At 40.0% G+C, this 218357-nt stretch overlaps 1 protein-coding gene across 5 annotated transcripts; it reads right to left on the bottom strand.

Annotated features, from left to right (window-relative positions):
* Positions 1 to 22347: 22347 nt before the first annotated feature.
* Smarca2 (SWI/SNF related BAF chromatin remodeling complex subunit ATPase 2) lies at positions 22348 to 196096 on the bottom strand. 5 transcript variants are annotated; one of them, XM_090329694.1, is made up of 34 exons: positions 195938 to 196096; positions 180550 to 180823; positions 177847 to 177976; positions 170480 to 170917; positions 161221 to 161479; positions 152654 to 152780; positions 150167 to 150340; positions 148350 to 148523; positions 143852 to 144022; positions 135197 to 135250; positions 128896 to 129026; positions 128286 to 128343; positions 126041 to 126141; positions 124753 to 124900; positions 122798 to 122961; positions 121396 to 121462; positions 120639 to 120749; positions 117816 to 118058; positions 116208 to 116321; positions 107987 to 108094; positions 107003 to 107089; positions 104093 to 104139; positions 101890 to 102056; positions 96095 to 96258; positions 90164 to 90391; positions 86769 to 86846; positions 81991 to 82209; positions 52434 to 52651; positions 43984 to 44037; positions 33086 to 33191; positions 32502 to 32603; positions 29318 to 29450; positions 25093 to 25235; positions 22348 to 23303 (listed from the first exon to the last, which is right to left on the bottom strand). In XM_090329694.1, the coding sequence occupies exons 2-34, from the start codon at positions 180772 to 180774 to the stop codon at positions 23268 to 23270; spliced, it is 4779 nt and encodes a 1592-aa protein (XP_090185820.1). In that variant the 5' UTR covers positions 180775 to 180823; positions 195938 to 196096; the 3' UTR covers positions 22348 to 23267. The 5 variants fall into 5 exon arrangements, with proteins under 5 accessions (XP_090185820.1, XP_090185822.1, XP_090185821.1 ...); XM_090329696.1 differs by lacking the exon at positions 195938 to 196096 and adding an exon at positions 195606 to 195683; XM_090329695.1 differs by lacking the exon at positions 195938 to 196096 and adding an exon at positions 193129 to 193189.
* Positions 196097 to 218357: the final 22261 nt, after the last annotated feature.

The following is a 218357-nucleotide window of genomic DNA, read 5'->3' as shown; positions in this document are numbered from 1 at the left end:
TCTGGACTTTACCCATAAGAAGCTATCAGGGTTTGAGGAGGCACAGAAATGGAGGGTGAACTAATGCAGGAGTGGAATTCACCGGACACTACTATTTTTGAGGATGAATTTATGGGTGAGGATGGAAGGGAAAAATTGGAAGATTGTGAAGGAAGGGATAACAGTGTCCAAAAAGAAATATACACTTTATCTTATATAACTGTAACTCCTCTGTATATTACCTTTATAATAATAATGATTCAAAAAAGAAAGAATCTATCTGGGAAGAGGAGAAGGTGCAGTTCTTTCCCGAGTTCTCCATCATGTAGCTGACAATCTTAGTTTTAGAGTCCAGGTATAAATTGAAGCTTAATTCTGTTCTGCCTTGTTTCTGTGGTATTAGGTATTAATTGAAGCTTAATTCTGTTCTGCCTTGTTTCTGTGGTATTAGGTATTAATTGAAGCTTAATTCTGTTCTGCCTTGGTTCTGTGGTATTAGGTATAAATTGAAGCTTAATTCTGTTCTGCCTTGTTTCTGTGGTATTAGGTAAGTACCTGAAGTTTCTTCATCTATAAAATAGGATTCATCATATATCATACGAGTACTTCTGTTAATGAAACCAGACAATGATTTAGACATTAGCGTCAAAATGAACCAGAGAAGCTCAGATTGACTCTATTTTTCCATCTCCAGTCTGGGCTTGGGGGGTGAGAGCCTTAGCACTGGGAAAGTGGGGCGAGTGAAGATGAAGATATCTCCATTTCAGGAAAGTCACTCTTCACTCGGAGAAACTGAATGGTTCCCAAAGCACTGGAATGGCACTAAAATTCTGGAAGTCTTGGGGTGCCAAGTGGCCTGGTTATTCAGTGGGATCCCCTACAGTCTACTGCTTCTCAAAGGATGCTGATGGGTTGATAGGCAGCCAGTAGTTTAGGCATCCTGTAGATCATTTCCCATGGGTCTCACCTGGCACAATTCAGTCATAGAAAGTAATGAGGCTCTTGTTCTTTTCATTTCTCATTTGTAATGATCAAGCAGGAGTCAGCAATTCGTTGTCCTGGCAAGAAAGCACAGGCGTGATCACTGGTCTTATCCTAAAAATTTGATCACCATTTTCTAAAGAGGCTTTAAAAAGAAAATGCCCAAACTTGCTGGCATTTTCACAGAGATGTTATTTGATCATCCATGTCAACTCTCCCAAACAACTGTTTGCCTTTCACATTTGCTATTTGCAGTATGTCTTATTGAAGCACAAGGCTTCAGTAAGACTGACTTGTGTAATGAAGAAACCAAACAGAGCTTCAAAAGTGTTAAGCCTCCCCTTGGGAGAATTAAATCATCATTGGAATGTAGGACATGTGTGGAAAGATGAGCTGTCTGATCTTAAACCGTGCTACCTTCCATCACTTAAAAAAAATCAGAATGTTAAGAGGATAATGGAACTTAGAGCTTTGTCAATTCAGCTCCTTCATTGATAGACATGCAAACACAGACATATCTAGACAGGTGAGTAAGTTTCCCTAGTTCATGCAGAAAGTGAAAACATTGTGAATTAAACCCATGTCATTGATTTCAAAGGACAGAGTCTTTTGACCAAGTAGGTTGAGCTTGGTAGGATAAAGACATGCCTACCTGAAAGTATACATCTAGTAACATTCACAAAGAGGGACTGAGCCAGAGGAGGTGGCTGGAAGTAGAGAGCATTGATCATGGCCTATTTGACTAGTCTAAGATAGATATTTTAAACAACAGGGAAGAACTCTCTGAGGTCTGAGAGGAAGAAGAAAGTCAGTGGCTTTAGCATATCTCTTCTGATAAGCTTAAGACAGATTTCTAATCAATCACATTCAACAGGCCAAGAAAGCTCATGTGGAACAGATCTGTGTTGTGAGTCATTCATTCTTGTAGCCCCATGCCTGGCCTGCTGATTCAATTATTCATCCCATTAATGAAGTATTCACAGAGCACATGCCAGTCTTGGGTTAAATGCTAGGAGGCAAACGAGGAGCAGGTATTGGGATTGGCTTGGTCCTTATGGAGATGATACTTATGGCAGAGATAGACATTTAAAGCACACAATCATACAATCAAATGCAAAATTAAAATGATGAGGAAAACATATGCATTTCCACACAGACAATGCTTATATGAGTGTATATGTATTGAAAAACAGAAAATTTGTCTTAATCCTCCAACCAGGAACAAATTCACAGCCAGCCTGTGACGCTTGCTCAGTGTTCTGCATAGCTGAAGAACTAAGATTAGGTTGGTTGGCTTTGTGTATTTGTAATTTGCCTTTCCATGTGAATTTTAGAATCTGCTTATCAATTTCTAGAGGCAAGTAGCCTTCTAGGATTGCTGTTTGGATTTGTGGAAACTATACAACCATGTAGTGATTTATATCTTCATTTCTGTTTCAGTTTCCTAGGGTTTATTTGAGCAGAGAAAATAAATGTTCACAGATCAGTCAGCTCCTAGGATTAGAGCAGATCTTGATAACCCCAAGAACCGAAATCTTGACAATATTAAGGTTTGCGGTGCATAAACACAATGTATTACTCTTTTTATTTTGCTACGCTCTAGTCTTTCTCAGCTATATCAAGCATATAAGCTTTGCTTGTATTTTGTTAGATTTATCTTGAGTTCTTCACTTTGGTTTTATCATACTGATACTTTGATTTCCATTTCCAGTTAGTCATTAATAGGATATAAACATATAACTCATTTAAAAATGCTGAAAAAAGTGACTCCTTGCGATTCGTGGTGGTAATGACCTAGAGCTGACTTTCAGCTAGTGTTCCTTGGATTGTTGAAACTGGTAGACATTCCTGCTTGTGATGCTGCAGTCCCCAGAGGATACTTTGGGTCTGGGCCTGTAGCTCCTGGATGTGTATTTACTAGAAAATAACTTCATTCAAAATGCTTCTGCTGGGACTCTGCTTTCATTCTGGCCATTGGGCTTTGGTCAGAGAAGGAGCCCATCTTGTACTGGAATGCAAAGCTGCTCTATGAGATTACAGCTCTGAGTTTTATGTATTTTCAATAGGACACTCTTAGCTTTCATTTTCATATCAAAAGGAGCAAAAGCCTGAAGTGATAAAGGTCTTGGCCTAAGAAAAGGAAGCCAGTGAGGATCATGCTGAGACCCCTCTGGAGAAGCAGCATTCTAGAGAGCTGATCAGAAGGGAAGGAGCTGAGTAAGAATAGTCCACAGGAATGTGGGAGAGTACTGGGATAAGGGGAAAGGGACCAAGAGGATGGTTGGAGTGATCAAGGGTAATGTAGATATCCTCAAATTCTCTAGCATTTGGGGGTACTTCTGCCCTTTCAGTGCTCAGTGAGCCTATGTATATATTTCATCTCATTTGATTTCTGAAAGTTCAGGTTTTTCCCTTATTCCTTATCCAAAGCATTTCTGGAGCTCTCATCACGCATACCCATGCCACAATCCATGACTCTTGCCTCTGAGCCCAATGGTGCCTTTTAGAATTGATGCTGTGAGTTCACCATTGTATGTTCACTAGCTTGCCACACACATTTTAGAAGATGTGATTTGTACTCCCTGTCTGAACTTAAGCAAGGCTCAGTTCCTTGAACCTATGCAATGCCCGTTCCCAAGCCTTAGAACTGGGCCCTTCGTTAATTCCTCCAAGGCACAGAAAACAGTGAATTGTATTTAAGAATAGCCACCAAAGTCTCTGAAATAAATAGAGGAATCACAAGTGGAAAGGAAAACTTCTAATTAGGCACAGGATGTTATAGGTCCAGGGTTTTCACAATAGGATGTTATACTGAGCATCTTTCTGATGAGCCCCAAGCATAACACCATATTGCAGAGATGAGCTCCTATTACAACAAGCCTATCACTAGACTTCTTCCAACTAGAATAAAGGAAGTAGACTAAAGTGTGAAGGAAAGATACTTGGAGCTTGCAATCCAGCATGATAAGAACTGAAGTTACAACACCATGCCAAGTACAAGAAAAAAAAGCAGAACAGACCAAACTAATCAACCACTCTACTTGGATCTGCCATAGAACTAGATTTCAGATCTGGCAGAGATATCCAATTTAAAATTTGAAACAATTACAACTAATATGTGAAGTGGGGGGGGGCTCCTCAAGTATAAATAGCACACATAAAATGAATATGGCAAGCTGAGGTATAGAAACTCTAATCAGTCTATGGCCATACCACCCTGAATGCGCCTGATCTCGTCTGATCTCCGAAGCTAAGCAGGGTTGGGCCTGGTTAGTACTTGGATGGGAGAAACTCTAATCATTGGACTACAATATAAATACATTTCTATTCTTTATAAAGTTGCCTCCAGTATATCATTATACAAAACACGCTAAGACACCAATGAAATTACCCTTCCAAAATAATGCAGAAATACTTTTTCAAATGAACAAAAGTTGAGTTGTGTAGCCAGAAAGTCTGCTACACAGAAAAATAATGCTTTTAGAAGTTCTTCAGAGAAAAGGCAAATCACAGAGGCCAGAAATTCAAGTCTACATTTAAAAATAAAAAATATTGGAGATGGAATAACTGCGATTAAAATAAAAATGTTTATTTTTCTTATTAATCGATTTGACAAACAACACAGTTGAGAATTATAAGAGCAATGCATTCTATGTATGCTATATGGGATATATCCAGATGTCCATTTGTATGTTCATGTATGACTGAAAGTGGATGGCAAGCAGTGATATTGGGGACAAAGGTAAAAATTAGGATTATTTTATTATCATGAGACACACAATTATGACATGGCATAGTATTACTTCAATGTGACATTGATCTAGATGTAAAGGTATATTATAACCCTTAGGATGTCACTAAAAATATGTGGAAAGGAAATTATATGAAATATTCACTAAACAATTACAATATTTTCCAAGAAAATATGATAATGCTCAGAATGCATGCATCTAATATAAAAGTATCTTGTTTTTGAGACAAAAACATGACCTACCAGCAAGGAGACATAGACAAATCCACTATTATAATTGGTCAGTTCAACACCCTTCTGTCAGAAATGGACAGGCCTGGCAGGCAGAAAATCAGTAAGGACATAGTTGAATTCAACAGCATCATCAATCAATTGGATAAAATTGGCATGTATCGACCACTTCTTCTAACATGAAGAGAATACACAATCTGCTCAAACTAACAGGAAACAGTAACCAAGATAGACTATATTTAGGGTCATAAAATATGTGATCCCTGATTTAAAACAAAGGAAAAAGAAAAATAGCCTCTCAGATTACAGTGTAACCTCTCAAACTGCAATGTAATTCAACAAGAAATCAGTAGCATAAAGATAGCAAGAAACCCCATCATGTTTGAAGAGTAAATGACACATTTGTCCAAAAAATAAATCTCAAGGTAAATTTTAAATTATTTGTTGTAACTAAAGGCAAATGAAACCATAACTTAACAAATTAGTGTGATTCAAATAAAGGAAAGATTGTGAGAGGAAATTAATAACATGGAATAACTTTGCTAGGAAAGTACAGAGATATGAAATCAGTAACTCAAACTTACACCTTAGGCAAGGACAAAAAGAAAACCATATTAAATTTTTTTTAAAGTAGGAGAACCTGTGGAAATTCTTTTGGGAAAGAAGGGGAATAGAGACTGTAATAGAGGAATGAGACTGAAGTACAATGCCAACATAGCTAGAAATGTAGCGATGAAATTCCGCCCCATATAAATAATCTAAAAATATATTGGTACAAAAACTTAAAATTAGAGCAGGAATCAATGAAATTGAATACAGAAAGTTAAGAGAAAAAAAGTCAAAAAAACTGAAAGCGGATTGCTTAAAAAAATCAGTGCAATCAATAAGCCTCTAACTAATCTAAAAAGTCAATAAAAAAAGAAGCCTCGGGCCTGGAGTTTGGCCTAGTGGTTAAAGTGCTTGCCTAGCATGCACGAAGACCCGGGTTCGATTCCTCGGTGCCACATCCATACAAAAAAAAAAAAAAAAGCCGGAAGTGGTGCTGAGGCTCAAATGGTAGAGCTCTAACCTTGAGTAAGTCCAAGGACAGTGCTCAGGCCCTGAGCTCAAGCCCAGGACTGGCAAAAAAAAAAAAAAAAAAAAAAAAGAAGCCTCAATGTTAAAATCTGGTTCTCTAAAAAAGTTAATAAAATCAATAGGACTTATCTGAGATCTTACTAAAGCTATACATAAAGCTACACAACACTTCGAATTTAGCTCAAGCAAAAATCTACATGACCTTGAGGCATAAAATAACATCATTTAGGCACAACACCAAAGGTACAATTTAGAAAGAAATAATTGGTTAGGTGGACCTAGCTAAAATTTTAATTAAAAATTTCTGCTCTACAAAATATGCAGTCCACAGACATAAAAGAAGATATGTAGATGGCAAATCAAATGCCTTCTGTCCTATGGGAAAATGTAAATTGAAAACAGACAAACAAACAAACAAATAAGTCCACTCCACACACATTGAAAAAGGCTAGTGAGGACGTAAAGCAACAGAAAACCTCATTCATTGCTGTTGGCAGTGTAAAATGGTACAATTAGTTTGGAAGGCATTTCCTTTCAAAACTAAATACTTTTTTAGCATACAATCTAGCCAGCTTACTTTTTGGTATTTTCCCTGAGGAACTAGAAACATATACACATAAAGACTTGTACCTGGATATTTATGGCAGAAACACACACACACACACACACACACACACACACACACACACACACACACACACATATTTGCCAAAACTTGCAAGGAACTAAATAGCAGTTTCATAAGTCAATAGTTAAACAAGCTATGGTACAACAAGGCAGTGGAATATTTTTTAGGCAATAAAAAGAAATAAACTGTCCAACGAATATGCATTAGGTTTCTTCCAGTGCAAATGCATAGGAGAAATCTAATGCATGTTACTAAGTGAAAAAGCTCATCTAAAAAGGCAACATATGAAAGGGTATCAATGTAATGTATGTGAATTAATGCACCTTCTATCTGGCAAATATGTAACCCTTCTATTAATTACAATAAAATATATGAAAAAAATAAAAAATAAAAAGGCAACATACACATAACTTCAACTACATGATTTCTGGGAAATTCAAAAGTATAGAGAGAGTAGAAAGATTAATATTTGTCTGGTGTCAGAAGAGGGAAGGATAAACTATTGTTCTGTTTGTTACTACAATGGTACAATGATAGATACCTGGTAATATATATTATATGAATATATATATATATATATCAAAATTCCTAGAAGGTACAAGAACATGAATAAGCAAGTGTAAATTATGGATCTGAAGAGATAATTATCTGTTAATGTATGTTCATAATTTGCAACAAATGTACCTCTCTGGCGAGAGTGTTAATGATGGAGAAGGCTGTGCATGTGTAGACTTACCAGGCACATAAGAAATCTCTCAACCTTTCTCTCCATTTTCTAGCCAACCTAAAAGTTTCCTTTAAAAAGTGCCCATGACTTAAAAAGTGCTGGTGGCTCGTGTCTGTTATCCTTGCTACTCAAGGGGCTGAGATCTGAGGATCGAGGTTTAAAGCTAGCTCAGGAAAGAAAGTCTTTGAAACTTTTAACACCAATTAATCACCAAAAACCCACAAGTGGAGCTATTGCTCAAGTGGTAGAGCTGTAGATGTAAACAAAAAAGGTAAGAGACAGCATCAAGATCCTCAGTGCACACACACACACACACACACACACACACACACACACACATACGCATCACATAAACCAGTGTTAAGTAGCAACTTGCATTCTAGAAGCAAGAGTAATGCTGCTGAAAGTGTATAAATTATCCATGCTTGAGCTTTGGCCTTTTGAGTCAGTTCCATTTTTCAGTATAGGAAAATAACCCTTTTTCTTATTGACTTTGATCCCTCTTGCTATTTTTTATTGTAAACACTGAGAGACTGACTATCATGTGTCTAGCCATCTCTGACTGCTCTTGCTTTGTCATTAATTCTTCTCTGAGGAGATGGATAGCCTGTGTAGCTTTCCTAATTCATGATACACTACTGTCAGTAGCCTATAAATAATTAATGAAAAGGGATTTTTTAGTGAAGGAAACTGTCAAGCCCATTAGATTTAAGTCCTAGTTTCGTTCCCTTCCTGTAACTTTTTTATTGAGATTTTTACAGTGTAGAATCAACTTTTGGAAGGCAGTAAAATGGCACTAATTCAGACAGCAAGGGCTTGAGAGAGGGAAGAACAGTTAGAATGAACAGAAAATTATGTTTTTGAAATGTTACTTATTTTTAAAAAGTAAAATTAAATAAAACAACCATTATGCCAGGTGTGCCTGGAATCCTATAATACTCAGGAGGCTGAAATCTAAGGATTATGGTTCGAAGTCAGCCCAGGGTAGGAAAGTTCAGGCAACTCTTATCTCCAATTCAACATCACAAATAGCTGAAAGTAGAGCTAGGTGGTAGAGTGCTAAGCTTAAGCACAAAAGCTCAGGGACATGATATCATCCTGAGTTCAAGCCCCAGCACCCGCACACACAAAAAGCAAAACACTGTGATTTGAACTGTTTTACCAAGGGCTTTTTTCAGTAGAGGTATTCTAGTAAGACCCTGTCTGTTTACAAAGAGGGATTCACTGTAGCCTAAGTAAAAGGACATAGTAGGCCCAGCAGGTATTCTCAATGGTCTGCACCCAACGTTGCTCAGCATCCACCTGTCCTTCTATTAGTAGGGCTTTTGAATGAAATTCTACAAAGGCCTCTCCCTGAAATAGGATCAGAAGTGTTGTGGCTATAGATTCCTGCAGAGGAGCCTTAGACAATGGAAGACATGGTGCATTCATCAGTCACCTCACTTCTGTGTCACTACAGCAATGTGCTATTTTTTGTTTTTGTTTTTGCCAGTCCTGGGGCTTGAACTCAGGGCCTGAGCTCTGTCCTTGGGCTTTCTCAAAGCTAGAGCTCTACCACTTGAGCCATACCACCACTTTTGGATTTTCTGTGTATGTAGAACAGAGGAACCAACCCAGGTCTTTGTGCAAGTTAGGGCCAAACTCCTGGCCCTTCAGCCATGTTCTACACACACACACACACACACACACACACACACACATACATATATACACACACATGTGTGTGTGTGTGTGTGTGTGTATTGTGATGACTAGTAATCAGGTATATATACATGCAGATGTTAACCTATCCATAATAAAATGGCACTCTATTAGTTGTATAGAAAGTTTTAATGACAAGTATTCCAATCTTCTCTCAGCAACTTTTTAAAATGTGCTAGCATATGACTTTAAGGCTTCTCTTGCACCTCTGAGCAAATAACCTAAGTTCTTCTGTCTTCTACCTGAAAATTCCTAGAATCGCTGTCTCTAATACCTGGTGATATGAGAATAATTTCCTGTGTTCACGGGCAGGTCAAGTCATATACATGATGTGTTATTTGTAGATGGTGAGTCTAAGTTCTTTATTTTCTCAAACAAATCCCATAGGAAATTAAGCTATGGAGGCAGAAACTTCTGAATCTTTTTAGCGTCTGCATCATCTCTCTTGGCTTCAACAATCAGTGAAAACAGAACCAATCTACTTGTTACTCATAAGTCAGCTTTCTCTGCTTTCTTTGTGTTTACCATTGACCAATCCAATACCAGCTAAATGTGACTTTTTTGAATCTTCAAATCCCCAAGGAAAGGACAATTTTACTTTTTCAACGGAGTCTGTGTATTGGTCTAATTGGCTGTGGACAGAGATGGCGTCCAGTCTCACTCCTGTTGGAGGCTTAAGTGAAAGGGCTGGTCCAAGTTAAAAAGAAGAAATTTAAAAGAGGAAGACTTTTAATATTCTTTAACCAGAATGCCTGTCATTATAAGTAAATGATACTTCTAAAATGCTTGAGGTTATTTGAATATTGCTTCTTTAATAGAATAATCATTTCCCCTTCAATTTCTCTATTGGTAAATTTGTGTTGAACTGGAGCAGAAATAATGATGGTCATATCTAGTTTTATTTCCTTGATCACTGTGGTTATAGGTAATAATTTTCTAATGCTTCTGTTTCTATAAACCATATTTCCCATTTGTCTTTATACCCTATACATGGTGTTAAAAACTCTAAACCACACATTTAATGGAGTTGATATTAGCAAGGAATGATTCATAGGTCACAAGTCACAATGAGGCTAGTCTCATCATTTAATAAAAAGTAGATCAAAAGCTAGATACAGTAAGCTTAATGTCTGGCACCCTAGCTACCAGGAAATCTGAGATTGGGAAGAACATGGTTCAGGCCAGCCAGAGTAGAAAAGCTCAGAACAGTCCATATCAATGGAGAGATAATGAACACAATGGCTCACACTTCTCATTCCAGCAATGACAAGAAGTCTAACATAGATAGATTTTCATCCAAGCATGCACCAATCAGGACGCAAACCACTGTTTCAAAAATAACCACTTATATTCAGGCTGGAGGTGCGGCTCAGTAGTAGAATGCCTGTCTAACAAACCAAAAGTGCAAAATAAGTAAACAAGGACCACCTTTTTCATGTGTTTGCATGTTGTCAAGAAACACAACCACTAAGCTTTATAATAAAAACAGAAGCCAAGATCTTCAGAGAGTTCGATCCAGCAGTGTGAGCAGTGAGCTGTGAGAGGACACACATGAGATCACAGCAGAGATATCAGCTGGTTGGCTACTGCTGTTATATGTGTGTTGAGGCCTTGGCTTTATTTGGGCATGGTGTGATCCACTGGTTTCCCGTGACTGGTTGAAGCTCTTGCTTGTGATTAGCTGAAATCAGGCTATTCACTGTTGAGTTTTGATTTGTTTATTTAGTAAGTTAGGTTGCAGTTTGTTCCAGAGAAACTCAAAGTACAAAGACAGCCTCGGGCCAATAGCCTGCCTATTTAATAATGTGTTGGCATGCCTCATCCAATGCTCTGTTCTTACTAAAACTAAATAAACTATTGTGGGATAAAGTAATGACAATATGTAGAATAACATGGGTTTCATTAATCTGTAATGTCTCCTAAAGCTCAGTTGTAGAAATTAAAAATAAAAAACATGAGGTTAGAGCTCCTGGCAGCCACAAGCCAATTAATTTATCGTATCGTTAAGGATTTACAACTGCTCTAGAATCTGCTCTTTCCCAGAGATGTTTTGTCTTGAAGGTTGATAATAAATTGGCTTAGATGTTTTTTGTTTCTGTTGATGCCAGCCTGATGAATGTCTTGATGCAGAGCCTGTGCACTTAACAGGGAATACCATGTGCGTGTTAGGAAGCGACCTTTCTCAGGGAGAGGATACAAGGCCGAGCCCTGGCACCACACTGTCTGCTTGGATCCTGGCGAGCCACTTACTGACTGACCTTGACTGTGTTGCAAATGCTTTCCTGTCTAATATCCTCCTGTGTAAAGTAGGGACCGCAGTATTCTGCCTTGTAGATTTACTCTGAGGATTATTTCAGGAGCAGAGGTTAGCCTTGAGTTTAGTGTCACTCTAATAAAGTCACAACAAAGCTAGAAAGAATGATTGTTTTGAAAGTAAGCCAGGTGCTGGTGGCTCACACCTGTAATCCTAGCTACTGAAGAGGCTGAGATCTGAGGACTGTGATTTGAAGCCAGCTATAGCAGGAAGTCTGTGAGACTCATCACCAATTAACTACTCAGCAAAAGCTGGAAATGGTGCTGTGGCTCCAAGCTAGTAGAGCACTACTAGCTTTGAGCAAAAGAAGTTCATTGACAGCTCTCAGGCACCAGGGCAGGAGGGGAGGAAATGGATCCAATCTCACCGTGCCACTCACTCTGAATTGCTTCCAGTCATTGTAAAGCTGTGATCTCTCTTTCTCTGCCTCTCCATCTGTCCCGTTTCCTACTTCAGTCTTCATCCCAGATCAGTCTCAAACTACATTAAATGACTCTGTCCTTGTCTTGTTTCTTCCTACCACTGGCCTTGCTTGATGCCAGAGCTCTACTCTCTTAGGCAGCACTCTCTGAGACTACCAAACACATTGCTAAGCAGCACCTCTAGTGTCTGAGCTTTGTTGAGCAGAATCAGAGCCCTCCAGGTATTCTCTAAGCAGTATACTTCCTCTTGCCTAGGGCTTGTTTTCATTCCACAGATCAGAAAAACAGAGTGTGTTTGTTTGTTTGTTGTGGGGCTTGAACTCTGGGCCTGGATGTCATCTTTGAGCTCTTTTGCTCAAAGCTAACCCTCTACCACTTTGAGCCACAGCTCTATATAAGATATTTTATGATAGTGCATCTTCTATCTGGTGAATATAACTGTAACCCCTCTATACATTAACATAAAAATATTTTATGAAAGGAAACAAGAAAAAAGGAAGCAAGAAAAGGAAGCAAGAGACATTTTTAGTTGCCATTATTGCTGTTTTTGTTTTCTTTTCCTTTTGTCTTGTTTGTATTTAAGAGAGTAAGGGAACACAGAAAAGGTACAACAATGGTACACAAACACAACAGTGGCACTCACTAGACACTGTGGAAAATGAACTTACATCTTGTAAGTGGGGACTGGAGAGCAAAACTGGAAGAGAGGGAGGGAAGGGGAGACATGGCTCAAAAAGAATTGTACTCATTACCTGACTTATGCAACTGTAACCCCCCTGTATATCAGCTCTATAATGACAATAATTTTTTTTAAAAACACTGTGTTGGGGCCGGGAGTTTGGCCTAGTGGTTAAAGTGCTTGCCTAGCATGCACGAAGACCTGGGTTCGATTCCTTGGTACCACATACCTAGAAAAAAGCCAGAAGTGGTGCTGAGGCTCAAGTGGTAGAGCTCTAGCCTTGAGAAAGTCTAAGGACAGTGGTCAGGCCCTGAGCTCAAGCTTAGGACTGGCAAAAATAAATAAATAAATAAAAATAAAAAATAAAATAAAAAGACTGTGTTTACTGTAGCATCCTATTGTTTGAGAAGCTTTCTTCCAGTAAAATAATAACAACAGATTAATTTGGGGTTTCTCATGTCTGCTGGCTTGCAGAGACATGATTTGAGTCCAGAGAGTAATTCCATCTTAATCCATGAAAGCCACCAAATATTGCCCACTGTAATAGATGTGGGAAGCAAAATATCACAGATAGATGAATAGGAAGGGGGAGGGATTTTCAGGATGTTTTTAAAAACCATTTATTTGCCCCTCGTCTGTATGTTTCATTAATTTGCACATAGTTTACAAGCCAATACCATCTCTAGTGATGTGCAGATATCAAGTAAAGAAGGATGTATGCAAATTCTGCTTGTGTTTGATAGCAAAGGTTTTCCTTGAATTGAATTATTAGCATTTCTGAGGATCTAATCAATGGGATAAAATTGATCAAAATGTCCTTCTTTCCCTCCTTACCTTTTAAGGACTAATGAAATATCACTGACAAAGGGATATGAATATTGCCCATTTTTGATGCATCTGGGAACCTTATCATGAAATCTTCATTTTTGAGTTATCCAACTCTTTTCAAGAGTTATTATTTCTGAAGTTATTATTTCACTTTGGAAAAGATTTACTATTCTCCTCTAGACACATAATCTCTAATCCTTTCTCTCAGAATAAGCTGACAATTCATTTGTCTCCTAAGCAATAAGACATGACTACCTCTGCACATAATGAAGGATGCCAATGCCTAAATTTATTGGAAAGCACATAGCAAAACCAATTGTATTAGTCACAAAAGTCTAATCAGTGGAAAAAAATTAGGACATAGACATTCATTTGAATGATAATACTGGAAATGACTTTCCAGACCATTTATTATCTGCTCAGCTTACAGATAAGAAAGCTCCAAAGATGAATAGATGTTTGAAGGTCACAAACTAGCTCCTGGCAAAGCCGGTTCTAAAATCCTGTTTCCCAGAATCTTCAAACAATTTTCTTTAACTAGCTTACTTCCCTGTATAATTCATGGTTAAAAAAAATGAAAAGGTATTTTTAATGTGCTTTTAATTTCATGTCTTGAAGGGCACGTTTATTTTAAATTTTATTGCAAGCCCAAGTCAAATGCTATTTACAGTGTACATGACTTCTAAATCACTCTCCAACCTGGAAACACTTTTTTAATTCTTTCAATTTTCATATGATGTCTTTTCCTATTATCAAACACTGCTTCTTCCCACCTGATAGTATACTTACTGAGTCCATCTCTTATCTTCTTTCCCAGCCAATAATCTTCCAAGTATCCAATACACTGGCTATGTCAATGTCAGTCAATATGTAATCCTAATCTTCCCTTCTCTCCCACTATACACTTTTAAACTTTTAGAACCAAAATCCAACTATCTCTAAAACAGTATAGATTGTTATTCTGAGGGGAAAATAATTCTGTTTGGTTTAAACCAGCAAAAGGATAATGTAAGGCAAATAATATACAGGAGCCTGTAATGTGAAAACATAATAGCATGGTTTCTGGCTTTCAATAAATTCCAGCATGGTGGCTAACACCTGTAATTACTCAAGAGGCTGAGATCTGAGGATTGCAATTAGCCACCAGAAAACTGGCAGTGGTGCAGTGGCTCCAAGTGATAGAATGCTCTAGACTTGAGCAAAAGGCGCAGGGACCACCCAGGCCCTGAGTTCAAGCCCCACAATTGACAAAAAAAAATTAAATAAAATAATCTAGATTCAAGCATGGCACAATAAAGTGCAAGTGAACCCACAAGCTAGTGAGATATTTTAAATAATTCAGAATTAAGAATTTTAAAAATTATTTACAACTTGCTCTTTTATTTTTGCTGCTGCTTAGAGAAGCAGGAATAAAAGTAAGATTCCATAGGAAACACCTAGGAAAAAGTCAAAGAATGAGCAGTATTGTTTAAAGACCTCTTCTAGTTTTTCTGTCTTCATCAGGCCCACAAATATTTATTAACTAGCTGCCACGTTTCAGTTTGATATGAAGATAAATAAGGAGGAGGAATCTTGCTTTAGGAAACTCAGAATGAAGGGTTAAGAATGGCCTGGGAGGGTCACTGAACAGTCATAGTTTGATAAGGAAACCTGATTTCATTTCTGCTATGTATTGTCAGGCAGAAATTCACCCATATATTATTATAGAGGTTTCACCAGAAGTTTTGAATCTGGAATTTTATTGAGAAATATATACGTTTATTTATTTCTTAAATGCTGATTTTGGGGGCTTGAACTCATGGCCTGGGTGCTGTCCCTGAGCTTTTCTGCTCAAGATTAGTGCTCTACCCTTTAGACTACAGAACTATTTCTGGCATTTTTTTTTATGGTCAATCCTCATGAGTAGCTAGAATTACAGTTATGAGCCTTCAGTGTCCAGCTCGAGTATGCTTCTTTTTAAGCATTAATAACTACAACAATTTTTTAAAACTTTGTAATACCTCTAAGAATGGTTTGCCAGCTGGATCAAATCAAGGGCTACCAGTACCATGAGATATTACTTAACAGTAAAAAGCAAAAAAGTATGATATAAATGAATCTCAGAAACATCTTGCCAGTAGAAGACTACGTAATATGTGATTCTCTTCATATGAGGTTCTAGAAAAAAGGCAAAACTAGGCTGACAGAAAGCTGACCAATGATCACCAAAGTTGGGGTCCAGGGAAAGAGGCCGGTCATACAGGGCTGAGAGGAAAAAAGCTTATAGGAGGAAAAACATGATTGCTCTTAATTGTGGGAATGTTTGTGTTGAATGTGATAATACCAAACAGAATTCTACTTTTCAAGTGGACAAACTTTATTGTGTATAAACTATATTGTAACGAATCTTGGAAAAAGCCACATAAGCAAGAATAATGTAAAAGAAATAAGTGAGAACTTAAAGAATGATTTTTTGTCTAAAAAAACTTTTTCAGAAATTTTTTCATCTCCAGCACTTCTTTTTCTTCCCTGAAGTCTGTTTGTTAAATGATTATCTTTTAAATTTGAATCTGTGTCTTCATATTGAAAATGTGTTTCTCAAAGACAACTGAGTTGTGTCTTGTTTTGGATACTTTGGAAGTCATTTTAACTCAGTGTATTTATAACCTTGTCATTTAAAGCGATTATTGAAAAAGTTGAATCACTACATTTTCAGTTCATTGGCCCTGTTTCTTCTAATCTTTTTCTGTCTCCTTCAGTTTTAACTGAGTATATTTTTATGATTCTACATTTTTATACTTTTAGTACATCAGTTGGATTGCTTTACCTTCCTTTTTCTTTCTTTCTTTCTTTCTTTCTTTTTTTTGCTAGCACAGATCAAACCCCAGTAACTCATGTTGGCTAGTTACGCACTTTACCACTCAGCTGTTAATGAGTTGTTTGAATTCCTTACATACATAGTCTATAATCCTATTTTTTAGATGTAAAATTTGCAAACAGAATTGTCTTTTCAGTGTTGTTTTCCTGTTTTGCAAATGCTTTAAATTGGTAACATGGAATCACATCTATTTTTGCTCTGCTTTTGAAATCGGATCCATTTTTTGTTTTTGTTTTCTCGGTCCAAATCTAGATCATGAAGCTTTTTAACCTATGTTTTCTTCTGGAAGCTTCGGGTCTTATATCTAAAATATAATCCACATTGATGACTGTGTATTTGAGAGGTGAGGCAGTTTTGCCTGTGTGTTCATCAATTTTCCCAACATAATTTTTGGAAGAGGCCTCTATTTTGTCCTGATCTGTCTGTTAGTGTGCTCTTGGCTGGGATTTTATTAAGTGCATCTCAGTCTGTGTGTGTGTTCTTTTCTGCCACTCCAGAAAAGTCAAGAAGGCTAAGAAGATATGCATTTGGGCATTTTTCTTCCTCTAGGATGAAAAAAAAAAAGTTTCCTTTAGGGCAGACTTTGTCTGCCAATTCTCCCAAAACTCTTAAAATGGCAATACACAGGCATTAGAAAGATGACGATGCCATTTGCAGGGAAATGGATGAATCTACATCAAATCATGCTAAGTGAGGTAAGCCAAGCTCAGAGAGACCAAATGCATGTTTTTCTCTCATATGCAGAATTTAGACAAAAAATGCACTGGGACATGATAAATTATACAGGTCTCTAGGCTTTCACACCCAGTGAGACCAAAGGAAGATTCTTTTAGGAGAGGAACAAAGGCACAGTGCCCTAGTGCCTCTGATCATATAATATTTATCATAACCAACTCTGGGAAATGAAAACAAGAGGTCTTTTTCTTTGTTGCTGTTTTAGTTTTCTTTTCTCTTTATCTGTTTCTCTGTCTTTGGGAAAGGAAGGACACAGAAATGGAGGGACAGACAAGCGGTGAACAAATCCAGCAATAGTACTCAGGACCCTGATGAACAGTGTGTGGTTGGAGAAGGAGGGAAAAACCTGGAGGGGGGGGAGGGTGACACTGTTCAAAAAGAGAGGTACTCTTTCACTTATGTAACTGTAGCCCCTCTGTCTCTGTATATCACCTTTAAATAATAAGAAAAAAAAAAACCCTGAAAACAATGGTGACCTTTCTTCTTGCCCTTCTAGAAGCCCCAAGTGATGATTTGTTCCAGATGTTGGCTGTGAAAGGCAGATTGAGCTTCTGGAGGTAAAGCTCCTGAATGTGGCTCGTTTCTAAAACTGGGTCTTGCTGAGGTTTTCACAATTCCTAAAGTTCAGCTTAGATTAAACAAAAAAAAAATTCTGGGTTCTACTTACAGAGACCTTTTTGCTCCTGGGCTGCTACTGTGGCAACATTGTCCCCTCAGTTTGTCTAGACAGTTAGGCAGCGGCTTATCTCATGAACCAAGTTCTGTGATGAATCTAAGAAGACTTTTCATTTGCTCTGTCACTTGTTATTGTAATAATCTGGCAGGCTTAGCTGCCAAATTGTTTTGGTTTTTGTGAAAATGGTTAACCTGCTCGACCACCTGCAAGTGGTTTCATCTTTGTGGTTATGGACTGTGAACCTAAGATGATGTCATATGGTCACTAACTGAATACCACCTGCGTGTGGTGTTTACCTTTAAAAGCTCAGCCTCGTGGCATAGCGGAGCTGCTCTCTACCAGCCTGAAGGTGGAGAGTAACCACTGCATGACTATTAAACTGACTCCTAGCTCAGTTTGCTGAGTGCTGGGGACACTATTTGCTCAGGGGCAGGGCCTCCCAAAGTGGCTTGGATATGACAGTTGTATGAGTAGGAAAGGATTCTTCCACCTTCTTTCTGTGCACTGCAATCTGGAAGTTTCAGTGTGTCAATGATGATATGAATAATTTCTTTTTCCTTCTTATCTTCACTGTGTTAAGATGGCTTTGTATTGCTGCTACTGAAGGAGGAAAGGAAGGTTTATTTAACACATGGTCATAGAGGTTCAAAGTCTGAGGTCTGTGAGTCACATAGGTGTCCTCTCTGTGGCACAAATGGCAGGAGCTAATGTTTGTCTCTCCTTTCCCTCTCCTTTCTCCCCTACCCTCCTCTCATCTCCCTTCCCTTCCCTCTCTCATTTGAGACATGATCACTTGCTTCTAAGAGGCAAAGAAAGGAGTGAGAGGGAGAAGAGGGAAAGGAGAGAGAGAGAGAGAGGGAAAGAAAGGAAGAGGAGGAAAAGGGGAGAATGGGGGAATGAGCTGGATTCCCACAATCCTTTGAGGGCACAGCCCCAGTGATCTGAGTGTTTCTCACAAGACCCAAACTTACAGGTTTACCTCCTCCCAGTAGCACTAGCATGAGCCTATCTCCTGTACCAACAGACCCTTGGTGGGGACTGACATTCCACAAAGTCCACAGCACTTCCACTTCTTGCTATAATGTACATATTTTGTTTATATGGACAAGCAAATAGCACTCTTTACAACAGTGGAAAACAAGACCAAGTTCAGTCTATTAAAAATGTCTTATTACGTCAAAAAAAGGCAAGTTGCAGAACTAGCTGTAGTACTTAGGGACAAAAAAGACAACCTCCTTAAGGTAGAACTGAAAACTAAAATCTTGTATCACTCACAGCTAACAGTCTATATTAAAATAGTCTAAATTTCCATTGTCTTTGCAAGCACAAGTTTAATATTCCAGTAAACTCCTGCCCATGCAAATGAAAACTATTGTTTATTGTAAGGACTTTCTGAGCGAAATATCAGCTTTTCAGGAAAAAGCATCATCTGACCTATGAAACCTCCCTCTCAAATGTCACCTAGGAATTTCTGCTAGTCCTAAAGTGCATGATATAGAATGAATTCTAATCAAGTTCAAATATCAAATCATTAATATAGTTGTGTGTGTGTGTGTGTGTGTGTGTGTGTGTGTGTGTGCGCGCACTAGGGCTTGAACTCAGGGTTTAGCTTTCTCACTCAAGGCAGGTGCTCTAGGACTCACCACACTTGCATTTCTATCAGTTCTGTTAGCTGGAGATTTAAGAGTCTCTTGGATTTGTCTGCTTAAGCTATCTTTGAACTGAAGTCCTTTCAGTAGCTGGGATTAAAGGCGTGAGCAGCTGGCTCCAGGCAAAATAAGCATGTAGAACAAATTTTAATTTAAACTGTCAAAGTGGTCATATCCTTTAGCACAGAAAATAATTAATTCAGCTTTCTCTTAACATTTTTAAATTCTTAAACATTTACAAATTATGTTTCCCTAACATAATGGAACAACCTAAAATATCAACTCAAAGATGAGAATGATAAGACAACACTCTTCACATTTGTGGAGGAAATTTAAAACGCTAACAAAGTGCAGAATAATCCGCATATTTATTTGATTTTTAGGTCAGGGCCATGATGGGAGTTTCTCGTTGGAAAAAAAATTCCCTTAAAAGTTAAATAAGCAGCTTTAGAAAAGAAAGGAGGTCCTTAGAAACTTTTACATCCCTGCTACAATGTACCATTAAATGTTTTTGACTACATAGATAAAGTAGCCCCATAAGATTATATTGCCAAGTTGTAGCCATCTGTCTGTGTGAAGTGCCTGACTGTCTTAAGTTGCCTGACTTGATTCTCTGAGGGACACAGTACTACGTCTGCTTCCAGTACTGTTGGTTCTGCAATAACACCTTTAAAATTCAACAGTTTCATCTTTACAAGATCCCATTGTAAGGGGTTGGCCCTGTGCAAATCTCCCTACTTCAGACCACGAAGCTTTATGATTAGAGGATAAGCCTGAAGGCAGAACCAGTCATGTGTGCCAGGCCTGCATGGAGGAGACTGAAGTTGCCTGTGGAGCTGACGTAGCTAAAGTTAGGCTGGCAGAAGGGCCAGCCAAGAGGCCTACCTACTCTCATAAGAGTACATTTGCTGTTGGCTCCAGAATTTCCCCATGAAAAATACATAGGCATGCCATCTCACCTGAGTGTAGGACATGGTTTGAAGCTATATGGAAATTCCCTCTTCTCTGAAGAGGAAAATATTATCATTCTAAGACCCTCTAGATGCTATGGATAATACTGAATTCCATTAAATTATGCTTTCCCCCCCTACATGAATACCTATGACAATGAATAGGAACAGTCAGAAATTAACAGTAACGAGATGGAACAATTATAACCATATACTTGCTCTAATTTGGATGTTGAACTGGGTCTGGTGGAAAGTTCATAGAATCTCAGCTACTCAAATGGAGATAGAAGGGTTGAGGATTCGAGGATACATCCGGCAAAGTTATGAGATTAGGTAGGTAGGTAGGTAAGACAGACAGACGGAGCTGGGTGCCAGTGGAGGTGGTATGAGCCAACTAGAGTGTGCAACAAAATAGAAGAATTATGATCCCAGGTGACCCGGCAAAAAGTAAGACTCTAAGATCTCAAAAATAGCCAGAGCACAAATGCCTACAGTTTCGGTTCAAGCCGTAGAGCATCTGCCTAGCAAGAATGAAGACTCCAAACTGAGGACACAGCTCAAACTCTTGCTGGGCAACTAGGAGATCTGTGAATTAATCGATGAATCGATGAATCAATGAATCATGTCCACATAAACCTTTTCTCATGGCTACTCACTGTCTTACTTAAAGCTAAGTAAGCACTGTAAAGCTATGGAAGTTGATCTGATAATGAAGGCAGATTCCGAGTGGCTAATGTATGGGTCGCATATACCTCATGGAGACCTCAAACAGGTAATTCATGTGCTAGGCAGGAGAGTCTGGAATGACTCATTTCCAGTAGAGCCAGGGAGAATAACATAGCAAAGACAGCAAGCAGAAAGAGGAGTGCAGAAATCTTGACCCATGAAAGCAATAGTTTTGATGGCCTTAGTATAGCAATGCTCTGAAGCCAAAAGACTGCAAAGAGCACATAAACTATAGAAAATGTAGAAATGGAGACAGGAAACTACTTTCTTTGAAGTTAACAATAAAACATCTCAGATAACATGGCTAATTCCTTGATGAAAGTCTCCCCTCCTATTGCTGTTAGAAATACTAAATACAAACAGCATAGCAATATAAACAAAACCAGGGAGGGAAAGCCAACACCTAGAAACACTCAGATTAATCAGAAGTTCAGACATGAGAGTCTCAATGTTCAGGAAGACAAAGAAGCTGCTTAAGAGGATTGCGTGTGCTCTTTTTGAATCAGATTTCTTTAAGAAACAGAATACAGGATTGGCAATTCCACCCTTTATGGTCTCAAAGATTTCTGACCTCTCCTTAGACAATTGGAACAAGTTTTTACTTATCTATTATCCATAAATACTTCTATTTTGATTCTTCTATCATCATTTCCTTAGAAAAAGGTGGTCCAGTCTTTGAGCTGGGTGCCAGTAGCTCATGCCTATAAATCCTAGCTGCTCAATAGACTACGATTTGAGTATGTGGCTTGAAGCCATTCCAGGTAAGAAAGACTGAGGTTTTTGGGGTTTTTTGTTTTTGGTTTTTTTTTTTTTTTTTTTTTTTTTTTGCCAGTCTGGGCTTGAGCTCAGGGCCTGAGCACTGTTCTTGGGCTTTCTCAAGGCAAGAGCTCTACCACTTGAGCCTCAGCATCACTTCTGAATTTTTTTCTATGGAAGTAGTACCAAGGAATCAAACCCAGGTCTTTGTGAACACTAGGCAAGCACTCTACCACTAGGCTAAACTCCTGGCCTGTGAGATTCTTTCTCTAATTAACTAGCATACACACAGATGATATTAAGATAAACTCGAAAATCAAATGAGGAGTGTTCTCTAATAAGATCATATTTATGGAAAAATGATGGTGGTATAAATTGCAGGAAGCAATGGTTAATTCTGCTTTGGCATGATAATGTGACTGATGACTGAAACTTATTTGGTCCATAGAAGGATCGTTTCAACTATTTCAAAAGTAAGAGCCAGAGAAATAATGAATTCTCCTATTTCTCAAAAAAGTACCTACATCACTTCAGCAGATCCTCTCCCTCCCTTTCCCTCATCCCTCCTTTGCTCCTTTGATGTATATTCTATTGCTAGAACCTGCCCAGGCCTCTGCAAGCCATACCCACCTCAATCCCAAGCATTTCAGTCCTCTAAGACTCAAACACAAGAGGCAGCATTTGTTGAGCTAAATTATCTGTTTATTAGGAAAGCACCAACACCACATTTTTCAAAATTACTGGAATTTTATTTGCCTCAGGCTTATGACTTGCAACCAAAGACATTGTGCAAAGAAAGCAAAGATTAAGTACACTTTAGGGAGGAGACAATACACCTTGGGAACTCGAACTCGGGAGGTCAAGTGGACAAAGGAAGCCATTCAATACACTCTAAAGATTGCAATAGTCGATTGCGTTTTTAACAAAACTTTCAAAACCAAGAGCAAAAAGAAAAAAAAATTAAGCAATGTTTACAGTAGACATAAATCCTATACAATTCAAAAAGCATTTGTTTTTCAGATCATAGAGCATAAAATGCAAAAATGTATATATGCAGGTGAAATCTAACTACTGTACATTTATCACCTATTAAAGTTGCTTATATGTATCACAGTGTAAAAAAAAATACTGAACAAATAAAAATCTTGAAAAACCTTGCCTGATGAAAATTAAATAACCAGTGGCTTTTAATGGCTTCTCCTGGTTATCAGTACTACAAAAGACAAAAAAAAAAAATATCTTCTCATCAGAACAGGTGATAAAACCAGGCACAATCTAACAGTTACCAAATTAGACCCACCCATAGAAATATACTTTCCACCCACATATTTTTTTCCATCAAAAGCTTTCGTTGGTTTTAATCTTTGAATCTTTAAGTCCCATTTGGTCACGATATGTTACAAATATTTGCGTGTGTATTTTTTTTTACACCATGATATCATATGTTTGTCTGGCACTATCCTAAAGCTAATTTATAGATGAGAATGAGGATGTAGAAACAACCCAGTGCCCCAATGACAAGTGAACTCACTGGGAAGAAATGAGGGAAGAGGAAAGGGTTCAGTTTTAAGGTAGAAAAAAAAAAAAAAGGTCCAGGTGATCACTCGTCGTCAGTCCCACTTGCTTCTGACTGTTCCTAAAAGAAGAAGAGAAAAGATAAAAGGCAATGATATTTTATGAAGAGTTCATGGTCCAACTCGTTCTGTACAAAGACAGGAAGATACTTCAGAAGCCGGGATTTTGAAAATCCCAAAGCCACACCCAGCCCATCAGCTGCTCGCCTACTGTCTGATGCCTTTCACTTTGGCTTCTGGAATGCATGGCTACAAATGTCTATTTTTAGGTCATTTTTAGAAAATTCATGGGAATATGAGCATGCATTTGGTGTCTGGCTGATTAGTAAGAAATCTAAGAAAAAAAATACAGGAATTGAAGCTAATGTGAAATTAATACTAATTCTAGAAAGTCACCATCAAAGCATGGTAGCAGTGCATTGAAGAAAAATCCAAATACTTGCTTATGTACTAAAATGGAAAATTACCGTTCCACAAAGTAAAATGCATAGGGGGTAGGGATCCTGGTTTGCAAGCTTTTCTAGAAAATGAATGGAAAGGAAGAACTATAAGAGTGTTTGCTCCTGGGTCTTCTGAATAGGCAGAGGCAGCCACCTGGACTGGGATACAACAGGAGGGCCTGATTTTGGAACCCATTTTGTTTACCTGCTTCTAGACTTGGGAGTGAAGCACTCACAATCTAAGTACTGGTTTCTGTAATATCTTCAGTCTGTCCTTTTTCTTTTTTTATTTCTTTTTTGCCAGTCCTGGGCTTTGAACTCAGAGCCTGAGCTCTGTCCTTGGGCTTTCTCAAGCCCAGGGTTCTACTACTTGAGCCACAGCACCACTTCCATCTTTTTTTCTATGTATATGGTACTGAGGAATCGAACCCTGGTCTTTGTATGTGCTAGGCAAGCACTCTACCACTAGGCCAAACCCCTGACCCTACATTTGTCCTTCTTGATGCTTATTGTGCAGGAAGGTACCTATTTCACTGACCTTCACACATCATTAAAGTATTCCTGAATATTCCAACTATTAAAAAGAACACCTCTAGGTATTAAGTTGTATGGTACCTTAAGTAGCAACTCAATCCCCAAACTTGTACATCATGATTGTTTTTTCTCATTCATCTGCCTAATCTGTTATATAGTAAACACTGGGCTGGGTGAGATAGCTATAAAATATCTCCACAGGCCATGAAGGAAAATACATTCGCAGTTAAGTGAACAGAAAGAGATTTTTAAAGATTTTAAAAGGGAGTTGGAAGGTTAATTGATTTTGTGATTTTTCATTTTAAAATACTATTTTAAAAAAGTAATATGCAAGGCCAGGTATCAGGCTCAGGATCACACTTGTAATTCAAGACTTTCAGTAAGGTCAGATTAGAAGAGGACCAAGGTTTGAAGCTAACTTAGGCAGAAAAGTTTGCAGGACTCTATTTTCATGAGTGGGGTGGCATTGTACTCACAAACTGACGTTTTGAATTGACATTCCTTTGTACAATAATGATTTTTTTTAAAGAAAAGAAAAAAAGGCTACCTATGTTTCCAAAATAGCCAACAAAAAAATACTGGGTTAGAGGCATGACTCAAGAGGTAGAGCTTCAGCCATGGGAAAGAGTGGGAAGACCTTAATTCAGACCATAGGGCTGGCATAAAAGGCGGAGTGGGGGGGTGGGCGGAAGAGGAAGAGAGAAGGAAAAAAACCCAGATGCTTTGTTCTGAATCATGCGGCTCCATTTGTATTCATCAGTACTGATGTGTCCACAAACCTTGTTTGCAGTGCAGTGAGAAGGGGCATAGACGGGGAAGAGGGGAGCAGGGGTGCAGACACATGGGATTATGGGACTCCTCTGTACAATATACTCACGTTTTCATCCTGCTCTTCGTCACTGTCAAAGTCGCTCACCACAGGTTTGGCTTTCCCTCGATTTGGCCTTTTCTTGCCTTTTCCTTTGTCCCGGCCTTTCTCGTCTTTTTTATTAAGCTTAATTTTCACCTTAACAGATTTTGCTACAAAACAAGAAACAGACACAAGTGAAGATTCTCAGAGAAGTAACTTTTTTAGTGCCCAGAACACGCCAGCTTGCTCTTCACTCTGGTTCTGCGTCCTATGAAATACCACATGGGGAAAAAAGATGATCTTTTTTTCTGGCTCAATAATGACTATGAGGTATGTAGGCATTTATTCACGTGATTTTATATTACATATAAGTAAATGTGCAAGGTGAAAAAAGCAAATAATTTTACTAGCTTTTAATTCAGTAGCTGACTTAAAAAGAAAATTGAACTAGTAATTTTTCGAAAGTATGGCAAGACACACAGTTGAAAGGCATATCTGTTTTTTAACTTTCATTTTGTGCCTTTGAACACTTCTCTCTCATTTCTGTCCTTGGTTTTCTTTCTGGTGATTCTCTGCAGGAAATTAAAAAAAAAAAAGCAGCATAATCCATACATACAAATAATTCCATTTTTGTATAACTCCCGGCTCCTACACACACAGTTTACACTTCTCTTTTGTCTCTTTTATGTATCAGTTCACATCAGATTTGCCTATTTCTACTTCTTATCAACACTTGTAATTTCCATCTATGGTTATGTGCGGCTTATTTTGCCAGGCTCCCAGTGGGCAGGTGCTGAAATCTGTATGTGTGTGAGGGGGGAGGGGACAAGCAAAGTTACCATATGCCCTGTGCTAACCTATACTGGAAGCATTTGGGGTGGGGGAGGAACAGATAGAAGCAGGTAAGCTTCTGAGGTTCTTTGCCTAACTAGCCTTCGGGAGGACTATATTTCTTTGGACTCACATAGGGCAATCAAGAGAGAAATAAAGACACTTCAAGAGTTCAAAGGTCTATAGCACAAGCAGAGATGTGTATCACATGGAACAAAGATCTGTGGCCTTGCTCTGGGACAGGTGGTCTTAGTACTTTGTGGCTGAGGTCACCGAGAATGTGGGTCAGTCACTTACCTCAGTTTTCCTTAGAATATTATGTTCAGTGGGTCTCAAGGCATCTCCCTACATATAAATACTATAGTGGAGAGGCTTATAACTCTAGAAAATTATCTCTAAGGTTAATTTTCAGACTTCCCATGGGAAACATAAGCTAACAAAGGTGATGCCAGCCTGACTATCTTCATCTGAATGGAGTTATAGTATTTTCCCTTTTTCCATCCTAAATAGGGCAATGGTTGGCTGGTTCAAGCAGACAGAGCAGAATTTCTAGTCAAGGTTTCTGTCCATCCTACCAGATGTCTGTGACTTTATGTGCTCTCAGATGATGGAGCTTCACAGTTGAGAAACTCAACAAAAGATAACAACTGTAGACAAAAAAGAACTACCTATTAATAAATGCATAAATACTCTATAATAACTGATCCCATGAGCTTGTCCTATCAGCCAATTCTAGATAATTTCAATTGTGAAATCCATACAAGGTGAGAGTGTAGAAAATGCAGGAAAAGTCAGATAAAGAAATATATTCTCTGGACCATAATTTCAATTCAACTGGAGTGAGGGATGATCTAGATCTATCACACTTGTGTGCTAATAGATTTGTACCTCTAAGCATCTAAGCCAAACTGTCAGGTAAGGCCCAGGGACAGCTTCCTAAAGTGTTATGTATGATGCCATCACATGTAACCGTGAAAAGTTCAAATCACCAAGCCTGCTAGGCAGATTATCAGCCTCATCCTTCCTCAGTGTGCTCCAATCTGGAATCTGTCACCCATCTGACACAGGAAAAGTGATCAAGCGGTTAAAATCATCTGATCCTCAGGTGAGAAGTTACCCAGGTGAGTTTCTGTCATCAGCTGACACATGAAGTAGGAGGCAACTTGGGAATCCCACCAGTCACTGTTGGGTTTAAAGATATTGCTAAGGTCATTCGCCAAACTGTGCTGCGAAAACTCACTCTCCACTGATCATCAGTCTGCCAACAACCATGATGAAGAAGGAAAGGGGCTCTGTCAGGGGGCTCAGGCCTCAGTCACCTTGACTTTAGTCCTGAGAGACCCAAGCTGATCTTATGCCCTGTAGAACTATAAGGTCACAGATTTTTGTTGTATTAAGCTATTAAGTATGGGTCATTTATTGTAACTGCAAGAGAAAATCAACTCATTGACTCAAGAGAGACTGGGGAAAATTGTAACTTCATAGATGGGATACAAAGAAGACAGCTATTTAAAAATGGACTTAGGATGTGGCTCTGAAATATATTCTGAAACATATTCCTGGATAGATTGTATAAACTTATTTGTCAAATGCTAAGATATTAAACCTCATGAATAATCATACGAAATTGAGAGAGGTGAAATTGAAAACAAACAAAAGGCAGAGTCAGTAAAACTACTGAGAGTGGAAGGATGAGGAAAAAGACGTTTACTGTAACTTGCTTGTGAGCATGGAGCTCAGCTATATTCGACAACGTGTACACAATGGACATTTTGAATGTTTTAAATCATTTATGGCTTGGAAAGTCTAAGACAGGATTATTTTTTGGGGGTGGGGTTGAACTCAGGGCTTGGGCACAGCTATTTCTGTGTATGCGGTTCTACCACTTATTAGTACACACTAGTTGTTGTACAAGGGAAGTTTCATTGTGACACTTCCATACCTGTATATAGATTAATTTCACCCATTATTATCACTCCCCCACATTCCCTTCTTAAAATGATTTCACTAAGTTTCCTTATCCTACTTTCATATATGTGATAGCACTGTTTAGAATGGAAACAGAAATGGCCTGATTCAGAGGCCAATTAATGTATTTTTGTATATTTGTATATGTTAATATATCTGATGTAGAAAAGTTAAGCTATAACAATAAAGGCAACTTCTCAAAATGCTAAGGTATTGTATAATTCTATTACAACTTAGTATCTTCCTACTCATCAATGCTAAACAGGTGCCAGTCCTGGGGATTAAACTCAGAACCTGGGCCCTGTCCCTCAGTTTCTTTTTCTCAAAGCTACTGCTCTACTACTTGAGTCACAGCTCTACTTCTGGCTTTTGGGGGGTAGTTTATTGGACGTAAAAGTCTAACAGGTGTCTGGGCAACAGTGGCTCATGCCTGGAATCCTACCTACTCAAGAGGCTGAGATCTGAGTACATCATGGTTCAAAGCTAGCCTGAGCAGGAAAGTCCGTGAGACTCTTATCTCTAAGAAACTATTCAAAAAAGCTGGAAGCAGTGCTGTGGCTCAAGTGGTAGAGTGCTAGCCTTGAGTAAAAGAGCACCTAAACCCACAGTTTAAGCCCAAGGACTGGAAAAACAAAACAAAACAAAAACACAAAAAAACCCAAACCACCGCCCCCAGTGATTCTCAGATCTCAGCCTCCACAGCAGCTGAGATTATAGATATGTGCCACCAGTGCTAGGCATGTCTACATTGTTTTACACATAGATCATAACTAATGGCATGTATTAAGCAGAGATCTGGGGTGGTAAGAGAATTAGGCAATAAATTTCAAATTGCAGATTTTTAAAGGGAGTCTTTACCTTTGAAACATTACAGTTTTTTTCTTGGGTGTAAAATTCAAGAGGATACCAAATCTATTCTACTATTTCAAAACCTTACCTCATATAAAAAACAAATGATGAGGAAAGCATCAACATTTTAAACGGACAACTAATCGATAGCTCTGTCCTTCCAGACATACACCACCACACTGCGATGGTGAGTGGACTGCATGGTTGCAGCTCAGAATGACAATTATTTCCAAAAGCACTGGTTCTTAAGTTGTGGTGGCCTTATCTGCACTGAAATCCAGTAGGAAGCTGTTAGCAAATTAAGATGCACAGGCCTCAGCACAGGCTGCTGATTCAGAAACACTGGGTGGGGCCTGTGATTTACACTCTGCAGGCTTTCCATCCCTGGAAACCACTGTGCTAAGGAGTAGACAGGTGTATGCACAGCACTGTTGTACAAACACCCAAATGCAGCATGCTCAGAGCTCAGCCCACCAGTATGCACTTGTACATGCTATGAAGCCCACTCAAGTATGCCACTCTCAAGTCTTATCTATTGGAATGGGCAGAAATGAAACATCTGCAGGTGGGGACAGGTCAGGAAGTGGCCTGTTGCTGGACTCACCCTCTGACTCGGACTCCTCTTCTTCTTCTTCTTCCTCTTCCTCATTGCTTTCATCCTCACTCTCTTCCTCTTTGGCAATTTTCTGCCGGGCGCTCTTAAACACTGACTGTAAGACGATGGAATCTTCGTAGATCTAAATAATCAAAACAGCATGTATTAAAAACTGCAAGCTGAAGTCATTGCTGTCACCCCAACTTTCTTTTATAAGGCTGACAGCAGAAATGTCACTGTCAGCACTTAATGCCCTTAGAAAAATCAACAGCAAAGCACTGGATCTAAAGATATTCTCAAAAGAGGCACACATTCCAAAAAGAGCAGGTCTGAAAGCAGATATGAAAGAGGGTGTGATTGGGGGAAATGGGTGAATGAAAATATCCTCATTTTGAACAACAAACACAGCATTACGATATTTGTTGTTTGAATTATTCTATTACATATTCCAGTAATAATATGGCAAAAAATATAATGATATTTCCTATTATTATCAGTCTGGCACCACTGGCTCATGCCTGTAATTCTAGGTATTCAGGAGCTGAGATGGGAGGATTGCAGTTCAAAGCCAGCCTGGGCAGGAAAGTCTCTGTGAGACTCTTAGCTTCGACTAACTCCCAGAACACCAGAAGTAGCATGGCTAAAAGTGGCAGAACACTTGCCTTGAGTAAAAAGAGCTCAGAGACAGCCCTGAGCTCAAGGTCCATGACCACCGCCACCACCAAAAATGCTTATTAGGGCCAGTCAGTATTCACCTACTCAATGCCTGGTTTTTAATACATGTATGCACACAGGCTTGGCAGATATCGAGAGGGACATAAAGTTCAAAAATAATCTTTCCCTAAAAAAAAAAAAAATACCAGAATGGCTAGGCGATCCAGGAATCACAGTTAAAAGTTAAAATCTGGGTCCTGATGACATTTGTAAAATTCATGATAGGCAAGTGCTAGAAGTAACCTTTTAGACAGATAGGTGACTAAAAATAATAGTTTATTCATCTGATGAAGCATTAGTCAATCCTCAAAAGGAAGAATATCTTCTCATACGTGATGCTATGGGTGAACCTTGAAGACACTGTGCTCAGTGAAATAAACCAGTTATCAAAGACAAACACTGAATGATTCAATCGAAATGGAAAGAAGAGTGGTGGGCAGGGCTCAGATAAGAGGGAGAGTTGTTACAGACACCAAGTGTCAGTTCTGGGAGATGAGAAAGTACTACAGACTCGTGGAGCAACTATGCGAATAAAACCAATACTATTAAATGACAGTCTTAAAACTGGCTATGATGGTGAATTTTTTTGTTATCTTTTAACCACCATGTTAAAAAAAATTACGAAGGGACAATAAGTAGTCTTTATTCTCTAGGAAAAAACTTTTAATGTAAAGACTCTCATACTCAAAAGAATGGGGCAATCTCACAGTAAGTGCTGAGTGAAATGGGAAAGTGAATGACCAGGGAGAGAGAGCTATGGAATGAAGCCACTGGGACCTGCACACTGTCCCCAAGTTTTTGCAAGGCTAGTACTCCTCCACGTTAAGCCACAGCTCCACTTCTGGCTTTTTGGTGTTTAATTGGAGAAGAGTCTCACAGATTTTCCTGCCCTGGCTGGCTTTGAAGATGCATCTGGCAGGATGCAATTCACTGTCACATAAGCTGTTTTCATCTCCTGAAAGAATAAGAGTCTCATAGCTGTAAGGGAATCTGTGGTGGTCTCAAAAGAAGAAACTAAAAGCAGTGCATGTGGGGGGGGGGGGGTAGCTGAAAAGGCTGAGGATCGGCAGATAATTCTCTAGACTATAGCAACAAACCACACAGAGATGAATAGAACACATAGGGAGCCACAAAGCCTTAGAAGGTGACAAATGGCAAGACAGAAAAAGTAGTTGAGTTTGGCACCTTGTTTTGTGCCTATAATCCTAGCTACTCAGGAGGCTGAGATACAAGAATCAAGGTTCAAAGCCAGCCCAGTCAGGAGAGCCCATGACACTTGTCTCTCAAATAAAAATGGTTGAGTAGCATAACCATGGACCAACCAGAGAGTAAATCAATGAAGAATTATTTTCTCTGCATTTCATTTGAGAGACAGAAATGTGGAGTATAGAGGATGTGGATGCGTATCATAATTAATAAAGCTAGGGTGACATAAAGAATTGGAAAACTCTATCTAGAAACTACATGACACGATCAGTCACAACGGACTCCTCAAAGAGTTGACTTCCTTTTTTGTCTTGACTTTCATCCTACCTTTCTTTCTCCAATACATAAAACTTGCTTTTAAGGCCTCTTGTTTGGGCTTAAGATAAAACAAACATTAAGCATCATAAACCTGGGATGATTCTATTCAGGGTTTGTTTGGAAGATTCTCTTGGTCTTGAATTGGATGAATGCAATGCGGATAAAAGGGTTGGATTGACAGAAGCAATGGAATTTAATGGTGGCTTCATTTATGTTGACTGGCAGGCCCAGGTGCCTATCATCTCATTCTGATTTCTTTATTGGGTGTGAGAGAGCATTAGGCTAGAAATGCAAATAAGAAAAAAAAAAAAAAGAGTTCCTAGAAAAGGTGAGAGTAATTGAGCTGTAATTAAAGTGGAAGTGTCCTTTCCCTTGCGGTTTTAATCAATGCAGTGTTACTTGTATACACTTCTACTTGCTAGCTAACTATGGAGAAGAGAATGTACAGAGAATTACAATCGGCCTAATAAAAGGTTTGTATGTGTGTATGTGTGCGTGTTTAAAGCAATTAGAGGCAGTTTTTCCCCCTCTTATGTCATTGTACTTCCAATTTCTGATGGAAGGTTATAAACAGAGAAGTGAAAGTATAAATTAAATAAGTGTACAAAAGCAGAACCAGTGGGTGCAACAGTACCTGGAAGGGCCTGTTCCCACCTGCCTGGGGTTAGGAGACACACAGTGAAGGCAATGTAAGACTGCACATCTGCAGCCCAAATGCAATTTGAAAATGCCCAAGCCTCCATTTTCTCACACAGGTAGCTAGCCCTTTCATTCTCCTTTGGCTTGGGTAGGAGCAATGAGTCATAAAGTTAAGAAAAAGAGAGAGAGAGAGAGAGAGAGAGAGAGAGAGAGAGAGAGAGAGAGAGAGAGAGAGAGAGAGAGAGAGAGAGAGATATGTTTCACTTAAAAAGAACATGCAGAAGGGGAGAAACTTCTCTGACAACTTGACACCTACCTGGGATCCCTCTAAGTTGAATGTCTGTGCATTGTGACAGAGAAGCATAACATCTTTCTCCAGGTCACCCAGGCTCCGGTACTTATGGTTACGAATCCTTTCCTGATGGAAATTGAGGACAAAACAGAAGACGCAAGGGGAAGATGAAAATACAAGAATGGTTACTTCTTTAAGAAAGTCCAGTTTTCCCTTTGTTTTCCTATCATTGTCCCGCCCCTTCCCCCCTCCCCAGTGAGGGAGTGGCCTTACAGAACTCCAGGTATGCCCCAGGAGTGTGTGTATGGGGGCGGCGGGGGGGGGGGGGGGGGGGTGGAGCACAGAGTGGGAAAGAAGAACTGTAATGGAAAGGTTTTCAATAAAATGCAATGAAATACGTGCTCTTAGTGATTAAGTAACATTTGTGGAAACCTCCCCTCCACACCCCCTCCCCCCAACCCCTAACACATAAACTTTCCAAGTGGCATGTTCTGGCTAGGTCTGGTGGACAGGACATCGTTGCTGGTCAGCCCCAAATAAACATATTAATGGGTTCACACATCTTCTTTATTTACTTGAAGAAGGAAGCTCGTGAGCAAAATATCTACCTTGATTTTTTTGAAATCCACTGGCTTCCTAATGAGTTCATAGTATTCTGGTAACTCTTTTCTGGAAGGTAACTGAATGAAGACTTCACTGAGCTGTCGCCCTGAACTGCAGGATGGGTGAAACAAACAGAAACAAAACACATTTAGCACTCCTCTGGAAAGGTTTTATTGCAGAAAAAAACAACAACAACAACAAAAAAACTGTCAACAAAGCAAACTACCTGCCATGCATCTAAGTATGGGAGCGTAGGGTGCTTTTCAAATCCAGCATGATCCCCACCCCCCCACAACCATGTTGGAGATGAGAGCCCCTTTTGCTAACTTCAAATTTAGTGGCAACACAGTCAGGTCCCCATTTCTGTCACTCCTATGGGAAGGGAGATGTGGCTTTCTCTTTCTGAACCTGCCTCTTCCTTATGCTAGAAATACTGAAAGTAACTCAATCAACCAAATACTCCGATTTAAATAAATAATAGGATCAGTTGAATAAAGGTACATAGATATTACCGTGCTCCTTTTTCTTTAAATTCACTTTATATTTAGAAAGAAACTCAAAATAATGGTAGAATACACTCTGACAATCCAAGTGGAAAGGGTTTGCACATACCTACTGGGTGACCATCTTTTCAGCTTTATTCTTTTTAAAAGATTGCCCACACTCTGAGCCACATGTGCTTGCATTATCATGTGGCACAAACACCCCCCCTTAATCTCACCTAACCCCATAGATCTGTGTGTGGACCAGTTTGGGCAAAAAAGAATCACTGCCTTTGGAGACTGTGGGTGGCTCATGTTTCTAGGATTAGTGCGCGCCTCCTCTCATGCAACGATGGGTTTACTGAAAAGCAGGTTTTAACAGTTACAAATGCTTATCGTTTTGTAATGCAGAAAAAAAAGCTGCAAAAGCAATGCAAGCCTTTCACATCACTTAATATTAGAAACAAACATGGCTAAAGGAACAAAGATAGATAATTTCAGTCCCAGATCCTAATATCTGATTTGGCCCACCCAGCTCAGTAACAGCTTGTGATATACGGGCTAGTCATTTTTCACAAAGATCTCCTTCCCCTTATAATGCCATTGCTAGTTCCTTTGTGAAGCCAAACATCAAAAGATAACCATCAATCATGGGCATGTACATTTCAGAAGGTGACTGCAGGAGTGTGCCAGAATGTGCCAAGGCAGTGGCAGAGCACAAATGACAATATGCTGTTTTAATCCACAAGTCCCAGTTGTATAATTAAAAAATAATCATAATGACAGTTATCATAAAAAAGGCATGCGCAGTAACTCAAGTGGTTGCCTAGCAACCAGTGGGAGAAAAGCTGAAAGTGCAAAGGGACCTGAATAAATTAACCGAAAATCCTCTGTCAAAGGATGGGAGAGTTTTTCTGCTATACTGACTGGGTCACTGCTTTTTTTTTTTTAAATGCATATATGGGCTTCATGAATACTAAAATCAGGAATGAATACAAGAGGCTTAGGACTGCAGAATACCAAGAAATTGCATTTTTCCGTTACTGTGGCAAGAACCAAAGGTGTTCTCTTCCCCTCACCCTCCCTCCAGCCCCACCCCATGCAGTTTGGAAAATATGTTTATGCCACTTAGTATGTGGCAAAATTTCTTTTATTTATTAGCATCTTCAACACAAAGCCAGGATTACTAGTGCATTTTCCTACCACCTAACCTGAGATTTGTACCTTTGAACCTTTTACTTTTTAAAAAGGAGCATATGAAAGGGAATAAGAAGAATTTATAGACAGCAGTATTTCTATTTATATCAGAAATGTAGCTGTAATTAGCTCTGAAAAAAAAAAATAAAACCAAGCATCAGTGTCAATATCAGACCTCTTTGTAATGGTGGATTTTCATATGACCCTCAATACCTTCACAGTGTCGTTTTCTACATTGCCAACAGATGGTGTCATTTTTCTATTGACAGCTTAACAAGCCCATCTTTGCTTTGCACACCTGTCATGGACACACTTTCAACCGTGGTACTGGTGAAATAAATAAGCAGCATGGATCAAGTGTGTAATGAAATCCTGAAGGGCAAAGTTACAAAGGCAATCTGGTTTTGCCCTCTCTACCCTTATTTAGGCCCTAGAAATCCTAGACCCTATAAGGAAACACGTCTTAAGAGTTATCTGCTCATAAAGAGGAGAGCCGAATGTTCTCAGACTGTGAGCCAATACTGTAAAAAGAGAAATAAACACATTTATTCTGCTTCAAAAGTGAAGCATTCACTGGCCTTACTATTCCTATCCCATTTTCTATTCTCACTCTCCTAAGAACAGACGTGGGTTGAAAGGTTGACTTGGAAGCTCAGGAAGTTGTCTTCCGACACTGTTGCTTCCATTATGCTTCAAATATCTGTCTGGTTTTTTCTAAGGCCTCCAGAACATATGCTCCCTTCAGTTTCTCTTCTGTCCACTTTCTTTGTTGGACAGGCACGCATTACATTTGTGTACACCTATTCGCTTCAACCAACCTCCACCCCCCCCCCCACAAAAAAAACCCACACTTTGTCAGCCATCCTTTTTCCAGCTCCCATCAATTGCCTACTCACTCCATGGCTGTGAATTTCTTTGCCTTTTCCCTTTTCAAACACTTCATGACCCATCCACATATAAGGACTCATTCACCACAAAAATGGAAGAAAGTCTCCTAAATATTAATTGCACTGAACTTCATTCCTCCAGTGTATGTTATCCTTTTCTTCCTCACAGGGTCAGATATTTAATAGGTAGTCAAACCCTCCCCATCCTGTAAGGCAATGGCTGTTCTGAGGATAACACAGACCAGGAACATCTGGATTCTTTATAACCTGCACTCTCACCTGAACTGTGGAATGCACTGTGGTAGCTGGAACACTTACTAATGGATTATAGCCATAGCATTTTTTCCCCCTCTCTAAAAAAAATTACAGGTTAAAACCAAATAAGACAAAAGGGAGGCAGCTTGAGAGAGCTTTGAATTCTTGGAATTTTTCAAACTTGAGCTGAGCAAAGCCTTTTTTAATATACCATTTCAACCCTCCTTTTTCCCCCTTCCAATACCAGAAAAGATTTTTTTTTCTAGTATAGAACAATGGGCTAATTGTGCAATGGCTTGCAGAAGGTGATCTGATTTTGTTGAACTACTTAAACAACCCTAAGGTACTTTCCATTATGTTACTGTGTACAATTCAAGGCCAAAAGGTAAATTACTACCTGAAGTAGTGATTTTTTTTGTCCTGGGACAAAAATGAGACGCACCTTTCCCTTCTCCCGGGTTGAAAGATAGTTTGGATCCATTGGGCACAGTGATTATCTGAGACTAAGATGTGAGAAGGCTATTAACTTAGTGGGATGACTATATAACCTGAAACCCAAACGTAAAGGGTTGCACTGGACCTACAGTTTACCTGTGGCTAGTCAAGCACCTTTCCTGTCTACCAATATTAATGGTGCAGGGCAAAGCCGAAAGGTCACACATGTGAGAGATGGAAAAGCCCAACATTCCATTTGCAAATGGTGGTCTGGAAACCCTGCATGTGGAGCTACATACAGATGGATGTTCATTTTGTTATTCTTCATCTAGAAACCATTTTTTTCTCCATTATCTCTACAAACCGCAAGGCAGTGTTTTACACATCAGCCCTATTCTGACTTTAAAATGGGAGACCACACTTTTATGTAACAATTAGCTTTACCTCTGGTTACATTTTAGGTCTAATTGTAGGCATGAGAGAAGAAACTTCTCCTTTAAAATCCTGAAGTCCTGGTTGGAGTCTTTCCATGAATTTTTTTCAACCAGGACTAAGCAAGAAGATTGACATTGGCGGAGGCTCTTTTTTTCCTTTTTTAAAAAATGTGTGTGTGTGTGTGTGTGTGTGTGTGTGTGTGTGAGAGAGAGAGAGAGAGAGAGAGAGAGAGAGAGAGAGAGAGAGAGACAGAGACAGAGACAGAGACAGAGACAGAATGAGCGCGCTGGGACTTGAACTCTATCACTAAGCTGAAACTCCACTTCTGGATATTGGTGTTCAGAGATAAGAGTCTAGGAGTACAGGTGTGAGCCATCAGTATCTGTCTTTCCTTTCTGTTTTGTGTTTCTCATGTGCCCAAGCTGACTGACAATTTCAAATACTTCCGAGAAAGCGATCTTAAATGATGCTGAAAGAAGTTTTGTTTACAGTAACAAAAGTAACGTAAATTGCATTACATTAAATGAAGGCAAAAATGTGACCCGTTTAAGTCAATAAGCAAATGACATGGTTTAGAAAATGCACGTGGTTCTCAAGGTTTTACAGGAAAGTAACTGTAGTCCTAAAGGAATCACACACAGGAATTCATTTGGGAAGACAATTTTGAAAAATCAGTCAACACTGCAGGGCAGAAGGTGGAAACATTGCTTTTTAGGCTCAAGTTTCTACTAAGTCTTGTGTACATTATGGAGAAAATCCATCCATACTCTAAGTGCACCTTCATTATCCAGTCAGATCAGGTGTCATGAACTGGGTGCTTGCTGGTGGCTCGCTCACATCTATACTCTTAGCTACACAGATTCTAGGATTCTGGTTCGAAGAGGCAGGAAAGTCCATGAAGTTCTTATATCCAATTAACCATGAAAAAGCCAAAAATGAAGGAGCAGCTAAAGTGGTAGAGTGCCAGCCTTGAACAAAAACACCATGGACTATGGTCCTGAGTTCAAGCCACAGTATTGAGAGGGAGGGAAGAAGAGAGAGGAAAAAAGAAAGATAAGGGGGGCAGGGAGCGTGGCCTAGTATGCACAAAGCACTGGGTTCGATTCCTCAGTACCACATAAACAGAAACAGTTGGAAGTAGTGCTGTGGCTCAAGTGAAGTGCAAGAGCATTAGCCTTGAGAAAACCCAAGGATGGTGCCCAGGTCCTGAGTTCAAGCCCCAGGACTGGCAAAAAGAAGAAAGATAAAGGAAGGGAGGAAGGAAGGAAGGGAGGGAGGGAACAAGCAAGGGAAGAATCATGGGCTGCTGTATGTACTATTGACCTTTTTCATCTGAGTTTCCTTAAGTACTAATAATTCCTACCAAAGTCTGGCCTTCCAGGCCCTTGGATAAAATCATAGAAGAAGAAACAACAAGCCGGGGGCCGGTAGTTCACACCTGTAATCCTAGTGACTCAGGAGACTGAGATCTGAGGATTTTAACTAGAAGCCAGTCCAGGCAGAAAAGTCCATGAGATTCTCCTCTCCAATTAATCACCCCAGAAAAGTCAGAAATTGAGCTGTGGCTCAAGTGGTAGAGTGCTAGCCTTTAGCAAACAAAACAAAACAAAATAAAACCTCAGAGGCAATGCAAAGGTCCTCAGTTCAAGTCCCAAGACTGGCACTATAAATAAATTAAATAAATAAAATTGAAGAAGTAACAGCCAATCAGAGTGGGATGGGGTAGATTTTTTTTTTTTTTGGTGATAAAGTTAACAGCTGTTAAAAAGAAATCATCTTAAGGAGCAAGAAAGACTTAAGATACTCCATCACATTCTTCAGTTATCAATGCAAACAAGTTTGCACCAGAATAACAGAAGATAAAAGCAGCGCTTCAATGTTAGCGATATCAAGGATTTCTTGGATTCAGGGGTGGGGGAGGGGAAAGCACTAAGACCTTATAAACATCTTAAGTACAATCAGTCTTTGATGCCCAATTTTACTTTCCATAATCTATCTGGGCTAAAACCCAGAGAATTATGTATACATAAAGATGTTCATCATAGTTATTTAAGTAAATAAGTCAAAGCAGTCAAAATGTTTACTGATTAGGGAAAGGTCATGCAATAAAATCCTAGCATTGAGGGCTGTGTGCTTTAAAAGAATGGAAAAAATGCTTGTTATGACATTACAAAAACCAACAAAAATAACCACCCTCAGGATAAAAAACTGTTAGTGAAACTTCAAGGTTTTTAAACAGGCTTTAAAAAGGATCAGAGGAGATATGCCAAAACACATGCTGGAATAACAATGCACTCTTATTTAACAAAATGAAGATTTACAGTCAAACATAATTTAGAACTGCATATCCATAAAATCAGTCTCAACTGATTTTTATTAGGTTACCTTTCTTTGAAGAATATTGTAAGTAAAAAAAATTACCCTAAACAAATCTTGGGGTCATATGACTAACTTATTTATATCACCGTGAACAAAATGTTTCTCTAATTGGCACCTTTTACTGCTACTAATAAAGGCCAACAAACATACAGAAAAGGATAACTAAATAAAAAATTTTAGTTAAGAAATGAGAATCTTATCCTAAGAACTCATGGTACAAACTTGCTAATGGTTTGTTTAGAATGTCCTTTTTGCATCTACTGCTGTCAGCAGTGGCTGGCAAAAGGACATGAATCCAGAAAGTCATAGGCTTTCATTTTGGTAAGGATTTTGACAGGACATTTTTAAAAAGATTTACCACCTATCATTTGACTTTTAGAAAACACTGGCTTGGGGACATCTGCTTTCTTACCTTCCCCACCTGCCTCCCTTGACATTTCACAATAGCAGGTAGACTAAGGAATACTCACCATCCCTATCATACAGGATGGCTAAGCAGCAGGCTGCTTCCCTAGCCAGCCAATTGCTAGCTTTCTGAAAGATGCCCTCCTTCCAAATGAAACAACTGACCTTCCCTTCCACAGAATACTCTGATCTTTGATCTTGGGGCTCTGTTCTCTGCTTCTTAAAAATGCTTCTAGGCTTTTGGCTGAATTATGACTAAACTCAAGAGCACAGAGCTTTCACAGGCAAACAAAATCAAATGTCTCTCTACCTGCACCCAAGACCTAAACTCTTGGCTCACTCACTGGCTTGTGACAGGCACCAGAGTGGTGCTTTTCTTTTCCCTTGGCCATTTTACCAAAGTTCAATGAAGCATGAATCTAAAAGAACAAGACAGATTCTTTTTAGGGATATACACAGGGATATTTATTTATTATATATCCAATACTTGCTATTTCTAAATCAATCTGCTTTTGATGAAGATGTTGATGGATTGGTCTTGAAAACAATTTATCAGCCCTGTAAGAAGATCCATTCTGGGATTCCTACTTCTCCTGAACCAGTACTGCCTTACAGTTAGAGAAGCAGAAATCCCTTGGGAGAGAGGCTGCAGGGCCAGGCTAATGTGGGAAGTTAGGGGAGGCTTTCTGTGTCTCAGAAAACAGGCGGACTAAGTGTATTTGTGGGCTACCCACCTGCTATATGTGGATATAATTGGCTGAGCACCATAAGGAAGTGTCAAGTCTGCCAGGAGTCACAGCAGCCTGCTCCAGGAAACAGTTTAAGTACCAGTACTTGCAATGAGGGCAAAATAAAGCACCGGAACTCCCATTTCCAGGAGTGTATTCTCTCTCAACTGCATGCAGTTTCTGAGTTCCAATTCAGAATTTCTCAAAGTGTGTTCCACAGCCTACTAGCTTACTGGATCATTAACAGTGTCCTCTAAGAAGGGTCCTTACCAGTTAAATCATTTTGGGAAACATCTGACCTTCTTAGGCTGCTCTTCCATTAGACACTCAGCCTGGGCCCAGATATCTGCCACAGAAAATGGATGAAAAACGGCTCTTCACCTAGAGCCCAAATTTCCTTCAGGTGTGTCTCCCTCAAGGTCACACTCTTGATTCGTGGCAGTCTCTCTATGATCTAATTACAGCTACAAAATGCAGGGGCACTAGGGCCTGACAGCTATCAAAGCAGCTCCTTCCTCCACTTAAGGAAATATAGAGTTTCTGCTACCAAGGATACTAAAAATAAATTTTGTCTAAGACTTTGTTGGCTGATCCTGAAGGGGCAGTCAATAGTAACAGCATAATCACAGCATCAAGGGCTAGGAATCGCCATGTGGAGAACTTTGATGTCCTGTCACGGACTAGGTACAGTGGAGTTACACACACATGTGTGCACACAGGTACGTATATACCATGCCCTCCACACATGCTGCCTCTGCTTTCACCTACATTCCTGTACATGATACTACCATTCGATTGCCACTCGGCCTAGAAAGCCAGGAGCTAACTTCCTCACATCCAGTGTACCCCAAGTCTTGTCAACCATGTTTTGTCTTGCTACTGTCATCTCCTTATCTGAAGATGTGTCCTTCTCTACCAATCAGCATTGTCTAGCCATTGATTCCTTCGTGCCGTATCTCACGAACAAGGCTGCTTCTCAGCATGGATGCAACTCTGTCCCGACAACCCTCCTTTCAGTTTCTCCTTCCCACATAAGACCTACTCTTTGCTCCTTGACTGTCTCCCCTCAGCAAACACCACTCACTGGTCCTGCACGCCATTCCAAGAGTTCAGGAGTGCCTTCTTTTGACTTCTTAATATGACAGTCACTGTAAGTGACTGGAGACGTAATCCCTGAGGATGACACTGGAACTTCCCTGAAAGGCTCTGCTGCCCCCTGGACACTGCTCATACCAAGAAAGCCTGCTCTTTCCCACTTCTGTGGCTGCGCCAACCCATGGAACTGAGCTTCTTTGCCCCCTTCACTCACGGCCCATTTGGCAGGGTCTGTATTACTGGTGTGCAATCTCACTCTTTCCTGTCCCTCCCTGTTCGTTCTCTCCCTACCTGGTCACACATCGATTCACACCAGGTCTTTGGGTTCTTCACCTATATAGCTGCTTCCAAATGTACTTTAGGACACTCCATTTTATTCACAGATTGACAGAGAAAATGTTCTGGGCTTTTGAAACCATAAAGGAAATAATAATAATAATAATAAAAATGGTTCTGAAGGGTTAATTCATCACAACACTAACTCTCACCCCTATATGGTTAACTTTGGGCTTGTGGGAAAAGGAAATGTGTGTGACAATCAAGGACCAAACAGGTCCCCAAGAGTCCTAAGGAATTAAGCACTGAGCCCCTCGCTACGCCTCTGGAAATGATAGTTTAAAAGTATGTTTAGTGAAATTGGATATATGTAGGTCCTAACTGCCTTAAGTTATATCTTCTACCTTCAGAAAGCCCAGGCATGACATTGGGGGCCTGCAATTGCCTTTCAAGTTATTAATCCACTTTTCATGGTCACATGACTATTTGCTAGAAGAGAGGAAAGAGGAAAGGAGGTGGTAGGGAAGGGAGCTCAGATCTGTCCTTGCTTGTGGGATGGGATCAGCCTGCACTGTGCTGTTTAGACCATCAGGCCTCTTTCTAGTTAATGGAAGTAAAAGTGTCTTCCCAAGATGGCTCACTCTTTCAACTGGCCAGCCTTACAGAGTGCTTGTTGTCTGACTCCGCAAATCCAAAACCAGATGGAATTCTTTGCCATAATAGTAAAAACAGAACAGTTCAAGTCTCTCATGATTTATGTGGTTAGTTTGTAGGATAAATCATTGTTTACTGACAACAATAAGGAAGTGGTGCTTTGAGAGTTGAGAAGTATTATTGGTTGCATGGATAGACTTACCATCCTTGTTTATTACATCATCCTAACCTAAAAATGGAGTCCAGCTTATGAGCGTCTGATTTTACCTATTCAAGATGTACATGTTTATTAATAGGAGTCCAAAGACCCTGTACTTGTCATTCGCAAATTGATTTGACTGTGATAAAAAGGCAATTCCAAGATTCAAAGAAAAGAAAAGAAAACGGGAAGAGGGACTTGGCTCAAGGGTAGGGTGGTAGCCTTGAGCTGAAGAGCTCAGGGACAGTTCAAGCCCCACAAAAAAACAGAAAAAGAAAAAAAAGAAAGAAAACAACCACACACGTGTTTAACTCTATACATAAAGAAGAGTGCTACAACTAGGAATTGATATTCATTCTGAAATACAAGCCATAGTCTCTGTTTTCACTATATTAGTTGCCATCTTGATTAAAAAAAAAAGTGTAAAGGACATGATTGGCTCGGTTGACAAAACTGGAATGAGGACAATTAAACATTGTGTCAAGTCAGCTTGATCAAAAGCAGAAACAAAATATTATTTTTGATATAACAGCAATGCCTCACTCTGTTGTATCATGCCCATCCATCTCTCCCACTCACCAACATCTACGGTCACAAACAACCTCCGAGAGAAAAACAACTTCCCTTCCACCCAGCCCAAGCAATGGCACACGAAGGTTAGGCAGATTGGCCTACAATGCATAAGGCCCTACATGACAAGTAGACTCAGACATCACACCCTGCCACAAAGCCCAGCCCACACAGGAGTAGCCACAGCTCCTGCCCCTGCACACCAGCAGTGATTCAATTTCCCAGGTGCAGGGTAGTGTGAACACGCACACAGCTTCGTGTCACCCTTTATCAAAGTCTATCATATCCCAGCCCCCAACCCTGGGACTGTACATCAGGACAGTGGATAGTTAAGAGGCCCCAGGCAAGCACAACAGAAGCTGTGCTGAAAGAGAGGGGAGTGAGCACAAACTCATGTCTGAGATGCTGTAGGTCAGGTTCCTGCCTCCTTTGTCAGATGTGGATTTACCATATGGATCCCCCCTCTTCAGTTAAGACATACCTTCAAAAGCATGACAGGTGTTTATGAAGAAGAGTTCCTGTATCCCCCATACCCCAAGTAGAGGTGACTGGAGGAACAGGAGAAATGTACATTTGTTTATTGTCAGTTGTGGGGCTTATCAGGGCCTGGGCACTGTCCCTGAGACTTTTTGTTCAAGGCTAGAACTCTACCACAATGGGCCACAGTGCCACTTCTGGTTTTCTAATGGTTAATTGTGATAAGAGTTTCATGGGCTTTCTTGCCGGGGCTCGCTTCGAACCATGATCCTTAGATCTCAGCTTCCTGAGTAGCTAGGATTACAGGCATGAGCCACCCAAGTCCAGCTTTTCTTTTCTTCATTTGTTTGGGGGGGGGAGAAGGGGTGGGAGTGGGGTACCAAGGGATACCTGAATTTACAGTCACAGGAATACAAGACAGATCCTGACCTGTTTCCTTCTATTTCCAACTGAGAATTACTGGGCACCTTCTCCGCGTTACACCTGCGGTAGAGTAGAAAGAATACTAGAGTCAGAAGACCTGGGTCCTTCTCCCGGCCCAGCTCTTCCCCCCAGACTGGGTGACCTGGAGGAATTCTTTGCATTTCTCCAAACTTCCATCTCCTCACATACCTGCCTTGTGGGAAGATCTCTCGTATGAGAGAGCAGTGTTTGGTACCTTACTCTGACAAAAAACCCAAAAAACTAATCAAACAACAACAAAAAACCCTACACACTTTTCCAAAACTGGGAGAAACTAGATCCCCTGATGGCCCCAGAGCTTTTCCTTCTCCTTGTTCCCTATGCATGTCTCTTGCTTATGCTCCCAAAAGGAGTGGAGAACAGCCAGCACTGGCTGAGAGTAAACGTGATCTTCAGGAGCCTGAGTCTAGCCCCTCACTCTGCAATGAAGATACTTACCTCCCATGGTTCCTGGGACCATAAACTAGGATATAAAGTGGCTTTGTTACAAAACTGAGCACATGGAAGGATGTTCCATGCATCCATCAGTTTTGGTTTCTGAACAGCAACTAAGCAGTCTGTTCTGCTTTGTATAACTCTACTTGAAAAGAAAAAGAAAAAGAAAGGGGGTGGATCTATTCAAACTCAGAAAGAAGTTCATTTCCATCCACTGGGCATTAAAAAAATGATGTCAGGTGCTAGGTGGTTTATGTTATAACCCTGGCTATTTAGGAGTCAGAGATCTGAGGAGTGTAGTTCAAAGCCAGACTGGGCAGGAAAGTTTATAAGATTCTTATCTCCAATTAACCACCAAAAAAAAAAAAAAAAAAAGAGAGAAAGAAAAATAGTCAAAAACTCTACCCTTGAGCAAAAGTGCTCACGGACTGTGCCCAGGCCCCGAGTTCAAGCTCCAGGATCAGGACCAAAAATAAAGTACCACCAAATTTCCAGCCTCTAAGGAAGATTCCTTAGGTTAGCACACAAACTCTGTGACATGGGTATCCTTTTAGGGGATGGCAGGGCACAGCTGTTAGGTTAGACTCTTTACCCAGGCCTTACTGTAGACCAACATGGCAGCCCATGAGATACGTGGGCTCATCCTGGGGATCCACAGACGAGCCATGCTGGTCAGCCTCAGAGCTGAATGCACGTGGGGAGGGAGTGGCATAAACCAGGGAGAGGAGGGGTGAATGTTCATGTGATATGCCACACATACAGAAGGCGTTGGAATGTCCTGAAATAGGAGGAAGAACCACAGAAGGATGTGCAGGAAAATAAAGCTGGGAAGTCTGATGTGCAGTGGGCAGGCCCAGGAAGTGATCGAAAGTTCTTAACAAGATGGCATGATTGGAGGCACCTCAGAAAGAAGGCAGGATGGGGAACAGACTGGAATCAGAACACACAGATAGGCACAGTTGTCCTTGGCTAGGCCAGGGGTGGCAAGAACTTGCTGAGACAGAGCCTCAGGAGGAAGGAGGAGTGGGGCCTTGAAAGAAACCTGTATGCAGAGGGAACTTTGTATCCTATGCCTATCAGAAAGAAGGCAGAGGCTGGGAAGATGTGTACTGCTAAGATCTCAGCCTGGACGCAGCACTGAGCAGGAGGAAAGAAAAGCCAAAGGGGACCAGCTCATCTCACAATGTGTAACAGTGAAGGAAGACCCTAAGAAAGACAAATATTCTCCTGTAACGCTGAGAGTAATTCAGAGAAAGACAGGTCTGTTTCTAGGATCTGAGATCAATAAGCTAAAATTCAGTCACAGGTTTTGAACTAAAGGAGTGTCTAACACAGTAATTTCAAATCAATCATCTGGATAAAGAATACTCCTAAGTCAGGAATCTGGATGGCTTGGGGAAAAAATTAAAGTACAAACAACAACAACAAAAATGTTAACCAATGGATATATTGTTTTAACTAATGTATGTTCCTATAAATCTGCTTTAAAAAGACACTATAGTCATACAAATAATCCAGTGGGTTGCAACTTCAAGAAGATTATCAAGATGGAAAAGTCACACAACGGGATATACCTAAATGCATTTTTTTTTTGCCAGTCATGGGACTAAACTCAGGGCCTGAGCACTGTCCTTAGGTTTTCTCAAGGCTAGACCTCTACCATTTGGGCCACAGCACCACTTCTGGCCTTTTCCTATGTATGTGGTACTGAGGAATCGAACCTGGGTCTTCATGCATGCTAGGCAAGCACTCTATCACTAGGTCAAACTCCCAGCCCCTAACTGTATTTTAAGTAGAGTACTTTGGAGAGAAAAATATTGGAATAAGGCAATATTTTCTTAAAATCAGAATTTCCTTTGGAAGTTCACAAGTAATAGCCCAGACTTATTTAAAGAGAAATGCAGCCAGGTATGGAGGCTTATGCCTGTAATTCTAACTACTCTGGAGGTGGAGCTTAAGGAGGATTGTAGTCTAAGAACCTATCTAAAATCCAAACTAAACAGAAAAGGACTGGGGGCATGGCTTAAATGATAAAAGTATCCCTGCCCCAATGATGGGGAAGAATAAAAATAAGGAAAAAATGTTACAGCATTTATAGCAACAACACAAGTATAATTATAAAAATTAGGTTTATAGAATACAAACTTTAAAAAAAAAAAGTGCTATAATGAGACAGGCACCAGTGGCTCATGTTATTCAAGAGGCTGAGATTGGAGGATAAGAGCTTGAAGCCAGCTTAGGCAGGGAAGTCCACAAAACTCTTACGTCTGACTACCAAAATAAAAAGTGAAAAATAAAGCTATGGTTTATGTGGTAGAGTGACATTTTGCCTTGTGCAAAATATCTCAGGGATAGTGCACAAGCCCTGACCTTAAGCCCCAGGACTAGCAACAACAAAACGAAAGTGCTATAATGTAATGAAATGTTGGCTCTTTTTTCTTAGGAAAATGTCATGAGAACAATGTAAGGTTTTTTTTTCCCCCCTAAAAGAGATCATAAATACTGGATAATGCCACTGTATCTCCACAGTGGGAGCTCACAGAACCCGCTTTCCCAGAATTCTTGGTTTGGTAACCTCGGTAAGAGAGTTCTGTCCTCCCTCTGCTGGGTTGTGCATGCCAGGAGCTGACCTCAAAGTCAGATGCAATGGTACAGGACAACAGTCCTGGAACTAAAGAAACAAGGGCAGGAAACACTTCCAGGATGAATAAGCTGAGATCTACCCCAGTCCAATCGCTGCCGCCAGAGTCTACTAAAATTACAACAGGTGACAAGAGGTCAGGCTGCAAGAGGCTGCCATCTCTCCTGCCTCACTGTGTCCACCAATCAGATGTCTCCCTCACGACTTCCATCTCCGATACCAGACTCAACATCCGCATTCTGAGCAGGTTCTGGTTCTCCTGGATGCACCTTCAAGTCCTGTGTCTCTTACTAATCTACTGAGTGAGGAAGTGAGGACTTGACTGATACTCGGTTTGCTCCCAGATTCTTTAGGGGAAGATGCTTGGATTCACAAAAGCAAAGCCTAACAAAGATAGTTGATAAAAAGAGTGAATCAGGAGGATCCAAATAAGTTCAAGTGTCCAAAGGCAAACTCACTGTCTCCTCAAAGGGTGTGTAGATCACTGCATCTAATAATACATAGGAAATCACAGAGAACAGAACTAGAAACAGAAGAGTGGAGACAAACAAATGTCCCAATTTCAAAATGAGAAAGGAAACTTGAGATTGTTGTATTTGATGCTGACCACTGTAGAAACCTAGAAGGAATTATTTAGATGCCATGGGGCTCTTTAGCAAAGATAAATAACACCACTAAGCACCAGCAGGAGGTCTCTTAGAAAAAGCCATGGCAGTCTAACCTCACTTCACTTTTTTTTTGGCAGGTTTCTAGGTTGATAGATTGGAGAGGCTACAGACAAGGTGTATTTCAGTTATAGCCTTTCTTGGTAACCTTGAGAAAGGATGAATAGATGTGGGTGATGCCATTGCCTGGCCGTGGAGGCTCATAGTTTTGTGATCAACTTTCAGGAATACTGGTTAATACATTCATGTCAACCTGCAGTGACTTCTGGGCGCATGCTTAGAAGCCCTGTCTTTTATCCTCTAGAAGGTTCTCAGCAATAGCCTCTTTCAACTCATATCATGGCACAATGTTAGAATAACAAGTAAACATCATTTTTTTTCCCCAAAATCGAAAAGAAATTCAGTTACCACGATGGGGACAAGAATAAGGAGGATAAAAAGCAAAAGAAAGACACATCTTGTACAGGGATGAACTATAAAACCAGTATGTAAAGGGAAAACAAAATGTAGTATTAGTTCAATGCTAACCTTGGCAGCTTTCATTTGAGGAAAGACCTGAGAGGATGGTGAATTCAACATGTCACATCCCATGTAAGTTAGGTTTGTGTTAGGGGTGCTGGAAAAAGTGAACCCACTTGAATTCTGGTGTTCACAATAAGCGAGGTAAACATTCTCTTGTCATTAGAGTACCTCTGGAGTGCTGGAAGCCATGTTTCAAAGAGATGCTAAGAACACAGAGCATATCTAAACAGGTAGTCTAGTAGCCCCAATGTCTTACTTAAGTCTCACTCAGACAGTAAAGTAAAATGTTACAAATGGAAGATGAAGGATCTGATCTTGCTTAGAGTTCAAAAGATCTGCCATGTAATGAGACTGTATTCATTTTCTGCAAGTTCAAATGGAATAGATAAAAAAAAGGGCTAAGTCCAATTTCATGTGGGAAATACTTATTGCACTATCAAACACGTCCTTAAAAGGTACACTAAGGTTAGTGTTCACATGAGGTGGGGAGGCGTATTTGTGCTGTGGGAAACTGGAGCAGGAATAGTCAAAAGTCCTTTCCAACTATAAGAATACCTCTATCAGCCACTCCAGTGGGAGAGTGCCATTCGAGTCTACACGTTACCATCTTATTCTACATCTCCATTCAGGGGCCATTTTAAAGGGTGCAAATGCACATTAAAATGAATATTTTTTTTCAAACCAAAGAGAATCCTGTTACATGAACCGAGAATACAATTCCATAAAAGCCTCCTAAACAATTAGTAAGTCAGAACAAGGCCTTCCAAGACAACTTGATTGAAAGATTTAACCTGGAGAAATAAAGCCACAAATACCAGCAACAGACCAGTATTATATCTGAGTGCAATCCATTTATGACTGGCTCACTGGAGTCACATATTTTAAATTATCCTCCTTTAAAAACAACAACAAAAATCAAATCAAATGCCATGTGCATGCATGCATGCGCACGCGCATGCGCAGGTGCTAGTAGATCCCATCTATAATCCTAATAATTCTAGTTACTCAGAAGGCTAAAATCTGAAGGATATGGTTTGAGGCCATCCTAGGCAGAAAACTTTGCCAGATACCACATGCAAAATTAGTATCAAAAAGCAGGGCTGGAAGTGTGGCTCAAGTGGTAGAGTGTCAACCTAGTAAGTAAGCTCAGTAAACTCACAGTCATGAATTCAAACCCTGGTACCTCAAAATGGGGAGGGAGCCTGACGTAGAACATAAAGCAATAAGTAGGCGCTTAAATTAAGTCTTTATAAAAAATATCAGGATACATCTGACTCACAATCTCATAAGAATCTTTAATGAAACAACTGTCTCATGAGAGCTAATTAATTCTTCTTATATACCTGTTAAATATAGATGGCATTGCTTATTTAATACCCTGCTAATCTACAGGCTCAGAGCTCTATGACTGGACAGAAGTGATGGGAGAGGGAGGTTAATACATTTGGTATTTGTTTTCCAGGTGGAGTGACTTAGTTTATTAGTAACTACTTGACTAGTGGTACAACAATCTCAACACAGTGAGGATGTACATTTCCCAGGAACATTTTCTAAAATGAACCCAAAATATGACACTGTATCTAATTAAAGGCCTTCCTAATTTGAGTGCCTCCTACTTGAGAACCAAGTTTGGTAAGAGAAATACACAATATAAATAGAGTAAGTGCTTATTTTTTCTAGAGGAGTACTAACATGAAATATACATGAAACATGCAAAGCTGGGATGTGTAGCACATGCTATCTATCAAGTACCTGAGTGTGGAGATAACAGAATGAGTCTTAGGAGGGCACTTTTAAAGAAAAAGGTAAATAAACAAGGATGTAATAATGGCATGTTAGAATATTTGAACATTTTTTTACCTATGGTAAAACTAAAGACGTCCTCAATATACAGAGCCAAGGAAATAAAACCATGGAAACTGGTATGGGGGCAAGGGCACTGGCTCCACAGAGCTCAGCGGTCCCTTCCCCACCTGACAAAACTACAAGTAGTCGGAATGGCTGATTATTAATCATTCAAGAGCCTGGGTTACAAGAACTTGGCTGTGACTACAATTCTACAGGCAGGCACTGTAACTATTGGATTGGAGAAACTGAAGTGAAGTCAATTCCTTCACAGTCTCACAGCTAAGGAACTCCAGAGCTGGGTTTCTGATGCAGTCAGCTCAACAGAGACAAGAGTTTGTGCTATGGCTCACTGAGGCTAACCAGAAAGTTACAAACCAAAGGCGTTAGAGACCCCAGGTAATGAGTGAAGAGTGGGACGCATGATGATGAATGGCCACTCACACTGCATCCTAGAGGAATGATTTAGGAATGACACATCTGAAAGGGCTCCTTTTCAATCTCTGTGACCTTAAGAGAAGTCCAGCAAAGTAGTAGAAAAAGTGGTAGGGAGAGGCAGGAAATGAGGGGGGGGGGGATTTGCTTTTTAAAGTTTCTCACACAACCCTTCCCCCCACCCAAATAAATAAAATAAATCCATCTTTTGGCAAAGATGGATTTGTGCTCCACCAATTGGTGGCCTGGACTGTGTTCCTAGGAAAGCACAACCACTGTGGACTCAAAGGCCCCACTTTTAGGTCTCCACAGACTTTCTCCAAGTTACAACAGCCCCACGCATCCTCGGCAAACCAAAAACAAAAAGTCTGTCAATGATCAAGGCACTTGTCAGAAACACAGATGTTGCGCTCTCTTCAGACAGAGGCAATAAATAAATAAATAATCAAGAAGGATGTGCAGATGACACTGTCTTTCCACCAAAGGCTGATAAAACAAGGTCTCATAATCCAAGCCTCCTCTAGGAAATATACAAGTGGACTTAGTGATGAATACAGATGATCAAGGGAATTAGTGATTCTGGGGTTTACACAAGGATACCTCCCTCTTGATGGACTGACTTGTGGCTAAGTTTTCTTTCCTGGATTGCCATCTTTTCTTTTTTGTTACTCCACAGTTGATCCAGACTTGCAATAATGGGTTTTCCTTTGGTGACCTCTTCAGCATCCTTCAAAGGGATGCTTTTTTTTTTTTTAAGGAAACTATTAAAAATAGTGAACATGGAATCTATGACATCTGATGCATACAGGGACTAGAAATTCTGACTCTTCTACAAACATCTTCTGCCCTTTCCTCATTTCCTGAAGACTCCTTACAGAAAGGCTTAATGATAAGATTTTCTGTTTTGCCTTTGTTATCTTTCTATCAATTTCTTCATCCCTAGTATAAGACTTGTACCAATGACACAATGAAAAACTAAAACCACAATTCAGTTACTTGTCTTTAAACACATCCAGGTTCAGAAAGCAATACTTGTCAATGTCAAAAATTGCTGGATATTAAAAAACTAATAAGATACCACTACTGCAATTCACAGAATTGTAATACTGGTTTTCTATCTATTTCAGGAGAAACAGACCCAATCTTCATGTGAAAATGTGATTATATGATCATCAAGTAAGAAACCAAAATCAGTTAACTAAATTCCACTAACCAAAATGTACCCTAACTAGTTTATCTATTGGATGAGGCTGACACTCTTAAATATCTTTGCTTTAGTTTTCAACTAATTATACATTATTTTAAGTAGTTTGGACAATGCCTAACTGTCTTTGCACAGTCCATATCCAATGATTCCATAAAAAAGAGATACATTTGTTGAGATACCATGCTACTAGCTGTATTATGAGACAGCTTGAGGATGAGCTCAGAAGTCCAAGTATTAGAAAAAAGAAAAAGACATTATTTTCAAAGAAGCATCTGTTTGGTTTTAAAACAGAACCCTTAGTATGAAATATTTACTTTAAATATATTAGGATTTTTCTTTCTCTAACAATACAACCTCAAAATACAATTTCACTCTTCCAATCAAACCTCTTTCATATCAATGATGGTATTTCAAAGGTTCTTAAGAAATCTTTTTCAGATAGACAGATAGACAGATTCTAAACCCCACTTTCAACTATATTCATAAATGGTGAACCATCAGACAAAATAAGCGGTAGTCGCCAAACATGGTACAAGGCAACTCTTCTTGCTTTTGGAGGGAATGCAAATTAGGAAGAACTTTAGAACCCTAATGTACAATTTAGCAACTCTGGGTCTTCAGCTGGGCTTGGTGGAGAATGATAGAGGTGAAGGACTGAAACACTCACCTGTCTTTGTAGTTTATCACAGTATCGATGATAGCATTCATCTGTTTTGTCAGTTTGGGCGGATTTGGTGAGAGTTTCTCAGCTGGAGGGCGACCTCGTCTCTTCTTAGCTTTTTCCACATCTTCCTTCACAGGATCTTTATCCACATTTCTTCGCCTTTTTCTTTTCTTAAGCCGTACTTCCTCTTCCATTTCTTCCAAATTGCCGTCTTCAATGGCCTGTTAGTTGGAGACAAAGAAAAATTCAAGACAAGGGAAATAACCATGACAAAGAATATATATATAACAATAAGTAGAAAATGAGACTAACAGAAAAGTAAAAATAAAAGTCCACAATAATCAATGAAGAGGGAAGAAAAAACACAAAAGAAAACACCACCTTATCAGATAATACATCTTTAACCCAAGTCCAGTTTGTAAACAAAACATGTTGAAGGCCCTAAACACTCATGATAAAGAATGACAAATATTAAAACATCTGTATGTTCAAGTGCTTGAAGATAACTGACTCTATAGAAAATTTTAGCTTAACTAAAATAAAATCCCTTGATGTCTCATTATTATGAGAAAAAAAACAGGTAAACAAAAAACCTAAGGGGTAGGTAGAGGGAAAAAAAAAAACACCTAAAACATATTCATACAATCAGACAAGCTTTGACCTTTCCTTCTTTAAGGTTTTAAATCAATTTATCCATGATTCACAACATAAATCAAAATGCTCATCCAGATTCTTCTAACGTAGCAATTAGTAAACAACAGGAGAAGGAGCACAAAGCCACAGTCCTTGGTAAACACTTAAATCATCTGATAAAGAACACACACACTCACAAACAACAAATACTTTTTTTCCAATTACCTGCAAACGCTTGCTTTAAACCAGAGCCAGCAGCACTAATGCAGAGAGATAATAAAATAGCTATAAAAAACAACCAGGTATAAAAGAAACCTGTTCACAAAAGGCTAAAAGATCCATGTGACAGACCCAGAAGTTTAAACTTTTTTTTTTGGTAAGTCTCTAAAGTTATGAAGAAAAATTAAAGGGAAAAGAAGAATGCAAAAAAATTAATTAAAAAAGGATAAAAGAAATTTTGATCGTAGAAAAGAAATTTGCTGAAAAAAAAATCTTTAAATTACATTTTGAGATTTCATCCTCACACAAAATAACTGATGCTGCCATTTGTTCCCCTGCCTCTCAAGACTGCCTCCAGTATGCAAATGCTAATCAATCCTTTCTCCTAGCTGAAAGAACTCTAATCATAAGGCAATTACCTTCATTTCTCCACAGTACCAAACATGGCTAATATTTATGATCATGTGAGTATAACAATCAATATAAAGAGTGATTACAGCTCAGACATAATTTCTTTCACTTATATACAATGCCTCCTGTAAAAGAAAGGTTTTGTGAAGAAAACCTGCTCCAGCACACAAAAACAATCTGACATGATAAAATGCCAGTGGGATTAAAAAGATGTTTCCTATGCATCCTCCAATGTGTAAATTCAGAGAAGCAACATGCACACAGACAGAATCCTGAGGGACCGCCTGAGCCCAGGCCTTAATAATCAAAAGACAATTTCCATCACGATCCCAGTGTTTAGATAACCAATATGAAAGAGGAGAGATCTGATGAGTTATGAGGAAAAAAGGAAAGAAGGAGAAAAAAAAGCCCCGCATTATTTCATTAATATTCATTTGCCTAAAAGCAGGACACCCACTATACAGCTAAACACACTGCAGCTAAAAGCAAAGATTAAGAAAAGGAAAATGTCCCATATCTCTTGGAGACTGAACATGCTAATAATAAATACAGCATGCAAGGCTGTCAACAGTTAATAGTACTGCTCTCCTCCAGCACCCAGTTGCACACAGAAATACGGAGAACACCGGCTTTTGATGTGTTACACACCTACACATGCCTGGGATGTCGTTCTACGGAATCTTCAAGACGGCAACGAAAAAGGATATTTACCTTACCACTATCAGCAGGCCGGCTATCGGAAATCACAGTTAGTGGGGATAAAATTAACAAGCCAGCAAAGCAGCGAGCTGCTAGTCTCTTCATCAGCTGATCAGGAAAAAAAAGAGAGCTGGGAAAGGCTATGTTTTCATATACAAGTAATTTTATTTTACTGAAAATTTAATACTGAAAGGATTGTGGATACTCAAATCTGCTGTTTCATTCTACCTACTACAAGGCCTGAAGCCTTCCTCCTTCAGCCTGTTTTAATATTGACAACTACTTATCATATTTTCCCCCCTTATTATTCTAGGCAGCAGAATTAAGAGATTTTTTTTTTAAAAACTCAGGTAGTTACTGATTCTCCCTTGCATTTTTAACAATTAAGCCAATAAGAAAACAAATTAATATTCCATTTCATTTTCTTTAACTAAAACAAGGTATGTTTTTCTCTATTTTAATGCCTCATTTTAGTTTTTTTTTTTTTTAAGAAAATATGCTGTATGGTTTTGGAGCACTCTAAAACGATTTTTAACATAGAATATCATGTTTTTACATTAGAAGCATGAAATTAAAAGTAATATACATGTTACCAAGTTCAAATATTTTAATAAAATTACATTAATCATCTCTTTAAAGAAAATCTCGAACAACTGTGATACTCCACTTTCAGTTTCATGCTGTAAAATTTTTCATTGTTTTTCTTTTCAGTGGGGTACAGGAAGAGGGGCAAGTTGTGAAAGGAATTTCTACTATCATCCCCCCTCCTTTATTCTGAAAAAAAAAAAAAAAACGGGGGGGGAACAAAGCATAAGCTTGTAGTGTTTGGACTTTTTTAAGTCTCTCAATCTGTGAGTAGCTAAGAAGCAAAAGCAAATTAAATTGCAAACAGAACTAGGGAAACAATCTTTATTACAATTGCTCCTACGTGCAGTTTCTTATTAAATTCAGGTTCTGGAATTACAAGGAAACAAAGTACTGACCATTCTTTCCCCTAAGTTAAGGTTTTATGCAGGAATTCCGAGCTACAAAACCTCTCCCCCCTTCCATGGTCCCCCAATAACACACCCTTCTGTAGGGCTTTAGGAACTGAGATTTCTTAAGGGTCTTTTCTCTAGTTGAAATCAATTACATATTTCCCAATGTTTTTCGCCCCCCCACTTAAAGGGCACAGTATGATTTCTCCTCCATGTAAGGAAAATTATTCATGGAGATTTTTTTAAACTGGTCTTTGATTTTTTTTTTTTAAATTATTTCTTAAACTAGCTCAACTGACTCAACCTAGGGGTGGGGGTGGGGGGAATCCAAAACCAAACCAAACCAAAACAATAACCAAAAAAAAAAATAAACCCAACTTGCTACACAATGCTAAAAGTACTCCCCTCCCCCCAATTATTCCCCTCCCCAACCTTTTACCAACAACAATAATGAAATAAATCACAGAAGCAAACCCCCAGTTTCCGACTGGTGACGTGTTGCGAAAGAGTGCGAGCCCTAATTCAACATACAGACGGCTCCCATGCTGAACTGCCTCTAGATTTAATGAAGTGAATAGGAAGGAAGTCAGGGGAAAAAAAGTGTACAAATAAGAAATTAACACTTTCCTTCCCTACCTAGTGAGATACAACTCTACAGCGAAGTTTGGTGAGGCACCTCTTTCCTTAAAGGCACATAGCACCCATTTGCCTCCGGACGGCAGGAAAAAAGCCCCATATGGTGATAAATCTCCAGCCAAGTTAAAAGAGTTAAGCATATTTCCGCCTGTGGGGTTTTTTTTCTTTCTTTCTTTTTCTTTCTTTCTTTCTTTTTTTTTTTTCCTGAATGAAGCTGGAAATTACTCCTTTCTCCACTGGATGGCAACCTTTTCCCCTCCCTCTTTCTTTCTCTTTCTCTTTTCTTTCAATTTTGCTTAAAAGAAAGAAAAAAAAATGTTCTCATGACACTGTGTGTGCAAGAAGAAAGGAATTGGATTCTTCTTCATCTAGTTCTTAAGAGAGCAGTATGTAGCTTCTGACAAGTGCACACAGCCAGCCATACAGGACCCGGGGTTTGTCCAGCTGCTTTAGAGGAAAACACTTTGTAGCTTGCAAAAGCACATGGCAGACCCGGGAAGCAGCCACACGTGGCTCTGGTGGTGGCTCTCTGTCATCATGACACACGCCAACAACATCTTTCACCGAATGACAGCAGGTCCAGAAAGCAGGCATTATGCTTGTTCTCAGCCCAGAGGAGGTAATGAGGCGCTGCTACACACGTGACTTTGCCGTATCACAGCAGAACGGGATCCATGATTAGGAATAAACAGGGACAGGCAAACAAAAAGCCACACACCAACTCCCAGGCATTGTTTCCACCTCTGTATCTCTGCATCCACTAGGCAGAGTGGCACAGCCCTCTCAGTGGAACAAACCATCTTAAGGAAAAAGGAAAGCAGCAATTCTAAAGACATCTAGACAATGGCGATTTTCTTGCATGTGAAATAGGGAAAAAAATCAGTATTCTAGCTGATACTTAAATACCATGATGTTTGTCCTTACTGATGTGGCTTTGTTTCTCCCTCTCAGACGCAGGGCTGGGTTTTCCTTGTTTAAGAACTCTGTTTAGATTCCATAAGAGGCCCCCAGGATGCCTTTTATGGCAGGGTGAAAACCAGGTCACATAGCCAAAAGCTAGGCACTAAAGGCAGTTAAAACACATACATTATACTGGTGTTTTCTGGGGACAACTCACATATCACCAAACTAGACTGCAATATTCAGGAGAGGTTAATCTTTCCCCATGTACTGTGGGGATCCTCAAAACCAGCCACATGGGAAGAGATTCCCCCAAACTGGAATACCAAAACTAAAAGTCAGAAAGTAAAAATATAAAGAAAAGTCAAGGTGTTGAGCATAGGGGCACATTCCTGCCATGCCATCACTTGATAGGCTGAAGGCATGAGGCTCGAAAGTTCAAGTTCAAGGCCAACCTAAGCTACATTGCAAGGTCTACCCTGGGCCACACAGGGAGGGTCACCCTGACTCAGTAAATAAATATAGAAATAAATTGTCGTGCATGAGGAATATTCTTAGGGACACTATAAACAATAACAACAAGATTGATCATGGAGTTCTTTTTTACTCAACAATGGCACACCATTTTGGTTACTTAGGGCAAGAAGAACAAGATAGAACTCCTAGATGCAGAATTTCAGAGTTAAGGCTCGGAACCATAGTACGCTTTGGGTTATTACTGGTTCAGAAAGCAACTTGTTACAAAAGTGTTCATAAAGTTAAATTCCCTTAAGTAAAATAAACCAGACACAAAAGGTCAAACATCAAAAGATTCTGCTCACCGGAGAAAAGACGAAAAGACTGTGGTTACTGGATAAGGGGAGGGATGAGGTAGGGCTTAACTAATTTGAGGGGATGAAAAGGCCCTAGAGATGGATGGTGGCGATAAATGCAGAATAATCTGCATGTGTTTGTTATAGAAATGTATACTAAAAATGATTCAAATAGTATATTTTATGAAATTATTTTGCCACAAGAAAAGAACTTCATAAAAACAAATTCTACACGTCTTAAGGAGTAAATCTCAACACCCATACAGACCCCTACCACTCAATGCACAACACATAATACTGGGACATATCGGCAGCATTTAGCATTTCAACAGGTGGCACGCTCACTCAGAGAAACCCTGTAAGATCCCCTTTTTGTATACTTAGTGAAATAAGAGACCACTAATGCACAGGCTCAGGTACTCATGAATGTTTTGTTTGCTAAATGCCTCAAATGTTCAAGAAATGAGTTAAAGGCTCACCCTACACTGGAAGTCAAAACTCTAATGTCATATTCATTCACTTAGACAGTCATTTACTTCTAGGAGTTTAAGGGGTTTTTTTGAAAGTTTTTTTAAAATTAATTTTCTTTATCATTATTATAGACGTGATGTACAGAGGAATTATAGTTATGAGTATATTAATATCTACATTTCCTTTTGTACAGTGTCTTCTAGTCCATCACCCTCTCCAAGTTCCTTCTCTTTAAAAAAATTGTATATATGTATGTATGCATGCATTTATTTATATTTTTGTTTTAGAGGTGATATATGGCAGGTTACCTTCCCAGTCCCTTTTTCCTGTCTCCATCCACAAGTTGTATTCTCTTTCATCTATGTTCAGTAAGCTCCACTGCTGCACTTTTTCAACTTTTTCACCCTTTTTCTCAAGTCTCCAATTTCCTCTCAAAGTGAATACACCATACATAAGGTAAAGAAGGCAGAATCAACAACTAAAAACTAAAAAAAATGTGTCCTGTTTTCATACGTTGGGAGTTTGTTTCAGTATGTATATTATTTTATATAACTATAGAGAGGCACTTAGGCATTGCATACTTGTATTTCCCTCCTAAAGAGTATCCCTTTTTTGGTCTCATCGTGTGCAAGTATCTAGAATCCTGTATAATTTGTCATATCCCAGAGCATTTTAGATCTAGCTTCTGCATATGAGACAGAACATGCGCCTTGTGTCTTTATAAGCTTGGCGCACGTCACTTAACATGATTTGTTCTAGTTCCACCCATTTCCCAGTAAATGACATCATTTTCTTCTTTCTAATGGCTGTGTAAAATTCCATTGTATATAAGTGACCACTTTTTTGGATCTACCCATCGATTGTGGGGCTCTGGGCTGTTTCCACATCTTGGCTATTGTGAATAGTGAGGCATTGAACATGGATGTGCAGGTGTCCTTACCAAATCCTAACTCAAGATATTCTGGGTAGATGCCTAGGAGTATGGCTGGGCCCTAGGGAAGGTCTATGTTTAGTTTTCTGAGGAACCTCCAGACTGCTGTCCAGAGTGGCTGTAGGAGTTTATATTCCCACTAGCAGTGCACTAAGGTTCATTTTTGCTCACATCTCCACTAACATTTGCTGTTGCAGTCCAGACTGGCCACAGACTCAATATCCTCCTGCCTCAGCTTCCCGTGTGCTGGGATAATAGGTGTGTGCCCATTCACTTTTTATTCCCTGTACTCACAGGCAATATGGATGCCAATTACACCTCTAACTCTCCCTGAAATATATTATGCAAGCTATAGATGGAAAGTGAACTCAGTCTCATATTAATGAATTTCTATCACAGTAGGTTTCCAGGTCTTGGCCTCAATATTCTCAGATAACTTTTACAACAATAAGAAATTAAGGCTCTTTCTCTACACCCCTATGACATAAGAAAGTGACATAAAAGGCACTGGGAGGTGACTAAGAAGGGCAAGTTGAAGTACAGTTTCTCACTGTAATCATGACCCGATTGATGCTCTACTACTTTAAGTCAAAACAAGTTTTAAGTTAGGAAAAGAAAATGAGTGCAGGTAGTATCAGCATTACTTCAAGTCATGACATCAGCTAAGAATCTAGGTGTACCAGAGCAGTACTGAGCTAAATACTTTACTCATGGAATGACTTCTAGATTGCACAGAGAGTAGCTCCTGAAATAACTGACCTTGAAGACTCTACCAAATACATACATATATATACTGACATTTCTGTTCTTACAGTTAGGCCTATGCTATGTTTTAGCTCCCTTGAGTAGAACAAAAGAACCTGAGATGCTCAGATGTACAATGAATAATTGTATACAGTTTGGCTTTCTTAATTTGAGATGACTTGTCCAGCTACTATCACATCTAAGCACAGCCAAGAAATCTACTTGCTCTTCAGCAAGTATCCTAAGAGGTATAGATACCTCGTTATTTGGAAGTTCTTAGATTCAAACAATGAAGAATTTTAAATTCCCAGGGAGAAGTACAAACTTTCCACGTGTAATTTAAGGAGAGTAGTTTAATGCTTTTTAAACAGGTAGAATGCAATAACTAAGATCATAACGTCAGTCTAGTGTAGTGGCATATACCCAATACCCAGGAGGCAGAGCCAGGAGGATTTCAAGTTCAAGGCCAGCCTGGGCTACCTAGTTAAGACTCTGTCTCCAAAACCAAATAACAACAGCAAATCATCACTTCATTTGTAGATCATGAAAGGTCTATCCGGGACAAGTTTATAAATGTGAGGCTTTACTTTTCAGTGGACTGTCCCTGATATCTCATGCCAGACCCAGCAAGGATACTTCCCTAGAACAAATCCGCTAGTATATGCAGCCAGTTAGTGTGACTGAGAGCATTAAATTAACAGCATGACAGTGATAATAGGGCAAATGCAAGGACTGACCAGCAACAAGGGAGGAGAACAGGAAAGTAAAGCCAAACCAGAAATCAAAAGCACAAGAAATCGTTTGATGCAGTCTGGTATAGGAAACATCAGCCTCATCTGAAGAGAAGAATGACACACAGCATCACTGGAACTTCTATCTGCTCCTACAACTACTAGGGTCTTAGCAGCTAGAAATAACCCACAGTTTGTTGTGTTGCTAGGCATCCAGGCTTTCTGCACATGGACTCATTTAATCCTCATAATAGCCTTAGGAGGAAGGTATGATTGTTCTCTTTATTTCATAGATAATGAAACTGAAGCCCAGAGTATCAAGGTAGCCTTTTGTTCTAGGTCATATGGTAGTAATAGGCCATATATTTGAGTTCTGGAAGCCATACCCCAACCTAGTGGGCTATTCTATTTTACAGTACTCCATAGTAACTCTGGTCTCATCATGGCCAAGTCTTCAGAAAAAGGCAGAGGGATACTTGCTGGTTTTAGGTGACAAATACAGTATGATACATTCCAGGAACACTTCCAGCAGAAATTACATATGCAAACAGGGGCAGTCCCTACTTTGCATAGGATCCTAGGACCATAAAAACCACCAGGCTGGGTACTGGCGGCTCAGGAGACGGAGATCTGAGGATCACTGTTTAAAGTGAGAACTGATAGGAACATTTGTGACACTATTATCTCCAATTAGCTAGTAAAAGAGCTGGAAGTAGAACTGTGGCTATTGTGCTAACCTTGAGCAAGAAAGCTCAGGGATAGTCTAGACTGTGATTTCAAGCCCCAGGTCTGGCATCGAAAAGAAAAAAAAAAGGATCATAAAAGTTGACGCTATAACAAAGCCAAAGCCAATCAGTGTGAAAATGGACCTTGGATTTACGTTTGGTTTTTTTTTTGTCAAAAACCTTAAGAAGTGGTTTAGTGTTAAAAAATTAAAAATAACAAAATGACCATTTCCTTACAATTAAGCACTGAACACTAACTTGCTTTACTGCTTTGAAAAATTTTTATCAAGAATACTTTACAGTTGGGTGCTGGTGGCTTACGCCTGTAATTCTAGCAACCTTGGGGGCTGAGGTCTCAGGATTTCAGTTCTAAACCAGTCTGAGCAGAAAAGTTTCTTATTTCTAATTAACCAGCCAAAAACCAGTAGATTTGGCTCAAGTGGTAGTCTTGAGCACAAAAGCTAAGTGAGAACACGGATGCTTTGATTTACGTTCATCTCTAGTACAATATCTACATATCTATATAGCTAACTCGGTGTTTCCCTTTTCAACAGATGACTTATGATAATGAATATCTTTTCTATGGTTTGGCAGATTGGCATATTCAGAAGTTCAGAACAGCTTACTTTTTTTTTAAATCAACTTTGCTCTTTCAATGGTATGAAATATCGCAGAGTTCCTTTTTAATGTGAAGAGGTTTGGATTTCTTTTTTTTTTTTTGCTTTGTCAGTATCACTTCCTCAGGGACATCATGCATCATGAGGGACCCTGGCTAGATAGGCAGGGGTGGTTTTTTTTGTTTTTTTTTTTTTGTACTTTGAGACTGTCTTTCTTCATATAAACTGTTGCCTAGGACTGTTGACCTATGGACCTGTGGCCCTATTTGATAAGGGCCACAAATCTGACAAAACACGAATTCCTTGGACTCTGGTGCCAAGCTCACAGACACACACCCTTCTTTGAACTGGTGGCATAGTCTAGCATTTTAACATCAGTCAATTTGGCCTTGATGGGCAGAGCCAAGGTTTCCATGGTCTCTGTGTCATTATTATTTTCCTTAAACTTCAACACTCTGGCCTGCATACTGGCTAAACTGACTAGAATTTATGATCATTATGGTCGACAATCTACTGAAGTAAAAGAAAGATGCAATTTCAACCATAAGTGGCTTTCTGTTCCTAGTGCAATTTAAACTAAAATATGTTGAGATGACTTTGCTTTTAGAATCATTAGACTATTTCAATAGACTTGTGCTACTGCTCCGCCACAGGCCTTGATCTTATGTTATCTGCACTACCCTGTTACTATTTTCAAATCTCTCAACTCATTTTACAACCTGCACTATCATTCCTTGTTTTTTAAGTGTGCTTTAAGATCTTGTGGTCTTTTTTTTTTTTCTTGGGGTTGGGAATCCCGTCATGGGGCTTGAATTTAGGGTCTGAGCTTTTTTACTCACAGCTCGTGTTCTACTGTTCGAGCCATAGCTCCACTTTTGGCGTTTTGGTAGTTAATAAGACAGAGAGTATCACAGACTTTCCTGCCCAGGCTGGCTAGGAGACCCTCAGATCTTGAACTCCTGAGTAGCTAGGGTTACAGGTATAAGCCACTAGCACCTGGAATTGCTCCCTTTTAATGGGTTATTTTTGTAAATACTCATTGGGATATTGTGGGGGGCAGGGGAGGAGCAGTGGGCTAGCAAGTACATGCTTACCTGTCTGTGGCTGGATTAACAAGTACTCACAGATGAAGCAGAGCAGACTTGGCAGTCAATAAGTACAGTGTGCAGACATTCCTTACAGGGGGTTGTGGCCCAACGAGTTAGCAACAAAGTCTGTATTTTATATGCAATAATTCACAATCATTATACCACAGTGTTACTGTCAAAAATTCCTATGATGAAGTCCTAATTCCTGATAGTCTGTCATCTGACTATTCTCAGATGGAGTCACTATATAGGAAATTGAAGTCACACGGATAAGTTTTGAGGCTATATGACTTCAGTCCTTCCAAGAGAAAAGGACTGGGACACAGGGACATGCTCTGAGCATGGCATACTCTATTGCAGAATGCCCTTACCTAGGGGCTCCCAAGAAGCCTGGACATAAATCTACAAACTTCAATATACTGACTGCCTTCTGAGCATACCCTAATGACTGATGAGAGGTGCCAGAGAGGAGTCCAATCCTTCATTCTGAGTATATAAAATCTTCCACAAAGATCCAATTCAGAGCGTGTGTGTGTGTGTGTTTGTGTGAGCGCAGGGTCTAGGTACCATTCCTGAACTTTTCTTTCTTTTCCCTCCTCCTCCTCTCTCAAGGCTAGTCCTCTATCATTTTAGCCATATTTCCACTTCTGATTTTGGGGAGCTTAACTGGAGGATAAGAGTTCCATGGACTTTATTGCCCAGGCTGGCTTTGAACTACAATCCTTGGATCTCAGCTTCCTGAGTAGACTGGATTATAGGTATGAGCCACTGCCACCTGGCCTCAATTCACTTTTATGATCTCAAAAGCTCTCTGTGGTCTTCTTTCTCTTTGAATTTTTATTTCTCTACAAATGAAATTTCTACCAATCTACTAAGCATCCCAAGCAAAAAAGTTCATCATTTTTCTTCCAACTAAACAAAAAAATTTTTACCCTGTCTTTGTTTCCTCTAAAGTTAGCATTTCCCATAATTACCTAGGTTTCAAACCTTCAAATTCATCCATTTCCCTTTTTTATATCCGAAAGTAATCTAGATATGCCATAGCTTACTTCTAAAATAGTTCACAAACAAAATTTTCCTTCTGGGATGTGGATGATAGTTCCCTTATGAAGTGGTTTTGTTTCTTGTATTCTCCCCGCCTCTTTCCCTCTTTTGCTTTTCTATAGTTCATTCCAGCAATTCAGAGAAAGATGGGCACATCCCATCATTTTCCCATCTTAAAACATGTTCAAGGCTCTCCTAGAATAAAGCCCAGATTCTTTGGCTTTAATGCAGCTTCCAAGGCCTAGCCTCACCCTAGTTTTTGCTCCCCAGTTTTAATTCTGTAAAAACTGTGTGTCCAACACACAAGGTCACTGCAAAGAGGAGATACACATTTCCCAGCCACTCTGTGCTTCTCTTAGTTTGGATTCTCTTCCTGTCCCTCACTTACTGGGCAAACAAAGGTGATCATTTAATATCCTCTCGGGTTCCTCCTTCCGTACTTTCAGAATATAAACACTTCCACTCAATTGGTTTAATTCTGCATTGCATAAATCAGTTTGTGGGCTTGAAAATAAATCCAAATCTCCTATTTAGCTTGAAGTCTCTTTTTGGAATAAAATTTAAGAGTTATTTTAATCAAATTAGCTTCCAAAGGTACCAGTGGGACCCCCAAAATCTTGCTGCAATAAAAATTCAAGTCTTCATTGTTTACTCCTCAGCTTTCTCAAAATGACAGGGCTTTAACCAAGGAAGCACATTCTAACACCTGGCTTACGTGATTACCATTTGAAGGCAGGCCATGCAAAAATACAGTAAATTAAGGTATATCAGGTAAATGAGGTAGGATGAAGACCTCTGTTTTTAATTTCTCTTGTTGAAGCCTACCTCTTTAAACTGCCTTTTCTTTAAATGGTGACCACATAATCTTCTGTGTTTCTTTAATGTTGAGAGTTAAATGGCTTAAAAGATGTTCAGCCTTACAGGCAAAAACACTATCCTAAGTCAATGCAGACCTACAATTCTTAGTTCAAAGGCAGTGAAGTGTTTGCAACTCCACTGAATCTGTTGAGGAGGAGGGCCAGTAAGGGTCCAGCTTTCCTAGACAAAAAGCCAAAGCAGGGTGGAGAAACTGACCTTCAGTTCTAAAAGGCTCACCGAATCCTGCAGCTCAGAAGATAGAAGCCCACAAAGAAGCCCCTCTCAAAGTGGGGCCAGCCCTCCAGCCTCCTTCTCGGAGGCTGTGTAGTATAAGACTACAGGTCATCAGAACTCTCTGTTCCTGATTTGACTCAAGATCCTACACCTTTTCAAGAAGCACACAAACTTCACAAACCAGGAGGACCTCAAGTCAGTGGCGAGCAGGGACCACTGCCCTACCCCCTCCCATGGTGATAACAGTCTCGCCAAACTTCAAAGTACCACAGCTGTGCATTCTTAGAATATAAAAGGCAACTGACTGGGTATTCAACTCAAGGACACATCCTCAGCCATAGTCCATGACTACGAGGTTCCTGCAAAATGAGGGCTATAACATGTAGTTCAAGACTTTCAGGGGATTAAAAGGCAGTGTATGTATATTTATAATGTTCAGCCTCGTTCTGTCTGATACAGAGAAGGGGGAAGATGGGCAGGTACTGAGAGATGGGGCTTAATTTGGCTCAAGGAGAGCTGGATGGGGCGCGGGGGGAGGAGTGTAGCTTGCCAGGCACCTGGAAGGCCCTGCATTTGGATCTCTAGCCTTAGAAAGGCATGCTTAAGAATTCAGTCCTGAGGGATTGGAGGTTTGGCTCAGGTCCTAAGTAGAGCACCAGCCAACGAATGAAACAAGTTATCAAATACCAAGTTCGAGTCCCTGGTCTTGGACAAAAAGAAAAGAAAAGAAAAAGAATTCAGTTCTGAGGAGGAAAAAAGACGTGATATTTACTTTTGGGCAGTAAAATGCACCAGTCACATAATATAAAACAGGTCAAACAGTGAAATACCAAAGCCCTGCTTAGAAAGAGAAAAAGACATTAGATCATATAGGATTAGACTAAATGAAATGAACTCTAGGATATAGAAATAAGAGGTTTATCTTTGTGATTGTTATTCTTAATGCATTGTTATTTCTTTTTTGTTCTTAATATATTGTGTTATCTTTTTTCCCCTTATGGTTAATCTCATATGGTTACTGTATCTGATGACTTTGTTACCTGGTATATTGTATATACATTAATTTGTTTATTTGAAATAGGGAAGGTAAGGGGGAGAAATAAGATGATTAGGAGGGGGTGGGGAAAGGAGGCAAAAACATGAAAAGGATATCAATGTGGGAGAAGTAATGCACCCACTACCTGACGAATGTAACTGTAACCCCGCTATATATTACTCCGACAATAAAATCAACAAATAAAATAAATCTTTAAAAAAGGGAGAGAAAGAAGTTGCTTTTCTAGTGTGGAAGGCATATCCCCACATGTCCTTTAATGTCCTAAAAACAACAAAACAGGCAGTCCCCTGACATAAGCATCTAGAAAGACAGGGTGTTCATACAGAATGGAGTAGAGTGACAGTCCAGTAGAACCAGCAGCAGGCTGGAGCTTGATGGGATTTTCTGGCACTATTACAAAAGAACTGAGCCTTACAACAGGAGAAAAATAATTCCAAAATATCCCTATCTGGGATTTTAACTTGGCTACAGTCTGGATAGATGAAGATCAATGAGATTATAGGTAATACTATTTTCTTTCCTTCATTCTTCTATTTTTTTTCTATTATGATTTTATGACAGGGAAATGCCTTCAGATAAACTTTAAACAAAAACAATGAGTACAAGGCACAAAAAAGAATCAAAATACCCCAAAGCTCCAAATGTACTAGATCAAGGTTGAAAAACTGCGAAAAGATACAACTAAATAGGAACTCTCAGATTCATGTAACCAGATAAATTGGTGGCAAATAAAATACTTAATAGCAAACTCCTAAACTGGGTTCACATTTATTCATATTCAACAAATGTTCATGCTCAGTGCCTCCTACCTGGACACTACAGATTGTGAAGTTCACAAAATCCTTCCCTTACCTCCTGAAGCATATAATCATTTACTGGTTCCTGGAACTCCTCACACACATCCAAACACACAGATACTCAACTCCCATAAAACAACCTATATGCCTCTTTCTGTATACCTTAAAATACCTTCAGATTGCTTGTAATATCCAATAGAACATAAATGTTATGTAAATAGTGAGTGATACCATATTACTTAGAGAACAATGATTTTAAAAAAATCTGTTGAGTAGATGATCTTTCTAAAAGTTTTTAGCTGTGACTGGATCTGAGGATATAGAACCCACAATATGTAGACTGGGTTTCCATTGATATTTATGTTCTGATTTTTTTTTTTGGGGGGGGGGAGGTGTTCTGGGTCTTGAACTCTAGGCCTGGGTAATGTCCCTGAGCTTCTTTTGCTCAAGGTGAAAGTTTTACCACTTGAGCCACAGGGCCCCTTCTGGCTTTTTTGAATGGCTGATAGGAGATAAGAGTCTCATGGGGACTTTTCTGCCTGGATTGTCTTTAAACTGTGATCTTCAGGTCTCAGTCTCCTGTCTAGCTAGGATTATGCCATATGAACGACTGGCACCAGTCTGATTTTTTTTCTTTTTTAAGGAATTACGAGTGGACTTTGGTGCTGATAATTTAGGAGACTACATTATTATTTTTTTTCAGTGAATACAATGGATCCATTTAGCAGCTGTTATATATACTCTGAAAAGTGGTGTACGAGGGATTAATAAAGGTTGCTTCTTGACAAGAAGGTGTTTGACAATTCTGGGCCTTGGTGTACACAGAACCCAGACCTCGACTGCCCTGTGAGGAGACAGGGTTCCCTTTACCAGCTTCACCTTGGTGATCTGTTGTCCATCAGGTCCCATCGTCACCCAGGACGGGTCTCAATACTCAAGTACTACAACTCAAGTACTACAACTATAAGAGTTCCTGAAATCCACCTGGTAGGCCACAAGCATGCAAGGAGCCCTTTCCCAAGCCTGCAGTGTTGAAGAGGAAGACTAAAAATATAGAATAAAATTCTTTATTGAGTTTTGGTTCCTGAGAACTGAGTCTTATAAAATTGGCCCTGGGCAAATCCACACTGTTTTGGGGACACTATAGGCACTGGTGACAAATGGCCGGCAGTCATTAGACTCTAGTCTACAGACTTTATCCATCTTGACCCAGCTCCACTGTCCATGGCCTCATAGAAGAGTCTTATCCAAGATGTTACAGGGCCCCAGCGTGGCCACCAGAGCCCCCATATCCTCATGGCCAACCCACTTTCTACTCAGTCACCAAAGGCAATGCTGAAAGGAGAGGAACAGAACCACTAGCATCTCCTGAAGCTGAGGATCACAGTTTAAAGTCCATGAGACTCTCATCTTCAATTAGCCACTGAAATGCTAGAATTCAAGTGGTTCAAGTGTAGAGTGCCAACTTTGAGCACAAAAACTAAGAATGGTGCCTCTGTCCTGAGTTTAAGCCCTGGCAAGGAAAACTCAACTAATTTAGTATTCTGTGTCTTTAAAAACATTTTGAGTTAGATGAGCTTTACTAATCCAGTTTTTGATGAAAAAGAAATGAAAGGTTTCATGCTAGTAAACAGCTGTTTTAAGATTGATGGGGATTTTTGAGGAATAGCTGAGCGGAAGCAATGGTTGTACTTTTTATGCATGTTTCAGTAATCTCTATCAATGTGTTCTGAAATTAGAAATGGAGCCTTCACATTCTTGAAAAGCTCATAAGCACTTTTATGTGAGATGGCATGCCTTTAGGATTCTTTTAAGTAAGAAATCTTTACATGAAGGCACGGATCACTGGAGTCAAATTGGAGAGAATGCCAGCCATTTCTACCTTGACCCATAAAGAAGAAAACACGTGAAATGACTGACTCTGCCAAAAGGATATAAATGACAATCCCCTCCTAGCCTGCCTCTGCCTGTAATCCATCCACGTAGTCACACATTTACAGAGTGCCTACTCAGTGCTGGGGCACAGCGGTGGAGAAGACAGGCCATCCTAGAGCACCACACTAGTGGGAAGGACAGTGGTACTCGTTACACATGATGATGTTCCGTGACAGTTATGGGCAGAGGCTGGATATTTCAACAAGGGTAGCCAGGAACTGTAACACTGGACAAGGAGGAGATGTGAAGATGGGTAAAACACACTTCTGGAATGTGATTACAGCAGGACAGTCCTGTGTGGAAGCCACCCAGGCAACAAGCGTCAACTTGATACCCTAAAGTGCTTGAGTTTCAGTATACTTCAAATTGGAGACCAGAACAGATAAACATTCTGGAAAATTCCCTTTGACTCCTCTTTGGCAGCCACCTGAACTGCTGAGAACAATAAGATGAGCTTTGCAGGCCGGGAGTTTGGCCTATTGTCTAGCATGCACGAAGACCTGGGTTCGATTCCTTGGTACCACATACACAGAAAAAGCCGGAAGTGGTGCTGAGGGTCAAGTGGTAGAGCTCTGGCCTTGAGAAAGTTCAGGGATAGTCAGTGCTCAGGCCCTGAGTTCAGTCCCCAGGACTAGCAAAAAGAAAAAAAAAGTCACATGGCCAGAATCCAGATCCTCAATATCCCTCACCCCCTTCAGTGAATGCCCCGTGTTGTAATTCTTTTTCCCCTGATGGAAGAACAATGAGTAGAAACTACATCAGCACAGTGGTGGTTGTGAGCAAGGTTTGTGTCTCCTAGCTGATGCAGAAAAATCAACCCAGTTGCCTTCTCTGTCTGGAGGCCAGTGTCCTAAGAAGCAGCTGCCCTTTTCTCCCCTGGGAGTCTCGAGATGAGAAGGGGACACTTGTAAATATGCTCATCAGAAGGGTGACACCAGAAGTCTAGCCTTAAGGAGAATATGCCTGGTTTAAACTCTACTGATTTCCAAGTTAGAAAAGCTCTACTCTACAAATGAAAGCACCTTACAAGCTGTTTTTCCTTGCTAATTTCCACCTATGTATACTTGGAGATCTGCTCTTGACAAGCTTTTCAAGGTGGCTAACCCTGCAATGGCATCTCTCAAGTGTGGCTCTTAATTGCACAAAGGCCAATCAGCTGTGAATGAAATACCTTAACACCATTTCCCTGTCCAAGCACAGTGTACAGCTCAAGCTAATGCATGTCCAATACATGGATACTGAAAGAAATGAACTCTTATACAACTTCCATTTGGATACTCGTGATTGAGAGAGCAGGATATGACCCTTGCAAAAAGTACAATCCAAACAGCTTTGGGGCAATTTTAGGAATTTCCTTTGTGTAGCTGGAAGAGTTCCTTGTGAATCTGGATGCCCAGTGACTGGGCTAAGGGTTGTCCAGATAGCTGATAATGTTGACTTTTTCTGGTATCCTTACCAGCAAAAAGAAGGCTAGAACATTCACCTGGGAATCTTTCATACAAGCACGGATTTTCATGAAGGTTCCACTCCCATGACCTAAGAATCTTCCAAGGCTCCCCCTGACACATATCAGACTGGGGATTCAGTTTCAACATACAAATTAGGTTTGGGGACTTAGGGGAACGTAGAGACATTCTCAATAGCCCAGGAGGGCCAAGAGATCTTTCCAAGACCACACATAGTGGATACTTAGAAACTGCTTTTGCCAAAAAAGCACTGGCTCTTCACTTGCGCTCACAAGATAACTAAACGCAGGATAAAAGCCTGGCTCTATATTTCATCTATCTCCTTTGTCTGAAAACTTTTCCTGATTAACACTGCACGTCGGCATGTTAATCACTTGAGGGCTGCTTGATCGCTAAGTGGTCTTCAACTCCCTGCAAGGCTGAAGGCTTAAGGGTAAGAATAATTGAAGCATTTTATTCTCAACTTTTACAGTGCCCTGTTCCAGAACTCCCATAAGGCATCTGAAAGTCTTCAATCTATGTCTTAAACCTGCCGTCACCTTGGAGTCCAGGAACAGCAGAGCTTTGCAGATCAATCCTGTGATGAGCTCACATTCAAGTGGGAGCCATCGCCCCACAGGAGTGTCTGCCCAAAGAATGAAGAACTTCTTCAAACCACCTCCAGAGCCTGGACTGAGAAGACCAACCAGACCACGTTAGATCGAGCTTGCTTAATTGTGCCACCTCTCCGCTCCATCGCCAATTCTTCCTTTATTTGGTTCTAAACAGTACCCTGAAGATGGGCTAAGTCACTTACTATTCCCTCTTCCCGTAGCCACCAGAGTAAATACATTTCCTTTCTCCAACCTATGTCACCACCTATGTCTTTTTTATTGGGGTGAGAAGTGAAATATGGCACATTGGAACCCCTGGAGTGGGGCCTCTGTCCTCAGGACTCAGCTAACACACATACTGGGATCCACATTCCAGATTCCTGACTGCTAGCCCCAGTGTTCTTCCTCTGGGCATGAAGGATGAAGGGGGAAACTGGAGCAAAGATAATGAATGCCTGAGTATGGGCTGGCAGGCAGTTAGGTAGAAACAAACAAAAGTCAATTAACAGCTAAGTGACTGCAGGTCAGGATACGTCTGTGGCCAGGCCCAAAACATCTTCAGCAAGGACCATGAAATGCTGTTTTAATTCCACAGAAAATATAAGGAATTTCTTTACTACTCTCCTGAATGTTTCTCTAGTCACCCCAAACTTTGTCTTTACGACATATAACAAGAGAATGAATGCATGTGTGTGGGCTGTATGTGTGTTGGGCAAGATTGGTGTGTGTGTGTGTGTGTGTGTGTGTGTGTGTGTGTGTGTGTGTGTGTGTGTGTGTGTGTGTGTGTGTGTGTGTGTGTGTGCGCGCGCACGCGCACGCGCGCGCACGTGTGTGAGTGTGTGAGCACAAGTGCTTCAGAGGATTGAACTCAAGGACTCAAGCTTAGGAACGCTCTAGTGTGGCTCTAAGAACACACCCCCTCTCCCCTGCCCCCGCCGCCCAGTTCTCTTTTGTTTCTGAAATAGGTACAATCTCCACCTTCAATCTTCTTGCCTGTCTCCTTAGAAGTTGGGGTTGTGTGAATGTATAAACACACCTGGCTTTATTCCCCCCCTTTTTATTTTACGATTAACCAATAGATTTTTCTCTATACAAAAGTTAAGTTTTAAATAGGTACTATATGAGTTCATGGAACCTTTTTATATGAAGGTTCTATATTACATATATGCAAAACTCAGAACACCTTCTCATATAGGAGCTAGAATTTCCCTCATTTTCCACAAAAGGACAACAAAGGTAAGGGACTTGGCAACAGGATAGTCAAAGCTGCCAAGCTAGTAAAGTGGAGCTGGCATCTGAACTTTTGGCTCTTCATCACAGATGCCTTCCACCACTCTCCTGAACTCCCAGACAGGGGGCCATCAACAGCAAAAGCCCTACCCCAATATCCACCCAGACACCCTAAAGAAGTCACACCATTCTGCCCCTCTTCCTAAATTACACTCTCTCCTCCCCTTTCCACAGGCAAACACCTTGGGTCCTTTTACTTTTTTTTTTTTTTAAGTAAAACGTACAAGAACAAAAGATTGGATTAAAACATAGACATATGCCTTAAATGAGCATTTCTCTGAAGAAATAAATATAAAAATATTAAAATCTAAAATAATCTAAAAAATACTATGATCTTATTGGGCCTCTTTTGTACCTGCAAGATGGATCCAATTTTCTATGGTTGTTTTTGAAAGACTAAGGTTTTATTTCAGAAATGAATCCTGATTTCAGAGGATAAAACTCAAGACTAGAAATTCCAGACACTAAGCTTCTTAAAATAATCAATCAAAATATCACTCTTGCTTCTCAGCCTTTAGTGTTTATTTACATTGGCCCTCAAGGACTATTGGGTACATCGAATTTTACCCTACTGAATTCTGACAAAGGTCCAACTGCTACAAAATCCATCTAGTCAATGGCTCTAAAAATGAAGAAATAGATATGAAATGTTATAAAAATAATTCTTAAACTACTGTCAAGTATTTCTCTAAACACGTCATGACTCTTACCACCATAAATTAGATCAACATTTCCATCCTAAAGCAGGGAAAAAAATCATGAATTTGGCAAAACCCAAATCTATTTTCTAGGCCCTTAGCTCTCCCTTGTGTATAAAAAGGGAAATGCAGCTTGCTAGAAAATTTTGCCCCAGTAAAGTGAATGACTCGATTTAAAAAGCCAAATAGCCTTTAAAAAAATATCAGTTCTTGCAAGTCTTATCTCTTATAACAAAAACAAAGGAAGCATTGGTTAAATTGACAGATAAAGGCAAGAAAAATAGCAAGAATGATATATGATAGGCTTTAGGTAAAAGAAGCAAAATAAAAAACTCTTGCCAATATAAAACATGGTATTTCTGGAGAAAAGAACATCTCCAGTAATAAAGAATACTCTCAGCTGAAACACAACACTGACATCCCAGTTCATCTGTGACTTCAGGCTGGGTGGTGCAAAATCCAGACTCTACAGAAGAGATGGTAACCTAGTACAGCTATTTTATGTAAGAAAGAAGTCCACAGCCTACCTGTTCATACAGGATGGGATAAATTTCTCATGTTGTATTTCCACACATTTTCAGATATCTCACTTGAAACTCCAATTCCTACACTATTTCCTTAAATATGTTTTTCCTAGTTCTTTATGGCTAGAATCTTCAGGGATCTGTCTGCCTTCTGTGAAAATCTTAGTGATGGGATACCTTAACTGAAGAAACTTGCATCCTGGCATTTACATAGTTTAAGATACTAAAGGATATTCCAAGACTTACCACATTCTTCGGTAATGGTTATGGCCTACTATATTTTCAGTGTTTTATTTTCTTTACACTACATCAAACTTTGAGAAAAGAAAACTTCCCCAAATCCCCTTAGTAGGCAGTACATATGATATGATTCAGGCACAGAAAACCATGAATGAGACACTCAATCTTTCATCTGGTGGCTGACTAATCAGGGAGAATGAAGGCATTTTTGCCTTTCCTCAAGACTCCTCCTTCTAACAGCTGTATCTATGGTCAGGTCTAAGGGCTAGGGCCCATTATCTTCTACTTATTGGAGCTCAATTGCTTAAGGTGTTAAGAAAAGAAGTGGTGTCTTCTTTCAATACTGAGAGCTCCTGAAAAGACCCCACAGAAGGCAGACAAGGCCCACGGAAAGATAACAAATGCACCAGCAAAATAAGAGGAACTTTTTAACAGTTATGGTTTCAAGACATCAGAGCCACTGGGAGACAACAACGTACTCCAAAATGTGTTCTCTGCATCCGGCTGGCAATTACGTATTACACAGAGCACAAAATCTAGGCTGCATTCCAATTACCCTTAAGTGCTGTGGGGCAGAAATCACTCATTCAGCAGTTAAAGAAATTCAAGGCTAGCACTATGTGTTTTAAGGAAAGAAAGGATTGTGAAGTTGGCAGAACCACTAAAGGAACCAGAAGAATAGGAACATGGGTTCTTCTGAAATTGCTTTCCAGTCCTTTTTGTTGTTGCTGTTCTTTCGCTTTGAAGTCACTCCAGTTTTACAAAGTCCCTGCCTCAAGAATGAAGGCTACATTACAATGTTAGTAACATCTTAACCACCACCCACATGGATGAAATTAGCTGAAGAAAAAAAAAATCCTAGACCACCAGGCTCTGCAAAAGTCTTTGCCAGGTGCTGTGGCTCATATTTATACCCAGCTACTTGGGAGTTGGAAAAAGGAGGGTTACAGTCAGAAACGTGGACCCTATCTGATGAATAACTAAAGCAAAATGGGTTGGAGACATGGCTCAAAAGGCAGAGCACTTGCCTATCAAATGCAAAGCTTTGAGTTCAGTACCAACAAAAACAAAGAGAAAATGAATTTGGTAGATGGAGTGTCTGTTCTCATATCTAAAGACACAATAATGATACTTTCTAGGTTATTACAGAGACCAGGCAATTATATTATATATACAAATAACTAATACATATTTAATAGTTAACAGTTAATACAGTACCAGTAATATCTCACAAATAGCATTGTAACATCAAAGTTATAAAACAGCAATAGATAGAATATTTGTAAACCATTGTTATATTCTCTTGCACACTTTCTAGACAGGCTATGTTCTGTTTCCGGAGAGAAAGCCATTGCTTCAGTAAGTATTGGGATAAAGTGACAGTCCAAAGTGGGGAAAAAAGGATTTGAAGCCCACTGCTTAAATTCCAACTGCAATCTCAATCCAGGTTTCCTGTCAGTGACAAGTTAGCCCCAGGTGAGGCAGGCATTTTTTTTTTTTTTGCCAGTTGTAGGGCTTGAACTCAGGGCCTGAGCATTGTCCCTGGACTTTTCTCAAGGCTAGAGCTCTTCCACTTGAGCCACAGCACCACTTCCAGCTCCTTTCCTACGTATGTGGTACCAAGGAATCGAACCCAGGTCTTCATGCATGCTAAGCAAGCACTCTTACCCCTAGGCCAAACTCCTGGCCAAGGTAGGCATTTTGAAAGGAAGGCTTCTAACTTGGTGAGGGGAACTGCTGTTCCTTCAAAAGACTAATAATATGCTCTCAAAATTTGTCTTTGTTTTTATTCCAGTGAAGGCTCTTTGGAGGAACTTACAGAGAGGGAAGCAGCCAAAATCATGAGGTCACTCTGGTTCATTCTTTTGAGGTGACCTGAAGAAAACATTGCTGGTTACAGTACTATAGTCTCTGCCAGAGTTGTTTTTCACCCATCTTTTCTTTTGAATATGTGACTATGGCCTGCAAACTAAGCATATTCTTCAAGGGATGAATCTCCCTAAAAGAACATGTGTAAGAGTTCCCAGTGAAAGTCAGGCCCTGCTTTTTATAGCTTCTTAAAGCCCCCAGTGCAGTGATCAAGCTCTCTTTGCTTGTGTATCATTGGGTTGACTTATCAATTTTGCACCTTTGCACCTGTCTCAGTCTTTCCACCCATCCCTCTCTGTCCTGTGGGAGATCGTTCTCTACTTTGCCTTCTTGTCATACAGTAACTTTGTTTTGCACTGCCCTTTTGAGGATTCAAAATCTGCCTGATGGGACTCTGGAACTAAGGGAAATCTTGGAGACTGAGACAGTGTATACTCAAAAGGGCAGTGCAAAACAAAGTTACTGTATGACAAGAAGGCAAAGTAGAGAACGATCTCCCACAGGACAGAGAGGGATGGGTGGAAAGACAGAGAGCAAGGCAGAAGAGAAATATCAGGACAGACCTGAAGATACTATTACATGCTGTACAATAAAGGATTAAGCATCTCCTGGGATGTTTCTAAGGTTTCTAAGAGTTACTAGGAAAGTTATCACAGGGTGGAGACTTTGTCCTGTGTATTAGTTAGCTTTTGATTATGCTGATAAATACAATCTAGGAACAGTTTAAAAGACAAAAGATCTGTTTCTGCTTCAAAATTTTCAGTCTACCATCACTTGGTTCTGGGTTTCTGGGCCTACACTGATTCAGAACTGCATAAAGGAGGGCTACAACACAACAAAGCTGCTCATTCCATGACAGCCAAGAAGCAGAAAGTATGATAGGAAGGAACTACAGACAAGACACTCTTCCAAGGCTCACCCTCAGTACCTAATCATCTACTCAAGCTCCACCTTCTAGCACTTCCTAATAAATGTCATTACATGAGGAACCCATCAATGGGTGGAGCTATTGACTAGTGAATTTTAAGGTTTTAAGGGGGTTTAGGATGGTATTTTCATACACATACAGAATGTACTTCTATCCTGTTTCCTATATACGTGCATCTGGTATGGGGGAGGTGGGGAGAGCACTATCTAAACCATAATATCCAGTATGATCTCCAGGGAGGACAGAAAACTGAGTTTATCATGTGGCTAGAGAGTTCATTGAGGGCTGGGAGTATGGCCTAGTGGTAGAGTGCTTTCCTAGCACGCAGGAAGCCCTGGGTTCGAGTCCTTGGCAGCACATACACAGAAAAAGCTGGAGGTGGTACTGTGGTTCAAGTGGTAGAGCATTAGCCTCGAGAAAGCTCAAGGATAGTGCCCAGGCCCTGAGTTCAAGCCCCGGGACTGGAAAAAAAAATTTAATTGATTGTGCCTACATAGTGAGGCCTCAATTAACACTCTGAACAACGAAGCTCAGTGGGCAGCATTTGGAGAACCTGCTGATGTGCAACTAGAATCACATACTTGATTACATGAGGGGAGGCCAAAGAGCTTTGAGTTATTCCTATACCTTCCTCGGCTTCTTCCCATTTGGTTGGTTCATTGATTTGTACAAATGTAACTGTAGCCACAAGACACATTTTCCTAAGTTCTGTGAATCACTTTTAGCAAATTATGGAATGCAAGGGTTTGTGAGAATCCTGCACTTACAGCCAGTCACTCAGAAGTATGGATGATCTTAACTGAGCCCTAGATCTTATGGAGTCTTTGTTGACTCTGAGTGGTTAGTGGCAGCATTGCTGATGAGGTCTAAATAGAATACTGTCCCATCGGGATCCAAACTTGAGGAGGATGGAGCTAGAAGGGAAATGGGAAGAAAGCCTTAGAAATGTCCACAGAAGCATGTACTAGAAGGCTAACAAAGTATGAGCTTCAGATCTTTCAGAGACGAACCTTGTAAAGCTCCAAGACAGTACCTTGCAATATGGTCATAAACTCTGACAAAATAATGTGACGCATTTTGTACTGCACTGCTCATTTGAAGAAGTTCTTGGACCTGTCCAGCCATCAGATTGTAGTGTTTTTTAGGCTTGACAGGCCTGGTAGTAACTACATGCCTGTTGAGGACAGGCCAGTTGTACTTTATCCTAAGACAGTTTGCATGAAGTAACTGAGAGATTGTCTTTAAGGAGGGCACATGAGAACTGAGAGACCGAAGAGGCCAGGCTTTAAATGACATGTCAGGATGCAGTACTGTTTTCAGTTAGCGGTATGGCTAACTTTAAGAGAACATATCATCAAAGTCTCCAAGCTTATGAGATTGAATCAGTTGCAGATCAAGACCTCCCCAGACAACAACAAACCACAGCCTAGCACTGTGTCCTAGAATGTAAGGAGAGAATTGAGGTGTCTGCCTCAAAGCCATATGGAAACTCTAGCTTCTACCTTTAACCATGCTATCTGGGGAAGGAAAGACGTATTGAGAGATTGTAGGAAACAGCCCCTTGGGTATGAGAATTTTAAACTGACCATCTCAGAAAAATGAAGTAACCTGAGAATGGCTAATCATCAAAGGCATGTGTCAGTGGAAACAGATTTCAAAGCAACTTAAAATATTTTCCCTTTTTAAAAACTATATTTGAAACTGTGATCTTCCTTATTACAACAGTATAAATGCCGAAAAAAAATTCTCCAACTAACTAGATTCTCTCCAGGGCACTGTGGAAATTTAAGCATACTTTGATTACAAAATAGAACCTGTTTGTGATAAGACTATATTATAGCTTTCAAGGAAAGCAGCAATATCTTTACACTTATCCTAAGTTTGCTGAGGCACAGACTGCTAGGTAGTTGTTCATTCAAATCTCGCTGCTTTTCTCAGTTCACAGCCAGAACACATTTCTTCCTCTCCTTTGAGTGGCCACTGACCATTTCAAGTCAATGGGGTGACAGTGGAAGCAATGTGTAACCACTTAGGAGCTGCCCACAGAAACTCCTTGCCCATGGCGCCATGTTGTTTTCCCCATCTACCTAGGAGGATGGATCTGACCAGAGTGCCGGAGGCTCTGTCGGCTTGGACATCCGAATGGCTCTTTGGAGAATAAGTGTCTTCATCAATCAGGAACTCCCACCACAGGCTTTTATGTGAGTTGAGAAATAAGCTCTGATTCAGTTTTTTTTTGGACAAGTCCATGGTTAGGGCTGTGTAGAAAGATCTGTTACAGCAGTGCACATTATCTTCATCCAATCTCTTATACATCAGCATAACATAGACCTCATACTGGGACTATTTCAAATGGGGCAATCAGGGTGTTTTTTTACTTGCACATGGAAGTGCTAAATTCTAACAAGACATAGATAGATTTAGCTTCCTAGCCAGTCAGGGAATCAAGCCTGCTGGCAATGACCATGAACACTGGAAAGTTAGAGTAGGGATGTGACAGAAGGACAAACAAAGTAACTAAGAACACTGTGGGAAGTGTGATTAGTAATTATCTGCCAAGACACCAGGGAGGAAGAGACAATTGAATTGGACCTTAAAGGATGAGAGAAGTTCAAAAGAAAGAAGAGTGTAGGGAAATTCATTCCATACTGATCATGAGTCCTTCAGTATTTTATCTATGAGGCTGTGATTCTAAAGACAGAAAGCATATTGCTCTGTTCTATCCCGCGACTAGAATCAAGGCCAGGAAACAGCAGCTACAGGGAAAGAGGATTTTGTCCAAAGGGAGGTAAGACCAACAATCTGAACTGATCTTGAACTGGATGGGCTATGTGGACAAAAAAGGTAGTATGTTTCCTTTGAAGGATGGCCAGCCTGTTGGCATGAGACCTGCAGAGTGTGATTTAAGCACGAGATGGGATGGGTAGCTGCTCCATTCAGCTGCCTTCCAACTCTAGGATGCTATGTATCTTCAATGCCTCAGCCAAAGTAGGATTTGTACAACATTGCCAGGAAAAAGCAGAATTATTTCAGCCCTGTTAGAACATTTCTTACACGACAGTCCTTGCCAATCTCCCTTTCAAGGCTGTGTTGGCTCAGTTTGTTCAGTGTGTTCCATCAGCATTAAAGACCATCTCTTCTCTTTCAGGCCCATGAGAACTCTCTGGATTTCCTTTTATTAAAACGAAACTTAATAGGCTGCTATCAAACAGGATTGCTGCTGGGTGGACAGGAAAACAAAGGGCAGTAAGCATCACTATGAGTGCTACAGGGTGTTCTGTATTAATCTCGCATCCTGCCTACTTTACAACATGTTGTGGACTCATACAAAATATGAACATATGGTTTTCAAAAGATCCACTACAAGGAGATACATTTATAGCAAAGCTCAACCTAGAATACTTTCAACCTTCTTGGAGAACTGGGCATGTTACAAGGGATCTTAGGATTGAATCATAAACCTTGATATCTACAGGATACTTCCATTTACAGATGTGCCTGCTGTAGAGAGAAAGGGAGCCTTCTAGACACACTAAAAAGAGAATTGTAATCCTAACGCTACTGCTAAGTTAGTGACTTCCACTTTTCTAACACTGTGCTTTCATTTTTCCAAACATTCATTTTGTTTCTAGAATCCACTGGGCATTGTGCTAATCTTCAGGGGGATAAGCCAAGGAAAAGAGAAAAAAAAATAAGGTATTTTAAACTCAAATACTTTCCAAGATTCATGTTATTTTTCTTAAGTGCATTTCTCAATTATTATAGTATAAGAGATAAGTTCAGTGACATTCTAGCCCAATAAACAGGGCTATTTTGCTTGTAAAGTCAGGAGATTATTTACATCCAAAATTTGATTTTTTGAATATTGGTCTAGATTAGTGTCATTTCATTTTGTAAAATAACACTCCAGGTACTTAATTTCTTGCTTAAATTAAAAAAAAAAGAATAGCATTTTCCTGAGTTCAGAAATGATTATTAAACAAAAATTCTTCCCATTATAGAATAAATCCTTAATGATTATAGATACATACATAATGCTAAGACAAAAGAACAAAGGGAATGCACAGCTCTACACTGTGAGGGCACTGGAATTGTTGGATATGACAGGGAAATAATGACATACAAGTTGTATTTTCGATGCAACTGTTCAACCATAAACATGAGAGGTGCTTTGTTAGCCTGTCTTCAGAATGGCGCAGACTTCAATCTTTTCGAAATTCAGGTCACACTCCTCTTATCATACAACACCCTGAGTGAATCACATCTCAAGTGGCACTAAGCCCCATGTGCCTTTGATGGCCAATCTCGGAACCCTCCCTTTGCCTTTTTGCCCACCTACCTACTTATGGCTGGCCCCTAAAATCTTCTTGAAAAACTGGGGAACTGCATTCTCTTGTGAGGAAATGAAAAGAAAGACTCCCAGCAGCAGTTTCTGGTTTTTTTTTTTTTTCCCCCCCAAAGGCACTTACTATTTCCAGCTCTCATTTACTGGCCCTGGGTCTGGAATGAATACTTTTCAAGGAGACTCTGCTCCTCACATTGCAAAGCAGAGTCAACCCTTCCAAGGAAAGCATCCCACTGGCTTCCATAATCACACGCGTGGCTCACATGAGCATTCTGGCATTTCTGGGATCTCCAAAGAACAGCATGAGATTTTACTCCCCACTCAAAATGAGAAATCATTTTCCAAAGAGAAAACACAAAACAAAAGACCGAAACACAAACTGGAGAATAACATTTCCAACCACCAGTGACTGACCCACGTCCCAAGCTCTAATCTGCGTTTGCAATGGACGGATCAAATCCAAACAAAACTGAGCACACAAATCCATAAACACCCACTGATTCTGCTATTTCTTTCCAGCGGTGTGTCCTGACTCACAAGCACAACCTCTCTGGGCTTCAAATCTTTCAGCAAACCAAAAGAACCCTAAATAGGCTGTGCCTCTACAAATTAACACAGCTAGAACACCATGAAGTATCTGTTGTCTCTGAACTCTCTCTGCAGGCCTTGCAGAAGTAAAACCCTGATTAAAGACCAAGAAATGAGATGGAACAATTAAAAAGATCTCTAAGGCCCCTTCTCCATTTTAATTCCTAGTTTGAGAGAGTGAGGCATGACCAGACAATTGGTCATAAAAACATTAGTGGGTCTCCTAACTCTAATAACCTTGAGCTTGCTTCCCATAGCCAATTCTGCTCTAGGAAAAAAAAAATGAGATAAAAAGGTTTCATTTTATCTTTTCTAAGTACCACCTTGAAATGCAGAAGGACTCCACTGCACTACCAGCAGAATGAGTTTACCTTCCAGGTTCAAGAGTCCTTTCCCTGGTACCAATAGCTTGACTCATACAGAATTTCAGCTCCTCTGGATTTCTCTAAGCCACAAAAACCACTCTAATCATCCAGTGTAGACGAAAAAACCACACCTACCCTGAGCCACTGCTTCTCGGTGAGGGCATCACTGTAGTCCACGTCACGGCGCTGGCGAGAGCCCCTGCCAAATATTTTCTCCTCTTCTTCTTCACACGTGAGCCTTTCGACTTCAGCGTCATCCTTAATGATCCAGGAAGGCAGCTCGTCTTCCTCCATGAGGCGCGGCTTACGCTTTGGATTCCGAGCATCTTCTCTCCGCCGGTCCATGTCCATGCGCTTGGAGATAGGAAGAGAAGCATCAGGAGGATTCCGTCCATGGCTACAGAACTATACTTCCAATGCTCGAGGGTTCTTTGGGGTCTCTCTGATCTGCGATGATACTGACTTGTTCTAGCTCATGCCTAAATCAACACCGTGTCGACTGACAGGTGACACAAAAGAAAATCCCTTCCCTTCCTTTGTACCAGTTTTTGAATCTCAGTATTGCATCTAAAGATACTCTTCAAAAATTCTTCTTAGTCTATGTATACAAAGCTTTCTCATAAGTACTAGAAAATTTAAAATAGGGATGTATTAACAAAAAAAGAGAGCTCTGACTGAATGAATCCTTGCTTCCTTGGAAGAAATGAATTCTTTTGGCATATAAAACAGAAAATTCATTAAGAACATTTCTCTTTATTCAAGAGGATTTGGAGATGAAGGCCAGAACAGCCCACAGTTGGGCATGGAAAGGGGGCAAGACTTGATTATTCAGTTATTATAAAGGCACTGAATTTTCAGTGGGGAAAATGTTCCCAATCATTTATCTTTAAAAATTTTAGCTCTTATGAGAATGTTACACCACACAGAGATAATCACTTAACAGCTGGCCAAGGAAAAATAGGAGAAATCTCATTATCGTTATTATTATTACTATTATTATTATTATATAATGGTAAAAGGGGGTTACAATTCCATAAGTTAGGTTATGAGACCATCTTTTTGGTCAGTGTTGTTCTTCCCATTTCTCCCTCTTATCATCGCCCTCAAGTTCATTTGTACATAATGTACATTGAATATGACTATCCTTCCTCCCTCCATTCCTGTACCCCCTATGAGAAATCTTCAAAATGCCCATGTCTCTACTCCTATTCTCTTTTGTAAAGATCTACTTGTAAATAAACTAAGTGCCATGTTGTTGGGCATCAGCTATGCCTAAATATTCAGCTAGATTAAAAAAAAAAGAACAACAAAAAGCACCATTGAATTTTAAGTTATGTATTACTAGATATATCACCAAACAGATCATTAACCATCATTTACCTTTTCCCTCTTCCTTCCATTCTAATGTACTAAAACAGTGTTTGGATACATATTTTTTCCTAAAAGCAAAACAAAATAAAACAAACCAAAAAACCAACCCTAGACCTGATAAAATGCAAATGAAATATCTACTCCTGAAACCCAAATAGAACCCCTCTGTACTACGTACCAATTAAAGCTCAAAGTTTCTTAAACTGTGCTTTGACATTTTTGGAAACAATGATGCTTCCAGGATGGTGTAGGATTGGGGCCTGGTGAAGTCCCATTGGTAGATAAATGTAGCCATCCTTCTCTGTCGAGTGCTATACTTAGTTTGCAATGCTCTGCTTAATCCTGCTCTTTAATGCGTCATTATCAGAAATGAGATCTTCTAAATCATCATAATTTGCACATAGAGGATGCCTTATTGACAGCCAGATCTCAAAGAGAGGTTGCAGCAGGCCACCCTCTGACACTCATTAGATAATTAATAAGACAAAAGAAACTTCCTTTTGTAATTAATGTTCTACACTGAGGTAACAAAAATATTGCCCTTTCAACTTTGGTTATACCACTACTATTATCTATACCCTGGCCTGTAAACTGATGTAGGTTATGCATAAACTCACAGCTGGGAGAGGAGATCTATTTGAATAAAATAAATTAACGTTCTTTTAAATCTCAGGAAAGGTAGGAAGAATGGGCTTAAAGTGACCAGTGACTAGTTACTACATGAGATTCTACTTGGAAAATACCAGTAAAAAAAATTAAAAAATAAAATAACAAGTCTTATTCAAGAAGGATAACTTCTTCAGTAACATATAACATCCTTTGAGACCCAAGGATAAGTCTTACACTTACAAGTATCTTAAAAAGTATTTCTTGTTTTTGTAGAGAACACAGAATCTAAAAGCCTAATATTTATATGTCAGAAAAATGTTTTAGATAAATATCTTGGGCTGGCAAAAAAAAAACAAACCTTCTTCAGTTAAAAGTCACAGATAAGTAACATGGAAAAATGACATTTTGAAGCCAAATTTGTAAGAGAAACAGACATATATGAAAGCATTTAAAAGAAACTATTCACTCTTATGTTGTCTACCGTATGATATAAAACCAGATGTTATGTTTGCATTAATTTTATACACAGAAGAAATTCTTTTATAACAATGGATAATGAGTCCAAATATTTGAACCTCAGAGGCTTTCCCAGCTCACATTCCAGTTTTGTTTCTCACTAAACTTTTTAATCAGAGTAGCTGGCAAGGATTCTAACTTTATTTCCTGCCCCCTGGTGGAGGTGCTAACGAAGAGTGAATTGGCTAAAGGCAGCCAATGGATTAGAATGTTAAAAATAAAAATCCCGAATAGAAAAGCCAGCCTTAAACAACAACAACAACAACAACAACAACAACAAAACAGACATGAAAATTTACAAAAAATCAAAGTGCCTCATCAGTTACAAGCCTGTTTGTTTGCATGGTAATACATTCTCAAGTTAAAAGAGGCTAGTGCCTTGGGTAGATGTTTGTTTTTCTTCTTACAAATGCCTAGCCCAAAAGCAAGAAAGAAGTATCTCTTTTCCCTGAGTTTAAGGCTGCTCTGGAGTGTTCTAATCTAATTTGTGCAATGTCAGGCAGCTTGTTTTCTCCAGTGTCTTCAGAGCATCTGAGCTCATAGCCATGCAGAATTATTGCCAATCAGTGTCCAGCCAGGGAAGCTTGGGGTCTCTAGACTTGGCTTTTCCCAGTTATCTATATTTTAATAAGTTCCTCAAGGATAGAACTACTTCCAATGTGTATCTCTAATCCCCCTAAACAGGATATAATCTATAAATGTGATAGCTGACAGTAGCAGTTTAAAAATTCAGACTTTTATGAACAACCTGTCTTGGCTGATAATTCTTCTTGCTGTCCTTTTCAGAATGGCTTCACCTGGGTAAAGTGGCATCTTTGGGCCAAGGGAGAAGGGCAGGAAAAGTACATATCCAAGGTTAGGAGTTTAAGAGTTATTGCTATGGTTACCTGCATTTTCTTGAGAATTAATGGTCCCTTTTCATGAATCATGTGGACACAGTCAGTGTTCCCAAGATGAAAACTCATCCACACAGCTGGAGCTCCATTCTCAAAGACAGTCTTAGGCTAAGAAGGCAGAGATTGCTAAAACCCTCAGGGTCACATTTGGCCTGCTGTTATATTTTGTTTGGCCAAGCCATCTTAGATAATAATGAAGTCCTGAATTTAGTTGGCAACTTTCTGAAATCTGGAGATTGCATACAGAAATGTGCATGTCCACCTTTCTTTGCAAAAGTCTGTCATTGCTGCCTGTACCTTGCTGCATCACATTTCTTCTATCTTACACGGTGTCTCCAGTACATCTGCCCTGCTCAGTGGCTTTGCTCATGTAGGTGTGTCTATCTGCGATCTAAGGACTTTTCAGTTTGGGATCTCTGATGTCAGGCTTCTGCTGCATTCAGTCACAAAAGGCATGCTTTGTATTCATTCACTCCTTCCACAAATCAGACTATGTGTCTGTGATGAAGATCAGCGTGATTGAAGGTACTGCAGGAAGCCTCTTAATGTTCATAGCTTGAGCCATTCTGATATCTTGACAAAGTTTGCAACTTAGGAAATGTCACCCATCATTCAGTAAGTATCTATTCATTGACTAGTAAATGCCAGGACTGTTTTGGGCATTGGAGTCACAGAATACAAGGGCCTTATACCATTAAACAGCCTCCCTGCCTCCCACATCGGCTAAGTGTCTTGATCCCCACAAACACTGGCTTGTAACAGGCCTCCTATGTAAATTAAATTCATCTTTCAGCAACATTACAGATGCTATGTATTATGAATCTTCAGGGTTGAAACCACAGACATTTAATTCTCAAACACCAGAGTTCTCTGCCACTTACTTTGAAAGGCAGCAGGTTTTGCTTTCTGAATGGAGGCTCTATCTTCCTTTATACACATCTCAAAGGTTCTTATTTGCTTAAGCAGGCTCTTTGCTGCAATACCAGGGGCACATCTGGGCCTATTTAGTTGTTCACCTGCCCCTCTAGAGAGCAGATTTGCTTTGATCCAGGAAGGAGCCAGCTAGAGCACAGTTGTAAACTCAAATGCTACAGGAACCTGGCAGGTTTCCTGAATATCAAGGGCCAGGGATTAGAAGTAATCTAGGTGTGGGGATCTATGGAAAGCTGTAAGCCACATGGCCTGTCCAGAGGGTGGATAGCTGCTATTCAGCTTTGGCCAACTATTTCCATACAAAGCTGTGAGCCTGATACTGCCCTATCTCCTTTTCCAAGAGAAGCCAGAAATCAGGATTCTTTTCATGTTGGCAACAATTGTGAAATTAAAAAAAAAATGCTGCGTGGGCCAAACAAAATATGTCTGCAGGCTAAATCGAGCCAGTTTGCAGACTCTGAATTGATGGAAAGGCACGGGCTCCATGAGTAAGCTCTGCCAGGATACAACAGGCTCCGGGCATCTTGGTTAACAGAGAAAGGGGCAGAGAAGGAAGACACTGGTTTCCATGACTGTCAGCAACATTACCATAAAAAGGTCGAATTCTTCCTCTCGTCGAGCAATCATTTGGTTCAGAGTCTCATCGTCTGGTACTTCATCTTCTTCCTGGGATTAAGAACACAATGATGGAACAGGCTTTAGGAGAGAGGCTGGGCAGCTGGAACAACTACAAATCAGTAAGGAGAATCTGTCCTCTGCACCACAGGGGTCAGTTTTCTTATGCAGAAAAGAGAAAGAAGGGTATATGAGTTTATACTTGCCATTTGTGTTCTGCAAGCTATTCACATCATCTTCCCACAGCAAAACCTGTCTAGGGAGGAAATGCGATGCATTCGAAGAAATACTGGTTCTCCTGGGTGTGTATCTTGATTCCGTTACACTTAAAACAAATTACTTAATGTCTCTCCGCCTCAATGACCTCATGAGTATTATGGGCGGGACATCTACTTCCCAGAAGGATGTAAGGCTTAAGTGAGGAAATCCACACGAAAAAGTCCTTAATGTTAATTCTTTTAGTTCCACTCACCTTCCAAATATGAATGCTTATTTACAAAGGTTTGAAAAAAAACGAGTATGTGAAACTTTCTAAACATAGAGGGAGACTAAAGGCTCACCTACACCAAATATATAATCTTTAAGATATGTTTAATCAACGTAGAGAAAGTAATGACACAGTGCTTAAAGCTTTGTTATTTATTTTTTTGGGGTGTGTGTGTGTATGTAATGCCAGTGCTGAGGCTTGAACTCAATGCCTAGATACTATACCTTAGATTTTTTTACCTCAAGGCTAGTGTTCTACTTAAGCTACAATGTTACCTCCAGCTTTTTGGTGGTTAGAGATAAGAGCTCCACAGGCAGTTTTGCTCAGGATCTTGGTTATCCTCAGATCTCAGCCCCCTGAGTCACTAGTTAGGATTACAGGCATGAACCACTGAAGCCCAGCTTCATATTATATTCTGTTAAACAAAGACATATTACTTCTCTACTAATTCTTCAGAAACCAACACTTTGTAAGGGGCTTTTTTTCAAGTTTTTTTTTTTTAAGTCAGATGTTACGACTTCCAGAGTTAAAAAAAAAATTCTAAAAATTGGCTATATAGTATAGCACTTACTTTCCAAAATTATTTTTATCATAATCTGAGCGGGCTAGCTAAATCAAAGAGGAACATCAGTGGAAGGAAGCATAGAACTTCAGACATCCAATTGCATGAATCATACATTCAAAACTAGGTGGAAGTAGTGCTGTGGTTCAAAGTGGTAGAACACTCGCGGCTCTGAGCAAGAAAACTCAGGGTCAGAGCCCAGGTTCTTAGGCTCCCAGCCCCATGGCTGGCCAAAAAAAAGAAAAGGCTGAATTTAAAATGAAGCAACTGTTTTAACTTCTGCTCCTAAGGTAACATCCATGCACGGTAGGGCCTTTAGTGTTAGAAATGCATGTAGTTCAATAAAGTAGAAAACCTAAGAGTCAAGATAACAATTATGCTATAAACCCTTCCATTTTCGCTCATGTGCATTTATCGAAACATTACATTTCATATGGTAAAGCAATGATGAGGAGGTGGGCAGGCTAGCTAATATCACCTTGTTTGAACCATGACCTCATTATCATCAGTGAGGCCAAGAGACCAGAGTTCTCATGCACACTGGCGGGGTTTGCCCTTCTGCTGCCAACGTGGCCAGGACGTCTGCAGTAAATTGTCCAGGGTTCTCTGTGCCCTTCCATTCCACGGTGGATGATGGTGACAGTGGCAGACAATGCTGCCTTGAGTCATTAAGACTGGGGCCTCTGACAACAGTCTATCAGTGTGCCTCAGGGGACTTCGAGTGTGGCCATTCCTAGCTTAGAAGGGATGTGGACTGCTCAAAGCTAGACAATGCCACTGCAGACCCCAACTGGTGGCCTGGCAGAGATCAGCATCTCCCCTGTGACTTAGAAAGGTTGCCAAAACCCAGGCCTTCTCACATGTTTTCCAGCCCAAGTTAACAAAAAACAAATAAGCCAATGTGCAGTGGAGATTACTGCATGAGCATCAGCTCTGCTCATGTCAGGTTTGTGACAGTATATCACTCAACATAGTGTTTTGCTTTTTAAATTTTTTTTTTTGAGATGGCCAAACCTGTAAATGATAACAAGAATCACCTGACAATCTGACTCTACATCTGTATCAAATATTCTATTTCAAGAATCAGAAATGGTAAATTATTTCATATAAACACCTTTAAGCATGTGTGGGTGAATGCACTTGCATATGTTATTCATCATTTTCATGAAGCTCAACTGATAATTAATCAAATATAGAAGACTGACAAATTAGGAGGCATAAAGCCAAACTACTCAATATTCAGAAGGATTCATCATCTCAGGATTCCTGAGTATCAGGCTCTACTTCACATTTAAATTCATTTCAGACACAAAAAGCATGGAAGACTTTTAAAAAGAATCTGGCTTTTAATTTACAAAAGACTTTAAGGCAAAACTCAAACTTAAACTTTTGCAAGGAAAGCAGTACTCCATGCTTAAGGTTCAACTTATTGATATGGGTATATGAAACTAAATTTGTCTATATATGCCTTGCCAGTTTTATGTGAAAGATTGGTACTAGCCTTATAGATATGCTTTTAAAATCTACTTCAAATTCATTTTTTGGATTGAAACAAGGGCCTTGCCTAGATGCTAGACAAGTAATGTACCATTAGCTACATTCCCTAGCCCTAGAAAAAATTTTTAGTATAAAATTACTGGTGATCAAAGAAAAAAAAAACCCCACAACTGATAACATGCTCTACAAGAAATAGAAAACCATTGCATTATTCACCCAACATAGCAAATGAAATGCGTTATTCACACAAATGAAAAGAAAAACTTTCACTGTATTTTTTTCCCTTCTTCTGGCAGTTCTTAGAAAAAATTATAAGTGAAGTTGAAGGGAAACGCTTCCCAAGTGCAAGTGTTGTTAAAGAAGCCAAACACAGCTGTGCAGGCTTGCCCTACAAACTTGTTTGCAGGGCTGTTATCTCTGGCCAAAAAAGCAACAAAGACACAGGGCTTTAAGAATGTGGAAAGAAGAAAAGGTGAAGAGGACCCTTTCAGGTTTACTAGACTCAATGTGGCTGACTGCATTCTGCCAGGTGTCCTGCCTGCTGCAGTTCTCCTTTGGCCCTACAGGAAGCAGCATTTGCAATACAATAAAGCATGAATGGTGCTTCCTTGAAGTGAGAAAAATATCCACAAGCCAAGGCTTGAGAACTCTGGCAGATACCATTTGGATAAATCTCAGAGATTTATTTATATCTAGTAGATATAAGATAGCAGCGATTCATTTTAATTAATACCAGCCCAAGAAGTTATTTAAAGAACAAAAGAGTTATTCTGAATGCTTCAGAGACAAAAGGTCATTGATTTCATAAACTTGTTTGAATACCTCATTTTCCTCTTCATGCTCCAATATAGCCTGCAGGAATGCCCTCCGCTCGTGGCTTGAAGACTTCTGGTCAAACATGCCTGCCTGGATAACTTTCTGATCCACGTTCAGCTTGTATTTCGCAGCTGCAAGAATCTTCTCCTCCACACTGTTCACCGTGCAGAGTCTCAGCACCCGGACCTCGTTCTGTTGACCAATGCGGTGAGCTCGGTCTTGTGCTTGCAGATCCTGTTTGTGAGAAGAACCTGCTGTGAGGCTGAGGCTCAAGGTGGCCAGATTAGTTCAGGAAAACAATTACTGCCCAAGAGGGAAGCCTGGGAGGGCTCTTTCGTCATCTTAGCATAAGGTAAGATTTTGTTTATATTTTTAAAATACATTCTTTATCACGGAAGCTTGGGCTAGTTTAATTAGGAAAGCCAAATGGAATCCCATCTGAAGTGCAATCCAGTTCTCTAAGTATTTTCACCAGCCAATAGGCTTACCACCAGAGTTAGTCCCACATTAAAACAAAACCCAGCACTTTTAAAGTCAAAAGTATGATTTAGAGATTACTTACTACTTTTAACTTGGAGAAGATATCTTCCCTTCAGTGTAATGTGTTAATTATATTATAATTTCACTAAATAGTATATTCCTGCATTATAGTGACGTGTACAGATATAAGTGCATACCAGGTATGTACGATGTATGATATATAGATTACTCACTACCTATATGTTGCTATAGATATATTGATAGGGAGGAAGATAGATAGACAGATCCAAGAAGTTGGACCTAACTCCATATTTAATATGGAAGATGGAAGGATGGCTAGAAGAGTAGTACACTAGAATTTGGAGAAACAGAAATTTAACACAACATACCAAAATGTTGAAATTGGGAATGGCTCAGACACAGAAATTTCACTTCTGGAAATTTATTTTAAAGAAATAATCATGGCAAACAGAGAGGCTAAAGGGAGGTAAATATGTAAAATGTATATACACATGTGCAGAAGAGGATCGGTGAAGTGTGCTGAGCTTATAGTTTGGAAATGGAGGGATAAAGGTGAATAATGGAGTGGTGAGTCTGACCAAGGTACACTGTGTCCCTATATGGATATTTCGAAATGAACCCCCTCATACGACTAATTTAAAGCTAATTAAAATGTGTGGGGGGGGGAAGGAAGAGAAATAATCACGGATTTGCCTAAAGTTTTGCAATAAGAAATCACTTTTGTAATACTACTTATAATTTTCTAGAAATCAGAAGTAACCATTTGACAAGAGATTAATTAGAAGATTCTTCCTCATGTAGGTAGAACAAAATTATATTGTAGATTTAATGATTCACAATGCTACTTGAAAAAATGGAACATTATTAGAAAATATATACAGTAAGATCTTATGTGTGAGTATGTATCTAGACCAAGGTGAAGGTTTAGGAAGACACACATCAATGGACGAAACGATATTTATATCTCCAGGTGACAAGGTGACAAGATTAAAGATCATATCTTTTCATTTTGTTTATACATGTTTTAACAATTTTTTCTACTTTATGTATATGATACTTTATAATAAAGAGAATTTAATTAAATGTTCAAATAGAAACTTCCATTGACTTAATGAAGCCGAGTTAGCTGATTATATAGCTACTCCGTACCAATGTCTGTTTATCATCATTTGCTGTGGTCCAGGTGCTGCAGTCTGAGCCAGGGCTAATTATTTGTTTACTCATGTCCCCCATCAGACTCGAAATGATTTGAGGGCAAAGGTTTGTTTTCTCTTTCTCACATTCCTGGCACCATAATTTGTTCAGAGTCGATATTCATCAGCTACAAGCCTGTCTTCCTCATCAACTGGGTTTCCCAATCTCCTGGGCAGCGCAGGGGCACACTGGATAAAGGAGTGCCCAGGACATTGGCTGTTGCTTTTTTTTTTTTTAAGGGGAGAATGTAAAGGAGGAAAGGAGGGAATTAAGACCCGAAGTGGGAACCCTAAACTTTCTTGTTGAGTCGTTATGTCTAATCATCAATCACAACACAAATTAACTAGGACATGGAAGCAGTAGCCAGATGAGTACAGCCTGGTGGCTTTAGCTTTTGTACTGTGGCTAGAACAAGGGTCAGGAGACTGTTTCTGTCATGGCCTCAATCTAAAGATGCCAGAACATCCGGACCAGAGCAAAGGCTCAGCAGCTGTTTTCTCCTTCTGGATTTGTATCTAAAATTGTGAAAACCATCCTCTACTTCCAGGTTGTACAAAAGCAGATGGTGAGCACACTTGGCCCATGAGCTAATGTTTGCAAACTGCTGTCCTAAAAGATGCCCACAAATCCACAGCAATGGGTAGGAAAATGCTGGTGGCAGCCGGTAATGGGAGAGAAAGCAGAGGGCGATATGCAAACGGGAGAAAATTCTTGAGCCCTTTGTAACTAATTTGGGTGGTGATTGACAAATGGTATGAGTTTTAACTCCATGGATCAGAAATGCAAGTACCAATCTATGCTTTCTGGCAACAACCGGAAAAGGCCTTTGTAACCCTTGAGAGATTTTACTGCTCCTCCTATCTTTGTTTTTAGATGTCTCCAATAAGAAAAATGAAGGCTTTTGTCTCTACTCTGTCAAATAACCTTCCTATTTTCTCTGTCTTATTTTTCAACATAACAGAGAATACTAAGGAAGCTTCTGTCTCCAGGTATACTGAAACCAATATGGTAAAAAGAGCCTCACAACTTTTATTTTGGTGCGAGGCATCATATATAAATACAGATGTAGAGTCAAACTCAGACCCATATAATTATAGAATTCTAAAGCACAGACGTGTCTTGAGCCCTAGTACTATGCTTCTGAGAAAGTTAAAGCCAATTACTGTTCATAAGTGTGTGTGTGTGTGTGTGTGTGTGCGCGCGTGTACGTGTATGTGTGTGTACTAAGGCACAAAGTTAGGGCTTTGTACTCGTTTGACATTTTTGTTCAAGGCTGGTTTTTATCACTTAAACCACACCTCTACTTTGGGCATTTTGCTAGTTAATTACAGATAATAAGTCTCTAGGATCTGTGTTTACTAGATGGCTTTGAACCCCTGGACCCTCAAATCTCAACCTCCTGAATAATAAGCATTATACAGATGAGCCACTGGCACCCCAGTTATGGCAAATATTCTGAGGACTACTACAAAGAATAAAGTACTAAAAACTAAGTTTAATTCCCTTACTTTAAACTTAGTACTGGTTAGAAATATCATTCTAGGATCACTGGTTTTTGAAAAGGAGTAAAGAAGTATGCTCCACCTAATTGGTCATTTTGGACGACAGACAGGAAAACCTGGTCATGTCAGTTTATCAAATCAGTGATTCAGTGTGGGCAGATGTGACAACTTTCAGAGTTGCATAACCCAGAGTAAGGATGTTCTGGTTGATTATGTCGGAGGAAGTTTGGTCTGTTGCCATTTTAGGTCACATGTAATTAAGGGGCAATGATTGTGGTCCCCGAGTAATTTCATTTTAATTTTAGAGGTTGTTTACTAGTAATATAGCTGTGTCCCAAAAGTTTATTATAATAGAGATAGAGGGGGTGGGGGAATCAGAGAATGGTAAGGAGGAGGTTGAAAAGGAACAGAATTACAGGTGGCTCAGAAGCCTTTTCCATGGTAAATTAGTATTTCTAGAATCAGTGATTTGGAGGGATTCTTAGAATTTATGGTGAAGTTGACTATCCGAGACTCAGCAGAAATGGTTAGCTCATGTGATAAAATTGTGAACACAGGGAACTCTCCATTCCTTTAGAGTTACTACCAAAGGCTTAGGCACCTGCAAATGAAATGACCTAACTATCCAACCTCACTGAGTTCCCAAGAGCAGAGGGAGCTGACATTCCTTCTCCCCTGACACGCAGCTGAACTTAGTACATACTGTACAGGACCCACACTTCCACACATGCCTGCGAAGACTGAATACCAAACAGTCCAAAGAAAACCACATTTCTCCCACAGGAATATGAATTCTAAGCTTTGGAATGCAACATGGAATATCAAAATACGTAAGATATATTACAAATGTTTCTTTAAGACTTGGATTTCACATACTGGCAGTCCACTCCCTACTCTTGTCAATCAGGACATTTCCTTTTACTTCTCAATTTTCAACACAGAAGTATGTGAGAATCTCTATAGATGGATGCTCCTATGAGTTTCCAAAGGAAGAGAAAGCCCCTAAATAAGAGAACTGGCAGACAGGCATAAGAGGTAGGCCATGTGTATCTTTGACAAGTTTTCATATAATTTTAATGTACTCCTAAACTCTACTAGTAAGTCCTTTCACAAGCCTTTACCATGCAACCTTTCTAAAAGTGCAGTGAGCAAACTTAGTGTCACTGATGAGCAAAGCCCAGCTCTGTGAGGAGCTCAGGTGAAGTGGATATAGATCTCACATGTATGTGTAAGAGTTGGATTTTCCTTTCCATTAGTTTGAATCCAACATCTTCCCCGATATGAATCAAATCCTGGTACGTACCTACCCAGGAACATCTTACAGGCAGGTTCAGTTAAGAAACCTATGCCATATAGCCACCCATTCAACACTTTTCTTCAAAACATCAAAATACTCCTTTAAATTTACCTATAAAAAGAATTTGAACAGATGCTCCATAAGATTTTTTAGAATGATTTTACACAAAATATACAAAATAGAAGATTAACTCTCATATACTGATTGCTTGTAGGAAGTTACTTAATTGGCATAGCTCTGTTTTCCTTCAGTTTCATTGACTGTAGAAATGCAATCAACAGATAGACACAGACAGACAGACACAGCATGCATGCATGCATGCATACATGCATACATACATACACACATACACACATACATAGATTAAATTAATGCTGGCACTGGGACATGAATTCAGTGACTGACTATTGTGCCTTAGCCTTTTCTGTTCAAAGCTGTTGTCCTACTACATGAACCACAACTCCATTTATGCTTTAGATGGGTTAATTAGAGATAGGAGTTTCATGAACTTTCTTGCCCAGCTTGGTTTTGAACTGCAGTTCTCAGATCTCTTTAGAGAATGAGAATTACAGATGTGTACCACTAGCATGGAAGAAATGTTCACATTAATAACTACTGATTCTCAGGGTGAAGTGGTTGCCACAGAGTAAGAATTCAGAGAGTGTCAGCCATTATGGGTTATACTATTATTTTGGAAATATTTTTAGTGATAGAGACTGAACCCAGGACCTAATGCATTGCTAAAATCATGCTACACTGCTATGCTGCACCGCAGTTGCTGGAACACTGTTAATTTATCCTTCACCAAGTGTAATCCAATGGCAATCATAAGGGATGACATCTTGAGCTCTTCAAAGATATGCATATGATAACAAAATAAGAAAACAGCCCTAGCCTGGCACCCAGTAGCTAATACCTATAATCTCTACTCAAGAGACTGAGATTTGAGGATTGCAGTTCAAAGCCAACCAGAGCAGGAAAGTCTTTTAGACACCTTATTTTCAAATATTCACAGGAAAAGCTAGAAGTAGAGCTGTGGCTCAAGAGATAGAGTGCTAAGTTGAGCAAAAGGAGCTCAGGGACAGTATTCAAGCCCAGAATTCAAGCTCCGGATCAGAGAGAGAGAGAGAGAGAGAGAGAGAGAGAGAGAGAGACAGAGAGAGAGACAGAGAGAGAGACAGAGAGAGAGAAAGAGGAAGGGGGGAGGTTGGGGGAAGAGAAAAGAAAGGAAGGAAGGATATAGAAAAGGAAAGAAAGAAGGAGGGAGGGAGGGGGAGGGGGAGGGAGAGAGAGAAGAAAATAGCACTAATCATTGGCTGGGCTTCATCTTTAGAGAAATGACCTAGTTGTTTGGAAATTTGCTTGGTCCAATAAATGTGAGTGATGAAGTGGATAATATTCCGGTTCCTCTTCAGATGGAGCGCCTAAGTTAGATGTGTTCACCTGATGAGGATTCCAGTCACTGTCAAAGATGACCACAGTGTCAGCTGCCTGAAGATTTAAGCCCAGGCCTCCAGCTCGTGTGCTCAGCAAGAAAATGAAATACTGGGACCCAGGTTCATTGAATTTCTTCAGCAAAGCAGCACGGTCTTCAGACTTGGTGGTGCCTGAGGGGATAAGAAAAATAAATTTGCCAATTAACTCCTGTCTGAAAAATGGCAGCAAACTGGACAGAAAGTCCTGTTTCCCTGAGAGATGCACTGACAGGGCCCCTAGCACTAGTGGGTGAGTTGACGTCTGAAAAGAAGTTGGAACATTTTATAGTGATAAAAAAAAAAGAGAGAAGAAGAAATAGAAAAGAAAAAGGAAGAGACAGATTCTTTACACATGGCTGACTATATACCTTTGCAACTTTACAAATTCTACAACATTCTTGTTCTCATTCAAGACCTAATAGAAACATTCTGGATTCATTCCTGGGCTTTAAAATATCTATTTAAAAAGCCACCCACATACAAATATAAACGCATGCCTAACACAGTCATTTTAATGGCTTAAAGCAACATTTTACATAGGCATTAGGACAAGGGCTAACACTGGATTGCTCCTAAGAATCCTATGGTGAAAATATAAAATGCAAATAGAATATCGATCCTTTGGGAGCAAGATCGGAAGCCACAGTAATGTGTACTAAAGCAAATGAATCTTTTAGGGTGTTTCTCCAGTTAACATTCCACTCTATTAGGTTCAAAGGACTCTGATGTAAAACCAAGCACCCAGAGCAACATGTTAAGACACCTGAGCTGGTTTACACCATGGAGTCTGAGGAGGCCCTCGACAGTGAGTTGAGCTGATTCTTGACTCAGCAGAGGGTTCAATCCCAGAGTGGGACTCTCACGTCTGGGGCACATGTGGGCTCCAAACCAGCCACTCCATCTCATACTCACCATCTGTAATCTGTTTACCCAAGGCTTGCATGAAATACATTCTAGAGGGGAAGAAACCCAACCCCTAAACCAAGTAGTTCCTTCTAAATGTGCTTCACTAAAGAAGTGTAGTTTTGCATTCTCAAAAAGGCTTTAGGCTGATGGGAAATATATATGCTTGTCATATGATACTCACCGCCTGGCTGCTGCACAAATATTATTTCTACATGTTGCTCTTTTTTTTAAAAGGATGAAAATATACCAGCAATTTATTTCCCAGGATTAAAATGTTTAAAGTGACTAGCTAAAGGAATCAAGTTACTTATAAGGGTCAAGTTCCCAAACATGGTGAATCTGTTTTTCACATTTAGTAAAAATAACAAGTGTGCTCTTAGGCAAGGGAGAAAACCAGTCTCCTACATACAACAAATGGGGGCCTGGGAATAAGGGGTTAGGGGAAAACTCTACTTGGTTAGTGGAGACTTGGTGTACTTTCTAAATTAGATTTTTTTCTATGATTAACTGGTCAAATTTTGCCAGAATGAATGGTAGGAATTTAAATCTAAGGGTGAAACATTACTGGGCTGTGTTGCTTTATTGAGTGAGATTTCAAACATATGGAAATCTTTTTTTCAATTTTGAGAATTGGCTTTCTGAGGTGGTGCTTTACCATTTGTATACGATACTAATGGAAGACTGTGTGTGTGTGTTACCTGATACTGGGCCTTGAACTCAAGGCCTGTGTGCTATCTAGCTTTTACATTCAAGGCCGGCAATCTATAACGAGCCAGAGTTCCACCTCTGTTTTTTTGGTGGTTTAAGTTTTATGGACCTTCCTGCACTGGCTGGCTTTGAACCAGAATCCTTAGCCTCCTCAGAAGCTCACACTATGGTCCCAGCCAGGACTACTGGAAGCGATGTTCTCTCTTTCTCTCTCTCTTTTTCTCTCTCTTTCTCTCTCTGCCATGAAACCTGACCCTATTGCCTTTCTAGGTACAATACTGCTTTAAAAAAAATTACCCACATGAATTATTGATTCACATATTTATTCTCTGCCCTAAACTGAAGGAAACCCCCCCCCCAAAAAAAAGCCAAAATACAGAGCTTCCAGATATAATGGCATCTCTTTCCTTTTTTTTTTTTTTTTTTTTTTGCCAGTCCTGGGGACTGAACTGAGAGCACTATCCTCGGGCTTTCCTCAAGGCTAGTGCTGTACTACTTGAGCCACAGCACCACTTCTGGCTTTTTCTATGTATGTGGTACTGAGGAATTGAACCCGGGTCTTCATGTATACTAGGCAAGCACTCTACCACTAAGCCAAACTCCCAGCCCAAGGCATCTCGAAGGGGGGAAAACAAGATGAGTGGTGCGGGGGAGGGAAATGGGGACCAAGACATGTGAAAGGGTATCAATGTATGTGAATTAATGCACCTTCTATCTGGCAAATATCATGTAACCTTCTATTAATTACAATAAAAAATATATGAAAAAAAACTAACAGCTAAGATATAATATATATTCTATTTTATTCATGTGGCACTTGGGGATTAGGCCCAGGGCCTTGTGCATACCAGGCAAAATCTCTACCATGGGCCCAGTTTAAGTTTTAATAAGCTGAAAAATTATCTGTTGATGATAATGTATTTGCATATAGGTAAAACAACTGGAGAATAACCCTACCTTGGATGAAATAACCCTAAGTGCAACTTACAGCACCAAAAAACAGGAGTATTTACAGAAGGAATGACTAAAGTCAAATGAGTTCTCAAGTCCTAAACCAAATACCACTCAGGAAAACTGATCAGCCCATGTATTGGGTATGTATTGTTTAGACTGTGTAAATAACCGGGAGCTTAACAAATAATAAAACAAAAACAAAAAAACACCCCAAAACATCCAATCACTTTTCCTCCGAGCACTGTAACACTTCTTATGACAAGAATTTACCAGCTTAATATTTCCATTAAAGACCTTTGCTGATGGCTGGCTATCTTCATTATTGTTCAGGGAGATTCAAGCTACCGTATGAGAGTTATCCAAAGACAAATGCTTCTTGCAGGTACAGAGGATTCAATGTGTTAATCACTAGCATCCATTTCATTGCTTTACAGACTTTGATGTAGAACACAACCAATCGTGAAAATATAATTAATAGCAAGGGCACTGTGTTGAAAAGTACAGACTTTACCAGAATGCACTGCCAGACTTTTATGATTACTAATTTTCACTGAGTTTCAGCTGCTCTTAAAAAAATTCATCTTCTCAAATGAAATTTTACCACTTGATCTAAAAATCATTTCTAGTAAACCAGTAAAAAGAAAAGCAATAATAGGATAGTAGCTAAATCTATTCATGTAACTATTATCTTTGCAGAGAAAGTATTTGCTTAGTTTTCAACAAGTGATTTTTTTCCCCTCAAATTCTACATTGGAAACTGGAATGTATTTTGCCAACTGCATGGTAAGGTTAGAAGGTGCAGGTGCTAAGCATGTACTACCTTCATTATATCTATTGGTTTACTCCCAAAATGAATGAGTATTATTTCTGGTGGGAAGAGGCCTTGGCAGTCTTCACCCTCCATCTGTAGAACTTATAGAACTTATCTGAGTCTCTACTTAATAGTTGAGGTTCTTCTAAAGTCCGGGTCTCTGAGTCACCCATCCATCTTCTATTACTAGTTCTCAGTCATTTTCAATTAATCTACTCAATCATTTTAAGTTCAAAATCATTTAAGTTCAAAATCATAGTTAAAATGTCTGTCATCTGGACAAATATTTGGGGGATAGGCTGTATCTCAATGGCTGCACAAAAACTGAGCTAATTTGGAATCAGATAAATGAAAGTTAAAACCTGGTCTCACCATCTCTGTTCAATGCAGAACACAACAGCAAGGATAAACAGAGGCAGTGGTACCTTAGTCACTGAGAGATTTAATAATATATATAAAGTGTTTTGATTAGTGCCCCGCATACATTAGGGTGCTGCATACATCACCTATTGGGACAATTACTAATTATTAATAATAATGATAATGGCAACCAACAGCTTCTTGGAGAGAATCTTTCAGACTGTCAGGAAAACAGAAGAACAATGTATTTCTAGGCCTTCACTTTTGTCAGGGTATAGTCCTCAGAGAAATGGGATTCAGGAGGAAGTGTCAACAATGGCAAACAATAGTTAGGTTGAACACCTGGAAAGGGGGAGCCAAAAATCTGGGGAAAAATGAAGCCTAGCACCCAACCTGAGCTCCTTTCCCAGAGGGGAGAGACCTAGTCAGAGAAGAAACCTTGATTGCCAAAAGAGACAGAATAAATCTATAAAGCATGCAAATTTTTGGTTACACAACCATTCATCAGTGTACAGTGACTTCAGAAAAGAGAAGCATAAGGGATTTTAAATGATCTAGTCTGTCATAAGAAATAGAGGACAACAAAATTCATATCATTCCAACAGGTGAGGCAAATGGTGTTCACCTAAAATCTCAAGTAAGATAAGGCACATATGACAAGTTTGATGTATTTCCAATTATACTTAACGGCAGATAGAAATTGAGATATTAGAAACAAACTCTACTGATGGAATATAAACTTTAAATTTCCTGCTCACTTACCTGTAATGCTAATACTACATTAAATAAAAACAGGTCTTAGGAGGCCGGGAGTTTGGCCTAGTGGTAGAGTGCTTGCCTAGCATGCATGAAGACCCAAGTTCGAGTCCTCGGTACCACATACATAGAAAAAGGTAGAAGTAGTGCTGTGGCTCAAGTGGTAAAGCTCTAGTCTTGAGAAAGACGAAGGACAGTGCTCAAGCCCTGGGACTTGCAAAAAAAACAAAAAAACCCAAAAACCTCACAGGTCTTAACAGGGCCATGTTCTTTGTAGCCCTAGATTGACTGCATCCTGGCTGTAAATTGACTCTGATCCCTTCTTACTGTTCCCCAAATACATTAGATTGTTACACTATGAAAACTGTGATCTCTGAAATATACTGGCCAGTATCCAAATCACAAGTGTCCTTTAGGAAGCATCTCTAAACTCATTTTTCGTCCATTCAGTTTTGCTTAGTAATGTTTAGCACACAGTATTTATGCGCATTTTTTAAAAAAGACAGGCATATACTGAAAATACATTTTTATTATCTTTAAATACCTGTACAAAGGGGTTACCATCAACAAAACCCCAAGTCTTAAGGTCCATGACATCTTGGCCATCCTTTTTTCTCATCCCTCCCAATCCAAGCAGACACTTAATTGCAAAATTCAGGAAATAATGAGAGAGAGACAGTAACGAAAGGCATAGTTGGAAGCGAACAAATACATTCTTATTGGAAAAAGAATATCTTCACACACAAAATAGTTAAATAAAGGCTTGTCAATACAGAATATGTAAGTATCAGCAATCCTAAGAGTGTGTGTGTGTGTGTGTGTGTGTGTGTGTGTGTGTGTGTGTGTGTGTGTGTTGGTTCTAGGGCTTAAACTTAGAGCCTGGAAGCTAGACTTCTACTACTAGAGCCAAAGCTCCATTTCCAATTTCTTGGTGGTTAACTGGAGATAAGAGTTTCCGACTTTTCTGCCCAGGCTGGCTTGAATGGCTGTCCTCAGAACTCAGCTTCTTAAGTAGTTACGATTGCAGATGTGAGTCACAGACATTCAACTTTTTTTCTTTAACTACTCATAGGTGCTTCTGAATTCTTGTTGGTGTCTCTACATGAGACAGAGCTCTGCTAATGATGCCGGCCTACGTGAAGCCAGAGGAGACAAAACATTGCAGCGCAGGGAAATCCTTACCCATCCTGCTGGTCAGTTCATTGCCATCCCACCACCCCTTTAGTTCTAGTAGCGTGGCTTCTGATAGGAATTATTTCTACACTTACCATCTAGGCGCAGGTAAAGGAAGTTCCGAAAAGCAAAGTAGTCCTCCATGATGGTCATGAGAGACGTCATCTGGCAGAAAAGCAGCACGCGATGGTTAGTCGCTCTCAATTTTGGTAGAATGCGATCAAGAAGCTCAAACTTTCCTGAGGCCCGATACAGCTCAGCCCTGAACCCAAAAATGCAAAACAAGAAGAGTATTACTGCTATGCACTCTCATGAGGACACAGTAATACTTTGCTTTTTACATGGAGCCTCACATGTAGTAAACATTCAATTAGGAAAGAGTGGAATGAATGAATGAATGAATGAATGAATGATCAAATAGATATCTGCTTCAAGGTATGAGAATGTTTAGTGGAGAGAAACTGTATTCATTCTAAACCCATAAAGGGTGTAGTGCATGCGGTGAGTATAACAGTTTCTAGTAAGAAAAGGAAGCCCTTCAAAGCTGTCAAAAGAGTTTTTATGGTCTCTCTATTATGTGAGAGGGAAGAGGCTTCTTCCTATAAAATTGTACATTTAGGATCCAACTACTAAGGAACTCCTAGTGTGTTCTAGGCACACTGGAAAGGTGTACAATTTCAAGTAAATGTATAATTCTGAATCATAGTGAGTACTACAAAGAAATGCAGGGGGCTGAAGTATGTCTCAAGTAGTAGAGCAACTTGCCTAGTATGCTTGAGACCTTGGGCTTGAAGCCCACAGGGCAGAGAGTGGGGGGAGAAAGCAGCAAGTTGAAATGAGAGGCATCAAAGAAAACCAGCCTCCTCTTTTGATTAGAGCCTGAGTTTGACAAACTTGGTTCCTGGCCTGCGATCTCTTTTGATGAATGAAGCCTTATTGGAAGACAGTCACAGTCACTTATGTTCTAGCTGGTTGATCTTATTCTATACTGGTTGAGGTAAATAGGTGTGACAGAAACTTTCTGGCCCACAAAGCTGAAAATATTCTTCAAATGGCCCTTTATAGATAAAGCTAGCCAGCCACTGGTTTAGTGTCAGAGGCCAGTGAGCTCTCTGAAGAGAAAATATTGGAAGCACAGGGGAGGAGATTCTGGAGAAAGGAAAGAACATGTGCCTAGACCTTGAGGAGAAAAGAGGGCTTGGGAGTCTAAAAAATGAGGGGGAGGGGATGACTGTGTGTTATAAGTGTGAGGGGAAAATGCTGGGGCTTGAGGACAGAGGAGGGGCAGGAATAAGAGTAGATATCAAAGGGCTTGATTAACTGCATTGAGTATTCTGGTTTTCATGGCAATAGACAACCACTCCTTTCATTTAAACGAACAGTGGAGTGCTGACAGCTGGTGCTCATGTTTTACGAGGCCAACTCCAACATAATATGCCAGTGCTGGCTTACAGCAGCTATGCAAGTCAAAAGTTATGATGATGCACTGGTGTCTCACACCTGTAATCTTAGCTACTCAGGAGCCTGAGATGTGAAAATTGCGGTTCAAATCAAACCTGGGAAAATCTGTGAGACACCCATTTTCAATTAGCCAACCAAAAGCTGGAAATGGAGCCATGGCTCAAGTGGCAGAATACCAACCTTGAGTAACAAAGCTCAAGTACAAAGAGCTTAAGTGCTTCCACCAGCACAACAAATATGATTGTATGTGATTAAAAAAAAAATACCATGGTGCTGGGTACAGTGACTCACACCTGCAATCCTAGCTACTCAGGAGGCTGAGATCTGAGGATCAAGGTCTAAAGCCAGCCTGGGCACAAAAGGTCCTGAGATTCTTATCTCCAACTAACCCCTAGAAAATGGAAAGTAGGGCTTGACTCAAGGGTAGGATGGTAGCCTTGAGCTGAAGAGCTCAAGGATAGCACCCAGGCCAAGTTCAAGCCCCATGATGCACCAAAAAAAAAAAAAAAAAAAAAAAAAAACCCAAAACATAGTACAGAGAAGGGCAGAAGTAGAAATCTTTTACCTCCACTGTAAACCTGCTGTCCTCCCTCTCTCCCTTCCCCTGTTCTCTTTCCTCAACCAACTGGGCTATATCATATAATGCTGTAACTGACTTTTAGGGTTTATATTGTTTACAAAACTCCTCCCAGTTTAGATACAGACAATAACAGCAAAATCCATTACTGGTAACTGAGTGGACAACACGGTATTGTACTTCCAGGAGAGAGAATACCACAAACAAGGTATATGCAAAATGAAGCTATGTTTTGAAAGAGAAAAAAAATGAAGATTTACCCATTGATGACCCCATTTGAGTAGCCCAGATGTTCAGCAAAGGACTCCTTTGAGAGAGAAGAAAATAGTTTTATAAATGCAATTGTTAATTTATATATGGTGAAAACAAATATCGTAGCAAATAAACAAATACTTATGGTAGAGTGAATCAAGACCTCATGTGTGTGAGAGTTTCTGTCTACCAGGAATTAATCCTGTGTATTTCTCTGTCTCTAAATTCCCAAACAAGGAAGTTACTCTAGCTCAGGAACATCCACTGTCACAGGGCTGAACCAGGAGTTTCTGAGGATCTGCCTATCCATTCAAGGTCTCAGCCAGAGAAAGATCCTAACACAAGCAAATGGGAATTAACGTGAAAACACAGACATACTATGGGATTAGCAATAAAAGTAATGGCAATTATACAATTCTTAGTTTAGACAAATGGTGACACCCATCCCAGACTGTCATTTTCCCCTTATGCATCAGTCCTCAAATGTGTTCTACTCTCAATGTCTACCATCTGCTCGCAGAATACTGAGTGTATTATATGTCCTCACTGATTCAGAAGAAGAAATATCTGACTAATTTCAGTTTTCTCCATCCCTACTTTATGGAAGCAGAGACCCTCTGAGAGGAGAAGACCACGGCACACCTTCAGTTTAGTCACCAGTTGCCCCTTTTCCGCTCCCTTCTCTCTTGATCACTGGAGCTTTTTCACCAAGAGAACCAAATCTCCCCTGCCCCCACATGGTAAGCTCCAGTTCCTCACACATTGTTTTATGGACAATGACCAAGACCTGACTACATCTGTTAGAATTAACTCGCATGCCACACTGGTGACCAATCCTTACGAGATTTTTAGCTTCCAGACCTGGAACATCCATGAATCATGATAAGACTAGGCATAACATATTTAAACATCTTGATTTCTCTTGCTTGAAGGTCCCCGGGGAGGCACTGAGACCAGTCTTGGTGCTGGACTTCTGAATGATTTACTACCAACAAAAGGGTTGTGGGCAAACAAAACAGAACAGAGGCGAATGCCTCACCTGGCATCTCAGGCCTGTAAGTGCCAATAAACTGACCAAGAACTCCAGGTCTGAAGTTTATAAAAATAGGTTCTTTAAAGCATTTGAATACTAAACAAACTGTAAATCAAAGCCTTCTTTTCTACTGAATGCATCTTGAGTTGGGAGGATGTATTCCTTAAGCTTAGTTCCCTTTTTGAACCCTCTGCCCTTCACGGGGCTTCAGATAAGATGTCTGAGGAAAGGAAGCATCAACTCTTTCTTCTCAAAATGTCCAACACATCTCAAAGATAAATGGCTTTAGGATAACCAAATTGAAGCATGATCTCACTTTTATTTTCACAATTCTAAATCTCCACAACTATGAATAATTCAGAGAAATGTCCTAAAGCTGCTTTTGGGGAAAAAAAAATGGGATAATAGGTGACAAGTTAATCTGACCCCAATCATTTGAATCTTTAGATTTTTTTCCCCCAGTCATACCAACTCAAATGTAGGAATTCACTGATACCTTATTTATATATTTCACCTTACTTACATATTTAACTAAGTTTACAGGGTACTTTGTAGGTTATTACTTAAAAGTTGACTATTTCCCTTCACTACAGATCTGGCAGGAGATTGAAAGGCTTACTCCAGTTTGTAGTGAGAAAGTGGCCAGTGACATGTACTCATTATTGCTCATGGGATTCTCTTTCATTAGTGTATTCAAATAGGTATAGCTTGTCAGCAGGGTTGTTTTTTTTTTTCCAAAATGTTGTTTCTATAAATACACCTTCCCTAGAGTAATTTCTCAACTGCGCGAAGTAACCCTCAACAATCATGGGTTCATACCCTCCCCCGTATCTCTGGCTACTCGCCGCCATGTTTAAGCTGATCTTTCCATGTCCGAGGACCTCCTTCCTGCCTATACTATACATCGTCTCTCCTGTCCCATAAATCCTCTCTCCTATGGACTTGAATGCCACGGCAGTGTTGGCAGTCTTTCCACCATCTAAGTATATCGGAAGTGGGTAGGGAATAGATTCTCAGATTTGACAGACAGGATGGCCAAAAGAGAAAGGAGAGAAAAGGAACACTAGAAATTAAGAGTGTTCCAACTTCAATAACTCAATTTTTACCACATGATAAAGTTCCTAGGAGTCTGCATTTATTATTTAAAGTTAAAGTGGCACCAATGTTTTCCCTTTCTGCTGTCTTCAGCTCAGTTTGTGGAAGGAAACAAGTTCTGTATTAGCAAATAATTGGGCTCCAGGCCCATGTGCTTAAAAGCAGTAATACTGAAAATGACTACAATGGTAATCATTCCTTCTGCTCTTTCCTTTTCCTCCTCATCGCAACTTCCTTTACTGGACTGAAACCCTGCTGATGCAGGGAATGGGATAGAAAATGTTCTCTCTCCTAAAAGCGGCATTCTCGACTCCTGAGCATCACAACAGAAGCACTGATTTGCCTTGTTGTTATGACACAAGCAAGTTAGGAAAACAGAACTTTAAGCAGGAAACAAAAGCCTTGTTTCTCAAAAAGAAAATATTTGAGGAGCATTTTCCTCTACAATATTTATAAATGCATTAATATTTTTCACATTATCTCTGATGCCAGAGCTCCCACCTGAAACAAAGTAATTCACAGTACTTACCTAATACCAGATAATGAGCCATACTTGCCACATTTTCTTACTGCTTGAAACTCTTGGTTATAAACTTCCAAATGCTCATGCACTTGTTGCCAGTGAGAATCTATACCCAGGAAATTCAGGTATGATCATTCTACCTGAAGAGCTAGCAGAGTATACAATTTTGCTTTCCATAAATAAGTTTCAGACCTATTAAGTTTTTTTTTAAAACTAGCTTTAGTGAGATTCTAACAATCAGGATCAAAACATAAGATACAGACTTACTTCAATATGCTGGAACATGTATGGATGATTACAGATTTTTCTCAACTGCATGATAGTATTCATAAGAGTCTTTGCACCTCCTTTCCCCTGAAAATAAATGGAAAGAGAAAAATGGAATTGATCAAATATTTCAAATTATTAAAAACTAAGCTTCAAAGCCAGGCATGGAGCTCAGTGGTAGAATTTACAGTGTGTACAAGGCTGGGAGTTCAATTCTCAATACTACAAATGAAGAAGAAAACAGAAGCAGGAGCAGGGTGGAGAGGAAGACAGGAAGGAAGAAAAAGAAGAGAAGAAGGGAGGGAAGGAGGGAGAGACAGAAAGAGGAAGGAAGGAAGGAGGGAGGGAGGGAAGGAAGGAAGGAAGAAGAGAAGGGAGGGAGTGAGGGAGGAAAGAAGACAGAATAAAAACTTAAGCTTTCTTATAAAAATAAATAAACAAAAACAAAGGGCCATAGATCTTCTCAGTAATCTATGGACTTTGTGGGCCCAAGCTCTTGTCATTACTTAGCTGTTTTTGAGTTACATAAAACATGTTCAGGCGTAGTTTATCCTACAGAGAAAAAAGTTCATCTTATGGAATTACGTCAAGCTGATGGCTTTGTGTCATGACTGTCTACTGCCTAGGATCCTGGCAGACGAGAGCATAGAACAGATGCCCAGGGAGTGAAACTAGATTTTAAAACTTTCTAAAATGCCACCCAACACTTAGGCAGAATGTGTTTCCTGCAGATTTGACACAAGCACAGCTAACTATCGGTAAAAGGAACATGTAGAGGCGCCTGTGTGGTCTCGTCTCCTTCCCCATGGCAGGAAGGAGGTTAAAACATGTCTTCAGGCAGCCACAAGAACTACACGGAAAGGCCCAAGTTTGTACTTTAACAAGACAGCATTAGTAGGGATGGATGCTTTTTGGAAATATTCACGCCACAGCCTGAGAGGACGTATTGCAGTTCCTGGAGTCACACTGGCTTCTGCAATATACCTTCTTGTCTTTCTCAGAACCATCTGTGAGGAGGATCCCCTTGGCTTGCATATGACGATACAAAATCTTCTGCAGAGCTGACATGTCGCATTTGATCACGTATTCGACCTAGAGAAGGAGACCCGGAAGAGCATGAGGGGGACCTGCTGGTCTAAGTAGCTCCTGGAGGTAAAGGAGAAGCTACTGGTTTCCATTCTTGAGTTCATAGGGTTGAGGTAGGTAGTAGAGCAGACCAACCTCAATATTCATTATAATAGTGAGACCCTTAAAAAGCTATGTGTGGCCTGACCCACTTCGTTTGGTTCCATGATAGAGACAGTGAGTTGTTCACCAACTGTTCATGAAAGGGACTTTTTAATATTTCTCTGCTTCCCAACATCTCCTTTTAGATAAACAGAAAAATTCTAGGATAAAGAAGTCACTGGCCTATGATTTTTTTTGTTTTGGAATATCTTTTTAAAATAGTCACATGTTCTAGCCTTTATAGCAGGCCTGGTGGACATTAATCTCTCTCCTCTTGAGAAGGGATAAGATTCAAAGCTGTGCGGACAACAGGTAGGGGAAGAATTAATCCACAACTGCGCACAACTTTCAGGCATGTAAAGGAGGACAAGGCCTCCGGGGCTTCCTGCTGAGTTATGACAACATCCAACCTAAAACAGAGAAAGGAAGCTCATGGGACTCATGTACTCTCAGTCTCTCACACACGTGCAATGCTTTATCATACTCCTTGTGCATAAAATCTGCCTTATTTCCTATTGTTTCTTCCTTATTAAAAAAAAATCCCAAGAATACAAATGTGCAATTTTCATAATAAACTTCAGATTAATGCCTAGATATCTGTAGAATGTGATTAAAAGTAAATCAGCAAGCTGCCTAATGTTTAATAACCTGATTAAAAAATGATGAAATTTTTCTCCCAGGGCAGGAGGGAGGAGGTCAGAGATGAAGGAAAGTTGAATATTCATTCAATTCTTACTTCAGAAGGAATATGATAGCTGGGAAGAACCACAATAGTATCGGCGCCACTCATTTCAAGACAAGTTAGAGAAAGGCTTTTTTCCTGTACAGAAAACTAAAAAGAATAAGTAACCCAACCCATGAAAAATTTGCTTTAGTTTTTAATAACCACCTTGGTCAAAGAGGAAAAACAAATCAAGCTTAATAAATAAGCTAGAAGCTAGTGACTTCCACCTATAATCCTTGCTAGTCAGGAGATTGAGATCTGAAAGATCCTGATTCAAAGCCAACCTGACTCCATTTTCAAACACAGCAAGCAAAAAGTATGGCTAGAGATGTGGCTCAAGTGGTGAAGCATCAGCCAAGCAAGAAAGCTGAGGGAATATAAGGCCTTAATTTTCAAAATCCAGTACTACCAGAAAAAAGGTGCAAAAAGTAAGTATACACAATACAGGCTTTGCACTTTGCATACAGGATCATGCTACATTTTAAAGTAATTTTCTCTTTTCCTTGTTTTTCTTCAAGAGATTATTATCTTTGCAGCTTTACTGAGTCATAATTGACAAATAAAAATTATGAATCTCTTTAAGGTGCACAGTACGCTTTTTAATGGATATGTACTTTGTGAAATGATTACCACTGGCCTACTTTCTCAAGAGCTCTTCACTCAAAAGGAAATATGATCATGATGAAGAAAAATGTTTACTATCTTCTGATTTGGCAAGAATGATAAAAATGACATCAAGAGTTAATATTATTGAGTTCTTTGTAGATATTAGGCTCTGTGCAAAATGCTTCCGTTCACTTTCTCAATCAGTATACTAGTTCTATGGGATGATCTCATTTGTAGATAGGACTGTGAACATCACTGAAGCCATGTCACTGGCCCAAGGTGATCCAGATCTTGAAGAATGCAGTTAAGATGTAAAGTGGTCTTATCAAGAAGCCATGCCAAAACACACATGCACAAAAAATGTCCAAGTGTTTACCTAGGAATTTTGTGCACACTAATAATGCTAATAATGTCTCAAGATGTGAGCTGCTTTTAGGATAGGGGACAAGGTTAAAGACTGCTCACTTATATCCATATTTCAAGATTTCAATATGAAGATACCTATTATTTCTATTAATTTCCAGCCTCATTACTCCATTACATGGCTGATGAAATCCCACAATAAGAATGAGAGAAGTCAGGCACTAGTGGCTCACACCTGTAATCCTAGCTACTCAGGAGGCTGAGATCTGAGGATCACAGTTCAAAGCCAGCCAGAAAGGCTTCTTTCCAATTAAGCACCAGAAAACTGGAAGCGGAGCTCAAAGTGAGGAGCACTAGCCTTGAACAAAAGAGCTCACAGACAGTGCCCCATTCCCTAAGTTGAAACTCCATGACTGACGAAAAAGGAAAACAAAAGATAAAGAATGGGAGAAGAGGAAAGATGATCTTTCTTTCTATTGTTCACCTGTGTTTACATTCAGTTGATGTTCAATCTACATTGCTTGGCAGGATTTTTTTTTTTAAGACCTTATGGGGATCAAAGCTGTTAGTTTAGTTAAAAATCAGACCAGATTTTTCCATTGGGGATGGAACTCAGTGATAGAGCACTTGCCAAACATATGTGAAGCCCTGGATTTGTATTGGAGAGCAACACACACACACACACACACACACACACACACACCACTCAAAATCCATTCATCTGGGAATAAGGAAACCCATGAGGCCTCACAAATAGCAAAAAAATAAATGAGTCAGGTAGCAAGGATGAAAAGACAATCAGATATCTACTGGGGATGGAGATTTGTGCCTATGCTTCCCTTGAGATAATTTAAGTATGTGGATTATCAAGCACATATTACATATCAAGTACCAGTGTTAGTATATACATCAACGTAGCTTTTTAAATGTTCTTTTTTCCATATATTTTTATTGTAATTAATAGAAGGGTTACATTATATTCACCAGATAGAAGGTGCATTACTTCACGAACATTGATACCCTTTCTCATGTCTTGGTCCCCATTTCCCTACCTCCACCCCTGTTAAATGTTCTTTTTGATAGGTGCAGTCCTAGAGATTGAACTCAGAGATCTGTGCTTTGTGCTTTTTTTTTTTGGTTAGTCGTGGGGCCTGGGTACTGTATCTGAGCTCTTCGGCTCAAGGCTACCACACTACCCACTACCCCTTGAGCCACAGTCTCACTTCCAATTCTGGTGGTTAACTGGAGGTAAGAGTTTCACAGACTTTAGTGCCTGAGTTTGCTTTGATCCTCAGATCTCAGCCTCCTGAGTAGCTAGGATTACAGGCATGAGCCGCTACACCTGGCTGCGACTTGTACTTTCTAAGCAAGCCCTTTGTCACTTGAGCCATTCTCCCAGTCCTTTTGATTTTAGGTTGATTTTAGTCTCATGTTTTTGCTCAGGAAGGCCTCTGACATATATTGCTATATCCAGCCTAATTAAAAAATATTTTATTTTAATTTTTATTTTGAACAAAACAGAGTGTCACTCTGCACCCCCAGAGAGCTTCCATACACATATGTGTATACCTACATATTCACAAGTGCACTGGAGACGTGGGCCCTAAAATATTTGAATGCCTGGATCCTTCATTCTGCTTGGTTAGATGATTTTGCCTCCTAGTGCATGCCAATATTTGGTTTGAGCAGACCTCATCTCCAAGGCCAAGTTTATCAATCTTTCACAACATATCTCATCTCTGGAGTCACCACTTTCGCCTGGCCTTAGCACAGAACAATGCTTGCAGAAATAAACTAATAGATATGGATGATGAAAAGGAACAGACTCTATGATCCTAATACAACATAGAGACCAACAGGGCTGAGGTGAGAGAAGCTGTCATATAGTGGTACCAACTGCAACACCAGCTCCCAAAATGTCATGGCACCTGAATACAGTGTGAACATAAAAGTTCCTCCAGATAAGCCAATGATACAGATGACGAAATTGATGGCTTCTTAATAAGGATGATTTTCCCCTCATGTAACAGGCTGTAAGAACTGGGAATATTCTAATTCAGATTATATGTATAATTGAGGTGCTAACCTCATGTACATGGTAATAATTTGTTCCACTCTATGCCAAATTTGGTTCCTATATGTAAGCATATGTAGTGCCTACATTAGCCAAGAGTCTCTTCTCATAGAACCCTGTATATGAATTTGAGCTTTATTCATAGTTTCTGACCACACACTTTTGTCCACTTAAAATTACCATTCCTAAAGAAGGGAATGTTGAACCTTGAACTATTATGGTCCTTTAGCACATTGTGAACTGAGAGTCTATGAGAAGATGATGCAAGTTATGAAAGTCTTAGCTTTTCTACCCATAGCATGATAGGAATGACAGTAGTAATTATATTAGGAATTCCAAACTTTTATATAATAAATACAATCAACAAGTTTTCTTTTGCCAGTCCTGGGGCATGAACTCAGGACCTGAGCACTGTCCTTGGGCTTTCCTCAAGGCTAGCATTCTGCCACTTGAGTCACAGTATCACTTTTGGCTTTTCTACATATGAGTTACCTAGGAATCTAACCCAGGCCTTCGTGCATGCTAGGCAAGCGCTCTACCACTAGGCCAAATTCCTGGCCTCTAATCAAAGACTTTTAAAAATATGAATTGTATTAAAATCAGGATTGGTATTAGGGAGGCCAGCCTTTGATTAACCTCACACATTGTTTACATATTTTAAGATACCTAGGTATCACTATATGAATAGTTAAATTGCATGGTTTGTTCTTGATAAAGGAATTAACAAAGGAAAAGTGTAAGTACAGCTAAATGAAAGATCAATATTCTTTTATATTAAGTTGGCATATATAATCCTTTTTCTATAAATGGGTGTTCTTTTCTGAGTATAAGGAATGGATTTTATGCCAGCAGGTATAGGGCTAGCACAGTACAATTCCTTTGGTCATTAGGTGTTTCAATAGCTTAGTATTTAGACTAATTTTCCTCTATAGTAGCCAAATTGTACCCTTTTTATATACCCATTTTAGTTTTGTCTGAAGAAGTACATGTGAAGATGTAAAACTAAAGTTTAAAGTCAGCACATCTATTAAAACAATTGAAAAAATATATCTAAAAGCTGGAATTCTTAGAGCCTGCTAGAGGTATTAAAAAAGCAGTGCACAGAGTGTAAACCAATGGGGAAGTTTCTTATGAAGTCCTGGGTACACTGTGTCAAGTAGCCTTCTTTCCACGTGCACACTTACATGAAACAAAAGTCAAGGTCCACACAAAAGCTATGTACAAATGTTTACAGCAGTTGTATCCAAATCATCCCAAACTAGAAATCCAGATGTTCCTCAGCTCCAAATAAACCAACTATGATAGGTTCATATAACAGAATAAAATTCAGCCATAAAAATGAATCAACAATGGCTATGTGCAAACACTTGGATGACTCTCAAACTCATTATGTAGAATGAAAGGCACAGCACTCTCTGATTCCACTCATCTGGCACTCTGGAAAAGGCAAAGCTTTTGGGATGGGAAGTAGATTAGCAGGTCATATGAGACTAAGAGTAGAAATAGGATTTGATTAAAATTGTAGCACCAGGGGTGGTTGTGTAAGGAATTGTTCTGTAGTTTGTGAACATTTGTTAAAATTTCTAAAACTAGACACTGAAAGAAGTAAATTAAAAACAGTATTGGAAAAGAACCAGCGATTGCCATGTATGTATGTAGTCTTTCCAACCATCAGCCATGCTTCATTCCTTTGCAGACTCTGTATATACGAATCAAGTATCCACAATCATTATTTGTGACCATAAGGCAGGGGATGACAAAAGAAATCCTCAAAGATAACCCAAAACTGCCAACTTTTCCCAGGTTTTAAAAAAAAAGTCTAACAAGGCAGGAAAAGTACAGAAGGAACACTGGGCAGGCCAGATTAGTAATAGTCACATATATGCACAAAATGATTCATCTCTCTCCATCTCACAGGGTTTATTGGGTCAGAGACATGGAAAGGCCGTAGCAGATATATGAGTAGAAATTATGAGCACAATAGTGGTAGCTGCTGGTACTAGGTGAGTACTTTCTGCATGCTTTCCATGGTGGTGTTAGCACTTACTCCTCACAACAACTCTGCAAGGCTATATTCAATATTTTCCAGTTCACTGATGAGAATGAGAGGCCTCTTTGGGTTATATGACTTGCCTAAGTTCATACAATAAGATAGAGAGAAACATCTGAGGACCTATGCCCACCAATGATAAAGGCCATGCCTACCACAAGTCTCCAGAAAAACATTATGGATACCTTAAAAGGTATGAGTACCTATAAAAGTATCCATAGACATTACCACCAATACAATACTATAATTATGAATACAAGTACATTTATATAGAGGCCTTATTTTTGAGAATATATACACAAATATACACACACACACACACACACCCTTCAGGAGTATACAGGAAGCTTTCTTGTGGAAATCACCAGAGAGTTTTGTTGTTTTTGTTTATCATGGGGCTTGAACTCATGGCCTGAGAGCTGTCATTGAGCTCTTTTGTTCAAGGTTAGTGCTCTATCACTTTGAACCACAGCTCCTCTTCCGGTTTTTGAGTACTTGACTTTCTGTCTGGGCTGGTTTCGAACCATAATCCTCAGGTCTCAGTTTCCTCAGTAGTGCCACTGGTGCCTGACCATGAGTAAATATTTTATTGAAGCAGACAATTCTTTTTTTTCAATTTTTGGAATATTTACTTTTTGTTTTTATTCTACATTTTGTTTTTAATCATATATATTATCTTGAAGCAGTTGTACAAAGAAGTTGCCATTTAACAAAGCAGTTTATGAATATAGTATATCTTGATCAATGGCAACCCTTTTGATATGTAATATAATTGACCACTCCCAAAATCCTTACTTTGCAAGTTTTGGGGGGGGGGTCTATAATAGATTTTCTTAAAGCCAGGCATACTTAAGCTGTTTTGGAAAGATCTCTCTGTATTATTGGCCTTGGAAATGAATAGTAAACCAGGAAGTAATCTGAGGCAGTCAGATTACCAGGGTACCCACATACCAGTTTACCTACCAGTAACTCAACACCACTGTGAAAAGAAATGGTGTTACCCAGAGACTCAGACCACAGGAAGTCAAAAGCAGTATCAACAGTACACAATCTCCAGGATATAGTCCCTAGCAAAGTAACATTCTTATATATCTAGACTTTTATTAGGATAAAACCTAAGTATAAAGCCTCATTTGGAATTTTTGAGGAGTAACTAATGAATAGGGGATTAAAGGCTAGAATTCTCTCATAGCAAAATGTTCAACTATATACACTATCTTGCCAACTTACTCTTTAAAATGAACAGGATGGATAACTCTGCCCCCCAAAATAGTTGTTACCAAGAAAAACCACAATCATGCAAAAATAAGATGCTTCTGAAGTGGCTCATCTAAAGAAAATCAAATAAAAATATCTCATGCAACAAATTATATACAACTTAGATTCAAATTAGTAAGGTTCCAAAATATGCTCAGCGATATAAAAAAGAACTAATACTCAAATATAATCTAGAACTGTGCAGCTAAGGGCTCAAAGACATTTGAAAGCAGTAAAATCTCTTTCCAAAGACTTGCCTGAAAAAAATTGTTTAAGTGATCACAGAAACTTAATTCTTGTGGCATAAAACAAAAGAAAAATGTATTCTAGAATAGCTAGCTGATATCTCTGTAATCTCTATATCTCACTATAAGAATGATGATATTATGAAAACTACATGTTGAATAAAGTCTCAGGAAACCTAGCAGATGTTTTCTCTGCCCTTCAAATTCCTGAATACCTACAATAGTGAATGCAACAAACAACAACAAAATCCTAAAATGAAAATATATTGAGGGGTTAGAGGAGTGGCTCAGGTAGTACAGCACTGGGTAAGGAATGAAAGTGTCAGGTACCAAGATTAAGTGCCAATCTCAGACAAAAAAAAAAAAAGAAAAGAAAAGAAGTAAAAACATATGGAGCTCAGAGAACTGAATAATTTTATAAAATTTTCTGAAAAGCTTTTAGAAACCAGGATGAAAAATTTCTGTGAATTTCTTTTTCCTCTCCAGCTCTATCAAACACAGAAGCACTTTAGGCTATTTTCAAAATAGCTGTAACTAAACTATAAGCCTGCTATTTTAGAAACACAATTTCAGGGGCGAATACTTCAAATATACTTGTAGAGAGCAATTCCCTCTGCCCCACTCTCCCCCCAACCCAAACTTTTGAATGCACAACATACTTTTTCTGGAAGCTGAGATTCAACTTCTTTCTTCAGTCTCCTCAGTAAAAATGGTCTCAGAACCTTATGCAGACGCCTGATGATCAGTATAGTTTCTTCTTCATTTAAGTCCACCTATGAAAGAACCTTAGATCAATTTGATTTGATTCTTTTTTTTTTACAAAATAAGTACGAGTCACATAATAAGGTTCTATGCTATACTTATTATGTATGGATTATACTAGACAAATCTTGCATGCATTAAAAAAGTAGGCTTTATGGCAGTCACCTACAGGCACCCAAATTCTCTTCATACTTGCTTAGCAAGGGAGGAATGAAATGACATCTAAATGGGTGTCTTAATGGTTAGTTGAGTAGAAAGTATCCAAAAACCCAATTTTTGTTCAGTAATGTTAACAGTCCAGTTTTATGGAATCTGACTGGCAATGAAGAAAGACTAGAGATTAAGAGAGAATGGGAGAAAAGTGAATGTGTTCCGACTTAAGCTGAAGCCTTAAATTAGGCCTGTGACTTTAACTGACTCTTACAGAGAGAGAATGAGGGGACTGGGCCTTGAGCATGAAAAGCCCTATTTTATGCTGGTAGATCTTTAAGTCCTTCTACTTCAAATCCTTTGCTTTTCTTTGAACCCCTGCTCTTTTAAATGTATAAAATCCCCTTTCCTTTCACCTTCCTCTTTTAACCTCTAGGGGGCAGAGTTGGTTGACATTACTTTCTAGAAATAAGCAAGCCCAATTAACTATTGACAAATGCAAATGTGCCCATAAGATACCGAAAACTAAAAGTCCAGAGAGTTCAAACATGTATTTTCCTAATTCATTCCTTGTGCTTTTCAATCTTATGGTTAAAGGATACAAATCAACATGGCATGTTACCATTTCATTTCATGCAATGAACCATAACTTCCTTTCAAAGAGACGGCACTTGAAGAAATAATAGCAACAAAATAGGGAAGGGAAGGGGAAAAACAAGATGATTGGAAGGGGGGGGACTGGGAGAAAAACATTAAAAAGGGTATCAATGTACAAGGAGTAATGTACCCACTACCTGATGAATGTAACTGTAACCCCTCTTTATATTACCCAACAATAATATACAATAAAAAAGTTATGCCAGATATTAATACACACATGAAATAGAGATTCTCACTAGAACTTGAAAAGCCTGTGTGCAGACAATTAACATAAACTAGGTCAGATTTACACACAAACCCTGTGTGGAAATATTTTAAAGGAAAGTTTATAATGAGGAAAGATTTGTGTTGGGGTTTATATTCTTTTGGTTGAGTTGTTCTGCTGAAATTAGTTCAACAAACATCTCCATGTTCTTCCTCCTATTCCTGCTGTAGTTAAGGATTTTAATGGTTAGGAATATTCTCTAGGGTCCTGGGAAATATATTGGCAAGAAGGATCCCATACAAGGTTCACAGGGGAAAATAATTCCTGGATGGGGCTGTATCCATCCATAGATCAATTTCATAAGAAAGAAGAACTGTAAACCACCCAGGGAGGTGGTAGGGCTCCTGTAGCTCTACTGATTTTTAGCATCTAGCCCTCTGGTTTTATTCCATTGTCTTGCAATAAAGAAAAACAAAAGTTAGACCAGTACCCTTTCACCAGTCATGGCAAACGGAGCATTAAACCACTGCTCAAATGTGCTGCAGCTCTTAAAAATGGTAGGGAGGAGGAAGTTGAGGAGGGCCCAGAGTTCAGGGAGCTTATTCTGCAATGGCGTCCCAGTCAAGAGGATTCTTCTAGGGGCCACGTAATGAGTGTTCAACACCTGCGTCAGCTTGCAGTGATGGTTCTTCATCCGGTGGCCTTCATCCACTATCATGTATTTCCACCGAATCTGTAGCATGAAACATCATGGCATGATGAGCAATAAGAAAGTACAATTCCTTATGAAAGGCAAGTGTGTGTGTGTGTGTGTGTGTGTGTGTGTGTGTGTGTGTGTATGTGTGAGTGTGTGTTTGTACACGAATCAATTTTAAAAACCAATACATCCCTTGCGTGGTGGTATGTGAAACATCATGTTAAATCAGCAGTGGTCCTCCAAAACCCGCAGTGATTTTCATCTTTTTTATTTTTTGTGTTCCAAGTCACTATTTTACAAAGAAAGGAAATTGGGCCCACAATAAAATGGCTGACCCTGTCTAAATTTCCCAAGTCTCCATCCAATGCTCTTTCTACTGTGTTGTGACAAGTGCTCAAGATTTCAGTGCTATGCTTTCTGTCCTGGCAGGAAGAACAGGATGTAGACTGCCAACCACAGAAGCTAACCCTTGCTTGGGCAGAATGGCACCAGCGAGTGCGAAACGAGATCCTTTTAGCTTCTTGCCTTCTTTTCTGTTACCCTGGCGGCCTATTACTTTTATGGCTCAGTTCAATGTTGCTTTTTCCTTTTGCTATGTTTTGTTTGAACTGGTCACTGACATTAAAAAGTTGGAATATCTATATAAAAATTGGAGAATTCACATTCTTTTTCTTTAAAAAAAAAAATGAGAGCAAACAACCTGCCTCCCTCAGTTCACACACATTCCTAACTTGCCAGATCCAGGACCCTTGTTCTATGTAAAATAAAACTGCGATCACTGGCAGGTGATGTAATAACGTGTTTCTTTTCATGTATACTACAAACATTAAACACAGCAAAGCCCATCCATAGCAATAGCATTTAAGACATCGCATATGCTCATGGTAGTCCTCTTTCCTAAGGCTATATAGGCCCTTTCCTCCCTCAAATGTTACTTTTCAGCCTTCTGCTGGTTCACCTTTCAGTTATTTACAGAGAGAACAAGGGGGAATGTTCCACTAAGCCTAGACATCCCCTATATCCTGCTAGTCACATATCCCCAGCCCCTACTGCAAAGCTCTTGGAGAGAGAAGGCAGATGAGCAAAGCATTATACAGTGCTTGCCTTCCTCATTAAGAGCCCTGGTAACACCAGGGGTAAGAAATACAATCATCAGTCACGCTGGGATGTACAGGTACGAGAAACCGCCAGATTGTTTTCCTTCCCCTACCAACCTTCAAGAAAGATGTTTAAGTATATTTAAAGTTGTTCTTCCAATGGTTCCAAACTTTCCAACAGCAGCAAATGAGGCCCGCAGACCAGAATGTGCTTAAAAAAAATATATTCTAAATCGACTTTCCTGCCTAATTTAGCTTATGAAATAGTAAACAAGGAACTAGAGACCTTTGATTTTGCTACCGGGTGTACCACTAATTAGGTCTTCCACTTGGAAAAAATTATTACTCCTTTCTGTAGCTTCATTTCTCCAGTAACAAATAAAAGCAATGTATCTCGTTACCAGGAGTCTCCAATGAGTTTTGAAACACATATGCAGAAGACACGATATGAATTTTTTTAAAGAAAGTATCTCAAATGTACACACAGATTCCCATAGTAATATTGGAAACACATCATTTCTGACACTGCCAAATTCGTTTCTGAGTGTGAGGGCTAGAACACCGCATTGTTGTCAGTGCCATCTCAATTATTAAACCTCCCCTGGGCAGACATTTCTTTTATGTTATTTCCTATGATACCATGAAAGGCACTCTCAGTTCCCAGAGCAAAGGTTTAATGCAGAGATACAACAAACCCCAGAAATAGGGATTCTGTTCAATTCTGGCCATAACTTAGTTTCAGATTATAATGGTTTCAAAACACCTCAGGGTAAAAGAAATTACCAAGGAGGAAAAAAAATTAAGTTTTCATGATTTGTTTCATGAAAGACAGTACTTCCATCTTTCTATATGAACGTAATAGGAGACACCATGATATAAATAAATGGAAGGGGGAAAAGCCTCTTATTTTGTGGCTAAAGGAAAATTTAGGGCATACAAATGTGGGGACATGTAGGTCACTGAACAAACTCCTATTCAGCTTTAAATAAATAGTCACAGGAACAGCTCTGAGTAATTTGAACAATGTTTCTCCATTATTTTGCCAAGAAAACCAAAATCAGATATAGCACAAATGTCTCGGCTTGGATAAATGCTCAGATGGAGAGCCCATATGGAGAGATTCCTACTTGCCTTTGAAGAGAGAGAGAGAGGTACACACACAAGAGGAATACAGCTATATGGAGAATAACCCAGGGCAACAAAAACAATTATTTCTTTCCAAGCATATTTAGGGCTGTTGAAGAGAAAAATTGCAGAAGGAACCCAGGTGAATTTTCCTAAACAATATAAACTCACTGCCTATGATGGGATAGAGAAGAGCCCAGGATCAATCACACATTCCAAGAAAAACAAAATAACAGCGGTGAAAAAGAAAGATGGAAAACCCATGACCAAGACTGATGGAGGAAGGTACATCCAGTGATCAAATTATACTATTGAGTATAATTTGGGGAGCACTTTATACTCCATTGAGATAATCTATAATTAGAGATAAAAGAATCTTTACAAAATAGCATACCTTTGCAAGAATGTGCTTGTCTTTTATAATGTACTCATAAGTAGTCAGAAGGACATTGAATTTGCCACTTCGTAGCTGGGGGACCAGGGAACGGCGCATGGCGGGGGTACCCTGAATAGGAAGAAAAAGATTCAGATTACCCACTGGCGGTATGTGGATGTTACTTCTCCCCAGTCACAGCTCAATGGACCCATGATTCTTGAAGTTATCAGGTACCGATGTATTATCCATGAAGAAACTCCAAGCTACACCTTGACCTGTCCAGACCATACAGGAAGGTATCGCCACTCAATACTAAGGGAGAGAAAGAGAAGGAAACTGCAGAGTGCTCCTTATAGTAAGGAATCCACTGCTCTGCCGAAAGGCTCCATTTCTGGGTGAGCATGCAGCAGGCATGCGCCTGGCGCCTGGGTAATTGCCTGACTTTGCAGGAGCATTCAGCACAGTAGCAGCCCACCGTGAGCCAGTCAGCCAGCGACACGCAGGATGTGTGATATTTGTCATTTGTATTACTCTCATCAGAAACCTCGCAATATGATAATTAACAATTTTCTTCTGCATTTCACTATCTGAAAGTAATTATGGTTTATTACAGTAATCTTCTCGGGATGATTAACTCTCACTGTTTAGTACATGATGTACATGACAAAACTTTACAACCAAATACAGTTCACAGATGTGCATATGGAAATGAAGGAAATAAGGGCCTACTTTTTTTTGCTTTTTTACATTTACATACAAATACAACATTTCAAACCTTGTAAGAAATTTTCACCACAGAAGGAGCCCACTTGTCAAATTCGTATGTCCAGTTAGATAGTGTCCTATAGAACAACAAAAATAACACAGTAAAAACCAACATTTGTATGAAAGTCAGTGGTTAAAAGAGATGTTATTTTCAGACCTTGCTTTCTTAAGAGAGGCTAGGGAATATGAAGGGTCACTGAGTGCATACAAGCACATATTTATTTTAGAGGTATGGAAATAAGAGATAAGTTAGAAATAAGCCACATGGTATGACAATTTTGCTTGTGCTTCATTAAAAAAAACTTGAGGAGAAATATAGAAAAACTGGAAGCAAAAAGGAATCCTAAATTTTAATATAGTACCGAAAACAGTAATTGCTAAAGTGATTAGTGGACTTTTAAACTAGCCATATTAATTTTGAGAAAACAAGTCAGGAAAAAGAGATGACAAAACCACATGGAGATATCAAATAAACCTGTCGTGAGGGAATAAGAGGAAAAATACTGAATTCTTAAAAAAAACAAAAACAAAAAAATTCCTTGATTGTATCACCATGATCTACAAGCACAAGCAAGGCAAAAAAAAAATGCACAGTATGTATGAATTCTATGGAGACAGGTAATTCATATACCAAGGTCTGTAGGTCATCTTAACTGAGACACATTTGGAAGAAAATACACAACAAATCCTTATTTGTACTCAAGGTCCAAGTTCATATCAGCACTGTAACCGATTCCGGAGAATAAAGCTGCAATCTGACACCACAGCCAGATATGTAGCACCCCGTGAAGTAGCCCTCATTCAAAAGTACCCTCTAAAACCAAGGAGGGCACCCCAGTGCTCAAGGTACTGGAAATGTGGTGGCAAAGCTGCAGTACACACCACATACACAGTGAGGTTAGGTGAACGTAACGCTCGTACTCAGGATTTTGATCTCCACTCTCATCTCAAAGATACAATACAGATGTTCAAATATATAATCTTCTGATCACACACTTATATAAGATATATATATGCATATTTATATAATTTGTGCAGGTGTATATGCATATATATATATATATATATATAGAATGGAAGAAGGAAAACAATTTTAAATCTTACCAAAAAAATACCCGTACTTCCTGCTTTTTATGAGTCACTTCAGAGGAGCTGACAAGTGAGCCCCACTATCCAGTGTGTACACTGTATAGACAGCCATATCCATGGCTGATTAAAAATCTCTTGATCCAGTGTTTAACTAGCCATCAAGGGGACTGGAGTGGGGTGGGGTGATAAATTAAAACCTTAATTCAGATTACATGGTCCTGGGTAATCCTACTACATGCTAGGAGGTTTGCCTCACATGCTATAGGAGGCCAGCCCAGCTAGACACTCTACAACCTGCCTGTGAAATAAATGACTTTACTTACGAGAGGGGAACAATGATGAGATAGGGGCCATTGAGTCTTTTGTGCTCCATCAGATAAGTGATGAGTGCGATGGTCTGTATGGTTTTGCCTAGCCCCATTTCATCAGCTAAGATTCCGTTCAAATTGTTATTATACAGGGAAACCATCCATTCCAGGCCCTGGAGCTGAAATGAAGAGTAATTGCTTCAATTATCCAAGACCTGCACAGGTAATTAATACTAATACACCTCAAGTAAGGCTGTGACTTCTTCACTTCTCCATGCTATAGGCTGGGTTCCCCACTGCAGGAAGTGCAGGGAGGAGGGCAGGGAGAGAGACGGGGGGGCCAGGAGGGAGAGGCACCAGTGCATGGGAGAATTTAAAACATGAGCCTGTAAGCATCCGGACTGCTTGGCAGGTGCTGAGTGTTAATCAGATTTAGAAATGATGGGCTGTAACATACTGGTGGGATTTTAAGCAGCTTTGCTGCTCATCCCTACTTAGCATTTCACAGTATATGACATTCTAGAATTATAACAAATGAAGACCCAAACCCACGTCGATTCCAACCAATCTGAGAACAAAAAAACCAATGGGAGGATTAGAGGATGAACAAACCAGAAGGCAGGCTTGGCACACAGGCCACTGGCCATTAGAGACAGCTTTCCTGGTAATGAACAGCCTTCCCCTTAGGTGCCATAGTCTCGGCAAGGAAACCCCGTGACTGGGGAGCCAGAGGTAGCCTGGGAGGACATTTCTTGTCCTGGCACAGACAGAATTCCCATGCAGCACGTGCAAACTCTGCCATGTGTGCTCCCAAAGGCAGCACACTGGAAGCCAAATGCCTGGAAATGTGTGTGTCATACATTTAAAGCACAAGAGCAGTGGCACAAGAGACTCAGCTTTAGAACCCTCATGTGAGGCAGGAAGGAAAGGTGCAGTATGAATGCAACATGGTTAAACTTCTCTCCCACCCTCAATTTCCTTGCTCCATCATACTATCAAGCATATGAAGAATATGTGTGTGTGTGCGTGTGTATGCACATACAAATATCTCCATATACACATGGTAAAGTTAATTTAGCTTGCTTGCTAATAAAGTTATGATTAGAGAAATGTGAATATCCATTTGTTGTTTTAGGAGCATGTGTGTCTCTGTGTATGTGTGTGTGCAAAGTACTGGAGCTTAAACCAGGGTACTGTTCCTTAGCTCTTTTTCTTTTTTCTTCTTTTCTTTTCTTGGCTAAAGTTACTACTCTACCACTTGAGCCACAGTTCTACTTCTGGATTTTTGGTGGTTTAGTGGAGATAATCTCATGGACTCTCCTGCATTCTAGGCTGGCTTCAAATGGTAATCTTCAGATCTCAGCCTCCTAAGAAGCTAGAATTTCAGGCAGGAGCTACTGGCAACCATCTACAATGGACAGAATTCAGGTGAAGGTGAGACACCACATCTGTACTGGGAAGCAGAAGTAAGCCTGAAGAGTGATGAAGAGTGCTTGCAAAGGTGTTGGATGTCAACACCACCAAAAGTTATTTACCAGTGATCCAAAGCTAAACCTCTCATACACAAATAGAGCAACACTGAGTTTAGCATCCTGGTCAGTTAGGCTAAATGAGAAGAAAGCCGCTGGAGGTATGGCTCAAACGGGACTGGCTATTCCATTTTGAAGAAATCCACAGTGAAAATGTTCCAAACATGGAGCCAGCATTTCCAATAAAAAAGAAACGCATCCTAAATCTACAAAGGAGAAAATCGGTATGGCATATCCTAGAAAAAAGAAAGGACATGAAAGTGCTAGGAGTGAAAAATGATAAGACACTATGGGCAGATTCTCAAATTTATCAATGACATGATCTAGAATGTGCTACTACTATCTCCCAAACCTCTCGAGTATCTCCACGGTATGACAGCCTCCAGTTGAATTCAGGGAGAAGACTAGGAGTTGCCAAGAAAACACAAACACGTCAACTACCTGATAATGCTTCAGGGTTCCATTGATGAGGAGCGCGGACTGTTTCTCCACCCTCTCTGAGATGGCATGAGCCACCGTGTAGTAGGACTGAGATCCTCTGGCGCTGTACTGCATGCTGTATTCATCATCCACATCTTGTTTTGCTGTTCTGAGAAGAAAAAAGTGGAAAACCACATGGGACATTTTAGTACAGGTGTCACTTCATTCACAACAAATGGAGAGCTTCACAGAGCTGGAATCAGTAGTTTAGCACTGCCACAGGCCTTCTTGTGAAAAGAATATGAGTGGTGATCTTCACTAAGTATCGTTACTAGCTCCATTTTACACCTGAGCAACTTGAGGCTCAGAGAAGTTACTTCCTTTGCCTGGTAATGAAAGTTACCCCTCACCTCCAACCCTCAGTGTTGATTTGCAACAGAGCTGTCCAGGGCTGTTAAGGAACAAAGACAAATTCGCAAAACACTGGCCAAAGCTTACAGGACAAGTGGGATGGAATGAAGGAAGACATCAGAAGGGCAGGAAAGAAAGAAGAAAAGTAGTCTGCTGCCTTCTGTCCCTTGTTAAGGAGGCAGTATTTTACTCTATATGCAATAAGAAGCCATTGAACATTCTTAAAAAGCTTCTGTGAAGGAGCAGGGATGGGGTGGTAAAACAAAAGGCCTATAGCTATTTAGAAAGGAGGAATGTCTTAGGAAGTCTATTTCTGTTTTGTGGGGGGAAAAGCTCATCTTTTAAATTTTTTGCTTTTCAGCCGGTTTCACGAGGATGTACGATCCAGTCATAAGACAGGACAAACTGGACTGATGAGTAGGAGAAGATTTGGAGCTGGGCAGAAGAAATGCCTAGGACAAAACAGGACCAGTGATGCTTCACATTTTGGCTTTCGAGTATGTTGATGCCATTAAAAGAGGTGGAAAAGGCAGCAAAGCCATCAGTGAAGAGAGTTTCGTCAAACTTACTGGAGACAAGTGCAAGTGACAGGTGTAGAAATCCAGAAGTGATCCTGAGCTGCAGGTTGGGATCTGGGGAGGGAAGGAGAGGGGAAGGGAAAGAGAGACAGAAGGAAGGAAGGTGAAAGGGAAAGAAGTAGGGAAGAAGAAAGGAGCATAGGAGCGGGAGGAGAGGAAAGTGGAAAGAATGGAAGTGGAGAGAGAAGGATGGTGGGAGATGAGCAACACAGAGCTCTGGAGGTCAGTGTCAGGAGGAGTGTGAGCATAAGCTTGTCTCCCTCCCTTAAACAAGGTATCCTAAGAGAAAGTTCCCATGGCCTTCTCCAAGGGCTACGCACTCAATGATCTGCTTAGCATCCTTCTCAGAAACTTCTTCACTATTTGGATCCAGAAGTATTTTTTCTTCAGTTTCCTGCCTACTGGACTCTTCTTCCTCATCCTGGGGAAAGAAGAGAGATAAGGAGAGAACTATATTGCAACAAGTGAATTTATGATTGCCATTTTCTAGAAAGGGAGCAAACTGTATCCAACTTTGCAAACTGAACAGTTGTTCAAGTAATGGAATGAGAAAACAAAAAGGACCCTTAGGGATCCTATAGGTTTTTGGCGCTCAAGAATAATATGTAAAATGCATGCCAGTAAGATGTGCACTTGTTATTATTTAGTTATTCAGAGTCCCAAAGAACATATCTGCTTTTTCTTAGTAGCATTCTCTAGTTCTATAGCCTACTCTTCAAAAGTAGATATTGGAATTCTCAATATCCTCCTATATCCCCTAACAAACAACAAAACAAGGCCTTTTTCTAATCACACTGTGGACGCTTAAGGCCCCCCATGCTTACTGAAGAGGTACTGTAACTTCTGTACATCCTGATGTGTGTAGCTGCTTCATATTACACATTTCTAAGTATCCAGAAAAAAGCTCACTAATTTGCAAAGGATTTATTTCATCCTTACTCTATAGGGTAGATTATACCATATTCCAAGAAGCAATTGAAAGTGTCACTAAATATTTATTATGCCCATTACTAACTGAAAATTAAAACATGTTTAAAGGTAACAGTGCATTTGCATATCCATAACTCTCCAATGAAGAATATCAGGGTTGGAAGTTTGATCTAGTGGTAGAGTGCTTGCCTAGCATGCATGGAGACCAGGGTTCGATTCCTTGGTATGACATACATAGAAAAAAGCCAGAAGTGGTGCTTTGGCTCAAATGGTAGAGCTCTAGCCTTGAGAATGCCCAAGTCCAGTACCCAGGCTCTGAGTTCAAGCCCCAGGACTGGCAAAAAAAAAAAGTATCAATGTTAAAATCAAACTAAGGATGATACATGTCTAAGAAGGTGGGGATGGGAAAGGCAAGATAAGGACTAGCATCTCAGTGCTTGTGTGCCTTTGCCTCTTAGGCAAGAAAATAGGGAGTGAAACACCCCAAGTGTCTATAATTGTCAGTTTCCAGTTAACCAGCCTACTTTCTCTTATCTGTCCCCTACGGCTCTCTTCCTAAAGAAGTAAACTCATCCAGCAGTCCATTTACAGATTCATTCATCCAAGTAAGCAAGACATGGGAAGAATAGCTGAGAAACAAATTATCATGACCCAAAATGTAAGTGGGTTTTAAAAGTTATGCCTTATTAAACGTAATGTTTATTATATTTCAAAAGCAGTAAATGTTCACGGTAGATTAACTTAGAAAATAAAGATTAAAAAAAAAAAGGAGGGAAATGGCCAGTGTCCTAAAATCCTGGTAAGCGATTGTCAGTTTGCCTGCTTCTCCCTGGTCCTTGGTGTATGGGCTGTGGCTCAATTTGTGTCATAATTCTTCTATGCTGGTAATCACCAGGTTGAATGACAACACAGTAACAATGCTATAGCAAAGGAGACAGAAATCGCTTTAATCCTTCAATATGTATTTATTACACTAAGCATTGCATAATTGACCTAACCAATATTTTTTCATTATTTCTAAGTTACTATTAAAAGTATCCAAGATTGCCATCTTAAATACATTAAGTACTCGCTCCAAAAGACTGAGAAATGTACTTCTCTTTGGATAATGCGTATATCAAATGATTCAAACAAGAATTAGATTTAAAGAGAAATCTAGAGGGTTGATAACCTCATAAAATCATGTCCACATTACCCTATTCATCCACATCCTCAGGCCCCCAACTCCAAATGGACTCTATAACCTAAAGAATTTCACAATTTGTTAGGCAGTTAACTCTCAGGGTGAATCACTTGGAAGCAAAGGATTGCTTTTCCCAAAGTAATCCAACTTCAATTCTCCCTGAAAGCCATTTCTACCATCTCCAATTTAATGCCAGCTTCTCTTTACTTGGTCCCAAATGAATTTAGAATTTTCCAGGTCTCCCCATCAGCCAGCAGCACTCCCTGGCCATCACAGCAGCACTAGATAAGTACCACCAGAGAATTTGCAGATACTTGGGCCAATTCTCATGCAAAGGCCAATGTTGAAAGAAGAAAACAATGAACTATCTCAAGGATTCAGTTTATGTTCAAGAACTTCCAACCCCCATCAACTTTCAAAGAAGTAAATGCCAAAGAGAGATGCACACGTACCTCCTCCTCATAATCAGAGTCACTTTCTTCACTGTCAGATCTAGGGGCAACTTCATAACTAAAGGAAAGAGTTGAGAACAGGCTTAATTTTGTAAAGATTATAAAACACACTATACACAGGACACTGATCAATTTGATAGGTAAAAAATCAAAACAAATAAATATAGAGCTATCTTGAGCTCTAGAAATTCTACTCCTGGTCATCTAACCAAGAGATTATAAACCAGCATACAATAAAGCCATCAGCACAACCATTTTCACTGCTGCCCTATTCACAATAGCCAAAGTATGGAATCAGCCCAGATGCCCTTTATGGACAAATGGATCAAGCAAATGTGTTAAATACACATAAAAGAATTTTATTCATCCATTAGAAAAAAAATGATATTGTATCAATTGTCAAGAAATGGAAAGAGCTGAAAAAAAATGATTTTAAGTGAAGTAAATAATGCTCAGATTGACAAGGGATACTTATTTTCCCTTATATGCAGAAATTAGATATAACATTTATTGGGTAGTAGTTTCAAAGATTTTATTTTTAGAGATTTTACAAAGCTCACCCAAGCCTACAAAGCCAAAAGTACACGGTGATTCTGTTCTTATTCCTTACCCAGGATTCATTTCCAACCAGGCATCCAGTTGACTGGCTTTGGGTGCTTCTGGTCCAAATAGGACCTTGCCAGTTTCTGTGTGAGTCACTTTGACAGGCAGGTCACTCATCTGACTGCTTTCATCTATTGGCTAGAGAAGGGAAAAAGAAGTAAGTCACCACTGGATATGAGGATGATGTTCTTTCAGTTCTATATTTTTCAGTCTTTGCTTTCCAGCCTCTGAAAAGTTTTACTGTGTTTCATATTATCATCACCTAATGAGTCTTGGTGGGAAGGGATGCCATCATCCACTAAAGAAACTGAAAACATGGGCCTCTTGAAACTAAGGTAATAGGCCCATGTTAGGAGACAGATATTCTAGGGAGTGGGAATAAAAGGCCCACTGGAGGAAAAGAAAACCAGCAAGGCCAGTGAAGTAACACTGACAGTCTTAGATCCCACACATGCATTTCTTTGATCAGTGGTAAGGTACAATACTGAGTCTGAGTCAGATTCTTCAGTATTCCTGGGGGCCTGGTGAGTTACCCTGACCTCAAAATCCAAAAGTTTGGTAGCCGTCATGCCACACAAGTGGAAAATTCAACACCTGATCTCATGGATGGTCACAGTCAAAACATAAGCATACTAAAGTAATGTATAAAATCATCCTTAGATAGTATGTAGAAGGTGCTCATGAAATATAAATGAAGTGTATGCTCAAACTCAGATCCCAGCCCCAAGATATCTCATTATAGCTATGTAAATATGCCAGAATCCACCCCATCCCCTCACATAAAAACCCTCCAAATCTGAAACACTTCTGGTTTCAAGCATTTAGGCTAAAGGACAGTCAACTTGCAGCTTTCTTCTTGTACAAGGTAGGCAGAGATTATTTGGGTTATTTGGAATTAACATCTTCTCAATCTCCATGAAATAACCACTGGAAAACCATGATTTTAGTGAGAAGAAAAAAGACACTGTAGCTGACACAACCTAATTCGTGGCTGATGTGGCATCTACAGAATCAGGGTGGTTTATCTAAAACCAAACTACCAGGAATCTAACTTTATCGGTATATATAAGAGCATGACAAAGACAATAAAAAGGCATGGCTTAAGCATAACCCTCATCCCAAAACCAGACAGGGACTCATCAAAGAAAGAGAACCATAGACCCATTTCTTTGAGGAACAGAGATGCAAAATTTCTCAACAAAATACTAGCTACTCAGCTTCAACAACTCATCAAAAAAATTGCACATTATGACCAAACAGGATTCATCACAGGGATGTAAAGCTAGTTCAATATACGCAAGTCAATTAATATAATTCAGTACATCAACAGGAACAAGGACAGGAATCATATGATCATCTGAATAGATGCAGAAAAAGCATTTGACAAGATCCAGCACTCCTTCATGCTAAAAGCTCTGGAGAAACTAGGGATCCATGAAACATTCCTCAGTATAATAAAGGCTGTGTATGATAAACCTACAGCTGGCATTATACTTAATGGTGAAAAGTTTAAACCATTTCCTCTAAAATCAGGAACAAGACATGGATGCCCACTTTTTCCACTCCTCTTTAACATAGTATTAGAATTCTTAGCCAGAGCAATAAGGCAAGAAGCAAGCATAAAGGGGATCCAAATAGAGAAGACAGAAGTGAAGCTTTCCCTCTTTACAGATGACATGATACTGTATTTAAAGAACCCTATAGACTCCACTCCCAAGTTACTTGAGCTGATTCAAAACTCAGGGCATAAAATAGCAGGGTATAAAATCAATGGCTTTCCTGTATGCCAACAACAAGAAGAGTAAGGCAGAAATCAAGAAAGGAACTCCTTTAAAATAGGCTCAAAGAAAATTAAATACTTAGGAATTAACTTATCTAAGGATGTAAAGGACCTTTACAACCTGAAAAAGGAAATTAAAGCAGAACTAAGGAAGTAGAAAAACTTCCCATGCTCCTGGATTAGAAAAATTAACATCATGAAAATGGCAGTCCTGCCAAGAGCTATCTACAAATTCAATGCAATAACCATCAATATCCCAATGTCATTCTTTAATGAAATAGAGGAAGTAATCCAAAAATTCATATAGAACAATAAAAGACCCCATAGAGCAAAAAAAAAAGTCCTTAGCAAAAAGAACAGTGCTGGAGGATTATCAGTAACAAACTTCAGACTCTATTACAGAGCTATAGTAATCAAAACAGCTTGGTACTGGCACAGGAATAGGCATGAGGACAATGGCAGAATTGGTTAAGCACCTGTAGAAAACTAAAGCTGGATCCTTTTATATTACCCTGCACCAGAATTAATTCCAAATGGATCAAAGACCTTGAGGTAAAAGCAGATACCCTGAAAACTTTACAGGAAGGAATAGGAGATATACTAGGACTCCTTGGCACAGGTTGAAACTTTCTTAGAAAGACCCAGAAACACAACAAATTAAAGAAAGTTTGGACAAATGGGACTGCATTAAACTTCAGAGCTTCTGTATGGAAAAGGACATACTTAGCAAGTTAAATAGAAAGCCTACAGAGTAGGAGAAGACCTTCACTAGCCATACAATAGACAAGGGCCTCAGATCTAAAATACCTACAGCTCAAAATACTGAATCACTCTAAAACAAATCCTCAAAGAAACAACCATTCCATTAAAAGGTGGGTTAAAGACTTAGAAACTTATCTGAAGAGGAAATAAAAATGGCCTATAGAAATGCTCAATATCTTTGGCCATACAAGAAATGCAAATCAAAACAACTTTGAGATTCCACCTCACTCCAGTTAGAATGGCCATTATCGATAAATCTAATAACAACAGATGCTGGCGGAGATGTGGCCAGGAGGGATCATTACATTGTTGGTGGGAGTGCAAACTTGTTCAAGCACTATGGAAAGCAGTATGGGGGTTCCTCAAAAGACTAAACCTAGAACTCCCTTATGACTCAGCAATTCCACTACTTGGCATTTACTCAAATGTCCAGAAACAAGGGCATACTAAAGCTACTAGCACAATAATGTTCATTACAGAATTATTTACCATAGCTTATGGAACCAATCCACATGGATGGAGAAAATGTGGCATTTATACACAATGGAATTCTATGCTGCCATCCGAAAGAATGACATTGCCCCATTTGTAAGGAAATGGAAAGACTGGAAAAAAAATCGTATTAAATAAAGCAAGCCAGACCCAAAGGAACATAGGCTCCATGGTTTCCCTCATTTGTAATAATTAGTACACATCTAGGACTCTCTTAGCAGAGGATCTTAGCTCAAAAGCTATGTACATATGGTTATACAGGATGAGACTAAATGAACTCTAGGTTATGAAAACAAGAGTGTTATCTTTGTGATTGTTGTTTTTAATGTACTATGTGAAGTTATTTTTCTATTTTTTCCCACTTAAGGTTAATCTCATGTGGTTACTGTATCTGACTTTGTTACCTGGTATATTGTATATACGTTTATCTGTTTATTTGAAATAGGGAAGGAAAAGGGGTAAACAAGATGATTGGGAGGGGGTAGGGCAGAAAAGGGGGACAAAAACATGAGAAGAGGTATTAAGGTTCAAGAAATAATGTACTCAGTACCTGATGAATGTAACTATAATCCCTCTACATTAATCCAACAATAAAATATAATTAAAAAATAAAAGGCCTGGATTATTTGAAACCTAGAAAATTAACCAAAGCTGAGGTGAATTTTCATTTCTAAACTATATGAAAAGTAGTTTGTTCCAAACATTAAGACAAAAAGTGAAATTGCAGTGGTGATGTGTACTTAACCTACTCTAGAGAACAAATTGTCTTTAAAAGATCTGAAATTGGCGCAATCCTATGTAAAAGAATGCTACTGATTATACGGCAGATGATTTCTAGTAGCAGATCCCTAGGTATGATGCTTAGAAATGCTACATTTGTGAATGCTTCAAGTTATATATTTCCTGGAGAGTAATAAAACAGAATGTTTAGGCAATTTATTATTTCAAAGAATTTTTCTTAAATGATTCTTAATTAGTTTTGTGGCAAAATAAATATAGGAAACACTATCAGCTGTAATTAGGATTACCATATAATTTACTGTTCCAATTAAGCAGAAAAAAATGTAATAGCAAAAGCAGTATGAAAGCTTCATTCTGCAACTTATAGGCCAAAAAGAAAAGGAAAAAAGCTGGGTGCTAGTATCTCACACCTATAATCCTAGCTACTCACCAAACTGAGAACTGAGAATCATGGTTCAAAGCCAGCCCTGGTAGAAGGGTCCAATAAACTCTCATCTCCAATAAACTACTCAGAAAAAAGCTGGAAGTGGTGCTATGGCTCAAGTGGTAGAGCCCTCATTGGCTTTGAACTAAGGAAGCCCAAGGAAAGAACCACAGATTTCAAGTCCCAGGACAAGCAATTAAAGAAAGGAGTGGGGAAGGGAGGGAGGGAGGGAAAGGGAGGGGAGGGGAAGGGGGGGAGGGGAGGAAAGAAAAATGAAAAAAATCCTGAACCCTTGTCCTTCTTTCCCCCTACTTCTTTCAACCAAGTCCTGTCAAGAGAAGGAGCCATGTATTAACAATTATTCACACAAATAACCTTAAGAAAAAAGGCTTTCTCTATACTATCATTTTTTCCCCTTGTATGTAAGCCATAGCAATGGTTCCAAGCCCCGTCACTTAGCATATCTACACTACACATCCTCCTGGTTCACATGAATGGTCAATTTATACATTCACAAGATAAAGAAGAAAATCTACCATTTGCCATCATTTTCCTTAGAAGGAAATCATATCTTATTATCTTAAACTACTGTATTTAATAATACAGTTGTTTTACTGCAAATGCCATGTCTCAAAAAAAGTCAGAAATCATTCTGGCTGGAATTAGAACTTTGGCAAAGCACTAAATGGGCACAGAAGACTAATAATAACATTATTTCAAAACAAACTGAACAAGATGTCCACTTTTCAAACTTCTACCAACAGAAATCGCATGTGTGCAAATTAAAGGGGCGGGGAATGGGGTGGGAATACTGACCACAGGTTCAAGATCAATAGTTCATTTTCCCAAGAGATAGGAGCACAATTACACAAACATGTGTGTGCTCACTGCTGACTGAGGGGCAGCATGCCTAGGTAAGGCTGAGCTTTGGCAAATGGGGAGTCAGTGCTATGTGTTCTAATATATGGTATTCTCGCCCTTATAACAGTCCACATAGGGTTTATTACATATTAGATATTTGTCCCAATCTTTCTTTCCTTGTGATGGATTATAGTGGTTGGACAACATTTATTTTCTACATACAAGAGTAGTTCAACATTTCTTCCTGCATCCATCCAGGCTGTGAGCTCATAACAGGAATCACAGGCCCAGTAACTGGTAAGGGAAGGAATGTTCCCTTGAAGCATGTTTCAAGAAGGCTTATCGGCCATGTGCTGGTGGCTCACACCTATAATCTTGGTTACTCAGGGGACTGAGATCTGAGGATCTCAGTTAGAAGCCAACCTGGGCAGGAGACTCTTATTTCCAGTAAACCATTCAAAAATCTGGAAGTGGAATTGTGGCTTAAATGGTGAGTGCTAGCCTTGAACATAAAAGAGTTCAAGCTCCAGGACCAGTACAAAATAAATACATACATACATACATACATACATACATACATACATACATACATACATACATAAATGAGGCTTATCAGAGTCTCTGAGAGACAAAAGGTGGTTTGAACCAAATTTCTTCCTGTTATGTTCCATCACTGTGCTTCCTTATGAACTACTGGACAGATCCTGGAGTGTTCTTTCAGTTCTGGTTTGTTTTCTTCCTAAATGCAATCAACAACTACATCTTTGGGACTCAGGAGACTATCCGAAATACTAGGAGAAATTTACGGCTGTGCCCATGTACTCTGTATAGAATCTGTATTGTATGACAGAAAGGTCAAACAATACATAAACATGTAGGTATGCAGACTTTTATAATTTTAAATTAGTAATAAAGGAGGCTGGGTCATCGGTCATGTATCATCTGCAGGACAAATGTAATCATGGAATCATTTTATATTCTATATAATCACAAATATATGGTTATGTGTACACTGAAAATTCTGGAATGGTATACAACAAACTTCCTATTAGGCGATTGGCAGAAAAGTAGATCACTTATCACTTTATCTTTTCTTCCTATAAATTTTCTACTATGCTAATATACTATAGTTTTTAATTAAAGATGATTAACCGTGTAAAAAATAAAATTAGGGTGTACAAGGGATGCGCTACAGGTACAACAGGGACTCCATTCTGCAGGACACAGGAGTCACGGGTATTCTCTTACCTCTCCATCTGGTCCCAGGGCAGACTCCCCTCCCTCTGCATTCTCCTCAGCCTTCTGCAAAACAGCAAGTAAGGTCAAATATTACAGTTAAATCCAGACAGGAAAGGGTGTCATGGCAACTCTTTGGTAAGTAACTATTTCACTACCACTCATCTTCAATTAACAAAGCTTAAGTGGTAATGCTATATATTTATAATTGTCTTTAAATGATTGTGCAAAGGAGTTGTCATTCAACAGAGCAGTTTACTTTTTCCTTTTTCTTTACTATCTGAAACAAAGCTTGTATTGTGTTAGCAACTTGCAGTGAGTCACAGACTGATTCAAGTCCAGCACACTAGAGATTTGTGGATTGTATCTTTGGGGACCCAAAGAGCTTAAGACATGGCAGAATCAAGAGAGCAGTCAGAATTGGAATCGTTCTTCTCATGTTTGGCATAGTGAAGACAAATCCTAGCATAATTAGCTCGACTAGCCTATTCCCTAAGCAAGTTTTCATCAACAATGAAGAACAACATTCTAAAACTGTCCATCAAAAATAAGCTCTGAGCTGCTCCTGGGTCATAAAAATGTGAAATAATACAAAATTCTGAGTTCCCTGGGTGTTTTCCACTCTACCTAATTGGCTTTCATAATACACAATATTTCCATAGTGTGTACATGGAGAAAGTACTGCAACCACAGGAAAAGTTCTGTCATCTACCATTTCTCAATATTCAATATCTCTAGTCCGCTAACCTCCATGTGCCTCAAAGAAAACGAAATGGTAAGCGAAGATTATGTCACATTTTATACAGACTCAAGAGAGTCTCATTTGTAATCTATACAAAACCATCTACAATTTCTTTCATTTACAACAACCTCTCTGACAAGTAAAATATTCTCTATAACCTGTACAGAACCCTTTTCTAAGGTTATGAATAAGCTACACTATTTCTGTGTAAATCAAATGTGGGGAATAAAACTAGTCGTTTCCTTCGTCGAGATATTTAAGAAAAATGAGTTTTCCTCCTTTAGGCTCTTTGGTTAACTAAGAATATAGACAATGATATGACATCAATATTAACTCAACTCTGTTTACCTAAGGCACTCAAACTATCGATATGTTTTGTCTTCTATAAAAATAATGAAATAAGTCACAAAGCAACTTTTCTGAAACTGTTTAATGTTTAAGGTCTGTCTTCTGTCCCTACAATAGCAGAGAGGTTCCATCAATATCTGACATTTCTGAATTCTTTTTTAATGTGATTTTTCTTACCTAATACATCTATTTCTGTATGTCAAGGAACAAGGAATAAAATAATGTAACTCCTACCCAAGAGAAATAACCCTTTGTTTATGCTCACCAATGTATGATTGCTCTGTGTTACTCAAAAGTGAAAATATTTACAAGCTCAAAGGAATAACGGGCCAGGCTCTCCAAAAGGTTGGAGCATAGAAAATAATGGCAGAACTGCTCTGTTCAGGAAAGAAACCATGCCTGAAGCTTCTATTCTTGGGATTCAAGCACTATACTCAGAGGACAGTTTTAATTAATGGGAGAAAGTCAATTAATCCTACCATTCTTTCCACACAAACCAGATATGAGCTACAAATTTGGCTAACAAAGAAAATCAAATGAGACAATAAAAAAGCCAATTTCAAATATCTAGCAAGTGGAACTGGATCATCATTTCAATGAATAGCACATTAAAAAGCTTGGAGCGCCATAAATGAATAGAATCAAAACTATTCTGCAGGCTACTCTCCTATGAATATACTATGAGCTAGCCTGAGTGTTATCGGAAAACTGCCTCATAATCAGACCCTTTCATCACTTAAAGTCTCCTAAATATTTTTGTTAAAAGTCATAGTAAGTACCAAAAGGCAATGGACTATTAGATTCAAGCCACTTGGCTCTGGAGTTAGACAAACTGCATTTGAATCTCTGCCCTGTGACTACATGGAGAGACCTTAGTGATTTTGAGCGAATATGCTTCTCTTTTTCATGACTTGGTTCCTTCTTGGAATTTACATATCAAAGACTGCTTCAGAACTGCAGCACAGGTTCAGATGTGAAATCCAGAGTTTTAAGATACTCACCCAAAGTATTGATCTTCACAATTCAATATCTATAATTAAGTCTGGGTATGGCATTATCTGAAAACTGCCTCAGAATTCTACAAGAGTAAGGATTTCTGTTCGTTTTGCTTACTGAGGTTTTCTCATAGCCACAGGCATGCCTAGCACTGAAAAGTCATTCAATAAATATTTGAGGTGAAAGAATGGCTGAAAGCTTTATGAACAATGACTTTCATTTAGCATGTATTCTGGTGATTATGATAATGACGGTTGATGATGATGATGATGATGATGATGATGATGACGACGACAACAACGACTGTAACTAGGTACCGATATATTTGCAAATTTAAGATGGCGGTGTGACCTCACTCATGCATGCCCTGTCTTTAAACACAGTTCTGCTATATTCTTATAACTCGTGAAACCCAAGTAGCTGTCTAATCTATGGAATGAGACGTGACTATCTCCAACCATACTTTAGATTCTTTAAACTATGTGGTAATCTCTAATTAGTGTTCTTTGATAAATCAATATCCTCACATCCAACCGATGCTTTCTTTCAAAAGAGAAAACAAGGCTTAAGATGACCCCCCTCCCAGATTCAAATTGATACTAAAGACTAGAATCAATAATTCTGTTTGACCTAACTTTGGACAGACTCCGAGGCTGAGCCTCTGGTGAAATGGTCTGGCTAGAACGTGGCAGCTGCTAAGATGTTTCTTTTCACCTGAGATATCTTCATACGCAATTATCTGGATCATGGAATTGCCAACACACGATGGCAATATTACTGGTTGGTACCTGCGTTGAGATCCATTAAATAAAGTAAATAAATAACAGCGCAATTCATTCATTAAGTAATAATAATGAAGGAACCTTACAATGGCTTCTATCAAACAAAACATTTCAAACTCACATAGAAAAGAAAGAGTGGAATTAACCTAGTCAGATAGGAGATGTGTATGAGACAGATTACTAACAAGCAAAGGTTACTTGCTACTAAAAATTACTCAATCCCCAAAGCACTGTCAATATTCACAAATAAAGCTACGTGCAGGTTACTCATCTTTTTTCTTTCACAAGGTATATGAAATAATGAACCAAAGAGCTCTAGAGGGAAAAGAACCCCTAAATATGAAAATCCCCTGTAAGCTGAACTCAGGAAAACAGATTTCAATGGAGCACTCTGTTCAGAATACCCAAGCATAAGAGGGCACACAAAGACATTGTAAAAAATTGTAAACTGACATCAAATATTCTACAATCTATATTATAAAGTGGATGCTTTTTACCCACTGGCAGGTATTGCTATTACATGCTGAAAGAACACTGAACTATGCAGGTGTTTTACAGGTGGATCAATGTGTAGGAACTCTTTGGACTTGAAGATAGGTGTTCAGCAACAAAACTGCCCAGGAGTACCACATTAACAGGCATTTACACATGGCTTACAGATAAAGCCATTTTGAACATTTGACTCTAGAACTAGTTGATCCAGTTAAGCAGAATTTAGGTCCAAACTTCTGATTTTACCCCCTTTGACACTGTACTCATCAAATAAATTTCATTATCATGGCCTTGTTTTCCCCTGACCTTACTATATATAATCCTTCCACACAATTGCCTTGCAATCTTCCTGGTACCTATAAAAATCTTGCAAGTAAAAGCCGAACTACACTTCATCATCTCTGGGGGGGGCGGGGAGGAGGAAGATAAAAGTACCCAGAAGAATCAGTGACCTGAATTTAAAACCAGATGTTTTAACATGACTATTTTGTTTTGCATAATTTTCATCACTGACAACAGGGCCAACAGGCTTTTTAAAATTTTGTTGGCTACCTAAGGTTAGATTTCCTACCACTGTGTTGAACATTATATCAAGCTAAGGAGGTTTCCTTCCAAGGTTTAAGAGTCCTGGCCTTGATTCACTTACAACAGTGGTGGTAGGGCAGAAGAGGCATGGGGAAGGGAAGAAGAAGGAAAGAGAGGGAGGGGAGGAAAGTGAGGGAAAGAGAGAGTGCATAGAAAACAAGAGAAATTTAAGGGGGGAAAAAAAAAAAACTCCATTATTGGCAGAGTGGTGTAGCCTCTTGCATCCTGGGAGCACACACCCATCAGTATTATAGGTTTTAAAGAAATGACGATAAATGACAAGAGCATGGTTGTACTGGTGCACACGCCATCCGAAGATGTAGAAGGGAGAATTATACATTTACTTTTTGGCTTGATGTCAAACAGTTCTGGACGCTGACTCTCTGAAATGGCTAGACTTCTAAAGTGGTAGGCAGGAGTGATTCTGACATGGGCTCTTAACCATAGCTTCTTAAACACAAAATGCACCTGAAAGCACTACGAGAAATACCTTATGATCATCCGGACCATTCTAAATTAGAGGCTGTGTAATTAGAATTTTTTCTCTGTAGGAATTGGGGAACCACAAAAAATAAAGAATCTATCATGGTTCTGAAAGATGTCTGCCTACTAACATCTGACTGATCCTCAATTTTTTTAAAGTAAGCATATACTTACTCAACATCATAAACATATGCTATCAAGGAAAAATAAATTCATCTAAAAAGAGCATAAGCACATTTCAAAAATTACGATTCGACTGCTGTACTGCAGAATTGATGAAAAATGACTATTTACTGAGCACTTACTATATTCCAGAGAGTATTCTAAGTGTTTGAGATGAAAATTTTCCATGTAATTACCTACCACAATAAATCTGTGGGGTAGATAATTGTTCCTATCATTCTCTGAATAGATCAAGAGACTAAAGTACTGTGTAACAGACCTTTTAATAAAACATCCTACAAGACACTATGAACAAATTAGTATGTCTATGTTTTCCTATGCAGTTATGAATATAAAAGACAGCATGCTTACAAGACTTGAACAGCAGTCCAATTTACTAATGGAGCCATGTTCAATCCCCTTTCCTTCTCTCTCTCTCTTTCTCTCTTTCTTCCTGCCAGTCCTGGGACCTGAACTCTGGGTCTGAGCATTGTCTTTGCGCTTTCCTCAAAGGTAGCACTCTACTAACTTGAGCCACAGCCCCACTTCTGGCTTTTTCTGAGTATGTGGTACCCAGGACACACACTAGAGCTTCGTGCACACAAGGCAAGCACTTTACCAACCACTAGACCACACTCCCGCCCCCATTCAATCCTATTTCTTTCTATAAACTTGGTAGGTTCCATTCTCGCTCTATCTTGTGGCCATCCTGTGGGTGTCACAGAAATGCCTTTGCAGAGAGAGCAGAGCTTTCCAGGTCACACTAAATAGACATTAACAGTACATGCAACTTCAAAGCCTGCAGAGGTTAGTTTTCACATAATTTTGGTATTTCAATACTTGAAAAATAATTCCTACTACGGCCCTGAAGTATATAGGTGTTGTTTACTTCTTTTTTGAAAAAATACCTCCCATTTTAAGGGCAATAACGAAAGGTCAGGATGAGAATGAAATGTTTCAAAATGATCTATAAACATACTGCATAGAAATGCTTCTCATTGGGAGAAGGGAAAGTTAAACAAGATCATAGCAGGCTACAGGAAATCTACCCTATTATTTACAAGCAACAATTAAAGCTAACAAATTCCCCAAGAAAGAGAAAGGCTTTCTCTGTTAGACTGAATAATTTTTTTAAAGCAACTATATACTAGTTTAAAACTAAAAGTAAGAAGAAATCTTTTTCCAATTAAATTGCAATTCTCCTTAGAGGTCACTATCTTAGTTTTCCTTCAAGTGCTGCAACCAGCTCAGGTCTACCACCTCATCAAGCAGTGTAGGTTTTCTTAAAACAAAGGTGTACAGACAGCTCCTCTTATTTCAAAAAATGTAGAGAGGCTCAGCAGGCTATTTCATGCTGCGAGGAGGTGCTGAAAGGGACTGCAAAGAATCCTTCAGTTTAGGGAAGCAAGTATTTCCTCCACCACAGAGTAGCTGTAATATGACATCTCAATCATTCCATCTGATAAAAAGGAGAAAAAATTACAGATAAACCAAAGTATCTAATAATCAGCTTTTGAAAGCATTCATTTTCTTTGCACTTGAATACAGGTATATCTGAACTTGGATAATTCACTCTGAACTAAGTCTTAAAGTCCTGGGTCTTAAAGGGTTTTGGATCTCCTCTTCCTCTTGTTACTCTCTTCCCACTCCCTCCATTTTCCTTTACTCTTTCTTTTCTTCCTTCTCCTCTCTCTTCTTCTCCTTTCCTCCTTCCATCTGCCTCTCCTTCCCCTCCCTTCCTCCCTCCCTCTCTGCCTCTCTTCCTTTTCTCCTGCCCTCCCTTCCTTCTTTCCTTTTTTATCTCTTCCCTCTTTTCCTCCCTCCCTTTTCCTTGCACTCTTTCCTACTTCCCTCCCCCTCCCTCCCTTCCTTCCTTTCTTCTTTCCTCCCTTCCTTTCTTCCTCTTTGTTTCTTTCCTCCCCCTTTCCTTCCATTTCCTCCTTCGTCCCATTTTTCCTGGCAAGATACTCTGGAAATAAATACACCGGTTCCTCTTCTGTTCTGCTAATGGCACAGGGTGCTCAGAAGCCACGCATCTCAAAAATAATGGAATTAGGTGGAAGAAAATAACTTTTCATGCTGCTTGTGAGGTGCTGAGATACCCTGCGATCCCCATAAGGCACACTGTCTTTACTTGTGCTCTCTGTTACTAATTTGCCAAGACACGGGGCCCCATCTCCAACTTGGCTCAAAAATTCTCCTTCACAGCATTCATCATAGGCTATAATTGTATATTTGGGTGAATTCTTAATTAATGTCTATAGTTTTCTTGTTTCTCTCTAGAACACTACCTAGGCTCATAACAAGTGAGCTAAATCGAACTGTCATTAACAAATCAGAAGGCAAGAATTTGGAAGGAATAGCCAATTTATAGACTTGTAAAACAGGCAGCGTTATGAAACATATCACAACAGGTCCTTGTTCTGCACAGGTTAAGGCAAAGATCAAGATATAATCACTATAAATATTCAATTACCTGCCTTATAATCTATTGATTATACACTAGAAGCTTAAATCTAAACTATTAGCTTTTAATCACAAAGAAATATGAAGCAGGAGTATTAATATTTAAAAAATGCATAAAAGTGACCATCTCTGCAGAGGGTTTTTTCCTTGGATTAGGAAAACCTAGCTCCCATTTAATGGGGGCCTACTTATGGAATTTTATAGAGTTGTATCTATTTGCCTCTGTTCTTGTCACTAATCCTGAAAATGTCTTTTAAGCCAGAAATTGGGAACTGGAATTTTTGCAACATCTTATAATGCTACACTGACAAGAAAATGAGGTATCTCTTCCCAACAAAATGTCTAAATCCAACCTGAGTCATCCCTCATTCATCTTCACAATAAGGTAAACTATCTTACACTAAAGAAATCAAGTGCAAAAAGGCACTTTCACAATCATTTATTCCTCCTCCTTAATTATGAACAGGTAGGAGAATTCAGAAGCCATGAAATTAATAATTTTTTGAAAAATACTTTCTGTTCCATTATCCCATGTAGAGAATGAACGATTAAATGATGTCAACTTTCAAGTTTCACAATCCAGATAAAGACTGCTGCTGATATACCTGGCCTAATCAGAATTTATCATACAAGTAGAATAGTCATCCCTTAATATCCATATGGCATTGATTCCAGGATCCCTGAGATATTCAAGTGGCCTGTACAAAATGTCATATTTGCAGTGTATCTCCCAGTTTCCTATCTCTCCTAGTTTACAGTATCTGTACAATGGAAATGCATAGCTGTTAAACTAAGCTGTTTAGAAAATGATGACAAGAAAAATGTCAGTGTATTTTAATGCCCACAGAATATTTTTCCAAATATTTTTCATCCTTGGTTGGTTGAATTCATGGATGCAGAACCCACCACTATGAAAAGCTGACTGTCAACCAAGAATGAAATTACTGGAACACTAGCCATTCAAGAGGATCTGTATTCACAGGCACACACTCAGCAAGTTGCTCTTGGATTGAAATGTAATATCTGCAGAGCAGAGATACCAAATTATACCCTTTATGCCTCATGATAATTAGGATATATTTTACATAGGGCTATTTTTTTCTATAACTACCTAACACCCATATGTGTATGTACACTTACCTGACTGTGACACCAGGGCAGCAGAATTGAATTGAACAATTTTGTCAGCTGTCCAAATAGGCTGAAATTTGTTACAAAAGCATCTCAAGAGCTATCTCATACATCTGCCTTTGGCTTACTGCAATCTGTACAATGCATTTTCTTCTTAATGTTCATTCCAGTTTCTTAACTCAGCAGTGCCTTGTCACATGGGTAGCATTAAACTTGAGCAAACACTTATTTGCATCTGTGTGTTTCCTTCTCCTGTCAACTGTGTACACTTAATTTAAAATATAACCCTGTATTAAACAATGGAAATATAGACTACACTGCCTTAGTTCAGCAATCCTATTTGTTATACCTTAATCTCCAAAGTATTGTCTACTTTCATGAGATACCAATTTGGGCAATTATTATTCAAGAGCAATACTCATCTAAAATTAGCCTTTGCCCTTTATGGCATGGGCTCAACCATTAATCTAGAATACTCACCTTCTTCCTCCTCCTCCTCTTCTTCTTCTCTTTGGCTGCTTGGGCCTGCTTATGCTCCCAAACCAGGTTGGTTAGATTGGCCACATACTCATCAGTCTGCTGCAAAAGGTAAGCTAAACGCCTGTCTTTCTTTTGGTCAATTAGTTTCCTGTAACCTTCTTCATCTTCAGCCTATTGAGAAAGAAAGAGAACAGTGGGAGAATCGTGCATGTTTGGGCCACAGGTCTGTTTAATGTTCCTCTTTCCCTCTAGACAATCTCAACTTGGGTGGTGAGTGGAACAAATAGAATGTACCAGGTTCCAAGTGTCATTATGTGGAGTGTAGGATAGGAAAAACTTGCAGATGTGAAACACCCCAGTTTCAGGACTGTGGGGTTCCCAGAAACATCAGTGCAGAAAGCCCTACTGCACATCTGGTATAGGTAGGCAACATTCAGTCTTCAGTGTTGCTTTACTTGCACAATCTGGTGAATACAATGTAACCCTTCTATTAATTATAATAAAAGAAAAAAAGAAAAAAACAAACATTCTTTTTAAGGAAATGGAACAGGCTGAATGAAAAAAAAAAAAGTTGAAAATCAGGCTGGGACCATGGCCTAGTGGTAGAGTGCTTGCCTCTCATGCATGAAGTCCTGGGTTGGATTCTTCTGTACCACAGACACAAAAAAAGCTGGAAGTGGTGTTGTGGCTCAAGTGGTTGAGCATTAGCCTTAAAAAAGCCAAAGGACAGTGCCCAGGCCCTGAGTTCAAGCCCTATGACTGTCAAAAAAAAAAAAAAAGTTGAGAATCTCCTCTCTGAAGTGTATTTTTTAACTTTATGTTTTAAAAAAATTAAAATATAATTAAAAAGCTCATGCCTGTAATCTTAGCTATTCAGGAGGCTAAGATCTGAGGATTGCAGTTCAAAGCAAGCCTGAGCAGAAAAGTATCCTGAGACTCTCATTTCCAATTAACCACTTAAAAACTGGAAGTAAGGGCTCAGAGTGTGGCCTAGTGGTAGTGCTTGCCTAGTAACCATGAATGAAGTCCTAGGTTTGATTCCTAGGTACAGTGGTGCTTTGGCTCAAGTGGTAGAGTGCTAGCTTTAAGAAAGCTCAGGGAAGCCGGGTGTGTTGGCTCTCACCTGTAATCCTAGCTACTCAAGAGGCTTGAAATCTGAGAATCAAGGCTCAAAGCCAGCCCAGGCACAAAAGGACCTGAGACTTTTATCTCCAATTAACCTCTAGAAAATGGGAAGTGGGGCTTGGCTCAAGGGTAGGGCAGTAGCCTTGAGTTGAACAGCTCAAGCCCCATGACCCACAAAAAAAAAAAAAAAAAAAAGCTCAAGGACAGTGCCCAGCTGAGTTCAAGCCCCATAAATGAAAAATAGATGTATGTAATTAAAAGAACACCAAGAAACAAAAATTCACCCCTGCTTTTGTTTATATGTGTACTCCACTGGAATGTGATTTTCACAAGGGTGGGAACTTGTTTTGTTTACTCCTTCCTACCTAGGAAAAACCTTTGAACATGGTTAAGCACTCAAGAAGTTTATTGATGCAAAAAAGAAAGAATGATCACGCACATCACTGCTTTGAGGGGGGAGTTTTTTTAAGTGACAGAGTTGTCTATAGAGAGTCTATCATACAGAAGTCATGAGATGATCACAGTTTTACCACATAACCAACAAATTCTAACTTTAAAAAGAATTGATTCAACCTGTTTCACTGCTACCTCTCTAACCACATCCTTCCCCAGTTACAATCTGAACTGTCTTGAAACAAATTCCAGATGACCTAATATGCTTTCATTCATGATGATTACCATAAGATAAGGAATCAAGTGATTTTTTTAGTAAGTCATTTTTATACTTAACAACATTAGGGTCCAATCCCCCAAGATTAGGGTCCGTGATCAAAGGAACGAGTCTGACACAAAAGCGGAAGTTTAACAGAGTTTTATTCCACGCCTAGCATTGAGAATCATGCTGTCCAGTCCGGACCGCTCTAAGATGTGAGTGAGAGAGCGACCCCATCTAATCTCACAGGCTACTTTTATAGGCCACCAGCCATGTGGTTGGGCTTGGCCATACACAGGTGGCCAATGGAATCTCAACATACTTGAGTGATGGCTGGGGCAACCACTGACACCTTTGCTGTTTGAACTGACCTATCATCTAGGTGGGATTTTGGCACACAGCTTTGATGACAAAGGGAGGGAGCTTCCTGGCAGGCCAAGGGGGTAGGGTGGGGGAGGAATTCTGGTAACTCCACCTGGTTAAGCTACTCTTGCAATGTGAGCTGTTATCAGGAAATTTACAGCGCCCCCCTCCCACCTTTGAGTCAAGTACTCCTTTTGTCATGAAGACAGGAAATGCCTATAAGGGATGGATTTTTGGGGAAGTCAAGAAAGGGGCCCCTTCAAATAACAACTTTTCCTGACACTAAAAACACTGTGATTGATAGGAAAAGTCAAATGTAGATTTTTGAGTTACAAGGCTCGGTAGCTGGAGACAAATATGCAGCAGCACTACAAAGGATAAAACAGACACAATAATTTCTACACCCATCTCTCACTGTGTAGCATTAGGCAAATAAATGAAACAGAACTCTGCTGTTCTCTGCACCATTTCAAGAGAAGTCATTTTTCTATATCGCCCCCCAAAAAACACCCCAAAATACTCTTGCCATGTGCTGCCTGGATGAAAAGGGCATGCTTGCGACATCTTTAAGAGGCAACTCCATCACAGAAAAGCTTAGGGCTGCAGCTGTAGGTGTCACTCCAGCACTTACCCAAGTGACAGTAGCTTCTTCACTCAGCCTATCTGCTGTCTGCCCCGTGAATGAGCGTGAACTTCAAATGCTATTATAACTCTAATTTCTTTTGGTTATGGTTGATCTCACTTGAAGAAAGAGTGATAAAAAAAAACCTTCAGTTTCTCTATTATCTGTATATTCCATCATTTAATTGCAAAAATTAATGATTTGCAAATGCCTAATCATTAGTGTCAAACCAATCTGTTACTGAAGTTCTAATACAGTTTCACTTCAGTTGAATCAGACAAATTTGACTGCTGACTGCTCCAATTACTATAAAATGGTCTCCCTCGCTGGTGAGAAATCTCTCAGACAATTCCTTCCCTTTCTCAAATGGAGAAGAAAGCAGATAAAGTAGTAAGATTTAGTAAGACCTAAGAACACAACCTTTGAAAACATGATGTTCACTCTGAGGAATAATGAAAAAAAAAAAGCAAAAAGATAGTATCATTAGAATTCTCCAGGGACATAATTATGACTGAAGCTTTATCTCTGCTCATTCAGAAATGACGTCCCAGACCGATCTGTGGGTATCCTGTCATCAGTACAGATCATTCCCACGTTTCCAGAATCCATAGTGTCCTCTGTCCAATGCCCCAAATACCTAGTCAATAAAACTAAATCCTGTGGCCTATAATATAAACCTGTCCCTTCTGTGTTTATATATCCATTAAAAACTAAGAGTGCAAATGGGAAGATACATGAACAGCTTTTGAAAGGAATCCTGCGACCACAGAAAGATAACCTCTCAAAATTATCTTAAGAATCACTTTTTGTTCTATTAGAGAATAATTTCTGCCAGAAGAAAAGAAAGGGAGGAGGAAGAAAAGGAAGAAGGGACGGAAGGGGGAAGAAGGAAAGAAGGAAGGAAGGAAAGAAGGAAAGAAGGAAGGAAGGAAGGATCTATATCAAAGAGGCTTCAAAAAAGGAGACTTTCTTGGATTCAAAGATACTAACTAGTCAATTGCTCATTCAAAAAACTTGATGGTTCATATCAAAGTCATATTTTTTTTTTGCCAGTCCTGGGCTTGAGCTCAGGGCCTGAGCACTGTCCTTGGACTTTCTCAAGGCTAGAGCTCTACCACTCGAGCCTCAGCACCACTTCTGGCTTTTTTCTATGTATGTGGTACCAAGGAATTGAACCCGGGTCTTCGTGCATGCTAGGCAAGCACTCTACCACTAAGCCAAACTCCTGGCCCCTCAATGTCATATTTTTAAAAAGAATTGCATTTTCCATTCTTTCTGATCTAGTTAACAAACCCCTGAAAACAAAATAAGTAAATAACAGCTGGGACTGGGAATGTAGCCTAGTATTAGAATGCTTGTATAGTTTGCATAGCACGCACGAAGCCCTGGGTTCAATTCCTCGGTACCACATACACAGAAAAAGCAGGAAGTGATGTTGTGGTCTAAGTGGTAGAGAACTAGCCTTGAGAAAGCTCAAGGATAGTGCCCAGGACCTGAGTTCAAATCCCAGGACTGGCAAAAAAAATTAATAATAATAGCAGCAAAGCTATATGTGTACTGCATGCAATAGCATTCTAGGACATGAGAAATACAACACTCGTTAGGTGTGGCTCTGGATATGGATATTAATCCATTAGATAAGTAGCATTCAGTCTCTCCTACTGCCATGTTTCACATTCTAAATGTAGCAGGATATGAGCTGAGCATCATTCTGATCTCCCCTAGGGGGGCCTTACCATCAATCTCCGCATTCTCTCCTTTTCAATTCGCTCTGTCTCCTTCTTCTGCTCCCTTTCGGTGTTGGCATGCCAAGTTGCCACTGCTTTCGAGAGTTTCTGGATCTTGCCAGCCACAGAGCGATGGTATTCCTTAAAATCTTTCGCATGTTGCAAGATACTGTTCAGATATTCCTAAAGGGTACATAAGAGAGAGAAAAGGACACTCAACTCCAACTCCTCAAGGTTCTGGGAGACATCAGCGCAGTCCAGGATAGCTCAGTGTGTGCATGTAATATAATCTACTAGGGGTGAGAGGCCTCTATGCTGTCTCTGCAGTTGAAGTATAGATGAGCGATGGGGCTGTTGGGAAAGAGGATCTCCCACAACTGTGCTGTCACACGCCTATGGAAAAGTTGCCTCCACATGGAGAAGCAATCACAAGAAAACAGAAAGATCAAAGACTGAGAAAGACCTATGGAAGGGACATAAGGACACATTTGCATAAAAAGAAAGCTGAGATACTGGGGTATTTCCCTTGAAACATCATGTTATAAAAGTATCATTTCTATGCCCAGTGTAGTGGCTCATGCCTCTAATCCTCCTACAGGAAAGTGAGATCTGAGGATCTCGGTTCAAAGCCAACCCAGGCAGTAAAGTTCATCAGACTCATCTCCAATAGTCAGAAGTGAAGCTATGGATCAGATGGTAGAATGCCAACCTTGAGCAAAAAAGCTCAGGGACAGCGCCCAGGCTCTGAATTCAAGCCCCAAGAATAACAATACATGCATAAAAAAAGTAACACTCCTTTAGAACTGAGGCAAGCCAATTTTTATACAAAGCTTAGATTGCCAAGCATGATTCATATCTACTGTTTAAATAATGGAGGAGAAATATGTGCCTTACTTGCACTGAAAACCCTTTTTCATTTTTTAAAATGAAACTAAGACATGAAATTAAGCATAGGAAATCAAAACTGAGATAGGGTTATAACAAAAACAACCAAATCCTCAAAATATTTCTCAACTCCTGGGAAAAAAAAATGTTCTAAAATATTTACTCCTGTGAAACCTCCAGCCAGGCACTTTAAAGAGCCTGGGATACTATATTTATACTTGATATAAAAATAACTCTCTACATTCCTTCTTTAAGTTACCTCACCCGAAGATTTTGTTCTAAGAAACCCTGTCACCATCTACCTATTCAGCAGCTTTCTATGAGTATGAACACTCGTTAAGGACTAAAAGTGTCCTCCCCAAATCCATTTATCTGAACCCTCAGTATGTTGGGATTAGGAAGTGCGGGGCTCATCAATGGGATTTTTCCCTTTATAAAGGGATCCCAGACAGTTTCCTTGTCTACTTTCTGTGGTATGAGGAAGACTAATCCAGAAGAGAGCCTCATCAGAACCGGATGATATTGGTACGCTGGTCTTGGCCTTTCAGCCTCAAGAATGATGACATTTCTCTGGCTGGTAAACCACTAAGTCTCTGGTATTATGTCACAATAGCCTCAAGTGACAATACTTGACTAAAATTCAAGAAATCCAAGTTCTAAACTCATCTCGCTATCAACTCATTAATTAGCTGACAGCAGGCACGTGCCCCATTGAACTTTCTGAGCCTAAATCTCAACTATATAAAATGATGTGACTAGACTACGTAAACATCAAAGAACTCCCCCCCCCCCCCCCGCCCCAGATAACGCCACCATTTGCAAGGGGACATGTTTACAACCCCATTTGCAAGGGGACATGTTTACAACCCTTCTGACCCTCTCCAGTGACTCAATGGGCACCTCTGTCCAGTGAGGGGAAACAAGGGCTGCTGTGTAAGGACCTGGTGTTTTTGCCGGCGTTTCCTCTCCTGCTCAATCTTCTGCTGTTTTTCCAGCTTCTCCGTCATGCGGGCTTCTCTCAGCGTCTGGCGCTTGCTCCGTTTGTAAGCTTTAGAGTTGAGGGCTGTCTCCAGGGTAGTGTCTCGTCGCATGCAGGCCACCACCTCCTGTCTCAGCTGTCAAGGGAAAAGTGGTTAGACAGCCTCCCAAACAGAAGTCGGTTCCTGAGCCCTGACCTTCTCTCTTTTCCATTTGATATGAACAGAGCAAGGACTCCACAGCAAGAACTTACTCAGTTACTCATTTATGAATAAATGAAACGGCTAAAATCATGACAAATTCTACAGAGCATTTTCAAGGATGGTATAAAAACTTTTTTCCCACAAATAATTCAGATTTAACAAAAAAACAATTTGAGTATTCTAACAGTAACAAGGGAAGAAAAAGAAGGTAGATGTTGTTCTGGTTTTTAAATAATTCATTCTATTTCATTATTCGAATGACACTAATTAGTTCATAAGCTTTTCAAATTTTTTATTTCCTTCTAAATGTCATACTAACATTCTCTTGTGTTTAAAAATTACCTTTAATGATCATCTGCAAAAAAGTATAAAAGAGTTACTTCTATTCGTGTGAGAGGCAGGTAGCAGCATATACTTGAACACTGTGAATTCGCAGTCTTTAATATATGATAGGAAACACTGATTTGGGCTGCCTCCCATTCCAATAATGATATTTTTGGAGGATATTGAAATTTTACATCAAGGACTTCTTTTAACTCACTATAACACAGTATTTCGTGTCATGTGGTAGTAGGGGTAGGGAGCGGGACAAGGGAGCATACATTACAATAATAATTCAATTGAATCTGAAAGCAGCCTCAATTATGATTAATACAATTGGGCAACTTTTTTTTTTCCAATCCTGGGTCTTGAACTCAGAGCCTGAGCATTGTCCTTGGACACATCTTGCATTCTGTCACTTGAGCCACAGCTCCACTGCTGGCTTCTTCTGTGTATGTGGTACCAGGGCTTCATGCACACTAGGTGAACACTCTACCACTAGGCCATTCTTCCAGCCCCAATATAATTGGGTAACTTTATAGACAACATACTTTCCAACAAAAGCAAACAAAAAATTAAATCCAGTGTAACAAGGCCAATTTCAAGGAAGCTTATTCCAGAAAATATACATTGCTAATAAATCTTGAATGAAATTGTACCCATCACTATTAATTACTGTTAAAAAGTCATCTATAAGAAGTAAATAAAACTTGAAGAATTTTTCTTTTTCGAAAAAAAGCCACCTTGATCTGAAATAAAGTTCCTTTCATAAACTTAATTGCCAAATAGCACCCAGCTACTTCTGATGTGCTTCTGTGACATAACCAGTAGGTCAAAGATATGCCCTTATCCATATAAGAATACCAAGTTCAATGGCCTTGTGATTTTAGTCACATCCTTCCCAGACCAAATAATACAATTCAATACTTCCCAAACTATGTTTATTCATTAATAATTCATTCTGCACACCCCAAATTTAACAAAACATAGTCATCTTGTAAGCTAAAAATCCCATAGAGCCACACAAAATCCTAGAGCCACACAATAAAACTCAGCCAAGAGAAACCTACTATTACCTCATTATACTAGTTTCCTATTGACTAGAAAAATTGGAAAATCGATTATTGTATCAACTTTTAATACATGACTATGAAGAAGTGTAATAAGCTGGACACTGGTGTTTCCTGGCTTTAATCCTAGCTACTCAGGAGGCTGAGATCTGAAGACTGAAGTTCAAAGCCAGACATGAGCTAAATTATCTACAATTAGCCAGTCCCCCCCTAAAAAAGCTAGACTAGAGGTGCAGTTCAAGCACAAGTAGTAGAACAACAGCTATGAGGAAAAACACAAAGCTGAGCAAGAGCACAAGGCCCTTGAAATAAAACAAAACAGATAACTCACTGGTTAGTTGACATGTGGGTTTGATGTGACTGATCAAAGTTAAGTTTAGTGAATAATTGAATTACAAGACATTATTTTTATGTGTTTCCATAAATGATGAACTATTAACTTTGCAGAATGGCTATTTGTTAAAATTATTTTCACATTCATGGCTAGTATTTTATATGTGTACTTTATTTACCAAGAAGCTTTATCTTGTCTGTCTTTGAGTCATAAAGGCACACTTAAGTCTTCCCAATATGTTCTCAAGGATTTTCATCCATAATAACAAAACACAGCAATTCTGCCATCGTGTAGGAGGAAACAAAAATGTTTTTGATATGTCAAAGAGAAAAGGAATACTCAGAAATACATTCTCATTACTTTTGCTATGTGTTGTTGGTCTAAAAGACATGTTGTTTTACTCAGTTTACATCTGTATAACAATATCCAAATATCCAAATTTACAGTTTAGGAAACCATAAATTATAAAGAACAACAACTACATTTACTTCCTATACCAAATTAATCGGGACAAGGTATTACCTGACGCTGGAAATTGAGTAACCGAAGGGCTTTCAATTCCACAGTTGCTTTGGTTCGTAAATCTGGTGGCAAAGAGCCAGGTAGATTTTCCAGTTCTTGTATCCGATGAGCTATGCGAGCCTGAAGTCTAAAAAGAAACAATGAAGTAGGGAAGGAGATGGAAATATATACCACTGTTTTAATCACCAATGACTGGCAATGGGTTAAAGTATAAGTTCATGTCAAAACACTTTCTAGATACTGTCCATTCATTTCTGACTCCCAACAGCATTTTTCTGATGCTCAACAAAGAAAATAAAGGTGACTAGTTACTACATATTATTACTTCATGTTCTGACTTTCTAGATAACTTCTATCATCCAGAAAGAAGGCTCAGGCTATGTCTGGAGGTATGGGGGGGATAAAATTTTCTCCAATTTTCTTAAAAGACAGAGGAAATAAGAACCAGAAAAATTTGACTTATTCCCTAGCTCACACCTCAGCTAGAATGTAGTGTTGAGTATTTTAACTTCCAGTTCTGTCCTTAGGCTATCAGGCCATCTGCTCTCTTTGCCAAAATGCCGAAGAGGAGAACAGTGACAGCGGGGTGGGTAAAGAGCCATTTTAGCAGCTGAAGTCAGCCAGTCCAAGACATTCAGAGCAGGGCCTGACTACCACAACCACTTCCTCTGAGCAAAGCGCTTGCTCAGGAAAAGAAAGCAAATTAGGTGCCTTCGAAAATCAGGGGCAGTAGTAAATAATGAAAAATCTAAGAGTTTCTAGAAAAGGATGCTGGGGAGTCTCACTTCAGATGCCACCCAAAATATATCTCCAGGTGCTTCCTCATAACGAAGGCATCTACCTTCATTCATTTAGGACATTATAATTGTAACACATATAGGCAAGTATTGAATCCTGTACTTATACAGAATTATAGGCCATTCAAATGCCAGTCAAATCTACTTTTAGACAGGTCTCCCTTAAATCTGAGATAAAATGGGTGGGATTGTGAGAGATGGGAAAGAGCAATGGGAGAGGACACTAATAAGATGCAATGCATTCATAAACTGATATGGCACACTGAGACCTCTTTGTACAACTACATAAGGGGATAATGAAAAAAATGGAAAATCTAGAAATTGATTTGAGCAAATGAATACTATTCAAGGTAGTAATGCGCTAACCTAATAAATCTCAACTTAACTAAATGTATTTAACACACAATTTTATTTATCTCACACACATATACACGCATATATACTACGAGTAAATGCTATTATGGTACTGAGCTATACTACATGAAGACAAAGTTGAAACCGGCATTGCTTGATACCAAAACTACTGCAAGAAGAAGGCAGATCATTAAAATATCCCTCAGAGAGCTTACCTACACTTAAGTAAAATAAAAAGTTGGGAGTTAAGAATTGTGTTACAGGGGCCGGGAGTTTGGCCTAGTGGTTAAAGTGCTTGCCTAGCATACACGAAGACCCAGGTTCGATTCCTTGGTACCACATACTTAGAAAAAGCCAGAAGTGGTGCTGAGGCCCAAGAGGTAGAGCTCTAGCCTTGAGAAAAATCCAAGGACAGTGCTCAGGCCCTGAGCTTAAGCCCAGGACTGGCAAAAAAAAAAAAAAAAAAAAGAATTGTGTTACAGATGAATATTATCTTAACATTTCATGCAGCCCAAACATCAAAATAACTGCTTATTTACAACTCAGTTATATTTGACTTAAAGAGAAATGAAATATGTTTTTCAAGACTTAAAAGCGATTAAGGGAAATGATTCCTTTTTCATTGGCTTCACTGAAAATAATATATCTGGTAGATTTCTGCTTTATTTGGTGCATGACTTAAAGGGTAATCTACTTTGAGTCACATTAACTCATTATCATCTGTTAATATTATCACTATTGTATCATTATTTTACCTAGGCATATCAACACAAATAGCAGCACTCTCGAACAGCTTCACCATGTACCCACCATAATATACTGTCACCATTTTGCTCTTTTGCTGAAGTCATCCAAACTCCCTCAACTATTTTCATATCCCTTTTACTAGTGGTAGTCATGAGATTATTATTATGGATTGTAATTTTTATTCTACAAACCAAAACACCTACACTTCAGTTATCTAGTTCATTTTCTTCACCATCCATCTAGCCCCCAAGCCTTGAGAGACAGTGATAATTTCTTAACACTGAGAACATTAAGAGAAAAATCCACAAAATTAAACACAAAGAACTTCATTTTGTGGCCTTATAATTAAGACTGCTAGGTGCTCAGCAGCTCACCCCTGTAATTCTAGCTATTCAGAAGGCTGAAATCTGAGGATTTCAATTTAAAGCCAGGCCTGGCAGGCAAGTCCATGAGACCAAAAAGCTGGAAGTGAAGCTATGGTTCAAGTGTTAGAATACTAGCCTCACTAAGCTCAGGGACAGTGTCCAGGCCCAGAGTTCAAGCTTCAAGAAGACTGGTGAACACTTGCACATGCACCAAAGACCACGCAAACACAAGACCATACAAATAAACATTAAAGATTATAGCAAAGTGAGGTGATGCAGTCCAAAAATGTGATGGTTCTATTTTCTTGCTGCAGACTTTTCTTACTTGAGCACCAACTACTCAGGTAGGTGAACCTTGGTTCACTCTCTGACAAAGTGAGTCAGTTGCTAAATTAGAGGAAGAGTTGCTTCGGTGTTAATCTTCCAAAAAGACTATGAAAGTAGGGCTGCATAAATAACCATGGAACACCTGGGCTGAGGGAGCTTAGATTAAACCACATCGAACTTCAAGGGTGGGAAAGTAGGGAAGCAAGCAAGGAGATGGTGAGTGGGGGCTTATGGAGGTTGGGTTCCCAGAGCCCTGGAGGAGGTAGGAGCTGGAGATGCACTTTTTCCTATAATGACTGCTTCTCCAAAGGGCCAGTCATTTGTAAGTCACAGAGTTTCCAACACAAAAGGATCTTTCTTTTATGAAAGGGAGGCGAAAAGTACAAAGTGTAAACTCTTGGAGAAGAAGAAAGGTGGATTTCACAGTAAAATGATACCCATTCAATATGCCCCATGGGAGGTGGTAGTGAAGGTGCAGGAGGGACTTCTTTAACATAGAAAATTATATCTTTGTTGTTGTTCTTAATAGAAATCTTCATTTTAAATAATGCTCCTCTCCAGACAATTTCATCTTCCCATCAATGGGATTCAGCGGGTAGTCCGATAAAGAGATTCAGGATTCTAAACTTCCCGAAACAACAGCAAGATGTAATACTGTTTGTCTGCAGGAGACTCATTTAGTGTCCTCACGAGTACAGAAAATTGAGGCAGAATTAGGTCACTCAGGTTTTTCATACAGATTGAACAGTAAATCAAGAGGGGTTACTGTTCTGGGAAGAAAAAGGCATTTATCTGTTGCCATTAAAGGCAACAGATATTTGTTCAGGTCCAGAGGAGAAGTTTATGATTCCTGTAGGAGAGTTATTTGAACAGAAAATGACACTGGTACATTTTGTTCCTTCAAGGAGCTGAGTGACACTTTAAAGAGAGAGGGAGAGGGAGAGAGTGGGGGTTAAGGGGAGGAGAGGGAGAGAGGGAGGGAGGGAGAGGGGAGAGAGAGAGAGAGAGAGAGAGAGAGAGAGAGAGAGAGAGAGAGAGAGAGAGAGAGAACTTACCTGTGTGACTTTTGGTAACTCTGGGGTACACAGTAACTATTGGTAATTACTACTGTAATTAATACAAGGGCTGCATTATATTTGCCAGATAGAAGGTGCATTAATTCACATACATTGATACCCTTTCTCATGTCTTGGTCCCCATTTCCCTACCCCCACCCCTCATCTTGTTCCCCCCCTTCCCTATCCGATTTCAAATAACCAAATACAAATATATCCAATATATCAGATAACAAAGTGAGATACTGCAACAATATGAGATAACCAAGGGACAGCAAAAGAGATGAGAGATAACATAGTACATTAAGGATAATAATCACTCATTATATGGCTTTTGTTTCTATATCCTGGAGGTCCTTTCATTTAGTGTCAGACTATATGGCCTTATGTAATCTAGGTTTTGCTCTATTGCAATTTCTGCTAGGAGAGCCCAAGGTTTCTACTGATTATGACAAATGAGGGAAACCATTGAGTCTAAGTTCCTTTGAGTCTGACTTACTTCACTTAATATGATTATTTCTAAGACTTTCCATTTCCTAACAAATGGGGTGATGTCATTCTTTCTGACAGCAGCATAGAATTCCATTGTGTACAAATACCACATCTTGTTGATCCACTCATCAACTGAGGGACATCTGGGTTGGTTCCATATCTTTGCTATGGTAAGTAGTGCTGCAATGAACATCGTTGTGCTAGTGGACTTAGGATGTCCTTGTTTCTGGACAATTGGGTAAATGACTAGTAGTGGATTTGCTGGGTCATAGGGGAGCTCTATGTTTAGTCTTTTGAGGAACTGCCATGTTACTTTCCATAGTGGTTGAACAAGTTTGCACTCCCACCAACAGTGTAGTAGTGATCCCTCCTGGCCACATCCCCTCCAGCATCTGTTGTTATTAGTTTTCTTGATCCTGGCCATTTTAACTTAGAGTTGTTTGGATTTGCATTTTTTTTATGACCAGAGATGTCGAGCATTTCTTCATGTGTCTACAGTCCATTTTTGTTTCTTATTCAGAGAAGACTCATCTTTTGATGAGATGGTTGTTTCTTTGGAGATTAGTTTTGGAGTGATCCAATTTTTTGAGCTGTTGATATATTTTAGATATGAGGCCTTTGTCCGTTGTATGGTTGGTGAAGATCTCCCATTCTGTAGGCTTCCTAATTAATTTACTAGCCATGTCCTTTGCCATACAAAAGCTCTGCAATTTAATGCAGTCCCACCTATCCAGCCTTTCTCTGATTTGTTGAGATTCTTGGTCCTTATTAAGAAAGTTTCAACCTGTGCCAAGGAGGCCTAGTGTATCTCCTATTCCTTCTTGTAAAGTTTTCAGTGTGTCAGCTTTTACCTCCAGGTCTTTGATCCATTTGGAGTTAATTCTAGTGCAGGGTGACAAAGAAGGATCCAACTTTAGTTTTCTGCAGGTGCTTAACCAGTTCTGCCAGCACAACTTGTTGAAGAGGCTGTCTTTCTTCCATTCTATTTTTTTGGCTCCCTTGTCAAAGATTAGGTGGCCATAGGTCTGTGGTTTAATATCTGGGTCCTCAGTTCTATTACATTGGTCTTCAGGCCTGTTTTTGTGCCAGTACCAAGCTGTTTTGATAATTATAGCTCTGTAATAGTCTAAAGTTTGGTATTGAAATTCCTCCTGCGCTGTTCTTTCTGCTAAGAAATGTTTTTGCTATACGGGGTCTTTTATTATTCCATATGAAATTTTGGATTGCCTCTTCTATTTCTTTAAAGAATGACATTGGGATATTGTACCATTGGTAATTTTTTGAGAAAAAATTTTCAGGGATGCAATGGCAATAAGGACAAAACACAATTTAAAAAGCCATAGGTAAGAAACCCAGCTTACTTCTCCAGACCTCCTTTCACACTAAATTCTGAGTTGATTCCCAAGAGGGCTGATGAATTCAAAACGTCTTCCCAGATAAACCTCATTAATTGTCAAATACATCCTCCATGTGGAATTAGTTTAGATACCTATTAGAGAATTCTTATATTTTTGATGAGATCTTTAATTCTACATAAAAGGAAATGAAATTTGGTATATTACCTGGGCAAAAAAAAAAATCCCCAGCACTGGTCAGGGGAGTAGAAAGAATCATTTCTAAATCTTTCTGACACTTAGAAGAGAGAAAAGCAATAAAGTTCCATCAACAAAAACGGCCACTGTTACCAGTGACTTCTGCCTATCACCCTCCTTACTCAGGAGGCTGAGATCTGAGAATCAAACTTTAGAAACACAAAGAAACATGAAAGATGCTAATATCCAATCAACCAGCCAAAAGACAGAAGTAGAGCTGTGGCTCAAGGGGTAGAGCACTAGTCTTTAGTAAAAATGTGAGGAATGAATGCAAAGTCCTGAGTTCAAGCCCTAGTACAGGAATTAAAAACAAAAAAAGACTCAACTTGAACGAGGAAAATGGTTTTAACTAAAGTGCTTGTACAGGTCTGAGGTGAAATGTTCACATACAAAACTTACTGGTGCTACAACTTTTTAAAGAAAGTAGATTTGTCAAAATTCTGATGCTATGATGAACAAGGAAAGCAGCTGACTGATTTAAAATTCAAAGTGATGCAAGATTCTAATAATTTCCTTTCAATTTTCATTGACAAGGTAAGTGATATCACAAGGGCCAAAAGGAATTTAACATCTGTTAAGGAATTTCTGACAGCTGATTTCTACTCAACATTTATCAAACTGCAAAAAAATAAAAATAAAAAAGTTTTTTCTTCAGAAGTTGTTCAAGTCTTTAACCAGATGGTACAGAGGGGCTAGGCCAGGCCCTTCTAGTTATCAGAAAGAAGGCTGGTTAATCATTCCACTACAGAGGTCAAAAGGGAAGAAGTTTCACTGTGTCTTTTACAAGTATCTCAAGAATAAATCTCTTAATGGATAAATTTACCTAATCTCTACAGCTTAACAATTTACCCTCACAGAAACAGAAGCCACTTTTTGCTTTATGACCCAAGATGATAACACATGCCCCTGTAATTCAGTCAGTACCAACCGATTCTTTCACACAAAGCCATGAGAAAATTCAGATCAAAGGTCACGCCAAAATTTTTAGACTCAGGGTTGTCCAGATCAATGTTTTCAAAAGCCATATAGTTTTGCAAAAGAGGAGATATTTATTAACTAATGCTACCATGAAGAGCGGCCATTGCATCACATTCTGCAATGCATATAAAAAAACTGATGACAATTTTTATTAATACAGGACTAGAAGATGAAAGCTTTTTAGACACTGAAATAGGTTTAATGGATAAATAATCCATTAAGATCACACTCCCCCCCCCCTGCAAATACTAAGATTAAAAGAACCATACAACAGAAGTTCTGGAAAAAAGGACAGGAAACTTAGCAGTCAGCAAAACAAATAGGACACGGACATGGACAGACAGACAGACACACACACACACACACACAGAGGAGGTCAAGCAAGAGAAAGAGAAACAGGGCTGAACGTAACATAAAATATCTAGGGAGGGAGGGCTGGCTATGAGGTTTGACCTCAGAATTTGGGTGCTGTCTCTGAGCCTCTTTGTGTTTTTTAAGTGATTAATTGGAGATGAGAATCTCACAGGGCTTTTCTGCCCAGATTGACTTCAACCTGCCACCCCCATATCTCATCCTCGTGAGCAGGTAGGATTAGAGCAATTCTTGAAATCAATTATATTTTAGTCTAGTAACAAGTAAGTGCTCTTCCATAAGACTAAGGTAATGTTTTAAAAGGGAACCCAAAATTACAAAACAATAATTAAGAAATAAAAAATAAAAGAATTACAAAATAATAATAGCTAATATTTAATGAGCATTTCCATACCACTTTATCTTCCCAACTCCACAATTAGGAGAAATGCCACATTACTTTCTCTAACCAGACAAAGACACCATGTCACAGAAAAAGAAATGCAACTTGATCAAGGTTAAAAGCTAGTTAATGACAGAGCAGGCCTCCAGGCAGCTATAATCCACAACCTTAGCTTTGTTTTATCTTGACTCAAGACTTACTATAAATCCCTTTGTGTTTGACAATAACCATTTACATAAGAGGTCTGTTAACTATCAGCCAGAGGTCTAAATTGTGACCACAGTCTGTTTTTATAAATAGAGTTTTATCAGAACAAAGCCAACCTATTACTGTCTATTGGTGTTTGGGTGGTTTTTTTTTTTTTTTTTGGTCCTGCACAAAAAGGGCAGAGGTATTTGTGTCTGAGACATATGGACCTGCCAAGCGTAAAATATATTCCATCTGGTCCCTTACAGAAAAGCTTGCCAATCCCTAATTTAGAAAGCTATGCCAAACCAGGTGAAAATTAAATTTCTGGATTAAGAAATAAGAACCTTATTTGAAGATGTTTACCTGTAAAGCTAGACCAAACAATAAACCCAAACATGAATTAATGCAAACAAGGACTATGAAATACTATACCAAGCTACCGAAGCTTTGCTCTAATATCAATAAGATGTGCCTCTAATCTGAAGGTCAGGCTAACACATTCAACATCTGACCATCTTGTAGTCATTCAAGGACAAACTGAGAAATGAGAAAAAAAAAAAAAGCATCACAGTATGCGATGGCCACTGGGCTTTTGATCTTTAAGACCCCAGTACCTGGCATGTCATAGAAGTAGATGAAAGATCTCTGGCTAAGTGAAAAAAAAAAAAAAAAAAAAAAAAACTCAGTGTGATCAACCTGGCACCACCCTAAGGCTTCCTACCAACGCATCTCAATTATTTTCTGCAACTTTGGCCTGCAATCATCATTCAAGTAGTGAGATTCCACTTCCTAAGTCTACACTGGGCACTTCCTCTAAGCCACAGTAGAAAGACCACACCAGAAAAGGCAGTGCTGTCCCTGCCCCCTTGGTGGCACTTTCTGCTCTACTGTTTTAACCCCTCCCAGGCTGACAGTACCTGTATTCCCGTTCCTGTAGAATCTCCACGGGGTCCAGGCCTTGCGGTTTCTGGATTGGGCTGATACGGCTCTGCTTCTGTTGCAGCTGCAGGACAGGTGAGGGCTGCCCCGGGCCGGGCTGCTGCACAGAAGGCCCGGGCATGGCAGCCGCAGGTGGCTGTGCATTGGCTGGAGGTACAGGTGAAGGGCGGCCACTGGGCGCTGGCACTGGCAGTTTCTGTGGGGTGCTGAGGCCACTCAACAGCTCAGGCCCGGAGCCTGCAGGACAAGAGACAAGGGCAGGACAGGACAGGTGGGAGGACGCTCAGGATACCTGACTTCCCCTGGCCCTGAGGACCCAAAGATGGGGACCAGTAAGTATTTTAAACACTTGAGGGGAGAGAAAGCAAAGGAGGATAGGAAGGAGAAAGTGGAGAGGAAGAAACAGGAAAGGAAAAAAGAAAAAAAGAATTTTCTCTGGCAGCTATTCCCATAGGGAAATGGCATTCACTGATGAGCACTCCCAAATATGGTCCCAAACCTGACTTTTGGGCAATAAACAGATTCAGGAAATGCAGGCTTGTTTTCAATGTAATGGTCCACGGTAGATTTTTATAGTTACAGGTGCCTTTGAACTTCAGAAAAGGAGTTTTACAACAAGCAGGTGCAATTTGGGTTTGGTCCTAAAATGTCCATTTTGCAGAGGGCTCTGTGAGCCCCTTTTAGCGAGGCCTTATGCCAGTCCTGTGTTTGCAGGAGCTTGCAGACCTGCTGAGGAGGAGGAGGAAGAGGAGGAGGAGGAGGAGGAGGAGGAGGAGGAGGAGGAGGAGGAGGAGGAGGAGCTCAGACTTTTCCTTAGCGGTCTTTTAAAATACATGTCAGGGTTAATAGTGAGTCTCAAGAACTTAATTGTTTTACTGTGCATTCACAGATATTTCTACATTTAGTGTCAGGGGAAAAAACATTAGTAGAATTAATAGACATTAACAATAATAAAAATTAACAAGCAGTTAAATTCAAATTCAAATTCAAATGTCATTTTCTCAGAAGAAAATGACATGTAATCTTTAGGATTCTCAAATCCTAAATGATAAAATGAAGCTATAGTCTTTTTCTGTATTAAACTTCCAGTATTTAAATTAATTGCTAGGTATAGACCTAAAATAAATGTTTCCTCTTTCCTTTTATATTAAAATTTTAGCTAAGTGAAAATTATAAATAAGGTGTCATCCTGCCTGATAAGTTAGTACGTTAAAAAAAAAAACTCAGTAATTGAGTTAATACTACTGATAGGCATTCTTCCAAATATGTTCTATACCCTTTAAAAGAATTAAAATTGAAGTTATTAAGTTAAAAAATAAGTCTATGCACTCGACTTAATAATTAACCATACAAAGGCATACAGTATGACAAATGAAACACATTTATTCAATTTCCAACAAACACCATTTAGCAATGGGCTTAAATGACAATTCAAGGAAAGCTATAAGCAAACATTTTGACAGAAGGAATGCAAAGAATTAGTGCAAACTGCTGAGGAAAGGACCATGCGTGTCAGCCTGCAACAGTGTATGTGCGTGAGTGTGGGTCGGTATGTATTGTTCTTTCTTTCCTCTCCTTCTGAAATTAGGCAAAACATCCCCTGAAATGTGCAACTGATAGGATTTCTTTTTAAAAATAATTTGTGACCTTCATTCTAGGGGATGATGAAAAAAATATTGCCAGGAAATGTAGTCATTTTATTTATTATTTCAGGTATGTACCTTTGTAATGAAGGGGTTAGTTTTTCAGCTTTGGTATTTATATGTATGAGTCATGCATATAAAATAAAATCATTTCTAAATATTACATTGATGTTACTAAGCATGGGAATGAGTTAGGGAGGAAATTTTAGAGTATCTTTTCCCTTGTACTGCTGCTAGGCAGGCATTCTACTACTACAGCATGTCTCCAGCCCTTTTTATCCTTAGTTATTTTTCTGAAGAGGTCTTGAGTGTTTTGGTACAGGGTTGGCCTTTGATCTCAAACTTCCTTGTTGATGAGATCACAGGGGAGGGCCTCAGTCTTGATTTCATTTTTTTATTTTATTTATTAAAATAAAAATAAAATATATTTTTCTTTCCTTTTTTTCTTTTTCAGATCTGAGACCAGGATTTGTACTGATGGGTAGATAGTTCTCTGTGGTACTACTCTACCAACTGAGACATGCCTTCAACCCCTACAGTACATTTTCATCTTCACTGCTTTAACTGTGACCCAGTCAAATGAGAGGTTTTTAATTCTCTCTGATTCTATGAGTATCTTTAATAAGCCCAAGAGCTATTAGAATCAAATGTACTGGAAGTCTTGGCAAAAGCATACTAAGTAGTATTTACTACCTATAGGTCCTCTAAAACACACACACACACACACACACACACACACACACACACACACACACACACATTTGATAAGAAAATAGGAGGTTTACCGATAGGATAACATCACAATTGTTGCTCTAACTCCATTTTCAAAGCATCTGAAATTGAAGTAATTCAAAACCTCCTAATAGTGGAATGTCCATATATTCTTCACATGTGCTGGCCCTTTCTTGTTCAGTGTTTCTGCTGTAAATACTGAGGCAGGAGATGGAAGTTTACGAGGACTCCCTAAAGTACATTCAAGTCACTATTTTTATTTTTATTTTATCTTATTTCATTTTGCCAGTCCTGGGGCTTGAACTCAGGGCCTGAGCACTGACCTTGGGCTTTTTACTCAAGGCTAATGGTCTGTCACTTGAGCCACAGCACCATTTCCAGTCTCTCTCTCTCGCTCTCTCACTCTGGCTCTCTCTCCTTTTTTTCCTATGTATGTGGGACCAAGGGATTGAACCTGGGTGTTTGTGAATGCTAGGCAAACACTCTACCAGTAGCCCAAACTTCCAGCCCCTCAAGTCACTATTTTTAAAACCGTACTTAATCAAAGCATGATATACAAAGCACATCTGTCATTCAGTCCTTATTAGTCTATGCCTACAAATTACATCAGATAAATATATATATATATACAAAGTTAGCCTTATTTGATCACTTCAATATAAAGACACTTAAATATAAAGCTCACTTAAATATAAAGACTGATTCATTTTCTGTTTTAATTTGATTTTTGTTATTCATGCCTTTATTAGAGGGCTTGAACTCAGGACCTAAGCAGTGTCTCTTCATTTTTTACTGTCCAAGGCTGGCACTCTACCACCTGAGCCACACCTGCACTTCCGCTTCTTCCTAGTTAACTAGAAATAAAAGAGTCTCATAGAATTTCCTGCCTGGGCTGGCTTCTATCTGTGCCCCTTAGAGCTTACCCTCCTTGGATAGCTAGGATTATAGCTGTGAGCCATCAGAACTCAGCTTGCATTTTTCCAGAAGAAATGATTATGCTTCACTTCAGCTCTATCACCCATTGGCTGTTCTCAGCCTGACCATGTTACCCAACATCTCTGTGCCTCCATTTTGCCATCTTCAGAATAGGGTTTAGAACAGAGCTAGGGATTAAAACCCTATGCTGTCTCACAGGGTGCTTGTGAGAACTTCTGGACTGATGCATCCACATGCTCAAATCTACCCATCTTTATTGCCACCCGTAATTGGGAAGGGTAAAGAATTTGAATTAAAAACTATACTAAGCTTTACAGCAAAACTTTGCCAACCAACAAAAAATGTCCTAGGAAATTAGATTCCACTTAGCGGGCAACTTCAAGAGTGCTTCGATTCTTTTCTTTTCTTCTCTTTCTTTGCCAGTCCTGCCTGGCATTTCAACTCAGGGCCTGGGCACTGTCTTTGAGCTTTCTCAAGGCTAGTGCTGTACTACTTCAGCCACAGCACCACTTCCGGCTTTTTCTATGTATGTGGTACCCAAGGCTTTTGTGCATGCTAGGCAAGCACCCTACCACTAGGCCACACTCTCAGCTAAGAGTTTCTTTTTTTTTTTTTTTTTTTTTTTTGCTAGTCCTGGGCTTGAGCTCAGGGCCTGAGCACTGTCCTTGGACTTTTTTCTCAAGGCTAGAGCTCTACCACTTGAGCCTCAGCACCACTTCCGGCTTTTTTCTATGTATGTGGTACCGAGGAATCGAACCCGGGTTTTCATGCATGCTAGGCAAGCACTTTAACCACTAGGCCAAACTCCCGGCCCTAAGAGTATGTTTTCTATACAAGTATTTCTATAGTTCAACACACAACCCAGCATAAATACTCGGCTAAGTCAGCTTGCCACGGGCTTCCTGCCAGCTGCTATGGGAATCCACTTGTAAGCTAAACAGCACAAGTTCTCTTACTGCATGAGTTTATGGTCTCCTCCCTCTAAGAGCTTATCTAAATACTTCTCCTTTGAGGCTGGAGAACCAAATGCAGCTTACTACAAGTAGACATGTCCAGAATGGAACTCCTTATTTATTAGGTTCTCTGTTGGCCCCACAGGTGGCTTACCGGGTGCACTTGCCTGGCTGGATCTGTGCCCCAGTCACCGAAATCTTCTTGACCCCTAAACTCTGGAAGTCCAAGACCTATGACCTTTCTCTGATACCTTTTGAAACAGAAGACAAATTACATGCTTTAGTCTGTTCTCTCACACTCCTTTCTCCATCAGGAACAATTTAGATGTAATGGTCGGAGGTACAACATGCCATGAGTTTTCTCTTCTGCCCTGGGCTCCGGAGTCTAATTGGAGCCATGCCTTGCCCTCTGGCAGGGTTGTCCAACCCTGCTCAGAGAGCCCTTCAGTGGGTACATCTCATCCCATCATGCCTTGATTTGAAGAAACGAGGCAAGAAAATATTAGCTAAATTATCGGTTTACCTAAGTACCTAATGCAGAGTACCTGTGTCTGGGCATCTAGAACTACCAACTTGCACAATTGTATTTAAAGTAAGTAAACTGAGAAGCTTCAGGTACCAAAGATGGGAAGGCCAAGGACAACACACACATACACACACACACACACACACACACGCAAAAATCTTTTGTTTTCTATCATAATGTCTTTACCTTACCTTCCCCTAACTGCAGGCTTTTCAATTCTCATTTTTAGTTTGTCTTAATCCCTAAAAGGAAAAGTCAATCAGAACGAAAAGAAAACCATGCACTGGACTTGAGCGCTACCCACAAGAACAAGAATATGTTCTCAACACTGGAGACCAACAATTCCCAAGAGCAATCACGATAGAGCTCGGTGTGCAGGTCCCCAACCAGGCCAGGATTCTCTGGTGGTGGCTTGGACAATGCCACTTTTGGTGAATTCTAACTCTGGAGTCTGTTTCAGCTAGACTAGCCCAGCCCAAATCATTTCCTTTATCCACAAAGCATATGGGAAAGGAGACCAAAAGAAAAAAATGGAAATGCAGCTACCATCAGGTAAACAGACACCCTAAAATCTATGTTCCCTTGAAAGATTAATGGGGTATAAATAAACAAGATTAGTAGGACATTTATACTAGTTTCAAATAGAAGATTTAAAAACAAAGTTTAATATAAACTATAAGGAACACTTGCCTTATTTTGGCTTGTCCTAAATGCCAACCTAAACCGCCCCTACCCCCCCCCAAAAAAAATAACGCAACTTGCATTTGTCGAATAAAGTTAGCCGTCTCCATAGGAAATAAGATTTGCTGACAAGTTCTCTAACCTGTGGCTATCCTCACAGTAGCAGGAGTGGATCTTGTATTTGATCCCTATCACAGGTCTTCTACAGTCGTCTGCTCTGAGCTATCAAAGGGCACACTGGATCTTGTATATGAAAGAGATCTTTTCCTCCTTAGTTCACAGCCACCTTATCTAGTCTGCCATATAATTCAACCTGCCCAAATATTTTCATTTCTAAAGGAGTGCTGGGAAATAAAAGACCTGAGCAGTGGGTCATAAAAGTAAGTTTTTCTGAAGACAAAGATCAGATAAAGGGAAGATAAAAATTTTACAGATGGGTAATGAAAAAGAACTTTCTCTTTTGATGTGAAAGATACATATACAAACTGGGTCCTTTAGCACATAAAATTCTGCTATGCATATATGTCCAAATAACATATCTTTCCAATTTGACTACTACATTCAGACCCATTATCTTAGGATTAAAAGGTTTCTCAGATCAGGGATTCAGGGTCCTATTAAACAGCATGGGAGAATCTTGTGCTGAGAAAGTCAATTTTACTAACACTAATGCCTATGCAGGCCGAAATAAGATGATGGCCCCAAACCATCTACATGTACAGGGGATTGTGCCTGTCAAGGCCCCAGACCACTATCTTATGAGAGGTTCAGACTTTGCTCCTTTGTCCACATAAAGTCTTTAGCCGTCTGATGGTGACCAGTAGGCTTCTGCTTCAAAACCCTTTTCCTTAGCACTATTCTTACAGCAAGATATGGGAGACAAAGATAACGAACTGTGTTGACACTAACTGGGTCAGAGTAAAAAAGGCTTTACTCAAGAGGTTGAGATACTACACTCTGCTCTTCACACGCAGGAGAATAAAGCTTGAATTCTGGTACTCATATCTTGAAACTAGTCCTTTCCCTTGACTTAGGAATTTGAGCCTGGAAGGAGCCCATGTAAGGAAAGGGACAAGAGCATTCCCCCTACAGTCAAGACTGCTGATGTGTGACATGGGCAAAGCATTTACTTAGGTGGAGCAAGGATGAGCCAATAGACATTCAGTGGCTCTAAAGGCACACATCTTTCTTTCTATTTAGCTGTATTTGTTGTTGTTGTTGTAAGACTTGAACTCAGAGCCTGGGCGCTGTCCCTGAGCTCTTTTGCTCAGGCTAGCATTCTACCACTTTGAGCCACAGCTCCATTTCTGGGTTTTTTTTTTTTTTGTTTTTTGGGGGTTTTTTTGGTGGTAAGAGTCTTCTGAATGTCCCTGCCCAGGTTAGCTCTGAACCATGATCTCAGTCTCCTGAATAGCTAGGATTACAGGTGTGAGCCATCAGTGTTATTGCTTTAAAACTTCTTGACCATTCAAGGTGATATTTACATCTCAGTCCTGATATTTGGTCCTATTTGATCTTATATTTACCAAATGGCCACACGGAATTCTGAGTACAAAATTATGTTTTTATGCTATTTAAAAGCCTACTGCCATAGATTGAATGTTTGTGGACCATGGTATTCTCACAATTCCTATGTTGAAATCCTACGTTCCCAAGTGGATAGTACTGGGGAGCAATTAGGCCACGAGGGAAGATCTGCCATGAACAGGATCAGTGCCCGGTAAGCTTCCGCTTTCCCTCTGCTGTGTGAGGATACAGCAAGGAGGTTTCAGCAATGAGTCGGAAAGCCACTCACAAGACACCAAATATGCCAGCCCTTTGAGCTGGGACTTCTCAATCCACCCAGTTTTTAAATCCATCCAGTTTGCTATATATTTTTAAAGTATCTCAAATAGGCTCAGATACTCACTTTTCCCTTGTTTCTTTTTCCTTTCCCTTCATTTGCTAAAGAATTAAACCCAAAGCCTTGAGCCTACTAGACAAATACTCTATTGATGAACTATTCCCCAACTCCCTATTTGTGTCTTACAAATACACATTCTTTTATTGTTTTGTTGGGTTTGAAACAGGTCCTCCAAGAGCTGCCAGTTATGGGTGTGTACTCTCATTCATAATGCTGCAGTTGACAATTGATGAGAAGAGCTCATATTTCAGATAGCAGCTAAACTCTTGGAGCTGAACCAAATAGAAACACCCAGCTAAAGAATATTTTAAAATTGAAATAAATACCAATCTGAATTATTTCCCATTGTCCAAGTTCCCACCAATCTTACAACTGTTCTCAGTAGCTAGCATGTGGAAACTTGACCAGATGAGTATACAGCATTCATAGGTACCAATATCTAGAGAGGATCTGATTTCCCACAGTCCAAAGCTTCCACCAGACCTTTTATCAGATTTTATTAAGAACAAAAACCTGTCCAGGAGGAAATAAACTACAAGAAAAACCCATCACTTCCCAATCCCTTGTAGAATTCCTTTATCAGAATCAGCCAGAACTATCTAGATTATATCATCTCTGCTGATGCATATGATTATGCAAGAAACTTTATCCCAGAACCTTCTGATTTTGTCCCAGTGAGTCTAAGAAATGGGTTATGTAGATTCTACTACTCTATAATGTGCAAATGTTACTGATGTTTTTCTATCGCAGAAAGACTCTTACAATAATAATAACAATGGAGATGATCATACTAGTACAATCAGTCTTCTACATCTATGACATCAATCAATCCCAGACAGAAAATATTCAGGAGAACAAAATGGCATTTGTCCTGAACACATACACACTTCTCTTTGTAGTTCTTATTCTCTAAACTATACAGTATAACAACCACCATACTGAATATTATATTATTATGCAATGTAGAGATGATTTAAGGTACACTGGAGGATGTACATAGGTTTTATGCAAACACTGCATCACATTTTATATAAAGGACTTGAGCCTCATGGCCGGTGCTATCCACTAAGGGTCTTAGATCCAATCCTCCTCAGATACAGAGGAATGACTGTAATTTAAAGAATATTTCCTCCTGGGAAATCTACTTCATATTCTCATACCAGAAACGGCTTTGTATTCACTGAGAAATGGGTAAGCAATTCTTGTGAGAATTAAGGTATGTGACTCCGTCTCCTTGTTAGTTCCATCAGGAAACTCAAGCTATCTTTAAAGCTTAGCCATAGAGGCTATGAAGGCTTTAATGGCAACTATATAATCCTGACCTTGTTATTTTTTTCATCTTTCTGTTTTCCTTTATTTCTGATTTTTTACTAGATAATTATATGACAATATATACATATATATATATATATGCTTCTTGAGGGTCTCTTTAAATGCTTTTACAAGGAAAAGGGGAAGAAATCAATATACGTAAGATGTCTAGATAGGGGCCAACTCAAGGAGGAAAATTTTACAGATGGAATATACTAGATCCAGGGTTCCTCCACTAGGGTATAGGCTTTTAACCTTGGGCCTCTTGAAAGAGAATGTAAAATATAGGTGAGTGTGTGTGTGTGTGTGTGTGTGTGTGTGTGTGTGTGTGTATTTCCCTTAGGGCCGCAGCTTGTAGGAGACACTAAAAAGTAAACAATCGGGCTACAAATCTTGGCCAATCTAAGAGGAACAATAAAATAGAGGTTTAACAAAGGGCTGTGTCAGTCTTGGGCTTATTATACCAGCCCAGCACTGCTGTGTGTGAGCAGGCTTTCATATCCAAACTGGACAGGGCTATGGTGTTATTCATTTGGCTGCATATTAACCTACCAGATGGTCTGTTGTAGCTAACAAGGGCCGGTGGCTGCTGCGATGGCTGGGGTGCTTGTTGTTGTTGTTGCTGCTGCGGCTGCTGTGACTGCTGTGGCTGCTGCTGCTGTGGCTGCTGCTGCTGTGGCTGCTGCTGTTGTTGCTGCTGCATGCCAGGCAACGTCCTTTTCCCCTGGACTGCAAGCTGCAGTGTTTCAGGGAGGGGCTGGCCCCGGGCCAACATTTTGTAAGCTAAAATCTGAGCTCGAAGCTGATGCAGCTGGACAGGACTGAAAGGCGAGGGGCCTCTGTTGGTCTGGTTCATTGCCTGCAGATCACCAGGGATGAGAGGCCCTGGCTGGCTCGGTGGCATCTGGGGTGGAGTTGGGCCTCCTCCAGATATAGGGCTGGAGACATGTTCTGGGGCTCCCAATGGAGACGGATGTGGTGACATATAACCTACAACAAAATACAGGCGGATCAGAGACTGTTCTGAATGACCCTGAAAGACAGCTCGTCCTAATCACTGAGATAATTCTCTACAACCTTACATGGTAACAATTTAAATTTTGTATAACGACGCACAATTCAACATGTATCATATATGGTCTGTAGCCATAATTTGAAGTTTCCTGCTAGCCAGATTAACACAGTAAAGGAAACAGGCGAAATTAAGTTCAAATAACAACTTACTGAAGCTAACATATCTGAAACATTCACATTTCAAAATGCAAAAATGATCAGTGAGCTAGTTTTTCTTCCTATTTTTTTTCCCACAATGTGTCTTTGAAATTCAGTATTTTAACTTCACAACAATTTGTCTCTTCAGTAGCCATTTTTCAAGCAATCAGTAGCAACTGGTTCACCAGAAGGCAAACTCTTAGTAGAAGGCATCAAAGGATGGGAGTATACATTCAGAATAGCTCCAATCTAGATAGTAAAGCCTGAAGGCATCTAATATCTCAGTAGAAAATAAAGAATGTCTGATGGGGAGCACAAATATTATTTTGCATACTTGTATGTAAGTTGTGAATACATTTTCAATTATGGAGGGTCTATAGAGCTTTAGGCACTAGGCACTATTTCAGCTCAATTTTCTCTACAAGTAGTCTGATGTAAGAATTGAGTGAAGTGATTTATCTGGGAAGTGCAGGAACCCTGGTAAGGTGTGAAAAGGGGCTCTAGGGAAAGAAAGCTGTCAATAAATTTTCAAACTAGCTACTACCATGGATCCTGAAAATTAACCATATGTAAAAGCTCACCAGTCACTGGTGCTTAACTTGCCAGTTATCACCACTGATGCTCAGGGGATAACTGAGCTCCTGAGAACTGCTCTGTTGTGAGTAGAGCAGGACTTAACAGGTGGATGCCAACAATGGTCAGTGGAAATCAGGTAAGTGAAGTTACAGAAATAATACCCAAGAGGGCAAAGGGGAGAACATGCATGTATTGCCACACGGATCGTCACATAGCCCTAAAGAATATGTACTGCTAGTCCTACTTTGTAAAGCGAGGAAACTGAGGTCCAGAATGACTTACTCAAAATCATACCAGTAACCTATCAGCAGCTCCAAGATTTAAATTAAGATCTGTTTGCAATGCATGACATTTATCCAAAATCGAATACACATTTTGTTACATAGAAATGAGTTAAGAATTTCAGCTGGCATGAATGGCTCATGCCTGTAATCCTAGCTACTGAGGAAGCTCAAATCTACTGATCATGGTTCATAGCCAGCCCAGGCAGGAAAGTCCATGAGGCTCTTATCTTCAATTTTGAAAAAGCTCAGGGATGGCACCCAGGCAGAGTTAAAGCCCCACACCCCAACGCCAGTACACACACACACACACACACACACACACACACACACACACACACACACACACTGAATTTTAAAAGCTCCATGCATACCACTTTGGAACTAATATAAAAGTGAAGGTTTGGGTTAAAATAAACCTTAAGTGGAAGAAACTTAAGAGTATCTTCCTTGGGGAAGCAAAGACATAAAGATGTCAATGAAATTATTTCAGAATATGGTGTGCATAGCCTGATCAAACGATTCTCACAGAAAAAACATGGTTGAATATTGAAGGAGGGATATCTCAATGAAGGAGGGAACAAAATGACTACAGCAAACCAAAACACTGCCAATTTTAATAGTCTTTCCCCAAACAGAATATTACATATACAGATAAAAGGTCTTTGCCATTTAATGAACATGTATGAAAATTATAGTTTTCATAAAAGTTACTGAAATTACTGTTTATAAGTGCTCTATTTTTGAAGATATGTCGAGTTTGCGTGTAAGAGCTCTAAACATCAATGCACAGCCACAGAGGCTCGGAGACATATGCTCTACTTGCTGGAGACACATCATCACTGAGACTAGAGAAGATAAAGAGTATAAGGATTATTTCCTCCAAGCAGCATGACAGTTAATTGTAACATTGCAAATGTTAAATCGTCTTCCATTTAACATGATCCCCTAAGATAAAAAATCAATCCCTGTGCTATCAATTGGTAAGAAGCAGAATTCCAGTTAAAAAGACTCTCAACCCTGGAGAGAAATGGAAAAACTATTAAGTCTCATTCATTTCTCCAAATCAGTCCTCCATGAAAGAGCACAAAAACAATGTCATGATTGAGTTCCAGTTTGTTGGTTATGTTAGCCAAAGAACTCCTCCTGAAATCAGCCTGAAGTACTAGCAGGAAATTTCAACTTGTTATTTATAAACACTAAATATTTAATGGATATAAATAAGTCTTAACTTCTTTCATTTTTCCCCTTGTCAATGAAGCTTCCATCCAGTTCACTGGTTGTATTGATAGCTGTTCATTATATTTATTTTGGATAACCCTAAAGTCTACTACAAAGGCGAAAAAACTTTCCACCACAGAAATTAACATTTTCATAATAGAAGAAAACCCGGGAAGTCACAAGTGTGTCATGTGTCTCCTGTTGAGTCTTTATTATTTCTCTAAGATGGTCAATTATAAGCTCATTCATGACAAGTCACAGGATGCTTGCTATAACAGATGAAATATTAGGCAAACAAGCTTAAACTCAGCTGTGGAATACTCATTATTAAGTCACCCTTTTAAACTACCAAGAAAATAGCTTTACTATGATGTTGGGACAATGACAGGACAGTGTTGCAAAGGGAAGACGATTTCAGTAACGTACACCTTGAACGAAGTACCTAATGCTATATTTTGTAGTGATGCAAAGCCAACAAATATCACGAACACTGCAAAAACCAATGCAAAAAAAAAAGAAGGAACGAAAGAAAAACAATCTACCTTGTCTCAAATTTAACAAGAAGGAAATGTGAAGGTTTGAGAAGTAATGTATCCACTACCTGACAAATGTAACTGTAACTCCACTATCCATTATCCAGACAATAAATTACAATAAAAAAAAAAACACCTGGGCATAGTGGCTCATGCATGTAATCCTAGCTACTCAGGAGGCTGAGATCTGAGGATCAAGGTTCAGAGCCAGCCCGGGACCTGAGACTCTTATCTCCTATTAACCCCCAGAAAATGGGAAGTGGGGTTGGCTCAAGGGTAGAGTGGTAGCCTTGAGCAGAAGAGCTCAAAGACAGTGCCCAGGCCTAGTTCAAGCCCCATGACTGAAGGGGGGGGGGGGGAGGAAACAGGTTCCGAAATTAATCATTATAGAATTTTTTTTTTTTTTTTTGCCAGTCCTGGAGACTGAACTCAGGGCCTGAGTACTGTCCTTGGGAGGCTAGAGCTCCACCACTTGAGTCACAGCACCACTTCCAGCTTTTTCTATGTATATGGTACCAAGGAATTGAACCTGGGTCTTCATGCAAGCACTCTACCACTAGGCCAAACTCCAGGCCCCTCTATATAGAAATTTTTTGCCTTAAATTTGGGTGGGAAGAAACTCTTTCCTAAAATTCTCAGAGGATGTTATAGAATCATCCTGTCACAGTGGGGAATCAGATGTGACAGTGTCTCTCAGCTGCAGAGAGTGATTTTTTTTCTACATGATTAGCATTTCTTACGACTCATGGAAAAACAGTACCTACATGATGCAACAACATAACGTTCTTTGGTAATTATCCTGAGTGGGGAAACAGAGTGAAGAAATTACCTCAGAGTGAATATACATTTGCCTAAGGATAATAATGTTGATGTAGATTCTAATCTTTCTGAAATCGTGTTTGCTTTGCTCATCTAAAAATATTCAAGAAGAAGCCATTTTCTTTCCCTGATCTTTAAGGGTCATCATCTCCCCAGCTTCACCTTTTTCTGGGAGAGAAGTAGGAATTTCCCTTCTAATAATGATGATCTCAAACTTTTCCTTTTTCTTTTTTTTTGGCAGTACTAGGGCTTGAACTCAGGGCCTGACCACTGTCTTTGGGCTTTCTCAAGGCTAGAGCTCTACCACTTGAGCCACAGCACCACTTGCAGATTTTTTTTTAAAATGTATGTGGTACCAAGAATTGAATGTGGGTCTTTGTGCACGCTAGGCAAGCACTCTACCACTAGACAAACTCTGAGCCCGATGACCTCCAACTTTTTTTTTGTTTTGTCAGTCGTGGGGCTTAAACTCTGGGTCTGCATGTTGTCCTTGAGCTCTTTAGCTCTAGGCTACCGCCCTACCGCTGGTTTTGAACCTCAATCCTCAAATCTCAGCTTCTTGAGTAGAGCCACACCACACCCAGCTGATCTCAAACTTTTATTTGTAATTAATAGAATTAATTATATTCGCCAAATAGAAGGTGCATTACTTCACACACATTGATACCCCCTTTCTCATGCTTTTGTCCCCATTTCACACAAACTTTTTTTTGGGGGGGGGGTGGGTCATGGGGCTTGAACTCTGGGCGTGGGCACTGTCCCTGAGCTCTTCAGCTCAGGGCTACTGCTCTACCCCTGGAGCCACAGCCCCACTTCCCGTTTTCTAGTGATTAACTGGAGATAAGAGTCTCATGTTCTTTAATGCCTGGGCTGGCTTTGAACCACGATCCTCAGAACTCAGCCTCATGAGTACCTAGCATTACAGTCATGAGCCATATGCTGGTGATCTCAAACTCTTAAGTGCAGTTTTATGGGAGTTTTCTCTACACACACTTCTATCTAATACACTAAAAATTAACAGTGTTATTGTTAGAACTATAAGGTATACAATTCAACATTCACTGAAGGAAATGGTTTTGCTTCAATCCTTAAGTAATCTACTAAGTTTCTAGACAGTTAAAAACCTGGCAGCCTTCTTGTCAGTACAACACTTCTTATCTATCTACCTAGAAATGGCTATCTATAATCAGCATTTAAGGACACACTCTATTACTAAGTCTAAGTTCTTTTCAGATCATTATGTAGAATAAGACTGCATTATATCAATATTTATCTATTTTTAAAAATGTATCTTTAAATAACTTACTTCTTGGTCTGCAATGTGCTATTCTAGAGAATTATATTACACATGCATTCTGAATCCACTAAATGCAGACCCCTTGCATTTCAAAGTAAAACTTATCAAAGTTCTCTGAAAATTTAGATCTATTTAAAATTGTTGACTTGTGAATACCCAGGTGTATTTCTATACATGACGGAACAAAACTTATTACATGCATATCTAGTCATGTACTAGACTTTATGCCAAGTGTTTAAGATTCCACTATTCTTAAATTGAAGAGCAGAGCCAAGTGACTAGAAAAGTTTTAAAAGACACAATGGTAGAATTGCTTGCCCTGATCATTTGTGTGCTAGAGATGCTTACTTGAGGGGTTTTCTACTGTGTCATTCTAGGAAGTGGTCCCATGCCAGAAATAGAAACAGCAAGCACCTGGCTTTAACAATCACTATAAATACTTCATCCATATCTGATATGTATTAAAAAAACAAGATCTACATTAACTCCATGAGCACACCTGGCCCCTTGGAATTTAAATGATAAACTTAGAAGCACCACTTTCACTCATTCTCAGCATTGAATGATTCAATTTTTAATTCTTATACTGTGGAAAACCACAATCCTTCAGATTACTTTCCTGATGTGGGCAAAATTTTATGAGTCACCTGTGACAATTCAGATCAGCATCTGGGATGTTCAAAGCCTGTTCAAATATTAGTGGGAAGGCATTCTGATAGTCACCTCCAAGATTGATTTCTACTTCAAAAAAGGAAAGTTACTGTGAGTACCTTTCTTTTCGTTCTCGTAGCCAAAAGTCTCCTCTAGTATATCTGATTCTGAATGGAGGAAAAGCTCACATGTGATGACACAGAGCAGTATATAACCCCTATACTTCACATTGGAATATGCATGTGTCATAGTCAATTAATGCTAAATTAACACATGCCACTTGCATGTTAAGATGACCACACAACAACACTGAAATTTGAAGCATCTCCTGCCTCCAACAATGATGGCCAAAAAGATGACTCGAAAAGAAATACAACATATGTGGATTTATCCAATGTTGTGGACTGAAATATGCCCCTCACCAAAAAAGCTGCTGTGTGCACCTGTGAATTGTGGCCTTATTTGGGAAAAGAATCTATGCAAATGTAATAAAATTAAAATGAAATCACACTGTATTAGGAGTTATTCTAATCCAAGCAACAATAACCTTATAAAAGAGAGGACTCTGCACACAAAAACACATGCAGTATTAAAAAAAAAAAAGAACAAGAAAAAAGTTATGTGACAATGGGGGCCCAGACTGGAGTGATTCATCTGTAAGCCCAGAAATGCCAATGATCACTGACAACCAAGCCCCCGAGGCCAAGAAAAAAGAAGGAAAGGTTCTTCTCTGAAGTCTTTGGAGACAGCAGGACTTTGGTGACACCTCGATTCTGAACTTCTCGCCCCTGACAACTATGAGAAAATAAATTTATTTCATGCCATTCAGTTTGTGGTCATTTGCTCTGGCAGCCCTAGGTGACAAACCAAGCTATCCATGGCAATGACAGATCATGTCACTGCCAGAAAAGGCTGTTTAGACACCATGTGTAAAAGTGTGTAGCTCAAGTGACTCAGGTGGCTCATTTAATCTTCATATTCACCCTGTTGTTGGCAGGGAGCTCTGACTACATCCCAATCACTCGCTGGCTATGGAAAGTTAAGAGAAACACAGTAAATTGTCTAAGCTTCCTCATCTATAAATTGAGGAGTACGTACAAAAAAACACATCCATAGGATCTGGGACAAAGTACCTGAAGCAGGTACATACACTGGTTAGTAGAATTACTAGGATGTTGGAAATAAAAATTGCTTACACAAATACTACAGTTATGAGGACAAGGGTGTTTCTATTGGAGACAAAAACTGGAGTCAGTCTTCTTGAAACACATTCTTTGGAAGTCATCATGGAAAATGCCCATAGGAAAAAGTCCTACATCAGGCACAAACCTTGGCTATGCTGATCCATTGGGCTCTGTGGAGGGCCCATTCCAGGGTGAGGGGGTCGCATGCCAGTGCCTTTCATGGATCCACAGTGGATATCTTCCACAATCCCTTTGTCATGTATCCCATCGATGGGCTGAAACAGTTAAAAGACATCTGTTATTCACCTTGTGAAGCTACGGCACTTCTGTCTGGAGATTTAACATCCTTGCCCCAGAGTCTTCAGAGGTGTGATACAATCATTCATTACCCATCTCATAGTCATTTAATTTTACATCTCCTATGCTGGAGCAAGATATTAAAATAAGGTGATATCAACAGGATCAGTAAAAACCATCTACAATGAAAAGTTAAAGCTTTAGAAAGTGTTTATTTTTTTTTCCTTTGGTCATGTCTGAACCTGTCAAATCATATGAAGTCCTGTTCAGAGGGTAGATAAGTATAAGTTATCCTTCCATATCCTTCTAAGTATTCTTGAAACCTGTCAAATATTGGAGTTAGTCTGAAGTTTGAAGGAAGAATATTTGAAATGCATATGATGGTTGCATGCACGTGTGTGTGTGTGTGTGTGTGTGTGTGTGTGTGTGTGTTCGCACATGCACACGCACATGTGTTATTTTTCCTTCATTTCAGAGGTAGGAACTATGGCAAGTCAGAAAAGTTGAAACTAGAAAGTGTCCTGGCAAGTGGGAGCAGAGGAACGGACAGGGCAGAAAAGCAAATGGGGGTGGGAAATGAACACGGAGCATGAAAAAGAGCAATGTTCCTGAGAGAGGAAAGACTAAAAGAGGTTAAAGGCACAATTTGGAAATAAATAACAAACATGGGAACTGAACTCAGAACTGGAGGCTCAGTACTTGACAGACACACAATAAATAGCAATTGAACTGCCGTTAATTTAATCCAGAATTGGGCAATGGAGCATGTGTTTGCGAAAGGAAAAGTCTATTCCTCTTCAAACTGTAATAGCAATTTTCAAAAACAGCCTGAAAGAAATATTTCCAGGAGTTTATAGAAACCAAATGACTTCAAGCAAGAAAGTATGAGTGTTTGCAGTTTTGGAGAAAAGGAAGATAATTTCTGCAGAGTCAAAAGCACGCACTTGAAAAGAGGGAAAATTTGCCATAAAGAAGATACTTAGAAGAAAAATGGGAAGAATCTGGTATAAAGAGTGACACTGAGTCTGTTAAATAGTAATAATAGAGAGGAAATCAAAGCAACACGGCAGATGTATTTAGGCCACTTGTTTATTTCTTTCCAGTGATGCTGAAAAACAAGATGCTGAAGCTCAGAAAGAAGGAGGAGGAGCAAGACAAGAAGCATAGTGACCTAGAAAACAAAAATGTTAAAAGAGTGAGGGCATCTGGCCAGCAGGTGTGAGCCCTTTCAACTTCACCAAGTCCTCAAAAAAGTTACTCTCTGAGGAGTTTCAGGGGAGGGAAAGCAGAATGGTGAACACTGAAAAGTTCACTGAGAACAATGCCACACAAAAGGGAGTGTCTTGGAAAGTAGAGAAGATGAGAAAGTACAGTAAAGATATGAGATAACAAAACATGTTAGAAAAAGTAATCATCAGTATAACTGCCCAATTATTAAACAGAACACAATTTCAATCCTCACTTACATACTCTGAGTGCTTAAAGAACCAAGGGAGATGAGCTAAATATTTCCTTCACATTTTCTCTTTCCTTTGGAAGATGAAGCATCCTCAAGCCATTCTGAAATTCTGTAAGTCATTTGGACAAAAGTTTACAAGTGACCGATCAGATCTAGAATACAGCTTCTAAATGAACACACAACTTAATGATTTCACGACAGCAATATGGTCCAAAAATATGGTATAGGAAATAAGCACCTTTATTTCTCTAGATATCTAACAAGTTAAAGACAGGTTTAAACAAGGGTTGCAGGGTAGAGTGGGGACAGTGGGATCCTAATATTTAATTTAAATAATTTAAATAAACTTCACCTTTTCAGGGAAGAAAATATGTTCATTTATGGACGCAGGATGTTTGACATGAGAAAAGAAGAGATTCATTCACTAATATACCCATTCACCAAGCCAAAATACCTTCAGTCCACAAATTATAGAACCTGTCAGAATTGCATGGTCTTAGTATCTTTTTTTCTTTTTTGGTCAGTCCTGGGGCTAGAACTCAGGATTGGGCACCGTCCTTAAGTTTTCTTAAAGCTAGTGCTCTGCCACTTGAGCCACAATATCACTTCTGGCTTATTCTGTGTATGTGGTACTGGGGAATTGAACCCAGGGCTTTTGCATGCTAAGCAAGCACTCTATCATTCGGCCACACTGCCAGCTTGGTCTTAGTATTTTTTATTTATTTGCTTATTTATTTTTGCCAGTCCTGGGTTTGAACTCAGGGTCTGAGCACTGTCCTTGGACTTTCTCAAATCTAGAGCTCTACCACTTGAGCCTCAGCACCACTTCCAGCTTTTTGCTATGTATGTGGTACCGAGAAATCAAACCCGGGTCTTCGTGCATGCTAGGCAAGCAATCTACCACTAGGCCAAATTCCTCCCCCAGTCTTAGTATTTTTAAAAAGCCAACATCTAACCTGTAATAAGGGAAGTATCTCAGAATGTGTGTTTTCAATAACATAAAACAAAGACAAAAGTATAGCTTGATTCTCCTTTTAACCAGAGCAGAGAAGAGAGACATGTGGACGATTGGGGGGAGGGGGGCAGTCTTACCTTATGCAGTTGATGCATGCCTTCCTGTGGGAAGTCCGCAGAGCCTATTGCCGGCATGGGATGTGAGACACTGGGAGGCCCAGGGCTTGGGCCCATCATGCTGTGGACAGAACCTGGGGATGGTCCTGGTCCTGGACTAGGTCCCAGAATTGGTCCAGGGGAAGGCCCGGGCCCTGGAGAGGGCCCTGGGTGGGGCATTGCAGCTGGGTCTGTAGGCGTGGACATCAACTTCTCCTATCTCTGCCAGTCAGCAGAGTGACACTAAGTTGGAAAACTGAAAGACAAAAATGTTTTAAATATGATGTTAAGATCCAAATAAAACAGTTGTTAACGTTTGACGGTGCCATTTCTGTAACAAACATCAAACAGAACTGCCCTGTCTAGTCCAGATGTTGAGTAAGTTTGATGTATATCCTCATACTTCAGTCTTTATAAAGAACACTTGTTTGAAAAAAGAAAAAGCGTACTCTAAATGATTCCCCAGAAAGATATAAATTATCTAACGATACAAAAAAGACACACTTGAGAAACTGAAATTTAACACATAAGCAGAATCTAAACAAGTTTGAAATTTACTACTGAAGACAACAGATGCTCTCCATAATGTACTGGCATGGGCACTTTGTAAGCCATCAGCCCTTCACCGTACCCCCAAGCCTCTAGAATAGAAGGCCACTTAAAAGGTATCCAACCAAAGGCTGGGAGTTTGGCCGAGTGGTAGAGTGCTTGCCTAGCATGCACGAAGACCCGGGTTCGATTCCTCTATACCACATACCTAGAAAAAAGCCAAAAATGGTGCTGAGGCTCAAGTGGTAGAGCTCTAGCCTTGACAAAGTCCAAGGACAGTGTTCAGGTCCTGGGCTCAAGCCCAAAACTGGCGGAAAAAAAAAAAAGTATCCAACCAAGACCCACTTTTATAAGCCAACAGGCATTCAAATATCCACAGACAATTTCAGATCATTAAATGGGAACAATACAATTTCATGAATTGAGAAAGAAAGAAAAATCCCAATTATGGAAAAAAGCAGAAGCTATGGGAATCAAGGATACGCGTACAGGCAATCACCACTCAAGATGCTTGACGTTTCCTTTTCTGAGAGTTAAGTCCAGTAAGATATCTAATGAGCCAGGCTGTGTGCCTGGTACACCAAGTCACGTGTACTTTCGTCTTATCTCCCTACCACCTCTGCTGAACCTGAAGTGAAGAGACAGTGAAAGATGGACTCCTCCTGCCAGATCAATAACTGAGTCAGAGAACACATGCGCAGTTAAGACTAATCTTTTTTTTTTTTTTTTTTTTTGCCAGTCTTAGGCTTGAGCTCAGGGTCTGAGCACTGTCCTTGGACTTTCTCAAGGACAGGCCTCTACCACTTGAGTCTCAGCACCATTTCTGGCTTTTTTCTATGAATGTGGTACCAAGGAATCGAACCCCGGTCTTCGTGCATGCTAAGCAAGCACTCTACCACTAGGCCAAACTCCAGGCCCCTCTTTTTTTTTTTTTTTTCTTTCCTCATCCTTCACTCTGGTCAAGAATCCATGGGGGACGTGGTCTATGATAATAGGATCAGGGACTAGATGTGGACAATATGATCTTTGAATTTTGCAGAACAATATCCCATCACCCATACTTCCTGGAAACCTCATGGAGAAGGGCCTCATGGAGTGGGTACAATTGCATCTTAGCTATTAGGTAAAATGTTTTCCAAATTCTAGGACCAATGAGTCCAAGACAGCTATCACCAGCAATAGCAATTGCTCTATATCCTGGTGTTACCTTGGAGGCATACATCTATACTTCTCTGTCAACACCAAAATAAAACATTTGTTAGCATTTGATGGTGTCACTTAAAAAAAAAAGAGCAAAACCATCAAACAGAACTTCCCTGTCCAATGCAACTTTTTCCTGCCAATCTCACACAATACAGACTGAGATCCCTTGAGTGATTTGCTGACCTGCCACTTAATGGCAGAGGTGGAATTCACTTATAGCAAGCAGCCTGGTCTCCAGAGCTGCTAGAAGAGATGAGAGGGAAGTACGAAATGCCCACATTAGTTCCATCCCTTGCACCTGTTCTCATTTCTTCCTAAATCTCCAGGATACAAGAACCATGAAGGTGGAGATTTCATCTTCTTCATGCCTGTGCGCCCAGAACCTCCAACCTGCAGCCAGTAAAGTGTTCAAACAAACAAACACACACACCCACACACACACACACACACAGGAGTAAACTGAAGGCAGAATTTTAAGGTTCAAGCTATGAAACGAGTCAACTGATTTTGTAAATGAGAACTACAGAGTATCAGTGTTTGAGGAGTACTTGCATAAAGAATCTTTAATGAGAAGCAAACAGGCCATTCTAATCAATAAAAGAAAGCGAAAACAGGAAGCAACAAACGGTTACTTCATGGTGATTAAAAGCAGGAATTCCAAGATAGGCTCTAAGAAAACCTAGTATAAGTAGTCCATAAAACAACAGGGGAGTGTTGAGGGAGAATTACTCTGGAGAGCCAAATGTTATTATTTATTCTTTGAAATTAACAAAGCAAGCGGAAATGACTTTTTTTTTTTGGCCTTCCACCCTCTCTCACATAAACACACACGTGTTCAATAAGCATCTTAAATTTAGGAAGCTGACGTCAACTCAGGGGTTCTGCAAGTTATACTGTCCTTTCATGTATGTAGCGAAGTAATAACACCCCTTTATATTTTAGTGAATAAAAGGAAATTGCTTAGTTCCTGTTATGGTTTACCTTGAAATCAGCTTCAATAGGTATTCTGGCATTACACCCCCAAGTTTAAACAATGAAGATACAAATATTCAGGTTAACTTAATAGTCCCAGCTCTCAGGTTTTGCATTTTGATATACATTAGCCTACACTGCTCCCTTCTTCATATATTATCATTCTCATCTGGAAATCTCAGAGAATGTGAGAATCTCTTCCATACAGTTCCATAAAATGCTCCTGTTTTGAGAAGGGGGGGGATAAAGGAAACTATTAAAAGTTTTTAGAGGGAAAGTATAGAAGGGAAATGAAAAACGACAGCACATAAGTGGAATGTTAATATAAAAACACATTATATAGGAAACATTAACGAGTGCTCTTAGCTCACTGTTGGAATGGCATTGCCAGAATGAAGGTGTGTAGCACAGAGACACAGCACTTTAACCCTGTGCCACACACTCTCAGAGACATGAACGTGATCATTTGCTGGCTTTCAATCCAATGCAGTGTCCAGGCACCTGAGCTCTGGTCTCAGACACCCCACCCCGCAGCCCTGAGAAAAATGATCTTCCTCTGGGGCCCTTGGTTTCCTTGGAACTCAAGATGTAGAGTGTCGTAAGGTCCTCTGCCTCTCCCCAGTCCCCAAATCATGACTTGATGCCTTCTGCTCCCTCAAAAATTCTGTGCTATTGTTCAGTAATGAACTTTGATGCTCAAACTAAGGTGGTCCTGGGAAGACAACCTCACAAAGATGAGGCCAGGAGTCCTGGGCTCAGTTCTTCCTTCACAGTTCTGGTAGCAAAGTTATTTCAGTTCTAGTACCTGGACTTTCCCAAAGGTATAAAGATATGTGAGAGTATAACTTTCAACCAGATGTGTATTTAACTCGACTTTTTGACTCCCCATTGCCCCCCTAGGGAACTTTGTCCTCTTCTTTCTTTTCTAAATCACAGAGACTAGAGAACTGACTGAGATGGGGTGGTGGAGATGGGATAAAGATGAGTGCAGACAAGAAGAAAGCAAGAGTTCAGATAACCTGAACCAGAGAGTGATAAGCCTGAACATGTGATGACAGTCACAATCATCTTGCTTCATCTGTTTTAAGGGGATGGGAGTTTTACATTTGTCACAGAAAAGAATGACTTATTCTGTAAGTATGTGACTAAAGAAAATGTGCCTGGGGTATGAGGAGGCAGCCTTGCAGCTACTTCTCTGTGACTCCATCTCTTCTCAGGGACATGCTCCTCTAGGCCTCAGGACAGGCCTCCTGAGGCCTGAGCCTCCATGTTCTTAAGCAAGAATTTCTCAGTAGTGCACCCTGTCTTCTTGTCATCCAGACATTCTGCCTTTACAACTGAGAGGGTGTTTAAAAAATAATAATAATAAATAAAAGGCCCTGGAGTTGTGGGGACAACTCCAAATGCCACAATCATCTTTCCTCAGTCCCCATCTCCCTCCTTCCTCTGGAGCTAAGAGGCTCTGCACAGCCATCTGCATATCAAATGCAGTTCAACTTCATGGAATTCTAGGGCTCATAATACCAACTGTATTAACCCTGACAAAAGTTAGGCCTTACTATAGAACCACAGACAGAAGAAACTGAAGACATGCCCGCCCCCCGCAGCCATATATATATATATATATATATATATATACACACACACACATATGTATACATATATACGTATATATGTATACGTATATATATGTATATATACGTATATATGTATACACACACACACACACACCCCTACATGTCCTTCATAATAATTTCAATGACTTGTCACTCTTCTTCCAGCACGCTTCCTCCAAAATCACATGGGTAATAAGAGAATCTACTAAGATGGAAAATTTTCAGTTGGGACAGAGAAAGGTATGACACAGAGAATATAGGCTAAAGCAACACAGATGTGTCTGATGAGGCAGGTATTTTGCTAGATTAGGATTTGGCTGTGATACTATCACATTCGAGGGACACAGGAGCAAAGGGAGCCCTAGAGAGAATATGAGATGAAGAGATGTCATATCCTGAATAGATCAGCGACGTTGAAGCAAATATTCGAAGGACCAGTCTTACCTATTTATTCTCCACTCTGTTCTGTGTCCACCCATCACCAGGCATGTAAACCACGTCCCCCTCCCCATCACAAAAGGATTAGAGTGCATGTCTGAAAATCTGACGGTGAAAGAAACAAGAAACATTTAAGTGTCAACAAGAGAAAAAGATGGAAGATTTGCTAACACTAGTAGAAGCAGAGTGAGAACATCCTTATTGTAATAGAGTGTGAAGGTTCACTTTCCCATGCACAGTGTGGAGGAAGGAAAAGGAATAAGGGAAAGCTTAACGAAGATGGTGGAATGTTAGTTAGGTTAGCAACAATAACAACAACAAAAAAATTAGGTTTGTTCAGAGAGTTTGGGAAGTTCATCAGGCCTTGACAAGTTGTTTAAAATAAGTTCTCCAACATTCAAAAGGAAGCTTGGGGAAAAGGTTGGGTAAGAATGAACTTAAAGGAAGAATGGCAGATTGAAAAGCAGGCCCCTGTCTACTTCCCTAAGAATAACGCAACCTTTTTTTTTTTTTTTTTAAAGTTTTCTGGCTGTACCACAAGATAAGGCTCCAGAGATCATTAAGATAAGAACTGGCTGTCTCTTTGTTTTGTTTTTTCATGTCTGTTTGCTGATTCAGAATAATTCCTCTAGGCAGCAAGGCTGTTTCTTCTTTTCTATGTCCTCTACAAACGAATTGATAAGTCACCCAAAAGAAGTCACAACATCTCTAGAACTGGGACACAATTCTGATGTTCTGAATGGAGGAATGAAGTGGAATAGTAGTAGAGAAGATAAAGGAAATAAATCTACCAAAAGTTTCTTGTTTGAGGCCAATGTTGTAAACAACCTTGGTGAAACACTCTCAAGGCCCACACTGCTTCTTGGACTGAGATGTACAACTTTAAACAGTTCACAATATGATTTGTGTCACAAATTTTAAAAAGCATACTGGGTTACAGGCTCATGTTATAAGTTGTTCCGTCAAAAGCTTAGAAAAGCATTGGAAAAACTTTCTCATGGTTGTTCACGCCAATTCGCCAGTCATTTCAAAGACAAATATGTTTTTAAAAGCAGCTGGAAGCCAGGTACATTGACTCATGCCTATAATCCTAGCTACTCAGGAGGCTGAGATCTGAGGATCAAGGTTGAAAGCCAGCCCAGGCACAAAAGGACTTGAGACTCTTATCTCCAATTAACCTCTAAAAATCGGGGAAGTAGGGCTTGGCTCAAGGGTAGGGCAACAGCCTAGAGCTGAAGAGATCAGGGACAGCACTCAGGCCAAGTTCAAGCCCCATGATACACACACATACACACACACACACACACACACACACACACACAAGCAGCTGAAGAGAATGCAGTCATAATATTCAATTCATATCTTATGAAACTAGAAAAGTTGGGGACGGGGTTGGGTTGGGAAGGATGGGGAAGAGCAATGAAAGGAGTGACGTGGATCAAGATGCATCACACTTATAAACCGACATGTTCAACGGTAACCTCTTTGTACATCTACTTAAAGACGATAAAATATTTTTTACGTGATTTTTTGCAAAACAACAACAAAAAACTTCACTCTGTTCACTGGGCTTCTGTGAACTCGCCTTCATCTTTCAATCAAGGAAACAAATTAGGACGGGACGAGCTGTTGCCCATATTTTAGGCTGCCTTGGGACCATCCTTGCCTGGAGTCAGACCTGGAAGAGGCTGTGAGAAAGCTCTGTGTACAACAAAACTGCTGTACTAATTAGCCTCCCAGGAGCCTCAGGCACCACTTGTACAGGACCCGGCTCTTCACATCCTCACCCCCGCAGATTCCAAGAGTTACCCACTCACAAGAGTCTACCCATAATGCAATCCATGGCCCCTCAGTGAGGACCAACCATCTTTGTACAAAGGGAACTTGCCTTAAAAAGAAGGCCTGCCAATGAAACCCAAAGGACAACAAAGAAGCACTTCAAGAAAGCCCCCCTTTAATCTGGAACTCACGTTCACTGGCAGTTGCAGAGATCATCACAGATAATTATCACTTCTGAAATTCAGGTGAACCCAAACTGCTTGGAGGGCATAGAAAAGCGCCATCCCCCGGGCGGGGGAGAGGGGTGTGGGCGGATGGAAAACAAGCCATCAAAAGCTACTTTTAATACTTCAGTACTTTACAAATATGAAGATTAGAGCAAAGCCTTATCTCAATTACAGGTGAGAAATCCTTTTAAGTATTTAGGATATGGCAAAACTTAAAAAAAAAAGAGCTAGTTTCAAAGCATGACACCCTGAAATGTAATCACATGTAATCATATGTATACAAGAAATGTACTCATGTATATTTACATGTATGCCTGTCTTTAGGTCATGTGAGGTCCTTTTGCAAAGCAATCTCCTTTGGGATGCTGATAATAATCAATGACAGCCACTTCCTTTTCTTTCTGCTAAGGTAATTTCATTTGTACACCAAATCTACAAAAGTATGAGATGCATACTCCAAAAACTTTACTCAGCAGTAAAACTCAAGTATTATATGCCCAGTGAAATAAGGTATGTGTTGGATAGATGACCTATTTTAATAGACTTAACTTGCCTGACATTCATAGTAGCAACAAAATTTCAACAACCAAGCCTTCAAATCCACTCCAGTTGGAATGGATAATAGCCATTTATGAATCTCCCATCAAGAGGCTCGGTTAACTTATTCATGTTCTAAGTTTTCGACCTACAAAATAGACATTAATAGAATCTAAGTATAATCTCAGTTTCGAGATGAATCAAATAAAGCATTAGACATAAAGATACCTGGTTAAGGTATCACATCCAAACACACGTTCATACCAGGATCTTTCTAAGAATACCAATCCCCCTGCCCCCCAACTTGAATACACAAGCTACCAGATTAATCTGATATACTGCTTTGTTCATGAATCCCCTTGGCACAAAACTTCTGAGAGACAAACCTCCAACCCACCTTGGATAAAAAAATTCATGTTTTAGCCTGGAAGTCAAGTCGTTCTATAATCTGACTGCTCTGCCTCACTGGGATCTCTTGCCCCAGGGAAGCAGGTGAAAACAGATATAGAATCTTCCCAAAATATGTTCAAGCTTGGTTCCTGCCATCTCGAGGTTTCTTCTGATGTAGGCTGATTAAGAACACCCCATCCAAGCACTCCTCTTCTGCAATCCTACCTCCCTTCTAGAAACCTCATCCACTCCCTCAATTCAAGAGACCTTGTCCTGAGATCCCTGCCATCACATGGCCTCAGCAATTTCCATTTGCTGCTTCTATGTGTAAATATCCAGGTACCTTCCATGAAACACAAATTCTTACAGACCATCGATTTTTCTTTCTTCTAATTCATCTATTGGACTTTTGTTTAATGGCATTTCAGCACAGCACAACAAACTACAAAAATAAAGGCGAATATTTGCAAAAACTATTGTACACCCAGTTCTACAAAGTAATGGGGGGTATAGAGGAGAGGGCTTTCCTTACAGACATTCTCATGACTCATCTCCCAGTGGGATAGCAAAAACTGGAACACACCACCTTCGGCTAGGTAAAGAAATGTACAATCATCTTGAACAAGAAAAATCACCATGGAGTGCAAGTCCCATGCATCAAGCCAACTTGATACAATCTCTTTTGTTGTTGTTGTTATTGGAATTTTTCTTCCTTTTTAAATAATTTTAGCTTCCCAAATTACAATTCACATTTTTAGAAGGGCAGAAGATCAGAATTATATTTAATGATTTTTAAAGTTTGATTTCAACAACTGGGGACTCATTTATAGTTTATAAAAGGGTTAGCCCATATTTAAAGTAAATCCATTTCTAAGACATTCATGACTTGCCGAAATGGATAACAGATATTCATGTGGAACTGATGGTTATGCTGATGCCTGTCCACCTAAAAATACAACATAATATATTGTTAACTTGAAGTGCTTTAAATCTTACAGGCATACAACCTGACAATACTTGTTCAAATGTCCAGCTAATCTTTCATATCTAGTAAAATACTGTTTCCATGACAAAAAGGTATATTGTGAACCGAAAAGTCCAAAAGGCTACCAGTCACATCAGAAATCACAATCTATATATTTCATAAAGCATCGTCCAGTGAATAAGTTAATGAAATGTTCATATTCAACCTTCAATAGTCATTTAGCTAATTGAATTTTATCAGATCTATTATATATATTACCATGGTTTACTTAAGTATCTTTGTGTGTGTGTGTTGTAGTATTCTACCACTTGAGCCACAGTTCTACTTCCAGGCTTTTCAGTGGTTAATTAAGAGATGAGTGTCTCAAAAATGTTCTTGTCTAGGATGACCTTGAACCCATAGGCTCAGCTCTCAGCCAACTGATTTATAGGCATATAGGTTTACAGGCATAAGATACCCAGGAATATCTTCATATTAAAAATTATCAAAATACATATATATATATATATATATATATATAGAGAGAGAGAGAGAGAGAGAGAGAGAGAGAGAGAGAGAGAGAGCGCGCGCGCACTGTTGTATCCTGTACTCTTTCAAGGAAAAGTGCTATATCAACATGTGGAATAAAATAATACAGTCATAATAAGCAGTAATAAAGCTTTAAAACTTTCTAAACTCAGGTTACAAGATCCCATTTAAGTTAGTGATAAATATCTTAGGCAACTAAATGTGTCCTTTCGTAAGACTGAACGAACATACTTCTAGATATCTATATTCTCTGCTAAGTATAAAGTCACAACTTTTGTATAGAAAAAAAAATAAACACCCTAGGCCTTGTATACCCTACCAAATAAATTATCAACATCTGTACTTTCTGTTCCCAAATACTTAGGGAATGACCCATGACTTTATTAACTGCCTAGAGATTAAAGTTCCACAATAAGAACTTTTCCAAAGAAAAGAAAATTCAGCATCCTTTGGTAGCCAGACACAATCTCAAAAATTCAAAATTTATGAAAATTGTAAGATTTTTGTTAGACATTACATGAAAAGGAGAAGTCAGAAGTAATCAAAAAATGCGTTTTCATGGCTTATTAGGGAAATTTTCTCATCAGAAATACTGCAGAAAGGAAATGTGACTCTTTATAGAGTTTTCTAAGGTCATTCATCTTAAGCAACGAATCGTCCATGTCTTCCCTTAAAATCACCTTGATGAGAACTAGGAATAAAACATTCTGGTGAATCGGGTCTCACTAACACTCCGTACATTGTAAAAGCTGAGATGTGGTCAGAGCGTCATATTTGAGATAATTGAGATAATTGAGCTGTGTTCATGAGAGCATGTCAAAATATCATAAATCTGATTAATTATATTTATGTGAGTATCAAAAAGCTGCCGGCCTAAAAGAACCTGACAAAGGCCTTGTTTACAGAAAGGCCTTGTTTATAGAGGAAGACTTCTAAAGGAGAAGAAAAAAAAAGCACTGAAGGACAACACTCTTAGAATGTCTGGAAAGTTTCAGCTGATGGTGGTATGCCAGTATATAATGAGCCTTTGAATGAAATGTCAAAATATTACAGTATTATAACAAGCATCACAATTGCCTTTTAGAAAAAGAATGAGAGGTGTTTTTACACCAGCCTGTAGAATGCCTTATCTGATCAAAGAAAGCCAGTTTTAAATAATCATCTGCAAAAGGGTTACCTTCTAGGTATAGTGTCTGCTATACTTGAAACAGAATTCAAGCATTAACAATACAGTACAAGAGGCACACCTTTTTTGGGGGTCAATTCTGAGCCTTAGGTGTTGGTCAAAGCACTTTTCAAGAGACTTGATGAAAATGCTCAAAAAACCACTTTTAAAAGGAACAAAAGAAAAGATCTAAGGCTGCTTTGAACATGCTCTGGTGGTGAATATTTTTTGTGAAACACCACAGTGCAGCTAGTGCCAACGCTGCGCTGTAACTGATACAAGAGAAAAGCTGCCCTGAAGAAAGCTCTCCCCCACTAGCCCTCAAGGGTTCTGATACTCTAAATCCCTCATTTATTTTAAAATGCGCTCTACCAATATGCCATCTTCTTTTAAATACCCAGAACAAGGTAGACAGTCCTCCCTCCCCCACCTCGCCACAATCTACTTCAATAAACATCTTATATGCCTAACAGGTGTCTCCTCTAAATTCCCTTTTTTTCCAATAGTAAACATCTGAGTTAAAAGAGGGCACTGTATTTCGTTCTCTTCTTAAAATTGGTATTGCTTATGCTTCTTTCCTTCTACAAAAAAAAATCACTAGTGTAGTCTATTAGTTGGACAAAAAATAATGGGTTTCATTATGACACTTATGTGTATGTATATATACTTGAATCATATTTGGTCTTCCATTATCCTCTTTTGTTTCCCTCTTTTCCATCCTACTGGACTCCCCCCCCCCCCACTTCTTCAAAACGGAGCATTTTTAAAAGAAAGCAGGAAGGCCCAGGAGAATAAAAGGGCAATTAGATTCCTAAAAGAGAACGTGTGTCTTGATTTGCATAACAATGCACCAGCTAGGATTCAACCCAGTCACCCTGTCACACCTCCCACCCTTACAGCAGGGAGCTAGAAGTAGTCTGTTAGCTGGTCTAGCACCCCCCCCAGGAACTTATGATAAATATTATTGAAAACACTTGAAGGTGCATCTGTGAGTAGATGCACTTATAGGACAATGGCCAATGGTTTTTCTTTTAGTACAGTCCTCAGTGGTAAGTCTTTCCCTTGCTGACTTGGACAGGAATGTTCTGCTACTCAACCCTCAGGCAACTCCACCAGGCCAGGGAAGTCCTTCTCCTCCGGGGAAGTTGGGAGAATGAACGCTGCGGTTGAGAATGCACAGACTTTAACCACGGGATGCAGTGCACAACGCGTCCTCTCCATCTTTGAACATACAAAGAACGACAGGCCAACACATAATCATCAGGAAGGAGACATTGATGACACCTCTCTTAAAAGGGGGGAAAAAACTACAGAAAGGAAAAGAAAATCACTAACCTGGTTGCTCTGCTTTTTCCCATCACATTAAGGGAGGGAGGGAGAGGGAGAGGAGAGTGGAGGGAGGAGGAGAGGGAGGGAAAGGGGGGAGAGGGGGAGAGGGAGGGAGGGAGGGAGAGAGAGAGAGAGAGAGAGAGAGAGAGAGAGAGAGAGAGAGAGAGAGAGAGAGAGAGAGAGAGAGAGAGAGAGAGACAAAAACTCTCCAAAAGTTATATAAACAAAGGAACGGGGGAGCCCAGTGCGGGCTTTGCACCCGTGTGCCACTGACATTACATAACACTCGGCTGCAGACATTGAATAAGGAATGGAGGATCAGGCGCAGCCCCCCAAACCCCCTCTGACTCCCCAGCCTTCCGGCTTTTCCCTGCGGAACACCCAAGCCGCCGGCCGGGCGAGTGCACTCGACCTTCCGCGCGTCGTTCACGGTGACTGCCGGTCGGCGGAGCCTTCCGCGCCGGGGGAAAGCCTGGCGGAGGCTTGGTTAGGCCCCAAGTTTGTCCGTGCACCGAGCCACCAGGACGCCCCCGCCCCCCCCAGCTCCCCGGGCCCGGAGGGAGCCGGGACCGCGGCGAGCCAGGCCTCCCGCTCCTTCCTCCCTTTCCCCCGCGACGCCTTCCCGCTGCAAAGTTTGCCACGCAAATCGATCGATCCTGAGGACCGGGAACCCGATCCCCCCCCACCACCACCCCAGCCTGACTTGGCAGGGAAGGCGAGCTGGAGACGGGGCGTGGAGGGGAGGATAGGGTGGAGGGAGGGGGGGGTGGCCGGGAAGGACCTGGGGGAAGCCAGGGCGCTCCGCGGGTGGCGGGGGCGGCGGCGGCGGCGCTGGCTCCTTACCTGGGGCGCGGGGAGGAGGAGCTGCGGTGCGGGTGGAGGAGCGGGTGGCGTGGGGCTTCTCTCCCCCCCGGGGCAGGTCGGGGAGCGGGATCGGCAGAGCCGCAGCCTAGGCCGGCGCCCGCGGCCCGGCCCCCGCCGCCGCCGCCGCCGCCGCTTCCTCCAGCTCGCGCGTCATGTCACGGCGATCAAACATGTCTGTGTGCGCTTCGCCGCGGTGACTTCCTGATTCTCCGCCGCTCGCGCGCGCCACGCACGGCCACCCCGCCCCTCCGGCCCCTGTGCATGCACACACACACACACACACACACGCACACACACACACACACACACACACACACACACGCGCGCGCGCACCCACACCGGCCCGCGCCCGCCTCGTCCTCCCCCGGGGCGGCCGGGGAGCCGCGGGCCGAGCGCGCCCGGCTGGCGACGCACTGGCCCGGCGCGCACTCCGCGCACTCACGCGCAGACACACTCGCTCGGGTCCCGGGAGCGCGGAGCCGCGAGAGCTCGCCGCCCCCTCCCTTCTCCTCCCCACCCTTCCACCCTACTTCGCTGCCCGGCCAAACTTTTTTTTTTTCCCTTACCCTAGCCAGATCCACGGCCAACTTCCCTCCACTCCCCCTCCTCCTCCTCCCAGCTCCCCGAGCGATCCCAACCACCCCAGTCGCTCACCACCATCTGCAATGCAAACGACAACCCGGATTTACAAATATAAAAATATGAAATATAAAATCAAATAATGCGATCCAGGCGGCGCCGGGCGGGAGCGAGCGCACAGACCAGACACTTGGCAGAAAAGCGTGTGCCGGAAACTGGCCGGAGTTGTCCCCGCTCAGGGTACCCGGAGCCTCACCCCCCCCACACACACGCACCGCCCCCCACCTCTCCCGGAGCCCGCGCGGCTGCACCCCTGCACCGCGCGGTTCCACAGCGCCCGGGCGGCGAGGCCCGGCGCGGGGCAGCCGGGGGCAGGAGTCTGGACGCGTTCCCGGCGGCTGGCGGGGCTGGGCTGGTTATTTGGGGAAGTGCAGCGCGACACCTTTGCAGACGGCCACGCCGTTGTTTTGCAACACAAGCCCGGAGAGGCTGAGGGATGGCAGGGTGGGGAGGAGAGGGGGGGGGAGGATGAAAAGAGGGGAGAGTGCCAATCAGGTTGGGCTGGGAATAAAGCAAACTCGAAAGCTGGGAGAAGGAAGGGGAGGGAGGGGGATGTCATCTCGGGGAGGAGGCTCCCACCCGGTCTCCCCGCCTTCCCCCCCTCCCTCCACCTCCATTCCCTCCCCACCGCAGCCCTGCCCCTTCCCCGGGCTACGCCGCCGCGGCCGCTGCCCGGGTGCGCGCGGGTCCCGGGGTGACAGTCAGGCGGGGAGAGGATTCTCCGGATCGCGGCCTCCCCCGCCCGCCGCAGCCCCGGCTCGCCCGGATCCCGAGACTCCGGACGCCCCGAGGCCGACGCTTCCAACGAAGCCAAAGAAAACCAACCTGGAGCGAGGGGGAGCCGGGCCGCGGAGCCCGGCTGACACCTTCGACCTCCTCTACGAGCACGGAGTGTCCCGTGGCGGCGGGGAGGAGGAGGAGGGGCGGAGGGAGGGAAGGGGAAGGAACCTCCCGTCCTCACGCCCGACCGGACTCCCTCAACTTCCAACACCAGAGCCCGCGCTGCCAAACCCGCCGAGCGGCGGCCGGGGACTGCGGCGGCGGCGGCGCCGGGACTCCGTCCATCGGGAGCCCTTTTGCTCTAAAAGGTTCCACACTCCGGGTCCTCCTTCCCCCCCTCCTCACACACGCACCCAGGGAATGCAGAGTGGAGGTGACACCTCCGCCCCCCCCCGCCCCGCGCGCGCTCCAGCCCGGCCCACCCCGCTCGCCACCCCCGCGCTCCGCGCACCCCGCCGAGGTCTCGCCGGCGTCGCCGCGGCCGCCCGGAGCCCTTTAACCAAGTCCCCCCCAACACGGAAAAGCCGCGGCCGTGGGCGCCCCCCCCATCCCTCCCCACCCCTCACTTCCAACTCTTCCAGGGAGGAGAGCTCGGGATGAACTGCCGCGTTTCCATTCTCCATTCCCCAGCTCCCCACACCCCCCCCCACGCCATCAATCCCCCCCCCCCGCCTCCTCCGGCCACCTGCCCTCCCCACCTTAGCATTCGAGGAGATGCGGGGAAGGAGTGTGGGGGGAGGTTGTGGTGAGGCTGCAACCTGACCAGGCGTGTTGCAACCTTGAGTTTGGCAGCTCGTCCCTGCCCGCCAGCCCGCCCAGGGTCAAGGCTGCGGTTTAGGTTGGGATTTCTAGTCTCTCCTCCTCCTCCTCTTCATCCTCCTCCTCCTCGGGCCCCCTGGAAGGAGTCCTTATTATTCCTGTGAGGATTGGAACCGCGGGGGTTCGGTGGAAACTTTCCCGTTTCTTCGCCACCCCCGCCCCCCGGGCCGCCCCCCCCCCGCCCCCCGCTCGGGGAAGCTGTCGTTAGAGCATTCCACCTGAGGCCGGCGGGGAGGAGGAGGAGGAGGAGGCGGGCTTTTGTGTTTGTTTGGTGGTTGTTTGTCTGTCTGTCTGTCCGTCCCGGCGGCGGGTCCACCCATGGGTTGGGATCCCGGTGCATGCAGCGTCCAGAATCATCAGGAGGGGAATGAAGGAGCCCGAGCGGCGGCGCAGGCGGTGCGGGTGCCCGGAGGGGTTGGCGCGGCGGCGGCGGCGGCGGCGGGTGGCGTTCAAGGGGGTGGAGAAGCGGATGGGGGGGCGGAGGCCGGAGCGGAGGAGGAAAAAAAAAAAAAAAAACAAGAGGAGAAACCGAGTTGTAAGTTCTATTTACCTCGCTCGGAGGCGCGGAGTGTGCTGGCTGGATCTTCCCTCTCTCTGAGTCACCCAGAGTACAGACGCGGAGGGGAAGCGAGGGACTCGATTATGAATATGACTTCATTGATGACAGCCGGCCCCGCCTCTTCCTAAACTCCGGCTCCGCCCCGCGGCCCTCCCTCGCCGCCTCCACCGCCGCCGGAAGACGCGCTGCAGTTGGCCCCGCGCGCCGCTCCTCCCGGCCCTCCCGGGCGCGGGTTGGCGGGACGGGCCTGTCACTCGTCCCGCTCAGCGACTCCGGGCGCGCGGAGGGTGGGGGGTGAGTGGGTTGGATGTGGGGAGGGCGAAGAGGAGGCCGAGGGGGGGGCGGTGTGCAAGAATGTGGATCGCGACGGCTCTGCTGGACGCGTGGATCCCCGCGCGCGTCTGTGTCTGTGTGCGTGTGTGCGCCTGCAGCTGGGAAGGGGCGGGGGGGGGAGGAAGGGGGAGCAGGAGAGGGGAAGGATTGGAAACTACAACCGGAGGTCCCCTGGAGTTGGGCGCCCTTTTATCTCCGGTCCCTGGCAACCTTCTCCAGGCTTGGTGGGGAGGAGAGGGGGGCCGCCGTGGAGTAGTCCCCGTGTGGAGTCGTGTGTTTGGGGGGGGGGGGCGAAGGTGCTGGAATGGTGAGCTGTGTCTCCTTGCCCGCCGGCGCCAGCCTGCAGCACCCAGGCGGGGGAGGGGGCGCGGGGAAGGGAGGGCACCTCGGGGTGGCACCGTGGAGCGCGATCCTACCAGCTGAAACTTTTTTGTCTCTTCCCCCCCCCTTTCCTTCCCTCACCTCCCTCCCTCCTCCCCAGGTTGTCATTTATAAATATGCGTCCTCCTCCTCCCCCTCCTCCTCCCCCCCATCCCACCCCTGCCCTGGGTAAGAAACAGGAATGGTTGGCACAAAGAATATTCAATCCAAAATCTGCCTTTTCTCCATAGGGCTGCAGGCTTCCAAAAGCCAGTGAAAGAGAAACAGCTGAGAGGCTGAATGCCTTATAAATAAATAAACAAATGTACCCTCAACCCCTCGATTGACTTCTTTGACTCGACACTTCACAGCACTTTTAACTTTCCCTCACCTAACATCTTCCTGTAAAAAAAAAAAAAAATATATATATATATATATATATATATATATACACACACACACACAACCCTATGGAGGCAGGTTTGGGGATGAGGGGGGACAGCTGAAGCTTGGAATCTGCTTTTGATTTAAGAAGGAAAATAAATCTCACATTCTCTACCGACTGTAGTCTCTTCTCTCCCACTCTACATTTAAAACCAATTAAGGCTACAAACTATAATCTGCCTGCACAGCCTAGTCTGGGGGGGTGGGGGGGCGAGGAGAAGGAGGAGGAGGGGGCTCTTGCTTCAGTTTTCCTTGAAATACATTCTGTTGACTGGATCCATAGGTCACTGTTTGGTGAGACAACTTTATTTTTAGTGTTTATGAAGTGTGAAAGAATGTTAGGAGATTTTAAATCAGGGACCTATTATTTTAGACTCAGATTAATGTAAGTGCTTGACTTTTTAAAATTAAAACTAGTCTTACGCGGGAGTGTTATGAAAAGTATGATTTATCCCTTATTTTGGAACGTAATGGCTTAAATTAGTCATTCAAAGTGCACTGTGACTGGCTGAGGATTTCTGGGCCTCCCCTTCCCAGTAAAATCCTATTTTAAGACCATTTATACTTTTGCAAAATGGACTCTGTGTGAGTAGCAGGGATTGAAATGCGGTTCTACAATGCTTTAAATGGTGCTGCAGAACAAGTTGAAGACCAGGGCCAGAAGCAAGGAAATGATGCCAGGCACTGCTTGTTTACATCCTGGTCCATGGCTTAATGAAGTTGAGCCCACAGGAGCAAAGTGGTTTCCACCTTTAATTACTAGTAGACTTAGTAATCACCCACCCTGTAGTTTTCTAAGGTCTTCTTGCTCACTGGTTAAGTTTAGCTTCAATGTTTTCTATCTATCCCAAAGTGAACTTCCAGACATCAAAAGACAATACACATAAGTAAAATAAATATAGTATGCCCTGAAGAATCTGTTATAAAGAACTTGTTTTGCTTGCCTGAGGGTATATACCATTATAATATTAACTGGGAAATACACAGTCAAGAATCTTAAACAAAATTAATAGTGTTGTAAATGCATAATGTAAGTACTAACTTCTAATTACCTAATAAGTTACCACTAATCATAGCCAGAAACCAACTTGTCTATAATAAAGGGCTTTAACACAATGACAATGTTTATTTCATTATGAAGTATTCAGTTTTAGTCTTTTAAAGCTTAATTTGTTTCTCTGCCATGCCAATTTTACAAGTCCAGTTTTCCAAATGGATGAATGTATCTCTTGGACATGTGTGATGGGTTCTAACTCCATAGCCCAGGCTGGCCTGTGACTTTGAACCTTCTACTTCAGCGTCCAGACTGCTGAGATTATAGGTATGTACTTCCATGGTCCAGGACTTCACCTTTATTCCCAGTTCCCATGTGAATTTGTTTCTTTTCATCCTTCTAAAATTCCACCACCACCTACCATGCCAGATTCCAGAAACAGAAGGTATCATAGTGAGATGCCAGAAAAGAGTCTAGCCTTTCTGGCTTTCCCTCAGACCTGGGGACCAACCCATTCTAGCATTTTATTGGAAAAGAAATTTTTGAATTTTTTTGTTTGTTTTAAGGGAAGCAATCATTTGTTATACTTGTATATTTTTCAACTCACAGAAGATTTTTTGGGGGGATGCAGAATTTATAACCAAAAGTATGAAAATGGAAAAAAGCAACCTATCATTGGGAGTAGAGGCTAAATATAGCTAATGACTCCCTTTCAACTCATATTGGTCCAAAAAGTCCTTTCCTTTTCCATTTAGGCCTGTCTACTGAAGGATCATTTTGTTTGTAGCTTTCATTGCAGTAAGTAGGATTTTAAAAAGAAAAAAAAATAAAATAAGACCCAAATTCAGAAGAAATGAAAGGCAGCACCATTTTGTTGGCTATGGGAAAAAGTGTGTTGAACGTACAGGATGAGCTTCCTCTCTGAGGAAAAGCAAAATTGAACAATTGAGGCTAAGGAAGAAAACGATGGGTTCTTTTGTTTGGTAGAAAATCACAGGGAAGCAAATATGGTTGGAGGCTAAAAGGACTGCAGGAGGTTGCATAGGATGTTATCTGTATTCACATGAAGCTTTTCTTTTTGAACTTTGATGAATCATAATGTATTCTCTAAACTTGCTTTCCCTTTTCCAGCTCAGTATCAAGGGCTGTGAGTTGCTGTTTTCATATCCGTATGGTTGCATTTGCTTGTTACATAAGTCTGCTTTGGTTGACATTCTATAGTAGGTACTGGGTTTGAAAATTGGTATCTGGTTAACAACAATCTCATAAAAAGTAAAATAATTGTACAGAAAACTAAAATGATTATAGCTCCGACTGACAAATTGTTAATGTGGACTGAAATACTGCCTAGTTACAGAGCAGGTAAGACCATTTAGGAAATAAGTACTTCATCTTCAGTAATGGAAACTAAACATTGACAAATTGAGTCCACTGACACTTAATTTAGTGAAGAGTTTAGAATTAACAAGTAAATCTATTACAGATATAAACACTGGTCTCCATCTCTCCCCCACCCTTATAATAAACTTTTTTATTAAAGAATTTATTAACATTGATTTTTACATCATATTTCAAATGACGTGTTTAACAAACAAGTATTCAAGAAGGGAATCTCTAATAACCTTTTTTTTAAAAAAAAGATTTTATCTCTTCAATATTTTCTCCTCTCTACCCTAATTCTCTTTGGGATATTACTCTCTAGCTTAAAATCCTGTATCTATTCCTAACTCAGCTGGTGATAAATTTTAAACATCTTAGCACACCATTCAAGGCCAAACACCAACAGATCTCTACTAAGCTTCCTTGATCTCCTAAGATGCCTATACCCTGGGAAGTCTGTTCTACCTGCTAAGTCTTAAGGTGATATATTAGTCAGATTTCTCTCTAAGTATAGGTAGGATACACAGGTCCCCAATGCCCATTGGTTCAAGACTTATCTATGACCCAACATCTTTCGAAGTGATTCCATCTGCCCTCCCCATGCACAGAAAGCTGCATGTCCTACTCTGCTCCCAGGCACTTAGGGCTCTGCTGTGATTATTTGTTTGGTATCCTCCATGAGAAGGTTGGTGCCTATAAGTAAAGCAAGTACAGTTCATCTTTGGAAATTCAACAATTAGCCAGATGCTTAGCACATTGTATGTTGTCTTAAAAAAGTGAAAAACCACTTTGGTGAAAGAAAGGAAGAGAGATACATAATAAAATTATATGATATGGAGTATTTAAGGGATCTTCACTATTAGTAATTATTATGTGAATCAGCAAATTTTCACAATGTTCAGGATCTTTATGATATTTTTTCAAGCTGAAAGAGCTTAGAAAATGTTTTTTTTATGGTGTTTTCTTTTTGGTTTTATTATCCAGGACGATGGGGAGTGGAAGAGTTGCCACTCTTTGCAGACATGTGATGAGCATTGGCAAGAGGTTTCTTATTTTTATTTTTCTCCTGTTTTTAAATCAGGCTAGAAGTCATGAGTGCATACACAATTGTGCAAGAAAAGGGTTATGATTCTAGCAGCTCCTGTTTACCTCTCTTTGGAAGCATATGCCAGAAAATTGTGCAAAGGCCTTTGACATACATCTTTTCATCCCTTTAACCTGATGAGATATATGACATCACCCTCATTTTAAAGCTGAAGAAAGTGGGAGGCAGTAAATAATTTACCTAAGGAGAAGTCTCTAAAGTGGAGCGAGCAAGACAATCCTCTGGGCAGGGAGAGAACATGAGAGATTTTGCTTCTGTTTTTCTTTCATGATTAAAAAAAAATGTAAGGATGCAATGACCCTCTCAAAGAAAGTTTTATATATGTTTATTATATTCATTAACTCCAGGATCTTTACATGATCCTTAAAGTAGCCAGGGGATGTGTACCTGCAGAATACTGAAAACGGAAAGAACACTTCCTGAGTTCGAGGTGACACAGAGAATACCCCTCTATTCTTTCATTGGCATTGATATCTTTCCAGGTATCGACATTATCTCACATCTACAGATTCTAACATAAGTGGATTCACAGATGATATTACTGAATCTAATTTTAACCAATCAACCCTCTTATTTATGAAGGAAGTGGCTTAAAAAGATTTCTGAAAAGAAATCAAAGGTTAAGATACTGATAATGCAAGCACAGGTGAAAAATCAGACTCCAAAGTGCCACTTTAACTTCTGAGAATTCATTGCCAGCCATGTTGAGAGGTAAAACAATGAAGGTCTAATATGATCTACAAGTAATAGGTCAAAAAATACCTATAATTAGGTACTTCAAATATGGATTTGTAGTAACTATCATAAATGATGAATCCTGATCTAAGCATAAATTTTGTTTGGAGATATTCACTATTGATATCATGATATCATCATGATTAGCAAGATAATTAAATTTTCCTATCATCATCTTCATCGCATTCTTTCATCATTTCTATTTTGTGTATATTTTCTAATGAGCTTGATATATTAATACTGAATGCATGCATTATGAATAAATGTACATAAATCATGTGTTTTTTTTCTTTTTAGTGCAAGGAGAACGTGATCACATAATATAGCAATGACTAAATGATGATGAAGTCAGAATTTTTAACTCATCTTGGTAGAACTCTGCACTCAGGGTGATATGCATTGTTCATGTAAAAACTGCCCAATAATTTGTCATCAAGATGAGGTTGTTAATCCATGTTGGAGTGTTGGTGGGAAGGAATATAAACAATCCCAGGAGCTTCTGAAAATTCTCTGAAACTTTAAATTATATGTACTTGATTCAGCAAGTTTATATATTTCACACAGACTCTCAAGTGGAAGTTCAAAGGAGTAATAATTACTGACCAGCCACCATCAGTGGTGTCGATGAATGACACAAAGATAATTTTCTGGTACCAGATAAATCCTCTTTGTGACATTTATAAAACTAAATGTGCATATTTTACGGGTATAAGTAGAAAATAAGACAGGAATATATAAAAACAGAAATAACTATTGAAATGATCATAGAAGGGCTATTGGAAGAAATTGAGATAAATAACCTCTTTGTGGGGGGGGGATGTTTAACTCTCTCCACGGGTAGGGATAGTATCACTCCACAACAATATGACTTTATTTTATTTTTCAATAGTGCTACCAACCAGAAAGTGATGAATATATAAAACATGCATGAGAAGTTTGCAAAAAGGTTGAAAGCATCTGGATTCTGCCTGGGTTTAACGCTGGGAAGAAAGCTTTCATCTCTTTTTTAGATAAACTCAATTGAACAGTTACTGACTTTAGTGAGTGCTGGCATAAAGAAAATACTCACATGTTCTATGGGATTGTGCATATTCAATGGCTTATTTTCCAGAGACATTGTAGTATCTGTTGGAATTTTATTATGATGACTACCTGAGAACTTCCATAAATATGGGAAAACCCAAGAGTGATAATTAAAGATTTTCATAATGTAACAACATTCGTTGTTGTTTCATACTTAAAGAGGTTAACACACCACACTGTCCATATTTTGTTAAAATTCCTTAAGCAATATCCACCTAACAGATGCATAGTTTAACCAGTACCTCAATTTTACAATGTGTTTATCAATTGGCCTTAGCTAGCCATAATCGAATTATACTACCTGTAATATGCCTGACCTACATCTATCTTATTCATTTTCACAAAACTTAAGACCAAAATCGATGGAGACCGAGTATGGGGTCAGTGACCTTGGACCTGCACAATTGAGTACAGGAGGAAGTAAGCTGTTATCAGGATGACTTTGGGCCATGTCAATCGCTTCTCATTTAACCTATTTGAGACTTGATTGCTGTTTTGTACGAATGTAACCCATGGCAGTTTCTGGTTTTAAGAAAAGTATTTAAGGTTGGAACTTGAAATAAACAGGGCTACAGTCTTAAGCTCTAGCCTTCTTGGGCTGCTGACTTGAGCTGTAGTCCTCCCGACCCCATCTTTTTCTTGTCTTCTTTCCCAAGTCCCTACCCACTAAGTCAGGAATCCCCATTCGCTGCCCATTGGCTCCGGCACAAAATGATGATCTATTATTTCTAATGCTAATACAACTTAAAAAAACTGCTGATCAGTTGAGGAAAATCTTTAAATACCGCAAGTATAATTTAATGATGGAAATGATTATTTTTGTTTTCAGGCTTTAAAAGCTAATATTGCTAATATTTGAGCCATCACAGACCCTATGTCAATGTCTTACTTTGAATAGTAAAACTGTAACTTCTTTCAATAATCAGTTTAAAAAATACCAGTCTTGGGCCAGGAATTTGGCCTAGTGGTTGAGTGGTTTGCCTAGCATGCACAAAGGCCTGGGTTCGATTCCTTAGTACCACATACATTGAAAAAAGCCAGAAGTGGTGCTGAGGCTCAAGTGGTAGAGCTCTAGCCTTGAGGAAAGTCCAAGGACAGAACTCAGGCCCTGAGCTAAAGCCCAGGACTGGCAAAACAAAACAAAACAAAACAAAACAAAAAAACAGTCTTAAAAACACTAGTTCCATGAAATAAAAGAAACACCATATCCTTCACTAAACGAGACAGTGAATAAAATTGGTTGCCTCAGATAAACAACAGCAACAAAATATTTAGCTGGCCACCAGTGGCTCACACCTACAATTCTAGCTACTCAGGAGGCTAAGCTCTGAAGACTGCAGTTCAAAACCAGTGTAGGAAGAAAAGTTTGTAAGACTCTTATCTTCAATAAACCACTAAAAAGCTGGAATTAGAGCTGTGTTCCAAGGGATAGAACTTGATCAAAAGTTCAGGAGAGTATCTTGACCCTGAGTTCAAGTCCCTGGGACTGGCTGGCATGACAAAAGACAAAAGAAAAAAAATGTCTTCAGAGTGATAGCCCAAAGCTCAGTGATAATTATCAATGCTCACCTGGTTAAGTGGGTCCAGCAGTAACCACTGTGTGCTAATGATTGGGGTTTTTTTTTTTGCCAGTCATGGGGCTTGAACTCAGGGCCTGAACACTGTCCTTGGGCTTTCTCAAGGTTAGTGCTCTACCACTAGAGCCACACCACCACTTCTGGCTTGTTTCTATGTATGTGGTACCGAGGAATGGAACCTGGGTCTTCATACATGCTAGGCAAGCACTCTACCACTAGGCCAAATTCCTGGCCTATCTAATGAATTTTTGTGGACTGTGGCTTTCAAATTGTTTAAACAACTACTCACAATAAGAAATGCACTATGTATCATGATCTAGCACACATACATATGCTTACTTATAGTTGTGCCAGTCAGGTTGTTAAGGGCCAACCAGGCAAACAGAAGGAATTATTTCAGGAAATCAGTTACACTGATGATGAAAGGGCTAAGAAATCTAGTGAGAAACAGTAGCAACAATAAGAAGACACTGCCTCCTTTTGATTGGAAAAGAAAGGAATAGGGAAGAACAAGAGAAGTTTAGAAGCATCCCAATAAAAAATCTGAACCATAATGGTGGTGATAAAACTATTCCTAAAAGGCTACAAAGAGTGGGTACTGTATAATATGACACAGCTATACCTATTATAATAGTAAAATTAGGACAGAAATATCTCTTCCCTCAGACATTTATCATTTCTTCGTAGCAATAATAATTAAGTCCTTTGCCTAAATACACAGGTTGTTTGTTATCTATAGTCACACTCTATGTGCAATAGAGCCTCAGAACTTCTTCCGTGTGAATGAAACTTAATATCCATTGGCAGAACTTTTCAAGGTGGATAACAGTTTCTAGATTCCATGTGAGAAGGCTCATTCAGGAGAATACCTTGGCTCTCTCTGTCCTCCTACAGGCTTGCCTCTTGCCTGTAAGCACCTCTTACCTGTCAGCCCTGACCATGGCTAGGACCTGCCTATGGCTGATATAGGAACCTTGGAAGTACAACTTAAGAAGATCAATTTGTCTTACAGAGAGCTGAGCAAAAGAAGGAGACATGCATCTGAGAGCCAACAGACACAGTAACTAAAATGAAGTTTCCTAAAACAATACTTACCCTAATGATGTGTCATGCTTTCCAAAGTTTGTATTTCCTGTTGTATGGATTTACGAAAACCAAAAAAACCTTAGGCACCACCCATATTTCACAATGTGTGAAAATAAACTACTTTTGGTTGGATTAACAGGGGATACCCATTTCAAGAAATGAAACCCCTTGTCTAGATAATTGGCTTTTAGGACAGGTTATTAAAATGATTCTATGATCAGGATTGTATAGATTATGTTACAAGGCTCAGTAAAATGGAAATAGTCACCAGACTCCTATTCCAGGATTTTATTTTGTTTGATACAAGGATATCAAATAAATAATGATTAATGACAAAAAGACACAAACCAATCTCAGTTCTTTTTCACAAGTAACCAACACATTGCTAGATATTATAGATATTCCCAATTGTTCTATTTTTTGTACTTGATCATCATAATTAAGCAAGAGTGCTTATGACACAATGGAGTCATTCTTTTTTCGAGTCATTGTTCTCAAGTTTGGGCAATTAATTAATAAGGTTACTACAAGCATTATGTCCAATGCTTTTGTGTGGCCATCAGTTTGAGGAGTACTAAGAAGAATCAGATTCTGTGTAAAGGGTACATTTAGATTTGCAAGGTCCTGCAGGTCTCAGCCTCCTGAATAGCTAGTATGACAAGGGTGAGCCCTGCAACATTTGGTTGACACAAGTTATTCAATTTTTTTATGACCCAGTTTCTCTACCTATAGAATAGGGGTGATGGCATTAGTATTCTAGATCATGTTTTCCAATCAGCTCTCCACAAAAAATCTCTGATTTGCAGCCTATGTTGTCTTCTATAGGTAAGTACCCTCAAATAACTGATTTCAAACTCACAAAGTTCCTGGAAATTTAGTAGTCAGATTCTTCAGGCAACTTACTAAGTTTGGTTGTCATGAAGTTTAAATTAGTTAATACATGTAAAATATTTGGAACTGGCCCTGGTACATTATGTGCATGGATAATTAGTAGCTATTGTTATCATATCATCTTAACTTAGCTTTCTTCGATTCCAAAGTTGAATAGAGACAGTACATTGAAAAAGGCAGTTGCCTTGACTTTCACTGATTACAACCTTTTCTGAATCACCTGACTTATGGTGAGCGGTCCCATTGACATTTATTTTTTTTTCTGTCCTTGATTCATCTTTATTGGAGAATTCTATGAATCAGAGGACTGGCTTCAAGTCACATACCAGTAAAGAAAGGGGTTATAAAAAATTAAGGATAATCCCAATTGAATAATTTCCCTGAGCTATCATTTTGAGAAAGGCTGAAGTACTAACTCAACTAGATATGAAAGTTTGTTTGGATAAGATTATTTCTGGCTCATTTCAGTACAGAATATGAATTGTACTCTACCTAGCTTTATTTCAAAATTATTTCTATTTTATTCTATCCCCTGGTAGTCTTGACACAAAATAAATAAGAATTTTTATTAAAAAGAATCCCCAAATATATTACTGTGAACAGTGTGACTTTCTGCTTTCTTTATTTCAATGGTTATTTCTATGACTTCCACTTATAAAATGTCTGCTTAAGAGTCTAATTTTCTTGGTGTTTCAAAACTTACGAAATAAACATAGAAAATCTGAAACTTTTCATATTTAACCCAAAAGTTGGTCAACTGATAGCTCTTTTTGTCAGCTGGATCCCCCAGACCTACCTACTCATATTTTTTGATAGAAGACAGAATACATCCCACTCTTTCTTAAGCTGGTTATAATTCCCCATTTGCTTTTTCCACTCAGGTATGTGTGTGGTGTGTGTGTGTGTGTGCGCGTGTGTGTGTGCGCGCGCGCGCGCGCGCGTGTGTGTGTGTGTGTGTGTGTGTGTGTGTGTGTGTGTGTGTGTGTGTGTGTACTAGGGTAAGGGGCTCATTTTGCTTTTTCATTCAAGACTGGTGCTCTACCCCTTTCGGTACAGATTCATTTCGAGGTAAAAGGTGGGTCACTGAAGATGAGTCTCAAAGACATTTCTGGCCTGGCTGGCTTTGAACCTGGATCCTCAGTTCTCAGCCTCCTGAATCGTTAGGATCACAGTGCCCAGTTTCATAGATGTTTTCTAACTTTGTTTTTGCGAATTATATTCTCTTCTCAAGTCACTTACTACATATTGTTCTTTTCTTGCTATTGCAACTGCACAATTTATTTCTTCTCTCCTAAATGTTATGCCTAGCAGTCATCATCAAATGCTGAAGAATCGTTAGATTATGAAGATTGTTATGGAAGGATAACAGTGAAAATTCAAGGTTATGATACCATGAAAGTACATTCTTGAATTTTCCCAATGCAGAGGAAAGGGAAATAATTACCAGCCTTTTGCCTTCCATTTCTTCCCTTTCTTCCCACTCCTGGCAACTATCCTTTCAGTTTTTGTTTCTGTGAATTTGACTACTTTAGATCTGTCATTTAAATGGAAGCATCAGAGTCTGTCTTTTTGTCATTGGTTTATTGCACTTAGTATAATGCCTTCCATTTTCTTGCATGTTGTAGCATATGACAGTGATTTCTTTCTATTGTATGTTTATCTAGCACATTTTGTTTACTCATTCATTTATCAAAGGACAGTCGATGGGTTTCTATGTTGTGGCTATTAAAAATAAGCTTGTGAGCTGAGTGTGGTGGCCCACACCTGTAATCCTAGCTACTCAGGAGGCTGAGATCTGAGGATCAAGGTTCAAAGCCAGCCCAGGCACAAAAGGACCTGAGACTATCTCCAGTTAACATCTAGAAATCGGGAAGTGGGGCTTGGCTTGGGTGGGGCAGTAGCCTTAAGCCAAAGAGCTCAGAGACAGCACCAGGCCTAGTTCAAGCCCCATGACCTACTATATATATATATATATATATATATATATATATATATATATATATATATATATATAGTGTGTGTGTGTGTATGTATAGTATAAACTATTGAATAGTTTAAAACTTTACAATACTATAATGCTTTAAAAATTATACTATAATACTTCCCTAATATAATAAATAATAATATGATACATTCCAATGAATAGTTCATAAAGTTTTGATTTCTTTATATGCTTGCCAGTACTTTTCTTCTTTTGATGATGATAGCACTAATGGGAATCAAGTAATAGCACCTACATTTTGTTATATTAGTGATTTTTGGTAAAAAAAATGTATTAAAAAAAAGCTAAGATAGGGAGGGTGGGAGGGAAATGGGGACCATGTCATGAGAAAGGGTATCAATGTCTGTGAAGTTATGCACCTTCTATCTGGTGAATATAATGTAACCCTTCTGTTAATCACAATAAAAATTATTTTAAAAAAGCTAAGAATTTCTATCATTTGCCAACTTGGTCTTATGCTGTTTTCCCCCCCTCCCAGAACTTCTTATTTTTATTCTGCTCCCATGATAAAACCAGAGATTGAATAAAGTATTTAAACTGTATGTCATGCTTACAATAAGGATGCTCTCTACTCACTTTACTCCTCTTTCTAGTTAGAGGGCAGTGGCCATCTCTGTTTATGACTGATCTTTCTGTTTCCTTTTATTAGGGTGTAATTTATACTTGAGCAAAAAATCTGACGAACTTTGACCCCGCCCTTTTTTTGACAGTAATTGGGCTTTGAGCTCAGAACTTGTACTTCTTAACAGACACTCTAGCACCTTACCCACACCCTAGCCTTTTGGCTTTACATGTGTTTTGGACAGGGTCTCTCATTTTTGCCCTGAGATGGTCTGCCTGATGTCATGATTTTTCGACTTACTGCCTCTTGTGTAGCTGTGGATACAGATTCATGCCCAGTTGTTGGTTGAGATAGGAGTCTGGCTAACTTTTTTCCCTGGCTGGTCTTGAACTGTGATCCACTTAAAGTAGCTAAGATTACAGATGCAAATTTGTACAGTATTAGAACCACCACTAACATGATACAGAATATTTTAAAGGTACCTATTGGATCTCTGTCTTACAAAACTGTCGTTTACATATACTACTGTTGACAGTAATATAAGCTGTTGTTCACAGATTGTAAACAACACCCATTCCACATGTGTGTTCTTGCTTACAATCTCTGTCTCCTTGGTCTTTATCCTTATTATGAAAAGATTCCTTGAACAACAAAAGGAAATAGAGAAGTGCTGAGACAGGGAACCCTGTATTTCATTCCTCGTTCTCTGCAAAAAGCCATTATTATTCTCAGACAACACAACACTGTCCTAGTAGAGAACTAATTTGCCTGAAGCCACAGAGCTGGCTGGTGATAAAGAAGAAAATGGAATCCAGTTCCTGTCTCACATTTTTCTGCTATGCAAGAAGCAAGCTCATAGGAGCTCCAGTGGCGCAATCGGCTAGCGTGTAGTACTTATAAGACACAAGTTCAATTCAGATTTGGAGCATGGGGTAATAAGAACATCAGCTATGAGAGAGAATGGAATCTAGCTACTTGACCATCCACCATCTAGGGATGATGTTTCTTTCTAGGAAGTAGACATGTAAGTACTGAGACACAAAGCATAAGTAAATCCAATTTCTCCAGAACATTCTTGTCCTCTTCCTAGGTGTGAACCTGTCTTATAATGAAACAAACTTGTAATTGCTTCATTTGTGACATGAGTGACCAAATCTGGTTAGATAGATATCAAAAGACACACACACACACACACACACACACACACACACACACACACACACACACACACATTTGGCTCTTACTGTGCCCAGTTCCATTGTAGATAGTTCTGGCAGGACAAAAATGGAAACAGACATTAAAGAAGTAAAGGAGAGCCAGCCATAGCTGTTGAACTAGCCTGTGACGTGCTGTGTACACACTCCCCAGCTATTTTGAGTCACTGGGGACTTATCATCCTCAGCCTGGGTTCAGAATGCATTCTTCTTGTCACATGCTGTCCTGTCAGCAGGAGCCTAGGAGACTATTTACCATGACATTCTTGGCTAATAGGAGAGGTTTCAACACAATGCATTGAGGTTGAATGAAGCTGCTCAATCAAAATGTAAGTAAGAGTGCAACTTCAAACATCATCGAGCTTAATGTGTTCTCTGCACCTTTCCCCTGCCCATAAGCAATTCTGTTAGAAATGTTTGTTGTTCTTTGTCTTTTAAGAATGTATTTCACACTGTTCAAAAAGAAATGTACTCATTACCTGATTTATATAACCGTAACCCTTCTATACATCACCTTCACAATAAATATATTTTAACTGAAAACAAATGTAATTTCACATAGACTTTAGTCAATACTAGCATGTATAAGTTAAGCCAAAACTTTTAAGAGGACTTTTGTGGCTCTGTCTTTTGTGACTCTGACTTTTCTAGGATTTGCCTGGGTTTAGAGGACTTTTCTTGTTAATGAAGACTGCCTAGGTGTTTCTCTCTCTCTCTCTCTCTCTCTCTCTCTCTCTCTCTCTCTCTCTCTCTCTCTCTCTCTCTGTCTCTTTCTCTCTCTCTCTCTCTCTCTCTCTCTCTCTGTCTCTTTCTCTCTCTCTCTCTTTCTCTCTCTCTGGATTCCATTTTATAATGTTGTGTGTATTGGAATCTTGCATACTGAGTCAGCAAAAACAGTCATAGCATATATTAGACTTGGTGTAATTATAGTGTCCTATTTAATTCTTTAAGACTAGGGAAGAGACTTCTACATGAACCATCAGCTGACTCCCAGAGAGTCACAGAAAAGCATGCTCCAGACCAGAGTTTATGAGTAGCAAAAAGAGTAGAGTAAGCCATAGATGTGAGGACTTCTATATCAACACAAGTCATGAAGAGAATCTATTCATTCATCCTTCTCCATTTTTCCAGTCTTGGGGCTAGAGCTCAGGGCCTGGGGGCCGTCCCTGAGCCTTATCTGCTCAAGGCTAGCGCTCTACCACTGAGCCATAGCACCATTTCAGGTTTTGTGATGGTTAATTGGAGATAGAGTCTCATGGACTTTCCTGCTCGGGCTGGCTTCTATCTATCAGACCTTAGCCTGCTGAGTAGTTAGGATTACAGGCATGAGCTACTAGCAGCTAGCTTCTCCTCCATTCATAATGAAAAAGGTGACTGTTTCCTGTTATTCTGATAAGCATAGATCCTAGGTCTAAATTTTTACCACTTTACATACCTGCCATTGACTTTTGAATTCTTTGTGAATTCTGCTTATATTTCATTTGTGACATTTTAGTTGGACCCTGTCTGTTTCGATTTCATTCCAGCTATTTACCTTTTATTTTTGATATCTGATATTTTATTGACATATATGACACATTATTTAATATTTTGATATAGGTTTATATTCTTTTTAGACATTTGCTCCAGTTTAGTAACATAACTGATTTTCATATCTTTTCTATCTACATTTTTTGAGAACTTTCAGCTGTACTTATAGCAATAATTAATTTTTCAGTGTGGTATCTATGTCATATATCATCTTTTACTTCATGGAAGAAAAGAAGGGACAAGGGAAAGGAGGGAGAAAAAGAGAGGCGACAGAAAGACATTGTGCTTGATGGGGAGAAATGGATGTCTCCTCTTAAGAGATAAGGAGATGTGATAGAAAGAATGTGTGCCACATGCAACACGTCCCTGGCATATCACACTCAGTGTTAGCAGGCAGTGGTAAGCAAGGACAAATTAGTTCACATTCATGAAGTGAAATGAGAGATGCTACTGGGAATAACTATGGCCTAATTAATTTTCAGTAACCATTTGTGATATTTCATTTGTTTATGGACTTTTATCTACTCACAGGCCCTTGAAAACCAAACCAAAACATGAAAAATTATTTTTGTTCAAACATTATTTTCTTAAAAATAAAATATCCAGCCAACCAAGACCACAGATCTTATATGCAAATAGGAAGCACTTACTGAGCATGCAGTGTACACAGTGTAATACCCAGGCCGGTTCCTTTGCCCAGGGCTTCACGGTTAAGCACACCAAACTAGTACAAGGGTCTTGAGAGCCAGCTTGCTTTGTCTTCATATCACTATTGGCAAACTGGCCTTGTGTTTGAAGTTTGGGGTTGTGTTCTACTAACACCATACTAACAACAACAACAACAACAGAACAAGCACTTCAAGTTTACAATGCTCCCTCTGGATTCTTTATTGCAATACTACCTCTGTACACCACTCAATCTTAGGTTACCTATGAACCTTCCACCTGTCACTCCCCGCTCTTCACCTGCTCATTTTATACATTAGCAGACACTTACTCATTTTATACATTACCAGACACTCATTTTTTTGCATGGCTTTTTCTTTCTTCTTATTTTTATCATCTATCGAACCCATTCAGGCACAGTCTCAATAGGCAGGGATTTTTTTTTTTTGCCTTGTCTCCTGCTGTATCTCAGCAACCATATCATATCCACACATAACAGGTACTCAGTGTTTGTTGAAGGAGGAAATAAAGAGGGAAGATTTCTAGCATAAAAGTACTTGGGAATATCTTGTTAAGCAGAAAAGGAATTATGAAAAGGGTCTACATGGTTTCATACATGTATAAGATACTTCTGGATTGATGCAAACCACAACTAATTTCTCATTTATTTAGCTTCTTTTATTATCAACTACAAAGGTTTCTTTTCTTGCCTTTTCTTTTTAAATTGAAAGATGGTACCAATATCATATACTACCCAAGATCTAATGAGGGCTTATTGAGAGGTAAACACAAGCTGTACACCTTTCTTTTTCTGTATCCTTCCAAAAGCAAGGTGCTCATAGAGCACCATGAACAAAGTTCCCTGGGAATTTATCTACTTCAGATTTCCTCCAGAATAGAAAGCAACTGGTCCTCTTTTTCCTCAGCCTAATGACCAGGAAACCACAGGTGCAGTGGAGAAAGATGATTAACCTTTCTTCAAACAACCAGTAAGAACACTTTGAAGGGTATCAGTATGCGTACCTTCTACTAGTATCCTGGATCAAAGGGACTCAATAGCACCTCTTGAGGTGGACCAGTACTCTGAAATGCCAGTTCCTAACTCAAGCCTTCCCAGGATTGTGTCAATGTGTTTCCAGTCAAGCTCCAACTGGACCCTACATCTCTCCTTAACCAATTATCTATCTCCAGAGTCCTTCATTTTTAACCCCAAGGTCATTTAGAAGTCATGGCGATGACCACGATCTACTGTGACACAGATGCTAGTTAGCAGAGCAGTGTCAGAATAAGTGACCTGACCTTGGGAATAGTTTGGTGAGAGCTGAGCTCCAGCTTGTGAATCCTATTTTCAGTCTTCATGCAGTTTTAAGATTTAGCCCAATTTCCAGACCATCCCCTACCCAGGCTTGAAAATGGCTTTATTTCACACTTTTCGGCAGGAGGTAAGTGGGTTTCTATGTGAAACTGATGGTGCCAAAGACATTTATGAACATTAAAAAAAAGTCTGAACGTGGCTTAAAGCCACTCAGCCTATTTCTCATCCTGTGCCGTGCCTTGCGGAGCGTATGCAAGTTCAGAGCTCTCTTTGAAATCAGTGGCAGTTATGAGCTTGGAGCAACTCCGTGGGGCACTGAGAAATATAATAAATGAGCCCCTTTGAAGACTAACCATTGTAGCGGGTTCTTTTTTGTGCTGTGTGACACTGATTTCTCTGTGGAATGGGAGTGGCCCACTCTGGTTTTCAACTCTGGTCTTAAAAATTAGGAAAGGTCTACACAAATAACTCTCCCTCTTTCTTTACAAAATCTAATCTAAAACCCTTGGTTATTCTTCTGATAATATACACCTGATATAAGCCATTGCAAGTACAAACTTCCAGTTAAAACCTAACCAAACAAAAGCTGCCTCTGCTTGATTTGTGCTTATTGGCCTATGCAACAACAGAAGTAGCAACAACAATCAGGAAAAAAGAAAAGAAAAGAAAATGAAACAAAAACAAAGCTATTTTCTGCCAGGAGATAAAGTGGACTTATTGATATATAGGGGATCTTTTTTCAGATCATTTATTTGGTTAGAAAAAAAGCAAAGAATATAATCTGAAATATTTCTCTTGTTTCTCTTCTGACATTGTAAATTGATACTCTGAAATTGAGATGAGCTTTCTTAAATATGGGATTATTGAAATGAAACTTTTTTTGTTTTTGGTTTTTACATTTGGCTATTTCTAAATGGTCAATATCAGTATTCAAAATCAGTAAGAAAAATATGGGCAAGTTGGTTGATTTAAGACTGAATAATCTGGCCCTGTTGGTCAAGTGTAATGACTATTTGAATGTCACATCTTAAAAATCACTGGATGTGATTCAACCAACCTTGGTGGGAACAACTTCTCCTCCTCCTCCTCCTCCTCCTCCTCCTCCTCCTCCTCCTCCTCCTCCTCCTCCTCCTTCTCTTCCTCCTCCTCCTTCACCTCCTCCTCCTCCTACTCTTCCTCCTGTTCCTCCTCCTCCTGTTCCTCCTCCTCCTGTTCCTCCTTCTCCTCTCCTCCTCCTTCTCCTCCTTACAGTCTGGAAGGTTTCTCACCATGAGATCTATGTTGTTAACCCTAGGTAGCAGATTAAGGAACTACGGCTGGTGAGATCCCCTGGCACAGCCGGTGGGTACAGTGGCTGCTGTTTAAATCCTGGACCTATGATTCCCTCCAGTTCTAATCGAGCTCTCATGCCACTGCTGCTTCTCAGGCTTCCACAATCCACCCCTGTCTACAATTAAAGCAACATGTTGTTTGTTTTCAGTAGGATGTATATAAGCAAATACTGACTTAGGGCTCAGTTCCTATAAAGGAATGATTGTGAGAAGAGTCAACACCAGGTGAAATTGACTTCAAGGAAAATTTGTATTTCTAGTGACAAATGGGGAATAAGAAAGCTCCAAATCCTTTCAACCACCTTTGAAACTTGTATTAAAGCAGGCACAAAAATGGAAATCTTTACAGTTACAGATTGATAGAAGATCTCCTTTACTTCATTATGGCCTGCTTCATAATAAAGATCAAATGGAAAAATAATATTAAGTGAAGACCACAGGTAAATCAGTATCAGAAAAGGCCTTATACACCAAAGGCATAACACAAAGCCAAACACAAAAGGGTCAGTTGTAAGATAAGGGTGATGCCAAGGTAATGTGAACTGAGGGTTTCTGATAAGCCAAGCACACTGTTAAAACATTTTTACATTGTTTATCTCACCAGATTTTCATTAAAACCTACAAAGTAGATGATACTTTTTTTTTCCCCTCTGGTCAAGAAGAAGAAGTTGAAGCACAGAGCTTTTCACAGAGCTCAAGGCTATGCATCTTTACCAACTCTCACTCTACACCAAAGAGATACATAGACATATTGCTATTATGCATGAGAATCTGGTTGTCTCCTGGCTTTTGCGTCTAAGGGAAACGGTAGAAATTACAAGAGCCACTGTGTCTTTCTGAACATCTTGCAAGATGTTCATGGAGCTGAGAGGCCTCGAGTTGTTATTGCTGGGGTCCCCCTCTGTGCAAACCAAGGCCCGTGCCAAAATGCAATTCAGTAAAAATGAGTAATAGTCAATAAAGGCCAAACAATATGGCTCGAGTATTTAGTTTGGATGGTTTACCTTGATCTTGAGATGTAATCTAAACTATGTCAAGAGATGGATGGGCTTCATGTCCTTCAGGCAATCCTCTATGGAGCCTCCTTGGCTGTAAACATTCCTTGAGCACTGCTGTGCTGGAGGAAAAAGAAAAATCACAACCCTATAGAATGGAGACCATAAATCTGGAGTGAAACTAATCTCAGTTGTGCCTTAATGTTACCCAGTAGTCCTATTACATGTGCTTCTCCCTTCTCCCCCAGCTACTATTCCAAGCCTTTGCCACTCTTCAGAATGTTCAATCATCTTTCTTTGAGTTGGCCTTGATTCTAATGTAAGGACTAGCAATAGTGAGGAGTGGCTGTCATCTGGTCACCCATTCACTCACAAGCCCACCTGTAACCACATTCTGTTTCCTTGTCCTCCTCTCTAACTAAAAACAATTTTTCTTGTCAAAGACATCTTCATTTGCTAGGACTCTGGATGCCAGGTTGTTTTGCTTCGTTAAGGAAGTTGCTTTATGGATGTCCTTCTCTTAACTTCATTGGTCCTTTGTTTAGTACCTATCAACGTGAAGCATGTTCTTTTTCATTTAAAACATCAGCAACAAAGAGAAACACTTGAAGGAGTCTCATGCTTCTCCCATTGGAAAACTATTCTTTTAGGAAGCACAACTTCAGTTTACCATGATTTCATATCATCCATTCACACTTTGATCTAATTCCAATGGGTTCTATGCACACCACCACACAAACTTCCTTGCTTCCCCTCTTAACCCAATGAAATAAATGTAGTTATTAGTTGGCCTGTTCTTCTGTTCTTGAGGCTTTGGATTGGGTGACATGTTTTTCTTCTTTGTTTCCTACTTTTTACCTTCTTGTGTACTGACTGCTTGTCCAATGTCATGATTAGTTTCCACTGGCCTACCTTCCCCTTAAAAGTAAATGTCTTTGGGAGGAGGGAGATGGGAGCAAAAACATGAGAAAGGGTAGCAATTTTTGTGAAGTAATGTACCTCCAATCTGGAGAATATAATGTAACCCTTCTATTAATTACAATAAAAGTATATCTTAAAAAGTCAATATTCTGTCCTTCCATTTTATTGCTGTCCTCTCTGTCTCTGTCTCTTTTTCTCTTTCTCCCTTTCTTTGTGGTGTGTGTGTGTATGTGTGTGTGTGTGTGTTGTTTTGGTAGGGGGAGGGTGAACTCATTCCTGCCAGTGTTCTACATCTAAGTCTGTATTCTGAGCTCTAGCCTCCCATCTCTGTTTTCTAGAGAATTCCACTTGGACTTCTTACAGGCACTGCAAACTGAGTATGTCTAGAATTGAGCCTGCTGGTCTCTGCTTTGGTGCTCACCCACAGTGACTATAGAAAACCTGTTCGTTATGGCCCCTCCTCATTTTTCCAAGCTGCAATTGGGGACCCTTTTGATCCCTTCCTTACACTGTAAACATCATATTCTTTATTTCTCATTTGTTTCTCACATACTTGATTAAGGCCCTTTGACTCCCATAATTGCTGCAGCATAATTCTTGACATTTGCCTGGTATCCAGAATTTCCCATCTCTCTTCTCTCTTTCATTTTGGCCCTGGAACTCAGACACAAAAATTTGATTATAGTCTTGTTTACACTTAATCAGTGACATCTCATGATTCATAACAAATAACTCAAAATCTCCCTTCCCTTCCTTTCCTTTCACTTCTTTCCTTCTCTTCCCTTCCCTTTTCTTCATTCTATTTTTTGTCTTGTTTTGCTATTGTTGCTCAGAAAACACCTATTCATATTTCTTCTTCTGGGAAGATTTCCAGAACAGATTTAGATGTGTTAGTTACATTTGTCACTCAACTTTGTGGATTATCCAATTTGGTAACTTTCATTGTAGTTGCCTATTTGCAAGTCTGAGCGTTCACTCATTTAAATGCCTTGCAAGCAAGTCTTTGCCTCCTCAACATTGTAAGCATAACATGCAATGGGCTAGTAGTCACTCAAGAAACAAGAAATGTTTAGTGAATGAAAAAAACCTGTGTATATGTACACACACTCACACATACACATACTCAACCACATAGTTAAAAATCTATAATTATAATAAGTGGAAAAACATTTACCTGGGGAATCTCAAAGCATGCCCTGCCAAAATTAAAAACAGAAATGCTCACTTGTTTTTATATATAACCCTTGAGACACACTTACTGTTGTATCCTGACCACAATTTATGCTGAAATAAGTATGTGTTTTCCAAACCACTACTGGGATATGCATACATTTTTCAGAGTTCTATATCATGATAGTGATTGTGCATAATGTTCTCCACTCAGAGAGTCCAACTATAACGATGAATTAACTAAAGTGCTGGGAAAGGAATAAGGTAGAACTGCACACATACTCTACTGAGACCTTCTTCCAGAGGGCGATCTCCACCAAGAGATCTCTCAAGTCCCCTTGTATAATTTTCAAATACAAACCTGTGCCAGCAGATACCAAAATCAAATGTATGATGTTCCTTGTTATTCTCACATCCAGTATTCTGAAACATAGCTCGGTGGACAGGGACAGAGAAGCCCTCTGAAATTTAGTTTTCCATATAACTTTTTATACTTATTCTATGACAATTCTCTTTAATGTCTCTCACCAACAAAAGACTAATAGTCAATTATTTTCTCTTAGAAACTCTCTGTTTCTCTCTGTCTCTGTCTCTGTCTCTCTCTCTCTCTCCTGCCCCTCTCAAGGGATGTGTTATGTATAAATGTGAAACATCAGAAAATAATTTGTAGTTTCCCATCTTAGCTATAGGTGATTTGGCATGGAACCCATTTATAAG

The sequence above is a fragment of the Megascapheus bottae genome, chromosome 3, assembly GCF_031878675.1.
Source record: "Megascapheus bottae isolate mThoBot1 chromosome 3, mThoBot2.hap1, whole genome shotgun sequence".
NCBI classification, from domain to species: domain Eukaryota; kingdom Metazoa; phylum Chordata; class Mammalia; order Rodentia; family Geomyidae; genus Megascapheus; species Megascapheus bottae.
The sequence above is the reverse complement of the archived record's forward strand: the minus strand, read 5'-3'. Positions and strand labels throughout refer to the sequence as shown.

Bases quoted from the DNA above. Each gene is read 5' to 3' on its own strand.
- Smarca2 (XM_090329694.1), bottom strand. From the start codon at position 180,774: ATGTCCACGCCTACAGACCCAGCTGCAATGCCCCACCCAGGGCCCTCT. The intron at 152,781-161,220 runs GTACTGTCAGCC...GTTTCTTTTTAG, and splicing joins CTACAGGAACGGGAATACAG to ACTTCAGGCTCGCATAGCTC. The intron at 32,604-33,085 runs GTAGATATTTTG...AATTTCCATCAG, and splicing joins TGGATTTCAAAAAAATCAAG to GAAAGGATTCGTAACCATAA.